At 50.8% G+C, this 284,436-nt stretch overlaps 2 protein-coding genes and 2 pseudogenes across 6 annotated transcripts; all 4 read left to right on the top strand.

Moving 5' to 3' along the window:
- The first annotated feature begins 14,086 nt into the window (after positions 1 to 14,086).
- On the top strand, positions 14,087 to 15,801 carry LOC133751834 (ribosome production factor 1-like; annotated as a pseudogene).
- Positions 15,802 to 36,215: 20,414 nt separating this feature from the next.
- PXYLP1 (2-phosphoxylose phosphatase 1) lies at positions 36,216 to 105,693 on the top strand. Of its 2 annotated transcripts, none has more exons than XM_062213992.1 (6): positions 36,216 to 36,294; positions 67,959 to 68,090; positions 88,122 to 88,280; positions 88,997 to 89,123; positions 97,423 to 97,562; positions 103,570 to 105,693. In XM_062213992.1, the coding sequence occupies exons 2-6, from the start codon at positions 68,012 to 68,014 to the stop codon at positions 104,505 to 104,507; spliced, it is 1,443 nt and encodes a 480-aa protein (XP_062069976.1). In that variant the 5' UTR covers positions 36,216 to 36,294; positions 67,959 to 68,011; the 3' UTR covers positions 104,508 to 105,693. The 2 variants fall into 2 exon arrangements, with proteins under 2 accessions (XP_062069976.1, XP_062069986.1); XM_062214002.1 differs by lacking the exon at positions 36,216 to 36,294 and adding an exon at positions 47,290 to 47,369.
- A 13,571-nt stretch (positions 105,694 to 119,264) lies between these two features.
- On the top strand, positions 119,265 to 119,761 carry LOC133751827 (non-histone chromosomal protein HMG-17-like; annotated as a pseudogene).
- Positions 119,762 to 122,436: 2,675 nt separating this feature from the next.
- ZBTB38 (zinc finger and BTB domain containing 38) lies at positions 122,437 to 277,512 on the top strand. Of its 4 annotated transcripts, XM_062213951.1 has the most exons (8): positions 122,437 to 122,538; positions 129,524 to 129,745; positions 169,489 to 169,566; positions 186,204 to 186,366; positions 187,764 to 187,843; positions 208,277 to 208,342; positions 224,479 to 224,582; positions 271,070 to 277,512. In XM_062213951.1, exon 8 carries the CDS (start codon positions 271,070 to 271,072, stop codon positions 274,661 to 274,663), a length of 3,594 nt encoding a protein of 1,197 aa, XP_062069935.1. In that variant the 5' UTR covers positions 122,437 to 122,538; positions 129,524 to 129,745; positions 169,489 to 169,566; positions 186,204 to 186,366; positions 187,764 to 187,843; positions 208,277 to 208,342; positions 224,479 to 224,582; the 3' UTR covers positions 274,664 to 277,512. The 4 variants fall into 4 exon arrangements, with proteins under 4 accessions (XP_062069935.1, XP_062069963.1, XP_062069944.1 ...); XM_062213979.1 differs by lacking the exons at positions 122,437 to 122,538; positions 129,524 to 129,745; positions 169,489 to 169,566; ... (1 more) ...; positions 187,764 to 187,843; positions 208,277 to 208,342 and adding an exon at positions 222,061 to 222,170; XM_062213960.1 differs by lacking the exons at positions 122,437 to 122,538; positions 129,524 to 129,745; positions 169,489 to 169,566; ... (1 more) ...; positions 187,764 to 187,843; positions 208,277 to 208,342 and adding an exon at positions 222,499 to 222,588.
- Positions 277,513 to 284,436: the final 6,924 nt, after the last annotated feature.

Here is a 284,436-nt window from a genome sequence, read left to right as displayed (position 1 = left end):
TCTCTCACTGTCCACTCTGCCTGTCAAAATAAAATAAAATTAAATTAAAAAAAGAAAATAGCAGAGAAGGAGCACCATTCAGATCACGTGAGCTCTGCAGGCTCCAGGCAGACCCAGGGGAGCTTGGTAAAGAGGAATTTGTTCAAGGCAAAGAGAAGAAGTCCAGGCAAGTTGTTAACAAAGGTTACACAAAGACCAGAGGTTTTGAGGGTTATAGGAGTTGATGTTAGCTTCCCAGCCGGGCCAAGCATCACTAGGCAAGCGTCCTTGTGCAGGCAGCATGTCTGGAACCCTGCAGCCTGGAGGACGCCCTGAGATAAATCCTCTCTCCAACATGGAATGTACACAGGCCTCCTTTTCACAGCCTCCAATGGCTCCAGGTTGCTACAGTGTGGCATAAGTGACTCCATTTGGGTATCTGCAAGTTTCACAAAGTCTGGTCCACAGTGGAGCCCAGCAGTGGGGTGGGGCCAGAGCCCATGGTACCCGCAGGGCCCCTGCAGTGCCTGTACCTGCCTCCCAGCAAGCAGGGCACCTTGTCGTGACGCCACCTTGCCTGGTTTTTCTGCCCCATCCCCCTGAGATCCCATCAGCTAGCCAGTGCTCTCCAAGCTGTGCTGGCCTCAGTGTGAGCATGGTCTGGTGGCAGAGGCCCCACCTGACTAGAGATGCAGAGCCCAGCCTCAGACTCACAGCATCAGCTTCTGTTCTCCAGCAAGGGCCCTGGTGGCCTGCACCTGCCCTAAGTTACAAAGCACCAGCAGGTTTCCCGGCCGGCCCCAGAGAGTGTCCATCATTTGTGATCAGAACAGGAGTACATATGTGTCTCTGCCCTAGTGTCCTCAGTCTTACATTGAGAAGCTTGGATTTTTTTTAAATATGTATTTATTTATTTGAAAGGCAGAATTACACACACAAATGCACACGCATGCACACACACACAGATTGCATCCATTGGTTCACTCCCCAAATGGCCACTTCCGATCCAACTCTCTGCTGTGGCCTGGGAAAACAGTAGAAGATGTCCCAAGTCCTTGGACTCCTGCATCCATGTGGGAGACCTGGAAGAAACTCCTGGCTCCTGGCTTTGGATCAGTGCAGCTCCAGTCGTTGCGGCCATCTGGGGGAGTGAACCAGCGGATAGAAGATATCTCTCTCTGCCTGTGCCTCTCTGTGATTCTGCCTTTCAAATAAATAAATAAATCTTTAAGAAAAAAAAATGATGAGTGGTCAGTCAGAGGGTGATCCACCCATACCACGGGCCACTACCCAGCAATAGAAAGGAATAAATGATCAATGCATCCCACCACCCAGATGGATCTCCAGAGAATTAGGCTGTATGACAGAAGCCAGTCCTGAAAGGTTATGTGATGTGCAATCCCATTTATGTAACAGTTTTGAAACTGCGGAACTACAGAAACAGAGAATGAATCAGTGGTTGCCAGGGGTTAGAGAGAGGGTGGGTTGAGGTGGGGATGTGTAACCAGGAGAGGGCAAAGGGCCATCCTGCAGCCTATGGAAGTGCGCCAGTGCGGGCTCCTGGCTGGGATACTGCGCTAAAGCTCAGAAGTGGAGCAGCCTGGACACAAATCGTTGCCCATGTGGATGCCACCAACGTAGCAGATGGTGGCTTTATACCAGCCCCACCACCTGACCATTCTTATGTTGCCAACTCCATGTCCTGAAACAGCCAACCTGCAGTTCCCACCACACAGAGCTCCTGGTGTTCCCCGCCTGCCCTGCCAACCCTACAGTTTCTCACAGGCACAGCTGGGGCCTCACCTGCCCCTAGAGGCTTCCCCTACACCTGCACCCCAATGTGCTTCCCCCAGCATCATTTGCATCTCCCTCTCAATGCTGAGCAAAATCTTGAGGTTTCCTGCTTGCCTGCCACCATCAGACTCAACTTCCCTGCCTAACCCATTCCTATCTCTTGGCTTCACTTCTCAAGATGAAAAATCCTTTGTGGGAGTACCCACTTGGCTGAACCTAGTTCCAGGTCCCTACATCCAAGGGGGTGGAAGAGGGATGTCCAATTCCCATGGATCCTCAGGCTGCCGGTGGAGCTCTGGTTCCCAGGAAACATCGCCCACTGGAGGATCCCCAAACATGTGGTGGGGGGAGAAGAGCCTGATGTTGGTGACCCCAAAATAACAAATGCCTCACCTACACCTCAAACTGTAGAGTGGCGAAAAATTTGGAAGGCTCTGATCTCCCTAAAAATGTTCATTTCCTCTTCTTCCATCCATCAGGAAAGTCTTGGGCCAGGTCAGCTGAAACGGAGCCACTCTCCAGGAGGCCTGCCCTCCTTCCCAAGATCACTGAGGAACGTACTTAGCGACGACAGAAGTGGCCCCGGCCTGGTCATTTTGAACTGAGAAGGTGGGGTCGTCGTCCGTGGCACTGGAGTCACAGCACTCCCAGTTCATGCGTTAATTCTCAGCCGTCCCCAGAGTCAGGCTGAGCCCACTTTCAGTATCCACTAACTCAAGTCAGCCATGCCTCAGACCCAGAGATCCGGGGGTAGATGATGATGATAATATGACGATATGATGATGTGATGATGGTTTCTAATATTTGATGAGCACTTACTTCACCCCGGTATAATTCCAAATGCTTCATATTATTTCACGTAATCCTCCCAAGAACCCCCTGAACCCATTCCTATTTTTAATCCTCATTTTAAAGAGGTCGAGTAGTTCACCCAAGGTCATGCTGCTAGCAGGTGCTGGGGCAGAGATGCTACGCTGCCTTCTGAAGGCAGGTGCGCTATGAGGACAGGACGTGTGGCAGCCGGAGTCCTCAGGAGGGGTCGGCGCCTCTGCAGGGTGTCCAGGTGCTTGTCAAGTTTGCATTTTCAGGAAGACTCTGCTCTTGTGAAGACAGGCCCAGCTGCCGCTGTCTTCCAAGGAGATGAATTATCATCAGTGTCTGTAACCCATAACCACCTGGACTGTCATTCTCACTATTATAACCTTAGATTTCTTATTTTCTCAGCTTCCTGTTTTACCAAAGGTTGGAAGTTGTTTCCTTGAACCAAAGACAGTGGACTGGAGTAAAACGGTAATAAAATGCTTTCTTTAAAACCTTTCAATGATGGGACACAGACATCCCTTAGCCTGGTGCCTGGGTTCAAGTCCCAATTCCAGTTGCCTGGGAATGTGCACCCTGAGAGGCAGCAGGTGATGGCTCAAGTACTTAGCTCCCTGCCAACCAGCGGGAGACCTGGATTGTATTCCAGGATCTTGGCTTTGGCTTGGTCTAGCCCTGGCTGCTGCGGTTCCTTTAGGGAGTGAACCAGCAGGAAAGAGATATCTCTCTCTTAATACATTTTTTAAAATAATAAATAAAGTCTCTCAACCGGGGATGAGCATTTGACTCGGTAGTTAACAGGCTGTTTGGGGTGTCCTTGTCCCATAACAGAGTGCCTGGGTTCAAGTCCTGGCTCCATTTTCAATTCCAGCTTCCTTCTAATGTGCACCCGGGGAGGCAGCAGGTGGTAGCTTTAGCCTGGCTCCCGATTTTGCCCCAGCCCAGCCCTAGCTGTGACAGGGATTTGGAGAGTGAACCAGCAGATAAAAGATCTTTCTCTCTTTGCCTTTCAAATAAAATAAAAATAAATCATAAATGAACATTTAAACAAACTCTCAATGGGTTATTTTATTTTTAAATAAATATGTGTTTGTATGGAGCCCTGTGGTTATACGGTGCCATTTGAGAAAATTCTGGAGCTGGGAGCCAGTAACACCTGTGGATGATAATGAACCATGATCCACTGCAACCTGAGCTTCTAAAGCAATGTCACTTCTTGTAGGACAACTGGAGAAATGTACCATTGACCCTCTCCCTGGCTGGGCCACAGTTCCCAGAAGCTCAGTGCTGCATGTCTGGGGAGAAGGGAGTGCTGGGGTGTGGGAATTTGTGTACAGAGGGTGATATCAGGGACCTTTACTCAAAATTTTATTAATTATTTTAGGATTAATATTTTGAGGGTTCTTGACATATAGATAAGAATTCTAAATGTCAGTTGCTTATAAATGAAACTGGCAACATGGTACAGTTTAACATTTATTTAGAGAGAGAAATGCACAGGAAAGTGAGGACTTTATAAGAGGGAGAAGGAGTTTAGAAGCTTCCCAGGCTTTTCCAGGGAGTAGACCAGAGACTGCAAGGGAGAGAGAGCACATGGGCAGGAGAGTACGTGGGCCATGTGGCAAGCAGACATCAGGGGCAGCCAAAGGCCTCCTGGCATGGGGGCCAACAAGAGAGAGGGCCCAGGCGCTCCAGACCTTTTATTCACTTCCAAAGGGGGTGTGATTACATAGTCTGATTGGCAGGTGGGCATACAGGTGAGGTCAGGTAAGGGTGTGAGATCACAAAAGGGGGCAGGGTGAAGGTGTGGCTTCCAGCTCACAAATCTAATCAATTCAATTCTCTGCCTGCCTATATCAAAGGGGCGTGTGTGTTCGCAGGTTGGGGGCACCATGTGCTTAGGTCTTAGTCAGAGCTAAGCTGTGTCTCAGTACAGGATGGCTCCATGGAGTCCTTCTCCACCCAGAGTTCCCTGCTTCCCTCTCCTGCTGGTGATCAGTGGAGCTCAACAAACGTGGCCATTGCTTTAACACTCCCTCCATCATTCCATGGATGAGAGCTGGCAGAGGTCCGGCACCTTATGCACATCACCTCCTTCCTTCTCCACAACATCTCCACACACGGTCCGAATCTCTCCTGTCTCAAAAGGAAGGCTTAGAAATGTGGTGACGCTTTCATCGGCGAGTGGCAGAGCTCAGCTCCTAGCCCAGGCCTCCCTAAGTGGAAACTGTGTGTATTTTCTTTGTATGTGCAAAGCTGCCCCCAGCCTTGGGACCCCCCAAGACCCCTTCACGTGCACCTCTGCCAGCAAAAATGGTGTTTTGAAGCGTTTGTTTAAACACGCAAGGGGAGAACAAAGAACAAAGCTTCTGATAATGTCGAAAATAAAAATACCTGGCACTAACAGCTGATTGTTGTTAGAGCAAATCAAGAGGAGGCCATTGGCCTGAAGCTGTCTCTGCACCTGGAGCTCCTAAATAAACAAACTGCAGGCACTGCGTATACCTGATTTAAAACCCAGCGAAGCTGAGCTCCAGCTAACCACAACCGGCCATCTTGTGATTGGACAGGTATAGCCAGGGGCCTCCCTCGAACCAGACCCCCGGAAGTGACTGCCTCGCTGTAGCCAATCACGTCTCCGCTTTACTTCCGTGTTCCGCCTGTAACTCTTCCGTCTCACTCCCCCAGCGGAGCTCACTGAAGCTCTTCCGGGCTGACGGCTTCCTCATTCATGCAGCATTCTTTGCTCAAATACACTGTTAAATGTGCCTAAAGATTTTTTTTTTCCTACGATTTATTTCGTTTTCATTTGAAACGCATAGTTACAGAGAGAGAAGGAGAGAGAGAGAGAGAGAGAATCTCCCATCTGCTGGTTCACTCCCCCAAAAAGCTACAATGGCATGGGCTGGGCCAGACCAGAGCCAGGAGCCTTGAGCTACTTCCAGGTCTCTCCTGCATGGGTACGGGGGCCTAAGCATCTTCTGCTGCTTTCCCAGGCCATCAGCAGGGAGCCAGATTGGAAATGGAGCAGCTGGCACCCATATGGCATGCCAGCACTGCAGGCGGAGGCTTAACCCGCTGCTCCACAGCGCTGGCCCCTAAAGTCTTTCTTTTAATGTTAAGTGTGGAGCTCTATACAAAACACTCTGCGTTCATTATCTCTGTAAATAAATGAATTAGATTGGCAGCCTGTGATGTGTAGCTAGGATCAAGTCCCCTCTGCTGGGCGGCTCAGCTGCAGAATGTACCTCATGGAGAGTCAGATCTGGTGACTATCCGGAGCCACACACAGGTGTGCGAAGGCCCTGGCAAGCCCAGGTAAGCGGATGGTCCCTCCCACCAGACCTTCCTCCTGGTGGCAAGCCTTCCACACTCCGTTGTCATGAGGGCCACACCTGACCATGCTATCACCCCCGAGTGAGAATATTCTCTTTGGGCTGGGCTGAGATCCGTGCTCATTGCCGACAGGTGAATAGATGTGTGTCGTAGGTAGCGGGCAGGTGCCCTCAGGTTGCCATTCCCTACTGGCTGCCGTGTGTCTCAGCAGAGGAGGACCAGGCTACGTGGTGCTGTGTTGGTGTGGAATCCGGTGCAGCTTCTGAGGTACCTGGCACCGTGTTTGCCCCGTATTCTGCTGCTATCTTCGTGGTCCTTATCAGTTGGCGGAGACTCACTGTTCTACACAACTTTTCTTTTTTTTTTTTTTTTTTTGACAGGCAGAGTGGACAGTGAGAGAGAGACAGAAAGGTCTTCCTTTTGCCGTTGGTTCATCCTCCAATGGCCGCCGCGGTAGCGGGCTGCGGCCGGCGCACCGCGCTGATCCGATGGCAGGAGCCAGGTGCTTCTCCTGGTCTCCCATGGGGTGCAGGGCCCAAGAACTTGGGCCATCCTCCACTGCACTCCCTGGCCACAGCAGAGAGCTGGCCTGGAAGAGGGGCAACTGGGACAGGATCGGTGCCACGACCGGGACTAGAACCCGGTGTGCCGGCGCCGCAAGGTGGAGGATTAGCCTAGTGAGCCGCAGCGCCAGCCCTCTACACGACTTTTCATTCCCCAAGAAATATGCCTGCCTCTGCCAACTGCGAATTCCTCCAGCCCTTCCCCGAGGGGTCAGTCTCTGCAGCCAGGGTGCTCTGAGCTCTGACACAGTAACAGATTGCCCTCGAGGGAACGGGATTTCCTGCCCTGTGTGTTAAAGCTCCCCCGAGGGTCTCAGGTCTTGTGTCTTGGTGCCTGCCACAAGATCCAAGTCCTGTTTTTCCGTCTTCCTCATGCTTTCACATACCTTGTGGGAAGAGGCACCTTTTGTGTCCCTGCTCTGCTGTGTGCTGTGGGCTCTGGTTGCTGCGCCCCGTTTCCTGTGCCTGTGCGAGGTGCTCAGAATTTAAATACAACTGCTCACCCATGAGCTTTCAGGCTTCTCGCATGTGATTTCAAACCTGTATTCATTCCAACCCTGAAGCAAGTTTCCATTTGCTCCACAACACTCAACAGCAAAAAAAAAAAAAAAAAAAAAAAATGCTGCATTGCTTTCCCCCACCTCTCCCTCTGAAAGCCAAGTTCAGCCTAACTTACCAGGGCAGAGGAATGCCCAGCGTAACCCATTATTGGGGCACCCTCTCTTCCCTAAGGTCACCCAAGAAGCCAGTGGAATTGCAGTCTTGAAAGCTTGGAGTGTTGTCTCTGACCTTTGGGCCACACTGAGATGCTCATGGTTCATGTGCTGTCATCTCCTCCTGCCTAGATCCAGCTCTCTGTTGTCCCCAAGGTCACACATCTGTGTGCCCAACATCTGTGTGCCACCCCTCAGAGGCCCTGACAGGAGGGTAAGGTGCCCTTCTCAGCACATGTGGACCTCAGCATCTTCGTCCCTTCTGCTACCAGGAGCCACCCAAGACCCCAACCTCCACACCCCCTCTGGGGGAGAACTGAGCTCACACCCCTGTCTTAGCCTCTGCTGCTGCTCTAACAGAGGGCCCGAGACTGAGCCAGAAATGTGTTCATAGTTCTGGGGCTCTTAGTCCGAGAGCGTGAGGGCCCTCACGTCATGTCATCTCGCTGGGAACAGCGTAAGGGCAAGAGAGAGCAAGAGGGAGCTAATCTCCCCTCCATGACAGCCCACTCTTGCGATGCAGCCATTGTTTCGCTCTTGAGGCCTCTGCCAGGCCCTCTTACCAGGCCCTACCTCCCCGCACCGTGGCACTGCGGATGACGTTTCCAACACAGAAACTTTGGGAGACCCATTCAAACCCCAGCACCCTCCGGTGGGCAAGGGCTGCCTTCCAAGGGCCCGGTGTAGCCATCACCATGGGTGTCAGCTCCAACCCCACACAACCCACCTTTCTAGGGAAGCCCTGAGCCGGGGCCTGGGGCCTTCCTCAGATGTGCGGGTGTGCTCAGCTCACGGTGCAGGACTGAAGAGCCTGGAAAGCAATGCCTGGGCAGCAGCCTCTACCTGTGCGCAGGTCAGCAGGAGTCAGAGTCTCTGAGGCTGGAGACCCAAAGGCCCCCCGGAGCTGGGGTGGGGATGGCTTCGCCTCCCCCAGCCCGCCTTGCGTGTGACTTGTACACAGGGAGCGTTGTGGGGCTTGCCGTCATCGCTGAGACAAAGTGAGGGCTGTGTCTGGTTGTGCTGGGACCGCCTTCTCAAAGGCACAGTCTGTCTGGGCCTCTGCTTCCCGGGCTTTCCTCTTCTAAGGCCAGGAACTCGCAAACACTGCAATGTGAACTATGCATTAAAATTTTATACACTAATATATATTTTACTGAACTTTTTAATAACCCAGGGAGAAACGGCTTTAAATAATTCAATATGGTGTTGGCCCCAAGCTGAACTATGCTACAAGTAACCATGTATAAAATATGACACTAATATTGCATACCTTAATATAATAAATGTTTATCTTGATAATAAGCCATTTGAATTCTAGTAATGTGTGAGTTACAGTTGCCATGGCACGGTCTTGTTAAGGTTTTAAATGAGACAGCAGCAGCAACTGTGACCTAAATGCACACGTTCATATGCTTGCTGTTTATAAATGAGCCAACTGGACAGTGAATAGCTTATTCATCAATAAAAGTTTTAAATGCCATTTATGCAGCAGTTGAATGACTGGAGGAAGTATGTCGCCAGGAACGTATGGCTTTTTCTCAGAGCTGGCTTTGGGATTTTACAGAAAGTCCAGCAGGGGGACGGAGGTCACTCCCCCGCCCGACAAGGAGGCCATTGTCTGAGGAAGTGCCACTGACACATAGTAGGTGCTCAACTAGTTCTTGTTGGATTGCTTTTTGCATGACTGCCTTATGAAGAAGAATTTAAGCATCTGAGCAGTTCCCAAACCTGCTGTGTATCAAAATTACTCAGACATTGTGGTAAAAAGATTTCTTATAAACAAGAAAGCTAAAAATAAACAACTTGGAGGAATTTAGGAAAAATAATTAAGATGCCCAAGCTTGAGAGAGAGAGAGCGAGCGAGAGAGAGAGAGATCTTCTAACTGCTGGTTTATTCCCCAAATGGCCCCAACAGCCAGGGCTGGGTCAAATCGGAGCCAGGAGCCAGGAACTCGATCCTGGTCTCCCACATGGGTGGCGGAAGCCCAAGTCGTTGGACCATCTTCTGCTGCTTTCCTAGGAGCCTTAGCAGGGAGCTGGATTGGAAGAAGAGCAGCCGGGATGTGAACTGGTGCTCATATGGGATGCTGGCATGAGAGGAGGCACCGTGCCACCGAGCCACAACAGAATTTCTAAGCAAGGACTCAGGGTTGGAAGCAACCCTGGAGGTTCCCAACCCAAATCCTAAAATCACATAGCACGTTTGTGAGCAAGCAAGGACCAAAATGCAGTCTCCTAGCTCTCCTATCAAAGCTCCACAATTCTCTCTGCTGGACCCACCACCTGGGGCACATGTCCACCAAGTGAACTGGCAGACTATTTCAGTTACACCTGAAGCTAACCCAATGTAGACCAGTCTAACCTAATAACTATATGACTTTAGGTATAGCTGGACCCAGGGGATGGCGGCACCGGAATGCTCCATCTCTGTGCCTTTCTGCTGTGCTTTCCTCTGGGATGGTTCATTCATTCCCTGGAAGCTTCTGGGCTGCATCCCAGCAGTCCAGCGATCCAAGCTGAAAAAGGCCTTCTCTGTCCCCAGAGTGGCAGCAGGCGTCCCGGAGCTGATGCCCACTGGGCCTCATGTTCATTCCGGAGGCCAACAATGTGCCTGGGGAAATGCTACCTGAGCTGTTCCACCCGGGACACTGGGGCGCTTGGGTCCCTCCGAGGGGAATGAGGCAGGGCGGGAGAAGCGCCAGCGCCGCCGCCTCACCCACGCTGGCCTGCAGCCCTCCCAGGCATCGCTCTGCAGCTCCCATTTTGCTCATGGAAAGTCATTTAGCTCATCCGCGCAGTGTGAAAATAAGCACAGACGCCGAGCGGAAAACTCTCATGCATTTTTTAAGATGAAACAGGTCATTTCAAAGAACCCTGGAGCTGGCAGCAGGCAGTTCAGGCTCCCCAGGGCCCACGCGGGGAGCTCCGTAGGTGCGCTCCCTGGCCACCCTAGGAAGCCTGAACCACAAGGTCTGGCCCTAAAACAATCTGTGTGTCTGAATTATTCATTGTTTGTTCTCTTGCTGATTCGAACATTTCCCCACTCCTGTAAGAAGTCCGCCGTGGCAGAGCTTGTCCCCTTGTCCCTCTGTGATCTTCCTGGACCTGAAGGCTCCCCTACCCCCAGCCTCAAGATGGGGTCCCTGTTGGAGGACAGAAACGGGGTGGTGACGGTGCCCAGAGCCCCAGCTGGGGAGAGCTTCCCGCCGCACCGCCAGGCAGCCTGCGCTCTGCAGTCTCGGTTTCTTTGACTTTGGCATCTGGGCTGGAGGCCATGGGCATGAGGCCATCCGTCCGTCCCAGTGAGTGCAAGGCCCCGTTCCTGGTCACTGGGTGGTAGAAATAAGCATGACGTCATCTGTGCCTTCAAGGTGCCTCCCAGTCTGAGCGGGGAGAGGGGCAGGGTCTTCAGTATCTGGACCACTGTGATGCTTCAGGTTGCACAGGTTGAGTGCTGCACAAAGCAGGCAACTGAGGGCAGTGGTCAGTGCAACCTTGCTTATCTGAACTCCGGGCTGGGCTGTCTTCCCTGGAGGAAGAGGCACAGTGCACCAAGTGTGCTAAGTGGCGGCCCCGAGGACACCACGCTCACGAGCCCAGACTCAGATCTGAGCAGGGTGCTGGGAAGACAGCCATAAGGATCCAGCCCGCACACTGGATCCGCAGACCCCAGCAGTGGGCAGCGGGGGAGGCCGCTGCATGTCAGTGAGAAGAGCAGAGGCTTGGTAGGAGCCAGAAAGAATCCAGAAGCCAAAAGAGCCACTGAAAAAGGAGGGGAGGGGGAGGAGGAGAGGGGAGGGGAGGGGAGGGGGGGGAGGAGGCAGTCTTGTGGCGAGGACCTGGAGCCATCCGTCCTTTGCTCCCTGATGCGTTCCCTGCCCTGCCCCAGCCCTGCTCTGGGTGGGCCGTGTGAGGACTCCCTCACTCTTCCAGCCTTGGCTGCTTCTAGAACACCCTTCTCCACCAGCCTCTCTCCAGAACTCGCCTCGGGTGCCACTGTTTCTAGAAACGCGATTCCACCCACACACACCAGGCCACACACCTATGCCCCCGCCCACAGCCTCCTGCCTGCCCCATCATCAGAGACCCCACCGCACTGCTGCCCAGGGCTCTGAGCATCCAGATGGCAGGGTGGCACCTCCTAGCCCCCATACCACCAATGCCTTGTGTGGAGGAACGGCCCAAGAAAGGTTGGTTGGATGCAAACTGCTACGGAATTTGCAGGGTTGTTCCCACAAAATAATGAAATGGCCAGGAGTGGCGGGGAGAGTGGCGGAGGCCACTGTCATCACTCCTGGTGCACAGAGGAGGTGGAAGACTTGTCCAAAGTCACCCCTTAAATGGTGCCGCTCCTGCCCATGTCCTCTCTGCCTTCACCTTAGCTCTCCCAGCGCCTGAGCAGCGTCTCCTACCGAATATTCCCTAAGATTCTTTTAAGTGCAGCAGATTAAGCTGCCACCTGTGACTCCAACATCCTGACTGCTCTGCTTCTAGCTCCCTGCTATGGCCTGGGAAGCAGCAGAGGATGGCCAAGTGCTTGGGCCCCTGCACCCACGTGGGAGACCCGGATGGAGTTCCTGGATCCTGGCTTTGGACTACCCCAGCACCAGACATTACAACCACTTGGAGAGTGAACCAATGAACGGAAGATCTCTCTCTGTCACTCTGCCTTTCAAATAAAGAAAAGAAATCCCTTTTTTAAACATACAGTGAGCACAGAACCCTCTCTGGGTGGATAACATAATTGCTAACCTAGTGTTGAGATCTGGGAGTTTTCTGGATGGGTGCAAATCCCAGTTCTGCTCTCTGCTGTGTGGCCTGATCTCTCCGAACTTCAGCGTCTCCATCTGTCGGACGGGTTCGACGGAACAGCTACCGTGTAAACTTGCATGGACTTTGAATGAGACAAGGTGCACAAAGGCACAGCCCACAGCCCGGATCCCAGGGAGACACTTTCGGATGTCAGCCGATAGCAGGAGGGTGAGTTGATTTATCTGCTTACGTGTTCTGACTCCCTGTTCCTGGAACTTCAAGGTGCCCGAGAATAACCTGGGGTTTTCTTAAAATGCTGAAGGAGGTCTGGGGTGGAGCCCGAGACTCTGCATTTCCAAGGAGCTCCTGGGTGGCGCCTGTGTGCAGGTTCAAGTGCAGCCCTGCGAGTAGCAAGGCTCCAGGTGCGTTAGGAGCGAGACTTTAGGAGTCAGGGGTCTGATGGGGTGTGGTGATGCCCTACTTTGAAATCAGGAGAGGAAGCTGGGAGTGAGGGGTCTGAGGTGAGGAAGAAAGCAGGGGGCCTTGAGCCTGGGTGTCCCCAGCTTTTCCGACCGAGGCAGAGGGAAAGGAGAGGCCTGCCCCCCTGCTGCAGATGAAGGGTCCTTGCTCCACATGTGCGTGGGAGTAGCTGCCGCTTCCATCTGTCCTCCCAGGGGAACTGCCCTGGGACTGGAGCAGCCGACCCAGCGGGCCAGTGGCCTGGTGCCTGTGCACAGGGCAGAGTGTCCTGTCTCCCAGCTCTGCACCCTGACCAGGGATGTGCAGGAGATGTTGGGGGGGGGGGGGTGTGTGTGTGAGCTCCTGAGGTCTGGGGTGTGGTCCATGCCCTGCACCCGACAGACACCACAGGGATGGGACCTCAATCCCTTCTGAGCCCTGCAGCTGCCTTCCCGCCCTGCAGCCCCACGTGGTCGCCTCCTCAGGACTCTAGGCGAGGCCTATCATGGGGGAGAGGTCAAGGTTTGGAGAGCATGGTGTGAATTTAGATGCCAGGAACTCCCTGCGAATGGAGTGTTCACTTCATCCACTTCAATCACCAAGAAATCAGCTGAGCTCATCATCATGCACAAGGCTGATTAAAAAGTCAAGAAGCAGAGCCCCTGCTGTGGTACAGCGGCTAGAGCCGCCGCCTGCAGTGCCCACATCCCATATGGGTGCCGGTTCAAGTCCCGGCTACTCCACTTCTCATTCGGATCCCTGCTGATGACCTGGGAAAAGCAGGAGAAGATGGCCTAAGTGCTTGAGCCCCTGCCACCCACATAGGGGACCAGGAAGACACTCTTGGCTTCAGCCTGGCCCAGCCTTGGCTATTGCAGCCATCTGGGGAGTGAACCAGCAGATGGAAGATCTCTCTCCCTCTCCCTCTGCCTCTCTCTAACTCTGACTTGAAAATAAGAAAAAAAAGTCAAGGAGCACAGAACAGTTAGGCGCCCCCTCCACCGACTCCCCAGGAGCCACTTCCCAGCTGCTTCCCCGGGCGGCTCCCTCTCAAGACAATATAATTTTAGCATACTTCCTAGACATAAATTTCAGGCGTTATCTTTAGCTTTGGCTTAACCTGATTTTAGATAATCATATGCACTCTTTTCAATTCCTCGCTGGATGCCTTTGTAAGTGTAAATGCTACATTTAAACTTCCTCTCCGTGGCCACCCGGTCCTCCCATCACATCTCCTGACACCCCCCTGGCGAGATGAAGCTAGAAATTGCTCTCCCCACTCCTCCTTCCAGGCCCTGGTCTGCTCTACTTTGTATTTTCAAGATTGAGCTTCACAGCCGGAGTGATGCGTGGTCTGATGGAGAAGCACTAACAAGGGCCAGAGAAAGCAATGCCTCCATACTTGTTTAGATGGATGTACTTACAGGGGAGTGGATAAATGGATCGAGGTAGGGATAGCTGGGTGGGTGGGCAGATGGAGGGAGGGAGGTATGGGTAGGTATACGGGTAAAGGGGGAGATGAAATAGATAGATGGATGGATGGATGGATGGATGGATGGATGAACTGGTGTGTGCATGGGTGGGTGACACAGGTGAGTGTGTAGAGGAACGAATGGAGAGATAGATGATGGATAGGTAGGTAGGTAGGTAGAGAGATAGCTGAGTGGATGGATGGAGCAGGTGACATCACAGAAGGCACAGAATGAGGGCACAGCCTTGATGGAGGCACCTTCTCCCCTGCCTGAGCGTGCCCGAAGTGTGCAGACGCCTGTGAGTTATCCCTACGTTCCACGGCAAGCACCCCGTAAACGTTCATCAATACGTGAATCAATGATAATTGATGAACACCACGCAGTTAAGAGAGCTCAGCCAAATCTCATCAGATGTGACAATACCTGTCGCCTGGGGTTGTCATGCTTTTGGTGCGACAAGGAGACTGTGCTCGGAACCCACCTTGACATCTGTTGCCTGCCGGGCCCCGGGGAGCCAGCACCTGTCACCCCACCCGCCTAGGCGCTCCACTCTCTAGGTGAGGTGTGTAGGGCACTGCGTCTGATTGAACCCGGGGTAGGTGTTGTCCTTAGCAGTATGCCCATTTGACACAAGAGGCTACTGAGGCTCGGAAACTTCGAAATGGGACCCGCTGGGATCCTGGCTGTGCTGGGTAAAGCTGGGCAAACTGCTTCAGCTGTCTGAACCTCTCAGGGACGGGAAGACTGAGAGACAGCATGTAAAGGTCTTGACACCCCGGCAGCAGCTAATGGTGGTTCTGTTCCCCACGCCGGCAGGTTGCCGAGGCTGGTTCCTGTTCTGTCTGCCACCCTGGCTGTCGTTTTCAGGTCCATCCACAGACAAGATTAAAAGTTCTGCTTGGGAAATTTCAATGACACGTTTGGAGCCTGTAACGTTTTTTACAATAACTAAAATAAAACCCAGGGTGATGCAGGTCCCGCTCAGCCGCTGCTCCGCCGCCCCTGGCCCGGCCCTGGCAGCCACTTCTTGCCCCCGCCTGCCGCCTGGTGGTGAATGTGGGGACCGCAGGCCCAGCGTCCCACCCACGTTTCCTGCCGCGGTGCTGGGCTCGTGGCTGCCCCCCGACGCCACCTAGCGACGGCCGTTGGCACTCGGCTGAGCAGGCATGGAGGCGTTGGTGCTAAGGCAGTGAGTGAAAACTCCAAGTCGTAAAGAACCACACAGAATGGCGAAGGCAGTGGGGGGAGGAAAAACCTGGAAAGCAAAGTCGCTAGGGAAGAATGGCAGGAGGCCACAGCCGCTGGGGGTGGGGCGACGGAAAGCGGGGTTCCGCCCCGAGAGCAGCTGCGTTCCCCCCAGGTTTCAGCATTTCGGAGATGAAGAACCGTGGCGACACTTGTGCACGCGGTGCAGCAGCGCAAGCAAAAGCTGGAAGCTAAGAAAAAAATTTAAAAAAAGCAGAGAGGCTCTTTGTGCGAAGGCACCACCAGAGCCTGTCCCCAAGCCCATCGACCTGCAGCGCGCGCAGCATGAAACCTTAGCGGACCCGAGTGATGCCGAGCTGGCCTATGCTGAAGCTACGGACGAATTTGCTTCTTTCTTCACCCAGCTTTTCCCAAGGTTCTCCACAACATCAGATAGGCCGCATGGGAGAACAGACTCGAACAGCCCTCCGGGGTTTTATACCAAAGAGGACTGGCTCTGAAAAAACTTACCCCACGGCGCATGTCACGAGGTCGCACAGCGCTGCTCGTTATTGATGAAGATCGTAAACCACCAAGCGGACGGATTCTGGGTCGCTCGCCAAATGGGCCAACTCTCATTTCAAGATGAGCGGTGTTCGTCTTCCTGAAGAAATTAAGGGGAGAGGCAAGGACCCCGCGGAACACAGACCAGGGCTGTGGCAAATGTAGTGAGAGGCCACGCCCAGAGGCTCCGTGGTGTGTGTCTGGGGAGAAGGGAGTGCTGGGGTGCGGGACTTTGTGTACAGAGGGTGATGTCAGGGACCTTTACTCAAAGTTTTATTAGTTTAGGATTAATATTTCAAGGGTTCTTGACATATATTTAGATTAGAATTCTAAATGTTGGCTGCTTATAAATGAAACAGGCAACAGGGTACAGTTCAACATTTATTTTAATTTTTTAAAAATATTTATTTATTTGAAAGAGTTACACAGAGAGAGAAAGAGAAGTAGAAGAAAAGGTTTTCTATCTGCTAATTCACTCCACAGATGGCCTCAACAGCCAGACCTACACCGATCCGAAGCCAGGAGCCTGGAGATTCTTCTGGGTCTCCCACGCAGGTGCAGGGGCCCAAGGACTTGGGCCATCTTCTACTGCTTTCCCAGGCCATAGCACGGAGCTGGTTCAGAAGTGGAGCAGCCGGGACTCAAACTGGCACCCATATGGGATGCTGGCACTGTAGGCAACGGCTTTACCTGCTGTGCCACAGCGCCGGGCCCCAGGATTATATCTTCTTTAGATTCCACAGATACATATTCAAGAGAGGAAAGAAAGTAGGAATTCAGGAACCTGGACCACGTCTTACTTTAGGATTAAGATCTCTTCAGAAAGGAACCTTTGATTCTAAATATGGAGAATATGAATGGGTCCAAAGCCACGGGAAATGGACACAAGTAGAAGACAATTCCATTTTTTTTAATTTGTTTTTTTATTTGACAGAGTTAGACAGTGAGAAAGAGAGAGAGAGAGAGAGAGAGAGGGAGAGAGAGAGAGAGAGAGTTCTTCCTTCCATTGGTTCACCCCCCAAATGGCCGCTCGGCCAGAGCTGTGCTGATCCGAAGCCAGGAGCCAGGTGCTTCCTCCTGGTCTCCCATGCGGGTGCAGGGCCCAAGGACCTGGGCCATCCTCCACTGCCCTCCCAGGCCACAGTAGAGAGCTGGACTGGAAGAGGAGCAACCAGGACTAGAACCTGGCACCCATATGGGATGCCGGTGCCACAGGCGGAAGATTAACCTAGTGAGCCACAGTGCTGGCCCCGAAAATTTCATTTGTTAAGTACTGAGGGGACAACTTGGATTTTGCTAAACAGGCCTACCTTGAACTTGGTAAATTATTTCCGATGAAACACCCTTTTCAAAATGGCATTTGCTGATTTCATAAACTTCCTTTTGTGTCTGGACAAAAATGACCAAGTACCCTGGACCGCCTCTGTCTATATAGTAAATGTAAATCAGAGTCATTTTGGTAACTGTTAAACAAAAACAAAAACAACTCCATGGCTGCACCTCTGTCTCGGGCTCCATCATTCGCTGGCTGTGCAACGTTGGACGTAGTGCTTCCCTTCCCTGCGCGATAGTTCCTTCATTGGTAAAATGGGTACCACCTACCTCAGGGAGGCCTGGGAGACCTGGCCCAACTGTGGAAAACAAACTCAGGCCACCAGTGCTGTGGCAAACTGTAGTAAGATGCCACTTGTGATGCCTGTATCTCATATCAGAGTACCGGTCCAGTCCTGGCTAGTCCACTTCTTTTTTTTTTTTTTCCCCAAAGTTTATTTCTCTACTTGAAAGAGTCATCAGAGAGAGAGAGAGACAGAGACAGAGATTGATTTTCCATCTGCTGGTTCACCCCCAAAAAGGCCACAATGGCCAGGGCTGGGCCAGGTAGAAGCCAGGAGCCAGGAGCTTCTTCCAAGTCTCCCACATGGGTGGCCAGGGCTAAGGTACTTGGGCCATTTTCTACTGCTTTCCCTGGCCATCAGCATGGACCTGGATCAGAAGTGAAATAGCTGGGAGAGGAACAGGCACCCATATGGGATGCTGGCATCACAGGCAGTGGCCTTACCTGCTACGCCACAACACCACCCCCCTGGCTGGTCCACTTCTCATCCAGCTTCCTGTTTACAAACCTGGAAAGGCACCGGAAGATGGCCCAAGTGCTTGGGCCCCTGTCACTCACGTGGAAGACAGGGATGGAGTTCTTGGCTCCTGGTTTCAGCCTGGCCCAAGCTGTTGCAGCCATTTTGTTGTTGTTGTTTTTGTTTGTTTGTTTTTGACAGGCAGAGTTAGACACTGAGAGAGAAAGAGACAGAGAGAAAGGTCTTCCTTCCGTTGGTTCACCCCCAAAATGGCCGCTACAGCCGGCGCACCACGCTGATCCGAAGCCAGGAGCCAGGTGCTTCCTCCTGGTCTCCTATGCGGGTGCAGGGACCCAAGCACTTGCAGGGCCAAGCCATCCTCCACTGCACTCCTGGACCACAGCAGAGAGCTAGACTGGAAGAGGAGCAACCAGGACAGAACCGGCGCCCCAACCGGGACTAGAACCCAGGGTGCTGGCGCCGCAGGCAGAGGATTAGCCAAGTGAGCTGTGGCGCCAGCCTGTTGCAGCCATTTGAGGAATGAACCAGCAGACGAAAGATTGTGTGTGTGTGTGTGTGTGTCCCACTCTACCCTTCAAATAAAGAAGTAAAACCTTTAAGTCAGTTGCAGAGTGAGTGATTGCCATGGCTTGAATCCGGCCTTGGGTGCCAATGAGAGGACGGAGTGACAGGAGTTGGTCCTTGGTTGGGCGTGGGGACACAGGTGTGATTGGCGGGTGATCCTGGGTTCCTCCCGGGGTAAGGAGTGGACCAGGAAGGAGGGGGAGGGGGAGTGGTGCCGTGCACCGTGGAGGGGCATGGAGCAGGAGCAGGTCTGGGGCAGGAGAAGGTCGCCAGTTTACTTGGGCAGGTTGAGAAAAGGGTATCCGACACGGCACACAGGGCCATCCTGTCTCACTTGTTTTCTTCACCCGTGAAAGCAGTCCAGGGCAGGTGCTGAGGTCCAGCCGCTTATCAAAGATCTAGACTGCTCCCATCCTTCTGCTGCAGCACATGCGACGGCCAAACTCCAGATTTCCTGATCCAAGTTAGCCGTGGGGTCCGGCAGACATCTCACTGCAGGCAGGGCAAAGCAGGAAGGGGGAAAGGTGGATGTGACCTGGTGGGGGAGAGGAGTCGGCACAGTGGGAGGGCGCGGCAAAGGGGCCGAGAGCTCGCCTGCCCGGATGGGAGTGCCCAGACCACACGCACGCAGCTCTTCCAGAACTCGGCCGTGAAGCAGAGCCGAGGTTAGGCAGCCCCAGAGAGCAGAGAAGAAACGGAAAGAGGATGTAGGGAAGGGGAAGGAATGTTCTCTTTTTCTCTACCCGCCTTACACTGATCGGCTGGGGCCCTGCAAGTTCCATCGACTCCAGAGAGATTCACACGGGAAAGGCAAGTTTACTCTCACTCGGGGCGCTTGGGGAGGAGCAACTCCAAAGGGTGCCCAGAGCCGGACTGTGGAGAGCATCTTGGCCAGGAACAGGAATCGGAGGCCTGATGAGCCCAAGGGATGGGCGAGGAGCTGCAGGGTGGCGAATTGTGGGATGGGCACACGTTGGGGGGCCATGGGTAGGCATCGGCTTTAGCGAGACTGACCGGCCCCGTGCACCCCTGGCCTCCTCTCCGGGGGAGTCTCTGTTCCAGCAGATGGGGGAAGAGCCGGTCTTCAGCCAGGTGATGGGACGGGGACTCTGCCCAGAGAGTGTGACACAAAGGTACTGCAAAAAAAATCAAGGGGAAAGATAAGCTTACTTGGGTGCAAAAAAAATTCTTTTTTTAAATCTGCGTATAATGTTTTCATAAACTGCACTTTCCCCAAACTTTTCGAAGACCCTTTGTAGGTGGATTTGATGCTTACCAGGGGCGCAAGGCTGTGCAGCGGGGTCGGGCAGTGCAGCCGTGGGAGTGAGGGGCTCAGGGCCCAGGAAGCGTGGCCATGCAGGGCCCCGAGAGGCCAGGACCTGCAGAGGGGAGGCGGGGCCGGGTGACTTAGTGGGGGTCGGGGTTGTGGGACAGGACCCCCAGGGAGGGGCATCCCCCATGCGGCAGGGAAGCAGGTAGGTCTACAGAAACTGCCGGCCCTACCAGGAGGCCGCGTGGCCAGCTCTGTCGGCAGGCAGCGCTGTCCTGAGGGCCGCAGCGAGGTGGACAAGGCCGGTGATGAGGGGCCGGTGGATAAAGGGCATTTCTGTTCTGGGACTTGAGGTTTCAGGGCAGGGGGAGGGGGCTCGGTGGCAGGGCCTAGCTACCCCTCCTCCGGGCAGACGAAGGGACTGGCGGCTTCCCGGTGGGCACAGCCAGGCCACGCCAGGGCCCGGGCCTCCCTGGGCCTGCACCGAGCCAATGGCGTGCCCCCCTCTTGAACCCGAAGGGGCCCCTCTGGCCTCAACACCTTTTTCCCGGGCAGTCACCACCAACAGATCAGAGCCGCGGCCCATCTTGGCAAATCAAGTTTACGACCGCTGCTGCTGTCACACCAGACGGGCAGAGGCAAGAAGATGCCCGGAGATGGTCCTCAGTGTTGGCCTCACACGACCCACATCCCGGCCTGGAGCCTTCCCAGATAACCCCCTTCCTGGGCCATCGGACACTTAGGAAACATGTAACCTCAGAGTCCTCAGAGTGGCTGGGGTCACTCTTAGTGACAGGACGGCCCAGGACCCCTGGAGCCAAAGTCACTCCTCTGTGGACAACGACATTCTCATCTCTCTCAACCCACCTTTCCTCTCTGTCCACCCTCTCTCTACTGCGCACTCCGTGAGATGGGTTCACGTCCCTGAATTAGCGGCGGCGTCTTTGTGCTCTTCCAGGCATCAGCTCCTGAGCCCTGGGGGCCCTGCCAGTGGAGTTGAAGTGAGAGTTTGATTTGAGACAAAGTGACCTTCTGTCCGCATCTCAGCCCACCTGGGCGCTGTCACAAGGAACCCTAGACGGCATGGCTTATGAACAACAGAAATTCACTGGCTCTGGAGTGGAGCGGGGAAGCCCAAGATGCCAGAAGGCTCAGTGGTTCGGTGTCTGGTGAGGACAAGCTTCCTGGCTGATAGACAGCTGTCTCCTCATGGCGCCTGCACATGACAGGGAGGGGCTCCACCTTGTGACCTAATCACCCCCAAAGGCCTGACCTCCTAAAACCATCACACTGGGCGTTCTGTGTCCACAGAAGAATGGGGGGAGATACAGATATTTAGCCCATAGCAATTCACCCTTTGGGACACCCAAGTCCAGCAGGAAAATAAATGCCCAAGTCCAGAGGTTAGGAGATCTGCTTGGACCAGGATTCCATCTTGGAAAAGAAGTGGTTAAAGTCACTTGTGGTACATAGAGTTAGCCTTGAGGAACACATTAGAGTGTTAGGGTGAAGTATAGAGGAACAAGACCTAGAGAGAACCGTGTTCTTTTTGAAAATAAGAACACACCTATCAATGCTGTCAGTGTGCAGTCTTCTTCCGACACATCTGAATATTTGATTCAGAAGTCTTTGCCCTAGTAGTGTGGACACCTTGAAGAGTTTCCCCCTCAATAAGGGGCTAGAAAAACTTGGACCAGATCCTGAGATCTCTGGTGGGCATCCTTGATTACATCCATCTCAGGGAGGCAAAGGCAGACCCCACTGGACTGGAGTGCTGTCAGGGCTTCCTGTGGATTCTGCTCAGAAGTGGAGAGCAAAGTTTACTTGGGCATCTGCGCCCCAGTTGGATGTGGGATTGTATACATGAGAGCTCGAGAGGGGGGGTGCAGATGGGGCTTTAGGGAAGAGACTAAACTTTGTGTAGAGAACAAGATAAGATTGTTTAAGGATGAAGGCCGTGTCCGCCTTGTCTCCAGCATCCCATTGCTATGCCAGGCCATATTTGGTTCCCAGTAAATATGTGTTGAGAAGATAGGTGAATGGATGATGGGTGGATAGATGGATCATGGGTGGATATATGGATGGGTAGATGGATGGGTAGATGGCTTGTTGGATAAATGGATGAGTGGATAAGTAGGGATACTTGGAGGGAAGGTGGGTGGGTGGGTGGGTGGATGGATGGATGGGTGGGTGGGTGGGTGGGTGGATGGATGGATGGGTAGATGAGTGAATGGATGAATGAGGGAGATTGGAAAGCAGGATGAGGTTTCAATCACCAATCTTCTTTTAAAGATTTATTTGTCTATTTGAGAGGTAGAGTTACAGACAAAGAAAGGGGGAGACAGAGAGAAAGGGCTTCCATCCTCTGATTCACTCCTGGGCAAATCCGAAGCTAGAAGCCAGGAGCTTCTTCCGGGTCTCCCATGTGGGTGCAGGGGCCCAAGCATGTGGGCCATCTTCTAATGCTTTCCCAGGCCACAGCAGAGAGCTGGATCAGAAGAGGGACAGCTGGGACTCAAACTGGTACCCAATGGGATGCTGGCGCTGCAGGCACAGGCTTAGCCTACTACGCCACAGTGCCGGGCCCTCAGTCACCAGTCTTCTAGTATGATCTAAACCAGCAAGCTCCACTGGGTCCTTTAGTTAACCTCTTAAACTTCAGAGGTAATAGTACAGATTTGTCTTTCAGCACTGAGGTTTATATTTATGTCACCAAACATTTGATGATGTGGAACTCAAACCTGACAGGGAAAAATAAGGCTGAGTGATTGATGGCGTATGTGAACATGTAAAACATATAATATGTATTTACATGGTCTCTGAAAGAACAGGAGGAGAGCACTACTCAAGAGAAAAAAGCCTACCATCTTAATGGAATTCGAAACATTTTAAGTAATAATGGGTCCTATATAATTAATGCATGAGAAGTGTTGTCAGTATCTTCCTTTTCTGAAATTTCTAAAAGATGCCTATAGAAAAACACGAGATTCTTGTACAACCATTTGCCTTGGCTACACGTGACATGCAGGTGAGAAGCACTACTGTTCATACATTTCATACACTTCACTCCACACATGAACACTGGAATCACTCCAGCCCCGCCTTGGTCCTGCTGGCTCCTGACTGTGAAGAAAGGACCCAGAGGTCCACCCACAAAGACCGAGATGGAACATGGGAGACGTGCATGTGGGCGGGAATTCCTGCGCCTGCTCCACCTACCTGACCGGCTTCTGAGGGACTCCCTAGAGAAAGCTGGACTGGGGGCTCTTTGTCACTTTCCAAGCCCTGTGTGGCCATGCGTGTTGTAGCTAATAGGAGAGGATCACCATCGCAGACTCAGGTGCAAGGTCACATCCAGTCACTCACTCAGAAAGCTGTGGATACCCCTCTCACAAGGCAAATTTAAGCAAAATTCCACTCTTCCCCACCCCCCGGCCTACAACGTGGCCTGCGTGGCCATTCGTGATCCAGCTCTTCTAACTCTCTGAGTTCATCTTTTTTTTTTTTTTTTTTTTCTGACAGGCAGAGTTAAACAGTGAGAGAGAGAGCGAGACAGAGAGAAAGGTCTTCCTTTTTCTGTTGGTTCACCCCCCAAATGGCCACTACGGCCAGTGCGCTGCGCCAATCCGCAGCCAGGAGCCTGGTGCTTCCTCCTGGTCTCCTATGCAGGTGCAGGGCCCAAGCACTTGGGCCATCCTCCACTGCCTTCTCGGGCCACAGCAGAGAGCTGGACTGGAAGAGGAGCAACCAGGACAGAACCAGTGCCCCAACCGGGACTAGAACCCGGGGTGCTGGTGCCACAGGCGGAGGATTAGCCAAGTGAGCCGTGGTGCTGGCCTGAGTTCATCTTTTTTTTTGACAGGCAGAGTTAGACAGTGAGAGAGAGAGACAGAGAGAAAGGTCTTCCTTTTTGCTGTTGGTTCACCCTCCAATGGCCGTCGTGGCCAGTGCACTGCGGCCGGTGCATCGCGCTGATCCGAAGCCAGGACCAGGTACTTCCTCCCGGTCTCCCATGCGGGTGCAGGGCCCAAGCACTTGGGCCATCCTCCACTGCACTCCCGGGCCACAGCAGAGAGCTGGCCTGGAAGAGGAGCAACCGGGACAGAATCCGGCGCCCCGACCGGGACTAGAACTTGGTATGCTGGCGCCACAGGCGGAGGATTAACCTATTGAGCTGCGGCGCCGGCCAGTTCATCTTTTCTAACACTCTCTCCCTCAACTGGAATTTGACTTGCCAAGCTTGACCCACCATCCCTACCCTACCCCAGGACCTTCGGACTCGCTGCTGTCTCTACCTGGAGTCCTCTTCTTCCAGACATGCCCACTTCCTCTGCCCAGAGGCTCCTTCCTCTCTGACCCCATCTAAAACACCACACATCGGCTGCTTAGCACTCTTGTCCTCATTTCTTTTTCTTCAGGGCAATCATGTATTTATTTATTGTCTGTCTCCTCAACCAACAGGGAACATCCGTGGAGGTGGGGACATCGTCTTGCTCTCTGGCAGGCCCATGGCACTTCCAGCGTCCGTAGGTACTTGTGTTAGTTATTTGTTGCTGTGTGACTTACAACAACACACGCTCATTGTCTCAGCTTCTGTGGGTCAAGAATCTGGGCCTAGGGGCTGGCGTTTAGCTTAGAGTTGGGGCACCAGCTGGGATGCCTGTGGTACACATCCCAGTGCCCAGATTCGAAGCCCGGCTCCCGCTCCTGACTCTTGTTCCCCGCCACTGCAGAGCTCGGGAGGCGGCAGTGGTGACTCGGGTGGTCGAGTTCCTGCCACCCCTGTTGGGGATGTGGATCACATCCCCAGCTCCTGGCTCCGTCACCTGCCCAGCCGCAGCCATTGGGAACATTGGGGACATGAACCAGCAGATGGGAGCTTGCTCTCTATCTGTTGTTGTTGGCAGGATTCAGTTCCCTGTGGGTGGTGGGACGGAGGGTCTCAGTTCTTGCCAGCTCAATTGATTGCCGAGGAGATAGGGAAGAGTCTGTCCACAGCTTAGCTCACCATGTGGCGTCTTGCTTCATCAAAGCCAGAGAGGGACAAAGTCCACAAGTGAGACCGCGGTGGTGTCTTACGTAACATAACCACGGGCACACCAGCTTGCACACTGACAGACAGCCCTGCCTGTACTCAGGGGTGGAGATTACACCGGGCCGTGCCTACCAGGAAGTGGGCCTTGTGAGAGCCGTTTGAGTCCAGTCACCACATGGTTCAGTACAAGCTTAACAAATAGTAAATCTAGGCTGGCGCCGCAGCTCACTAGGCTAATCCTCCCCCTGCGGCGCCAGCACCCCGGGTTCTAGTCCTGGTAGGGGCGCCAGTTCTGTCCTGGTTGCCCCTCTTCTAGTCCAGCTCTCTTCTGTGGCCTGGGAGTGCAGTGGAGGATGGCCCAAGTGCTTGGGCCCTGCACCGGCATGGGAGACCAGGAGGAAGCACCTGGCTCCTGGCTTCGGATTGGCGCAGTGTGCCAGCCGCAACGCGCTGGCCATAGCAACCATTTGGAGGGTGAACCAACGGAAAAAGGAAGACCTTTCTCTCTGTCTCGCTCTCTCTCTCACTGTCTAACTCTGCCTGTCAAAAAAAAAAAAATACTAAATCCAGTGTCAGAGGCTGACGCTGGGGTGGGAGAGCTGTGAGACCCAAGGCTCTTAGACTCCATCTCATGCACGGTGTGGCCCTTCTGTGCTACATTGACTTTGTTTTTTCTCGACTTGCCTCTGATGCTTGGTGGCCAGGCTGCTCCGGGTGCCTGCACAAAACTGCCCTACCTAAGAGAAGTGAGCCTCCGACAACCCAGGCCCTTTGAGAAGCCACAGCTCAAAGATAACCATTCAGAACTTCTGCAGGTTGATGCGCCACGTCCTTCCCGATTCCACACTGGAAGGGGGCACATTGCTAGCCGCGTGAATAATGCATCGAGAGAAAAAAGATGCTGTGCAGCCGGGTGCATCTTATTAATATGATTCAACTCTGAAAGGGCTATTACTTCAGAGTCATGATGTCTGGGATGCTGTTGAAAAAAAAAAAGAGAGTCACCATGACAACACAGAGGCCAACCCCCGCCCCCGACCTGAATCAATTGCAGATTTGTCTCTGTAGAGCAGTAGGAGACATCTGGCTTATTGGGGCGGCCGCGTTGCCTGCTTTGGCAAAAGCCCCGGCTCCTCATCCAGGGTAAGCAGGAGTCCCAGGCCATCGATACTCGCCGACGCGGCCGTCGCCGTTCATTAGCAGACAGCTATCGATCGGCGGGCATGCGCAAGGCACCCGGGCGCAACTGGGGCTCATCACCACCTGAGACGCTGACAGGCCCACAGCAGCGAAAGCCACAGCCCTGCGAGGCAGCAGGAGCCCCGTGGGGCCAACCAGCCCAGGAGACCCCACTGCAGAATTGGGAGGTCGTGTTCTGGTCTGTGGGGGAGACCTCTACTGATGAGAGGCCCAAAGAGGGTAGGATGGAAATGACCCTGGGCCTTAGTTTTATGCAAACCCACAAAATCGTAGGGTCCCCTTGGGCATGTCCCTCAACTGCTTTGCTCTTCACTCAACCCGGATGTGAAATGGGATCAGGGTTTTCCCGGCTGTGCACCGGACCATGGATGAGTGCCAAGCAAAAGAAAGCAAAGGAGCGGGCTGGACAAGGACTGTGCTCCATGAACAGTGGCAGGGTCCTGGGGCGAGGTGGACCTCAGGGTGGCTCCCCTGCGGTGGGCAGAGAGGAGGAGGCAGCAGGGAGCGCAGGAGTTAGGGCAAGGAGCAGGAGCGCCCCCGGGAGCAGCCCTGCTCCAGCGCGGTTCTCAGTCTGCCTCTCTGTGTGGCCAGCTGCCAAGAAAGGTGCACAGGCACGGAGTCCCCCGCCCCCAGGCGCGTGCTCTGCATAGCTGGGCCGTGAGCCCCACCCCCATGCCTGGCCCACCTCCTCTAGCCACCACCTGGAGCAAGTGCACGGTGTCATGAGTACGTGAGACAGGATGGCCCAGCTAACCTCCAGCCCCTTCCTCGTCCACAGTCCCGTCTGTCCCCCTCCGGTTCCTCCCATCTCTGCCCCCTGCCCTGGACTTCCATTCTCCCTCTGCTTCCTACCCACCTGACTGAGGGAGCACTTCTTTTGCCGTAGCTAAGGGTGAAGGCAGCCCTGTTGGCCTGCGCGTGGCGCTGAGAGCTCATCTTCTGAGGGGCCATGGTTCCCAAGCCTGGCGGCTCATCGGAGCCATCCTGGACTCCCCTGAACAGGGCCAGGCCTCCACCGTATCACCTGAGGAGCTTTCCCTCGGGGTCTTGCAGGTGCGGGGTGTGCCCCTAAGAATAGGCACACCTTCCATCCCTCACTTGCCACAGCGTGGTCTCAGCCCAGCTCCTGACCACCAATCTCCGAGCGTGGACTTGGAATGTTAATTTCTATCAGTGTCCCTCAGCATGGTCCAATGCACAGGCCAGTGTTTGGTACCCCTGCGCTGTGTGAGCTCTCACAGGGCCTGTCTGAGCCCTCCCAGGCTCCCTGAACCTGGCCAGAGGAGAGGCAGGATTGGCGGCAGGGTGGCTGCCGGAGAGGCGCTGCATGGAGAGGCCTGCCTTATGCTATCGTTCTTTTCATTGGGGTTTCTGAGAAGCGTTTCTCGGAGATGGATGTAACCTGTGCTTCCTCCAGCCTCAGCTCGGAGTGCTGGAGGTGACTGGGGCCTCGCAGGGGTCCGAGCCGTGAGCAGCTGAGCGTTGTGAAGCTGCAGCCTCCCTCTGTCTCTTTCTCTGCCTCCTCTGGCCTGTTCCAGGCCACCCGGCCCAGGTAGTGGGGCAGCCCAAGTGTGTGGTCCTGCCCCGAGCCCGCCTCTGTTTAAGGCTGGGGCTAAGGGTCACAAGTGGCACTTCTGTAAGGCAAGATTTCTCTTGCATGCAATCCTGCACCAGGGGGCCAAAAGGGAGCTACAAAAAGCTACTGGAACTAATGAATGGGTTTAGCAAGGTTTCAGGATACCAGCTCAATAAACAGAAATCAACTCTACTTATATCTACTACCAACGAACAAATGACACCATTTATAACTGTTAGGTAGGAAGTCAGTTATGAGCTTATGTGTGTGTGACATAAAGGCCTAAAGAGAAGACATCTATGTCCAGCATATGCATCTGCATCCCAAAGTCATCCTGGCAATGTTTCAGGGGCAGCCCGGCCTTCCCATCCTGCCCTGCCCCCTTCTACCTGATAACCTGCCAGGTGGGGGTCCCCGCCCCTTCTGCCTGACAAATCTTCCACAACCTCCCAGATGCAGCCCAGTATCTGCATTTCAAACCCCCTGCTCTGGATCCCCATTCTCTAGGGGGTCCTGCTCACCCTTCCTCTGAACCCAGGATGGCGCCAGCTAGGCTTCCTCCTGTCTGATACCTTCAAGGGAAAACTCAGATAGGAGCTTCTTAATATTTACAGCCATAAAATCCTTTGTTTCAGAAGGAGATGTGTGAAGACAAAGACCCATCTCCTTAACACACACACACCACCCACCACTCCCCCCCGCCTCAACCCGACTGCGTGCTCAGCCCTCTGCCTCTCTGCTGAGCCGCCCGCCCACCTGGTCAGGTGTAATCTCTCCACTCAACCATGTAACCTCACCCCCCCCACCCAAGTCTGAGTGACGGCACTCTCTCCCAGGTCCTGTCTGGAGAGGTGCCCATCCGTTCTTACGGTTGTCCCTTCCCTAATAAACCTTGCTATTTTACCTCCCACTACTCTCTGTCTCACGCCTGAATTCTTTCTTGAGTGAAGACAAGAACCCTGCATTTCTCCGGTAACATAACCATACCAAAAATAGGGAATCCCTAAAGGTAAATTTAACAAATAAAACAAACAACAACAAAAGATTGTGTAAGGCTGTACAATAAAAGCGGGTAAGTCACTGTTTAGAGAAAAATGTCGTGTGCCTATCAGAAGGCTCATATGGAAAGCTGCCTAACCTCGCAAAGGGACCTAGAGAGTCTATGCTAGCCTAATCCAAATCCTTGCAAGGTTTTTTTAGAAATTTATATGCTGATTTAATGCAAAAGACCGAAAATAATTCAAACAAGTTTGCAAGATTTAAAATTGGATAACTTGTGCTACCTGATATGAAGACTTACTATAAGACAGTGTAGTTTTTTGTTTGTTTGTTTTTTATTTATTTGACAGGTAGAGTTACAGACAGTGAGAGAGACAGAAAGGTCTTCCTTCCGTTGGTTCACCCCCAAATAGCCACCATGTCCGGCACTGTGCTGATCCAAAGCCAGGAGCCAGGTTCTTCCTCCTGTTCTCCCATGCGGGTGCAGGTGCCCAAGCACTTGGGCCATCCTCCACTGCCCTCCCGGGCCACAGCAGAGAGCTGGACTGGAAGAGGAACAACTGGGACTAGAACCCGGCGCTCATATGGGATGCCGACGCCGCAGGCGGAGGATTAACCAAGTGTGCCACGGTGCCAGCCCCGACAGTGCAGTTTTGCCATAAAGATGGACATAACACTCAGTGGAACAGAATAGTCCATGCAGGAATAGACACACAAATGTCAACCAATTAATTTTCTACAAAGGTGTCCAAGCAAATCAAGGGGGAAAGATCATGCTTATAGCAGTGACAGGAGAATTGGAATTTATATGCACAACTTAAACCTCTACCCTAATTAAAAATTCCCTTGATATTGATTGTTGACCTAAATATAAGAGCTAAAACTATAAAACTTTTGGAAGAAGTCAGGAAAAATTTTAGTGGCATTGGGTTTTGGCAAAGATTTCTTAGAGATCATAAAAATCAAGAATTATAAAAAAATCAGTACATCAAAGTCAGTTAATTAAAATTTAAAACTTTTGGGAAGAAAATATCTGTACAATGTCTCTCTGAAAGAGATTTGTGTCTAGGATATTTAAAAACACAACTCAATAATAAGGAAACAACCTAGCTGAACAGTTGAACGCTGAACAGATATTTCATCAGGCAAGATATACAGATGGCAAAGAAACACATGCAAACGTATTTAACATTGTTAAACATCAGTGAAAGGCAAATTAAAGCACTGAGCTATTGCTATAGACCCATGAGAATGACTAAAATCCAAAATAGTAAAACATGGGACAGGCGTTTGATGTAGCAGTTGGGACGCCGCTTGAGATGCAGTCACCCCGTAGCAGGATGCCTGGGTCAAGTTCCAGTTCTGCTTCTGGTCCAGCTTCCCACTGATGTGCAAACAGGGAAACAGCAGATGGTGGCTTATGTCCTTGGGTCCCTGCCACCCGCAGGAAAAACCTGCACTGAGTCCAGAGGTCCTGGCTTTGGTCTGCCCCAGCCTGGCTGTTGCAGGCACTTAAGGAATCAAACAGCAGGTGGAGTATCTCTTTCTGTCTCTCTGCCTTTCAAGTAAAATGGGAAAAAAAAAGTTTAAATAAGAAAAAAATACTGACCACACCAAGTGTTGGTGAGGCTCTAAAACAATAGGAGTTCTGGGAGCCAGCACTGTGGCATAGTGGGTAAGGCTGCCGCCTGCAGTGCCAGCATCTCATATGGGCGCTGGTTCATGTCCCGGCTGCTCCACTTCCCATCCAGCTCTCTGCTATGGCCCAAGAAAGCAGTAGAAGATGGCCCAAGGCACCCATGTGGAAGACGCAGAAGAAACCCCTGGATCCTGGCTTCGGCCGTTGTGGCCATCTAGGGATGGCGGATGGAAGACCTCCCTCTCTGTAACTCCGACTTTCAGATAAATAAAAATAAATCTTAAAAAAAAAAAGAACAGTAGGAATTCTCATACATTTCTGATAAGAATGAAAAATGGTATAAGCAGTCTGGAAAGCTGTTTGACAGTTTTTTAAAAAGCAAAACATGCCTATCATATGACCCAGTCATATCACTCCTAGATAGTTACCCAAAAGCAATGAAAACATGCACCTGTCGGTAAGAGTATCAATAATTGTATACAAATATTCATATCTGTGATTGTCCAAACAGGAAACAACCCAAATATTCACCAACAGATGAGTCAAGGAGCAATTTCTAGGACATCCTTCCCATGGGATAAGATCGTTACAGGCATCAATGTCGATATGAACACTTGATTGATACAGGCATCAATATGGATAAATCTCAACATAATTATGCTAAGTGAAAAACATTCATACTATATATGACTTTATATAAAATTCTAGAAAATGCAAACTATAGTGATAGCAGATCAAAGGTTTGGAGGATAGTGGTGGGGGAAGACAAAGTGAGCAAATTGGAGGAATATTAAAGAAGGTGTGATGGGAGCCCAGCATTGTGGTGCAGCAGGTTAAGCCACCACCTGCAATACCAGCATCCCATATTGGAGCAATGGTTCAAGTCCTGGCTGCTCTGCTTCCGATCCAGCTCCCTGCTAATGTGCCTGGAGAAGCAGCAGAAGATGGCCCAAGTTCTAGTAGGAGACCCAGATATGGCTTCACCTGGCCCAGCCCTGGTTGTTGCAGCCATTTGGAGGGTAAACCAGCACATGGAAGATTTCTTTCTCTCTTTCTCTCTCTCTCCCTCCCTCCCTTCCTCCCTCCCTCTCTCTCCCTCTCTCTCTCTCCCTTTCTTTCTCTGCCTTTCAAATAAACAAAATAAATCTTTGAAATAAAGGCAGTAAAGAGGAGCTGGGAGGGCCAGCGCTGTGGCACAGCAGGCTAATGCTCTGGCCTGAAGTGCCGGCATCCCATATGGACGCTGGTTCGAGACCCGGCTGCTCCACTTCTGATCCAGCTCTTTGCTATGGCCTGAGAAAGCAGTAGAAGATGGCCCAAGTCCTTGGGCCCCTGAACCCACGTGGGAGACCCAGAAGAAGCTCCGGGCTCCTGGCTTTGGATCAGCACAGCTCTGGCCGTTGCGGCCAATTGAGTGAACCATTGGATGGAAGACACCTCTCTCTCTCTGCCTTTCCTCTCTGTGTAACTCTGTCAAATAAATAAATAAATCTTAAAAAAAAAAAAAAAAACTTTGTCAAGCAAATTATAAAAACAAAAGAAGAAGAAGAGCTGGGAGAGGACCAGCAGACATGGGGGAGGAGGGCAAGAAAGGTGTCTCGTTTCTAGCTTCAGACTAGGAAAGTAGGGTGCTATTCCCTAAGACAGGAAGCACCTGCTCACTCTTGGACTTGAAGCATTTATGGTGGAATCACTGAGCAAGCAGTTGGATGTTCTGGTCTGTGGCTTCAAAGGGAGGCCTGGGCTGGAGGCAAAGGACATCAGAATCCAAATCAGCTCAGCCAGTGTTCACGAATGGCAGTGACCTGCATTTGCCGAGAGCAGTGGGAGCCCCAAGTGGCTTTGGAATGACATCTCCAAAATATTCAGATGAACTCTTAAATTTTCTGCTGTGCTCCTCTTTGGAGAGTGCAGAGATGTCATATTTTCATGCACCAGTTTAGAAAAATTCACACACACACACACTCACATACACACAAAGAAGACACCAAAGTTGAAGTTCAGTGAAAGGGTCCCTAAAATGTTCAGGAGGCCGGGATTTTAACACTGGATCTTGCTGCATTGTGACCGGCTTTGGGCAAGCGACTAGTCTCTGCCCTGTATTTTCTCTGCAAATAGAGGCCTCTACACTGGCAACGCCTTTCAGCACTTGAAGGCTGTTTTCTAACTTTCACCTTTTCTGCTTTGAGTCCTAACTGGAAGTCTTGGGTGTTACTTGGGCCTCACCTCTCTCATGGACCCTGAGCTCCAGCTGCCTCTCAAGAGGCTGTGGGATTGGGGAAAGCTCTGCCACGCTCCCAGCATCCTTACTGATGGATTCCTCCAGGGAAAGTGAGAGGCAGGGTGGACTCCTGGTCCTTCCATCCATCCCGCCAACTTTTATAAAGCACCAGCCACGTGTCGGGAGTTATTTTAGATGGAACACACAGCCAGAGCCCTTGTTGTCCTTTTGTGAGTTCTAAATGTGATTTGAGAGAGTGCATCTCATGCTTGCGTCTTGCAGTTGGGCTGAGTTTAGAGGACAAAAATGAATATTTAGATCTATGATTCAGCAAGTTACTGTGGTCCTTTGTGATTTTTTTGGCTCAAGGTCAGGTTCAGAGCCATTTCTTCTTTTTATTTAATGTGGTTATTTTGTGTCCTGCTCTTCCAGATTTGCCTTTCTAATTAAATTTCACCCAGATAGCCGGGAAAATGAGTTTGCCCTCCCTGGTTGCTCTCAGGTGGGGGAGGGGCTGGTATACTAAGCCTGCTGGGGGTGGGGCAGAAGGGCCCACAGCTGGCGGTGAGTAAAATGAAGCATGCATACATAAATAATGGAGAAGGACCACCCTGGAGCCGGGAGGCCTGGACTGCGTTTGCTGAAAACATACATGTCTTAGGGAGAAGGCCACATTTCTGCAAGTCTCCAAAATGATCTGTAGCCTCTTGCCAGCCACTTGTCTTCCTGAGGCCCTGGGGTGGCCAGGAGTCGGGTGAAATGTGCATGGGACAATATTCTGTCTTTATATCTCAGCTCAAGGTTCTCTACTCTGCAAATCAACACCAATCTGTCATGGATCATGTGTAGTCTAATGTTTACATTTGAGTACTGTGCATTTTGCCACGTTTCTACAACGAAGGGGTCCTCTTATAGTCAGAAGAATAAGATCCGTGGCAAGTGGAAATTAAAAATAATATGCATGACCTGGGTATTGGTGGGCACAGCAGAGTTGTTCTGTGAGTCTGTGAACATTGCGCTGAAAGGCAGGCGGGCAGCAAGCAGCACAGGCCTTCGGGACTCAGAGCTGCAGCGGCACGCCCGCCCTCACCTGCCAGACTGCCCTGTATTGTCACCTGCCACTCCTGCCCCTGTCCTAGACTATTTGTCTTCCCCTGTGGCGAAGTCCTTTAGGTGTAGAGGCAGTAGCCCATTAAGTCTGTAGCACAGAGCAAAGGAGGCTGTGCAAATATTTGCACAATTTTTGCTCGAGGAATTGAAACAGAATGGAAGACAGGCACCTGCTTCTAGCTGCCTACCAGTTCTAGCAGCAACTGTCAGCTGGCTAGCAGAATATTCATTACTTGGGTGAGCCTGGGACTATTTTTCTAAGATGGGTGGGCTCAGCTTTTGATGAATTTCAAGGGGATTCTCTGGGGGCCAGGATGTGCCTGTGGCAAGGACAAAGGAGCTAGCTGGAGAATAGGAAGGGAGATGAAGGTTGTGTGCGAATGGCGCTGCATTTGTTCACTTCCTTCTGTCCCACGGTCTTTGCTGTGCAAAGCTCTCTGCTCCATCAGATGAACAATGGTGATGGCTACTGTCTTGCAGGAGGTGATGTGCCAGGCACTGTGCTAGGGGCTTTTTCCCTTGGTCTCCAAGTGACAGAAGAATCCAATTCTAATTTGCTTGGGGGAGGGAGAGATTATTGGAACAGATACTTAAACAATCCAGGGATATATTCATTTCAAGGCATGGTAGAAGGCTCACTCTCTCTTTCTCTCTCTCCACTCTGCTCTTTCAGCTACAACCTCCGGTAAGGTCTCCCCAGGTGCTGCCCAGATGGCCACCAGCTGCTGCAGGCTGACAGCCTATCTCTTCAACAGCCACAGCAGAAAGAGAATTAATGGGGGATGGTCCTGAGATACTTTATATATATTTTTTATAATATATATATATATATATTCCATACAGGAATCTGCTCTTTCCTTCCCTTTACCCCTTCCTTTTTTCAGGGCAGAACCTAACACCCACAGGAGTGAGGGAGTGGAGAGGGGATGCCTTTAACCACGAATGGAAGGGGGCACTGAGGCCTTTGGGAGACAGTGAACTGGAGGGGAAGAGATGGGAGGGGTCGGGGTCCAGGGAAAGCGTGATGCTGGATTCCCCAAGGGGCCTCAGACCATCTCTGTACTCACCGTGACCTAGGGAGGCAGATGGACAAAGACAGAAACCCCAAATGGGCGGAGCAGGCAGCTAGAAGCAGAAAGGGCCTGTGCCCCCTGGCTCCCAGTCTGGGTCCCAGCCCCACCAAATGCCCTGCCTCAAGGCCAACTCTTGTTGTGGCAATTCTGCCAAGAGATGGTTAGAGAAAGGGCCCCTGAGTCACTGTCAGACAGGGGATCCGGGAACGCACCCATGTTCCCTGCAGAGGTGACAGCGCCGCAGAGAGTCTGGGAACAGTATGGGCAGGGGCCCAATCTTGCCAAACAGAGCCAGGCCCCGGCTCTTTGGAGCCAGGAGGCTGTGAACCTGGATCTGCTGAGGTCTCTGGTGGGCTGGGAAGGGGAAAAGAGGCAGAGGATCCTGCCAGCCTGGAGCTAATTCCAGGCCTGGAGCTGCGTGCCCTAGGCTTCTCATTTCCATAAGCCCATGGATTCTTTTTGTTGAAGAGAGTGTGAGTCAGGCTGTCATTGAGACCAGATGGCACCAGGGCTAAGGGAAGGAGGAGACAGTGCTTGGTGGGGTGGGGTGGCCCGTGGACACACTGGAGACCCGGCCGGGAGGGCTGGGGTGATGCTTACGGGGACAGTGCAAAGATCTGGTGCTCCTGAATTGGCAGAGGCTGTGGCAGTAACCAGGGCAGACAGAAGGCAGTGAGCGCGCAGCCTTGCATCAGGGGAGTGGGAGGAGAAGGGCAGGTTGGCTGCCCACCTGAGGCAGGTGCTGACCGGCCAACCAAGCCTTCAGAGGAGGAAGGCAACCCAGGTGGCCGGGAGGAGGGAGAGAGCACAGCGCAAATGGAGTCAGGAGGCCGCAGAGGTAGAATCTGGTGCAGAACATGGTGATTCGACGCGAGGTGGACACTTGCAGGCAGAAAATTCCAAGTAGAGGTCAACAGAGATAAAATAGCTGGGTCAAGGGTGTGGATTTGGGAGCCACCCACCATGAAGAAAGGTCACCCGCACTTCCCAGGTAAAGAACAGTGGTGACGATGCTTATCTGTCTCACCCACGGCTGGCTGCGCTAGGGCTAGGGCACCGAGCGGTCACCGGTCACCGCTGACTTCGACCTGATGAGGTCGTCCCCCCCCCGCCAGCGGACCCACACATCTCGGGCTCGAGTCGGACAGCCGCGCGCCTATAGAGGAAGCGGCGGGCCCGGCGCGGGAGCTGGGGACCTTGCGCCGGGCCGCGACCTCCCCCTGGCACTCGGAGACAGAACGGCCGGCGAGCTCTGGGATCAACCCAGGGCCGGATGTGGCCTGCGCCGGAAGGGCAGTCTGGGACAGGCGGGGGCCGGAGGGGGGAACACGGTGGCGAGAATCGCGACGGTTTGCAGCCACATCAAACATGCGCGCCCACCCCCAGCACCGGGATAGGCACCCCCGAGCCAGGCACAGGGTCCTAAAGCACCCGCGCCGGGCCCCGGGCCGTCCCGCTCCGTGGGCCCGAGCCGTGGCGCGCCTCCGCGCAGTCCCGGATCCCAAATGCGCCGTGGTGGGGAGCCCAGAGCCGTGGCCGCGGTCCCGGCGAGCCCGTGGCTGTCGCGCGCCGGGAGCTCCGCGGACCCGCACGGTTCTGCAGGGTCTCCTCGGCCTCCCCCAGGCAATCGCCGCTCTAACCCCCACCCCTTGGCGCCCGCGGTCACAGCCCGGCTGCCCCTCCGGGCCGCCTCCTGGGAGGAGCTCGAGGGCGCCGGGCACGGAGCGCGGCGGGGGCGGCAGGGGGCGCTGCGGGACCCCGCGTTGCCCCGCGGCCCGTGCGCGCCGCCCTCGCCTCCCCTCGCACCGGGAGGAGCTGGCGGAGGGCGGCGAGCGGGGCGCGCAGCGGCGGAGCCGGAGCTGGGCCGGACCATGGGCGGTGAGTGCGGCGCCCGCCCGGGCGGTGGCGGTTGGGGCTGAGCGGCGTGGCGCTCGGGGCCGGCGGGCATTCGGAGGCGGGGGTGGGGACACTGAGGGGGTCCCCGCGACGCAGCAGTGGGCGTGGGGCTGCTGTGGGGTTCCAAGCTTGGGCGCCGAATCCCACCACCGACCGGGCATGTCCCCTGAAGACCCCCGACTCACGGGCCCTCCCCCTCCCAAGCTATTCTCCTGCTTGCTCTGAGTGCCAACCCGGGGCCCCCGGCCCCGCGCCCCTCTCCACGCCGGGCACCGTCTAACGCGCCTGCCCATTCCCGGCTGGCCCAGCCCGGAGTCCCCTGCTCCTGCGCCCCCAGCCCCGCGCCTCTCCTGCGAGCCTGTCTCCCTCTGGTGCCTGCACGGCTCCCGCGCTCCAGCTGCCCGATTCCGGCCGCAGTGCCAGCTCCGGGCTCCCGGTCCCGGGCATTCCCCAGCCGGCCCGCGTCCAGGTGAGAAGACGGACGCCAAGTTCGGCTCGGCCTTTCGCGGGGGCGGGGCTGGCGTCTCCCGGAGCCCCGGGTCGGGCCTCGGAGCAGGTCGGCGTTCCTGGGCGCAGACCCCTCGGCCTTGGCTTTTGTTGGAGAACTTGCCCACGTTGCGATATATTAAAGACTCTGGCTTTGTCACACACACACACACACACACACGTACGGGTTTGCGTCTAGCAGGTAGCATTCTTTATGACTGTCGCCACCTGCCAAGCTGTTCCTGTGGACGGTGAAGGATTGGCGGGGCAGGGGACGTGGAGCCCAGTTTTCCCGCTTGTGTTTTGAGTGTGGGGCTTCGAAGGGGCTCCATGGGTTGGAGACTGTCGCCTTGTGGGTGGCCCGTGTCTTCATGGGCAGGCAAGGGGCCATTCAACAAGTGCAATGGGATCAGGTTTGGGTGGGGATGGGGAAGTGTATTGTGAATGGCCTGGCAGGCCCTTCCCGGCTTGGGCACTTCTGCTATTTACAAACAGTGCCCCGTGTAGCCCTTCCAACGTGAGGCTGTAGGGCAGCCATTCCTCCTCAGAGGTGCTGGTGCCCAGGGGGTTGGGGGGACAGTTGTGCAAAGAGGATTGGAAGCAGATGGCTCGAGAAGCCTCCAGGTCCCTGGAGAGCAGTGGAGATGGCAGCCTGAAAGCCAGTGTGTGACTCGCCCGTCCCTTCTCTTTCATTAAGTCTTGGATTCAATTAATTGCCTATCTCAGAGAAAGGACACGTCCGGGGGACTTCTCTGTCAGAGGTTGTCTCCTGGCAGCCCTCCCTCACGGAGGCCGGGGGAGGCTGTGTTTGGGCATGGGGGACAGGGTGGGTCCCTGGCCTTTGGAACAGGGAGCTCTGAGCCTTTGTGGAGCTAAACTGTCAGTACTCCCTTCCCTACAGCTCAATATGCCTCCACCCTTGAATAGATAAAGAAGTAGCCAGGATTGCACTGCCCAGCAGCCCCCCCACCCCACCCCAGTGTCCACAAATTGCTGGGGGTGATGCTTGCCTCTCAGCACACTGCTGTCTGATGAGCTGCTGACCACCAGGTGCCCAGGAGGTCAGGAGCACCTTCGGGGTGGAGAGAAATCATGGCTGTGGCCCGAGCATCCGGCCGGGAACTCCTTGCCCTCTGTGCATTGGTGCTCAGGGCTCGTGAAAAGTAGAGAGGTGGCTCCTCTTCCTGAATCAGTCCGAGACCTCCACCCATGCTTTCCCACCCCGCTGTGCTCTTCAACAGGTTATTCTTAAATTCCTTTATTTCTTTTTTTTTTAAAAGATGTATTTATTTATTTGAAAGGCAGAGTCAGAGAGAGAAGTCTTTCATCTGCTGGTTCACTCCCCATATGGCCACAACGGCTGGAACTGGGCCAGAGCCAGGAGCCAGGAGCTTCCTCTGGGTCTCCCACATGGGTGCAGGGATCCAAGCACTCAGGCCATCTTCTGCTGCTTTCCCAGGCCATTAGCAGGGACCTGGATCAGAAGTAGAGCAGCCAGGTCTTCAACCAATGCCCATATGGGGTGCTGGCACTGCAGACAGCAGCTTTATCCACTATGCCACAGTGCTGGCCTCTATTTTTAACTTAAAAAAAAAATCCATAAAATGTAATCTTGCTGGATACACACTGTGTGTGTGTGTACACCCTAGAGGGCAGGGGTGAGGGACAGGTAGAGAGAGCCCAGGCTCTGGCAACTGGGGCTGTGACCTCACTGGGAACTCCAGGGTTTCCATGAAGGAAATCAGCTGTCCCCATCCCAGGAGTCAGGGTGAGGGGGTCGTGGGCACTCCAGGGAGCTCCTGCCTTGGGCGCCCAAGGGAGATGCATCCACTTGGACAGCCCCATGCAGAGGGCTAGGAGCCCTCTCTGGCCATGTGGCTTAAGGCTCTGTTGGTTGGGAAGAGACTGGAGGTGGGGACAATGCTTTGGTCTGCCAGAGGTGGTAGAGACCTGGGCTCTTCTGTCCCTGCCAGGCCAGCCCGAGGGAGTGCAGCCAGGGGCTGAGCCCGTCCGAGTGCCCAGTACCCCTTTGTGTTCAGGTGTCCCTCCAGGAAGGGCTAGGATTCAGAATGCCACTTGGATGTGGGGACCTGCGCTGTCCCTGGCTGTCAGGAATTTATCTCTCTTCCCCAGCCTCTGTGTAGGTCTGGCTCTCACCCAGAATTCGTGCAGCTGCTGGAAGTCTGTGTGCTGGAAGAGGTGTGATTAATGCCTCCCGTTTGTGAGAGAATGAGAGGACTCGCTGGAAGTGGGGCAGGGAGTAGAAAGGGCAGGAGGCTGTTCGAGGTCCTGAGAACTCAGACGAAGAGATCTCAGGAGCTCGGGTGGTGGATAAGGGAGCAGCCTGTGTGCTAGTGTAGACGCTCCTGTTAGATAGGAAAACCGACCCTGTCAGGAGCTGTGAGCTCAGTCCATGTCTCCCGCATGGCTGGCAAGGATGCAAGGGCCTGAGCCATCCTGTGCTGCCTCTAGGCATGCATTAATGGGAACCCGGATGGGAACAGGGCGGGGACTTGAGCCCAGACACTCGGATATGGAATGGGGGCATCCCAAGCAGCATCCTCAGCACTGTGTCAAATGCCTGTCCTTGTTTTAAGTTCCGGAATGCAGAGTGTGTCCCTCTGGAAAGGGTGGGTCTGGCCCCCGGGAGCCTCCTCACACCTGAGATGCTGAGGGCAGGGGCCACAGGAAAGCAGCTCAGAGAGCCTGGGGGACGAGAGGGAACAGCCTTCCAGTGGGGCAGTGGCCTTTGGACAGAGCAGCCTTCCAGGAATCCCTCTTGAACCTGTTGGGCTGCCTCCTGGCTAGATTAAGGGCCATGGGAGCCCCTCAACCTGGAGCTACTGCTATTCAGCATAAGGGGGCACCTAGGAAGCCAGAGCAAATTGCAGTGTTGTTCTGGGTCCGAAAGGCAGTGGGCCATGGTCGGCTCACTGAGCCGCAGACCAACCTGCTTCCCTCCACGCCAGAACCCCAGGCTGTCCTGACCCGCCTCTGTCCTTGATTGGAGAAGCCATGGGCTTTTTTTTTTTTTTTTAAAGATTCTGTTTATTTGAAAGGCAAAGTTAGAGAGAGAGAGAGAGAGTGAGAGAGAGAGAAATCTTTCGTCCACCATTTCACTCCCCAAATGGCTGCAACAGCCCGGACTGGGCCAGGCTGAAGCCAGGAGTAGGGAGCTGGATTGGAAGTGGAACAGCTGGGACTCGAACTGGCACCTGTCTGGGATGCTGGTGCCACAAGTGGCAGCTTATCCTGCTGTGCCACACCACCAGCCCCCTGGCACTGGCTTTGGGGAAAAGATGAGTCTCTAATGAAGCGAGGGACAACCCCAGGAGCCTGGAACAAGTTGGTGATTGAAAGTCATCAAAAAGCCCCGGAGGAACTGGCAGAGGAGGTCCTGAGGCGGCCTTGGCTGCTTCCCCAGGCCTGCATGCACCCATCCTTGCCGGGTGCTTGGGCTGGAGGATGGTTTGAGCAGTGGAGACATGGGGGGAGGCGCTTCCTGCTTCTCTTTCTGTCTGCGGTTGCTCCCCCAGTTACTCCTGTTTCTGGTTACAAGGCCCTTTTTGTCATCTGCCTGCCACCCCCTGTGTGACCTTTGTTGGGGAGAGCTGTCGTCAAGGACATGGGCACCAGAGCTTTTGGAAACAGATGCAGATGAAAAGTGGTGACCTGGCTTTGGCCCACGCCCCGCCCCTCCTTCCACCTCGGTTTGTGGTGAGAGGCCTCGTTCACACCAGCTTAATGGGTAGATCAAGTGCTGTTTGTCCTCCCTTATCTGGAGACCTGGGTCTTTCCCAGCTAGCAAACCACAGCTGGCTGTCCGAGGCCTGCCTCGCTCCCCTGTCCGACACCACCCTTCAGGCCTTCAGAGATGCCACATCACCTCAAACGCTTTAATTATAAAACGAACGTTTTCCTCTGCCGAGTTTGACGTCTGCACATAGAGAGTCTGAAGTTAAAATAAAACCTTTGCTATCTGGTTAACTCTTTGTGCTTCTAACAGGAAAGAGGCATTAGGCTCCCGGGAGGGAGAGGTTATTAAAGTTACAGCAGCACCGTCGGGAAGCTCAGAAATCGTTCTGGAGGGACACAGTCTTGCCCAAATGACTGTCACACTTGGAAAACCAGAACTGAACCACGGGGAGAAGTAGGTAGGAGCTTCCTGAAAAGTGTAGACGAGTCTAGAAATCTTGACAAGCAGAGATGAGTGATCGGTATTTCACATCCTAGCTCTTTTCCTGAAATAGATTCATTGTTGTACGTTAGACTGAGGCAGCGCATTGGCCCGTAAGTAGGCAAGCAGGTTCATGATTCCTCCCGGCACGTCCGGGCTCCGCTCCGAGACAGGGAGACGCTCTTCAGCGTAACGAAGGCTTCCCGTGGAATTCAGGCTGCCGGAGCAGGGAAGTCCCGGGGGGCCTGGGTGCCCTTGAGTTTCAGGATGCAGGGGCCTGCCCCAGCCGCGGTGCCTGAGTCATCTGGAATGAAGGCGGCCTCCTGCTGGAGGGTGAAAGTAGGCGTTGCCATCTTCTCATGTTCTGCAGGTCAAGCAAACTGCGTGTGTGTGGTGTGTGTGTGTGTGGTGTGTGTGTGGTGTGTGTGTGGTGTGTGTGTGTGGTGTGTGTGTGGTGTGTGTGTGGTATGTGTGTGGTGTGTGTGTGTGGTGTGTGTGTGGTGTGTGTGTATGTGTGTGTGGTGTGTGTGTGGTGTGTGTGTGGTGTGTGTGTGTGGTGTGTGTGTGGTGTGTGTGTGGTGTGTGTGTGTGGTGTGTGTGTGTGTGGTGTGTGTGTGGTGTGTGTGTGGTGTGTGTGTGGTGTGTGTGTGGTGTGTGTGATACATGTGGTGTGTGGTATATATGTGATGTGTACATGTGTGTGGCATGTATGTGTGGTGTGTGTTTGTATGTGCTGTGTAGGTCCCTGTGTGGTGTGTGTGTACATGCGTGGTGTGTATATGTGTGTGGCATGTGTGGTGTATGTGTGTGGTGTGTGTGTGTATGTGTGTGGTATGTGTATGTGTGTGTGGTGTGTGTGATACATGAGGTGTGTGGTGTATATGTGATGTGTGCATGTGTGTGGCATGTGTGTATGTGGTGTGTAAGTCCCTGTGTGGTGTGTGTGTAGCATGTGTGATGTGTATGTATGTGTGGTGTGTGTGGCGTGTGGGTGTGTATGTGTGTGGTATGTGTGTACATGCGTGGTGTGTATGTGTGTGGCATGTGTGGTATGTGTGTACATGTGTGGTGTGTATATGTGTGTGGCATGTGTGGTGTGTGTGTGGTGTGTGATTTGTGTGTATATGTGTGTGGTGTGTATATGTGTGTATGTGTATGTGGCATGTGTGGTGTGTGTGTGGTATGTGTGGTGTGTGTGGTGTGTGCGTGTGCATGTGTGGTGTGTGTAGTGTGTGCATGTGGTGTGTATGTATGTACGGTGTGTACATGTGGTGCGTGTGTATGTATGTGGTGTGTGTGTAGTGTGTATGTGTGTGTGGCGTGTGCATGTGGTATGTAGTGTGCATGTGTGGTGTGATTTGGTGTGTGTATGTATGTGGTGTGATATGGGATGTGTATGTGTGTGGTATGTATGTGTGTGGTGTGTGTATGTGGTGGGGGTGTGGTGTGTGTGGAGGGGTGTGGTGTGTGTGGGGGGGTGTGGTGTGGTGTGTGTGGAGGGGTGTGGTGTGTGTGGGGGGGTGTGGTGTGTGTGGGGGTGTGGTGTGGTGTGTGTGGGGGTGTGGTGTGTGTGTGGGGGTGTGGTGTGGTGTGTGTGGAGGGGTGTGGTGTGTGTGTGGGGGGGTGTGGTGTGGTGGGGGGGGTGTGGTGTGGTGCGCCACGCCACCAGCGCCTCCTGCAGAGACTGCTCAGGGGCTGTGGGTGCAGAGGTTCCACTGGGCGCTTGGTGCAGGGGCCTGAGTGTGCTGTGTTGGGTGCCCATCAGATGCACAGAGATGGTGGATGTAGGATGATGGGGGCAGGACTCTTAGGTCTGTGTCCTCGTGGAACAGAGGCTGCAACACTTCGGTTCCTAGCGAAGGACACAGACCTACTTCCAGGTGCTCGCCTGGCCCTTGGCCACTTGTTACGGCCAGGAGGGGCCGGGCTGGGGCCTGGAAGAGGGTGACCAAGAACACGCTGGGAGGGGGCTGATGCTCTAAAGCTGGCACACACTGGTTTGCCGTGCCCTGTCCAGGTATTTAAGACAGGAACTCGTCTTTGTAGGTCTCTGTTGGACACATGGTTAATGTTTTCACTCTGGCTCCAGGCCACAGGTTGTGGGGAGTGTGACCAGTGGCCAGTGGCACCATTGTTGGTCGTAGTGGATGCAGTGCACCCTGGCCCTTCGCAGTCCCCAAACCCACTGACACCATCAGAGAGGCCCAGTTCTGTAAGTCAGGGGTGGCATGGCCACACCTGTGGGCTGGTTGGGTGCTAGCCAGAGGCAGGAGGCCAGACCACCCTGCTTTCTGTGTTCTGCTGTGGCCAGGACCTTCTGACCTGCAGCGATGAGGGTAGACTGGAGTTTGCTAACTGGTCCTAGAAGGTGAGGTGCATCCTCCCCAGACCTCACTCTGGCTTGCTCCGTGCAGCCCGTGGAGGCTCCAGCATGGCAGCCTGCCCAACCAGCACCTGCTGCCACGGAGCTGGCACTGGGGAAGCCTGCTAGGAGGGCTGCCCTGGGGACCGGAGCGCATCACTAACTCGCTGCCTCGGCGTGTGTGGCTGGCACCCCTCTATCATGGATGACCTCGGACCTCTGAGTCAGACTGGGAAAGCAGTTCCTTCTCTTCATGGGTAGCCTCGTGTTTCAGCTACTGGGATTTGCAGTGAATGAGGTTTTATCTTTTTAAACTTGCTCCATTCTTGGAAAATAAAGAAATGCCAAATGATGCCATCTTTTTGTACATAGAGGGAATTGAGTTATGTTGGGGAGGGGCGGGGGTGGAGGCCATTTCCACATTGCACAAACAGCTCCCCAGGTGCTCCGACTTCTCTCTCAGCCAAGCTGCCTCTGCATTTCCCAGCCCAGGCCCCCTTGTGTCTCCAATGTGTCTGTCTCCATCACAGTTCCCAGGGGAAATGCAGACCTGGAAAATCAAAGCTGGGGAATTCGCGGTGGAAGATCTGTGGCCTGGGTGGTTACATTGTTGGCTCTGACTTCAAGGTGAAAAATTACTGTGTCTTTGGAAAAAAACAAAAAAAAAAAAAGAACCAGGCATATTTTAGTAGACGGCTAGCGTCAGCAGGCGGGAAGACCTCGGCATGCCTGCCTCCTTCACGGCGCACGTAATTTCCAGCCTTTTTATGTTGGCAGTGTATGATTTTTGATTTTCTCTTCTTGAGCATGTCATTCTAACGACTGCTGATTAGCTTGAAGCAGCTGCATTAATTGATGGTGTTTAGCGACTCTCCTTACAGTACGTAATTGCAATTGGCTCGCCCGAGGGTTGTGCGTTCTCTTTCCTCGCTTGAGCAGTGTTCCCTCTGTGCCCAGTGTGCTGGAAATAGAGTCAGGAACTCCCAGAGCCTGTGCCAGCTGCCTGCCCGATACTCACTACCCCCCGGGAGGAACGTGCGCCATCACAGCCTCTGTCTCCATGTCCTGCTCGTCTGGCAGGCCCTACCTCTCCAGCGTCCCAGGGAGCTCAGGGACTGCCCTCCGCTCCGAAGCCTCAGTCCTGACTGCAGGACATGGAATAGCCTGCCGTAGTGATGGAGCGGCGCTTTTCACGTAGCAGAGAGCCACGCCCCAGTCAGTGGCTTGAGTAGAAAAAGGTTTGCTTTTCCTCATGTCACAAGGTGTCTGAAGGTGGGTGGTCCCTGGTGTCGCCTCAGCAGCTGAGATCTGGCTGGACGATGTTTCTGTTACTCTCTTGGATGACAAGACGTCTAATGCAGGCAGGTGGAGGTGCCAGCCACGTCGGTGCCTAGGGAAATCAGATAGTTCCCTGACATTTCCCAGATGGAACTGTATCACAAGACTGCCCCCAGCTACAAGGGCCAGAGGGGTCATGTGAGTAAGAGATAAGCTCACAAACATGGTTAGTGGCTCAGACAGAGAGTCCCAATCGTCCGTGCCTGGTAAGTGGGGCGCTGCCCTCCAAGCGGTGATTCGGGGATCCAGGCTGTCATAAGATCCAGGCTGTCATTCGCTCAGTCAGCCAAGGAGAAGGGAACTCGGAGGATAGTATGGGAGGATTTTATGGGCCAGGCTCAGAGGCGGTACATTAACCAACCCTGATACTCCATTGGCCAGGGCTCAGTCACATGGTCACAGCTCCTGCAAGGGAAGCTGGGAAATGTGGTCGGGGTCCTGACTAGATCTCTGCTGCCCTAACGCCCTCCTCCTCCCCCTCTCCTCCGCCACCCTGTCCCGCCCCAAATCAGGATTCTGTTGGCAAGAAGAAGGACAGAACATTGAAGGAAACTGGAGGTATCTTCCTTAGAAGGAGATGCTGTGCTAAGAAGGCTTCCGCCAGAAGCAGTCTTCACTCCCTGGAGATCATCTGTCCTAAATCCTTGCCTCTAGGAACTGGGCCAGCTGACAGCAGGGCAATGGAACGCTCTCACGGCCTCTCCTCCCTGACCCAGGGCGTGCCCCGAGCAGCCCTGTGGGAGGGAGGCCTGAGTTGATTCACCTCACAGGTGGAGGTTACCCCAGAGCGGATGGCCAATGGCTCCCCTGACCCACCAGCATGTCGGGGAATCCCACCTAGCTTCCTAGACGTTTCTCTTCCTCTGCGGCTCCTCCCGATCTCACGTCTGGAGATCCGACCTCTGATTTCTACTCTGATTCATCAAGAAGAGGTTTTTCACTGCTTCCTGCTCGTGTTCCTCAGTAAACAGCGAGCGGTCCATTGGTCTCTTGGGTTTCAGCTGCTTTCTTCTCTTTGAGTTTGTTGTAGCTGTTTGTGACAGGCGCTTCTCCATCCTCAACACCCAGCTTTGGTGCCACCCTTCCACCGCCCTCCCTTCTCCCACACACCTATTGAGTACCTGCTGTTTACTGCAGTCTGTGTCCACCTGGCCCTGGAGTGAAGCGGGGATGGCAGGCAAGGAAGCCAACGTGAGCCTGTAGTCCTGATGTGTTTTGGGAGGAGCAGGCCCTGGGTCCCTTGCTTGCCCAGTATTGGAGGATATCACCCAGCCTTGGGGTGAGGGAAGATTTCCAAGGGCAGGTAGTATTTGAACAGAGTTTAAACCCGAGCAGGAATGAACCAGGCCAAGAAGCCCTCCAGGTCCAGAGTGAAATGGACACAGGCAGTGAGTGATGAAAAGGGGCACCGGGGTCCTGGGGAGCTGCGGTGGTGCCACGTGTCAGAGTTGGGAGGGGCTGGTTCAACCATGCAGGCTTGAGGTTACACTGGTGAGCAGGGCAGATGCAGGCCCAGCTGCACGGAACTCGGGTCCAGGCTGTGTGTGTGGGGGGGTGCGGCTGCGTAGGAGTTTAGGGGGAGAGTCTGGAGAGGGCTAGGCTGCTGGCCTGGCCCCGGCGCTGCAGGGGTTGCCGTCAGGCTGAGCAGGACACGGGCCCTGTCGTTAGTGCCATTGCCTCTCGTGCCCTGTCCCCTCTGTCTCCGATCCTTGTCTGGTCCATTGCCCAGGAATTACTCAGGCTACAAAAATAGAGGCTGGCACAGAGCGCCAGCACGTAGCTGGTGAGGAAAGCCGAGGTTGTCATCACATACCAGGATGCTCGCCGGCCAGACTTTTGACGGAGCATTTTCTTGGAGCCCTGAGGATGAGGTTCCGAAGTTGGCCACGGTACCTCCTCTGCCCTGGACTCTGGCCAATGCTGTTCGGCCACTCGCTCTGAAATGTGTCCTGGCAGTTGCCTGTTACTGCCTCCGCCTCAGGCACCCTGTACCCCCTTGGGCACGTGAAAGGACCATTTAACACTGAAATCCACATAGCGAGGGCTCACCTCTCACACGCTGATGGCAGTGGCTGGGACCTATCCACAGGGGCCTGCAATCTATCAGGGGTTCACGTTGTCTGCACGCAGGCGCCCCGGGCCAGGAGGGGCAGGCTGTGGCCAGCACAACCTGGGGCTTATACAAAACTATCAGCTGGCTTCATGGTAATGAATGGCTTTGGGGGCTGTTTCCCTCTTCTTTCCCCCAAACCCTGGCTAGGGAGAGGGGCTTGACAGGGCTGGGAGGTACTGCGTGGAAAACACTTTGCTTCAAGGTAGGCTAGTCTGAATCTACAGCAGGAGACTGACAGCCCCCTGGTGGTTATTTGGGGGCCTTCTTGGTCCAAGTGCTGTAGGGATTGTGAACAGTAACGAGGAGGAGGGGAAAGAGGACCCATACCATCCCACGTGCTTTCCAAGGACGTCTCCCCCTCCACCTTTAGAGGTTGGCAGTGTCGCACTCCGCTGGAGACCCTGCCCCGGGAGGGCAGGGCGTGTCACCCGATTGGCTCACTGCTCATCTCCAGTTTCCTTAACTGTGCTTGGCAGGGGGCAGGCAAGTGCTCAGCAAATACTTGTCGAGTGAGTAAAGGACCTGCCATTTACAGATGAGGAGACTGCAACTGAGAGAGAGGAAGGAACCTCCCCAAGCTGGTGAGTGGTGGGAAGACAGGCCTGGATCTCAGCTGTGGGGGACCCCAGCCCCACTGCCCCCGGGGATGTGGGTCACTTCTCCACTGGTGCAGTAGAAGGCTGCTGCCTGACCCGGCCTCACCACCTGGCTGAACACAGCACAGCCTTGGCAACACTGTGGTTGTATAAGGAGGAGCTGTGAGCGCCCACACTACACGGCACAGCACAGAAGGGTGGGGGTGTCTTCTTGCTTCGGCCCGGAGGCGGGATGAATGTGCAGGAGTGTGTCCATCAGCAGCTTAGGAGTACAGTTCTGTAATGTCACCTTCCTACTGTCGGGCTCCCCTTAGAAGCTCTCAGGAGCTCCCCACTCCTGCAGAAACACGGCCTGACCCTGCGGTCCTCTGCCTTGCTGGCTCGCCCCCTCCTCCAGGGCTCCTGTGCGGCTGGGCCTCCTGGGTAGATGTCTGCTGCTGTTAGGCACGCCCTCTGCCCGTCCTTGCTGCCCTTCTACTTCCCCAGTTTCTGCCTTTCTCATGAAGGCCTCTTGGATCAGCCCAGCACAGAGTTGCCCATGCCACCCCTTGGCCCCGGCAGCCTTGGTCTGCCTGGACAGTGCGTTGTCTCCTGGTGGTCCTGGAATGCAGGGTTCTGCAGGTGGCTGGGGCTACTGCTAAGTGGGGCAGGAGGCCCCTCCCAGGCAAACCCAAGTAGCTATGCTCTTATCTGAATCGCTCATCAGGCTCCCTGTTGCATGGAGTGTTGAAAGGGAACATTGTTTCAAAACCCCTGGTCACTTTATAATTTATCATGTGGCTGCTTGGTGAGTTCTTGCTTAACTACAGTGTTTAAAATCAGTTAAATACATGGTGCAGCATTCCTTTTCTCTGGTTTTAAAAGAAATACATGTTTGTTTCAGAAGATGGGGAAAACGAAGAAAAATGTAAGGGAGACAATACATCTTTAGGTCAGAGGATCCCACCCTGTGCTTAAAGGGTGGTAAACCAATCTTCTGTTTTGCAATTTGTTTTATTAAAGAAAATGAAGATTTCTTGGAATCACAACCATAGCCACTCATAACATTCAGGGCATATTTGCTCTTTCTACTGCTTTTCTTTTTAAACTAACAATTATTTTAAATGTTCTTTGAAATTTTAAATTTATTTTCAGCTGGCGCGTGGCTTAACAGGCTAATCCTCTGCCTTGCGGCGCCGGCACACCAGGTTCTAGTCCCGGTTGGGGCGCCGGATTCTATCCCGGTTGCCCCTCTTCAGGCCAGCTCTCTGCTATGGCCCGGGAAGGCAGTAGAGGATGGCCCAAGTGCTTGGGCCCTGCACCCGCATGGGAGACCAGGAGAAGCACCTGGCTCCTGGCTTCGGATCAGCACGATGCACTGGCCGCAGCGGCCATTGGAGGGTGAACCAACAGCAAAAAGGAAGACCCTTCTCTCTGTCTCTCTCTCTCTCACTATCCACTCTGCCTGTCAAAAAAAAAATTAAAAAAAAAAAAGAAATTTTAAATTTATTTTCATTGTGTTTGAAAGGTAGATAGATATCGACTGGTTCACTCCCCCAAATGCCCGCAACAGTCAGAACTGGGCCAGGCCAAAGCCAGGAGCCAGAACCCCAGCTGGGTCTCCCATGGTGGTGGCAGGAACCCACGTACTTGAGCCATCACCTGCTGCTTCTGGGTATACGTTAGCAGGAAGCTGGATCGGAGGCGGAGCCCTTGGGACTCGAACCAGGCGCTGTGAGGTAGCTCAGATGCATGGGTCCCCAGCAACAACTTAAACTGCTGGGCCAAACGCTCACTCCTAAATTCTCTTTCTAATATAGGTTCAAGATTCTAAAGAATATACAACACAGGTCCCCATTGGTGCCTCAAGCCACTCAGGCCAGACTTTGTAACGTACTTTCATCTTCCTAACATAATCCAGACCAAAGGTCGAGTGCTGTGCTGTAGCCTATGGTTTTGAGTTAACAGTGTAGCATTTCCTCTGTCAACATTAATCATTTTCATTTTTATACAATGTATTATAAAAACAAAACATTAAATACAAGAGTAAATATGGAAGGGTCCTTCCCACTCCAAAATAGTGATGACTGTGGTTAATTTGGGGCTGTCTCCTGCTAGACATTTTTCTCTAAGTTTAGGTATTTTCTGAAAATTTACCTAGACATCTCAAGATAAGCACATGTGTGTTGCACCTATGTGGGATTATACCGTATCTATTATGATGCTGCTACTTTTGCTCTGTTTTGTTTGTAACTTTGGTTTTTGTTTTGCTTATAACAGTCTTGTTCACATCCACACCTAACTCACTTTCTTTTTTAAGGCTGAATCATGCTCCGTGGTATGGACAAGATGTGATTTTTTTTTAACACATTCCCTATCAATGAACATTGCAATTGTTTTCATTTTTTTGTTTTTAAATTTGAGAGGTAGATGCTGAAAGAGTGTGTGTGTGTGTGTGTATTCGTTCCATCTGCTAGTTCACTCCCCAAATGCTTACAACCACCAGGGCTGGGCCAGGCTGAATCCCAGAGCCGGAAACTGGCGGGATGGCCGAAACCCAACTAACTGAACCATCACCTGCTGCCCCTGCCTCCCTACCCACTCACAGTCTATGTTAGCAGGAAGCTGGAGCCAGTAGCCAGGGTCAGATATCAAACCCAGGCACTCCATGATATGGGATACACTATCTTACCCAGTAGTTCTCCATGTTTTTACATTTTTGTAATGATGCCTAATGCTCTGTACACAAGCCAGCATTTTTTGTGGGATAGATACCCAGAATACAGAGGCTTAAGGCAAAAGGAGTATGTGTGTGTGTGTGTGTGTGTGTTTTGATGGAAACCCCTGTTGCCCTCCATGACTATTCCAGTGAACTCCCTCATCAACAGTCGGTGAAAGAACTCATTCCCCTGAGACTAGCATTCATGAGAGATGAATGATCTTTTTATGTTTTATCAATGTGAAGGCTGGGAAATGCCATCTCGCTATCCCAGTTTTCCAAACGTAGGCATATGTGTACACGTTGAGAAAAAAAAAGAATAAAGTCATGCAGTGCGTGGTTCTGTTCCTTTCCCCCTTTCACAGCAGGTTCAGGGGTGCCTTTTCTGGTTACTGCATTGTCTGCAAAAGCTCGGTTCAGGGTTCCATCCTACTGGACTATCACAGGTCACCTAGACTGTCCTTGATCTTAGTTTATTCATGTTCTTCATCTCTTCCCAAGATCCCAGAAATAACAAGTGCAGGTGCCCCTCGCTGTCGGTGGGGGATTGGTGTCTAAACAGCTCCCCTCCCCACACACCACACACACACATGCACAGAACACCAAATTCTGCGGATGCTCAAGTCCCTTGTATAAAATGACACCTTATTTGCATATACCCTGAGCCTATCCTGCCATGTATTTTAAATCATGTCACTCACGATTACATACAATACCCAATACAATGTAAGTTCGTCATAAACAGTTGCTATGCCGTATTGTTTAAGAAATAATGACCAGGGAAAATAAGTCTGCACATCTTCAGTACAGAGGCAATTCTGGCTTTTGAATAGTTCCAGTCGGAGGCTGGTTTGAGCTTGCGGATACCGAGGGCTGATTGTGGTAGAGAAAAAGAAAAGGTTCAGGGAACTGGTGCAGGGGCTGCCTGGTAACCTGGGAGCCAAATTGAAATGTGAACTAGAGGCCCAAGGGGCTCATCCATCAGGTATTTGGCAAGGAGGTCCCTGAAGTATGGCCCCGAGCTCTTCTTAAATGTGGGCAGTATGGACTCTGTGTGAAACACTGGAAGCATAGCTGGTGTATGTGTCCCACCAGGAAAAGTGGCTCGCTCTGTTTGCTGTTGTTTGGACGAAGGGATTACAATGGCTTCAGGGCATTTTACATGAGTAGAGGCATCCAGGAGGCAGGTGTGTGTGATGGAAATGGCACTGAGCAGGCAAGTCAGAGAACTCGCTTCAGATTCTAGCTCTTCCCCGATTGACTGTGCAGACTTGCAGTAGATGCTCAACCTCTCGGGTCCCCTGGGGTCTGTGGCTGAGGTTGAGCAGGGTGAGTGGCTTTGGGAGGCGTGGAAGGGAGGCTGGCAGTTAGCAGTTCGTTCCAGCTCAGGAATAGAGACCTCTCGAACAAGTATGCACCTCCTAATGATGAGGCTGGCTGTCGGTTGTCAGTTTTCGGAAATGTTCTGCCTTGTGGTCAGTCAGCTGAGGGCCAGGCTTTGTCCAGCCCCGGGGACACACAGATACACACTGTCTGCCATCATGCGGGCTCGGGTCAATGGAAGGAGATAGCTAGCCAGCCAGGAATTTTAAAGCGGTCCTTTGATTATGTAATGGCCGTCCTGAGAAGGGTCACAAAGGAGAAATCCAGGGGACTTGAATGTCAGACAGGATGCTGACGTAACCAGAGACGTTGGAGAGCGGCTTCTTCCCTGAGAAAGTGACCTTTGAGCTGGACCTCGGGATCACCAGGAGGCAATGAGGCGGAAAGGTGGAGAACCGGCAGGGAGGTGCGCAGGGGCTTAGGGCAGGCAGAGCAGTGGCACGCTCATGGCTGTCGTGAGCCTCTCTGTGCGTCCATCTCTTTGTTCGTTCACTTAACAGAGATTGATTGCACTTGGCTCTGGCACTGGGGGTACAAGTCTGGCACTGGGGGTACAAGGATTGACAGAGTTCCCATCCCCATGGAGCTCACCCCTGCTGCATAAATTATCCCCAAACTTGGTGCCTTAAAGCAGCCATCACTTGTCTGCTACCTCATGGTCTGGAGGTGGACTGGGCCCAGCCAGCGATTTCTCAGGTGGTTACCCAGGCAATAGATGGTCTGGGAGCGTCGCTCACATCCCTGAAGCCAAGGCTGAGGCTTCTTGGATAGTCTTGGACATTCTTGTCCTCTCATCGTGGCTTCAGGCGCCAAAGCAGCTGGCCCAGGAGGGAGAGAACCAGGCAGCATGTGCATGGGTGTTTCTGAGGTGGCCCTGGGGGTCTTGCCGCGTTGTTGCCATCCCAGTCTGTTAACGGAGGCAGTCCCAAAGGTCTGTCTGGGACGTGGACACCTCTTTTGCTGGGAGATGTCACAGGCAACTAACTTGTGGATGTGCTTTAAAGCCACCGTGCTCTCTTTCACTGCTCCCTGAGCATTCTGGCCTGGGCCTCAGTGTGCTCACCGGCCTCAGCCCACCAGTCCTCCCAGGAAGACATTCAATGGCTCCAGCCTGACCCTAAGAGTCTCACTCCTCCCCTGCCCAACACAGCTCCAGAGAGCCACAGCTCTCTCTGTTCCAGGTTCTTTCTTGGCGGGGGGTGGAGGTGAGGGGGTGGTACAGTTGATACCACTTGTGGGTCGGCTTCCTAGGCACCTGCCCAGCTGACCCACCGCTCTGATTGGACGTGCCTGGGTACAGGCCCTGAGTCTCCAAGAGCAAGGCTCTTCTGTAGGGCGTGAGGTGAGGCTGGACGCTGCAGGTGTGGTCTTGTAGGTTGTGTTTGGCTGACATCCCTAGAGCCTTATGGGAGACTGCTGAAGGGCCAGAGACCCAGTGAATGTACTCACCAGGGACATTCAGACCTTGGAGGAAAAGCAAAATTTTGTTATGGTTTTAAAATTAAGTTAGGGGGACGGCGCTGTGGCACAGCAGGTTAATGCCCTGGCCTGAAGCACCAGCATCTCATAATGGTACTGGTTCTAGTCCCGGCTGCTCCACTTCCGATCCAGCTCTCTGCTATAGCCTGGGAAAGCAGTGGAAGATGGCCAAGTCCTTGGGCCCCTGCACCCACATGGGAGACCCGGAAGAAGCTCCTGGCTCCTGGCTTATTCGGCTCAGCTCCGGCCGTTGCGGCCAATTGGGGAGTGAACCAGTGGATGGAAGACCTCTCTCTCTGTCTCTACTTCTCTGCCTCTCCTCCCTCTGTGGAACTCTTTCAAATAAATAAATAAATACATCTTTATTTATTTATTTATTTATTTATATTTTTGACAGGCAGAGTGGACAGTGAGAGAGAGAGACAGAGAGAAAGGTCTTCCTTCCATTGGTTCACCCCCCTGATCCGAAGCCAGGAGCCAGGTGCTTCTCCTGGTCTCCCATGCAGTTGCAGGGCCCAAGGACCTGAGCCATCCTCCACTGCCTTCCTGGGCCACAGCAGAGAGCTGGACAGGAAGAGGAGCGACCGGGACAGAATCCGGCGCCCCGACCGGGACTAGAACCTGGTGTGCCGGCGCCGCAGGTGGAGGATTAGCCTAGTGAGTTGCGGCATCGGCCAATAAATACATCTTTTAAAAAAATTAAATTAGGCTATGCCATTGCCTTACCCCCTCCCCCCCCCCCCAAAAAAAAAAAAATCTTTCAGGCATGTTCTTAGCTTAAAGAAAGGAAACCAGATCTTCATCCCGACTGAATCATTTGTGCCGAGATCGGTGATGGGGCGGCCGTCGGTGGGTAGTTTCTCTGTAACCAGCAGGTTCTCAGCAGCAGGCTGCTGCACACAATCTGCAGCAAACACCTGCACCACCACGACTCCCCGTGAGACGCACAGTAGTAGCCAAACCAACGCAGCAGACCTTGGAAGGTGACTCCTAAAGCAAACCTCTCGGGCCTGGTGAACACACGTCTGCGTCCCACACCAAGCTGCCTGATTCCAGCTTCCCGTGAGGACAGAAGCCGGGAGGCCGCAGCGATGGTTCACGTAGTGGGTTCTCAACAGCCCATCGGGGAGACCTGGCTCGCTTCCCAGCTCCTGGCTTTGGACCCAGCTGTTGTGGCCACCTGGGGCATGAACCAACAATGGGAGCGCCCTGTCCCTCTTTCTCACCCTTTCTCTCCCTCCTTCCGTCTTTCTCTCCCTCCCTCTCAAAGTATATAAAGAAAAATTTTTAAGTGAAACAAACGTTGAATTATTACAGGTTTTCTCTTTACACTATTTAGTAAACATGCAAAGAAACCCCATTTGGTGGTGGTTGAATTAGGAGTTGCCCATTTAGCTTCAGTTGTGGAAACTGGTGTGTGAACAAGTATGTTAGCTACCCCATGGTTTTCATACTCAAAATTATTGGTGTCAACAGTTTCTTCCCCCAAGTTTCTCACTAAGCACCATTGCCCTTAAGTCTGGTGTTTCATTACCACTTTATTTTTTTTTAAAGATTTATTTATTTATTTGAAAGTCAGAGTTACACAGAGAGAGGAGAGGCAGAGAGAGAGGTCTTCCATCCGCTGGTTCACTCCCCATTTGGCCACAACAGCCTGAGCTATGCCTATCTGAAGCCAGGAGCCAGGAACTTCCTCTGGGTCTCCTATGTGGGTGCAGGGCCCAAGGACTTGGGCCATCCTCCACTGCTATCCTGGGCCATAGCAGAGAGCTGGATCGGAAGTGGAGCAGTCGGGACTCGAACCAGCGCCCATATGGGATGCCGGCACTGCAGGTGACAACTTTACCCGCTATGCCACAGCGCCGGCCCCTCATTACCACCTGAGCTGAATCAACTCTTGGAGCTTGTAACAGTGTGAGTCCCTACTTCATTGGCAGGGAGCCAGGGCTAGGTAGCTATTGAGATTCCTTCCCAAGCTAAATGTCTGTGATTCCGTGTGACAGTGCTCTTGGCTACCTTTGCCCTTCCTGTCACTTCATAAGTGCACAGGAGCCAAAAAACAGTTGGCAGAGCTTGTTTCAGGTCTGAATCTGAGAGTCCTTGCGTTTCAGCACATGGAGGACTCCTAGAGGTCCCGCTTGTCCGCCCTCCACAGCCTCCCCAGCAGGTGGCTCCCCACCCTTGCTCACCTCCATGGGCAGGAGGGCTCATCCTGAGCCGCTGCCAGCGCTGCCGACCTGCCACCGAGTGAGAAAATACATGCTGAGTGTCTGGAGGTCCTGCCCACCCGCACTGGCAGTGACAGTGAGCCTCAGGGTGCCTGGAGCCCCTCCCTGCCTTGGGCAGGGGGGCACAGGGTTCTGTCAGAATCTGTAGATGTGTGTGCTCCCAGCTGCAAGAGGCCACAGTGGGTGGAACTGTTACGGTGACACGCGTGAGCTTCCTGTACCCATGCAGGTTGCAGACAGCGTACGTGGCCTTGGCAGCCTGTGTTTGCAGGTGTGCCTGGTTCACGTGACACAGCTGTAATTCTCAGGACTTTGTAAGGGTTTTTTTTTTTTTTTTTTCCTGCCTTTGGAAATATGACTTTTATCACTGCAACCTTTGTCAAACACCTCTGGTGTTTCCAGTTTGCCAGCCTGTCTGTTTAATTCTCTCATGCTTTCCTTGACATTTTGAAAAACTTTTAACTGACACAGTCTGCTTGCAAAGCAAGCCTTTCAGAAAGCTCTACTTTTTTTAAAAAAGATTTATTTATTTATTTGAAAGACAGAGCTATAGAGAGGCAGAGAAAGAGAGGGAGAGGTCTTCCATCCGCTGTTTCACTCCCCAGATGGCTGCAACGGCTGGAGCTGCGCCAAATAAGCCAGGAGCCAGGAGCTTCTTCTGGGTATCCCATGAGGGTGCAGGGGTCCAAGGATTTGGGCCATCTGCTGCTGCTTCCCCAGGCCGTAGCTGATAGCTAGGCTGGAAGTGAAGCAGCTGGGACTCGAACCAGTGTCCATTTGGGATGCCGGCACCGCAGGCGGCGACTTTACCCACTAAGCCACAGCACCGGCCCCTCAGAAAGCTCTACTTCTAAAGTGCCTTTGTGGTGAGTAAATCATGCCAACTGTGTGTTCTTTTCTGTCGTGGAGGTACTTACAGTTGCCTTTGACATTCTAAAATAAAAATGCCGGTTGCAGATGTAGCTATTTCTAAACTTAAGAAAGAGCAAAGCAGCAAAGCTGGGTGGAACACAGATTTCTTCCAGAATGTCGGCACGAACAAGAGTACGTCCAAGTGCCAATCCTGTCTGGGTGGCTTCGGTGTTTGTTCTGCCCTGAGATACCGTCAACTGCATGACAGGTTTATCCTTCGCAGAGATGGGGAGAAACCCCTGAGGAGAAAGTGGTTTGAAATGTACTTCACAGATGAAGGAAAAAAACATTCTCTGAAGCATTTAAGCCTGCTAAGTCTGTAGATTACCAGCCTCAGATCCCACATGGTAGGTGAATCTTCATGCTGCATGTTCTAAAAATGTGAAGGGGCCGGCGCTGTGACGTAGCAGGCTAAGCCTCTCCCTGTGGTGCCAGCATCCCCTATGGGCGCCAGTTCGAGTCCTGGCTGCTCCACTTCTGATCCAGCTCTCTGCTATGGCCTTGGAAAGTGGTAGAAGATGGCCCAAGTCCTTGGGCCCCTGCACTTGTGTGGGAGACCTGGAAGAAGCTCCTGGCTCCTGGCCTCAGATTGGCCCAGCACCAGCCCGTTGTGGCCATTTGGGTAGTGAACCAGTGGATGGAGGATCTCTCTCTCTCTCTGTCTCTCCCTCTTTCTGTCTGTAACTCTACCTCTCAAATAAATAAAATCCTTAAAAAAAAAAAGTGTAAAATGTGGAACAAAGCTCCCACAAGTGGGACGTGTGCACTTAGGCTGCGGGAAGCTGCACGGCGTCATTGCCCAGTTACACCCAAACAGACCAGCACTGATTTTTTTTTTTTAATTTGACAGATAGACAGTGAGAGGGAGAGAGAGAAAGGTCTTCCTTCCATTGGTTCACTCCCCAAATGGCCACTATGGCCGGTGCTGCACCAATCCGAAGCCAGGAGCCAGGTGCTTCTCCTGGTCTCCCATGCGGGTGCAGGGCCCAAGCACTTGGGCCATCCTCCACTACCCTCCCAGGCCAGAGCAGAGAACTGGACTGGAAGAGGAGCAACTGGGACTAGAACCCGGTGCCCATATAGGATGCTGGTGCCACGGGCAGAGGATTAACCACGGCGCCGGCACAGCGCCGGCACAGCACCGGCCCCAACAGCACCGATATTTTCTAAACGGGCAGTCGTGACTACCTGTGCTTTGCTCACTCCATCTGAAAAGTGCTGGTGCTCTCATCAGATGGCTCGAGTTTGAGAATACTGTGTTAGAATAATTGTGCGTGTTGTTAAACCTTTGCCAGCATGGCCTCGCCCCTCATTCCCAACAGAGTAAATCCTTACCAACCTCATCCAATCTGGCAGTGCCAGTGACTGGGCCTGGCCATGTGACATTGAGCCAGTGGCACGGGAGGGGTGGTCTGTCGGGGGGGGGGGGGTCTGGGAAAGGCTTCCCTCCTGCCTCTGCACATTGCCAGGGATGGCCGTGATCCCTGGGGACGCGGCCGCCATCTTGAGGTCCTGTGGGAAGCCAGGCCAGAGCAGACAAACACAGAGGATGGCAGAGAGCAAAAATCTTGCTGGAGAGGCCTTTGAGCTGCTGAATTCACCAGCCCTGGAGCCGCTGCCCCAACTCTGTAGGGAGAATGTTGATGTGACTTTGGTTGCCTGCAGCCAAGCCATCTTCATAAACATGAGCCTGATTTAAGATGAAGCAAAATATAGCGTTGAAAAAGAACAAAGATTATTGTGCCTGTGTTTCATTTCTGTCCTGTCTAAGAGTGATGTTGAGCGGTGAGAGAGGAGGCGTTCTGCCTGCAGATCGTGGGAAGTGTGTGTCCCCTTACTCCTGCGCCTCCACGTGGGAGCCCCCACTAAGGCGTGGGCGCACAGTGTAGTGCCGACAACAAGTTCCAGGTAGCATATTGTTGGGCTGCTTTAAGCGGAGTGAAATGACATTGGCTTCCACTGGTCGTGAGATTGATTTTTCTCTTCCAACACAATCTGAGCTGATGGGCAGCTGAGGGCATGGGCGGCTTTGCCCTTGTGGTCACCCAGGGTTCTTGTCTGTCTCCCTCTGTGGGCTGGAAGCCGGCTCACCAACATGGCAGTGTTTCAGAGCGTGGGCAGGGGAGCAGGGAGGACAGCCAGCTCCTTTAGATCTGGAATTGCCAGATTATTTCCAATCTCAATTCCTTGACCAGAACCCTGTCTCATGCCCACAGCTAGTTGATCTGGAAAAAATACTATCTCCAGCTGGGTTTCCTTGTATTCCGCTATGACCCTGAGGGATCTGGCCCCAAGAGGAAGGAGGGGATAGGCCCTTGGGATGGTCTTGGGACAGTTGGAAGTGTCTGCCATGAGTGTGAGAAGGAAGAAGGCAGCAGGTGAGGGGGAGCCGGGGTTTGGGCCGTGCAGTCGGGCTTGATGCACAGCCTCGGGCTCTGCGCCAGTTCTCACCTGCGCTGACCTCTCTCCACTTCAACAAGAGGATTCCAACCAGGTAATGACTAAAACCTCTTTGAATTCTGGCTCTCTCTGGCCTGGCCAAGTGGCCATTCTGTTTCTGAGCTGGGGCAGAGGAGCACAGACAGTTGGGAAGCAGAGCCCGCGGTGTACCTGTGGCTGGAGGGTGTGAACCTTAAGAAAAATCACTGCTGACGCTCACTCCCAGCTTTTTGGGAGTTATGAGTGCCCTAAATGGATACAGCTTGTCAGCCTTACGCTGCCTATGAGCCGGGTCTAGGGATGGTTCCCGTTTCATAGATGGGGAAACTATGGCTCCCTAAGGGAGAGAGAAGGGCTCCAGACTTAGCCAACCAAACTCCGAGACCCAGTACCTAACTACCTGTCGTGGGAGGCCTGGCAAATGAGGCAGGGGTTGGGAGTGGGGTCACAGCAGGTCCTGAAACAGGGAAAGTGTTGACTGGCACCACCCCACTTCTGCAGCAGTGACCAACAGCAGTCTCTGGTCCCCCCAGCGACAGGAGGTGGCTGTGATCATGGTATCACATCTGGGCATGGCCGTGCTGTGGGTTCTGTCCCCCTCGGTACCCTAGGGCAGAGCTCAGGCTGCAGGTCAGGCCAGGAGCCCTCAGGTGAAGGTGGTACCTGGGAGTGGCAGCATGAGGCAGGGTGCACAGCGTGAAAGGGGATGGAGACACGTGGCTGTTTTGCATCCTTTTTTTTTTTTTTTAAGATTTATTTATTTATTTGAAAGGTAGTTGCAGAGAGGCAGAGAGAGAGAGAAAGGTCTTCCATCCACTGGTTCACTCCTCAAGTGGCCACAACAGCCAGAGCTGGGCCAATCCAAAGCCAGGAGCCAGGAGCTTCCTCTGGGTCTCCTACACGGATGCAGGGGCCCAAGGACTTGGGCCATCTTCTGCTGCTTTCCTAGCCCAGAGAGCTGGATCAAAAGTGGAGCAGCCAGGACTTGAACTGGGGGATGCTGGCACTGCAGGCGGTGGCTTTACCCGCTATACCACAGCGCCGGCCCTATGCATCTTTTCAGATGTTGTCCCTGCTGAGAGGGGCAGAGTGGGCTCTGGGTCCACTCCTGTCTGATGTTCCTGAAGGAGACCTAGCCCTAGAAAATGAAGGTTGGGCTGGCGCCGCGGCTCACTAGGCTAATCCTCCGCCTTGCGGCGCTGGCACACCTGGTTCTAGTCCCGGTCGGGGCACCGATCCTGTCCCGGTTGCCCCTCTTCCAGGCCTGCTCTCCGCTGTGGCCAGGGAGTGCAGTGGAGGATGGCCCAAGTCCTTGTGCCCTGCACCCCATGGGAGACCAGGATAAGCACCTGGCTCCTGGCTTCGGATCAGCGCGGTGCGCCGGCCGCAGTGCGCCTACCACGGCGGCCATTGGAGGGTGAACCAACTGCAAAGGAAGACCTTTCTCTCTGTCTCTCTCTCACTGTCCACTCTGCCTGTCAAAAAAAAACAAAAACAAAAACAAAAACCAACAGAAAATGAAGGTTGGTGCACAGAGCGGGCCTGTGCCTCCAGCTGGCAGTGCCCCGAGCTGTGGATGGTTCCCGCTCAGCCTGTGCCCAGAGGGGACGCCAGCAGGGAGTGCAGATCGGCGGGGATGTTGTCTGTTCCTTGATCCCATTGACAGGCTCATCGGGGTCAGTGGGTGCACTGGCCCTAGGAGAAGCAGCCGGAGCCTTGCAGCCTACCTACCTGCTGCTGGCGCTGGGCCATGGGCAAACCCTCCTCTGGGAAGCACAGCCCCTGAGAAGGCGAGGGCCCTGGACCCATCTGGCTTTCCCCAGAGCCAGTGGTTCACTGCCCTGTCGATGTTGGGTGGCATATGGACTAGCCCACCACCCCTGTCCGTCTTCTTTCACAACAGCCCAACCCCAGCTGCTGACTGCATACCATCCCTTCGGTTTTGTTTTGTCTTCCTCAAATATAGTCACACTTGCGCCAACTCCAATCTGCTCTTCCACGCTCGGTTCCAACATTGCCTCTTCCAAGAAATCCACCTGCTGTATCCCAGCCTGGGTGTGGTCCCTGCTCTCCACACTCCCCGCTTCCTCCCGACAGCACTGGTTCACGTGGCCTAAGGATCCACTGACTCATTGCTTCATCCACCAAATTCCTTCGTAGGAATTTATTTTCACTGTTTTATAAAAAAAGCTTAACTTCAGACATGCACAGAAGCAGAGCGTGCCACATAATAAACCCTCAAAAAGCCAGTCCTTCGTGGCTCCCACACTCGTCAAGGTGTTGCCAGCGCTGCTCGCCCACCCCTCTCAACCTTTGCCTGCCTCCAACCACCCCGCCCCTGCCTTGCCCAGGATATTTTAAAGCAAATCCTAGGTCTTGTATGGTTTTTGGTACATTTCAGTTCTGAGTTTCAAGGTGATAAAAACACGTGCTTACGACTTTGAATGGTGCCTGACTCCTCCTGGCTTCAGAAAATGTGTTCTTTCGAATCAACGAAATGAATGAGTGAATGAGTGAAGGAATAGGTTTCAGCTTTTAGAACCCCGACTGTACGTGGAATAAAAGACCCTAGGCCAGGACTGACTGCTAGGAAATTAGCCCCTCTGTCCGGGTGCCCAGCCCATTGCCTGGGGATTCCAGGAGGCTCCGGAATCTGTCCGTCTTCCTCAGACTTCAAGGTTGGCTTATTCTTAGCCACACATCTTTGATTTTGCAATTAAACTCTGTCTGGAGGTGACCTTGGAGAAGAGGATTATTAAGATGCAGGTTTTGCCCTGGCTCAGACCAGATTTAGTTCCAAATTGTGGGCTTGAGGGTTTGTTTCCACTGTGCTGCTCTATTTAATTAGGCTAAAATGATTACGACCTCTGTTCCCCCCCAAAAAATCCAAGGATAGCATACGTCGAAAGCCTTTTCCTTAATACCATCTTTCTATTCCTGGCACTGGTATTTTAACTGCACAAATGAAAGATAATTGAATGCACATTTTCTTTCAAGCAGTCATGGCCGTGTATAAAACCCTATGTTCTGTACTCTTTGAGGAGAACCATGAGACCAGAGCCTGCGTCTGGTCGTAATATTCCCAGCTCTGCCAAGGAAAAATAGGCTGAGAACTTGGGCTCTAGAAATCTCTGGTGGTGGAACAGTAGCTTCTAAAAATGCCTTTTTCCTCTTCATTGAGAATGAGTGTTTACCATATTGTAATGGGAACTAGTAACTATTTTCAAAATCATATTCTGTAATCTTTTCTGTTACTATTCAGGTTTGTTCTAAAGTTGCGGTGAGTTCCCCCAGTTTCTGTTTGTTTTTCTTGTTGCTGTTTCATCAGAAATTCCAAGTAGCAATTCTGTTTCTGGGTTTAAGGTATTTTTACCATGTGGGTTTAGCACAGGGGACGAGAGCCGTGCCCAGTAGCCAGCTGGTGACTGGGAACTGCATTTCGTTCAGCCTGGACATACAACAGTTGTTTCCATGGGAGGGTTTGTGGGGATTGGATTTGGTCGGGGTGCCATATTGAGCCAAGAGCATCTTTGCCGCGGGAGGAGGTGGGGCTTGAGAGATGTTTGAGGATTCGGTGTGGGAGCTGCGGGCCCCGGGTGCCCCTCCCTGCTGGTGTAGCACTAAGTCTCCTCGTGGATTTGGCTCTCTGGGCTGGTTGGGAGCAGACTGGGGGAGTTCAGCCCCAGGCCTGGAGCCCTGGCTGTCACGTGGCATGACCTGGGTAAGTGTGACAGGTGTGGAGAGGCACCATGGTGGCCCCCAAGGGCTAAGCATAGAGTCCCTGTGGAGGGAAATGCGGGAAGATGGCAGAGAAAGGAACCCAAGGGTTGTGTGCAGGGCTGCGTGAGTCTCCTGGCTGGGGATGGGAGAGGGGAAAGGGAACTGAGACAGCAGAAGGGACCCCAGAGCCACCAGAAGCCGGTTGGCGGGTAGTGGTCACCTTCCTGGGGTGAGGCTCCGCGGCCCAACGGGAGCCGAGGCACACGGTCCAGGCTGGAAAACAAGGCGAGGCGGGCACGAAGCAGCTGAGTCAGCCCTAAGGAAGGAAGGCCTGCTGTGGTGGGGGAGCCGTAAACGTGGCTGCAGACGTGGCCGCCTGCCCTGGCACATGGGGATGGGGCCGGCGAGCAGGGAGGTGGCCAGTGGCCAGCACTTGGAAAGGGAGCCCGGGCATGGAGCGCAAGGGAAGAGTGTGCCTGTGCATTTAGATAATGGCACAGGGGGCCTGCTCTGTGCGCCGCCTCTAGGGGTACCTGGCCCTCACTGCCACTTGCCCTTCCCTCCTCTTATCCCCGGTCTTACTTAAAAAGCAGGATCCTGCAGCTCAGAGCAGTGAAGTCAGCCCGTTGCTGGGAGGGTACATAGAGAATACACAGCAGAGCACAGATCTGCCAGTCTCTGGAACCTTCTCCCTCCCAGCCCCTCCCACTGGAGAAGCATCCACAGTGAAGAAACACCCACAGCTGTGGAGCCGGGCCCTCTGCTTCCCTCACTGGACACACACACAGGCGCACTCACACACCCCCCACCCCTTTGGGGTCCTAGCGCTAGCTGCAGATACAGTCTGCTTCAAATGCACGTGAATTTTGGATTGTATCATGCTGATTTAGCCATTTAGGAAAACATAAAGTAAAAACTTGAGAACAAAGCAGGACCTTCCTCTCCGAGCTTTCTAGTAGAATGGGCTACAGTGTGTTTATCCCAGAGCTTGTGCCTCTCCGGCCAGGTCGTGTGCACACCCTGGGGCTGTGCTGTGTGCTCACCAGCCTGCTCCCTGGCAAAGATGGAGACAATGGGGCTCTGCCAGGGCTGGAGGCTGGCAGAGGAGAGTCCGAGGGCGGAGGCAGAGGAGAGTCTGAGGGCGGAGGGCGCGGAGACCCCGAGAGCCCGCCTTCCCCTAAGGAAAAGCGACAGATAGAAAGCTAGTAGTCCAAAGACTAGAAGCAGTGAGGCAGTGGCATGGTCCCAGCCATCTGGTTAACTCAGTGTATCGTCAGTGTTTTACATGTAGAGCTAAATATAGCCCTTTCCCAAACAGCACTTGGCACATTAAAGTATGTAGATGAGGTGGGGCTTGGCGTGTGGTGCCTGAGATGAGCACAAGAAACTATAGATCCTGGCTTAGAATTTCTTGGTAAAGATACAAGTCAGTTCCTCTTTCTTGTATCAGGTAGCATTTGCTTTTATTGAGTTCTCTAAGTTTATTGTCTTAAAACAGTACTATACAGGCCAGCATTGGGGTGCAGCATCCCATACAAAGAGTGGTTTGAGTCCCGGCTGCTCTGCTTCTGATCCAGCTTCCTGCTCATGCTCCTGGGAAGACAGCAGAAGATGGTCCAAGTACCCGGGATCCTACACACATGTGGGAGACCCAGATGGGCCTGGTGAAGCCTCAGCCATCACAGCCATTTGGGGAGTGAACCAGTGGATAGAAGAGCAATGCATCTGTGTCTTGTTCTCCCTGTTGCTCTGCCTTTCAAATAAATAAGTCTTTTTTTAAAAAAGCACAAAACTGCACAGTATTTGCCTGTGGGTCTGTGGATACAGTCTTTAGCCAGGTGGACTCTCACTGATGGCTGCCCACCATCACTGTGGCATGGTCGGAGCTGCGTGCTCGGGGATGGCCTCACTGGCCTGAGTGCTGACTGGGGCAGGCTGGCTGTTTGAAGAGGGCCTTAGCAGGGACTGCTTGTCTTGGCTTCCCATGGTCTCATTCTCCAGCAGCTGAGCCGGGCCTCCTCACAGGATGGTCTCAGTGTTGCAGAAGTTGCAAAGGAGGATGAGCCCCAGTGCCTAAGGCGCTGTCAAGCCTCTGCTAACAGCACATTTGCTGCTGTCCCATTGGCACGAACCACCTGTCTGTCCCCCATCCCCCCCTGCTGCCAGGAGTCATTGTGGGGCACTGCTTAAGGCACCAGATACGGAAAGGCCTTAACATTTCGGGGGCTGTCACCGTGACGAATCTGCTCTGCCAGAAGCCAGAGAGCTCACTCACCAAGGAGCAGTTATCTCCATGTAGCACCTGGAACCCTACACCGTGGTTAATCCGCCCTTGCCCTGTTCCTTGCTGCTGCTGTGGTCCCACAAAAGAAAGCATCTTCAGGCAGCTGGGATACAGGAGCCTCCGAACAGCAGAACCTGGAAGGACCCCCTCCCCTGAGACCATCTCCCAGCAGGACCTGGACAAGATGCTCACACTAAGGAGGTGGCATTAACTTTGAGGAGGTGGTAGGGTGTCACTGTAAGGGTGAAGTATTTTGGGGATGGGTTCAGGGACACCACAAAGGTTCTGGTTGCTCTGAACCTGCTCCCTGTTCCATGATCTTCTCTCCACCCCCACCCCCCACCCCCAAATTAAAACGATCACTGTAGGATGAGCGTTTGGCGCAGGAGGTTGAGGGCCCACATCCCATATCAGAGTGCCTGGGCTGAGTCCCAGCTCCTCTTCTCCAGCTTCCTGCTAATGTGTACCTCGAGAGGCAGCCGGTGATGGCTCAAGTACTTGGGTCTCTGCCACCCACATAGGAGAGTCGGACGGAATTCCTGGCTCCTGGCTTCAGGCTGGCCCAGCCATGGCTGTTGTGGACATTTGGGGAGTGAATCAGCAGATCCATCTGGATCTCCCATGTAGGTGGCAGGGACCCAAGGACGTGGGCCATCTCCGATGCCTCATGGGATGAGCATTAGCAGGAAGCTCGGAGCAGAAGCAGGGCCGGGACTGAAACCCAGATACTCAGATGTGGGGTGCAGGCATCCCAAGTGGCAGCCTCCAGGCTGGGCCAGAGGCCTGTGTGAAAGTCTCACTCTGTATCCCGGCACCACTACTCAGTAGCCTCATGCCCTCGATTTTGGGCTTTCTCTCTGTGTATTGGAAATGCACGTGCCTACCCTGCAGGGATGATGCGGGGAGCCCAGAGAAGCGGCCCGCACTGTGCTTGTGAGTGATGGGTTAAAGCAGTGTGAAGACTGGAGGCCTCCTAGCAAGACTGCCAAGGGGCTCGCACCTGGGATGGGAAGGCAGCAGGGAGAGCGCTGATACTCCACCCGCCCGCCCAGAGCATGTCCTGGAAACATAGTGGCCAGCGTTTGGAAGTTAGTGTTGTTGTTGCCATGTTCCCAGACCAGGGAGCTCAGCCAGGCAGTAAAGCCCACACAGGGAGGAGGGCAGAGCAGCTAGATTTGACCGAGGTGGTTTTCCTTTGGTGTTCTGTTGAACCCAGAGGCGAGGAACCCTCCAGGCCAGATTGGGGCACAGAACCTGCTGGGCTTGATGGTGTCGTGTCTGGGATTGGGATTCTGTAACATCAAGGAATCACTGTCTTTGTGGGGACTGGAGGACACACCTGCACCACCTTGGCCAAGCCTTCATCCTGGGTCTGTACTGAGGCCTTGACCTCCACGGTGGTTCAAGACAGATGTCCTAGCCTTGGCCCCCTCACCCAGTCCAGGTCCTGCTGAGCCGTTATGTGGGTGGGATGCTGGCTAAGGGGAGCTCAAATTTCAGAAACAGAAAACCTTTATTTGGGGGTCCTAAATACATTAAGTTAAGAGCACAGTTCACCAGGTATTTTTTGTTTTAAAGTCAGAAATGCCAGGGAGCTTGGAGACTTGTAATTCTCCCCACCCCAGCCCCAGCCTTGGAGGGAGGGTCCCCAGGAGGAGAGGCAGATCATCCTGTGACCCAGAGGCACTAGCCCCTGGTGTGAGGCGGTGACTCCAGGGACAGAAGCTGTGCTCATTTGGAAGTATAACATTGACACCTGTTAATTAAGAGATACCAGGTGCCGGACCTCCAGGCGCAGTTGCAAAGGGCAAGTGTCAGTGTTTTAGCAAGCGTTTTCTTTCCATAGAAAGGCTGACAGGTCCCTGCAAGGAGTGGAACTCCCCTGCAGGGCCCCTGCACACTGGGCTCTGGCTGCTGCTCCATGAGGAGCCGATGCGCAGGCTTCTAAGTAGAACAGCTGTTGAGCTGTGAGCTGCACTTCACCTGTCAGCTCAGCCCAGGTGTGCAGTTCAGTGGCATCTGTGCATCTGCCGAGTTCTGCAGCCCTCACCCCTGTAGCAGATGAGCTTTTGTCTGATTTTGTCTAGCAGGGATCCAATGGAGAGTGGTGAAGGGACCTTCCAAAAGTTGATGGAAATGGATATTCTGAAAAATATGTGTACAGATTCCATGTTTTGTTTTGTTTTTTTGCCCCCAAATTAAAGTTACCTTTTAATTCCATTTTCCATGAACTTTTTGACATAGACTCCTATTTGAAGCAGGAAAAGATATAGGTTTGAAATTACTACTAGGGCCAGCGTTGTGGTGTAATGGGTTAAGCTGCCGCCTGCCATGCTAGCCTGTGATATGGGCTCCAGTCTGAGTTCCATCTGCCCTGCTTCTGATCCAGCTCTCTGCTAATGCACTTGGGAAAGCAGCAGAAGATGGCCTGAGTCCTCGGGCCCCTGTTCCCAAGCGGGAGATCCACATGAGCCTCCTGGCTCCTGGCCCGGCCCTGGCCACTGTGGCCATTTTGGGAGCGAACCAATGGATGAAAGATCTCTCTATCTTTCCCTCCTCTCTCTGTATAAATAAAACAATAACTCTTTTAAAAAAAAAAAGAGAGAAAAGTTACTGTTAAAATATTATGAAACCTTTTGTAAAAAGACTGATTTTCAAGTTCTATTTTAAGCCCCCAGTAAGAGCTGGGAAATAAACTTGGTCTCTTAGGCAGCTAGGATAACACCCATAATGGAATTCACTTTTTCACAGAGGAGACACTGAGGACCTCATTCTGCATTGTTTTTCCTTGCACAGTTCTGCTGTGCTTGGAGGAAATGAGAATGGGTGAGGTGGGGCTGCAGGAAGACAGGTGCATGCATCCGAAATAAACCCCGTGGTGCAGGAGGAGGGAGACCTGTCAGCAGTGGATGGGCAGTGGGCCTGGAAGCAAATCCCCTTGCACGCCGCTGCCGTCCCTGAAAGCATTCGTGCGGGGCACAGTGCAGTGCTTGAGGTTCAGGTTCATGACGACGACGAACAAGGTCATCTTAGGCAGAGGTTCATCAGATGAGGTCGCAGCTTGAAAGGTTGGAGGTCATCAGAGGTGAGCTGGTGCACGCGGAGGCTTTGCTGTTGGGTACCGGGTGCGTGTTGGACAGACGTCCGTACTTTTTTTTTCTTTGGAAAGGTCATGTCTCTTAAGATATCTCGTTCTGTGGATGTCAAAGAAACGAAGCATTCATGAACCGTTTCCTGTGAACTGGAAGGGGGCGTTCTTGCTCGGGCTGATTTGGGGGTCAGAGACTGACGCATAGACTGTGCCATTGTTCTCCAGCAAGGGCTCCCGGGTCCCTGGGCCAATTAGTCTGGGCTAATTGGATTATTTTCGGTTGACAAACGTGGGTTTCCCACCTCTGAACGCTCGTTTGTTGCCTCTGCTCTTTCCCCAGGACACGCTCCCCATTCGAGGTGAAACCATGACGGGAAAATACAAGAAATAATAATGCTTTTCCGCAACCGCTTCTTGCTGCTGCTGGCCCTGGCTGCGCTGCTGGTCTTTGTGAGCCTCAGCCTGCAGTTCTGTGAGTAGGGCTGGCCCTGGCGGGCGGGGCGTGGGGGGAGAGGGAGGGCCGGGGCCTGAACTGCTGGGGAGCCAGGGGCCCCAAAGCCTTTGGTTTTCAAATGAACAATGGGGTTTAAGACAACAGAGTCTTTCTGTTGTTGGTGGTAAATGTTGGTGGTAAATGGTTGCAAGCTGGAATCCTAAACCACTGAACAGTGCTTGGCTTGTGCTCTGCTGGCACACGACAGGTTGGTATTTATTTATTTTTTAAAATTTGTTTATTTGAGAGAGAGATCTTCCATCCACAGTTTCATTCCCCAAATGCCTGCAGTGGCCAGGGCTGGGCCATGCTGTAGCCAAAAACCAGGAACTCAATCCAGGTCTCCCACCTGGGTGATGGGAACCCAGTTCCTTGAGCCATCACTGTGCCTCCCAGGGACTGCGTTAACAGGAAGCTGGAATTGGGAGCAGAGCCAGGACTCAAACCCAAGTGCTCTGGTATGGGACATGGCTTCCCAAGTGGCAGCTTTGCCACCACACCAGATGCCCGTACCTCGTGACAGGTGTTTGGCTTTTGCACGGGTTCTTAGATTGCCTGGTGATTCTCACATCCTTTGTCCAGATTGCCCAGGAGTAGCCCAGCTGGACACCCCCTGCCGTACTGCGTGGAGCACAAGGCTTAGGCCTGAGTTTGTGTGCAGTCAACTGTGGGGCGGGAGCTGGATGGAGCAGGGCAGGATATTGCGTTGCCAGCGTCTAACTTGGCCCCCTGGGCAGCTGGGGCTGTGGCATGGGAAATCCCACGTGCCAAGGCAAGAGCTCACCAGCGAAGCCAGTCTGCAGGCTGGGGTCCCAGTACTCAAGCCCTGCCCCAGTCTCTGCACACCGTGGCTTCCCCAAGAGCCCAAGAGTGGTGTCCTCCAACATTGCCTCAGCCCTACTGTCCCCTTGGGTGGTCCCTTGCCCTCCAGTGCCTCTCTGTGTGTGCCAGCCTCATCTCTGTGCCCGATCCCACCCCTACTCTCCCAGGAGCACTCCCCTCACCTCCCTCCCGTCTGTCCCCTTTTGGTCCTTGCCTGTTCTCCAGGAGCCTTGCCTGAGCCCCCAGAGCCCACGGCTTCCTTGCTGTCCATTAGGACACCCTGAACTTGTTCGCCTCACCATGTAACACTGTCGTTTTCAGTTCTTAGGTCTTTTTATTCTGTGAGTCTGTCTGCTCTTTGAGAGCAGGAACCTTGCCCTGGTTCTCTCTAGAGCCCAGGAACCAGCACTAGCACATAGCAGTTATTTCATAAATGTTTGTTGCACGCATGCACCTGTGTCTGTTCGAAATGCTCTGTTGCTGTGCACTTGATGCTGCAGAAACACCTTTGCGATGCTGGGAGCTGTGATTCTGCTGTCACTCGCCTTCTCTCTGCCTTGTCCCCTTACCCTGAGGGATGAGAGACCAGTGGTGGGCACCATCGCCACCCAGGACACTTAAGTGAGGAGGGGGCATTGCTGTCATGACGTGGAGCAGGTGGCTGAGTGGGTGGGGTTCCTACGTGCACTGGGGACCCACAGTTTGCAGAGAGCCTTTCAGCCAGTTTCCTGGGGTCACCTCCGATTGTGTGACATGTGCTCGTACACCCATCTGGCGCTTGTGACAGGCCATTTCTCCGAGTCCAGGGAATTCAGAGTACTCATTTTAATGCTTCCAGAATCGGAAGAGAGGTCAAGAGCAAATGGGCAAAAGAAATTTAAAAATCCAGATGGTTAATGACCTGTAAAAAAAGAATCCTTTCCAGAAAGCTCGATGGGGCTCTCAGCGGTTGCTTGTTGAAAACTTTCCGTGCGTGGGCTGGCGCGGCGGGCCGTCACTCCCCACCCTGGCTTTTTCTCGGTGACGTGCGTGTGGGCTACACTCGCATCCAGCCGCCTCGCTCTTGCGTGAGCTGGGCTCCGCGTCACTGAATTGGCCTGTGTGCTTTGCTTATATAACTCCTCTGAAAGTGCCTTCTGTTTGAGGAGAGCCAATTTGCAGCCATACTTTTTTTAAGGGAAAATTTTTAAATTAGCCTGGCTGGGTGTGAGCACTTTATTCTTGGACACGTTGGAGTTGGGAAGGAGGCAGAAATGGACGTCCTCACTGCTTTTCTACTTCTCGGTAAGTCGTAACTTTGCAGTTTCCCCAATGTCGTGGCAATGAAGTTTCGTCCTCACATTGATTTCCTCGCTTTGCTGGTTGCTTGTTACTGATTCATAACACGAGGTTTATACGCGTAAGTAGCTGTTATGTTTTGATTCTTAGCCTGAAATATATGGACTTTTTTCTTTTCTATTTCTTTTCACTAGATTTTTAGGTACCACATTAGCGCTTATAAATGAGTTTGAGGCCGTGACATATAACTTGGGTTTTTATTTATTTATTTTTTGTACTTCAAGTAAACAATCTAGGTTTGTTTTCTGAGATAATTCTGTATTTTATTTTGTCTCATTGATCAGTTTCTTTTTCTGATGTGTAGAATAGGAGAAAGCTACGACCCAGATTCTTCTAACGTAAATGAGCGCTTCTTTTTCTGGAAACAGGGCGTGCCTGATGAACACTCGTATGTTTATTAAGTGCCTAGGTGTTTGGGACAGTTCTACATGGCGGAGTGGAGGCGGCAGGGAAGGGGCACAGCAAACATCGAGCTCTTGCTCATGTTTCTCGAATGGCATGAACGACTTGCTAGATGCTAGTCACCCTTAACAGAAAGCATTTGTTTCCCGTGTCCCAGTCCTTACTGTTTCCAAGTTTAGAAACCGGGACACGCTGAAATCCCTGGTGCTTGAGTTGTAGAGTGGAGCAACTAAGGCATAAGGACCCTTGGTTACTGCAGTTCAAATCCATGCAAGTAGAAAAACGAGTTCTCGAATGGGAGGCGTCCTCAGGAATCCTTAGCTGCAGGGCCGCCGCATCTGCTGGTTTGTGACCGTCCCCGTTCCCGCTGTGACCCAGCATCACCTCCGTGCTGACTTTGTGCCCATCTCGCCACGTTCCAACCCTAGTTCCCCGGATGGCGGCGTGGCAGGGGCGCGCGGGCTCTGGAGAGGTAGCTTGGGGTTTGACCGCCAGCTTCCCCCACCAAGCAGTGAAATAGAGATACTTATTGCTGCTTTGCAAAGCTGGTGCGAGAACGGAGACTTTTGGAAAAATCCTCGGCTAGGGGAAGCCTCTGTTCCTGCTGGAGGTAGGAGTTAATTATCGTTGCCTGCCAGGTTGGTGCCAGAACAGACTTTACAGGAAATCCCCTGCCTCACGGACGCTGCGCCAATGTAAACCCTATAAGCAAAGCGGCATGGGGTCCCATCATGACACACCATCGTCAGAATCCAGGGCCCTTTGCTGTTCCAAAAGGCTGCCCAGGGTTGTGTTATGGGCACCATTTGGGGAGGGGGCAAGGGAGCTTTGGAAACACATCATCCATTTATGGTCACGCATCGCTTACAAGTAGAGATATATTCTGAGAAATGCAGTGGGGGGTGCATCTTGGTGCTGTGAGGACATCACAGCGTGTGCTCTCACAACCCTAGGTGCTGTAGCCACCATCCCCTGTGGACCCAAATGTTGTCCTGAGACGCATGGCTGTGTTTGATGTCAGAGTACATTGGCTGTGATGGGGTTAATGTCTATTGAGCCCAAGGTATCTGTGCTGATCTGAAGCCAGGAGCCAGGAGCTTCTTCTGGGTTTCCTACATGGGCACAGACACCCAAGGACTCGGGCCATCTTCTACTGCTTTCCCAGGTCATAGCAGAGAGCTGGATCAGAAGTGGAGCAGCCGGGACTAGAACCGGCGCCCATATGGAATGCCGGCGCTTCAGGCCAGGTACCACAATGCCAGGCCCCGAGCCCAAAGTGTATCTGGGGTCACCCTCTCAGACAGGAGCCCATTGGCCAGAGCAGGATCAAAGGGAAATGTGCAAGATGGACAGAAGGGGAGAGTTGGCTCCCTGGGGAGGAGAGGGGACAGTTAACCTGCGGATGTGAAATCCAGGGTTGCCTTCGAGCTCTGAAGAGCCCTCTCCTGTGGGAGGCGTCGGGCCTGACCTGTGTGGCCCAGGTGAACGTGGGCACGTGGGCTCGTGGTAGGGTGCAGCTTCCTCAGAGGCAGGGCCGTGCAGAGGTGCAGCAGGAGGAGTGTGCAAGCTCAGGAGAGTCAGGGTCACCTTCTGAAGGGCAGAACACTGGGGAGCTTGTTGGGCCCCAAGTCCCACTTACAGTCCCTCAGAACTCTGAGGTTTGAAGTTTCAACTCATGTTAGCTTTCTTTCTTGATGCAGTCCTGAGAAGACACAGAGCTTTGTTCTTTAGCAAATGTTCCCTGAGATTGCACCCAGGCCCTGGGCTCCCCTAGGCCCCAGGAAGCTCTCTGTCCAGTGGAGCATCATCAGCAAACACTTGGAATACAAGGCGCAGGTGCTAGGACAGGTGAGAGGCGACAGTGCGCACCGTGGGCCGGCAGCACAGTCCAGTGTGGACTCCGGATCCACGCTCCTGGAGTACATCCTTGCCCTGTCACTTAGCAGCTTTGGGGACCTCGGGCAAGTTATTTACCCCCTCCATGCCTCATGCCTCACTTTACTCATCTGTAAAATGGGTGTCATGATGGTTCCTGTCTCATAATGCGGATAAAGGATTCTGTGAGCTAATGGTTATAAAACGGCCTAATGCATGGTCATCACCCCATGGCGCTTGTTAAATCAAATCAGCGATAATTTATTTCAGGGCAGTGTGGAAAGGCAGGACAAGAACCCGAGCCAGCTGGGGAGGCAGGGCAGATTTCCCAAAGGAAACGGCATCTGAGTTCACCCTTGAGGGAGAGAGGAGGCATTGGCCAGGCAGGAGCAGCTGGTATGCAAAGGCGGAGTGAGAGAGAGCAGAGCCAGGCTAGCCACCTCCCAGCCCCACCTTAGGAACCCCATAGGAACCCCCATGGCGGGGAAGGCAGCATCAGCTTTGCACTGTCCAGTCTGGTTTCTTGAGCACCTTGATCAGAATTGCCTGGGGAGCTTTTTTTATGTTTAAGATTAATTTTGTTTTATTTGAAAGGCAGAGTTAGAGAGGGGGAGAGACATACAGGGATCCTCTATCCACCGATTCACTCCCCAAATGACTGCATCACGTCAGGGCTGGGCCAGGCTGACCAGGATCCAGGAGCTCTATCTGGGTCTCCAATGTAAATGGCAGGAGTCCAGGCACTTAGGCCATCCTCTGCTGCCTTCCCAGGTGCATTAGCAGGGAACTGGATCAGAAGTGGAGCAGGCAGGACTCAAACCAGCACTCATATAGGATGCCAGCAACTCAGGTAGTGGCTAAACCTGCTATGCCACAACGCCGGCCCCATGGTGGGGAGCCCTTCCCTGCACAGTCAGAATCCTAGTGGAAGTAGAACCCCAAATTCTGCATTGTGAACAAGCACCCGGAGGGTGAGCATAGTGTCACAGAACCTCAGAACTCCCTGGGCTGAGGCCGCTGCGAGATGACATGGCGGGAGGGGGAGGTTGAGGGTGGCCTGGATGGAGGCATCCACCCTGAGGGAAGAAGCAAAGCTGGGAAGTGGCATGGTGGTGCAGTGGTACCTGGTGGCTCACTAGGTGGTGTGACGGGACCAGGGCCACCAGGAGGGAAGCAGGAGACTCTGTTGTGACACCCGGGAGCCTCGCTGGAGTGGTTGGCAGATGCTGCATTGGTCCACGCATTTGGTCACATAAAAGTCCCATCTCCATCTGGGCTAAGCATGCCAAAGGCTGAAGGAAAGGCCCAAAACACAGACCAGCTCAACCAGCTGGGGCCGGTGGCTCCCTGGGCCTGCACAGGGAGGCCAAGGACAGTGCTCAGAGCAAGAAGAGGCAGGGATGGGCCAGGCCAGGCAGCAGGACAAGCTAGGGCTGGGGATGGAGCCAGGGGATGGGTAAGGGTTGGATGAGTGGGCAGGGGAGGTACGAGGGGCCACTGGTGGTATCTGAGGGCTGCATGGGTACAGTTTAGATCTCAGGCTCTGAGACCTGGAAGGGACCCCCAGGTTTGGACACTTCACATTCGCTGTCCATGCGGCCCTGGCTTAGGAGGACCAGGTGCCCCTGATGCATGTGGAAGCTGCCCTAGATCGACAACCCGAGAGCTTGTTTTGTTTGGCCCAACCAGTGTTTGAAGATGTTAATGTTTATTTGCTGATGTTTTAAAACTAAGCAATTCACATAAACTGGAGCCCCTCTTAAAAACATCGCACTCTCTGTGGCCCAAGAGGTTGCTTGTTGGCACTGGCAAGAACGGAGGAGCAGCTTTGTGGGGCTGGCCCCTGGGCGGGGAGCGCTTGCTCTCCTTGAGCCCCATACGCTGCCTGCCGAGGCCCTGGCGGCTCCAGCCTGTGGACCCAGTGGTGTAGATGGGAGAAGAAGAGAGGGCCCCAGCTGACACGCCGACTGGCGGAGGAAGCCATGCAGCAGCCAAGGTGGTGGTGGTGGTGGGGGAGCTGTGCACAGGAGGGGTCTGGAAGCCCAGTGTCTTAGTCAGGCCCCTGTTGTTACTATTGCAAAACACTGGAGCCTGGGTGACTTAGAGAGGAAAGAAGCTCTTCAGCTCAGTTCTGGAGGTTCAGGGGGGCGGCCCCTGCATCAGCTTGGTCCTGTGGAGAGCCTTGTGGTGGGTGGCATCACACTGGCTGGGCCGTGTTAGAGAGGGGCAAGATGGGAAGGCAGAGGAGGATCCGCAGGATCTACACGAATCCCTTCTGAGGGCCGTGCCCCGGGGACCTAATGACCCTGCTCATGGGCCCCTCTGTCGGGTCCCCGCAGCTCTCATCATCACACTGGGGACCAAGCTTTCAGCACGTGAGTCTTTGGGGACACGCTCACCCGTATGCAAACCTTAGCATCAAGGGGGGCAGATAACCCACCTGGAAGTCCTCAGGTGAGCAGCTGAGCGCCAGCTCAGTCAGCCTCTGTGTGTGTGTGTGTGTGCACGCATTTGCCTTATGTGGTCTCCCTGGTGCCTCCTTTGCCTGCAGAGCCATCGTTTTTCCTGTAGCCTCCAGCCCCCACGTCCCTTCCCTTTTATGTAGCTTTTGGAGCTTATCCCTGCTAGGCAAGAGAGTAACAGCTCTTGGTAGAACTCTGTAACTTAGGAGAAAAGTGCCTGTAAGGGGCATGGGAAGAGCAGGTGCTGGGACTCCCTCCTGAGTTGCTGGGGTGGGGTTCTACCTCGGCTTATGATGGTGATGATGGCCATGGTGATTAGCATTAGCATGTGCAGTTTCTGCTCTCTATGGGGACTCCTGAAGAGGCCTACATGTGGATGAAAATAGCTGAGAGGGCGCTCCTTGGCTGCTGAGCTGGGGGCTGGGCCACCCTCTGCTCCTGCCCAGAGTACATTTTAGGCCGGAGAGCCTGCCCTGTGGGGCATTGTGAATGCAGACCTTGGTGTGTGTTTGTAGCACAGGCTTGAGGGATGTGGCCCCTTGCATGGCACAGTCTTGCGTACTGTGAACAGCTGGGTGTTCCTTGCCCAAAACGCTGATGCCCAGAGGTGTTTGGGATATGGTGGTTTTTTTTGTGTTGGAATATTTGCATGCATGTGATGAGACAGCTTGGGGGATGAAACCCAAATGTAGGCACAAAATTCACTTACATTGTGCACAGCCTGAAAGTAATTTTATACAGTGTTTTTAAGAATTTTCTGCATTAAAGAGAGTTCCATGGTACAGGATTTTCCACTTGTGGTGTCCTATCAGCGCTCAAAAAGTTTCCGATTCTGGAGCTCATGGGATGGCACGTTTTCACACTGAGGATGCTCAGCCTGCCCTGTTTTAACAGCCACACTGAGGTCCCTCCTGGGCTTGTATCTTGGTGAACTGGAGCCAAAAAGAACAGGCGTTGAAGGCGAGCACTTCCAGTTTTAACATAAGAGTTCAGTCATACTCCACTTCACCGTTGTCACTGAAGTTTTAAATTTCACATTTTAGGCTGGCGCTGCGGCTCACTAGGCTAATCCTCCGCCTTGCGGCGCAGGCACACCAGGTTCTAGTCCTGGTTGGGGCACCGATCCTGTCCTGGTTGCCCCTCTTCCAGGCCAGCTCTCTGCTGTGGCCAGGGAGTGCATTGGAGGATGGCCCAAGTGCTTGGGCCCTGCACCCCATGGGAGACCAGGATAAGCACCTGGCTCCTGCCATCGGATCAGCGCGGTGCTGCGGCCGCAGCGCACCTACCGCGGCGGCCATCGGAGGGTGAACCAACGGCAAAAAGGAAGACCTTTCTCTCTGTCTCTCTCTCTCACTGTCCACTCTGCCTGTCAAAAATAAAAAAAAATTTTAAAAAAATTTCACATTTTATATGAATTTGGGTACTGCTCTGGAGGATTGATTTTCTGTTTGGTTGCTGGGTGTTTTAATTTTTATTTTCATCTCACTGCTCTATCCCAGCTGCCACGTAGAGTTAAATTACCTGTGAGTGAGAAAAGAAGCCTGTTTGTGCGTGACAAAAGCAAGCTGACTGGCCAGCTTTGTCCGCTGCCAAAGCTCGTGCTTAGGAAGGGGGTGCATGTCAGGTAGCAGGTCCTTCTGCAAGCCACAGGTGGGCACATGGTGTCCCTGGGTCACTTTATTTTCTTCCAGGGCAAGAAAAATGACATTTTTTTGTTCTCTCTCTCACTCTCACGCTCTCTCTCCCTCTGTCTCTCTAGCTTCCTGCTTTTCCTTTCTAATCTTCAGAGAATTCCTTCTGAGCAGTAAGTGGACAAGGTGAAGAGATGTGTGTTTGAAGATGTTTGTTGCAGCATCATTTAAGCAGGAAGCGAAGTGTCCAATGGTCAGCACCCCTGTGGACATCGCAATGCAGTTGCTGGTCACAGAGACCTGCCTGAGCTGCCTTAGAAGGCGTCCCTCATACACTCCACGAAAGACATACAGTGCCCTGGATAGGAATATATAGGCAGGGACTTCAAAATGAGGGTTTTGTTTTGTTTTTTATTGAAAGGCAGAGTTACAGGGAGAGAGGAGAGACAGAGAGAGATCTTCCATCTGCTGGTTCACTCCTGCAAATGGCTGCCATGGCCAAGGCTGGACCAGGACAAAACCAGGAGCCAGGAGCTTCTTCCAGGTATCCCACATGGGTGCAGGGGCCCAAGCACTTGGGCCATCTCCCACTGCTTTCCTGGGCCATAGTAGGAGCCCGATCTGAAGTGGAGCAGCCAGGACTCGAACCAGCACCCAAATGGGATACCGGTGTTGCAGGCAGAGGCCTAACCTACTACACATCACAATGCTGGTACCTAAAAATGAAAATTAAAAAAAAAATTTGATGCAAAGTAAAATGAAATCCATGCATAGGAAGGGGATCTTCCAAAAATTCATGGAAATATTATGAATAAAAAACTATACATGGATTTCAGAATTTTTTTGCACCAAAACACATTGCATTTTCCCCCAAGCTTTTTAAAGTTGCCATGTGCACAATGCATATGTGCATCTCTTAAGTCAGGGGTACTGACTTCTCTAAAATAAGAAGTGGATGGGGCAGGCATGAGGCACAGTGGTTAGGTCACTGCTTGGGGACACTTTTACCCTACATCAGAGCGCCTGATTCAAGTCCTGGCACTCCACTTCCCATCCAGCTCCCTGCTATGCACACCCTGCTGGGCAACAGGTGATGGCCCAGGTTCTTGGGTCCCTGACACGCATACAGGAGATCCAGGTGGAGTTCTGGGCTCCTGGCTTCGGCCTAACTCAACTATGGCTTTTGCAGGCACTCGGGAAGTGAAACAGCGGCTGGAAGATTTCTTTCCTTCTCTCTCTCTCTCTCTGCCTTTCAAACAAAATGAAAATAGTAAATAATTTTTTTTTAAAAAAAGGGCTAATTAGGGGGCTGGCTCTGTGGTACAGTAGGTTAATCCTCCACCTGTGGTGCCGGCATCCCATATGGGTGCCGGTTCTAGTCCTGGCTGCTCCTCTTCCAATCCAGCTCTCTGCTATGGCCTGGAAAAGCAGTGGAAGATGGCCTAATTCCTTGGGCCCCTGCACCCATGTGGGAGACCAGGAAGAAGCTCCTGGCTCCTGGCTTCAGATCAGTGCAGCTCTGTCCATTGCGGCCATTGGGGAGTGAACCAATGGAAGGAAGACCTTTCTCTCTGTTTCTCCCTCTCACTGTCTGTAATTCTACCTCTCAAATAAATAAAATCCTTAAAAAAATAAAGGGCTAATTGGTAAAAAATAAAAAGTGTTAGTAAAAGAAGCCAGTGAGGGGGCTCAGCGCTGTGGTGCAGTAGGTTAATCCTCTGCCTTTGCGCCAGCATCCCATATGGGCACTGGTTCGAGTCCCAGCTGCTCCTTTTCTGATCCAGCTCTCTGCTATGGACTGGGAAAGCAGTGGAGGATGGCCTACTGCTTGAGCCCCTGCACCCACATGGGAGACCCAGAAAAAGCTTCAGGCTCCTGGCTTCAGATCGGCTCAGCTCTGGCCGTTACGGCCATTTGGGGAGTGAATCAGCGGATGGAAGACCTCTCTCTCTGTCTCCCTTTCTCACTGTCTGTAACTCTGTCTCTCAAATAAATAAATAAAATCTTTAAAAAAAACCACACACACAAAAGAAAAAGAAGCAGCAGTAGCAGCAGCCAGTGAGCCTGGGAGAGTCCCTGCAGGTTGCTGAGACCCAGGGAGGAGAGACCACGGCAGAAAGTGGTGCGCAGGACATTCCGGTTGGCGTAGCCACCGGTCAGAGAGGAGCGAAGGACGTGGCTGGCACTGTTCAGCTCCGGCCCTGCTCCCTCTAGGCTTGGCAGCAGGGCCGCCACCTTGCACTGAGGACCTCAAAGCGAGTAGTGATCAGCAGCGGAGCCCTGGGATCCCAGGAGCAGCCCCACCGTGGGCCTCACGGAGGGAATCCACGTAGAAGAGGCCGCTCGGGCAGAATCTGAGGCCTGTAGGAGAGCATGGAGTCAGGCAGGCTTCTGAGAGAGCCCTGGGGCCGTGTCACCATGCTGTCCTCCCCACAGTGCAGCTATAGGAGGAGAGAGAGCAGGGAGCAGGCCGTGACAGACAGCCCTCCTGGTTGAACTGGCTCCAGCTCCCTCCCTGCCCTTTCCTCTCCCTGTGTCTGCACTGGGCCTGGAACCCAGCCAGAGCCCCACCTCTTCCCCGGCTCCAGGTATCTGCTGGACACCTGAGGGCCCAGGCCCCACCCTGAGCCACCTGCTCTCTTTCTCTGAGGGCCTCCCCAGAGCACCCCACCCAGCTGGCCAGCGCTCACCTTTCACACAGAAGGCAGAGAGCAGAGCTGCCTTCCCAGAGGGCTGATTGGTGGCCTTGATGGCATGCAGTGTTTGAGACACAGGAAACTGCCCTGCGGAGGGGAGGGAGAGCAGTGTCCTTGGGCCATACGGGCCCCATTGCACCAGTGCAGGGGCTACCGCACAGGTCGCTCAGCTGCACATGGACACTCAGACGTTCACTGTGGCTTTCCTGGGTGGCAGGATTATGACTGATTTTCCTTTTTTAGAAAAAAAAAACTAATTATTTTGCATTTTTATTTGAAAGGCCTAGACAGAGAGGGAGGGAGGCAGAAACTGACAGATTTTTCATCCACTTGTTCACTCCCCAAATGTCTACAACAGTCAGCGCTAGGCCGGGCCAAAGCCAGGAGCCCGGGTCTCCCCCATGAGAGGCAGGTACCAGCTGCTTGAGCCATCACCTGCTGCCTCCCAGGGTGTACATTAGAGGGAAGCTAGAATTGGGAGTGGAACTGGGATTCGAACCCAGGCCCTCTGACATGGGATGCATGTGTCCCAGGCAGCATCTTAACTACTGTATCAAATACCCGCCCCTCCTTTTCTCCTCTTCTCCCTGTCTCCTCTCTCTCCCTCCAAAGAGTTATTTATTTATTTGAAAGGAGCGTGACAGATCTCTTTCATCTACTGTTTCACTCCCCAAAATGGCCACAGTGGCCAGGGCTGGGCCAGGCTGAAGCCAGGAGCCCAGAACTCCATCTGGGCCTCCCGTGTAGCTGCAGGGGCCCAAACACTTGGGCCATCTTCTGCTGGTTTCCCAGGCCATCAGCAGGGAGCTGGATTGGAAGAGGAGCAGCTGGGACTCCAGACCTCGCTCCCATGAGATGCCAGCATCATAGACAGTGGCTTAACCTGCTGTCCCACAACGCCACCTCCCCATTTCTTTTTATGGCATGGTGTTGGAAGACTATTTTAGGCTCAGCTCATGTTTATATGAAGTGTAAAGATCCTTTTTGATTTTAAAAAAATTTTTGTGTTAACGATCTGTTCTTAAGAGTGTCGAAATTAGAAACCCATTTCTGGGGACATTGGTGCATTCTTAGCCTGGACCACGTGATCGCAGAGGGCTTGTGAACCCCCTAAAAGTCAAATTCAGGAGCTGGGGTCTGCAGCCCCCTTTCAGGGGCCCGGGTCAGTGGCTTTTACCAGGTCCCCCAAGGAAAGGGCAGAGGGTGCCGGACCTGAGCAGGCTGGGGAGACGGGTTCTTTCCTCAGTTCTGTGTCGGGGCCGGTCCTGTGTCTAGTTTCTGTCATGCTCTGGAGTCCCTGGTGTCTGCATCAGTGAATCCAATGGGCCTGTCAGGTCAAGACTCCCCTCCGGGGGCTGCTGCTGCTGGGGTCCAGGCTCAGACCACAGTGGGCACCCCTGCACCCTGGCACCCTGTGCAGGTGGATGGGGAGTGACAGAGGGAAGGGTCAGACAGGGACACGCTGAGAGCCTGTGGGGTGTGCTGAGCCCTCATCCCAGCTGTAGCAGGCTCCCCTGCCAGGGCTCCTGGCTCCCTGAGTGCCACCAGGCATAGCCACAGCCTGACTCGGTTCTTCCCGAATGGGGTGCAGGGGGGGCACCGCTGGGGGTGAGCAACAGGGGAAAAAGGCTGATGTTGAATGGACGAGAAAGGGAAGTGCAAGGTGCAAACTCACCTGCCAGGCTTGTCTGTGTGACACCGAGCGCCTCCCCGTCTGCACAGGTGGCCCCGAGCTTCACCCTTCACCTGTATCCACCCCCGCCTCCCGAAGCAAGCAGAGGAGAGCAGGCACCCCAGCTGTGTGCTGTTTGTGGTGGCGCTGGGGGTGTTTTAACTTCTGAGGAGCAGCTGAATGTATTTAAGAGGGTCTGACAGGCAAGCCATATGGACGCCAGTTTGAGTCCCGGCTGTTCCGCTTCTTATCCTGCTTCCTGCTAATGGCTTGGGAAGGCAGCGGAAGACGGCCCAAGTGCTTGGGGCCCAGCCCCCAAGTGGGAGACCCAGATGGAGTTCCAGGCTCCTGGCTTTGACCTGGCCCATCTCTAGGTGTTGCAGACATCTGAGGAGTGAACCAGCAGATAGAATATCTCTTTCTCTGTGACTCTGCCTTTCAAATAAATAAATAAATCTTAAAAAAAAAAAAAAAAGAGGGGTAGAAAAGCTGCTGAGACCAGAGTTCCTGAGGGGAAGGGAGACCAGCTGGCTGGGCTTCTGTGCAGGGTGTGGACACAGGGAGGGCTCAGCGCCCCTTCCCCATCCAAGGTTAGCGCAGTGAGCACCTGCAAGAACCAGGAGTGACACCCAGGGGCAGATGTGGAAACAGCATTTCTTGACCCCGCAGCACGTTCCGTGCATGGGTGACATCTCGTCAGCCTGGCCACCACCTTGTTGTCAGTACCATCGACTTCATTTCACAGGCGAAGGGCATGAGGCAGAGCGAGGCAGATACCTGTCCAGAGTCAGGCAGCCAGGAAGCAGCAGAGCCGGGACCTGAGCCCATGTCTTTGGGCTGCTAGCTCGTCCGCAGCTCCCGGCCCCAGGGCCCCTCTCTGCATTCTGCCATGGCACTGAGGACAGACCTCTGAGGAGGCCCAGGGAGGAGGGGACTCCCAGGGTTGAGGTCCCCACAAGGGCGAGGCAGGCCCTGGAGGAAAGCAGATGGTGGGGTAGGGCCTTGACCCCACGGAGGTCTTCGCTGATGTCATCTAGGGTAGGAATTGGGTGCTCACCAAGCCCAAGGGCAGAATTGAGCCAGCGCTTTAGCCCCTTGGTGCTCACAGTCACTGGGACACTGTGGGTCCCTGCCACCTAACCTCGATCTGACAGGTCCCTGTATAATCAGGGAGAGCTGGCAGCCTGGGCACACACTCATGGTGGAAGCCGCCGACTCCCTCTGCGGAATGGTGTCTTCCAGATGGGGCAGCGTCTCTTGTCCTGGAAAGGGCCCCTGCTGGCACAGCTGCCCACCCCAGAGTCCTGCAGGGGGAGTGTGACAGTTCCCACCAGCCTGGGGGGTGGGCGGTCTCCACAGACGCAAGGGAGGAGCCATGAGCTGACCCAGGGGTGCCCCCAACCCCTCAGTGCTCCCTGAGAGGTGGTTTGGGAGCACCTGCATACAGCGTGCAGCAGGTTCGTAAGGCAAGAGCTGGTGGTGGAAGATGACCAGGGATCCACGTAGACTTGACTTCTGGCCTGGGCCAGGGCCTTGCCATGGGGCAGTGGGACGGGGACCACATACCTTGGCTTGGTACCCCAGGACGACATGGCCCATCTTTGTTAATGAGCTGACGCCAGACACCTGACTGTAGCATCGCCCGCGCACCCTGGGGACCATTGAGCTTGTAGGAGTAACTAAGGTGACCTGAGACCCAGAGGCCAGGCAGGAGCCTGTGGCCCAGGAACCCATGCTGGTAGGTTATGATCTGGCCCTGACCCTGACCCGGGACCCTCTTCCGCCTTTATCTAGTCCCTGGGGACCATCAAGAGCCTAGATGAAAATTGAAGCGAACAAACCATCTAAGCAACTCCCTCCAGAGCAGGCTGCAGTGTTGGCTGCAGAGCCAGGGCGCCCTGGGCAGGTCACGTCTTGCCTGGTGCTGTTACTGACAGCTCAACCGCACCCCGACGGCTGAGACGTCACAGCACCATTCCTGCACCTGCAACCCCAAACTGACGGCCAGAGAGTGCAGGAGGCATTGTGACCGGAAAGGCCACTTCCCCCTGACGGTCCGCCTGCTTCCTGCTCCTCTCTCCTTGTTTAATGATAACTTGGGTGGCTGAGTGGACAGACGTACGAATACCAGGCTTTGGGGGCTACAGGGTGGGGTGAGGGGGTCGCAGGCCCGGACTTGCTGACTGCGGGGCCTCACAGAGGCCACCTGACTTGCCTGGGCCCGGCTGATGCTTTCTCGCCCTAGCGTGAAGTGAGAAGCAGGAGGGGCCAGTTTGCCATGCGCCGCTCTGTAGCTGGGCCGTATCTGCTAACAGTGCCTGTGGCTTCACCCTGCACGCGTTTGGAGGGTGAGATGGGGCCCGTGTGGAATGGCTCCCGCTTTTCCACTTGTGGTTCTGGGCAGTTTGGGGGTTGCTTCCGACAGCGAGGAAGTGCCTGGCAGGTGGCGTTCTCTGCCACCTCTCTGCAACTTGGGGAGACCCCGCCGGCATCCCTGTGCGAGGGGGCCAGAGGCAGAGATGTGGTGGACATGACAGCGGAGCGCATGAGTAGGCGATGGAAATCTGCTTCCGCTGGGTCCTCACGCCGCAGGGAAGCGGCCCGCCCGTCCGGTCTGGCGTGCCATACAAGCTGGCTGCTGTTTTGTCCCTGTTGCTCCTACTGTCACGGTGGCCCCAGGGCACTCATTTAGATGCATGGTTTTTTCCACCTCCACAGTGTCACTCAGGATCCTGTTCATCCACCTAGACCCGGATCTCCCCCCGCCCCCCCAAGTCTCTTGGCTGATGACATCGGAGCTGCTGCGTTCTGATTAGGGCCAGCAGACTCCTGATTGTCGCACAGGGTGGCTGGAGGAGCTGCTGGGGTGAGCAAGGCCTTGTGGAGAGAAGCAGCGTCCCAGGGTCCCCTGCCCCGTGCATCAGTCCATGTCCAGCTGAGCAAGTTGAACGTGGGGCCAGGGCAGAGGCCGCCCACCTCCAGCCAGCCTGGCACCTGCCCCTCCAGGCTCTTTCGTGAGCCAGCCCCCCACTCAGGGCTCCCTGCCCCATGGCTGACTGCACCGAAGTCGCTGGGGATCTGAGGCAGGTCTTGAGCCGGCTCACCGCCTCCTGCCCGCTGTGTCGGCCCATGCCACACAGCCCTTCACCCAGCACTCGGCTGCCACTCCACATTGCTGGCTTCACCTCAGCTTTCCAGGCCCGGCCTGTGTGTCTTCTCCAGGAAGCCTATGGAGGCCGATCCCCTCCCCGAGACCAACTGGGTGGCCCCTGTCCCCCAGGCTCCCACGGAAGATTCAATGAGATGTTTCATCAAAGCCTGGAGCGCAGAACCTGGCTCAGAGCAGGCCCTTGGTTCAGCAAGCACTTTTGGAAGGCCTGTCTCCTGCCGGTCAGCAGGGGCTATAGATGTGAAAGGGGTGTAGTCGCAGGTGGCTGGGTGCTTGGGTGGTCAGGTGACAAGTCCAGGGCACCCCCAGTTACAAATACTGTGCTATGATCCATGACAGTAGCGGAAGCTGGGTAGACTCATGGAAGAGGGACGTGGAAACTGCCTGGTGGCCTTCCTGCAGTAGGTGACTCCTGAGATCAGTTATGGGGTGAGGGTAAGATTGCAAGCAGGGAGAAGCATGGGTGAGAAACACCCTGTGGGGTGGGGTGGCTCTGAGCAGTTCAGGACAATGAGAACCAAGTTGGGGTGGAGAATCCAGCTGGAACTGGGGAGACTGTCTCTGTGGCTCTGTGCGTGAGAACTCCTCTGAGTACCTGGTGTCTGGAGGGCCCCGTGTGGGCTGGCGCCAGGTCCGGGTGACTCAGGAAGGCACAGAAAGCACAGAGTGAGCTCAACCCTCCGACCCAGTGAATCGGGCCCACAGGCACGGATGCCCGAGGAAGCTGCAGATAAGATCTCCCTGACGGAAGGTCTTGTTCTGATCGTTACCTGATCTTTGTGGCTTTCCAACCACCGCTCTCTGGGTCATGGTGGGGTCATTTGGACCCAGCCCCTGTCATTGCTGAGTGGCAGCTGCCACAGGCCAGGGACCCGGGAGCCCTTGTCCCTCCATCCCCATGTCACTCATCTCGTGTCCTTGGCTGCACCTCTTCCTGCCTAGCCAGGAGAGCGTGCCTGCAGGCATCACCAAGAGGCTGGTACCTGGTGGCTCTTAGGAAGGGCAGAGTGAAAGACTCAGGCTGCCGTCACCAGGGCCAGGTCACCGGGACGCTGCCTTGGGACATCAGTCATTCCACACCCCCTCGCTCTGGCGCGACCTCTGATGCTGATTCTCTGGGAACACCTGAGCCAGGCATCAGCCACCGTGGCCTCTCCCAGCTGCTGGCAAGACAGGGGCTCCAGGAGTAGCCAAAGCGCTGGTTCTGAGTTAGTGATGGAGCAGTGTGTAGCTGTGTGGTCGCTGTCCCAGTGACCCAGGCAGGAATGGGCAAATACCAGCTGTCAAAGACATATATGTCTATCTGTGTGTTATAGAAAGATGTCTATATCTCTTTACACAGAGAAAATGGGTAGCAGGTGTTTACTGTAAACATATACGTGCATGTCTGTGTGTGGACACGTAAAACAATAGAAACATTTACGGAAAGACAGCAATACTCTCCACACCCCACTGCATCCCTGCCCCAGGGCAAGCCATTGCAGCCCGGTGATGGACACGCCGCCAGTGGTCACCCTGTGTGCGTCCGTGGTAAACACACCCGAGTGGCACCGTGCACTCGCATTCGCTTTTTCTTTACTCAGACATGATTATGTTCGTATCCAACGACGGGGTTTGTTCACTTCAATTCATCTTCTTTTTTTTTTTTTTTAAGATTCATTCTTTAATTCACCTAAAAGGCAAAGTGGCACAGAGAGAGGGAGGGACACACACACACAGAGGTCTTTTTTCTTTTTAAGATTTATTTATTTATTTGAAAGTCAGAGAGAGAGAGAGAGAGAGGAGAGGCAGAAAGAGAGAGAGAGGTCTTCCATATGATGGTTCACTCCCCAGTTGGCTGCAACAGCCAGAGCTGTGCTGATCTGAAGCCAGGAGCCAGGAGTTTCCTCCAAGTCTCCCTCACAGGGCCAGGGGCCCAAGCACTTGGGCCATCTTCTACTGCTTTCCCAGGCCATAGCAGAGAGCTGGATCGGAAGTGGAGCAGCCAGGTCTCGAACCAGCGCCATATGGGATGCTGGCGTTTCAGGCCAGGGCGTTAACCCACTGCACCACAGTGCCAGCCCCACACACAGAGGTCATACATCTGCTGGTTCACTCGCCAAGTGCTCCAAGAGTCAGGGCTCGGCCAGCCTGAAGCCAGGAGCCAGGTCTCCTGCCTGGATGGCAGGAACACAAGCACTTGAGCCACCCTCCGCTGCCTTCCTAGGTGCACTAGCAAGAAGCTGGATCAGAAGCGGAGCAGCCAGGATGCAAACCATCCCTCCAATAGGGGGCGCAGGTGTCCCGAGCAGTGACTTGACCCACTGCACAATAACGGGAGCTCCTACCTTTGATTCTCTGCTGTTCTTATCGGGGCGGAGCCTCCTGTAGTGTGGATGTGCCGTTCTGCTCTGCTGGGGGTGGCTGTTTCTAATTCTGTTACTACAGCCAGCGCAGCAGTGAGTCTCGTTCCGTGTGTGGGAACTGCTACCTTTATGGGATAGATGGATTCCCAGGTGGAGAGTAATGGGAACAGGGATAAGGCCCAGAGGACACTCGAATGGCTTCTGGCAAGCACTCCTTCCAAAGGCGGTTCCATTTCACTCCACCTGCAGTACATGGAAGCCTCAGGGCTCTCTCCTGCCAGTACTGGAATTATCATTGAAACATTACTTTCCAGTCTGATGGGGGAGGGACAGTCACAGCCCATTACTGGTTTACTTTGCATTTCTTTAATTATGAATAGCCGTGAGCATCTTTCCCTGTGTCTATTGGCCAGTGGTGTCTGTTCGTCTATAATTAGCCTGTTCATATCCTTTAATGATTTTTCAGTTGAAGGGACTCTTGTGTGCTCTGCAGCTTAATCATCCGTCTGTTATGTGTGTGGTGGACATTTTTCTCTCCATATATTACTTGCCTTTTGTCTTTGTTTATGGCAGCTCTTTGCCAGAGGGAAGTTTTAAATATTTATGTAGAAGAAGTTGGGGGCATTTAAATTGATTGAGACTGATGGCCGGTGCCTGCGCTGCCAGTCGTTTCGGGGTGTGTGTGTGTGTGTGTGTGTGTGTGATGGTGGTTAATATACCTTGCAGAAGTTAACTAGATCTGTGGGTGCAGTGGGTGCTGGAAGTGTGGTTATCGCTTTGAAGGCTGTTCTGGAAAGCCTGGGCTGCTGCAGGGATGAGAATATTGGGGCCACCGAGACAGACTGTCCACAGAGGGGCGGATGGCCGGGCAGCCCCAAGCTGCTGTGCCTGAGGGATAGCGTCCAGGAGAAGCAGACCCCCTTCAGGTGTCTCTGTAGCTCCTCCCTGAAGGACAAGGGGGCCAGCGGCTATCGCTGTCGTCATTGGCTCCCGTCACTTATGCCCTGCTGCGGGGTGGGAGAGCAGGACCTCATGACTGACAGCTGAGCCAGACCTCACAGAGAAAGGGTGTGAGATGAACCAGATGTGGCAGACAGTGGGCCCATCCTCACCACCCCTCCCCCTCACTGTCCCCCGCCCTCACCCAGAGGACGCAGGTGGGAAAGCTGGTGCTTGGGGCCAGAGGAGTGAGCGCCAGACTCCATCCAGTGCATTCATGTGCCTGGGCCCTCATGGGGATCCCCGAGCAGGGCCCGTGAGTGGACAGGTAGTGCTAACTGAGCGTTGTGAGACACTGCATCTAGCGCCTGGCAGCCCTCTAGAGAGGGCCGGAGTTCGCAGGGCGGTAGGACTCGATCGTCCGCTGTGAGGACGAGTGATCGAGTGGGGAGAAGGTCACGGGCATTTGCTCTCCCCCTCCCCCAAGCACGGCCCCTGTCTCGGGGATGGCCTGCTGGCCTTATGTGGCCAGGCACTGGTGTGGCACTGGGAAAGAGGAGGAGCTTGGGACACATTGAGAAACTGACCCCTCTCTACCCTGGAGTCCACCCTGGGGCCACAGGGCCTGGGCCTCGTGACCCACGTGCTTTGCCTTGCAGTCCACCTGATCCCCGTGTCGGCCACCAATAATGCAGTGAGCAGCAAGAGCCGCAAGAGGATCATGCCCGACCCGGTGACGGAGCCCCCGGTCACGGACCCCGTGTACGAGGCGCTCCTGTACTGCAACCTCCCGAGTGTGGCCGAGCGCAGCATGGAAGGTAGGCCTGGCCGTGCCGCCGGGAACCCGATCTTCAAGCAGCGTAGCCCAGTGATGGGGCTTCGGTGAGCTGGGCTCAGGCCCTGCACTTGCCTCTGGGCCGTGTCCTGGAGTGAGCTCCCGGGCCCTGAAGGGGGTAACCAGCGCATGCGTCACAGGGCTGCAGAGGGGGCTCAAGAACCACTCACTGGGACCGGCTCACGGCTCACCGATACGGCCCGTCACCGTGTCTGTGGGGCGGCCTTGGCGAGCCGTAAAGCTGCTGGAACACACGATTCCTCCATTGTCCTGCTTTGCTGAGTGTTCTCAAAGGATGATGGGGAGTGTGTGTCTCCCCGTTGGTCTGAGGCTCTGCAGCAGAAGCCATTATTTGCAGAGTTCCTGGGGGCCGGCCCCTGGCCTGTGGATGTGGGGGAGAGCACCTCCATCATCCCGAGCCCTCTGGCCCCAGCCCCCCGCCCCAGAGCCCGTCCTCCCCATCATTTCTGGGAGGTCTGGGATGCTGCAGCCCCCTCACACTCCTCTCTGTCTCCACGTAGTAGAGGTCCCTGATGGTGGCCGTGCAGCGGTGGTCACCGCCTCCTCTTTGGAGGCCCAGCACAGGCGTGGCCAGATCACACACACCATGCCACACACACACACACACCCCTACCCCCTACCCCATCCCTCCTCTGGAAGATCCAGCCCTGTGGAGTGACCGCCAGCTGTGTCTTGCAGGTCACGCCCCGCATCACTTTAAGCTGGTCTCGGTGCACGTGTTCATCCGCCACGGAGACAGGTACCCGCTGTATGCCATCCCCAAAACCAAGCGACTGGAAATTGACTGCACTCTGGTGGCTAACAGGTAAATTGCACGTTTCCTACAAGTCATCTTCAAGAATCTGCTCTGTCTGTCGTGTGCAATGGAAAATTACAGGGCAGGGGAGTGACCCGCATCCATTAAGCGCACACTGATAGCAGGAGCTGAGCGTCCAAGTGGTCTTGCAGGTGAAAGCCATTATACAGTTGAAAAGGGGAGCTGGGGACACCTCCTCCAGGCAGCAGAGCAGATACACCGAGGTTTGAGCCACGCCCGCCGAGGCATGGTTTCCCACCCTGGGATGTGGGACAGTGAGCACTGGGTTAGGAGTCCCCAGACTGGCCCAGCTCTTCCGGTCAGGGCAGCAGGCGTGTCCGTAAGTCTGTCTGAGGCTCAGCCTCGTGTCTGTGCCATGGGGACGCCGGGCAGGGCTGGTTAAGGAACAAGTGAGATGCCGCAGTGCGCGCACGTTAGCAGCTGCAGCGCCTGTGGGTGTGAGCTTTCTCTTTCAGTCTTTTCCTTTGTCCCGGGAGGAGCGACAGCCTGCCCTTGGTTGAAGGCCCTTGGGATGAAACATAATTGGACAGCGTGGAGACTGCGTGTATGGAAATGGCGTGGTGCTAAAACTGGAGGCACGGCTAGCAAAGAACCACGGGCCAGACCCCGGCAGCCACGTCAGGGGGCGCCCACCAGTGCGAGCAGGCGTCAGAGGAGGAGGCCGGAGACAGGGACCTGCTCGATGGGGAACACGTGATGGAATGCTCCTGGGGTGCCAGCCTGCCTGGCGGGACCCCACGTGGCCTCGCAGCAGCCGGGGCTGCTATTTAAAGGCCACGGCAGCCCAACTGCGGCTCAGACCTCCGCCCATGAACCGCTTTATGTCAAACCCTCCTGAGGCTTTTATATGCTTTCCTGTGGCGGGCTGGAGCTGCCCAGTGCTTGCAACCTGGGCACGTGGGTCTTCTTAGGCTGCAAACATGGAGGCTCAGCCTGGGGCCTGGGTGGAATCCAGGATGTCAGGGGCCAGGCCTCCACCGCTCGCCGCCTCCAGGCTGAGACCCCTCCCTTGAGCCTTTCATCCCTGCCTCCGCCGAGACCCTCAGAGGCTGCGGTTACATAACTCCCTTCTCGCCGCCCTGTAGCCCTCCGTGTCTCTGCACCTGCTGTGGCTTCCTCGTCCCTTGGCCTGCTGGGCTCTCTCCTATAGCTCAGGAAACGGGGAGTGTACTGGAAGGGTCCTGAACAAAACTGGCCCTCAGCTGGGGTTGTGCTGGGCGTTAACCCCTCCATTTCTGGACCCTGGGAGAGGGGTGTGGGGAGTGGCACTCAGGGAACTGGCTTCTCTAAATCAGGAGGAGCAGAGCTTCCGTGCGTCGACACCTGGTACAGCCGTGCCACTGCCCACCCAGTGGCTGTCCGCTGGCCACACCCAGGGTGGCCTCGTGGACGGTGTGGGCCATCCCGTGGGCTCCAGAGTCTGCTTCACATGCCCAAAGCAGGAATTTGATTGGCTGGCTCGGCTCAGGGCAGGGGCAGTCCTGAGACCACACAGCTATGGCTGGGCACCCCACGGCTTTGGGGGGGCCACTCTGAGTACCTCCAGAGGAGGGGGTCCCGTGAGTGTGGCCACCTGGTAGAGGGCTGTGCACCTGGCACTTGGCAGCAGCTCTTCCTTGTAGCTCTGCCTCCTCTCTGGCTCAGCTGTGCCCTGCCCGGAGCCCAGCGCCATCAGGCTGGGTGGGTCGCAGAATGAATTCAGGACCTCAGTGAGAGTCACAGGTCACAGTCACCTGTTAAGCGTCCCCTCATGTGCAGTGTTACAGATCTCAGCCTTGGCTGGGGAATCCCCAAGGCCTTTGCGGCCTGTTGGAGGTGGGACAACTCACTTCCTGCGAAGTGGAGATAAGGTGGTGGAGGCAAGGACAGGCCTGGGCCACCCCAAGACTGGGCAGTGGGGACAGATCACAGCCCACAGCCGCCAGGGGGCCTTCTGGGCTGGGCCCCCTCCTGCGGGTGCAGCCACCTGGGGGCCCTTCTGTTGGAGCCGTCCCCGGAGCTCCCGTGGGAGAGGCTGAGTCCCCGGGGACCCGTTTCCTCGGCTGTGTCTGCCCTCGTCGTCCTTCCCCTCGCGGACTGTAGGCACAGTTGAGTTACTTAGTGCCATTGGGTCAAGTCCATCTTGGAGAGCAGTCAGAGCTGACTTGGTCACCGCAAACGTGTTCTTAGAGTGAGAGCGGAGAGGAACCCGGGTAGGGTGCAGTGGGGCCAGCCGGGCTGCTGACTGCCCCGGGCGCGTGGGATCTGGGTCACCAGCACTGCCTCTTGTCTTCCCACACGCAAGTTCAGCTTCATCAGTAGGTGACCTCATGACCCCTTAAGAGGCAGCGAGGGCTGGAGTGTGCCCATTGCTCCAGGCCGGCGGCAGGCAGGGGTGCAGTGAGCTGAGCCCAGCAGGGACATGCTGTCCTGCAAGGCAGCTGCCCACAGTTTCCAGCACCAGCGACATGGCCCGTGGCTCTCCTAGATTCTTCCTGAACATCACGGACTCTGAGCACAGTCCTGCTGGGACCCTCATGGGGTAACATGCTTAGCCAGTGTTAAGGTTATTAGCCTTTTTTTTTTTTTTTGCATTCACAAATATGAATTAAATGTCCTTTTCTACATCCAAGGAAGAAAAAAAAAATCACTTTAATCGGCATTCATTCAACAACTTCGGTTTTATGCTCCTGGCTGGCTGGCGCGTACGGGCAGTGAAGGAGCCAGGTCCATGAAGATCTAGGGAAAGAGGGTTCCAGATGGGGGGAACAGCAAGTGCAAAGGGCCTGAGGCTGGAAGAGCGGCACGTGTCTGAGAAAGAGATCTGCGTGTGGCTGGGTGGGAGCCCAGGCTTCTAAGGGGCAGCGGGAGCAAGGTCGCTGCAGGCTTCATGGGGCCGATGCACCCCTAGAGGCAGGCCTGGTGCTGCCCCATGATGAGCCTCAGAGAACCCTGGTCAGCGCAGGTGGCGGCAGCAGCATTAGAGAGAAAAGAGAAAGAGATGGGAGGGGAGGAGCAGGAAGAAGTAGGAGTGGGAGTGGCTCGGGTACCGTGTTCAGGGCCATGAGCCAGAAGAGGGGCAGCCTGACCCCAGGGAGTTGGGGCAGGAAGGGGGGCGGATCGGGCCACCCAGAGAAAGCAACCAGAATGGGTGCAGTACAGGGCAGCCTGTGCAGTGTGTGGACGGTGTGCAGCTCGGCGCATGGGGGCACTCAGTGCTTGCCACAGGGCTGGGCGTGGGGCCGGCAACTTGGTCATCTGCTGCTCTGAACGCCCGCTGGAGAGGGTGGGCTCCCGGCATGAAGGCGGCGAGGGAGCTGAGGGCAGGGGGCTGGGGTGGAGGTCGCTGGCAACCCTAAAGTAGAGCTGGCTTTGATGGCAGTGGTGGTGTCGATGTTGTCATGGGGAGAGAGATCCAGGCCGAGACTGCATTTCTCATATGAGGCATTCATTAAAGTGCTCTTTGCCCTCACTTGCTCTACTACACCCACGCTGTACCTAGCGCTTTGCATACTCAGCGCACTGCTGCCCCAGGGCCTTTGCACATAGTGTCTTCCTCTCTCCAAAAGCCTTTACCCACAGAGAGCTTTATGGCCAGTTGTTGCTAAGGCCTACTCAAAACCCTGCAGTTAAAATGACAAGGCATTTCTCCATCTGCCCAAACCCCCTCACAGCCCCTTCCCCTGTTCTTTTCCACAACATCAGTCCCCATGTAACACACACACTTGCTGTGGTCATCGTGTCTTGTCGGTAAGCTCCCTGCGGGCAGGGGTTATTACTTGTGTCCACTGTTGCTGAATCCCAGGCACCTAGGACCGTGCACTGTGGAAGAGTGTGACCAATATTTGTTGACTGAATAAGTGATGGGGGCAGGAAGTCCGGCAGGGGCCACAGAGACGGGGAGAGGGCGGTTCTTAGAGCAGGTCACAAGGTCGGGTCAGTAGGACTTGGCGACAGGTTGTGGGGGAGGGGCGGCCGGCACCCAGGTTTTTCTGAGCAGCTGTTTGCTGGGCTCAGATGCGGGGCCATGGGAGGGAAGTTCTGAGCACAGACTTCAGCACGAGCCGATGAGAGGCCAGCAGGTGGCAGTCCTAGGGCTTGGGAGCGTGGGCTCACTGGGAGACGGGGGCTTGTCTGAGAGGGTTCAGCCTGTCGGCTGCAGTGGAAGCGGAGCCTGGATGGTGTCCGAGACAGAAGCTGGGAGCGGGGCCAGAGCCAGAGAGGAGCCCAGGGAGACGCTGCATTGCAAACACGGGAGACGTCAGGACGCGATGTGATGGGAGCTCAGGGAGGTGGGGCAGTGGTCACGGCAGGTGACATGGACCAGGCCGGAAAGCTGGAGACGGGAGTGCCCAGGGCTTCCCTCCTTAGAGTCCCGTCATGCTAACAGTTGAAGATAACACAGTCTTTCAGTGGCGTGAATCTTAACATTTTAAAGATTTATTTATTTACTTACTAAAAAGGCAGAGAGAGAGAGATCTTCCATCTACTTGGTGGTCTACTTTTTTTTTTTTTTTTTTTTTTTTTTTGACAGGCAGAGTGGATAGTGAGAGAAAGAGAGAGAGAGAGACAGAGAGAAAGGTCTTCCTTTTTGCTGTTGGTTCACCCTCCAATGGCCGCTGCGGTCAGCGCATCTCGCTGATCCGAAGCCAGGAGCCAGGTGCTTCTCCTGGTCTCCCATGCGGGTGCAGGACCCAAGAACTTGGGCCATCCTCCACTGCCTTCCCGGGCCATAGCAGAGAGCTGGCCTGGAAGAGGGGCAACCGGGATAGAATCCGGCACCCCAACCGGAACTAGAACCCGGTGTGCCAGCGCCGCAAGGCGGAGGATTAACCTGTTGAGCCACGGCGCCAGTGGTCTACTTTCCAAATGGCTACAACAACCAGGGCTGGGCCAGGCCAAAGCCAGGAACCAGGAACTCCAGCCATGTCTCCCACATGTAAGTACTTATACCACCTTCCAGAGCTTTCCCAGACAAGTTAGTAGAGAGCTGGGTTGGAAGTGGAGCAGCCAGGACTTGAATTGGTGCCCATAAGGGCTGCCAACATTGCAAGCAGAGGCTTAACAGGCTATGCCACAATGCTGGCTCCTTGGCATACATTTTAAAAACCTGGGGTGAGGTGGCTGGTATTATGGCGTAGCAGGTAAAGCTGCTGCCTGCAGTACCAGCATCCCATATGGGCCCCTGTTCATGTCCCGGCTGCTCCACTTCCAATCCAGCTCTCTGCTAATGGCCTGGGACAAAGAGCGGAGGATGGCCCAAATGCCTGGGCCCCTGCCACCCACATGGGAGAACCGGAAGAAACCCCTAGCTCCTAGCTTCAGTTCTTTCTCTGTCTCTCCCTCTCTGCAGCTTTGCCTTTCAGATAAATAAGTAAGTCAACAGACAAGCCTGGCATGAATTCACTCCCATCTCCAGCTGGGTGAGCGTCCTTGAATCCTGTCTTCTGATGGTGGGGACTCTTCTCTGCAGAGCTCAGGGGTGCTCAGGCGATAGCTGAAGCACAGTTCATTTCTCCTGAGCACAGAGAGCACCCTCAGGGTGCTGTCTCGCCCTCTGTGGCACACACAGTGTGAGCCATTCTTATAAAAATGTAAGTCAGGGCTCTACAGGGAGTGACTTCAAGTCTCAAGATGATAAACCTTTGGATTCTCTCAGTTTCCGGCAAGAAAGCACATGAGCAGTGGGGCCTTGCAATTAGGAGATTTTCTGGATGGTGCCATCACTTCTGTGTCTGCAGGGTGAGGAGACTCGTGGCTGTATTCCATTAAATAACACACTCACGCTTCTCTCTGCCTGTGAGCGTCAGGGCCCCGGGTTCCTCCTAGGTTATTGCGTGCCCGTTCCCCGGGGATGTCTGTGGCTGAACCTGGGCTGCTTCCATCCAAACCCAGATAGAAGAAAGGCAGAGAATGTGAACAACGGCAAATACTTCTCACGTAGCTGTACCGACCCTCCATGGCCCCCAGCCCGGCATCTTACCAAGTTCCCAAGAAAGAGGAGAACGTTAGCATCCAGTGAGTAGTGTTACAGCAGCCTTTCTGTTTCATATTGCCATCAAAACCTGGGCATTTTAATAAACACAATGGGCACTTTGGCCCTATGTGTTGAGACTGTCAAGGCTGGAGCCCTTCACAGGGAGGTTCATTCCCGTGTGATGTACAGCATCCACCCAGTGCTAAGAACCTTTTGGGCTCTAGAGGTGGCGCCATGGGCCAGGCAGGATGGACCAGAGAGGCTGTCTGATCACCTTCCCCCTTACAAAGATAGAGTCGGGTGTTAGCCGTCCCGTAGTGAAGCCTTCCTTCCACCAATTTTATCTTTGGGCACCACGGAGGGAGGTGTGACGAGCAGACCAGTCAGCCGCCAGCTGCCCGGACACCCCAGGATGTCCCAGCAGACGCCTGCTGGCGTGAAATTCCACTTCTGAAAGCGGCAGCAACGCTCTCAGGGCCTCTGAAGTCGCCAGGCTGAACCGATGGCCCAGAGCAGGGCACCTGACCCTTGCTGGCGGGCGCCTTGTCTGTGTGGCTCATGTCGGCAGTCCCATTCCCTGTCCACACCTCCTGTTGCCCGGTCTGCAAACGTGTATGTGTTTCCGCCTCGGGTGAAGGAAAAGCCGTCATCCCTGCAGCCAGCCAGTGTGATTTATTAGGGCCCGGGGCCAGTCTGGATTGGCACGCTCTAAATTTAAAACAGACTCTTTGGAAGATGGATTTTCCTTTCAGCTTTCTGCTTTTGGAAGATAAGAAACCCACTTGGGCAGCAGGTTCTAAAGCATCGCCACAGCTAATGACGCTTTCAGCCAGCAGGAGTTTGCCGGGAGAGCTGTTTATCTCTGCTTCCCCCCGTGCCCACTCCTGTGCAGCCTCGTAGTCAGCTGCTCTGTCTGTCCCCGCTCTCATCAGCAGGAAAGCGGATCTGCATTCGCAGGCCATTTGGTATTCACAGGAAAGGTGTGTGCGCGCGCACTGGTCATTTCACTCTTCAGAGAAAATTGTGTATCAGCCGCCAGGAAGATGAAATATGTCTCCACTGACCGAGCGTGCAGAAACACAGATCACGTGTACAGACGTTCATTGTCAGCCACGCTGAATGAGCCGGTGTGTGTGCAGTGCGCACGGCGTGCCAGAAACAACGTGGAGATCTCCGTAGCCTCACGCTGCAAGCAATTTTCCAAAAGGGAGGTTTTCCAAAGGTTGGAAAAATCAAGGATTTTGGGTGACCGAGGCGAAGCTTGGGGGTGCGTTCCCCAGGAGGATAGGGCCACCTTGCGGCATGTGGTGGCACTGGGGAGGAGGGGGTGCGCTGTGTGCTGGGGGGACAAAGGCCTTGACTGTGTGGCCAGGGCAGACAGAGAGGGGAGGGGCATTCTCAGAGGGAGGCGGGGTCGGGACACACAGCGTCAGTGCAGAAGGGTGGTGGCAACTCGAGTCACCTGGAGTCCACGTGGCTGTGGAGAGCCTGTGAGGAGCATGCTGCTACCCAAGCAGGAGCTGCCTGAGGCCCAAGCCCAGGTGACGGTGAGGGTGAAGGGAATCAGGTGGAGAAGCCCCGCAGGAGGAGTCTGCAAGGTTGAGGGGCAGGTGGGCTGTGCAGGGCACGGCAGGGGGGACCTGGGCAGCTCCTGGCTCCCAGCGGGCATGGCTGGCTGGGTGGGAGCGGCGTCCCAGAGCCAGAGCCCCAGAAGTGGTACAGGTTGGGGAGCAGGAAGGTCAAGGGCAACACTGAATCCCATAGCACAGCACGCGGTCAGCAGAGGCCTTGGGCTGACAGTGCCAAGAGGGGTTTCATGTGGCAGTGGGGGGCGGTGGTTGTGTGAAAACGGAATGGGGATTTTATTTATTTATTTTTTTGACAGGCAGAGTGGACAGTGAGAGGGACAGAGAGAAAGGTATTCTTTTTCCGTTGGTTCACCCTCCAATGGCCGCTGCGGCTGGCACACTGCGCTGATCCGAAGCCAGGAGCCAAGTGCTTCCTCCTGGTCTCCCATGCGGGTGCAGGGCCCAAGCACTTGGGCCATCCTCCACTGCCTTCCCGGGCCACAGCAGAGAGCTGGACTGGAAGAGGAGCAACCGGGACAGAATCCAGCGCCCCGACCGGGACTAGAACCTGGTGTGCCGGCGCCGCAGGTGGAGGATTAGCCTATTGAGCCGTGGCGCCGACCTGGAATGGGGATTTTAGAGGGTTGGGGCTGTTGCTGTGGGTGCCCAGGGTCATGACTCCCCTGGGGCTTTGTGCTGGAACCTGGTGTTGCGTGGGCTGTTCCAGGACCTTGGGCCACTCATCCTCTGTGTTGTCTTTCAGGAAACCATATCACCCTAAACTGGAAGCTTTCGTTAGCCACATGTCGAAAGGATCCGGAGCCTCTTTCGAAAGCCCCTTGAACTCCCTGCCTCTCTACCCCAATCACCCGCTGTGTGAGATGGGCGAGCTCACGCAGACAGGTACGTGCCGCTCCCAGCCACGCTGCCGTGCTCATACGTTTGGGGAAATTGCTCTGAGCACTGATGCTCCAAGGAGCTCGGGCACACCACAATATCTATTGAAAAATTAGAAACAGCTTTTTTTTAATTTTCCTATTCTGAAGACAACACACGTTCTGAAGAGAAAGTAAGCAAGACAAGCAAAAGAAAGCAAAGTTTAAAGACACAGGCCCCAAGTGGTCCTTTTCTTCTCGCATCGATGTGCACACAGTAACAATTTACTAACACTGGTAACCCAGCTTTTCACTTAATATGTTGTGAGCCTCGTTCCCTACCTGTAAACGGTCACCCACTACGTCACCTGTGATGGCTGCGTGTGATCCCACTGTGGGTAGGCCATGCCTTATTTAACCAATCCTATGACCTTCCATCTTTCAGACACAACTTCTGGTAGGTTTTTGTGTACAAGAGCTCAGGGAGAAAAGCACGTGGCCTGGGGCATAGTGGGGAAAGCTGCCACCTGCCATCGTCCCATATCAGAGCACCAGCTGTAGTCCCGGCTGCTCCACTTCAGATTCCGCACCCTGAGAATGGTCTGGGGGAAGGCAGGAACTTGGCACAGGTGTTTGGTCCCCTATACCCGAGGGGGAGACCAGAACAGAGTTCTTGGCTCCTGGCTCCTGGCTCCTGGCTTTGGCCTGGCCCAGTGCTGACCATTGCAGCCATCTGGGGGAGTGAACCAGCAGATTGAAGCGCTCTCTCTCTCTCTGTCTCTCTCTGTAACTCTGACTTTCAAATAAATAAATAAATCTTTTGGCAAATAAATAAAACAGCAACAACAAAAAAACAAGAAGGAAAACAGCGTGGCCGATTCCCTCCACAGCCCTGGTCAGGCCATGCAATGGGTTCACTGTCAGAGCAGGTGGGCGACGGCGGCTATGGAGTCACCCTTGCTGGAAGGAGAAGAGACTAGTGCCCCCCCCGCCCCAAGAGGTTCGAGTTCCCTGGTTCTTCAGTCCGGGGCCTCGAAGGCCCTTTGCTTGGTCAGCAGCCTTCGTGGGGAAGTCAGGGGACCACAGCGGCCATGCTCTCTCGTGTTCCAGCAGGTGTCTGTCCTGTAGTTGGCCCTGCTGAGTGTCCCAGGTTACGGCAGCCACCTTCATGGGATGAATGATGTCAAGGGACAGAGTGGGGCTAGCCAAAGGCCCAGGAGGTCTAGCCTTGGGTAAGGAGTTGTGTTACAAGCCTTTGGCAGTTACGTCCACATACCTGAGCCCTCTGTTAGAATAGAACAGGAGTTTGTTTTTTTAAAGATTTTATTTATTTATTTGAGAGGTAGAGTTACAGACAGTGAGATGGAGAGACAGAGAGAGAGAGGTCTTCCATCTGGATCACTCCCCAGAAGGCCACAATGGCCAGAGCTGAGCCATCTGGAGCCAGGAGCCAGGAGCCAGGAGCTTCCTCCGGGTCTTCCATGCTGGTGCAGGGGCCCAAGCATTTGTGCCATCCACTACTGCTTTCCCAGGCCACAGCAGAGAGCTGGATTGGAAAAGGAGCAGCTGGGACTAGAAATGGTGCCCATATGGGATGCTGGAGCCACAGGCAGAGGATTAACCCATGGCGCCACAGTGCCGGCCCCTAGAACTGGAGTTTTAAACCTCCCAAGTTCTCCTCTTTTCCTAACAAGTTTTGTGCAGTCTTCCTCCATTATCCTGAAGTGAAATGTAGATAAAAGTGATATCGAGAATCTCATTGTGACAAACAAGAGGAGTCTTACTGATTCCATGGTTCTGCGTATCTCAGTGCAGGTGCTTGGGGACAGGTGCCCTAGAAAATAGAATGTAGCAGTCAGATGCTGCACCTGAATCTGGACCGGGTGACTGGCCACAGCTACAGGCGCAGATGGCTGGGCGATGTTGTATTGATGGCTCTGCGACCACATGTCAGGAGCGGGTTTTTCTGACAAATTCTGATTGAAAACGAAGTAGAGACATCCCTTAATTTATGTTATATTTCTGGAAAGTTCAGTGGACGTTAATATTATGCAAAAGTGGTCTGGTGGGTTTTTGTTTTGTTTTTGTTTTTTTGCTTTTTTTTTTTTTTTTTTTGACAGGCAGAGTTAGACAGTGAGAGAGAGAGAAAGAAAGGTCTTCCTTCCGTTGGTTCACCCCTCAAATGGCCACTACGGCTGGTGCACTGCGGCTGGCACTCTTCCCTGATCCAAAGCCAGGAGCCAGGTGCTTCCTCCTGGTCTCCCATGCGGGTGCAGGGCCCAAGCATTTGGGCCATCCTCCACTGCCTTCCTGGGCTACAGCAGAGAGCTGGACTGGTAGAGGAGCAACCGGGACAGAATCCGGCACCCCAACTGAGACTAGAACCCGGAGTACTGGCACCACAGGCGGAAGATTAGCCTAGTGAGTCGCGGCGCCAGCCAAAAGTGGTCTGGTGCTTACACACACACACACACACAGAGTTAGGTTCTAGGCTAAAGTATTCAAACAGGCTCTCACCTGTGGGAATGTCCTGTGGTTGACTCCAAAGTCGTGTGGAATGGAGAACAGAACGGTTGCCCGTTGTGTAGCCTCCGCCCATGGAGTGCCAGGAACCCTCTCCCCCATATCATTCTACTAATGCAACCTCAGGCCCCCCCTGGAGCACCAGTCCTGCTAAGAACTGCTGGCTGGACTCTCTGATTACATTAGCGGAAGAGGAAATTCATTGGAAGAATTCCGAGGTGACTCACAGACTCCAAGGGTCTGGATGTGGCCAGGCCTCTGGACTCCGGAGCCAGGAATAAAGAAGCCATGTGGTCCCCGCCCCGTCTGCTGTGGGCACGTTGTGTGTCTGTGAACAGAGTGGCCAGCCTAGCCGCACCCAGAGGTGGACCTGCAAAACCACTGAGCTTCTTGGGGTTCCCTGTCTATCCACACTGGCTAAGGGGGTCAGGATGACTGGGCAGAGGGCGGGGGAGGCCCAGGCTCAGGACTCAGGGGCTACTTGTGTTTTATTTTTGAAGATTTGTGTATTTATATATTTGCAAGGGAGAGAGAGAGGGAGAGAGAGATCATGCATCCACTGATTCGCTCCCCAATGGCTACAGCAGCCTGGATATGGCCAGACCCAAGCCAAGAACCCAGAATTCTTTTGGGGTCTCCCACATGGGTGGTAAGGGTACAGGGACTTGGACCATCATTCACTGCTTTTTCAGGCACATTAGCAGGGAGCTAGATCAGAAGCGGAGCAGCCAGGACTCGAACCAGTGCTGATATATTGGGATACCAGCATTAAGCAGTGCTTTACCCCACTGCACCAAGTGCTAGCCCCTGTTTTGTTTTGATTTTCATTTGAAAGGCAGAGAAACTGAGGGAGAGCCAGAATTAGGAGATCTCCTATCTGCTTGTTCACTACCAGAATGCCCACAAGAGTCAGGGCTGGATGAGGCCAGATACCAGGAGCCCAATCCAGGTCTCCCGTGTGGGTGGCAGGGACCCAAGTACTTGAGCCATCATCTGCTGCCTCCCAGGCACATTATCAGAAAGGGGGATGGGAAGTGGACCTGGCACTCGGAAGTGAGATGCGAGCATCCCCAGCCGTATCTTAACCACTGTGCCAAATGCCTGCCCTGCCCCTGGGTGCACGGGTTGGGGGCTGGGGCGGGGGGAGGGTGCTGGTTCTGAGAAGACATCGGCAGGCCCTCATGCTGAGAGACAGTCATTTATACGGACCTTCTTCTCAATGGACGGATTATCGTCATCATTTCCTAGATTAGTATTACACCAGAAATATTTGCAGTGCCGTTTGCTCCTGTTCCTGCATTCTCTTTTCGTGGTCAACTTGTGGCATCTATTGTAAATGTCGTTAAGCATGCATAGCCATTGTAATAGTCATTTTCAGCCTGCACACCTAGGGTCCCTGCAGCTACTGTGTGGGATCGCTCATGAGTGCCCGCTGTGTTTAAGAGGCTGCTTTTTTTTTTTTTTTAAAGATTTATTTATTTGAAAGGTAGAGTTACAGAGAGGCAGATGCAGAGAGAGAGAGAGAGAGAGAGAGAGAGAGAGAGGTCTTCTATCCACTGGTTCACTCCCCAAATGACTGCAACAGCCGGAGCTGGGCTGATCCAAAGCCAGGAACCAGGAGCTTCTTTCAGGTCTCCCTTATGGGTGCAGGGGCCCAAGCACTTGGGCTGTCTTCCACTGCTTTCCAAGGCCATAGCAGAGAGCTGGATCGGAAGAGGAGCAGCTGAGACCCCAGCACAGGCGGAGGCTTAGCTCGTACACTGCAGCGCCCCCCGCCCGAGTTCTAGCTCCCTGGTAATACACACCTGGGGAGGAAGCAGATGGCTCTGGAACTTGGGGCCCTGCCACTCACCTGGGTGACACAGATGGAGTTCCTAGCTCCAGGCTGTGGCCTAGCTCAGTCCTGACTATTGTGGGCATTTGGGGAGTGAACCTGTGGAGGAAGATCTCTCTCTTTCAAATAAAAGTAAAAAAATAATGTTTAAAAATAAAAGATAAGCTTATTTGAGTACCAAAAATAAAAGAAATGGAAATCCATGCATAGGTTTTTCCTAATGTGTGTCTTCCACAACCTTTTTTTTTTTTTTTAGAATTATTTTATTTATTTGAAAGGCAGAGTTACAGAGAGAGGTAGAGCCAGAGAGAGAGAGGTTTTCCTCCGTTGGTTCACTCCCCAAATGACCTCAATGGCCAGAGCTGAGCTGATCCAAAGCCAGGAGCCAGGAGCTTCTTCTGGGTCTCCCACGTGGGTACAAGGGCCCAAGGACTTGGGCCATCTTCTAATGCTTTCTCAGGCCATAACAGAGAGCTAGATTGGAAGAGGAGCAGCTGGGACTCAAACCAGCACCCATATGGGATGCTGGCATTGCAGGCTGGAGCTTTGACCCGCTACACCACAGCACCAGCCCCTCCACAAGCTTTTTGAAGGTTTTGTATATGCCTTCTGCACTGGGCTTTTGTGGAGATGAAATGAGACAAACTTGACACACTATAACATCCCAGCTTCAATCTGCATAGTCTAGGAAAACATGGCCACAGAGCAGTTCACTGCTCTATGCAAACCTCCATGGAGGTGCAGTGGCGCTATCCCGGGTCCCCAAGGGGACTCTGCTCTCCATGCCCCGTCATGTGGCTGAGCTCATCCCCTCCCCATTCTCCCTCCCCCCAGAGAACCTAGAATCCCAGTTTTCAGGCATCACCCCCCCCCCAAAGCTTCTGGAAACAAAGTGCAGGCACCTACAAAGACACATTCTTCTCTCCTTCTGTCTTATGATAATGGAGCATAATGCCCATATGTGTGTGCAACCATAAAGATTACTTCTTCCAAATATGAGAGTAGTTCAGAAAGTTCATGGAAATGGCAGCTAAAATGTTCATTGATTTTGGGGCAAAAAAAATTTTTTTTTAAAATCCGTGCATCCAAATATTCTATTGGCTATGGGGAGACAGTTGCAAGCCATGAGGAGAACCTGGGAGCCCCAGCAGGATCTCCTGCAGACAGCCCCTAGGGACCTTTCACTGGGAGGGAAGATGGGGTCCCAGCAGCACGCAGGCCGCTGGCGGTGGCCTCTCCCTGACTGGGCTCACTGAGCAGCCCCTGCGCACTGAGGGAGGCCCTGGCCCCGGGCAGCAGTGAGAGCGCTCCCTTAGGTCCATGCCGTTTACAGGCTACGTCTCCAAGGGCTGCGTGATCCTGCCCTCTGATCCCCACCAGTGGCGGCATTTCCTTGGGGAAGGGGCCAGGCAAGAGGGAGGGAGCAAGGTGCACCCCTCCCCCAGGGGCCATGGTACAGAGGACAAGGACCTGCTCCGCTCACGGATACCCCTCGAGGGCCCCTATGCAAGCTGACCTTGAACCCATTCCTGCAGCGCCATCCAGTGGCGAAAGGGCTCGGTCATCTCCTCTAATGCTGGGCGAAAACCCTCCAGCGCCAGCCGCTGCCTGGGCTTCTCCCGGCTCTTCCTTGTGCTGAGCGGGGAGTAAGGAGCCCTTTGCCTGCTCTTTGTTCCAGGTGTGGTACAGCATCTGCAGAATGGCCAGCTGCTTCGGGACATCTATCTCAAGAAACACAGGCTCCTGCCCAGCAACTGGGCCACAGACCAGCTCTACCTGGAGACCACCGGGAAAAGCCGGACCCTCCAGAGCGGGCTGGCCTTGCTGTACGGGTTTCTCCCCGATTTCGACTGGAAGAAGATCTATTTCCGGCACCAGCCGAGCGCCCTGTTCTGTGCCGGAAGCTGCTATTGCCCGCTGAGAAACCACTACCTGGAGCAGGAGCAGCATCGCCAGTACCTCCTGCGTTTGAAGAACAGCCAGCTGGAGAGGACCTACGGCGAGATGGCCAAGATCGTGGACGTGCCCACCAAGCAGCTGCGAGCCGCCAACCCCATCGACGCCATGCTCTGCCACTTCTGCCACAACGTCAGCTTCCCCTGCACCCGGCACGGCTGCCTGGGCCTGGAGCACTTCAAGGTGATCAAGACCCATCAGATAGAGGACGAGCGAGAGCGGCGCGAGAAGAAACTGTACCTCGGGTACTCGCTCCTGGGCGCCCACCCCATCCTGAATCAGACCGTCGGCCGGATGCAGCGCGCTGCCCTGGGCGGGAGAGAAGAGATCTTTGCCCTCTACTCTGCCCACGATGTCACCCTGTCACCCGTTCTCAGCGCCTTGGGCCTGGCAGAAGCCAGGTTCCCGAGGTTTGCCGCCAGGCTGATCTTTGAGCTTTGGCAAGACAGAGAAAAGCCCACGGAGCACTCCGTCCGGGTCCTCTACAATGGGGTCGACGTCACATTCCACACCTCCTTCTGCCAGGACCACCACAAGCGCTCGCCCAAGCCCATGTGCCCCCTCGAGAACCTGGTGCGCTTTGTCCGGAGGGACATGTTTCTGGCCCTGGATGGCAGCAGTACCAGTTACCACGAGGCGTGTCATAGGGAGGGGATCTGACAGGCACGCGGCACAGCCCTGCAGCGTCGGCGCCAACGCAGGGAGCTGGGAAACACCCACTGCTAGTTCTGTGTCTTGCTAAAGGTCTTAGAGGATTGGTTTTTAGAAAGGCTAGTAACTGTGTTTGGGAGCTGCGTAGATGGTTCGGGTTAAAGAGCGAGCACGCTGCTGTAATGTGGTACGTGAGTTTTGTGGTACAAAGTAGCCAGTTCGTAGAGAAGAGAAGGTACTTTATCTAGGCAGGCGTGACCTACAGTACGAGAACACCATTTCAGGGCCCGGAGCTGGGCAGGTACCGGGCGATGGACCTGGCCAGAACGTTCTCCATCCTGCACAGTCTTACCCCAGTCCTCGTTCCGTGACGTCCTGAAGTGATTTATCTAGAAAGGGGGGTGGCAGGTTTGTCCACAGAGGGCCAGATAGTAAAGATTTCAGTGTATGCAGACCCAAAGGCTGCACACGGTCTCTGTGGTAGCTGCTCGACCCTGCTCATTCGGCACAAAGGCAGCCGCTGATGACAACGTGATGTAGCAGGGGAAGGGGATGGCGGGGGGGGAGCCCATGTGGCTCGCGGGCTGTCGACTGCTGACCCCCGACGTGAGGAGCAGGCTCTGCTGTGACTGTGCGTACAGCACTTTGTAAGGCAGCTGAATGCCCACAGTGACACTCGGTGGTTCGCCCGGGCTGCACCTGCCACTCTCACAAGACTGGAGGAGAAACAGATGCCGAATCAGAGCGAGATGGTTAGAACACTACCTGATGTTCATGATGATTGTGGTACGAGGCAGTTTTCACTGTTTGTCTGCTGTGATCTGTTTGCTGTAAATGCTGAAACTTTTGTATGCCACTTAGTATTTTTATAGCCTAGGAAAATATTTTCTAAGAGCAGTGTCAAACGTGTTGCTGTCCGGATAGTCAGTATGCAGTGTACTATACCTGCTTGGTGGTGAGAAGAGGCTGCATTCAGGCACTTTCTTCCCCAAAAAACTAATGAAGACTCATTCCCTTTGATAAGTTGTATAATTGAATCAACTTGTAAACCGTTTTCATCAGTTTCAAGAGAGTGGTAAATTCTGGTTGACTTTTAGACAAGTTTTTAGAAAAAAAAAAAAAACTTTGTTACTAGATAGCTAATCTTTATAAGGTATTTTGTATATTAGAAGCAATGATCATTAAATCTGTGATTTCTGAACTGATGGTGCTGGTTCTCTTTGAAGAAATGCAAGGTGCGGTGAGATTCCCCGTTGTTGTCGGCGCCCCAGCCTTTTCCCTTGTTTCTGCCCAGTGTCGCCTTTGAATATGTCTGTGCCCACAGATAAATTTTTGAAGACTATTTACACTGTACATCTAATGGTTTGTACATGTAAGTCACTCCAGGTCAAGTGAGAACCAATATTTTTTCTTTTCTTTTTAAAGATTTATTTACTCAGGGACCAGCGCTGTGGTACAGCGGGTTAAGCCTCCGCCTGCAGCACTGGCGTCCCCCATGGGCACCATTTTGAGTCCCTGATGCTCCACTTCCAATCCAGCTCTCTGCTATGGGCTGGGAAAGCAGTGGGAGGTGGCCCAAGTCCTTGAGCCCTGCACCCACATGGGAGACCCAGAGGAAACTCCTTGCTTTGGATCGGCCCAGTTCTGGCCCTTGACGCCATTTGGAGAGTGAATCAGCGGGGAAGACTTCTCTCTCTGTCTCTCCCTCTCTCTGTCTGTAACTCTGCCTCTAAAATAAATAAATAATCTTTAAAAAAAGTAAAGATGTACTTATTGATTAGAAAGGCAGATTGACAATGTATATATATGCATTATACATATTATATGTATATATATATATATATATATATATATATATATATATATGTATGAGAGGGAGAGAGATCTATCCACTTATTCATTCCCCAGAATGACTGTAATAGCCGGGCAGGTCTGGGCTAGGCTGAAGCCAGGAGCCAGGTGACTTGGGCCACCATCAGCCGCCTTCCCAAGTGCATTAGCAGGGAGCTGGCTCGGAAGCAGAGCAGCCAGGACTTGAACTCTGGTGCTCTGATATGGGACACCAGTGTCACGAGTGGCGGCCCAACCCACTGCACCACAGTGCCAGCCCCGAGAACCAATATTTTAAAAATTTATCTGAATTAACTTCATTGATTGGTGAAAACTGTGTGTTATCTGAATTAGAGCTGTTTAACGCAGCTCGAAGATCGAAAAAAATGAAAGTGAATGAGATTCTTTAAAAGATCAGTTCCCAACATCTGTTGGCAAAAGTAGATATATGGAGAGCGTGGGTGGAGGGTTTGCTACCTGAGACTCAGGATACGTGCAGCATTGAGGTGTCTTCTTCAATGTCAAGTTCTGAGGCACCTCATTCTCTGGGGAGCCCTGGACTTCCTCCTGGGTTTAGGCAAAGGCTTAATTCATGACTGGTCTGGTGTGTACTTGGATATCTTTAGCTTTCTTGGTTTTGTGGCTGAAATTAGCACCTGCCCACTGGGAAATAATCAAACACTATAGGGGAAAAAGGAAAAAAAAAACCCTCCTCTGATTTCCCCCCTCCAGAGGCAGCGCAGTGAGCAGTTTGAGAATCAGCCTTCCGGAAATTTCCCGTGCAGAGGCGGGAGCACACAGAGTTGAACAGGAAGCAGTTCAGACAGTTCACGGAGGGAGCAGGTTTGGTGCAGCAGGGCAGCCTGCCACCTGGACACTCACGTCCCACGGGAGGGTGCCAGTTCCCTTCCCGGCTACTCCTCTTCCAGTCCAGTGTCCTGTGAACGCAGCCTGGGAGGCAGCTAACGATGGCTCAGATGCTTGGGCCTCTGCCACCCTGGTGGAGACCCAGATGGGGTTCTGGACTCTTGGTTTTGGCCTGGCCCAGCCCTAGCTACTGGTGGGCATCTGGGGAGTAAACCAGCAGTCAAAGCTCCCTCTCTGTGTTTCTCTGCCTCTCAAGTAAGTAAACTAAATAATATTTTTAAAGTTCATGGGAAATGTGTTACGAAAAAAATCATGCATGGCTTTAAATTTTTTTTCTGCACCTAAAGACAAACTTATCTTTTAATTTCATTTCCACAAACTCTTTCAAGTGCCCCTACGTTGTTCTATAACTTGCTTCCTTTAAAAATATGTATTTTAAGTTGTTTCTCCTATCAGTCTGCCTTAGGATGTTTCTCATTAACTTGCTTCGTTGATGGTGCGTCTTACAAATATTTCCATGTTGACAGAGATGCACGCAGATAGCTAGCTCTTTCTGTAGCTGCTGAATAATATATTTCGTGGTGTAGATTAGACAGTTTTTTAAATCCTGTAAAAATGCACGCAGTCGGAATTGAAAGCCAGGGTCCTGACTTAGAACGTTAGGGCTTTACATCGGTCAGACAGAGGCGCCATCACGCCGGCTCCCTTCTCGCCCGGGTCACCGCTTAGCCCCTGTCCAGCGTCGCTGCTGCGTTTTATTGAGTCTCCTTTCTCTAGCATCACTTTGTACAGAACGAAGCTCTCACCCTAACGGTGCTAGCCAGCCCGCCTGGGGGTCTTGGTAACCACAGCAGAGTTAGACTTCTGGAAGTTTCTAGAACTCTGAAAGCCGGCTGCGGGAGGGCTGAGGTGCCCGCTCCTGATCCTTGCATCCTCAGAAAGACTTCTGAACAGAATTAACAACCCTGGTGTGTCTGAACCCAGCCACGGGTAGAAAGCAGCAAGCAGCTGGGCAGCTGTGTTTAAATAGCTCTATCAGCTGTCCCCACTTGCCCAGAACTGCGGAGTTTCCCAGGATGTGGGAATTTCGGGGGAAGTTCTCTCTGGCATGTATAGATGGTACGCTTGTGTCTGTCAATCACTGGTGTGGGACAGGCAGGTGGTTTAGGTCTGCTGGGCCAGAAGTCACTGCAGGCCCTCCTGGGTCACTCCACCCTCCTACTTGTCAATCAGAGCACCCCTTTTCCCAAGATGCATCTGCTTCATCCGGGACCGAGGCCATGAAAATGTGGACATTGAGCTCCATGTGGAACTTGTGGAGGTACCGTATAACTCCTGTGTGGCTTCACGCCTGCAGAGGCCACCCCTGCTTCTTAGGAGAGGCCAGACACTGGGGGGCTCACTCCCTGTCTTGCCCTCTCCCGCCTCAGACCGCGGCTGGGGGTGTTTCATGCGTGCCCTCTCTCCCTTCCCCCAGCCTCCTTTAGGGGAGGCTTCTGGCCCGCTGCCCACTCCTGATGGGTATTTTCGCGTGCGTTTGCTTTCTCGCCTTTTGAAGAAATTTCACTCCCACTTTTTGTACCTTAGACGTGTCTGCTTGTCTGTGTACAAGGCAGGAATCTGCAGTAGAAATGAATACACCCAAGACCACATCAAAATCATGCCCCCCCCCCCCCCCCCGTCAAAACCCTTCCTTGGCCTTCCAGATAAATTGCAAGGTCCTAAGGTTCCCACGAGGCCCTTCCTGGCTGGCTCCCACCTGCCTCTCCCGCTTACTGCGTGCAGTGAGGACACGGGTGAGGGGTTGTACTGGAATGCACTTGTTGGTGTGTTTCCCACATGCCTGGGGACAGAGAAGGGCCCGAGCGCCACCCTGTGGCATGTCAGCGCTGCCCTCGGAGAGGACAGAGACTTCCAGGGATGGGTGGGATGGTTCCTGTCTTCGCACAAGAAAGAGTTCAGACGTGAGACGGAGAGGAGTGGTTGCAGGGGAGCAAGGCTGAATGGGGTAGGGCGTCCGTCAGAACGAATGGGCCCCTCTCCAGACAGATCGGAGAGAGAGCATCCACTCACTCAGCCTGGGGCAAGCCAGGCGCCATGGTTTGATGGACAGAATACACCTGACAGGCGGGCGGGCGGCTCAGGAAAGAGCCAAGAGCTGGGCGTGCAGTCTACTCAGCCTGGGGCTTACCAGGGCACGGGATCCAGTTCTGCCCGCGGCCTCTCCCCCCCCCCCCCTTCTCCTGGACAGAGGCTTGCGGTAAAATCCCTGCCAGGGTTCTAGTCCCAGTGCTGTCAGCCCGGGGAGCCCACTTGGCCCGGGGTCCTGCCTTGGGGGCTGGCTGTGGGGTGTGGGCAGGACTCCTAGGGTAAAATACCTCCTCTCTCACACAGGCAGATTGCTAACCTCCTACCTAACAAGAGCCCCAGGCAGATCCTCCCCAGAACCCCGTGGCCCCCTAGTTCCCCAGGCTCCTCTTCCTCCCTGGTGCTTGTGCTCTGCGTGCCCCCCACCCCCAGCTCCGCCCCTGAGCCAGGGCTGGCGACTCCCACGGGAGAGTGTTGTAACCGACCACAGAGAGCAGGACGGTTGCCAGAGCGAGTTTCTGGGTTCTTTTCCTCAGCTCAGGATAGAAATAAAAAGCCAGAAAACAATTCACAAAGAGGCAGACATTGTCATTGGACAGAAAAGCGCCGGGTCCGAGAGGAGACCAGGGCGGACTCCCGGATCGGAACAGCGGCTTTCTGGGAGTGCCTGGGGTTTTTAAGGCATTACTGGTTTTTTTTTTTTTTCTTTTTTTCCATTGGGTCATTCTATGGGGATGCCCGTTGGACAGGGGGTTTCACATACTGCATGTTGATTGGCTTGGGGCTCATGGACATAGCCGGGGCCTCTTGGAGACAGCCCGTCTCCTTAGGGGCTCAGCCCCCTCCTCTTCAGCTCTGGGTGGAAGATTGCACCCACCCTGAAGATGCAATTGAAAGCTGCAAGGTCACACACACGCAACAGGAGAAGCTGTTAGTGTAGGAGGTGCCGGCCGGTCTGGAGACAGGCTTTCCAGCCATGGCTGGCAGCCGGCGTGCGGAGGACACTCTACCTACATCTGAGGGGCCCGCAGACCCCACTGCACGGCCTCAGCGGTCTGTGACGCTCTGGGCACACGGGGCATCTCGACAGAGCGGGCATCATTACTGCTCCCACTCATTCCTTTCTCCTCGCCGTCCTGAACCAGCGAGACAGGCTGCAGCCCAGCCCCTGGGCTCATGTTCTTCCCAGCCGGGCAGGAAAGAGCTCGAAATCCGGCCTGGATAAATACCTCTGTTGTCCCCCCCTCCCCAGGAGCTCACCCACCCTTCCTGCCTTACAGGTGCCTTACAGCAAGGCTGCTGGCTATGGACATCACCAGAGGCTTTAAGCCATTGACCTGGGCCTTCCTTGGCCCCTTGAGAAGCCGAAGGAGGCCCCAGCTGGTAGCTTTGGGATCCGCAAGGAGGGCAGGCCTATACTTCCGGGAATGGAGAGTCCCTACCTGTACTTCGGGGGAAGAAAAGTCCTTGTCAAGGTCCCCACGGGTGCCTAGAGGTCAACCAATGAGGATCAGACCTGCCTCAACCTTTAACCCCCACGCCCTGTATCTATAAAAGGAGCCCTCCCAACCTCTGACGAGCGACTTCCCCGGCCCCCAAGCGACTTCCCCGGCGCCCCCCCCCCCCCCCCCCGTTGCTCTGTTGGGACTGGGGAACCTCGCCCAGGAGCGGAATCCCAATAAAAGCCTGTGAATTAATTGATTCGTCTGCCTGGGAAGACTTGTTACACGCCGGACACCTTGCAGATGGTGCCGAAACTGAGCCTGATGACACTGGGTGATAAAACCTTCCCAGTCTTCCCCCAAGGCAGGCCCCCGAGGGGCAGCGCCTCTGCCCTGCGCCAGGTGGGCTCCCCCATCTGAGCACGGAGTAGTGAAACCTAGGGGGGAATTTTACCCAAGTCACACCCAGCAAAGCCTTTGTCCTGGAGAAGAGGGAGAAGGGGGAGGAGAAACAGGGAAAACCTGGACCCCATCCCCCCATAAGCCCCGGGGTGAATACAGACTGCACATTCCGGTCTCAGCTCTTTCCTGAGCCGCCGCCTGGCTGTATTCTCTCCATTAAACCATGTAGCCTTCTTTCCCCAGGCTGAATGGCTGGGCTGTCTCTCAGATTCTGCCTGGAGAGGGGCCCATCCGTTCTGATGGATGCCTACCCCGTTAAACCTTGTCTCCTGTCTCACGTCTGAACTCTTTCTTGCACAAAGACAAGAACCTATTCCCCCCACCTCTGCTAACAAAAGGATCTCATTTGCCTTGGTGCACAGTTGTCATTGTGGCTTAGCTAGCAGCCAGCTTGCTGTCAGCCTGCCACGTGGCTCCGTTGCAGTTGGTATTCTAAGTACAGGCTTAAAACTGAGCTAGTGCCGTCAAAGCATAATCACATTAATCATAATTAAAATGCCAATTGACTCTGATTCACAAGAATCCTAACACAGGGAAACACACACAGCACAGCACCCTCCCTGCCCTCCAAGGCGGACAGGTGAGCCGGCCCTGCCCTCCCCTCTCCACTTCTCCCAGCCCATCACCCTGTGCCTTGGTTGGCGTGCCCCTGGCTACTGTACCCAGGAGAAGCAAGGCCTTATGGTGAGCAGCCGGATCGCCTCCTCCCTTGACGGAGTCGAGCATGTCTTGGTTAGGCGCTCCCCAGAATGGGAAGCCCTCCCAGGGGCCTTTCCTCCAAAGCCCCCCAGAACCTGGAGACCCCTACAAGCTGAAGCGGAGCCTGCGGCACTGGCAGAGCGTGGATGTAAAGGCATGCCACAGCGCCCTCTGGTGGCTACTCCTCCTGTCCCTTGTTCTGAGTCTCCCTTTTTCCCTGTTCACCAGGTGAGGCCTCCTTCCCAGCAAATTGCAGCGCCCTCTGGTGGCTGAGGCGGAGTTGACGTCTCTGCACCTGCCTACTTGCTCTTCCAGCTTGAACAAGCTAGGCACACTTGAGGGCTACAGGGTCGCACCCCGCTTGCCCTTTGGTCCCACTGATGAACCAGCTGTTCAGTACTTAACAGCTAGCTTCCTGATTAACAGACCGGCCATTAAACTGACCCTCTGCCTGGGGGTTCCTGATGGACCACTATTTGAAAAATTGATCCTGAGTAACTGATTGGTTAAGCTTCTAAACCACAAATTCTTTGCTGAACCTATTGGATTTCTAACTCACCTAGTAACACTAAATAACTAAACATCTGACAAGCCTACACTACTGCCTAACTGACTAACCAGCCGGCTGGGGGGCTGACCAGCACAGCCTGGCTCTGTCACCAAGAGGAACAGGAGGGTGGGAGAAGAGACCGCCCCTTCCCTACACCCTAACTCCTCTGGGGATCAGGACCCTACTTTTCTCCCCCTCTTGAGCAACTACTTGAAGGCTGAATAGAAGGTGCTGTGGTCTGAATGTGTCCACCCAAATTCCTATGTCGGAGTGTAATATCCACTGTGACAGTATTAAGAGGTGGGATTCAGGGTGGGTATTTGGTGTAGGGGTTAGGGTGATGCTTGGACACCTGCGCCCCATACTGGGGCTGCCTGGGTTCAAGTCCCAGCTCTGCTTCTACTGCCCACTTCCCCCTAATGCACACCCTGGGAGGCAGCAGGTGATGGCTCAGTAGCTCGGTCCCTGCCACCCATGGGAGACCCGGATAGAGCTCCTGGCATCAGTCTGGCCCAGCCCTGACCGTTGCCAGCATTTGAGGAGTGAGCCAGCAAATGGAAGATTTCGCTCTTCTCTCTACTTTTAAAATGACTGAAGATAAAAAAAAACAAGTTTCTAAAATAATTTTTAAAATAAAGAAAAAATCAGAAGGGGTGGGGCCTTTGGGGAGGGCTCTGCCCTCTTGAGTGGGATTCGTGGCCTAAGAGGGTCAGGGCGTCTCCCCGCTCTTGTCCCATGGGGACACCGCGAGCAGAGCTGCAGAGTGTGAGCCCTTGGCAGGCGTGGAGCCTGCTGGCACCTTGATCTTGGGCTTCCCAGCCTCCTAACTGGGTGAGCAAGACATTCCTGATTACAAACCAGGTACATGGTTACCCTGTAACCAGGAGCCTAGAGCCGCGCACACAGGCAGCGACTCTGTCTACTGCTTGAGCTTGCTTCTCAGAGGATGCTGACTTGGTTCTCAGAGGGACCAGACCACATGGACAAGGAAAGTTGCAAAACCAGTCCAAGTCAGGATTTTTTTAAAATGTATTTATTTGAAAGGCAGAGTAACAGGCAGGGAGAGACAAAGGAGAGACCCTCCATCCACTGCTTCAATCCCCCAAATGGCCTTCACCACCAGGATGGGCCAGGCTGAAGTCAGGAGCCTGGAACTGCATCAGGATCTCCCGCGTGGATGGCAGGAGCCCAAGCACCTGAGCCATCTCCTACAGCTTTCCTAGGTGCATTAGCGGGGAGCTGGGTTGGAAGCCGAGCGGCTGGGACTTGGAACGGTGCACCAGTATGGAATACCTGCTGGCGTTGTGGGCAGCAGCTTAACCCACTGTGCCATAACGCCGCGCCCTGAGCCAGCGTTTTGAGCAGTGTAGGAATAGTGTGTTGCATGAGCAGGAAGAGCCCTCCTTCTCTACAGCCTGGACATGGCCTTAGCTCTTTCTGCAAAAGCCCTGGCAGCTGGCTTCTTTGGGAGGTAGCTAGGGGACGCCACCTTCCCAACTTCTCACATGTAAATGAATCTTTCCTCTGAGCAGCTCCTGCTTGAGATGGATATTTGGCGACGCCCCTGGTTGTCCCTAACAATAGCAGCCCAAACTCGCTAAGCAGGCAACCAGAACCTGATGTCTGATCTAGTGCTAATGAGCTTCTTAACCAAGGTCCCACACTTGAGTTTCACTTCTTCTTTCAAAATAGTACGGCTGTAAAGATGGGTGCTTATCCAGGAAGAGGGTTCAAGTTTCCATTGATTCTCGAAAGAGTCTGACACACACAAAATATGGTCAGAACCAGTGCTCCAGGAAGAGCCTCCGCGAGCACCCTGGGCTAAGCCCCAGTTGCTGGAATTCAAGCCCCAAGTCTCACCCCGTGCTGTCAGGCCAGGGAGTCAGGAAGGTGAGTAGAATAGTCAGGCAGCCACAGCCCAGGTGGGTGGAGCAAGGAGGAAGGATCAAGGCTGAGCCACGTGTGCCACTTCCAGAGAGAGGCCCAAGGAAGCCACCGGGGCCTTGTGCAGATGGTGCAGCCTCTGCCTTTCCCAGGGTGCTTGCTTGGGGCAGGGCATATGGGCGACTATGTGATCGTGAATGTGGCCATGTGTGTTGACACACCAGCGTGTCACAGGGGTGGGTATAACCAAGAGCCGTGGGGGGTCGTGCATGAGTGGGGGGGGGGGTGTTGTGTCTTTGGGTTACTGTAGGCAGCTGAAGGGTTCAGCGCATGACTTTCCACACGCGTGCCCATCCACGGCCCCCTCACATCTTATACTGGGTTCAGACAGAATGGTTCAGCGGGAGGAGTATCTGCAGACAGAGGTACACCCCACACCAGCAACTGGGACTCCCTCCTCCTCAACCTCTCAATCTGTTGTGGGGTGGCCGGGTCCAGGTTCTTGTCTCTAATGCAAGAAAGAACTGGAGGATGACATGTAGGTAAAGGTCAGCGGAGATGCCAGATTTGTTTACTTTTTTATTTTTTTAAGGAAACAGCTCACATCACATGTCCACTGCAGAAATTCCCTCCCACTCAGTGTCTTTTCCTTTTCTCTTTCTTAACAGTGTCTTTCAAGGGACAAGAGTGGTGTTTTTTTTTAAGATTTATTTATTTATTTGAAAGTCAGAGTTACACAGAGAGAGGAGAGGCAGAGCGAGAGCAAGAGAGAAAGGAAGAGAGAGAGGTCTTCCATCCTCTGATTCACTCCCCAGTTGGCCGCAACAGCCAGAGCTGCACCAATCCAAAGCCAGGAGCCAGGAGCCTCTTCCGGGTCTCCCACGCAGGTGCAGGGGCCCAAGGATTTGGGCCATCTACTACTGCTTTCCCAGACCATAGCAGAGAGCTGGATCAGAAGTGGAGCAGCCGGGACTAGAACCAGCGCCCATATGGGGTGCTGGTGCTTCAGGCCAGGGCTTTAACCTGCTGTGCCACAGCGCTGGCCCCAGACAGATTTATTTGTAAGCAAAGCAAAGGCACACACTCTAGGAGTTCGGCCATACTTGAGAGACAGCTGCACTCCGTGAGGGCCGGGCGCATCCCTTTATGTGGTCTGGAGGCCTAGGGTTTGGTGTCTGGAGAACGGCTTAACTGAATATTCTTAAGGGGCAGAGTTTGGGGTGGGCTTGAGTCCCACCCACTTCCTGACTCTGGAAATCTCAGAAGTGTCATGCTGTCAGGTGCGTGATGGAAGTAGGCGTCCTAGCCATGCTGACTTTGTTATAATGCACTTGCAATTAGCTAAAGGTCACGGCAGGGAAGCAGCTAGTGGCCATGTTGGATGTTTTTGCCCCACACTGGTTGTGAGCAACGTTTTCCCTGAAGCTGCAATTCCCTGCTGTGCAGAAAGGGCAGAGGGGCTGGGGCAGTGCAGCAGGACGGCAGGGAAGGGCTGGCAAGCTGAGCTCCTCCCTCCTCCATCCACACTGCCACATCCCGCTCAGGGTCCCGTCCTCTCTTCCCTCCAGCTGCAGCCACGGGAATGAGCGTAAGATGCAGCTGGAGTCACAGTGCACCTGTCCTGAAACCCACCGTGACCTTCCAGGGCCTGGGGTTGCCGCCGTCTCCTCTTTGGTGGGAACTGATGGCTCCTTCAAGACTGTAACCCTCAGACTGGTGTTTGGCACGTCAGTTCTTGGGATGCTTGCACCCCCAGATTGCAGTAGCTGGGTTCAAGTCCAATCCAGCCTCCTGATAATGCACACCCTGGGGAGGCAGCAGGCGATGGCTTATATACTTGGGTTCCCTGCCGCCTACCTGTGAGACCTGGATCGTTCCCAGCTCCTGGCTTTTAACCTGGCCCACCCGGCAACTGCAGGCATTGGGGAGTGAGCCAGTGGATGGGAGATTCATTCTCTCTCTCTATCAAATAGTGATTTAAAAAAAAGAAAAAATACAGGGGGCCGGCGCTGTGGCTCAGTGGGTTAACACCCTGGCCTGAAGCGCTGGCATCCCAGCTGCTCCACTTCCTATCCAGTTCCCTGCTGTAACCTGAGAAAGCAGTAGAAGATGGGGCCCCTGCACCTACGTGGGAAACCTGGAAGAAGCTCCTGGCTCCTGGCTTCAGATCAGCGCAGCTCCGGCCGTTGCGGCTCTCTGGGGAGTGAACCAGCAGATGGGAGACCTCTCTCTCTGTCTCTACCTCTCTCTGTAACTCTTTCAAATAAAAAAAAAAATCTTAAAAAAAAAAATACAGGACACTCAAATTTGAATTTCAGCTAGTTTTAACAAAAAGGATTGTAGCCCTGTTCCCTGGGGCCTCTGGGCTCACCCAGCCGCAGGCATTGGACGAGTCACCCCTTGGTCTGATTCTATCCCACACCCCAACCTTTTGCCTCAGATACCTCATCTCTCAGGTCCTACAACACAGCCTCTCTGTCCCCACCTCAGAGATTACCACATAGCACAGTGCATGCCAGACCTTGAGAAAGACCCGTTCATTCCCTCCGAGTGCACCCCATAACCTCTCCCCATGTAACCAAGAGTGTAGGACCTGGGCAAGGAGGCAGGCGGGGCCGCAGGACCTCCGGGAGGACTCTGCACTCCGCTGAGCCTGTTTCTCACAGGATGTCCCCGACAGCTTATCCTGCAACACTGACTCAGAGCTGCTGGACCCCCACAGTGGGGACCCCAAACCCGCGAGAATCTGAGCCTGGTCTCGCTGACCTAGACTGAACTTTCCTCATTCTTCTTTGGCTAAGGGGAGAGTTTGCTGCCATTTTCTGAGCAGATAAGGTTGAAGGCGTATGTTGCTAACATATAAGGGCAAGAAGGGACCCCGCCCCTTCCTCTTCTGCTACATCCTGACCCAGGCTATAAAAGCCTTGGCAAACTATTTCTCAGGGAGGCAGTTTTTTAGGGACTTAGACCTTCCCGCAAAGGAGCAAAGCTTCCCTTTGTGCAACTCTCGCTTGAGGCTGATGAATTGGTGACACCTCAAGCAAACAACCCGCAAGTCCAGGAACACCCACCCAACCAAGAGCCCAAGAGGCCACTGGTCGGCGCAGTGTCACGCGCAAGCGCAAGGGAAGCCCCATGGGGAGCCCGCATGCGCAGAGAAAAGTAGGACTACGACTCCCAGAATCCTCTTAATCAGAACTCCATTTCCCAGAAGGCTCTGCGTCTCCCAACCCGGAACTGACTGCATATTCGAAAGCGGAGGGTGGGAAGAACCAAGCAGTAGAGACAGGTTCTGAAGAGGTAGAAATGGCTCCTGGTTTCACGGAATGTCTGCCTCCAGGGGTCGTTCGTGAGTCAGAGAAACTTGGAAACGCGCTTCGCTGTGAGCTGTGTGGGCTGTGTCCTTGCCTTGCGCTCTTGCTGTCCGCTCCGACTTTGTTCGCGGCAGGTGGCTGCTCTCCTGCCCACCTCCGGGGTCTCCAGCCTGTGGTCTTGGGCCCCCAGTTATTCCCACTGTGCACTGCCTGCGTGTGGGTTCCCCAGCTTGCCGCTGCTTGCGGGGCCGCCGGAGGCGAGGCTGTGGGCAGTGAGACAACCGAGGACAGCAGCTCGGTGGGAAATCTCGGGGGCTGTCAGGAAAGTTAGGGAGAGTATTCCTGTTTTCCCTGACCGGCTTATCCTCGGATGCCCGGATGCTGGAACTCGGCAGCCTCCTCTTCAGATTCTCCCCTCCCAACCTGAACACTCCGGCTCCAGCCAGTGCTGTCCGGGCCCCAGAGCCTGTTTCTATCTTTCCCCTCAGGAGCCGATCAGAGCACCTTGCAAGAACAGGGAGCAACCTGTGGGATTGGAATTGAGATAGGGAGTCTGGTGTGGCTGCAGGGAAAGGTAAAAATGGGAGGGCAGGAATGGACTAGAGCTACTGGGAGTGAAGTGGGGGAGTCGAGGCACAAGGGCGGGAAGGAATGGGGCCACTTGGCACTGAGCAGTGTATCCCCTAAAGAAGCAGCAGGTGTATCACTAAGGCAGGTGAACACATTTTCAATAAGAAATAAATCTATAGCAATTTAGTTTTGTTGTAAACATTTTAAATGAACTACACACTCCACAACTGCTCCCAGTATTCTAGAACATTCCCCAAACTGGTAGGAGGAATTGCTCTAGAATCCTCAGAACTGGATCCACTGGTCGTTTACCGACACTGGCACGGTGAGAGAAAGCAGGCGTTTATTTGTGGTGCACACAGTAAGAAGCCAGGCAGCTTTCCTAGATCTCCGAGGGATACAGGCAATGAAGTTTACAGATTAAGGTGGAGGTGAGCGTGCTTGTTCATCCTGTGTGGGGCCTCTTGCTGGTCCCCGATGCTTGTGGCCTGCCTTTGATTAATCAGTGACAGGGGACCGCGTGTTTCCTTTTGTGATGGCGGAGGTAGACCTCGGACCTGTGGGTAGACTGGATATTACTTTGTTTGATCAGGACCTGAGAGAACCTGCTAAGCTTCCAGAATAGAGGCTGGCCTTGACACTGTAGCTAGAGGGGCATCTGAGTTTTTGTGATTCAGGGTCTTGGTCTGGCCTTACCCTTGTGCCACTCCCTTAATTTAATGAGTTAATTTTTAGCAAGGAGTTGACTTACAATCATCAAAGGGAAACCAGGGCAACTGCAAGGTGCAGCAGAGATTCTGGGGCCTGATAAAGTCTACATCCGAGGCACCAGGAGTAGGGGCTAGGCTCTTCTAGGAAGGTACCACCCCTGGAAATTCAGTGTCTTATAAGACAGGTGCACAAAGTGCAGCCTTCCTGGGGGTTCCTGGCACTGCTCCCATGTTGCTCCATGTTCCCACTTTCCCACCTGAGTGGGCCTCAGGGAAATGAGAATCTGCAAGGCCTTAACTGTTTTCGCAGTAATACTAACAGTTATTTGCATTGTCATTTAAAATAGTGTGTTAAACTACTGACACCTTGGCAGGAATTGATGCAGTGGTACTAGACTATATTTGCAGTTACTGCATTTTTCACCAGTATACTTTTGGGAGGGGGGGAGAAGAAAGCCAGTGTCACTTAAGAATGTCCTTGGAAGAAGAAGAGGCGATAGTGATCCCTGCATCAACTGTCGTCCACGTGCTGCCTCGTCCCATCGCCCAGCGCCCGTGTCCCACCACCACCATGCCCAAGAGAAAGGCTGAAGCGGATGCTGGAGGAGATCAGGCCCAAGTGAAGCCCGAACCCCAGAGAAGATCTGCAGTGTTGTCTGATCTGCTGCTCCAAAGCAAGAGCCCAAGCCTAAAAAGGCCCCGCAAAAAAAGGAGAGAAGGAACCCAAAGGGAAAAGCCAGTGTCGGCAAGGTTGGGAAGAACCCTGCAGAAAGTGGAGAAGCCAGAAACAGACCAGGCACAGAAAGCTGGTAGTGCTGGGGACGCCAAGGGATGTGTGTGTTTTTGATAACTGTACTTCTGGTAACTGTACAGTTTGCTGTTTTCTTAAATCAAGTTTTATAAAAATGCAGAATTTCGTTTTACTTTCTCTTTTTAAGCTCTGTTGTTGGCACACAGAACACTTCATTGTTGTTTGGGGGAAGGGGCATAGGTCACTAACCGAATTTCTCTGAGGCTGGATTGATGTGGGGGAAAACACCTTCCCCTTCCAGTTTCGAGAGACTTCTTGGCTCCCAGGAGGAGGGATTCCGGGCCGTTGACACATAGCCACCATGGCACACAACCTTGTGGTGTGGACAAGCGAAATTTGATTTTATTTCTCTTCCTCCTCCTTGTCTGCCTTCAGACTTAACTCCCTCAAACCCAGAGACCTGCTGGGACCTGCCCCCCAGAATGTGTTAACCAGCATGACGAGCAACCGGGACACCACAGTGACGCACTGAGACAGTGTCCCTCAACAGAGCAACGCTTCCTCTGCTAGATCGTGGATCTTCAGATTGATTATTCTGCTATTTTCATTTCATTTCCCGAAAGTCAGGGTCAGCTTGGAAAAGTTGTTAAACACAGGCTAAGTGTGAAATGTCAGCCCTCACTCTGAAATGTCCCTTTAAAAAAAAGATTGATTCATTTATTTGTAAGTTAGAGTTGGGTGGGTGGAGAGACAGAGAAAAATCTTCCATCCAGTGGTTTACTTCCCAAATGGCTGCAACAGCTGGAGCTGGACCAGTCAGGAGCCAGGAGCTTTTATTTTCTTTCTTTCTTTTTTTTAATTAAAGATTTATTTATTTGCAAGTCAGAGTTACACACACAGAGAGAAGGAGAGGCAAAGAGAGAGAGAGAGAGAGAGAGAGAGAGAGAGAGAGAGAGAGAGGTCTTCCATCCACTAGTTCACTCCCCAATTGGCTGCAATGGCTGGAGCTGTGTCAATCCAAAGCCAGGAGCCAGGAGTTTCTTCCGGTTCTCCCACATGGGTTCAGGGGCCCAAGGAGTTGGGCCATCTTCTACTGCTTTCTCAAGCCATAGCAGAGAGCTGGATCAGAAGTGAAGCAGCCAGGTCTCGCCCATTTGGGATGCCAGAACTGCTGGTGGTGGCTTTACGTGCTATGCCACAGCACCAGTCCTGACCAGAGGCTTTTTTTGGGAGTCTCCTTCCTAGGTCAAGGGCCCAAGGACTTGGGCCATCTTCCACTGCTTTCCCAGGTGTATTAACATGGAACTGGATCAGAAGTGGAGCAACCAGGATTCAAACTGGCACCCTTATGGGATGCCGGTGCTGCAGGAGGCAGCTCTACCGGCTATGCCACAGCCCAGGCACCTAAGCATTCTAAGAGCATCAGGTGGAGACTTCATTTATAGTGGCTTTCTGATCTTGCTAGTCCATTGAAAAAGGGAGTTGAATGTCGTTGTATTCTGTTAACAGTTGTCCATGTCCTGCCTGAAATACCATGATTGCTTATGAAAAGAATCTTTAGTAAAGTTGGATACAGTTTGGCTTAGAAAAGGAAAAAAAGAACGTCCTGAATGAAGCTGTAAAGACTGTTCATGTGCTCCATTTTGAGCCTTCGTATTCTGCATGACAAAATGGGAAATGAGCAGGATATCAGAACATTTGTGTACCGATGATATGAAAAGATAAGATAATTGATGCAACAAAAATTACACCTGTGCAGAGTTTTCCCATAATAGGAATTTGCTATGAATATTTCAAAGACTCTCCTTATGTGTAAAGCAGGTCTGACACATACCGAGGTACCGTGTCTTAGGGAGAAGAAATTTTGTGCTTGGTCAAGTTTCCAGCTGAACCTTCTAGAAAATACCTTTTACTGAACAGCTGACACTATTACTTGAACTTAGGTATTTGCCAGACATTTTCTAGAAAATGAACAAAGTGAGTTAACCACTTCAAGGGAAAGCATTGACATTATTTGATTACAATGAGAAAATTGAGCTTTCAATCAATTTTTTTTTAAGATTTATTTATTTATTTGAAAGTCAGAGTTACACAGAGAAGGAAAGGCAGAGAAAGAGAGAGAGAAAGAGAGAGAGAGAGAGAGAGATATTCCATTCGCTGGGTTATTCCCCAATTGGCTGCAGTGGCTGGAGCTGCACCGATCTGAAGCCAGGAGCCAGGAGCTTCATCCAAGTCTCTCATGTGGGTGCAGGGGCCCAAGGACTTGGGCCATCTTCTACTGCTTTCCCAGGCCATAGCAGAGAGCTGGATTGGAAGTGGAGCAGAACCAGCACCCATATGGGATGCTGGCACTGCAGGCTGCAGCTTTACCTGCTACGCACAGCGCCGGCCCCAAATTTTCAGTCAAAATTTGATGTCAATGAGAAAATTGAGCTTTCGAACTAGAAGTCTGAAAAACATACCTGCTATCATGATGCTGACAACTTCCCAAAACTAAAAGTTTTTTCTTATGTGTTTGGTGATGTTATTAGCAAATGTAATTTTTAAGAATACTGAATATTGAGAGGCAGCAACATTTGGAAAAGCTGCATAATTTGGTATATTAGATATTTTGTTGTTAAACAGATTACCCCAAAGCATAGTGACTGCAACATTCATTTCAGTTTCTGTGAGTTATGAGTTTGGGGCAGCTTAGCTAGGGTTTCTGTGGCAGTGCGCTGGACTGGAACTGGAGAATCTGCTTCCACCTGACTCACGCGGCTGTTGCCAGCCAGTCTCATGTCTTGGTGGTTACTGACAGGAAGCCCTGATTCCTCGCCACATGGACCTCTTCATAGGACTTCACAGCAGGACAGCTGGCTCCCCCAGAGCAGGTAATTCTGAAGACAGAAAGCACAGTGGCACTCTTTTTTTTTTTTTTTAAAGATTTTATTTATTTATTGAGAGGTAGAGTTACATACAGTGAGAGGGGGAAACAGAGAAAGGTTCACTCCCCAAATGGCCGCAACGGCCGGAGCTGCGCCGATCCGAAGCCAGGAGCCAGGAGCTTCTTCCAGGTCTCCCACACAGGTGCAGGGGACCAAAGACTTGGGGCATCTTCTACTGCTTTCCCAGGCCACAGCAGAGAGCTGGACTGGAAGAGGAGCAGCCAGGACTAGAACCAGCGTCCATATGGGTTGCTGGCGCACAGGTGGAAGATTAACCTACTGTGCCACAGCGCTGGCCCTGGTGGCAATCTCAGTGTTTTATATGATCTACCCTAAGAATTCATGCTCTGTAAATTCCACAAAGTGCTACACATTAGAAGCAAGTCACTACGGATAGCCCCACGATCAAGGACAGAGGAATTAGGCTCCACCTCTTAAAAGGCAAATTTTCAAGGACTATGTGGTATGTGGACATATTATAATAACACTACAGTTAGTGAACCAATATCTTTTTTTTTTTTTTTTTGACAGGCAGAGTGGACAGTGAGAGAGAGAGAGAGACAGAAAGAAAGGTCTTCCTGTTGCCGTTGGTTCACCCTCCAATGGCCACTAAGGTCGGCGCGTTGTGGCCGGCGCACCACACTGATCCGAAGCCAGGAGCCAGGTGCTTCTCCTGGTCTCCCATGGGGTGCAGGGCCCAAGCACTTGGGCCATCCTCCACTGCACTCCCGGGCCACAGCAGAGAGCTGGACTGGAAGAGGAGCAACCGGGACAGAATCCGACACCCCGACCGGGACTAGAACCCGGTGTGCTGGCGCCGCAAGGCGGAGGATTAGCCTATTGAGCCGCGGTGCTGGCCCCAATATCTTTCAGATGAGCAAGTGTGAGTGATAGTTAAAAAAAAAAAAAAAAGCGGGCCAGCACTGCTGTGTATTGGATTAAGCCTCCGCTTGCGGCACTAGCATCCCATATGGGCAGTGCTTCAAGTCCCAGCTGCTCCACTTCCGATCCAGCTCCCTGCTAACCGATCTGGGAAAGCAGGGGAGGATGGTCCAAGTGCTTGGGCCCCAGCCCTCTGGGAGACCTGGATGAAGCTCCTGGCTTTGGCCTGGCCCAGCCAGAATCAGAGCTTCTCTGCTTCCGATTTAGTCCTTCCCTCCTCTGGGGTCAGGCAAGATCTCGGCGTCTGTCCACATCATGTCATTCGCCAGATTCTCTCACTGAAAGCTTTCCCAGGAGGAGCTGTCTACGGTGGTTGCCGGCTCACCAGTTCTGCACACTGCCACACCGAGTCCACTTTAGACCCTCCCAGGAATCCATACAAGTGCCTTCCAAGTGGAGCCTCACAGTGAGAACACAGGCAGCTTCACTACACCACGGTGAGTGAGTGGACCCTTTCCCAGTGTGGTCACCCAGCGTGGTTCCAGGGGGAACCTTTCTCTCTGAAGAGCCTGAGGCTCTCCTTCCCCATTCCTCTTAATGTAATGGACTTAGAAATTCATTGGTAATGAATTTGGAGAAATAATCCAACTAAACAGAAGTGAATACCTGAATAAATTCTGTGTTTTGCCAACCTGGAAGAAGGAGGGGAAGTAGACAGGTAGACACACACCCAAAATGTCGGCTACGGGGGGGGCGGGGTGGGCAGCGCTGTGGTGTACTGGGTAAAGCCGCCGAATGCAGTGCCGGTATTCCAAATGGGATCGAGTTCCCGCTGCTCCACTTCTGATCCAGCTCTCTGCTATGGCCTGGAAAAGCAGTAGAAGATGGTCCAAGTCCTTGGGCCCCTGCACCGGCATGGAGACCCAGAAGAAGCTTCTGGCTCCTAGCTTCAGATCGGCACAGCTCTGGCCCTTGCAGCCATTTGAGGAGCAAACCAGCGGATGGAAGACTCTTTCTCTCTCTCTCTCTCTCTCTCTCTGCCTCCCGGCAAATCTGTCTTTCAAATAAATAAATAAATCTTTAAAAAAATGTCTGCTACAAATGTCTATATATGAAGGTACTTCACAAAGGAATGGAAAAATTAGGAATTAAGAGATGTTTTGGTACAAAAAATTTGAAATCTATGCATTGTGTTTACATAATAATCATTTTCCACAAACCTGTTAAGCACTCATATATTAACACTTTTCTACAATAAATTCTGTTGTCTATGTGATTAAAAATTAAAGATAATTTAAAAATGGACATATATAACAAAGAACTATGTTTACACATTGAAATATTTGAGTCAGATACACTGGTAAAAGAAGCAGACCCATGTGCTGAGAGCCACTGTATTTGCTTCACTTACTTACTTATAAGTTCTCAGCAATTCAGTTTGGATGGAGTGCTTTTAACATGTCTTCAAAATTTTAATTGGCCAGTGTACCTTATGTCTGTATAATAGCATTTTAAGGACTGTTCATTTTGTGTTAGCCCAGCTAGAAGACAAAGGATGTCTGGGACAAACACATTCATGAGATATAGATAAAATACTAAGTCTAAATATTTAAATCAATAAGAAAGGGCAAATAATGTTAAAAGACAGTTCACGGAGTTAGAAATACAATTGACCAAATAATATATAATGAGATTTCCATTACTAGTAACCAAGAAAATACAAATAAAGCAGCAGTAAGATGTTTACTTTTACAAAGCATGTTGTCAGATAGTTAAACATAGTGATAGGGTTGGTGGAGGTGTTTCTGAGAGGCCTTTTCAATAGAGTTCGGTGTTGGTATGAGTGTAACTTGGTATAGCATTTGTGGTCGGCAGTCTGGCAATCAACATTAAGATGTGCATCTCCTGCCTTGTAATTGGGGAGCTAAGGGAATGGATGCAATGGGAGGTATTAAAGGTCAGGACTGTACACGCTGAGATTTGTGGGGCTGGGAGGGATTTGGAAGGCCTGGGATTGATTAGGGGTGGAAGAGAGGACCCAAGAGGCACTTGGAAGGATGGCGGGAAATGAGAGTAAATGAGAGGGATTAGAAACAACTGAAGAAACTTGATGAGAGGGACAGGAAGGGAACGGGTGGGGCTGGCAGGGACTGCAAATGCAAAATGGAAACAACTGGCTTTCAGAGAATTGACCTAGCGCCACTGGCAAACTGGACCTGTGAAGATTGAGCAAGACCCCTGGGGAAGAGTGAGGTTTGTTAGCAAACAGGAAACACTGATGTTCAAAGGAATACTAACTGTGCCTTGAAGAGTTCTTTTACTTCCTCTCATCTTCGTGCTGGCAGCTGGAGATCTCGGAAGACTCCTTAGTCTGCAGCCTCTGATGGCCGTGGTTTCTTCTTTCCCTCGTCATCGCAAGGGACAAAGTAGATATCACATCTGCCTTTGCTAGAACCTTCCTTTGTCTCTTTTAAAACTCGGGAAGCTGTTCCAAAGCCTGGGAAGGCCTAGAAGAGAACGGGTACGCACTCGCGTGTGCTGGTCCTGAGGCGAGGTGTCACTTAGTTCTCTCTTGGTTTGAGGAGGACCTTCTTTTAGGAAGTAGGGGGCCCTGTGGTCCCTGGCTTTCTCTGTGGTTTATGCATTTTTCCACACATTGACTGACATGGCAATGACACAGCAAGAAACTGCAGAGCAGGGCTGTGACGGGCTGAATGGTGTCCCCTGAAAATTCCTGTGTTGGAGTAGTAACACCCAGGATCCCCGAGTATGGCTGTCTTTGGAGGTACAACCATCAAAGAGGTAATTAAGTTAAAATGAGGCCATGAGGGTGTGTCCTGATCTAAAAATCCAGGTCTCCTTAGAAGAGAAAATTTGGACACACAAAAGACACACTAGGGATATGGGTGCATGGAGGAAAGATCGTATGAGGAGTTGGCAAGAAGATGGCCATCTGTAAACCAAGAAGAAAGATACTAGAGAAAACCAGCCTAGGCAGTACCCTAATCTTGGACTTCCAGACTCTAGAGCTGAGAACGTTTTTTGTTGTTTAAGCTACCCAATCTGTGGTATCTTGTGATAACAGCCCTAACAATGGATACGGGGTCCCTGGAGCCTTGAGGCCTAAGAATTCATAGGAGGCCCCCAACTCACTGTTACTGGGAAGTGCCGCTCTGGAGCGCAGAAGGGGGTCCTGTGCCTCTCCTATGTGCAGTTTGACTTTAGGTTCAGGAAATACGGTGCTTCCTCTTATGCTGCCCTAAAAGTGGGTGGAGTCATTTACTTGTTGTGAAGTGGTAAAGAAAAATAGGGATGTCTGATCAGGCTGGGTCTTTCGGTTATCTTGTGTGCTACTCTGCTCAAGGCTTTAGTCCTTGGCTGTGTAGATTCAAAAAGTTTTCCAGTTCAGGCCCAACTAAGAGATTTCCACCCTGATTCCAATTAACTGGAATTAACTGGTTAACAATGAGAGCTTTATTTGCCAAGAAGGCTGAAATATTCATGGTAGACTAATTCTAAACAATTTTTTTTTCCATTAAAAAGAGCCAAGTAGAGACAAAAACATGTTAACCTTGGAAAGGCCCTCGTTCTTTAAAGCGCAACTGAAAGGTCACTTCCTTGGGATTGTGTCCCCTCACTTTCCTGAAGCTTTGGATTGATGCTGCTTTGGTGTCCCCAAAAGCCAGATATCAGAAACCCTAATCTGTAGCACTTTAATTTGTCATTTATCAGCCTACATTTCCATTAGACTGTGAGCTCTAAGAGGAAAGGGACAGTGTATTATCTATCCGTTTATTTTCAATACAGTACAAATCACAATATGTGCTTTTAAAAAACAGAAGAATGAGTTCCATCATGGTATTGCATGTCTCTTCTGTGGGTCAGACCTTCCACACAGCCCTGAAAGACAGTCATCTCCCAGCCTGCATGGAACTAGACACAGAGTGAGAACTCCTTCATCGTCAGCTTTCCCAGGCTCTCCAAGCACAGCTGCCCTTCCATGAGTAGTTGTCCATGCAATACCCATTTCGTCAAACTGACAGACGGTCTTATTTATAAAGCGGCTCCATATTTTTAACACTAAACTTTCTCTAACCCATAATATACCGTGAATTATTTCTGGGAGAGTCTTCTAGAAGTGTGTTCCTTATAGTCGATGCTGTTTGTGACCTACACCTCACATGGTCTACAGGTGTTTAAACCATCCCACATTTGGGTTTATTCACCTCTGTTTACTTATTGAGCTGTCTAGGTATGCTAAATAAGTAACACCTCAAATTTCAATATTTTAGGGCTAAGGTAAGGATTTGAATAGGATCATGCAGATGGATAGGTATCAGTTAAGCAGAGGACATTGAGTAGGTACTGAGCCTGGGAAATCCAAGCACTTGAAATCAATTTTTAAATTTTTTGAAAATTTATTTTCATTTCTTATTTGAAAGTGAGAGTGAGAGCGAGAGAAAGAGATCTTCTGAGGTACCTTTCTCTGAAGGGAGGAGAGAACTTCCACTTTGACTATGACCCTGTCGGAATAAGATCAAAGTCGGCAAACTCAAAAGGCTTCCATAGCCTTGGCAACTCATGACTAGAGCCTAGGGAGATTACTGACGCCATAAACAAGAGTGTCAAATTGTTAAGCCAACAACAGGAGTCACTGTGTACTTACTTCTCATGTGGGATCTGTCCTTAATGTGTTGTCCAATGTGAAGAAATGCTATAACTAGTACTGAAACAGTATTTTACGCTTCGTGTTTCTGTGTGGGTGCAAACTGATGCAATCTTTACTTAATATATACTAAATTGATCTTCTGAATATAAAGAGAATTGAAAATGAATCTTGATGTGAATGGAATGGGAGAGGGAGCGGGAGATGGGAGGGGTGTGAGTGGGAGGGAAATTATGGGGGGGGGGAAGCCATTGTAATCCATAAACTGTACTTTGGAAATTTATATTTACTAAATAAAAAAAATTAAAAAAACATTTTTATACCTACAATTTTGCCCTCATCCTTTTTTTTTTTTTTTAAAAAAAGAGATCTTCTATCTACTTGTTTACTTCCCCAACATCCAGGGCCAGACCATGCTGAAGATAAGAGCCCAGAACTTCATCCAGGTCTCCCATATGGATGGCAGAGACCAAGGTACTTAAGCCGTTGCCTACTGTCTTGCAGGGTGCCCATTAGCAAGGAGCTGGATCAGAAATGGAAAAAGTGGCACTTGAACCAGGCATTCTGTTATGGGATGCGGGTGTCCCAAGCAAAGGCCTAACTGCTGCACCAAATGCCTGCCCCTGAAGTCAATTTTTAGAGACCAAAAAACAATGAAGAAATTAGAAATTCAAGAAGCTGATTCTTAGTGAAGGCTCTTCTGCTCCCTTGTTAATGTGGGCCTGGGACCTACGGATGGATGCACATGAGCCTAAAGCTGTGCATGGGCACTACATGGTCTAACAGACCCGGGAAATGATGAAGTATGCAACGGCTTTTCCCTGGGAAGATTTTCTGGGCCCTGGTATTCCAAGAAACACCAAACTCAGCAGACTCAGGTTTCAAGATTGTCTTTTTCTTTGTATAATCCCTACCCATTTTCCAGCTGATTGTTCAGCCTGCCTCTTACATGCTGCTGAATTTTAAGCTCCATAGGAACATGCTTGCTGCTGTATCCCCAACACCATCACCTGGGACAACAGTACTCCACAAGTACTTGCTGAATGGATGTGTGAGCAGATACGCATAAGGACTGATAGATATAGGAACAAGTCTGTATCGGTCATGTTCCTAGTTCCCACAGTAATTCGTCATGCTCTGTGATAGGTCCCTTTGTCCAGCCACCTGCCCCTTGATAGCTGTGGAAGCTCTTAGTCACTTGGGTCAAATGCCTTAGCTTTGGACACTAGCTTCTTATTAACTCAGCCGTTGCACCACCGGCTCTTGTAACCTTAAATTAATTTGGGTTAATTCTTAACCGTTTCCCTTCTGTACATGTGTCATTTAATGGTTTGCCTTTATCTGATTTTCCCCAATTTCCTGTGTCTTTGTGGTTTTCCACAGGAGCGCTGGAGCCGGGGCCCGAGGCAGTCACACCAGATGAATGTGGGCACTTGAGTTTTTCTAGGAGGCCTCTCCTTCTGCTGTGGGTCTCACCCAACTGATGTCCATCCAGACACTCCCACCAAGTGTTATTTATGCTAACGGAGGAAGAAAGCCCTCCCAGAGGAAGAACTGATGGCATAGACAGAGCCCCAAAAGAGGAGCACTCTGCAGCAGCTAAAGGTTGGTGACAACTTTTTTCTCCAACTCAGTGGAAGCTGTCCTTGCTTGCTTGCTTTCTCATGAATTTCATTTGTGTATTTTCTCCATATGACCTTTGGAATAAGTGGGAAGGAAAGATTTTAAATCAATAGTATAAGCTTCATGGAGGCTAAGGGTTCATCTATCATCGATTGGCCAGCATCTAGCACACTGCCTGACTTGCTGATGCCCAATAAGTATTGGAAGGAAGGAAAAGGAGGAGGGAAGAAGGGAGGGAGAGAAAAAAGGAAGGATTGGAGACTGCACATGAATGGAAAGAATTATTCAAAAACATATGATATGAATGATTCAGAGGTACTATAGCAGACTTGTGCTCAGAGTGCAGCAGATGCACCGTCTCTGATACCCAGATTCAATAAAGCTATTTAAGCCACTTTGCAAATGGAGAACTGTACTTGGAAGGACAAAATAATAGCAGGCAAGCAGAATAACAAAAAAAATGTGCTATTTGGAACTGGACTATAAACAGCAGGGATCATATTTTAAGAGAGATTCAAAACTCTCTAATGTTAACAGCCATTTATTCTGTGTCTATGCCAACTCTCAAAAGCAAATAAAACAACAAAGGATTTTGTTTTTGGTCTTCAAACAGATGTTTTATGGATAATGGCAAGATGATCCTGGAGGTGATAAAATTGGCTGCAACTGATCTGTTTGGCATTTAGAGAAGGCCAACTGATCAGAAATAGTGCTGAGGAAATTTGCAAATATCTAAGCTTCCTGCTGTTGAGAGAGATAAACCACACCGTAAATGCTCAAAAATACTTAACTATGTGTCAAGAAAAAACATCTCAGTGCAGGAGAGAAGAGTGAAGGGAATTAGCACATTTTTATTATCAATCTTTTGTGTGTTTAAGATTATGCACCTGCACGGTTCAGGTGCAGCAAGGCAGCTTTGAATGACAGGTTCCCTGCCACAAAACACACCACCACGGTGGGGTTAGAGAAGAGTGATGAAGACATGAATATTTACAACGTTAAACACGTTTTTTTTTTTTTTTTAAGATTTTTATTTATTTGAGAGAGTTACAGAGAAAGAGAGAGAGAGACAGAGGGAGAGGTATTCCATCTGCTGGTTCACTCCCCAAATAGCTGCCAGGGCTGGAACTAGGCTGATCCAAAGCCAGGAGCCACGAGCTTCTTCTGGGTCTTCCACAAGAGTGCAGAGGCTCAAGAACTTGGATCATCTTCTACTTCTTTCCCAAGCCACAGCAGAGAGCTTGATTGGAAGCAGAGCAGCCAGGACACAAACCAGCACCCAGGTGTGATGGCAGCGCCGCGGGTGGGGGCTTAGCCCACTACTCCACAGTACCGGCCCCTAAAGTCAAACTCTTAAAATTAAGGGATTACTTCTTTAGCAACCCAAATAGAAACATACATCAAAGCCCTCAGTGTTGGCAAAATGTTCAATAATTTTCTATTACTTGAATTTTGGAAAAATGAAATGTAACATGGGGGAACATCTAAAAACATCTCCAAAGGAAACGCAGAGAAATTTCCTTTTTGACAGTAGCTTTGCAAGGATTGTGCTACTGAAGCTTGTGGCTAGGAGTGTTGAAGGTTCCAGGACAATGTAGACTATTGTGATCACCACAACTGTCTGAAAAGCAACTATTGATCTAGGTAGATGATGGCTGCTAACTAGCAAAAACAAGTACAGGTACCACCTTACTGCTGTGGGTTAGTCCTCGAGTTATAGTAAGACGGCTGAGGGACTGGGTGTGCACATGTGAAACTGCAAGGATTCAGTGGGTCCCCAATTTACCAGTGATTTTTTTTTTGCCATCTCTTACCATTTATACTATTATTTAACAAGATTTTTTTTTAATCAAAAAGCTTTTAAACATAAACGTATTTCAAAGAGTGGATATTACTACCTAAAATCATCTTGAATAGGCAGTCTTTGGAAAACACTTCAATAACAAAATAATAGCCAGTTAAGTCTATTTCAAAAGGATTTCTGTGGAACAGAGACATACTGAAAGAGAAGAAATCAGAATCCCTGGAACTCATGGGAAATGTTAGGGTAAATCAGACGCTCAGATTACAGTTTACTCTTTGTGGCTTTATTTAAGAAGCAAGTTAATGTTTACACGGCATTGAACTTCAAAGTCCAGGCAGTAAGGAGGAGCAGAGGGTGAGAGAGGAAAACAGTGTGGTGTGCTACTCCTCGCTCCTCTCTACCGTGTGGAGAAGCAGGGAGCTGAGGGGCAGGAGGGGAGGCAACAGGGCACAGCCGCTGGAGAGAACCAAAAGAGGAGTTAGGGTCTTACCTGGGTGGTATATTTTTTATGCAATTATAAAAACGTATTGTGCTAAGATATAAGTGCTGTGTTTTCCTAACTCCCATGGAAATCGATCCTGTGGGAGTTCCAGTACATCTTTAAATACTAATCCTGTTTTCTGCTTCTGATTGTGATGATGCAATAAGTGATTATGTTGTGTCTTCAGAGCAATGCTCTTGGTTTTGAGGAAGGAGCGTCTTTGGGAAACAAAGTAGCACTTTGTTTACCCATGCAACATAGTGAAAAGGTGCTCTGCATTCTCACTCTTTTTCGAATACTTCCTTCCTGGTACCTCCCTCTGTTGAGGGGTGGGGCCTGAGGGCATCACTTACCCCACACTTGGCAGTTAGCTCATCCTCACATGTGGCCCCAGCAGAGTAGACAGGGAGTGGAGCTTGGCCAGATGGGCCCTTGAGCAAGATGTCCTAGGCCCTGCACGCCTGAAGGCAACTCTTTGCCTGCATTTTAAGATCTTATGCTGTTAATACGTTGATGTGTATATATGCAGATCCATTTAGAAATGTTAAATCTCATGTATGAGGTCCCCTTAAAGTCAGGCGGTATAGTTCATAGGACTCTGTCATCTTCCTCTGCTTCTTCTTCAAGCTTTATTTATCTACTTGAGAGGTAGAATTATAGACAGAGAGAGGGAGGGGCAGAGAGAAAAAGGTCTTCCCTCCACTGGTTCACTCCGCAAATGGCTGCAATGGCCAGAGCTGGGCCAGTCCAAAGCCAGGAGCCAGGAGCCAGGAGTGTCTTCTGGGTCTCCCATGTGGGTACAGGGGCCCAAGCTCTTGGGTCATCTTCTACTGCTTTCCCAGGCCATAGCAGAGAGCTGGGTAGGAAGTGGAGCAGCCAGAACACAAAGCAGCCACCATATGGGATGCTGGCGCCATAGGCAGAGGCTTAACCTACCACGCCACAGTGCCAGTCCCATGTCCTTTTTTTTCTTAAAAGAGAGCCTGAAGGTGGAAAAGGAAGTCAAATAGAAGTTCCCTTTGAAGGAAAAGGCGAGGTGGACTTTGAAAAGACAACTGCCTTCTCCCCATGAGGGTGGAGCATGACTCCCCCCTTAACTGTGGGCTGCACCCAATGACTTCCTCCCCAGTGTGCAAAGAGAGGGAAAGAGCAACTTGACAGCTGAGAGACCTGAAAGGCACCACCTCCCGCAGGTGACCCGGGTTAGCAACGACAGCGACAATGACTCCTGTTGACAGTGCCCCTTGATAGGCAGTGAGGAAGTGGCACTTCACCCCTGCGGTGCTCCTGGCAAAAAATCTGGCACACCAGGCTCACCAGGAGAATCACAGCTAACCCAAACTGCAGGCAGTTCTGTCACTGCTGGGCCAGCACTCCACAAAGCTGTCCAGGCCATCACTAGCAAGGCGAACGTGGGAGGGCACGTCACAGCCCAGAGGAGCCTGAGCAGGCACCATGGCTAAATGTAGTGTGGTAACCTCTGGGCTTTCCTAGAACAGAACAGGACATTAGCTCAAGACTAAGGAAACTGAATGAAGCTTGGCCTTTACCTAATTGCACTGTATCACTTAGATTTGTTAGTTTCAGCACATGTGCCACACAAAGGTAAGATGCTAATTTTTTTCCTTGATTTTATTTAAAGTCTACAAATTTCATGTATTTCATGTATACAGATTTAGGAACATAGTGATGGTTCCTACCCAAGTCTCCCGCCTACCCACCCTTCCTCCTCTTTCCTCTCCTATTTCCTGTCTTAATTTTTACAAAGACCTACTTGGTAAGATGGTAACTTTAAAAGAGTAGCCGTAAGAAAGGATAATAATCCCTCTCCTGTGAATGTTGTGAATCCCTCATCTATTGGAGCTCACCCTGGTGAGACTTCTCACCCATCCCGGGAAGCCGCTCAGCTCCCCAGCTGTGCAGATCCGAACTCTCAGTGTTTCTTGGATCTGCACCTTTCTCTGCAAGCTCGGTACCTGCTTATGATGTCTCGTCACAGGGAGCCCCAGCCGCTCTGCTGCCTTCTCAGGGCTGTCTGTAAAACGCAGGCCTCCTACGCCGTGCTTGGTTTGACCGCCCTCCACCCTCCATGACTCTCTGTCACCCCGGGATGGAATCCAGGTGCTGGCCTGGCACAGCACAAGTACCCCCTTGAGCTGCACTTGCCCCGCCCTGCCCCCGCCTTGGCTCTCCCACCCTCTCCCCAAAGTCACCTTCTGCGTCTACCAAACCACCGGGAATTCTCTCTCTCAATGTCTTCTCATGTCCACTTCCACCAGGTGTTCACGTTCCATCCAACTGCCTTTGGAAATGTTCCCTGGGCATCTCCCACGCTGAGATGGGCGCCAGGCCTGCTCTTCAATGTTCTCTGAGGTGCCCTCGCCCAGCTACCCCCTCTGCTGTGCAAACGCTGGCATCGCACACATTCATTTGTTCATCTGGAAATCGGCTAGTCTAGTGAACAAAACAGAAAAAATGCCTGCTTCCTTGGAGCTTTTGCTCTTTGCACATTGTCTTTAGTTTCACTGTCTTCTCCCTTGGAAGGCAAGAGCTCTTCTCATATGACTCTAACATAGTGCCCAGCACATAGTCAGTGCATGAAAAGAGATAGCTGGCTACATGAATGACTTGGTCCTTCCCACCCCCAGGCCGCTCAATGGCAGAGTTAGAGAAATGTCTTCAAGGTGCTTAGGACAGAAACTTCACTGTGTCACACAGTCGGCCACATGGAACTGTGTGTCCGTCCGGGAGGGCCTCCTTCTGCCTCTGGAGGGAATAATAATACTACTAGTAATACCACGATCAATACTTTTACTTCTAATAATACTATCATAATCAATACTTTTACTTTTATTAATACTACCATAATCAAGACTTTAATTCGAATACTACTACCACAATCAAGACTTTTGATTCTAATAATACTACCACAATCAATACTTTTAATTCTAATCAAACTACCATAATCAATATTTTTAATTCTAATAATATTAACATAATCAATATTTTTCATTCTAGTAATACTACCTTAATCAATATTTTTAATAATTCTGTGAATCCAGTTATAGACGATTGTATTTCTAGAACGGAATGTAAAGGCTGTAACCCTCAGTACCAAGGAACAGTGCTAAGCGGGTCAGAGGTTAGGGCCGGGGTGAGGGAGGAGCTTAGATGTGGAAGGGCATGTAGAGCTTTGTCTTTACAGAAAGAGGAGTCACGAGATACTGTGCCACACCAGTGCTCTAAACTAGAACTTTCTATTTAAACTTCTGTTGCTTTACCAGACACCCTTTGGTACTGTTTATTATTATTATTATTATTATTATTATTATTAGAAAATTTTAGAAAATGAGTTTGGAACAGAACAACAATGAAGGGAGAGGAGAAGAGGCAGCCCCATCCCCAGCGGTGGTTTGCAGAGTGACAGGCACAGGGAGGTGGGTGAGTCCCGTGCTGTCTGCGGCCGTGGCCTGGCATGGGGCTGCCTGCATTGCCATCAGAGCTGAGTCACTGGCTGCATCTGTGGCTGACAGCACACCGCGGACGCCCTCTGCTCTGGCCCCAGAGCCTCAGGAATAGAATCCTGGAAACTGAGCAGGGTTCTGGGAAGTGCGGCACAGCCACCTACCTGCCAGAATGCCTTCCTCCACACCCCTCCAGGTCCCCTTGTGGGATGACGTCACCCCCATCTGCCCTGGGAGCCCTGGGAAAGAGCACAGCCCCTGGAACCAGAGGCCCAGGATGAGAGGCACCCACATTCAGGAATCTCGTGCCAGACACTCAGGCTCCTTATGCCTCTGTTTCCCCCACCCCTCTCCATACTGTGCCTCCCCTTGTCTCCGATTCTTGTGGGGATCGGGACGGAGAGTACGTGTGCAGTCCTCCATCGGCTCAGTAGAAGCACCTCTGAACTTTCTCTTACAGTATCTCTGACGGCACTTCCATCACCTGATTCATAACACTGAATGGGGGTGTCAGGTTACTTTCATATGGGTGCATGTGTCCATGCAAAGGTGGCAGGGAAGAGTGTGCGACTACCAGATGGCTTGCACCTCAGCCAGCAGCTGAGAGTCCCGGAGGGGTAGGCAAAGGCCTTGGGTAGGTTCCCATGTGATGAATACCCTCAAGGCAGCCCCTGAGCACACTTGGACCATTGATGATCTAAGAGAGAAGAATAGAGACACTGGCTAGCCCAAAGGTGTGGTCGTCAAACTGAGTGGGATGTGCACACACCCCAGACCATCTTCCCCACTGAGTGTGCAGCCTGGGCCTCCTTCCAGCAGGCCCAAGGGGCAGTCCTCAGTTTCCCGGGTCCCAGCTGGGTACCTGCTCCTGAACAGCGTGCTTGTGTGAGCACATGCAGGTGTGTTCCTTTTAGGGGTTCAGGAGGGGTCCCGATAGTTGCAAGGGCGTCCTAGCAAGTTGAGACCCAGCCAGAACAGAGGGAGAAGCAGCACTCACCTGGCAGGGCTGCTGTGATGTTGCTCAGAGGGTGCTTCTGGGAAGGCCTGTGCGTCAGGATCTCCAGCTGGGTGGCTTCGCATGAGTCACGCTGCTTCTTGTCACTTGACGAGTAGATGGAAGACAATGCAGCTGGCTGTCAGCAGTCTGGAAGGCGTGTGACCCGTTTGGAGACAGGATCGGTGCTGGGGAAATGTGTCACCAACGTTTCCTCCACCGATCCTGACCTTTGCTGTGGATCCATGTCAAACACCACATTTGAGCCGCGTGACATCTCATTTTGGACCTTGTTTTCCCTTTCCCTCCTAGTGTGTGTTTTTCTCGGTAGTCAAATCGCTCAGGACTCTTGCTGTTCTCTGAAATGAGTCGAATTGTCCCAGCTTGCCCTTCCAATTCTGGCCCCTTCCTGCATCCCCACTGGGCATGCTCTGTCACGGCAGCCCCGTTCCCTGAGTGTGCACCAGGGACATTTTGGTGCTGGCTCGTGTTTTCCGATCTGGGTGCGCCCCTGCCCCAACTCCCAGGTTTACTCTTTTTATATAAAACTACCGAAATCCTGCTCAAGTGCCACCTGCTCTGTGGCACCTCCTCCAACTCCTGCAGCACCAGGCCCCGGTAGGTGGCTGTTGGCGTCTAATCTGCCCCAGCTCTCCTTTGTGCTGGAAGGTGGTGTTCTGTTCCTGCAGCGCCAGGGCTTGGGGCAGGCTCAATACCACTTCACTGGCGCTCCGAAATGTTTGCTTAAGATAAGGATGAAACGGTCTGCTGGCCTGAGCAGTGCCCTCCTCTCAGCTTTCAGAGGAGCCTGCAGGTGGAGTGGGGGAGGGGCACCGAGCGAGGAAACCCCGAGGTCAGCCTGGCTTCTGTCTCTTGCAGTTCTGAGCAGCATTAAGTTATTAAAAAAAATTCTGTGCTGTACATTTGAAAGCCACTGGACTGTTTTCATGCATAATGGATAAGTAGTGGGGGAAGTATACACCCACCTTTGGTAAGAGTGCCTACCTCACAGAAAAGCCATCGGGAGAGGAAGAATTTGGCCGGAGTGGGTGTTTTACATAGCACCAGGGAAACATCCTTTCCCCTGGGGAACGCAATTTCTTAACCCATAAATTTGCCAAGGCCACTTAAATTCTAAAAGTTTGCATTCAGGTCCACAACAACGTGGGATGTCATTGACAGAGGCTGGTGGAGTCAACACGTTATAGAGAGCTCAGCAGAGAACCCCCTGGGACAGAGATCAGGGCGGGCAAGCTGGGCCCTGTGGAGAATGATGGTGGCATCCTCACAGCTGACCCATTTAAAATCATCTGATCTGCGGATCTCTGTTTATGACGTGTTCCCTCTAGAGTGCAAGCATGTGTGTCTCATTCTCTGTGCACCCAGCACCCAGCATGATGCTTGACACGTAGTAGGTGCTCAGTAAACGTTTGCTGAATGCATGAGCCACAACAGCTTCACAGCAAAGTCAAAGAGCATGGAGCTGAAGGGGAAACAAGAGGCATTCTTTCTGTTTTGTCTGGCATCACCATTCCTGTCACTGCTCTGAGCTGATCATTATCCTAAGAAGCTGTAGACGGTCCCTGTGTGGAGACCCCTAACTATGGGTGAAGGGACCCTCCGCGCATTGCCTGGAAGGTTGTCAGTCTTGTCTGACTGCTGCTTGATGGGACATTTGTCTGAAAGTCTCAGCTAAGTGTAAAGGCATTGGAGGGTGCCTGAACAAACCTGTTTTCAGCAATAGTCATATACCCAGCACGGGAGACATTGAAGCCCAGCCCAGCAAGGGCAACTCGCATCATTTCCATGTATTTCTCTCGGCTGTCAGTTATGGAAGCTGCTACTGTGTATGTGCAGATAGGACCAGGTTCAGCATCTCAGCAGCTTAAGCCAAAGATAGAGAAATTCTTCTTCAAATTGAATTTTTATTTTAAAATTTACTTCAGAGAGAGAGAGAGAGCAAGCGAGCCAGGGCTCCCATCCATTGGTCCAGTCCTCAAATGCCCCCAAAGACCAAGCCTGGGAAAAAACTGGGAACCAGGAGCTCACTCCAGGTTTCCCGCATGGTTAGGGAGGACTCGACCACTGGAGCCATCGCTACAGTCTGCCTGCTCTGCATTAGTAGGAAGCTGGAGTCAGGAGTCCGAGCCAAGAACGGAACCCAGGCACTCCAATATGGGACAGCTAGACCCAGTGCCCATCCTCCCAAATTTTCCATTGTGGGCTGTAGGTGAGTTCACAAGTGCAGCCACCCCAGGTCTCTATGCAGCCACCCCAGGTCTCTATGTAGCCACCCCAGGTCTCTAAGCAGCCACCCCAGGTCTCTATGCAGCCATCCCAGGTCTCTATGCAGTTCCTCACTAGTGCAGCTGTTAGCATCTGGCCTGGGACACTGCCTTGTAGTGTGGTACTGTCTAGCACTGAGCACACCCCATCCCTGGGGAACCACCTCCACCAGCCCATCTTAGGAACCACCAACAGTGCCCCCAGGTGGGGGAACTGCCCCTACTGGGGGGGATGGGGGACAGTGAATTAGTTCGTTTTTACCTGGAGTGTGGTGTGTGTTGGGCCCCTAACGCGGCGTTGTCAGTCCACATACTGTGATTGGAAAAGAGCCAGTTTGCTGCTTCTCTTGGTCTGTTGTATGCCGCTCGAGCAGGATACCCAAGAATGGGTCAGCTGTAAACAACAGAAGTTTGTTTCGCTCCCAGTCCTGAGGGCTGGGAAGCCTGCGAGCGTGGCGTGGACACGTGGCGAGGGCCCTGGTGCTCCATCACAATGCGGGGGAAGGGCATGTGGGCCGTGCAAGACGGAGAAAGCTCGCTTTCCTAGCGGAGCCGCTCACTCCCGCATCAATCCATTACTGAAGGGGCCACCCTCCTGACCTCACCACCATCCCCAACACATCACAGTGCAAGTACATTTCAACACGAATTTCGGAGGTGACATTCAAACCGTAGCAAGGATCCCTTTTCCCCTTCAACCACGTGTGCATAAAGGAGGAGATTGACTTGTCTGGGAATTTCAAGTCTACAGGCTGAGCACCTGATATCAGGCATGTTCGTGGCTTATCTCCAACCCTCACACCCGGCTCCCAGCGTGGCACTAGCTAGTATGACTAGATCATGGCCACAGGTGACAAAACTGATACCTGGTGTGTTAGTCATCTCTTTATTATAATGAAATCCCCGAGGTGAGCAGCTTAGGAAGCAAGGAGGTTTATTTAGTTTAGCTCACAGATGTGGAGGCTCCAGTGCATGGTGCTGACAGTGGCTATGCTCTGATGTGGTCCCTCTCGGCTGCATCACACCGTGGTGGGTGGCAGGAGATGGCAGGGTCGCATGTGGTGGTGAGGGATCACATCTTGGTATAGGAAGCCAGAGAGGTATCTGGGTAGGGTGAGGCTCAGGCTTCTATAACAGCCCTCTCGTGAGAACCACCACTGGGTCATGCTGAAATACTGTCATCCATTCCCAGGGAGGGCTGTCCCACTAAGCCCCACCACCTCCACACTGCCACACTGGGGGCTATGCTTCTGACACGTGGACCCTTGGGGAACAAACCACACCCAAACTGTAGCATCGGGGGAGATTTTCCTAAGGGAAGTCTGTCAGTCAATGACACAAACCAGGGCTTGCTGTCAGGCGATAAACCATGATACTATCAATTTATGTTTTTCAACAATATTCATCAATGATCTAATATGTGCTGGAAATGTACCTGACTTTGGGAATACCGCAGTAAACACAGATGAGGTCTATGGTCTTACAGACTGACATTTCGGTGGGAGAGATAACTAAGACGTTAACAGGGCTGGGTGCTGTGGTGTAGCAGGTGAAGCCGCCACTTGGGGTGCACACATCCAGTATTGGAGTGAGTGCCAGGTCGGGTCCTGGCTACTTTGCTTCCAATCCAGCTTTCTACTGATGCACCCTGGGAAGCAGAGGAGGTGGCTCAAGTACATGGGTCCCTACCACCCATGTGGGAGACCTGGTTGGAGATCCTTGCTCCTGCCTTCAGCCTGGCCCAGCCAAGGCTATTAGGGGAATTTGAAGAGTGAAGCAGCAAAAGGAAGATAAGTCTCTCTCGAGCTTTTGCTCTCCTTCTCACTCTCCCTCTCTGTAACTCTGCTTTTCAAGTAGACAAAAATAAATAATCATTAAATAAATAAATAAATATTTTTGGGAAAAAAGTAGGTTATATTAAGTATTGTGGATAATCATAAAACAGAATAAAAGAATGAAGAGTTTCAAGAAAGGCTTTTTTCGAAAGGAAGTTAGATAAAGGCTTCTTGAAGTTTTTTAAAAAGATTTATTTATTTATTTGAAAGTCAGAGTTACAGAGAGGCAGAGGCAGAGACAGAGAGGTCTTCCATCCACTGGTTCTCTCCCCAAATGGCTGCAGTGGCCGATCTGAAAGCAGGAGTCTTCCAGGTCTCCCACATGGGTGCAGGGGCCCAAGGACTTGGGCCATCTTCTACTGCTTTCCCAGACCACAGCAGAGAGTGTGTTTTTTATAGGGCTTTTTGATCAGTTGGATAAACTTTAAGGAGGAAGAACAGCCAAGGATGATTCCCAGGTTATTTCCTAAGCATCCCTTAGACATGGTGCCATTTACTGAAGTTAGGGAGCTTGGTACAGGGCAAGGAATGAGACAACAAATCCTAAAAAGAGTGAGGAACCAAAAGTTGCATTTTATTGTCTGTGTGCTATAATTAGTAATCCAATGGTAGTTTTTTCACTTGATGTTGCTATATGGGCAAAAAGTTGAAATCTTTACCTAATATATACTAAACTGATCTTCTGTATACAAAGAGAATTGAAAATGAATCTTTACATGAATGGAAGGGGAAAGGGAGCGGGAAAGGGGAGGGTAGCGGGCGGGAGGGAAGTTATGGGAGGGGGGAAGCCATTGTAACCCATAAGCTATACTTTGGAAATTTATATTCATTAAATAAAAGTTTAATTAAAAAAAAAAAAAAAAAAGAAACCTTGAATATATGAAGCGATGGATACTAATTATCTTAATATGATCATTAAAATTTATGCATGTATTGAATTATATTATAACCATAAATATGTATAATTACTGTGTTAATAAATACAAAAATTAAAAAAAAAAAAAGTCACACACAGAGAGAGACAAAGAGAGAACTCCCATCTTCTGGTTCATTCCCCCAAATGCCCAAGGCTGGGCCAGGTTGAAGCCAGGAGCCAGGAACTCAATCCAGATCCCCCACATGGGTGACGGGGACCCAGGTACTTGAGCCGTCACCTCTGCCTCCCAGGGTCTGCATCATTAGGAAGCTGGAGACAGAAGCTGGAGTCAGGAGCCAGGGCCAGGAATTGAACCCATGTACTCTTAACTGGTGTCTTTTAACTCCTAGGCTATGATACAGATCTGAGAGTCAGAGGTAGGCACTGTGGTGGAGCAGGCTAAGGCCCCACTTGGGAGGCTGGCATCTATTGTCAGTGGGATCAAGTTCCACCTCTGCTTCCAATCCAGCTTCCTGGTAATGTGCACACTTGGAGGCCACAGATGATGCCACCCACATGGGAGACGCAGATGGAGTCCTTGGGTCCTGGTTTTAGCCCAGCCAGCCCTGGCTACTGGGGTCATTTGGGGAGTGAAACAGCGGGTGGAAGAGTCTCTCTCTGGGTATCTCTTCCGCTCTGTCTTTCTGCCTTTCAAGTAAAATAATAATAATAAAAAAACCCCAAAAACTTGAAAACCAAATCTGGGAGTCACCAAGATGCTGATGTTCTTTCAAACATACAGGTCAAAGAGCTTACGGTAGGCTTAATTTATTTTTTTTATTTTTTTTGACAGGCAGAGTGGATAGTGAGAGAGAGAGAGACAGAGAGAAAGGTCTTCCTTTTTGCCGTTGGTTCACCCTCCAATGGCCGCTGCGGCCGGCGCATCGCGCTGATCCGAAGCCAGGAGCCAGGTGCTTCTCCCGGTCTCCCATGCGGGTGCAGGGCCCAAGGACTTGGGCCATCCTCCACTGCCTTCCCGGGCCACAGCAGAGAGCTGGCCTGGAAGAGGGGCAACCGGGATAGAATCCGGCGCCCCAACCGGGACTAGAACCCGGTGTGTCTGGCGCCGGCCAGACTTAATTTATTAACTATTACATACAGATCATGGTGCTTTGTGCTTGGAATATAGCAGCAAGCAAGACAGACAAGGTGGTTAGTGACGTCCTCTGAGCCCTACACGCCGCCAGTAACAATCTTGACTTTTGTTATTATTATGCGTATTAAATGTCCAAGGGAAGCAATCTCAGAGATGATCCAATAGAAATTCCAAAGCTTTCCAGTGTACAGCTGAAGAAACAGGCCTGAAGAGGTTAAATCATGTGTTGAAATCTATTGTTTGAAAACCACTTCAGAGGTTTTTTATTTTTATTTTATTTTATTTTTTACTTTTTTTGACAAGCAGAGTGGACAGTGAGAGAGAGACAGAGAGAAAGGTCTTCCCTTTGCCGTTGGTTCACCCTCCAATGGCCGCCGCGGTAGGCGCGCTGCGGCCGGCGCACCGCGCTGATCCGATGGCAGGAGCCAGGTGCTTCTCCTGGTCTCCCATGGGGTGCAGGGCCCAAGCACTTGGGCCATCCTCCACTGCACTCCCTGGCCACGCGGCTCACTTCAGAGTTTTAAATTAGGCAGATGTGTAATCCAAATTGCCCGCATTCTTCATTTGTGTTTGTCTTTTTCTTATGCTCTAAGAAAGAAGGTTGGAGTTAAATTGCCCATTAGGTTTTTGCGTTTTGGGAACGGCATACTGTATTGTTAGGACTGGTTTAAGAGAAAACCAGCCATGGAGTTTGCTGAGTTGGAGGAAGTTTAGGGTAAGGAGGTGAGCAGGTGGCAAAAAGGGAACCATCCAGGTAAAAGTGACAATGCTTCTCCACTCAGGAAAAGGATGGGCAACGTGCAGCAGCTAAGGCCCCAGGAGCTGGCCCAGGCTCCAGCTTAATTGTGCGACCTGCCTCAGCACCCAGGGAAGTTTTCATCAGAGGGATCAGGACAGGGGAGCATCATATAGGGGCTTCCAGGCGTGGGGTGAGGACATGGAAATCAGTGTGGTGGGGAACAGACACAGGCGCTAGGGAGGTTAGGTGATGGCATGAGGCCAAATCATGAGTCCCCTTGGTTAGGCAGCGGGGCTGGACTTCTCCCAAGAGTGGCGTGAGGTAGGAGAAAGGAGAGCACTCTGAACAAAGATGATCAAACAGGTAGAACATGTCCCCATTGGGGCCGCCGATCCAGAGATGGCACCCAAGGCTATCACAAGGTGCAGAGGCTCCTTGTCCATGTGGCAGCTTTGTCTTCTGGTCCATACCCCCATTGGTTGGAGATTCCAGGCAGGCTGAGACCACTGTAGAGAAATGGACCGACACCATGACCAGCCTCAGGATGAGGACTGGAGGAGCCAAAGTAAGCTGTTCGCTCTGGGTAAAGAAATGTGCATCTCATTTCTGCTCTGAATGTCACAGAATCTTGAGACGTTATGTGCCTCAGTCACATGGCTGTTCTCTTTGTCTTGGTGCCCCGGTGAGATTTTCTAGTGTGTGCATTTTGTGAACGAAGCCATCATTCTCAAACACTTCCACTCCAGGATTTGTAATGATGCAAGAGAGAAAACTTGAATCCTGGAAACCCTGAGGAACTTGGGTCTAAACATTATGTCCAAAATACAAAATCTATTCCATGTCTCCTACCTACTTGAGGAACCCAGGTGTGCTTTGTATTCTGGTAACAGCAGGACACAAGATCACCAACTATGGCCAACTTGGCTATGTTTTCATTTGCTTATGTTATTTTGCTGCTGATTTAAGATACACATTTCAGAGCGGGGCACCATGGCCCTGTAGTTAAGCTGCTGCTTGGGATGTCCACATCCCGTATTGGATTGCCTAGAATCAATTCCCTACTCAGAGTCCTCTCCTTCCAACCCAGCTTCCTGCTAATGTGCCTGGGAGATGTGGGCATGGGTTCCTGCCACACAAGTAGGAAACCCAGATGGAGTTCCTGGCTGCTGGCTTTGGCCTGGCCCAGCCCTGGGTTTTGCAGTCATTTGGGGAGTGAACCAGCAGATGGAAAAATCTCTTTCTCTCTCTCTCTCTCTCTCTCTCTCTCTCTGTCACTCTTTCTTTCAAACAAATAACAAAGTAACAGATGTCAGTTTTTTTTGTTTTTGTTTTTTAAATTATTTTATTTATTTATTTGGAGAGAGAGACTTACAGAGAGAGGGAGAGACACAGAGAGAGGTCTTCCATCCGCTGGTTCACTCCCCAAATGGCCACAGCAGCTGGATCTGGGCCAATCCGAAGCTAGGAGCTAGGAGCTTCTTATGGGTCTCCTATGTGGGTGCAGGGCCCAAGGAACCTAGGCCATCTTCTACTGCTTTCCCAGGCCATAGCAGAGAACTGGATCAGAAGTGGAGCAGCCAGATCTTGCCGGCACTGCAGGCAGCGGCTTTACCTGCTACACCACAGCATGTATTTTTTTAAACCACCAAATTTGCAGAGATTTATTGCAGCAACAACACAGCATAACCAAACTCAACTCTTAAAGCCCCACACACTTAATATCTTGCAGTTCCGTAGGTCAGAAATCCAGCAGGAGTCCCACAGGGCTGAAAGCAGACGTTGGCAGGGCCATGTTCCTTCTGGAAGGCCTCGGGGAGACTCGCTTTGCCTGTGCTCCCCATCTTCCAGGTCCGTCCCCAGTGTTTGGGTTGGGGCTGCCTTCCTCCATCTCCAGAGCTGGCAATGGAGCATCCCTGGGACAGTTCTTGAAGAGCCACTTTCTCTCACAGACTAGAGCTGAGAAGGGTTCTCTGCTTTCCAGGACTCTTGGGGTTACCTTGTGCCCTCCTAGGTAGCCTCCCCACTTTAAGGCCTGTCTTAATCACACCTGCAAAGCCCCTTTTACCACAGCAGGTAACGCATGTATTCACCGGTTCTTGGCATTAGGTTATGGACATCTTTGGGGGACCATTATTCCATCACAGTTGCTAGGGCAAGAAGCTCTTCTTCCACTCATGGAAGAAATAAAGGTAATTCTTCTCTTCCAAGAGGGTGGGCACTTCTCTCATCAAGGCATCTGGGCGTTCCTGTGGATTACCAAGGGTCATCAGCCTCTCAACCTGTGCTGCCAAGAGCTTCCTCAGAAGGAAGAGCCGGGGTGAAATTTGGGGCTGGGCAGGTTGAGAGGTGGGGCCCCCATCTGGATGGCTGTCTGAGCTGGGGAGGAGCTCTGGTTGTTTCCATGGGAGGGGGAGACGCAGTGTTTCTGGATTGCAGAACTTCATTACAACGACTGTGGGAGACTGGTGAGAGTCCGTCCTGGGGACCGCAAGCCTGGGCAGCTGGTACGGACTCCCTGTGCCAGGAAATGGTGGACCCTGGCCCATGGGAGAGGCAGGGACGTGAGCTTTACAGAACGGTGGGACCCTGCTAAGGTGGCAGCTCCTGCTCTCCTAGAATGTTCCAGCCAAGCAGAGCTGGAGCTGCGAGCACACAGACTTTGCTTTTCCCAAGCCCATCTGTCTGCGTGTGAGATTCGTGGTGCCCCCCGTCCACTCAGCACGGACTCTATTTCTTGTGAACTCATCATGAACTCTGTGTGCAAGGAGAATATTCTCCCATTTCTTCCCTGGGGCCCATCTCTGAGCTTCCCTGCCTTGGCCTCTGACTTCTCCCTAAGCTCAGAAAAGCTGCCTCTGGGCGTGGCACATGGGTGAGTGTGGGTGTTGGGGTTTGGGCAGTGAGAAGCTGCAAGCCCTCCACCTCTCTTAAGTGCCCACCAGAGTGCTGACCACATCCCAGGCTCCCAGTGTTGGTTTCCTTCCCCCTCCCTCCTTTGCCCATTCTGACAGCTCAGTTTACTCCCAGACTCTTACTGGCAACTGAAAATAAACCCCTGGATTTCCCCAAATGCCTCCCAGGGGACAGGACCACCTCCATGGATACTCTCTGCTCAGACGGCCTTGGGTGGAAGGCAATGCCTGTCCCCAGCAGAGCTCCAAGGGTGATTTCTGGCTTAACTCTAAGGCTTTGGAAATGTCTGGAACAACCTCCACTGGACACCACTACTGTTGCCAGTGGCTGTGTGTTTCACCAGTTGCAGCAGTCACTCTCTCTGAAACTCCTGCTGGTCAACCTTTGACGTGCTATGCCCAAGATAAGGCTCATGTTGAGACCGAAGGGGACCTGTGAAAACATACTGATATCTAGGTCTCACCCCAGAGATTCTGGCTTACCTGCTTGCACACCCAGCTATTTATGCTTCTGGAAGTTAGCTCACGCTGACAACCTGCTGTCAGGTTTCCTACATGGATAACCTTGAGGCTGGGATGGGGTGAGATTAGTGACACTGAAATAAACATTCTCCCACTGGCTGGGTAAGTTTCCTCATTGTCTTGTCCCCTCTTAATTTATTCTACCATTCTGCTTTTCTCCCTTCCAATCACTTTGGTTATAATTATTTAGAATTAAGTGTACGATTCACTTTCATTCATCCAGCCGTCATCGCATTGCAACAACAGGTGTGGAAGAAAGAGAGGCACGGTCTACAGCTTTGTTCGTATTCCCTCTTGGCAGAGTTGTAGGGAGATGCTCAGAGTGGAAGCAAATAGGAAGTGAGTCATGGCCCAGCTGGGCCCCACCTGCCCACTGCACAGAGCCATCAGGCTTTCTAGAAAGCACACACAAAGGCGGCCCCACTGCCTCTCAAGCTCTCTGGGTTTCCTTTGTGGCATAATGCTCACACCTGCAGAGGGCCAGGCCTAGGCCTTCTCCACGTGCCCGGAGGTTTCAGAGTTTCTGAAAGAAGGCACTGTCTACTGTGAATTATTTCTTCTGCCATCTGCTAGGCAAAAGTTAGTGAGGGAAACAGCCAGCTCAGCACCCCCCCCCCACTCCCGCCACTAGCTGTGACAAAGGGAGAACTCTTCTCCAGAGTGTGACTCTTCTAGAATCTCATGACTTGGCTGGTGTTGGTTTAGAAGGCCCTGCAGCTTAAGAGTTAAGGAGGGGAGGTATAGAAACAGGGCATTGAGGCCTGTGGGAACTGTAGTTGTGTCTCAGCCTATCCACTGCTAGTAATAGGATTGGAGATGAAACAAGAGGCAGGAAGTCATGTTCCTGTCCAAAGGTAGCTGGTTGATGCACTTCCTGGTTTAAAAAAATGAAAAAGATCATTTAATTGCCAACTGTGTTAGCAATGGTTTATAGCTCATTTGAACCCGATCTTAATTCATTCAGGTAGTCCTGGCTCAACTGGATAGACTGCGACTCTAATTTGATCTGAGTACATACCAGAGCTGCAGAGGATGGACATGTGTGTTTATATTATACCTAATCCCTTAGCATGTATGAGAATCTAACCTATGAGCTGTCCCTCCTGGGTATAATATAATGTATATGCTGTCTGGGTCCTGAACCTGCTGGCTTCCAGATCCTCCCTCACCCTTCAGCAGTTTTGCTCTGTATCTCCTAGGGGGTGACCCTGCAAACAGCTTTCCCAGGCTCCCAGCTCACTTAGGTGCCAGCTGGGCACAGCCAAAGAGAAGGGAGGACTAAAGGCCAGGTGACTTCCTGAAGCCTCTTAGCCTTGGATGGTGCCTCTGATGGTAGCCGTGGCATAGTGCCAGCCGCTACCAGAATGGCTGCCCTGCTTCCAGCCGCTGTCAGTGTCCCCAGCCCCGGGCACTGCCTACACCATCTCCTCCCATTGTTCCTCCAGCCCAGGAATGGGAGCGCCTTCCTGCTCTCGCTAATCTAAGCTTCACAGTTCTGTCGCCAGTGTAACCAATTCCCTGTAATAGATGCCCTCTGTCTGCTGCTATACCTTGCAGTGGTTTCTGTTGTTCCGGTTGGACTTCACTGATTCCTTGTGTCACAGTTAAAACACACTTTCCTTGATTGTTAACTTAGCTGTTAGCAAATTCCTTAATTAGGGTTGTGGTTATAAATCTATTATTTGTAATTATTTGAAGGAAAGCTCTTAATCTATTGAAGTTATTTTACCCGCCCGTAAAATTTTCAAATGCTTCAGTATCACAAACATGTGTGATGATAAACGCTCATTTTACCTTCTTGAGTTTCTAGGCAGTGGCCTGATTTTACTCAATTTGTTCATATGATAAATAGTGATGGAAAGAGTGAGTCATAAGCCGAGGAATGATCTTCATGCATAACGGAACTGTCGCTGTATTTTGCAGGAATAGCTCACTGAGCTAATGTACACATCGACTTCCGGCAACAGTGTCAGGGAGGAATGGGCTGGTAGCAGTTACAGTAAAAGAAATGCTCATAATAACCCTGGGCCTTGGAAGTGATCATATCTCCCTCTTTAAATGATTTATTTGGGTCATTACTTGCAGTGCCTTTCCTGAACCTGTGCCTAACATCTTCCCTCCTGCTGACTGCAAATTCAAACAGACGGTCTCATTCCGGGAGGGGAGGCAGCCGTGGAGGTCTCTGTGGGGCCCTCTACTGAGTCAGTCCTATTAGCTACCTTTCTTCCTTCCCTTCCTCCTCTTCCCCAGGCCCAAAGGACCCTCCAAGTGCAAGAAAAGCACATGAAAGAGCCAGGCTTTCAAACATGGAAACTGGCTCTGTGTCTGTCAAGAGAGGATAGGAGTGTCTGATTAAAAATGACAGATCGGACATAATCTTATCCTCACCAAGACTCCACTTAAAGTGTTAAACAGATGCGCGTTGTGGCACAGTGTGTTAAGCTCCTGTATCAGACCATGGGTTCAAGTCCCGCTACTTCTGCTACTGATCTAGCTTCCTGCTACTGCACCTGGGAGGCAGCCCGAGTACTTGGGTTCCTGCCACCCATGCAGGAGAACCTAAACGGAATTCTTGACTCTTGGTTCTGGCCTGGCCCAGCCCCAGGTTGTGGGGATTTGGGAGAGTGACCCAAGGGATGGAAAAATCTGTCTCTCCCTTTCTCTGTCATTCTGCCTTTCACATGTATAAATCAGTCTTTTTTTCTAAGTTATAAAGACCCAGAAGTGGTAAAGGAACTCTCAGCAGATGACTGATTTCAAAGAACTTCTGGAAGTGTAGACGCGGATGGGGGAGTGGGCGAAGACAGAGGGTGAGGGAAGCCAAGCCCGTGTTCCGTGAGTGAGGGTGGGAGGAGGCAGGAACAGAGAAGGGACTCAGTGCTTCTACAGTCCATCAGCATCAGCTGAGCGGGTGATGGGGCTGCAAACAAAGGTGATGAATGAAATGCCCTGAAGCAGTGGTTGGCCTCTCCCCACTCAGCGGCCAGATGGGCTCTCCCCAACTCCTGCCCACCTCCAAAACAGAAAATGTAAATGAAAAACCTACAACCTGTTCTCCTCTCTACAGAATGCACTGGCCTCCGAGAGGAGAGCTCGGATAAGCCAGCAATTCAGAGTTTTCTAGCTAAAGAGCTGGGTCCCTACCAAATAATTACAACAAAAGTAATAGAGGCAGCCAATAGTTTTTACAACACTATAATGAGTACATTCTATATTAATCCATTCACCGTTGACAACACCTCTAGGAAGAAACTAAAGCACAGGGTGGTTAGTTGGAGATAACACAGCTAGTAACTGAGCTAAATCATCACAAAGTAAAATCTCAACTGACAAGCTCCACCCAGGTGCTAAAATAATCATAAAAACCAATTAGCATCTTTTTACCTCATTATAAAATAAAGACAACTGAAGATAGATATTTAAATAAAGGCCACAGCATGAAATGTAGGCCAAAATAAACATAAGATGGGCCCAAGAAAAGAGTAAAGTCAGTGTGCCGGCCTGCAGCACAATGAACCGGGTTTCCTGAAACAGACAGTGGGAATTCGGGGACAAGGACGCAAAGAATGGAGCCAAGACAAATCCTGATCAAGGCTCATTTATTCAACAAGTCCAGTAGTATTTAAACATGACCAGTTGTACACAAGAAGGCACACAGAGGATTTACATATCTAAAATTCTTTTGGGGTTACAAAGAGTTCCCAAAGAGTTCCGGATAAAGGTCTTCCGCTTAACAGATCACAAAATGTTATCAATCATTGATTACAAGGGCATAATAAAACACCTAGGTAATAAATGCTGGTTTCAGGTGTGGCTGATTATCTACATCATTTCTAGCAGTGAGATAGGGTTCTTCCTGCCTCTTCCTGGAACCTCCTTAGCCTAATTGTCTGTGCCGGGATGTCTCCATCCATATGTTTAAGTGTAAACAAAAGGGGGACTACCTGTGGCTGCCCACAAGTCAGGAGACAGATAAGAAAGAAACCCCCAGTTAGCATGCTCAAACTTGACAAGATATTGCATCACAAAGAACCAAATGCAATGGAAAAGGAATAATCAGAGAACTGTAAAGACACTTCGGAAATCAAAACACATTGGAAAATATGAGCATGTGTGTGTGTGTGTGTATTCAAAATAAGTACTAAAATAGAAAAGCAAGGAAATCTCCCACAGAGTAAACAAAGACATAAAAATCATAAGAGAAAAGAAAAGTACCATGGAAGGCTAATCTAGGATGTTCTACCTCTGACCGTTTATAAAGTCACACAAAGAAAATGGATAAGGAGAAATAGAAGACATTTCTTAGCTGAAGGACATAGGTCTGTTAGACATAGAATCATTACATGGAAAACAAAGAAAAGAGTCTCCATGACATTTGTAAACTGTCCCATGACCAAAACTGAATCTTTTGTGCTCCTGAAGATTCAAGTCTAAGAACTGAAAACAGGTTTTAAATTGTGACAAGCGTGAAAAATATTGTATACTGTAGGGTTAAGAACCATTCTGATTACATTTATTTTCTTTTATAGCTTTTTTCTTAAAGCTTTATTTATTTTTTATTCGAAAGACAGAGTTATAGAGAGGCAGAGGCAGAGGCAGAGGCAGAGGCAGAGGCAGGGGGAGAGAGGTCCTCCCACCACTGGTTCATTCCCCAAATGGCCACAATGACCAGAGCTGCACCTATCCGAAATCAGGAGCCAGGAGCTTCTTCCAGGTCTCCCAAGCAGGTGCAGGGGCCCAAGGACTTGGGCCATCTTCTACTGCTTTCTCAGGCCATAGCAGAGAGCTGGATCAGAAGTGGAACAGCCGGGACTTGAACCAGCGCCCAAATGGGATAACAGCACTGTGGGCGGCAGCTTCACTGGCTATACCACAACACTGGCCTCCTAGCTTTTTTTTTTTTTTTTTTTTTTTTCCTACAGTAATTGCCTTTCCATGAATCTTTGCCATTGCTTTACCCCTGATGCTTAGCTGATGTCCTTATGCAATCATACTTGCCTGGGAGCTCCTCTGCTCCAGTTTGGACAACTTGTTTTCTGGGTTCCTGTGTAACCATCACCCAGGCCTTCACTGGCTGAGGCTCTTGGAGCCCACATGATGTCCTTCCTGGTCTTACTCCCTCGATTTGCTGAGGCAGAGCATCTGCAGGCTTTAGAGAGGATGTATAAGTGATAAATATGCTATAGCCATTTATTCAATTACCGCACTTAATACCTGACCAGGACTGAATGGTTAAGTTGAAAAACATTTTATTCTTGGAACATCAAAAAGTGCTATAGTGCCTACTTGTTTTTTAAGATTTATTTATTTACTTGAAAGGCAGAGTTACAGAGAGAGAAGGAGAGAGAGTGGGAGTAAGAGGGAGAGAGAGAGAGAGAGAAATTCTCCATTCACTGGTTGACTCCCAGAATGGTTGCAGTGACCTGGGCTAGACTGGGCTGAAACCAGGAGCCTGGAACTTTTTCCAGGTCTTCCATGTGGGTGGCAGGGGCCGTCTTCCACTGCTTTCCCAGGTGCGTTACAGGGAGATGGATCAGAAACTGAGCAATTGGGCCACAAACAGGCATTGATATGGGATGCCGGCATTGCAGGCAGCGTTGTAACCTGCTGCACCACAGCGCCAGCCCCTCCCATGCCTTTTACCGTCCGAGGTTGCTAAGGACAGGTCAGACATCATTCACACTTCTCATCTGTGATAAGAACATTTCTTTACTCCCACACTCTTAAAATGGAAACAGCATGCACTAGCAATATAAGCATATTGTTTAAAATGTACCAAAGGGCCTGGCGCTTATATGTGCATGGATTCATGTCCCAGATACTCCACTTCCAGTACAGCTGGTGGCTAACATGCCTGGGAAAGTAGCAAAAGATGGCCCAAGTGCTTGAGTGCCTGCCCTCCAAATAGGATACCCGGATGGAGTTCCAGCCCAGCTTCTGCCTGGCCAGACCAGGCTGTTGCAGCCGTCTGGGGGAGTGAATCAGCAAATGGAAGATCTCTTACTCTTTCTCTCCATGTCTCTCCCTCTCTTTCCGTAAAACTGCCTTTCAAATAAACAAATCCTTTAAAAAATATAGTGTGGCAATATCCACCAGAACAAATGTCTAAAAGGGTGAGAAGCAGTTGTCTCTGCACTGGTACTGAGGGAGACAGGAAACCACTGCTTTTACAATGCACATGATTATTTTGAAAATCTAAATTAATAAAACATGGTTGCAAAACTATAAAGAAAATCCAGAGAAAGATTATCACACAAGCAGGGTGTGTTACTCCCACAGCAGGGAGGCTGTTAGGCTCAGGCTCAGAGAGCTGAGGCTGTGGCTCCTTTGAGAGCTGACATTGATGCTGTTTGCCTTGGGAATAACTGGTGGCTTGCTTAATACTTATCCTTTTAATGGCACACATGTGTTTTATAAATTCTTCTGGTATATTCATATAATTCATAGTTTTTTAAAAGGAGCATATGGGGGCTGGCGCTGTGGCATAGCAGGTAAAGCCGCTGCCTGGAGCGCCGGCATCCCATATGGGCACCGGTTCTAGTCCCAGCTGCTCCTCTTCCAGTCCAGCTCTCTGCTGTGGCCTGGGAAAGCAGTAGAAGATGCCCAAGTCCTTGGGCCCCTGCACCCATGTGGGAGACCAAAAGAAGCTCCTGGCTCCTGGCTTCAGATCGGCACAGCTCCAGCCGTTGCGGCCATCTGGGGAGTGAAACAGCGGATGGAAGACCTCTCTCTTTCTCTCTCTCTACCTCTCTCTGGGGAGTGGATCAGTAACTCTGTCTTTCAAAGGAAATAAAATAAATCTTTTATAAAAAAAGAAGCAAACTCCCTTTAAAAAATAAATAAAAGGAGCATATGACATGCATTCATCCCAAATGCCAACTTGAATATATAGTCGAGGTCTAGCACAGCAAAATAAAAATTGGCTTACAAAGAGAAAATTATCATTAATTCTCTGTAGGAGTACAAAACTGTATATCTAAATCAGTACAAAACTTATTATCTAATTCAGTTCCATGTTGACTGAATACCTGAGACCTCTTAGGAATTGGTTTCCACAATAAGAATTTATGCCTGGCCTGGTTCCAGGCTTGGAGATACATAGTCCTTTCTTTTTTTTTTTTTTTAAAGATTTATTTATTTGAAAGGCACAGTTACAGAGAGAAGAGAGATAGAGAGAGAGAGAGAGAGAATGCTTTCACCACTGGTTTACTCCCCAAATGGCCACAATGGCCAGAGCTGGGCCAATCTGAAGCCAGGAACTAGGAGCTTCTTCTCAGTCTCCCACATGGATGCAGGGGCCCAAGGACTTGGGCCATCTTCTGCTACTTTCCCAGGCACACTAGCAGGGAGCTGGATTGGAAGTGGAGTAGCTGGGACTCAAACCGGCGTCCACATGGGATGCTGGCATTGCAGGTGGCAGCACGTGCTGTGACACAGCACAGGCCCCAAAGTCCTTTCTTAATAGAGCTTACATGCTGAGGAAATAGGGGGGACATAACAGGTATTCAGCAACTTAATAAGTAGGTTAAATATCGAGCGATAAAGAAGGAACTGGAGCTTAGGAGCGGGGAGGGACTCCTATTTCCTGCAGAATCTGAATGAAGGGAGAAGACATCCCTGTGGTTATGCAGAGGAAGTGTAATCCCAGAACCCACTTCCTTCCAAGGATTCACAGTGTATCTGTGTCCTCAAAGTGTGTCTAGATTGTGAGAGAATCAATGATCACTTGAACTCTCAGCATCAAAGTGTTGCAGAAGGGGCAGAATCCAGAGCGTGTACTCGAGTGAAGATAATGGATGAGAGCAAGGTCAATGGGAAGGCTTCAAGTTCAAAGAAACACATTGCAGAAGCAAGGATGGAAGTAGCACAGAGGGAGAGTGAGGAAGGCTGGGCCGGAGGAATGGCTAAGAAAATGCAGAGATGATACAATATGTGTAATGAGTGGAACTGGGGAAGAACTTACAGTCACTATGAACTTTAGACATGGCCCAGGAAAGCTGGGGGAGGCCAGCCAGAGAGTGCACGAGAGAGATGATCGCTCTCACAAAGCAGGTCTCGATGGAGTAGGAAGTGAAGCCTACATTTTGCCAGGTGGAGGAGTAGTCATGTTAAGCAGGGCCACTTCATACAGCCACCACACAAACTGCAACCCCGTTATGACAAACACATGGGCCACTAGCTCAGACACCAAGCGTGCAGGGACAGTGAGTTTTGAAGAAGCCTGAGAAACTGAAAGTAATGTGAGCATCCTCCAGGAAGACTAAGCTACTTTCAGCCTTTTTTTAAAAAAATATTTATTCATTTTATTTTGAAAGGCAGAGTTACAGAGAGGGAGGGAGAGACAGAGAGAGAGAGAGAGAGAGAGAGAGATTGTCCATCTGTGGTTCACTCCTCAGATGTCCACAACAGTCAGCGCAGGGCCAAGCCAGAGCCAGGAGCCAGGAGCTTTGTCTGGGTCTCCCATGCGGGTGGCAGGGTCCCAAACTCTTGGGCCATCTTCCACGGTATTTCCCAGACCTACCTGCCTATCCTACAGCAATTTGATTTACACCAACACAAACCTAAAATCCATATATACTAGAGAGGAAGATATGCTGTGTATTGATAAGCTATCACACATATTTTATGTAGACCTGCTGAGAAATGTTTACTATAATGGTACGGTGATTATGAGCATGGGATCTGGGGTCTGTCTTGTTCAACTATCCTCAGTCTCTATCTCTCCTCATTGCTTTTTTTTTTTTTTTAAGATTTATTTATTTATTTGAAAGGTAGAGTTACAGAGAGAGAAGGGAAGACAGGAAGAGAGAGAGGGAGATAGATCTTCCACCCACTGATTCACTCCCCAAATGGCCACAAGTGCAGAGGCCTGGGTGTAAGGATTTGGGCCATCTTATGCTACTTTCCCAGGCCATTAGCAGAGAGCTGGATCAGAAATGGAGCAGCCAGGACTCGAACCGACACCCATATGGGATGCCGGCACTGCAGGCAGCAGCTTTACCTGCTAAGCCACAGCGCCAGCCAGTGCCTTCAGTCTTAATAATACTGGTTTGCACTAAATACAAAAAGAATCTCTAAATCTGATTTCCCCTCCCCCAACCAGAAGCCTTGAAGAATAGCTTAGGACAGGCTGTGGGGAGGAACCCTCACAGCAGAACTCACAGGAAAACTTCCTCCAGGTAGGCAACAGTCCCTTCCCTCAAGGCCCTCTGCTCAGCGGGATGATCAGAGGCAGATCCGCTTCCTCTTCCTCTCCCCACTATCTCCCTCTGCCTCTGACACCACCACCTTTTCTCTTCCTCTCCTGCCTTCTCCCTCGCCTTCTATCTCTTCGAACCATGCCCTCCCCACCAACCCCACTCCGATACTCTCTTCTTTCAGGGAGATCTGAACTCTTGTCCCTGAGAGTCACCACCCCTTCTCCAGCCCATTCCATTCTGCATCCCTTACCTCAAAACCTTTCCCCGACCCACACCCCTTAGAAGGTAGGGAAAAGGAGGAAGTTCTCGAAACTTCTTATAGAATGTCTTCACTTTGCTATTTGAAAAACAGAAGTTGACATTGGAACGCAGGGGAAGAAGGCTGAAAGCCAATCACCGACCAGTGCAACAGATATTTCCATTTCCAGGGGGAGGTGAGGGAGAGGAGAAGGAAAGAGAGCAATGGCTCTGAATGCCATCCTTTGTGTGTCCATGTCTCTTCCATTGCATTGTAGAGACAACGCGGGGCATTGCTGAAGCCCGCGCCTCCCACGGTACCTTAGCAGATGGAAATACTTGGACGAATGAGTGAGGGAGTGAAAAGCTGAATGTGGCAAATGAGGCATCGAGGGCAGGGAGGGCGCTCCCAGGATGCTCACTTTGCAGTCCGGGCTCATTGTTTCTCGCCAGGGTCTGGGACCTGGAGCCATCCTGGACTCCAGGAACTGTGTTCAGGGACACACCAGCTGCTCTGCCTGCAGGAGTGGTCTCAGAGAACAGCATGGTCGTCAGCCAACTTTGTGGTGACTCACAACCAATTTTTGAGGTCGACACTTGTATACTTGGTCTTGTCCGAAATTTTCTCACCCCAGGCCCCCCTGACAGGACTTGCTGACTTCACACAGCAATAACCCCTTCCCTCTCACTAATAGTTTGGATTAAGTCATATCTAGCTATAAACCTCTTTTGAAATTCTACGCACAATAAACACAATGCTTGTGTCCCAACATCAACTTTTATTTTTTTTTAACTTTTATTTAATGAATATAAATTTCCAGTGTACAGCTTATGGATTACAGTGGCTTCCCCCTCCCATAACTTCCCTCCCACCCGCAACCCTCCCCTCTCCCGCTCCCTCTCCCCTTCCATTTGCATCAAGATTCATTTTCAATTCTCTTTATATACAGAAGATCAATTTAGTATAAAGGTTTCAACAGTTTGCACTCACATAGACACACAAAGTGAAACATACTGTTTGAGTACTAGTTATAGCATCAAATCAAAATGTACAGCACATTAAGGACAGAGATCCCACATGAGGAGCAAGTGCACAGTGGCTCCTGTTGTTGACCCAACAAATTGACACTCTAGTTTATGGCGCCAGTAACCATCCTAGGCTGTCGTCATGAGTTGCCAAGGCTATGGAAGCCTTCCAAGTTTGCCGACTCTGATCATATTTAGACAAGGTCATAAAGACAAGGTGAGGATAGTAACCAATGATCCTAAGAGTGGCATTAACCAGGTTTGAACAATTATACAGCATTAAGTGGGGAAGAGGACCATCAGTACACACAGGTTGGGAGTAGAGCCATTGGTGGTAGAGTAGAGGTTATGATTACAAAGGAATGAGGCCCAAGTACGCTAGACAGGGTCTAGAACAAAGGACAGAGTCATTATTAGAGGAGCTAAGAAAGGTGCTGTCTAAGCTACAATTAAGTTTTCTGACTGAGAGGCAAATAGAACCTGATAGAAGGGGCTTGATAATAATCTGGTGGGCTTTAGGCCTTGTAAGTTAAGAGGCCCAGACCTACCTATCTCTTCACATGGGGTATATCCTAAGGGAGGTGTAAACCTCCTAGGGGAAGGCACTCTGTTGACTTTCATTACTTGGCTGGCCTGGGAGGAGAGCTGACCAGGTAAAGGCAGGGGGCATCTCTAACAAGAAATTTACAGTTCTGCCTGCAATGTTGCTGACCCTACTTGACCACACCCTCAGCTGCAGTGGTCACTTTGGAAGTTGGGCTGAGTGAAGGGCTTTTCAGCTTAGAGCCAATAAGATCTGTGGCTCTGACCTGGGCATCCTTCGACTCCAGGGCAGGTCCATTTCCAGTGATCCAACTCTTGGCAGAGCTGCCAGGGCTCTTCACAAGCTGACTTCTGCTGAAGCCCAGGCTTACCACATTGAAAGCCACTGCAGTAGACTGGCCTGTTGGGTCTCCTTGAGGGCAGATCACTGTACAGATCAGCCATTAATAGGCCTGCCACCCATTGCTTCTGATGCCTAGCTTTCTTTTCCTCCTGGTTTGTGTTAAAGCAGACCAGAGGATGCAAGTCAAGGGAGTGCCCGTGTCCCATCTCTAATCTTCGGTGGCCTGAACTACAAGTCTATATTCACAGGCATGTTCTGTAGTAGTGTTTCTAAGGTAGACAATGCCCATGAGGAAAATTATATTCTCGCTTAAAAACTTTCTTTCCCTTTGGTCTGAAAGGGAGGTTTTTTCTACTTACTGTATACTTTGCTGATGGCGAAGTGAATCTAGCTATGAGATTATTATTTAAGCTCTTATTTTGGCTATGCTATTACAGAAAAATGTTAGCCATCTCTTTTATAAGGTCTAAAGATTAAATTGTGCATCCTACAGATTCCTTCATAATAGAATTAGTTTCCTACCTTGAAGAGAATAGAGAAATGAAAGAACAAGTTGGGCTTAGAATAGAGAAATGAGGGAGCAAGTCCTAGATCGCTTGCTGACAATAGCAATATCGCATGAATACTTAGCAAACAGTTTCAACCATTAGATAACAACTTAAGAAAACATTTACCAGAAGGTCCAATGCCTTCTATAAATTTTAAGAATCATGTATTTGAAAACACCTCTTAAATATCTAACATGGTGTAGTTTGTTTAACCAGTAAACTTAAGCACAACCATATAAAATGTTTTTAGTTTCTTTCTACCAACAAGTTTAAAACATATGATACACAGATTCAGGTCACACAAATTAAAATGTATCTTTGATTGATTTTAGCAGCTTAAATTTATGGACAATCTTATCTATAAGCCATTTAAAATAAAACTCTTAATAAAATTTCCCCATGTGGACATACAATATGTACACACATATAACATAGCATAATAGACCAATATAGCAATTTTAATAATAGCTTTTAAAATCTTTAACTCTTTTTGTAGATTGACAATTAATTTGAATTGCTTTTTTAGTAACCTCAGTTAGCCATACTTTCTCTCAGTTGGTACTGTTAATACATTATTGGCTTCATCTGTTTACAGAGCCATCCCAAAGTACTGAATACAATGGAAGTGGCTGGAAAAAGTCCATAGGAACCTATAGGAGGACAGCTACACACAGAACCAACAACGCTTTAGTTTTATGAGCAGCAAATCATATATAACTGTGGATGACAAAAGACTTTAAGTCGCCATGTTTAAAATTATAAACTCATAGACCAAATTTGATCTTGTTACAAGGTGATTATTCAAATCTTTGAAAATAAGCACATATTTACATAACCCATAGCTCTTAATAAAAATTCAGCTGTTTTTGAACAATTAGAATTTAACAGACATCAAGAGAACATAATAGATTACTTTAACACATTGCTTTAACAGAGCATCAGAGTTTAATTCTATGTCAAAGAGAAATTGAGCTTCCTGTGATCTTTTGCTGTGAGGTTTCCTTCCTTTACCTTCTTTCATATTGGTGACCATGTTTCTGTGTTTCTGTGTGTAACACATCTTTAAGCATCTCTTGCAGGGCAGGATGAGTGGCAACAAATTCTTTCAGTTTCTGTTTGCTATGAAAAGTCTTAATTTCACCTTCACTCACAAATGAGAGCTTTGCAGGATATAATATTCTGGGCTGGCAGTTTTTCTCTCTTAGTACCTGGGCTATGTCTCGCCATTCCCTTCTAGCTTGTAGGGTTTCTGATGAGAAGTCTGCTGTGAGTCTCATTGGAGATCCTCTAAGAGTAATCTGACGTTTCTCTCTTGCACATTTTAGGATCTTTTCTTTGTGTTTCACTGTGGTGAGTTTGATTACAACATGTCGTGGTGAGGATCTCTTTTGGTCATGTTTATTAGGGGTTCTATAAGCTTCCTGTACTAAGATGCCTCTGTCCTTCTCCAAACCTGGGAAATTTTCTGCTAGCATCTCACTGAAAATGCCTTCTAATCCTTTCTCCCTCTCCATGCCTTCAGGAACTCCTAGAACCCGAATGTTGGGTTTTTTAATAGTATCCTGTAGATTCCCGACAATATTTTTTAGATTTCTAATTTCTTCTTCTTTTCTTTGGTTTGCCTGTTTCCTTTCCTGTTCTCTGTCTTCTAAGTCCGTTTTTCTCTCTTCTGCTTCGCCCATTCTGTTTTTAAGGCTCTCTAATGTGTTTGTCATTTGATCTATTGAATTCTTCATTTCATTATGATTTCTCGTCACTATCTCAGTTTCTTGTTCCACTAGTTGTTTCATTTCATTTTGATTCCTCCTTAATATTTCATTTTCACGAGAGAGATTTTCTATCTTGTCCATTAAGGATTTCTGTAGTTCAAGAATTTGTTTTTGAGAACTTCTTAATGTTCTTATCAATTTTTTGAGATCTGCTTCTTGCATTTCTTCGATCTCATCAACTTCATAATCTTGAATTGGGGTGTCTTTTTCATTTGGGGGCGTCATAGTGTCTTTCTTGTTCTTGTTAGCTTGGTTTTTGCGTTTGTTGTTTGGCATGTTGGAGATATTTGGTTTCTTCACTGTGGTGTTTTTTCTTGTTACACTATGGCTCTATATTAAGCGGACTGTCTGCTTTCGGTGGAGCCTTAGAGGCTTGAGATGAGTGTGGACTGAGAGCTGTGTTTGGTTCCTCAGGGCTGAGGGTGTGTCAAAGATGACACTCCCAGGTTAGGCGTGGTAAATCTCTCTCTCTTTCTTTCTTTCTTTTTTTTTTTTTTTTTTTTTTTGATTCAAAAGGGAAGTAATTCCGCACAGCTGAACGTAATTGGAGGTAGTTAGCAGGCAAATGATATACCCACAGGAGCCAGAGATTGGAAGCTCTTTCCCAAGGACCACACAGGGAATCTGTGCTGCCCTCAGTGTGGGCTCCAATTCTCCTGCAGTCTCCCACTGGGTTGCCAAGTTAGATCCTAATCTCCTGTTATTTCACCCCTCCCCCCAGAGTCAGGTTTTTCTGCTAGGCTCAGGGCTGGTGCAGACCTGAGGTCGCCCTGCTTATGACGTATCTCCAAAATGGCGCCTGCTCTTTGTCTTGCTCGCCTTTAAGGGGTGAGCGGAGAGAAAGAAACTCGTGTCCGTATCGGTCACTTTTTTTTTTCCTCTCTCTCTTCTAGTTAGCCTGGTGAACTTTTCCCCACAGAGTTTCAAGCCTCGTTCCCTCTAGTCTCCTCTTTCCGCTTGCCCGCTGGTGTCTCGGGCTATTGAGGTTCGGCTCACCTCGCGTTCCAGCGCTGGTGTGTTGAGTCTGCCGCTGGTGTCCCGAACTTGGGCTCCCACGCTCTCCACGCAGGTCCACTGTGAATCACTAGTTCCGGAAGAGTTTCCTCTGCTGTTTCTTCCCCTACTCTTCCTTGACCCTGCAGTATCTCCACTTATATTAACGTGTGTCTTGACGAACTATCAATGTGCTCCCTTCCTATTCCGCCATCTTGCCGCTCTCCCCAACATCAACTTTTAATAACGTCAACTTTTAATAACCACAAGTATTATTACACAGGAATCAACACTAGCCCTAACACAGAATCCCTAACATTTGGTATCTCCCATGGAAGCTGCCTGCTAATCCTCCTTAAACCTTGCTCTCAGCGTGTAATTCCCGCACTGGAAACCCAAATGCCTGGTGTCTGGCCTCTGCTCTGCAGAGCTGAAAGCCACCCACCAGCTGGTCCCCACCCTCTGGGTCTAACTGTATTTCACATTAGTTTAGGCATGCTCGGGTTGCCTCATAACCAGGCAATATCCACTTTCATCCCTGCCTCTTTGTCTAAGAATCTTTCTCTTCCCTGGAACTTCTCCTTGTCCTCCACCTTGCTCTGCCAGCAGACTGAAATCGGGAAACTGGTTGGGCATCCCGGTCCCCCTCTCCCAAGGAGACTGTCTTGCCTCGTGCAATCTATGTAGCTCTCTGGTCTCTCCATGGCCACTTTCCCCAGGTCAGGCCTGCCCCACTGTGCACTCCACAGTCTATTCACGAATCTCTCCGGCAGTACTCATACCTTTTACTTCTGTTTCCTAGAGTACAAAGCACTTTGCTTTTTGCACAATTGGTGACTGAGCCAAAGGAAATGAAAACAGTTGTCTCAGAACGTCCAGTTCCCCTCGTTCCTCAGTAATTTCCACTGAGCACTGGGGGAGCTACCAGTGTGATAAAGTCTGGGTCTAGATCCAACTCCAGGCCTCATTCTCTTGATTCTTTTTGAAGGCCTGGTTTCTATCTTTTTCGAACATGGAGGGGAGCACTTGACAAGATCCTCAGAACTCATGGTTCGACTGAATTAATACTTTGCACATCATAAACTAAGATGTACATGCTGCATAGACGAGAAAATGTGCAAGAGGTGCAAATTACCATGAGAGGAATGAGACTTGAGGAAGCTCTAGCCCCAAATTCAGGAGCCGCTCTCTCCAAGGCCCTGTACCATAGGTTACATAGTAGACAGGACGATGGGTAACAGGCAAAAGAACTGCTCTGCAATATCCAGGCGCAAGGCACGTCGCGTTTCTGTGTAGCTGCAAACTCAGAGGAGTACAGAGTGTATTTCAGAGGTCTCCAGGATCCTCACACTCCCACGGTGGGGAATAGCCCAGTGTCATGATCATCGGGTCTTCTGTTTCTCCTTGGCAAGCTATGGGCGCTCTAGACTTCCATGGCCCCACGAGAATGGAGGGATCTTGATTCACAGTCTGCGGTGGCTGCTATGGTTGGCACTGCTCCTTCTGCTGCCTCCAGGTGCTGGCCGTCTGCCAGCGAGGCCCTAAGGAGGACCACGGGTGGGGGGCTTCCTGGGACTGTGCTCTTGCCGCCACTGGCTGCAGGTTATCCACAGAGACCCTCGCTCTGTTTCTCAAAACTGGAGCATGTGGTGTCCAGCCTCCATAAGCTTTCCAGTAGCCTCCCACCTGAATGCAGGCAGGGGTGGTCAGGAGTAGACCCCTGGAGTTCTGGAAACCTGCCCCACTTCTGCGTGCGCACACGCGCGCACACACACACACACTCTGCCCGATTTTCCTCCTCAGCAAGTGTCTCCACTCTCCTGAATAATTCTTTTTTATTAAGTCTGGACTTCAAACCAAAATCTGCATGGAGGGATGTATCCCAGGGGCACCAAAACTTCTCTTTTAGGCTCTGAAGCAAAAAGACTATTTCTATCCCCTGGGAGGAAGGGGAGCCAATCCAGAACACAAGACTCCAGGCTAAGAAGAAAATTGCACTATTCCAGTGTGTGTGTGTGTGTGAGAGAGAGAGAGAGAGAGAGAGAGCGAGCCTATCTGCTGCTTTTCTCCCCTAATGCCTGCAGTGGCCTGACCGTGCTGAAGCTTCGAGCTGGAAGCTCAATCCATGTCCCCGACATGGGTGGGAGGGACCAACCACTTGAACCATCACCTACTGCCCCACATGGGTGGGAGGGACCAACCACTTGAACCATCACCTACTGCCCCACAGGTTCTGCACAACAGGCAGCTGGGGTGTGGAGCCAGAGCCAGGACTCAAACCCAGGACACAGTTGTCCTAACCAGGTGCTTAATCTCTAGGCCAAACACCTGTCCCCTATCATTCTATTTTGCTGATAAGGGCAGAGCAGTAAAGGGGACAAGACATCAGTTAACTTCTCCAGGACTCTGTGTTTCGTGGGCAAAAGCACCCAGCCTCTCTCTCTCTCTCTCTCTCGCTCTCGCTCTCGCTCTCTCTCTCTATCTGTGTGTGTGGGGGGGGGGGGGGGGAGTGGAGTGGCTGAAGGCGTTAACTAAAGACATTTGGATCCATAATGAAATCTCAAAGGACAGCTCAAAAAGAAGCCTTGGGAAGAAGCCTGCGTGCTGTGCCTGCAGCAGTAACGGGCAGGTGCCCCTGTGCAGTAGTTGGAATAACAAGAGTACTAGTACTCTTACAAGGGCACCCCCAAAAGTTCATGGGAAAATAGAGTTAAAAGATAAGTTTGTTTTGGTGCAAAAAAAATTTTTTTTGAGCCAGGACTGTGGTGTAGTAGGCTAAGCCTCCTCCTGCTGGCATCCCATATGGGTGCTGGTTCAAGTCCTAGCTGTTCCACTTTCAATCCAGCTCTCTGCTATGGCCTGGGAAAGCAGTGGAAGATGGCCCAAGTGCTTGGGCCCCTGTATCATAGTGGGAGACCCAAAAGAACCTCCTGGCTCCTGGCTTCAGATCGGTCCAGCCCAGGTTGTTGCAGTCATCTGGGAAGTGAGTGAACCAGTGGATTGAAGACCTGTCTCTCTGTCTCTCCCTCTCTCTGTCTGTAACTCTGTCTCTCCAATAAATAAATCTTTAAAAAAATTTCTTTTGAAATCATACATAAAAGGGGTCTTCAGGAATTCTTGGACAACTTATATTATGAAAAAACTGTGAGTCAATTTCAAAATTTTTTTTTTGTACCCAAGTAAACTTACCTTTTAACTCTACATTTCCATGAACCCTTGGAAGGGTGCTTACCAAAGAGTGGCCCAAGGAACCAGACAGCCTAAAGATACTTGTACTCCACTGACCACACTGTGCAGCCTGGTGTAGGTCTGCACCTGAGGGGGTGCCTTTTTCTAAGGCATCAAAAGTGTTACAGGGCCGATACAGTCTTGTTTAGGAATAAGGGCATATGCCAGGTTTAGGAGAAATTCAGGTATTTAGCTGATCATAAAGACAGACAAAATTCTATTCTTATGTCCAACCTTACATTAAAGCTCAGCCATGGGGCAGGCATTTGGCACAGCAGTTAAAATGCCGTGGGAACACCCACATCCTGTACCAGAGTGCCTGCTCTGAGTCCATGCTCCTGCCGTTTTGATCCAGCTTCCTGCTAACGCATACTCTGGGAGGCAGTAAATGATGGCTCCAGTACTTGGATCCCTGCTACCCATAGGAACAGCTCAAATTGAGTTCCATGCTCCTCGGTTTGGCTTGGCCCAGATCTGGCTGTTGCAGGCATTTGGAGGGCAAACCAGCATATGGAAGATGTTTCTCCATATCTCTCTATCTCTCTGCCTTTCAAATACAAGGAAAGTTAAAAAAACAAACACTCCATCAAGTAGCAGGAAAACAAAATGCATTTACACAATTGAATCTTGTTAAAGGAAGCCAGGTAGGTAGAGCTCAGGACCAAGTGATGTTCCCCTCCCTGCTCCTCCTCTCCCCATGGAATTGGTCAGTTGGCCCTGCACCACCCTGAGGATAGCCACATGCTGGAGTGGGCATGTGACAGGAGTTAAGATGCCATTTGGGAGGCCACATCTTCTTTTGGAGTGCCTGGTTCAAGTCCTATCTCCATTTCATTTTTTAAAAAGATTTATTTTTTAAGGATTTATTTATTTGAAAGGCAGTTACACAGAGAAAGGAGAGGCAGAGAGAGAGAGAGAGAGAGAGAGAGAGAGAGAGAATCTTCCATCCCATGCTTCACTCCCCAATTGGCCACAATGGCTGGAGTTGTGCTGATCCGAAGCCAGGCCAGGAGCCAGGAGCTTCTTCCGGGTCTCCCACACGGGTGCAGGGCCCCAAGGACTTGGGCCATCTTCTACTGCTTTCCCAGGCCATAGCAGAGAGCTGGATCGGAAGTGGAGCAGCCAGGTCTCAAACCAGCGCCCATATGGGATGCCAGCGCTTCAGGCCAGGGCGTTAACCCGCTTCACCACAGCACCAGCCCTGTAGCTCCATTTCCAATCCAGCTTCCTGCTGACGCACATCCTGGGGGTGGCTCATGCAGTTAGGTCCCTGCTACTGTTGTGAGAAACCCAGATTTAGTTCCAGCTTCCTGTCTTTGGGAGATCTCGCTCTCTCTCTCTCAAATAAGTAAAAACACATTAAAAAAAATTTTACGAGAAGGATGGGCATTGTGGTACAGTGGGTTAAGCCAGCACTCGGGACATCTGCATCCCACAGCAGTTTCTTATTCCAGTTTCCTGATAATTCATGCTGGAAATAAAGAGGAAGACAGCCAAGCAAGTGCTCGGGCTCCTGCCACTCACATGGAAGACCTGAATGTGATTCCAGGACCCTGACTTTGGCCTTGCCCAGCCTTGGCTGTTGGAGGGCATTAGGGAGTGAATCAGTGGATGGAAAATCTGTGCGTGTGTGTGTGTGTGCCTCTCTCTATAACTCTTTCAAATAAATATTTTTAAAAGTTTTAAATAAATAAATTTACAATAAATAAATCTTTTTAAAAAAGTTTTACAAGAGATAGTCAGAGGCCAGTATTGTGATACAGTGAGTTAAGCTGCTGCTTGTGATGCAGCATCCTGTGTGGGAATGTTGGTTTGAGTCCTGGCTGCTCTGCTGAGTCTGGCTTCCCGCTGAGGCATCTGGGAAGGCAGCAGAAGATACCACTGGAGTTCTTGGCTCTTGGATTCAGCCTGTCCCAGACCTTGGAGAGTAAACCAGAGGATAGAGGGTTTTTCTCTCTCTCTCTCCATCTCTACCTCCATCTCCACCTCCATCTCCACCTCCACCTCCACCTCCACCTCCACCTCCACCTCCACCTCCACCTCCATCTCCATCTCCATCTCCCTCCCTCTCTGCTGTTCTGCCTTTCAAATACATAAACAAATGTCTTTAAAAATAGTCAGATATAGTTAATATCAGTCTAGACAAACATGGGAAACTTTAAAAATAAATTCTCATGGAATGAGAGTAAGGCCTTTAAAGGTGATTGCTACTGCCAGGTTTCTTTTTTTAGTATTGTAAGCAACCTGGAAATTATTTTTAAAAGTAGACTCCATGTAAGACTCTTATAATGAGGAAGTTTGTAAAGAAAGGGTTTGGGATTTCCTTCATTAATCATCAGGAATGGACTTTTTCGGGGCCGGTGCTGTGGTATAGTGGGTAAAGTCACCGCCTGCAGTGCCAGCATCCCATGTGGGTGCCAGTTCGAGTCCTGGCTGCTCCACTTCCTATCCAGCTCTCTGCTGTGGCCTTGGAAAGCAGTGCAAGATGGTCCAAGTCCTTGGGCCCCTGCAGCCTTGTGGAAGACCCAGAGGAAGCTCCTGACTCCTGGCTTTGGATTGGCGCAGCACCGGTGGGGAGTGAACCAGTGGATGGAAGACCTCTCTCTCCCTCTCTCTCTGTAACTCTGCCTTTCAAATAAATAAATAAATCTGAAAAAAAAAAAAAGAATGGACTTTTTTCAAAGAACACTTAGAAACTATGAATGTAATATCTGTCCACTGCATAAAGCAATTAGATCCCACCAGATTGGTTTTTGCCCAATTCCATAAGATATATGACCAACTTGTGTTTCCATTACTATTGCTAGTGTTCTAGTTTTTCCCTTACATTGAACCATTGCAGGCGGTCCAGATGGACAAATGGCCCTTGTATCACTCTCCATTTGCCTGGTGCCGGTTTTCCAGAACATTCTTCACCTGCTCTTTGTCATTGGCACTGTGTCCTCTGACTTGCCTGTTCATATTCTTTGCCCCTTTCCTAATGTGTTGTTTGTCCAGTCAGCACAGATAGGAATCTTTTAGCTATTGTTCTCATGAAAATATTTTCTCAAACTACGTCTTTTATCCTTTATTTATGATGTCTTTGACCACATAAAACGTTTGGGCTTTTATGTAGAGAACCACGTCAATGATTTTATGATTATTTAGGAAGATTTCCTCTACTCTAAGATTATAAATACATCATCTTTTATCTTCTTCCTCTAGTACTTTTATAGTCTTTTTTTAAAGATTTATTTATTTATTTCAGAGGTAGAGTTATAGACAGAGAGAGGAAGAGACAGAAAGACCTTCCATCTGCTGGTTCACTCCCCAAATGGTTGTAATGGCTGGAACAGGGCCAATCCAAAACCAGGAGCCAGGAGCTTCTTCCAGGTCTCCTGCATGCGTGCAGGGGCGAAAGCACTTGGGCCATCTTCTACTGCTTTCCCAGACCACAGCAGAGAGTTGGATCGAAAGTGGCACATTTGGATCGGAAGCGGAGCTGCTGGGACTCGAACTGGTGACCATATGGGATGCTGGTGCCACAGGCAGAGGCTTATCCCACTATGCCACATCCCTATAGTGGCATAGTGAGAGAGAGAGACAGAGAGAAAGGTCTTCCTTTTTGCCGTTGGTTCACCCTTCAATGGCCACTGCGGCCGGCTCATCGCGCTGATCCGAAGCCAGGAGCCAGATGCTTCTCCTGGTCTCCCATGCGGGTGCAGGGCCCAAGGACCTGGGCCATCCTCCACTGCCTTCCCGGGCCATAGCAGAGAGCTGGCCTGGAAGAGGGGCAACCGGGATAGAATCCGGCGCCTCAACTGGGACTAGAACCCGGTGTGCCGGCGCCGCAAGGCGGAGGATTAGCCTGTTAAGCCACGGCACCAGCCCCTATAATCTATTTTAAAAGTTTGTTTCAGGGTTGGCACTGTGGTGTAGTAGGTAAAGTTGCCGTCTGCAGTGGTGGCATCCAATATGGGCGCCAGTTTGAGTTCCAGCTGCTCCACTTCTGATTCAGTTCCCTGCTAATGTGCCTGGGATAGCAGTAGAAGATGGTCCAAGTGCTTGGGCCCTTAAACCCTTCTGGGAGACCTGGAAGAAGCTCCTGGCTCTGTATAGGCCATTTGGGGAGTGAGCCAGTGAATGGAAGACCCCGCGCTCTCTCTCTCTCTCTCTCTCTGCCTCTGCCTCTCTGTAACTACCTTTCAAATAAATAAATAAATCTTTAAAGAAAATTTGTGCCATAACCTAGTTTTTATTTATTTCTTGCATAATCCAGTAGTAAGAACATTCATTAAAACTACCTAACCACATTTTCCATGAGTTCTAAAGAAAGAAGGAAGCTGAGTTCTTTGATCCATCTGAGGAACAGTGATGAAGTTTCTTTTTAAAAAGATTTATTTATGAAAGGCAGAGAGAGAGAAGAGATCTCTTCCATTTACTGGTTCACTCCCTAAGTGACTGAACATCCAGGGCTGGGACAGGCCCAAGCCAGAAGCCCAGAACTCCATTTGGCATGGAGTGGCAGGGGCCCACGCACTTGGGCCATCTTCCACTGCCTTCCCAGGCACATTAGCAGGGAGCTGGATCAGAAGCAGGAGGGTTAGGACTCAAACAGGAGCTCCAGTATGGGATGCTGGCATCACAGGTGGCAGCTTAACCCCCTGCACCACAATGCCAGCTCTATGATGAGGATTCTATGAGAGAGAAAAGATGTTATCCAACAAAGAGCATTCACTCTAGAGAGATGACCGGTATGACAAGAACATAATCCAGTGATCCCAATTTGTAATATCCTTTTGTACACACAGTTACCATGCAACCTTGGACTCAGAAGCTGTGGCTACTGTGGAACTGATCCACCTGATAATCCCGTCAAAGAGGGCAAGGTAAGCACCTCATGAGGCATCTTGGATTCTGTGAATTCATGGGAGCACAGGCGTTTCTTCATGGGAAGCCTAGGGGGAGCACTTGACCTGGACCTTGAAGTTCAAGGGCAAGTTTTCGTAGATCAAAATGGCAGGAGGGGTCATCCCGGGCCGGGGGAACACAGGAGCAGAGAAGCACAGGGTGTGTTTTGGGAGCTACTCGTGAGCTGTCCAGTTGTCTTCCAAACAGGGAAGTCATGGAGGATTAACTTGGATGCTGGTCTGAGACTGGAGGTGAAAAACCTCAAATGCCACGGGTCATGAATGTGTGCTTTATTTCCTGAGTCAGCAATCGGCATGGAAAGCTTTCTTAAAAACAGCTTTACTGAGATATAGTTCACACTCCCCATTGAAAGTGTATCAGTCAATGGTCTTTAGCTCAGTTGGCCCTCTGTGTCTGCAGGTCCCACGTCTAAGGATTCAACTAACTGAAATCAGAAATAATTGAAAAAAGAATTACATCTGTACTAGGTCCAGACTTTTTTCTCATCTATATTTCCTGAACAACACAGTCTAACAACCATTTACATAGTACTCACATTGTATTAGGTGTTACAAGTAATCTGGAGGTGACTTAAAGTACCCAGGAAGATGTGTGTGGATTATATGCAAATACTATGCTTTTTTTTTTTTAAGATCTTTATTTATTACTTATTTGAGAGGTAGAGTTACAGACAGAGAGAGGGAGAGACTGAGAGAAAGGTCTTCCATCTGCTGATTTACTCCCCAAATGGCTGCAATGGCCAGAGCTGGGCCTATCTGAAGCCAGGAGCCAGGAGCTTCTTCCGGGTCTCCCAGACGGGTTCAAGGGCCCAAGCACTTGGGCCATCTTCCACTGCTTTTCCAGGCCATTAGCAGGGAGCTGGATCAGAAGTGGAGCAGCCAGGACATGAACTGGTGCCCATATAGTATGCCAGCATTGCAGGCAGAGGCTTAGCCTACTATGTCACAGCACCAGCCCCTACTATGCTATTTTATACAAAGGACTTGAGCATCCATGGATTTTGGTATCCATAGGGTGTCCTAGAACCAATCCTCTCATGGACGCTGATGAGAAACCATATGTTCACAGATCAGTGCAACCATCACCACAGTCCATTTTAGAACCTTGCTATCGCCTCAGAAAGAAACTTTATCCACACCCTGGAGCTGTTACCTTACTAAGCCCCCTTTCTCATTTCAGCCTGAACAACCACTAATCATTTTCTGCCCCTCTAGATGTCCTTGTCCTGGACATGTCCTATAAATGGAATCATATAATATGAGGCCTTTTGTGATTGATTTTTTTCACTTGTCATGTTGTTACCATGAGAAGCTTAAGCTACAGAATTTGCTAATCACTGGTTCTTTAGAGAGAATAATCTAGAAGCAGGATGGTGGGAGGGGCTGGGAGGCCAAGGAGAGCCATTAGGAGGCCATAGGTTAAGGGGTCATATGAATGCAAGGTGAGGAAGCTTCTGGTTACTAGTAGAGAAACACTGAATAAATGGCTTAAAAATCAAGGACATGCGATAGATATTGTAATAGCAGGAAATTATAGGTAAGTGGTCTATGGCTGAGCATTGGCTTGCTACTGTTGCCAGGACCCCAGTGCTTCCATTTTCTGCCCACCATCTTGCTGTTTTTTTTTTTTTAATATTTATTTATTTATTTGCAAGTCAGAGTTACACAGAGAGAGGAGAGGGAGAGAGGCAGAGAGAGAGAGAGAGAGAGAGGTCTTCCATCTGCTGGCTCACTTCCCAGTTGGCCGCAACAGCTGGAGCTGCACTGATCCGAAGCCAGGAGCCAGGAGCTTCTGGTCTCCCACGCGGGTGCAGGGGCCCAAGGACTTGGGCCATCTTCTACTGCTTTCTCAAGCCATAGCAGAGAGCTGGATCAGAAGTGGAGCAGCCGGGTCTCAAACCGACACCCACATGGGATGCCGGCGCTTCAGGCCAGGGTGTTAACCCACTGTGCAAAAGCATCGGCACCGCTGTGCCAACTTTTATACTCTGACTTTCCCTTCGTGCTTGCAAAATGCTTCTGCCCCTCAGGGTGTCATCTCCTCACACAATTGCTTATGGAAACCTGCATCTCTAAAAATGCTAAACCTTTTCTCCACCCGGTAGATTTCCTCTTGTATGCCACTGGCCTTGTATGCCACAACACGTATTCATGCTTAGCTTCAGGGTGGGCTGAGAATGTGAGGATCTGTCGTTGTCAGCCCCGGTGGTGGATGGTGAGCTCTGCCACCAAGAATGGACAGGGAGTGGCTCCCAGGCAGGTAAACTGTAGTGTTTGCTGCAAGGACCAAAGAAGATGGAATAGTACAGAAGAAACAACATCCTTAGTCCAGCAAGGAACAAGCTTTCCTGAAGGTGGGACTGGCCAGCAGGATCAAATAGCACAGTGAGGATGAAAACCGGGATAAAACTGGTCTTAAGGAGGTCACCAGTAACTTTCAATGGCTACATTCTAGTAATGGAGAGGAAGAAGACAGGAGATCCCGGGGCTTGATGAAGAGAGGAAATGGATGGTGGAAACGTACAGGAACTTTTAGAACACAAAACAGGAAAGAAACTGGACAACAGAATCAAATGAGAGGTGGTTTGCGAGATGGAAGGCTGATGCAAGTAGCAAGATAACTTACTGAAATACTAATTTGTGGTTTCTGTTCTCACTAACATAGGTCATATTCAAAGAGATTTAAATAGTGGAGGACAATAAATTAATGAATAAAATATGTCTTAAAATTAAGGATGTATTTGTTTAGCATTAAAGGTAAAAGAGATCTTCTTAGGCAAGACCAGAGACTGAGAAGCCATACAGTGAAGTGTTTGGCTACCCACAAATTTAAACGTGCTGCATATTTAAATATATATGACACACAGAGACAAATGACCAATGATAACAGTGGTTAAGAGTGCACATTTGCAACATATTTATCAAATGTGCCTAATACACAATTTTTATTAATTTCTTCGAGAGACAGACACAGATAGATGATAGATAGATAGATAGACGTGTAGATAGATAGATAGACAGATGATACAGATGATAGATACATACAATGCTCCCATCTGCCAGCTCGCTCCCTAAATGCTTACGATGGTTGGAGCCAGGCTGAAGCTAGGAGCCAGGAGCTGGGAGTCAGGATCTCAATCCAGGTCTCCCATGTGAGCGGTGGAGACCTAACTACTTGAACCACCACCACTACCTCTCAGGGTGCTCATTCATGACTAGGAGGCTAGAATTGGGAGCAGGAGCCAGAATATGAACCCAGGCATTCTGGATATGTGACAATATCTTTTTTTGTAATGTGATGTGATTTTTAAAGTTTTATTTATTTGAAAGGCAGAGCAAGACAGAGAGAGAGAGAGAGAGAGAGAGATGGTCCATCTGCCGGTTCACTCCCCGAATGCCAGCAACAGCCAAGGCTGCGCCAGGCTGAAGCCAAGAGACAGGAAGTCTTATCTGGACTTTCCACATGGTAGCAAGGACCCAAGTATCTAAACCATCACTCACCACCTTCCAGGGTGTGAACCAGCAAGAAGCTGGATCATAAATGGAGGTGCACTGACCCCAGCCAGTCTGATATGGGATGTGAACATCTGAAGTGGTGGCTCAACCTGCTCTGCCCATGATGTGGGTGTCTTAAATGGCATCTTGAACCAGTAGGCCAAATGCCCACCCTATTAAGACTCTTAACCAAGAAAATACTCATAGCCATTAAGTAGCTGATCTGGACTCAAATCCAAGCATTCTGGCTTTCCCACTACATTTAGAATCAGAAAAATTCAATTTAAAAAAAATGAGATGATGATTTTACCCATCAAATTGGTCAAACTTAAAAAGAATGACAGTGTCCAGTTACATCAAAGATATAAGAGAATGTACAATCTCATATACTGCTGTTTGGAGGTATGATTTGCTTCAATTTTTATGAAAGCTATCTGGAAATACCTATCAAAGTTACAAATACACAGGGGCAAGCATTTGGCATAGGGGTTAAACTGCTGCTTGAGAGACCCACATCCTATACTGGAGTGCCTGGATATCAGTACTGACTCTGCTCTCCATTCCAGCTTCCTGCTCATGTACACCTTGCGAGGCAACAGATGATGGCTCAAGTACTTGGGTCCCAGCCACCCATGTAGGAGACCTGGATGGAATTCCTGGCTCCTGGCTTTGGTGTGGCCCAGCCTTGGCAGATGGAAGATCTTGGTCTATCTCTCTGTTCTTCTGTGTGTGTGTGTGTGTGTGTCTGCCTTTCAAGTTTGGTGAAAATAAATTTTTTTTTTAATAAAATAATCTTTGTGTCATGAACACTAGTCTGGGAGCCTGCACTGTATGTTTAACCATAGGAAATGGCCATTTCTGTAAGTCCAAATGGTTTAGAAGTGGTATTTGAAGAAGGTAATTAACCACCAGGATGTTCAGATTGTGTTTAGGGGGAGGGGTGATGGGATGGAAAGCCGCCTACTTTTTTATCCTATTGCTTTTATTTAAGAGAACATACAAGCATTACTTTTGGATTTTTACCAATCCCAATAAACCCTTTTTAAGAAGAATAAAAAGAAAAAGAGCATTTGGCCTGCACTGTGGTAGGCTGCAGATGGCGGCCAGTCCCTGCGCAGGCCTGTGCCCCTTGGCACTGGTGACGATTGGGCTGTCCCACTGATGCCAATAGCAACTCACCCCAAAATGACAACCAAAAATGGCTCCAGATGAAGCCAAATATGCCCTGTGTACAAAGCTGCCCCTGGCTGAGAACGGCTGCTCCTGCCCTTGGTTTCTCACGGGGGAGGGGAAGCTGCGGCCGATTGGTCTGGAAGCTCCCCTACAGCACGGAATTGAGTGGTGGCAGCGGTCCTGAATCAGGTCGCCCGTGGGTTTTCTGGGCGCTCTTCCCTGCAGATTCACCAGAGGGGCCACCGTGCTACCCAAAGGACAGACCCAGAGCACGCCGGGAACTCCCTCTTTCTCTCCTCCTTGGCTTGTTCCTGTTTCCCACAGCCCTGGCCCCAAACAACCCGTCTGGATGTGAACAGCGATAACCCTTAGCCACGAGCCGTGGAGAGCCATGTGCCTTGTGCTGTGTGCCATAAAGCCAGTGTTTTTAGATACGGTGAGCAAGAGCAAAGTGTTCTTTACTTTTTAAACATTTTTTCTAAGGCAGTCGGATGACTCACCCTCTAAAAAAAGATCCGCGTTTCCATGAGGGAGCCTGTGGGACAGGCAGGCGGGGAAGAGAAAAATCTGGTTCTCTTCTTGGTCCTGCTGCCTCTGGGCTCTGTGATGTCTGCCAAGGCTCTTAACCTCTCTGGTGCTTCATATGATAAAGCTGAGACTGAGGCTGAGTTAGCAACTCGCTAAAAGGTCATTCAACCAATGAAGTGGCCGAGCAAGGACTTGGCTCTGCTCCATGGCCGTGTTGGGACAGTTATGAGAATCAAGTGAGAACCAAGATGTGAAAGACTCTCGGAAACTAGAAAAGTCTACCCAATTCAGAATGGCCGTGCAGCTGCTGTGTGTGTGTGGCTGCGAGGCTGGATGTGAGAAGGGGTGGAGATTGTGAGAAGAGGCCTCGGTGCCCCCGAATGCCTCATCCCTGGGACTTAAGGGTTCCATGCCATCCTCCCAACCAAAATGGACAGGCCACTTGGAGGGGTGTCACTTGGTGGTAGTGCTGGTTGTTTTGAGATTTTGTTTCTCTTTGTTGTCCTCACTGAGGGGGTGGGGAAGAGCTGAAGCCTTTCTCACAATATAAAGGGGTGCGTGGGCGAGACCTAGGTTACATCAGAGGGTCAAGGCCAAGCCTGGAGAAGGAAGTCTCTGGGGCCTTGGTATCTCCTCCAACCCCCAATGTCCCAAGTCCAGTCCAAGTTGCCCCAGTTCCAAGGACCTGACCTGTTGCCCTCAGTGCCCAGGGGCTCCTGCCTGGAGCCCTCAGACGAGACTGGTGGCTGTTCAGTGGCTGGGATTTTGTGGTGTTCAGTGAAGGGGTCTTCTGTGGTGTTTGGTGATTTTCTTGTGGTTTTGGGTTTCTTCCAACTGGGGGAACACTTCTTTGCAGTGGTCACGGCAGTGCGGTGCACATGGGGTGCCAGGTGCAGTCCATGTCCGCCCGCACCCACTTCCTTCCTCCCGGCCCACCTGCTGCTGAAGAGCTTCTCGGCGCACTTGCTGGGCAGGCCTAGGCTCAGTTAAGTTTCCACCCTGGGCCCGGGGTCTCCCACACATGCAGCCTCAGGAGCAGCAGCAGTGAGTACTGGGCCCACTTCACAGTCTAATGAGTTGTTTAAACACCTTCAGGAAGTGGAGGATCTGCTCCAACATTCTCTTTTAAACACTTTTTTAAATAAAAAGCACCCAGTGAACCACAGTAGAAAATGTTTCCCAGAGAGACTCAGCCTACGTATATTATAAACCTAAAACAAAAGTTTTTCCTATAATGTTCTTGGCTGTTTGTCTTCTGTTTTCCTTCCTTCCTTCCTTCCTTCCTTCCTTCCTTCCCTTTTCTAAAGATTATTTATTTATTTGAGAGGTAAAGTTACAGACAGTGAGAGGGAGAGACAGAAAGGTCTTCCTTCTGTTGGTTCACTCCCCTAATGGCCTCAATGGCCGCAGCTGCACCCATCCGAAGCCAGAAGCCAGGAGCTTCTTCCTGGTCTCCCACGTGGGTGCAGGGTCCCAAGGACTTGAGCCATCTTCTACTGCTTTCCCAGGCCATAGCAGAGAGATGGATTGGAAGAGGAGCAGCCAGGACTAGAACTGGTGCCCATATGGGATGCCAGCGCCACAGCCGTAGGATTAACCTACTGCGCCACATTGCCCACCCCTCTGTTTTCTTTTATACTGTCACCAAATAACAATGCTGACCCACTAAGTAATGGGTCCTGACTTACAGTTTTAAAAACACTACACCAGGGGCAGGGGTTTAGCCTAGTAGTTAAGATGCTCATGCCCCTGATCTGAGTACCTAGGTTTGATTCCTGGCTCTGGCTCCCCACTCCAGGTTCTTGCTAATGCAGATCAAGGGAGGCAACAGAGATGGCTCAAATACTTGGTTCCCTGCCACCCATGTGGAAAACCTGGATGAAGTTCCTGGCACTTGGCTCCAGGCCCCAGCCATTTGGGGAGTCTCTCTGTGTCTCTGTTTCTCAAATAGATAAAGACTGTTTCCCGAGAAGTGAAAACTAAAAAACATCAAAAGCACTGTACCAGAAGGTTCTGTGAATGAAGCAGCAGCAGCAGCAGCAGCACACACCCTTGGGCTGAGCTGGGGCAAGACGCGGAGGATATGGCCCCGTGTTCCTCAGGGAGACTTGAGATGCACTTGTTACAGTTTTCCAGGGGCTGAGTCTCTGAGCCAGGATTCGAGAGGATGAAGGAAGATCAACAATTCCAAATCCAGATCCCCAAAGGCCCCTGAGTGAGTGAGGATGAGCCATTAGGGAGCAGCTTCTGGCTGGATTCCCAGAGGTCATGATTTAAACCCAACACCATTATCGTACAGTTGGGCACGGTGTAACCACCACAAGAAAACAAACCTTAAAACTTCAACGTTTATTGAGCCGTATTTCTGTGAGACACGCACGAAGCCCTTGCCATGCGTGATGGGACATAATTCGTGTTTGAGTGCTGAATTAAGTTTGAGCAATCCCTGACTTCTCTTCCTGCCCACTAAAAAGAGTTCTGGCTTTGCTGGTTTAATTTCTTTCCCTGCTCCATCAGCAGAAAAACTGGACAGAAGCAAGAGGACCAGAGGAACAACGTTGGTTAGGACAGGACAAAGGCTTCCTAGGGAGCATGGGAGAGAGAAGGGGAGGCAGAAGCTTGGCGTGTTAGGGACTTGGGAGGGGAAAGGATAGTAAGAAACACTGCAAAGGGACAGGTGTTGGGTGCAGTGCTTAAGTTCCCTCTTGGGATGCCCGTGTCTCCTAACAGCAGGTGTAGGTTCAAGTCCTGCCTCTGCTCCTGATCTACTTTTCTGCTAATGAGCTCCCTGGGAGGCAGCAGTGATGGCTCGAGCTCTTGGATTCCTGCCACCCAAGCTGGGTCGAGTTCCCAGCTCCTGGCTGGCTGTGGCCCGCCCCAGTCCTCACTGTTACAGGCATTTGGAATGTAAACCAACAGATGGAAGATCTCTCTCTCTCTCTGTCTCTTATCTGTCTCTGTGTCTGCCTTTCAAATAAAAAAAAAAGGGGGGGGAGTAATTAATTTCTTAAAAATGAGAAGTATTGTAGGGGTTCTGTGTAATATTTGAAAAATGGAGTGTTGAATCTGAGTAATTTGAAATGACTTTTTGACAACTGGTGTGAGCTTCTTAGACTTCGACATCCTGAGGCTGGACTGTGTGGGTCATATTCTCAGTGGGGTTACACATGCATTACCTTATTTAACAGTCCTATGAGGTGGTCTTGTTACTTTCTTAGTTTCAGATGACGAAAAGGAGGTTGATATTGAGTAAACTTAAAGTCACACAACTAATGAATAGAGGAGCCAGATTGGAACTTAAAATTAAGTCTTTTTTTAATTTAATGAATGCATTTTTACATAGATAAAACTTTAGGAATACAGTGGTTCTTTCCCTCATGCCCCCCACCCCTCTCCCTTCCCACCTCCCATTCTCTCTCCCATCTTCTTCTTCATTATGGATCATTTTTAGTATGACTTTATATATAGAGGACCATCTCTATGCTGATCATAGAGTTCACCAATTTGCCCCCACGCCCACACACAATCTATAAAGTACAGTATGGTGAGAATTTGCAGTCAATTCTCATATTGCAAAAATTAAGTCTTTCCATCACCAAGTTACAGCCTTTTATCAGGTCCAAGAGCAAATATGATTTCCAATATAAATGATATAATTAGGAATAAAATACTTGGGAATATAACAAAAGAGTAAGATTTGTACACTGAAAATGACAAAATGTTGAAAGAAGTTTAATGGAAAAGTTTCTGAGGTTCATGGATCAGAAGACTTAACATTTTTAAGAAGGAAATAACTCCCCAAGTTGATCTGTAGGTACGACACAACATCTAGCAAATCCCAGCTGAAGTTTTTGCTGAAACTGAGAAGCTATTCCTAGAAATCATAAGGAAGTACAAGAGGGCAAGAATGGCCAAGAAAATCTTGAAAAAGGTCAACGTTTGTGAACTCACATCTTCTAATTTCTAAACGTGTTATGAGGTAACAGTAATCAAAACAATGTGATGCTGGCATAAGAATAGACATCTGTATCCAAGGAATAGAATTAAGAGCCTAGAAATAAATGTTAACATTCATGGCCAGTTGATTTTTGACAAATGAGCCAAGATAATTGAATGGGGAAACAAATTGAGTACTTTTTAATAAAATTAGTTATGTATGTATTTATTTGAGCAACAGAGAGAGATGGAAAGACAGAAAAATAAGAGGGCTCCCATCTGCTAATTCACTTTCCAAATGCCTGCAATGCCTGGGAGTGAGCAGGATGCCCGAGCCAGGGGCTGGAAACTCAATTAGTGTCTCCCATGTGTGTGACAGGAACCCAAGTACTTGAGCCATCACGGCTGCCTCACAGGGTGTGCATTAACGAGAAGCTAGAATAGGATCAGAGCTGGAACTTGAATCTTGGTACTGCAGTATGGGATGCCAATGTCCCAAGTGGCGTTTTAACCACTAGACCAAACTTCCACCCCTAGACTATTTTTTATTTTTGGTTTTTATTTAAATCTTTTCACTTTGTTTGAAAGGCAGAGAGAGACAGTTCTCTGCTGGTTCACTCCTGAAAAGCCTGTAACAGCCAGGACTGAGCTAGGCTGAAGTCAGGAACCCAGAACTTAATCTAGGTTACCCATGAGTGGCAGGGACCCAAGTACTTGAACCATCACCAGATGCCGCCCAGGGAGTGCCTCAGCAGGAAACTGGGTCAGAAGCAGAGTAACTGGGACTTGAATCAGGCCCTCCAAAATGGAATGTGGGCATTCCCACCCAGGGATTTAAACCACTGCACCACACACCTGCCTCTGGACCATTTCTTAAGTAAACTTTTTCATTTTAGAACAATTTTAGAATTTTTGTGAGAATAGTCTTTCCTGGTCTGGCACTGTGGCACAGCAGGTAAAACTCCTGCCTGCCGGTTGACATCCCATATGGGCGCCAGTTCAAGTCCTGGCTGCTCCACTTCCGATCCAGCTCCCTGCTATTGTGCCTGGGAAAGCCGTGGAAGATGGCCCAAGTTCTTGGGCCCCTGAACCCAAGGAGACCCAGAAGAAGCTTTTGGCTCCTGGCTTCAGCCTGGCCCAGCCCTGGTCGTTGTGGCCATTTGGTAGTGAACCAATGGATGGAAAATCTCTCTCTCTCTCTCTCTCTCTCTCTGCCTCTCTGTAACTGTGCCTTTTAAATAAATAAATAAATCTTTAAAAATAGAATAATCTTGCCAACAAATGGTATTTGGACAATTGGATATCCACATGAAAAGAATGAATTTGGATAATCACACACTATAAACAAACATAACAAAGCTGATAATGCAAGACTAAAACTATAAGACGCTTAGAAGAAAAATCAGGTGTAAATTTTCATGACCTTGAGCTAGACAGTCATTTCCCAAATATGACACCAAAAGCATTAAGTGATAGAAGAAAACACATTTAATAGGACTCCATCAAAACTAAAAGCCTTTATGCTTCCAAGAACATTATCAAGAAAGTAAAAAGAAAATCCATAGACAAGGAGATAATGATTGTAAAATATGTATCTGGGGGCTGGTGCTGTGGCATAGCTGGTAAAGCCACTGCCTGCAGTGCCAGCATCCCATATGGGCGCTGGTTCGAGTCCTGGCTGCTCCACTTCCTATCCAGTTCTCTGCTATGGCCTGGGAAAGCAGTAGAATATGGCCTAAGTCCTTGGGCCCCTGCACCTGCATGGGAGACCTGGAGGAAGTTCCTGGCTCCTGGTTTTGAATAGGCTCAGCTCCGGTCATTGCTGCCATTGGGGAGTAAACCAGCAGATGGAAGACCTCTCTCTCTCTCTCTCTCTCTCTCTCTCTCTCTGCCTCTCTATAACTCTGCCTTTCAAATAAAAAATAAAACTTTAAAAAATTATATATATATATATATATAGGACTTATATCCAGAATAAAAAGAACCCCTACAACTCAAAAAACAAAACCACAAATAACCCAATTTTAAAATAGACTAAAGAGGAAGGGGTAGATAGAGGGAGACAGTATAACAGGTGCCAAGATACAGTTAAATATGATAGATAAATGCAGTGGAAACTACAGTTTACAACAATTTATTATATGTTTTATAAGGAACTGTGGCACAGTGGGTTATGCTGCTGCCTGGGATGCCCACGTCCCATGTGAGAGTTCCTGGCATCAAGTCCGACTTCTACCTCTGCTTCGGATCCAGCTTCTGGCTAATGCACCTGGGAGGCAGCAGATGATGGCTCCAGTACCAAGTCCTTGCCACTCACGTGGAGACTCAGATGGAGTTCTTGGCTCTTGGCTACAGCTTAGCTCAGCCCCAGCTCCTGCAGGCATCTGGAGAGTGAACCAGTGGATGGAAGATCTCTCTCTCTCTTTCTGTCACTCTGCCTGTCAACTAAATAAAAATGAACATATAGGCATTTAAGAAAAAAGAACTTGAAGAGAATAATTGGAAGGTTCCCAACACAAAGAAATGATAAATGTTTAAGGAAATGAAAATGCTAACTATTCTGATTTGATTGTTATGTATTATATACATGAATCAAATTATTACTCTGTGCTTAATAAATATACTCAATTTTTAAAAATGAAGGTAAAAAATAACAAAAGAGTTGCAAAGACAATTCTTCAAAGAACATATCATGGCAAATAAGTTCATGAAAAGAAACTCAACATCTTTAGTCATTAGAAATGCAATTCAAAACCATGATGAGATACCATGTCACACCCACTAGGATAGCTCTTATCAGAAATATAGACAGTATCATTGTTGGCAAATATGTGGAGAAATCAGAACCCTCATCTGTTGCTGGTAGGAATGTAAGATGATGTGAGCCTTCGGGAAAACGGCGTGACAGACAGTTCCTTAAAATGTTAAAAATAGTTACCTGGGGCCAGTGCTGTGGCGTAGTGTGTAAAGCTTCTGCCTGCAGTGCTGGCATCCTGTATGGGCGCCGGTTCTAGTCCCGGCTGCTCCATTTCCCATCCAGCTCTCTGCTATGGCCTGGGAAAACAATAGAAGATGGTTCAAGTTCTTGGGACCCTGCACCCACGTAGGAGACCCAGAGGAAGCTCCAGCTTCCTGGCTTCAGATTGGCACATCTCTGGCCATTGTGGGTCTGGGGAGTGAACCAGCGGATGGAAGACCTCTCTCTCTCTCTCTCTCTCTTTTTGCCTCTGTGTTTCTGTAACACTACCTTTCAAATAAATAAATAAATCTTTTAAAAAAATAGTTACCTGTCACCCAGCTGTCCCATTCCTTGGTATCTTCCCAAGAAACATGAAAGCAAAGTCCACAAAAAAATATTGTACATGAAAGACCCATGTTATGGTGCAGTGGATTAAGCTATTACTTGTGGCAGCAGCATCCCAAATCAGTGCCAGCCGCTTTGCCTATCCAGCTCCCTGTTAATGTGCCTGGGAAGAAACTTAAGATGGCCCACGTGCCTGGATCCTGCCACCTGTGTGGGAGACCAGGATGGAGTTCCTGGCACCTGGCTTCAGCTGGCCCAGACCTGGAGAGTGAATCAGAGGATGGAAGATATGCTGTCTCTCTCTCTCTCTGCCTTTCAAATAAATAAGTAAAAACCTGCACATGAACGTTCATGGCAGCATTAGCCTTAATGACCAAAAACTGAAAACAACTCAGAAGTCCACCAACTGATAAATGGATAAACAAAATGTCATTTTCTGCACAATAGATAGAATATTATTCGGGTATAAAAAAGAAAAAGTCTAAAATATTCTACCATATGGATGAATCTTGAAAGCATTATGCTAAGTGAAAGGAAAGCAGCCACAGAAGGCCCTATGTTGTATGAGTCCATTGTACAGAATGTCCAAGAGAGGCAAATCTAGAGAGACAGAAAGAGAGTTAGTGGTTGCCTGGTGCTGGGGCATGGGTGGAGATGAGGAGTGATGGCCCAGAGGTATAATATTTCTTTTGGGAGTAACAAAAATACAAAATTAAATTATGATTCATACAATTATATACTAAAAATCCACTTAATTGTACATTCTAAGTGGGTAAACTTTATGGTCTATAAATTATATCTTAAGAATTTAAATAGGATGAATGAAATGAGAGAAATTTGAGGCAGCGAGTATAGAGAAATATAAATTGGAGGCAGCAAGTATAGAGAAATTTTCCATGTAATTCCTTAAACTCATAAAGGTTTTATGTTGTCATTGTTTTAATTACCAGTACATAGCTGCACTTATTGTAGCAAAGGCAGGTAATGCTTAAGACAGGGTGGAGACCCAGGGAAGCGTTGTACTGACTTCTCCACATCTCCAAGTACATGGTTTGCCCAGTTCCCAGATTTCTTTTTAAAAATTTATTCAGTGGGACAAGGACAATTTCTTTTCTTTTTAAAAAAATTTATTTGAAAGAGCTAGAGAGGGAGAGAGAGGTCTTCCATTCACTGGTTCACTCTCCAAATGGCCACAATGGCCTGAGCTGAGCTGATCTGAAGCCAGGCGTCAGGAGCTTCTTCCCCGTCTCCAACATGGGTGCATCCTCCACTGCTTTCCCAAGAGCATTAGCAGGAGCTGGATCAGAAGTGGAGCAGCCGGGACTCAGAGCTGCACCTGTATGGGCTGCCTGTGATGCAGAGGGGGGCTTTAACCCTGTGTGCTGCAGAGCCGGCCCCCGTTCCCAGACTTTATCCTCACTGTATCAACCCCAGAGCATGCTTACGGATAACCATTTCTGCTTCTTTCCTTGCCTTCTCTGTTCACATTATCCTGGTCCCACGAGGTACGGCGGAGAAAGAAGCAGCCTCTCTTCTTCTTGTCAGAGCAATAAATGCATGTGTATGTGAAGCAAGCAAGGCCACGGAGCCTTTGGGGAGACAGAGCAGGGAGGTGCCCAAAGGCATTTTCTGTAGAGAGGGCAGAAAAGAATAAACAAGGCTTCTGCCAAAAATGCCTGGAACTTACAGCGCTTTCCTCAGCCCAAGGTCAGGCTCTGTGTGGATGTTGACGTGAACCTGGTCAGTCGCTGCTGCTCCCTGGATTACAAGACTGTGTCGTCTTAGGAAATTCGCCCCACTAATTCCACCTGCATGGGAATTGAGACCCTCCTCCCCTCCACACACATACGGAACAAGCATAATTCCAGAGTGGCAACTGGCACAGCTCCCAGGAACACAGTGACTACACAGCGTCCCGAGCCATCAGAGGCAGACTTCCTGAGCCCAGGCAAGGGGTCCCCACGCCACACAGGGAAGGCAAACGATACAGCAGCATACTCAGGAGGCCACCCCTTCAGCAAGGGGCTGGGAATCCTGGCTTTTATCTTCGTCTTGGAATGAGAGATTAACCCTAAGAGAATCATGGAAAAGTACAAACCACAGAACCGGAAACCACAGAGGGAGAAGGTGCCTCTGAGGTCACCCGTGCCCCAGCCCCAGACCCCCACTACACGAATGCTCTCTGCTTGCCGCCCCTCCTTGCCTTCGCTTGGGCCCTTGCAGGAATCCTCACCTAGCCCCACAGAGGCGGCGGATTCCTGACAGGGTAGTGCTGAGAGTAGCAAGTGATGACACTGTTGCGTCTCCCCTCCTCGTGTTCAGAAAGCACTGCGTGGGTCCACCTCCTTCTCTGGGTCTTGTCTTGGGAGCACCGTCATGTGTCTTCCCTTCAGTCTTCTTGCTTGGCCCAGACCTGCCCCTGTCACTTCACTGACCCTCCCACGCACAGCCATGAGGCCAGGAGATGGCAAGGACAAGCCTGGGCCTCGGCCCTCTCCGGAGTGTTCCGTCCACCATGGCTCCTGGACACTGCTTCCACCACACGCCACAGGGCTGTCTCCTGGTCTTAGCCTCTCATCCCCACTTGTGCCTGATGACAGACTCGTCCTCCGGCCTCTCTGCCAAGACTGAGGCCTGCACACTGACCCATCCAGAGGGCCTGAAGCCCAGGTAACTAGACAGAACATCCCTACGTGTTCCATTATTTCCTTGCAGCGTTGGTTTCAAGTCTGTCTTTATCCTTATCTCCTTCTCCCAGGCAGGGTGCCCTTGGTCAAGATTCCTTCATTCATTCTAGCCAATCAGCACGGGGTTAAGAACACAAATTTTGAGATGCAACGATCAGGCTCTACCACTAACCAGCTGTGAGACTTCGGGGAAGTGTCTTAACCTCTCTGAACATCTGTTTCTTCATCTCTACAACTGGGAATAATCACAGTACCTTCCTAATGGTAATACCACTGAATGAAATGACCTTTGTAAAGCACTTAGCACAGAGGCTTGAACATTCCCTCTAAGTATGCAATACGTGTGCTCGATTTTGTTTTAAGATTTAGTAATTATTTGAAAGGCAGATTTACAGAGAAGGAGAGACAGAGAGGTCTTCCATCAGCAGGTTCACTCCCCAAATGTCCTGAACGGCCAGGGCTGGGCTAGGCCAAAGCCAGGAGCCAGGAGCTTCATCCAGGACTCCCACGTGGGTGCAGGGGCCCAAGCACTTGGGCCATCCTCTGCTGCTTTCCCAGGTGCATTTACAGGGAGCTGGATCAGAAGTGGAGCAGCCAGGACTGGAACTCGGATGCCAGCCACTGATGCTCCCCATCACAGGCAGCAGCTTAACCCACCAGGCCACAACGCTAGCCCCTCTTCTACTGAATTTTAAAACATTCGTTCGTCATATATTTTCTGAGCTGCATGCCAGGCACTGGGATATAAAGATCCCTCTTAAGGAGTGGTGCCCTCTCAAATCCAGGAAGAGCCAGCTCATGTTAGCACGCGGAGAGCAGGGTGTGGGGGCTCACGGCCCCTAGCACAAAGGCAGGGGAGTACAGCCCCCGGGCGCTGCCTTCTGCTAACAGGAGAGCCTTCCCCCATTCCACGTCTCTGTTAATGCCCCTTCCACTCCCCGGGTACGGCGGGCGCCGCAGGAAGCGGAAGAATGGCAGAGGGGGAAATGGGAGAGGTCCCAGGTAAACACCCTCCTCCTCCCCTTCCCCTCCTCTCTCTGCCAGACAGCGGCCATGCCCCTGGCGTTCAGGAGAGGATGTCCTCTGGGAAGGCCTTGTGGACTCTGCCGGGAACAGTTCCTGAAGTGGGGACGGCGGCTGGGGGTGGGGAGGCGGCAGGAATGTTCTCGGGCCTGCTGCTGGCGCTGGCCACTGTGCGAGAGGAGGGCCTCTGGACATCAAAGGTTCCTTTTGTCCCCTTCCGAGTGGCAGGGCAGCCGGGCCGCTGGCGATGACTCAGGCCGGGCCCTGACGTCACCCACGCCCAGCCACTGGCCTCCCTCTGCAGCCAGGAAACCGGCTGGGGCGTGGCACTCGCAGCTGCAGCAAATCTCAAAATAAGGAGGCCACTGCCTTCCTCCCCCTCTGCGCCTCCCCACGGCACACCTTGCTTCTCCCTTCTCTTCAAGCCTCATGGAAGGTTTTCCTTGCAGATCAACTTTCAGAATATAGAAGTCAGAATGCGTGACATCATCAGAAAAACATGTGGAGCTGACGTGGACGAGCAGTGAAGCCCCGACGGCGACACCGCAGGAACAGTGCCGAGCCCTGCCAGGGGGCCGCCTCCTCTGCGCCTCCGACGAGCCGCGCCTGCGCGTAAGTGAAGGCCCGCCCTCGGCCCCGCGCCCTGCGCCTGCGCGGCGGGCGGCCATCTTGACCCCTGACGCCGGGACTTGGCAGGGCCGGGCCTGGAGGGGGTGTGGGTGTTGCATTCGGGAGACCCTCAAAAGAAGCTCCTGAAGGGATGTGCGCGCTCTCTCTTCTCCACGAGAGCACGCACACACACGCACGCACTCACACACTGTTACTGAGACTGAAACCCTGAGGGACATGGCCAGTCTGGTGCTCGCTTCTCCGCACCAGCCGTCGTTTCGTTTCCTTTTGGCTGAGTACCCTGTTTCGAACTGCTGGAGTGTTTGTTCAGAGTTCCGGACAGCTTGCTTCCTGGATCTTAACACCCAGTGATCAGACACAACAATAAAGTCTGCTCGAGGGAAGCACATGTTCTGTGACGCCCAGTGGCGTTTTCACACGCAACCTGATGATAGATGGCTGGCTCGCCCTGCGCCCCGCGGCCGTAACAGAGCGGGGTCCGGGGTGTTCCGGGCGTGCGCTCCTTTGCTCTCTCCTTCCCTGTTTGCAGAGGCCCTTATTTCTGTTCCTACTTGTACTATGACATCTAGGGTGATACCAAACACAACGACACATTAGCGTGCTTCTGTTTTCACTTGGTCTAAAAACTCTTAGGTCTTTGCACAGCCTGTAACTGTACAAGTTCTGGAAGTTCCTTCCTAAGTAAGTTAAGTTTCCAAAAAGAAAGACAAAAATGTTATGTGCATTAGAGCCGCAGAGCACCTGGGCATAGAAATTAGGCCCTGATTTTCCTGGCTTTAAAAGTCATACATTGAGACAGCATCTAGTGCTCTTATAGCTTATTTAGCCGAATAGATCTGTTCTTTATAAATTTCACTTAAAAAGGATTGGGGGGTATGTTTTTTAAGTGAGTTTTATTTTTAAGGTCTGTAGGGAAGCTTGTCATTTACTGGAAAACAGTGGCAAATTCTTTTGTAAACTGATAACATCCTTTGGAATTTTTTTAAAGATTTTTATTTATTTATTTGAAAGAGTTACAGAGGAGAGGCAGAGAGAGAGAATGGTCTTCCATCTAATGGTTCACTCCCCAGTTGTCCACAATGGCCGGAGCTGTGCGGATCCAAAGCCAGGAGCCAAGCATTTCCTCTGGGTCTCCCACATGGGTGCCGGAGCCCAAGGAGTTGGGCCATCTTCTACTGCTTTCTCAGGGCATAGAAGAGAGCTGGATCAGAAATGGAGTAGCCGGAACTAGAACTGGTGCCCATATGGGATGCTGGCGCTTCAGGCCAGGGTGTTAACCCACTGCACCACAGCGCCAGCCACATCCTTTGGAAAATAACTATCACACTCTTTAGTATATTGTTTTTCAGGTCTTATGTTTTACTTTTGTTTTGTTCTAGTCTATGAGGCTGTCTTGGAGTAAGATTACTACATTGCTGATCTTCTGGCTACGAGATCTCAATGCTGTGACCACAGTTTGGTGAGTGTGGATTGTCCCTAATAACTGCTTAACTTTAAATCTACTAATTGTTCTTTTTTGTTCTGTGTCTAGATTTTTTTAAAAAAAGGGAAAAAGGTCACAGAGACTTTTGTACATGCTAACAGCTGTATCAAAGAGGATGTGTGTTAAAATAGGCTAATAGCTGTAAAAGATCCCCAAATCAAAACGTATAATAGTCCAAACACAGCAGAAGTTTATTTCTTGCTCATGTAGTGTTGTAGGTCAATGGAATAACTCACACATTCATTCAGATTCACAGATTGAGAGAGACTCTGCCTTTTGCAGCTTGTAGTTACCAAGACACTCTGGAAGTATCTGCCCTCCACTGCGGAAGAAGAGTGTAAAAATGTGCACAGGGAGGCTTGTGAGGGCCATGCCTACATGGCGCACATCACTTTTACTCACGTTCCATTAGCTGAAACATGGTTATGTGACCGTAACTAGCCACTAAATATTTTGAGAAATGTAAGTCTTTGATGAGTCCCAGAGACCGCTCTGGACAAGAGAGAATTCTATCTGACATAGCACATAAAGGAACTTGGAGATGTTCAAGGATAAAGTTGCAGAATGAAGCAGTGAGAGAAGTAAAAAATTGCCAGATATTTAGAATTCCCTGACCCTAGTGGGTAACATCTTGTCTTGTGGGCTAGGAGTCTGGAGGAGGTTTCTCAAGCTACACTGTCCATTCCAACCCTGAGCCCTTAGACAAATGCCGCCATGCTGTCAGTGGTTAATGAGCCAGGAAGAACATTCTTTCCCTGCTTTTTCCTTTCCAGGGTTCTCTTAGTCTAGAATTGTTCTGGCTTAGCCTCCTGTTCATGGAGCTATGGTACTAGTTGGGATTGTCCAAAAGAATTTCCCGTAACTACAGCCCCAATGATCTGTAGGAATGCTCGTGGTTTTCTTATCTCATGGTTTTGTCTGTTCCTGGAGGGTTTGGGAAACTATCCAGCCTGATCTGCCCCACTCTGGGGCACTTAGTCAGGGGGAAAATATTGACTCAGGAGAGACCTTTGAACCAGTTATTAGAAAGACATTTAAAATAGACCAGAAATGTTTATGGTGGAGATAAGTAATGCTATACCCCAAAGGATTTGATATATAATTCTAATTTCTCTTTAGGAAAAACTTGAAAGCACATTCTGAAATAATGAAAGGTAGATTTATAAGCTCTCTTTGAGAAACCGTTAACTAGCTTTATATTTTATGTAGGCATTTAACCATGGTTGGTTTTGGTACAATATTCTACTTGCTGGTAAATATCAGAAACCACATCGCAGGGGCCTTATGATGCCCTTCGTTTAAAGACCTCCAATAAAAATGGACTAAAGGCTGCCTCAGCTGCCTGGTACCTGTGCCTCTAGTTTTATTGTTAATATCTGGCTAAACACTCTAGTTTGTGATTGAATTTCACCCCTGGACTTGACGTTTCTGGCACCCACAGCCACACTCTGAAGGACATTCATTGTCCTTTGTGTGGGAAAGCCTGTTACCAGCCAGTTTGACACAGCAACTCAGGTCCCTGGTGACAACACCTGATGCCTGGCTTACTCTCCTAGTACTGCTGCCTAGCGTCTGCCCAGTCCCCTCACATCAGGAGTAGGCTGGGGAGGAGTGAAATAGAATAGAAATCTAATTTATTTCAAAAATACTTCAACCTCTGACAGTCTGTTTTCCTGGGCTTCTGATAACTAAAAGCTTCTACTGAGCTGGAGGCTGGCTATGCTGGTAAAGTAAGTTAAAGAGAAGTCCAGATTGAATGGGGGAATACAGTGCCTGCTGGAAGGGTGCAGCCAAAGGAATAAGTTGAGGACAAGTATCAGATCTCAAAAACTGGGGCCAAGTGGAGACCATTTGTTGCTGGAAGTCCCAGTCTAGCAGAGGTTGACATTGGGGGAAGAGCAAAAGCTAGAAGTCAAGGAGGAAAGATGTCAGAATCAATTCACTGGGGAGATGACTAGTCCCCCGCTTGTTCATTTCAACTGCCAGCTGCTGTGACTCCTCACAGCATTAAGTATGCAGAAATTGACATAGAGTAGTGTTAGGCTCGTGGGGAGGGACCAACCTCTTGATTTCTGATTTCTAGCAGTGCCATATGGCAGGGAGAAATCACATATGCAGAATTCTACTGGGGTCAATGCTTGGTATTTGAAAGAAACCCATAGATCCCCATGACCACGTGATTGTTTTATTCCAGCAAGCTGAGTGACCTTGCAGGTGATGCCAGCAAAGCAAGATTATGTAAAAATAGACATTTTTAAACTGTTTGTATGTTCAACCAAATAAAAAAGCATCCAAGTAGACATCATAGGAAATATTAAACTTTCCTGATCTTCCTTAACCTTAATTTTGTAATTTTGTTTTTAATTGTAATAGCATATCAAAGGTATACTGCAAATTGGAGGCACTGTAGTCTTTTCAGAACGTAGGCCATCTCAAAATCTTAACTGGTTTTGCTGGTCCACAGTGAGCATGTATAGGTTAAGCACAGTGGTCTCACATAGGCAGCACCTAGACCAGTAGGTTATTTTTGACCCCAGAGGTCTTATAACTGACTTTGCTCAGAAATGCTAGCTCCCTTCACCCATGGGTCAGCATTGTGAACATTCTCTTACTCCCTTTAGGGTATTTTGCAATAAGACCACGTCACTTTCACCAAAGCTAAGCATTCATAGTAAGAGGGCTTCGTAATTTCTCACGCTGAAATCCCCTAATTTCTTGTCAAGAACCAACTTGGAAAATACCAAGCTGAAGACTTCAGGGTTTTGTTTTTAACTCAAGAAGCCTCTGGTTTTCATCAGAACTTAATGCTTCCTCCCACCCTACAAATGATTTTTTTTAAAGCATTATTTTATTTATTTAAAAGACAGAGTTACAGAGAGAAGTAGAGCCAGAGAGAGAGAGAGAGAGAGAGAGGTCTTCCATTCCACTGGTTCACTCCCCAAATGACTGCAATGGCCAGAGCTGAGCTGATCTGAAGCCCGGAGCCAGGAGCTTCCTCCAGGTCTCCCATGCAGGTGCCCAAGGAGTTGGGTCATCCTCTACTGCTTTCCCAGGCCATAGATGAGAGCTGGATGGGAAGAGGAGCAGCCAGGACTAGAACTGGCACCCATAAGGGATGCTGGCACTGCAGGCTGGGGCTTTAACCCATTGTGCGACAGCGCCGGCCCCTACAAATGATATTTTAAAGAAGTGTAATGCTGAGACTGTCAAAATAAGTAAGATAACATGTACATACTGGTTTAGGCAAGTTAGAAAAGTATATGTCAAGCCAAAGTGTTGAAGATAATTTCCATAATTATGGTCAATATTGGTGTTTTGGCTTTTTAACAATATTATAGCATGATTTTTTTTTAATTTGTCTTTGAGACTATTCCTAACCATATGCCAAAGCATATGATATACAAATTTAGAGGCCAGGGGCTGACACTGTAATGTACCAGGTAAAGCCACTGCCTGTGATGCCGGCATCCCATATGGGTACAGGTTCACATCCCCTGTGCTCCACATCCAATGCAGCTCTGCTGATGGCCTGGGAAAAGCAGCAGAAGATGGCCCACGTGTTTAGACCCCTACACCCATGTGGGAGACCTGAATGAAGCTCCTGTCTCCTGGCTTTGGTCTGGCCCAGCCCTGGGGGGAGTGAAACAGCAGATAGAAGATCAGTCAGTCTCTCTCTCTCTCTCTCTCTCTCTCTTCCCCTCATTCCCTCCCTCCATCCCTCTCTCCCTCCATCTCTCTCTCTTTCTGGGTCTTTCTGCAAATCCAACTTTCAAAATAAATAAATAAATCATCTTAAAATAATTATTTTTGAGGCCCACTTGGAAAGGTTGACTCTAGGCCAGAGGCCTAACTGAAAGGCTTCTAATCTTACTCTAGAGACATCTGACCCGGAATCTTTGAGGGAGGATAGATGAGTCACCTCTCTACCAAAAGAAGATGATTCCTGGCACTCTCTGGGACTCCCGATGCCTGGGGGCAAGTAGACTTGGAAACCACTGTACAGAAGCAGCCAGCCTGACTAGCACCTCCCAAGGCTGAGGGGAGCTTTCATCTTTGTCCGAACTCCTCTAATCAGCAGTGCCATCGAATCAGTCTTATACCAGGGGTGAGACTGGAGATGATACTGCGGCGCCGGCACACCAGGTTCTAGTCCCGGTGGGGCGCCGGATTCTGTCCCGGTTGCTCCTCTTCCAGTCCAGCTCTCTGCTGTGGCCTGGGAAGGCAGAGGAGGATGGCCCAAGTGCTTGGGCCCTGCACTCGCATGGGAGACTAGGAGGAAGCACCTAGCTCCTGGTTTTGGATCGGTGCAGTGCACCAGCCATAGTGGCCATTTCGGGGGTGAACCAACAGAAGGAAGACCTTTCTCTCTCTCTCTCTCTCTCTCTCTCTCTCTCACTGTCCACTCTGCCTGTCAAAAAAAAAAAAAAAAAGATGTCACTTAAATAGCAAATTTCCCTCCATGTCCCAGATCCTACTGGGACATGTAGCAGGAAAATAGTGTTTAGTTAAAAGGGCTTTCTCGTTGACATAAATTCCTTGGCATCAACTACACTGAGGTCCCTCACAAAAGGAACAGCTTAAATTTTAACTCAAGGGGTGAGTGTTTGGCACAGCAGCTCAGGGCCATGCTTGGGGTGCCCATGTCCCAGATTGGAGTGCCTGGTTCCAGTCCCAGCTACTAAACTTCCAGTCCAGCTTCCTGCTGATAGGCACCCTTAGAGGCAACAGGTAATATAGGTCAAATATGTACCCTCCATCTGGGAGACCCAGATTGAGTTTCTGACTCCTGGCTTTGGTCCAGCCCAGAGAGTGGATATTGTGGGCATTTGGGGAGTTAACCAGTAGATGGAATATCTCTCTATATCTCTGTGTATCTCTCTGTCTTTTGAATACAAATGAAAATAAATTTAAAAAAAATCTCTCAAGGTAGCTTTAGCATGACAAGACTATAAAAAAAAAACTTTATTTACAAAAAAAAAAATGGAGAAGAGCTGATGTCAGCCCCAAGACTAATTCTGTTGTCTTGAGTCTTCTAGAAGAAGCCAGGCTGTGGCCATCCTGAACTCATAAGAGACCCTCTTCCTTCTGTTTCAGATTATGGGAGATTAATTAATTAAAAAAAATTTTTTTGACAGGCAGAGTGGACAGTGAGAAGGAGAGAGAGAAAGGTCTTCCTTTTCCATTGGTTCACTCCCACAATGGCCTCTGCGGCCAGCGCACCGTGCTGATCCAAAGCCAGGAGCCAGGTGTTTCTCCTGCTCTCCCATGCGGGTGCAGGGCCCAAGCACCTGGGCCATCCTCCATGGCACTCCCGGGCCACAGCAGAGAGCTGGACTGGAAGAGAAGCAACCAGGACAGAATCTGGCGCTCCAACTGGGACTAGAACCCGGGGTGCCAGCACTGCAGGTGGAGGACTAGCCTATTGAGCCGCAGTGCTGGCAATTTTTAAATCTTAATCTTTTTCTTTTCAAATAAATAGTTATAACTAGTCAATGTATAAAATCTGGAAAATACATAAAAATGTCAAGTAAGAAATAAAATCACTAGTGAACCAACAACCAAGTTATAATTTATTTTTTTTAAAGATTTATTTACTTATTTGAAAGTCAGAGTTACACAGAGAGAAATAGAGACAGAGAAAGAGAAGTCTTCCATCCACTGGTTCACTCCCTAATTGGCCACAATGGCCAGAGCTGCGCCAATCCGAAGCCAGGAGCCAGGAACTTCTTCTGGGTCTCCCATGTGGGTGCAGGGGCCCAAGGACTTGGACCATCTTCTACTGCTTTCCCAGCCCGTAGCAGAGAGCTGGATCGGAAGTGGAGCAGCCAGGTCTCGAACCGGTGCCCATGTGGAATGCTGGCACTGCAAGTGGCGGCTTGACCAGCTACGCCACAGTGCCAGTCCCCCAAGTTACAATTTAATATTAACATTTTGTTGTAGTAGTATTTCTTTCAAGTTTTTCCTGTATTTTTTTCTTTTAAAAAGTAATGAAATGGGGCCGGCGCCGTGACTCAACAGGCTAATCCTCCGCCTAGCAGCGCCAGCACACCGGGTTCTAGTCCCGGTTGGGGCGCCGGATTCTATCCCGGTTGCCCCTCTTCCAGTCCAGCTCTCTGCTATGGCCCTGGGAAGGCAGTGGAGGATGGCCCAAATGCTTGGGCCCTGCACCTGCATGGGAGACCAGGAGAAGCACCTGGCTCCTGGCTTCGGATCAGCGAGATGTGCAGCCGCAGCGGCCATTGGAGGGTGAACCAACAGCAAAGGAAGACCTTTCTCTCTGTCTCTCTCTCTCTCACTGTCCGCTCTGCCTGTCAAAAAAATAAAATAAAAAAATAAAAAAAAGTAATGAAATGGTATTTTATATTTTTTACCCCACTTACCATTACATTGTAAATATTTTTCTAAATGTTTAAATAATTCACTAAATAGTCTTTGAAAACATGAGTTTTGTTTTGATTTTTAAAAAAATATTTATTTTATTTAAAGGGCAGAGTGACACAGAGAGAGAGAGATCTTCCATCTAATGGTTTACTTCCCAAATATCCATAACAGCTAGGTCTGAGCCAAGAGCCAGAAAGTCCATCCTAGTCTTGCATGTGGGTGGCAGGGGATCAGGTACTTGAACCGTCATCTGCTCCCTCCCAGGAGCATTAGCAGGGTCATGGTTCAGAAGCACAGAGAAGCTCTCAAAATAGGCCCTCTGAATCAGGATGTGGAGCAGAACTGGGACTTGAACTCAGTACCCTGACATAGGATGTGAGTATTTCAAATAGCATCTTAATAGCTACAACAAATGCCTACCCCTAAATGAAGTATTTTTAAAGTACTCAGTGCATACTAGTGAACTAACCTCTAGGAGGCTGTCAGTGTCTGTCTCAAAACCTTGATCTTGGGGCCAGTGCTGTGGCGTAGTAGGCTAAGCCTCCACCTGCAGCACCGGCATCCCATATAGGTGCCTGTTCGAGTCCCGGCTGCTCCACTTCTGATCCAGCTCCCTGTTTATGTGCCTGGGAAAGCAGCAAAGGATGGCCCAAGTCCTTGGGCCCCTGTACTCACATGGGAGTCCCGGAAGAAGCTCCCAACTCCTGGCTTCAGATCAGCTCAGCTCAGGCCATTGTGGCCATTTGGGAAGTGAACTAGTGGGTGGAAGACCTCTCTCTTTCTCTCTGGATCTACCTCTCTCTGTAACTCTGCCTTTCAAAAAATAAATAAATAAAATAAAGCTTTAAAAAAAGGGGGAGGAAACATGACCAAAAAAAACCAAAAAAAGAAAAAAAAAAAAAACTTGATCTTCAGTTTCACATGTGAAAATGCTTGTTCCTAACCCCCGTGGCATCAAGCTCTGAGAAGCAGAGAGATATCTCACACCAGCTGGCTCAGTCCCCAAATGCCTAAAACAACTAGAGATGGGCCAGGCCAAAGCTGAAGCTGGGAACTCAGTCTGGGTCTCCCACGTGGTGGCAGGGACCCAGGTACTTGAGCCATCACCTGCTGCCTCCCAGGGTGTGCATTAGCAGGGAGCTGGACTCAGGAGTGGAGCTCTCGAATCCAGGCACTCCAACATAGGACGCAGGCATCCTGAGCAGCATTTTAACCACTATGCCAAACACTGGCCCTCACTCTCCCAATTTGTATGCCCATTAACACCTGACAACAGTTGACATGCTGCACTCAGTTCAATTAACATGCGATTCAGCAAACACGAGTTAGGCAGAAAAAGAGAACTCTGAGCTAGTCTATCTAAAGCAGAATGTAGCTTATAGCCTCCTTCCAGCCTCAGAATTCTATGTTTTCCCTTAACCATGGCATGGTACGGGAAAAAGAGTACTTGCTAGGGAGTCAGGAAGCTTTGTTGTAAATATGAAACCACACAAGCCCAGAATGGCCCATTTGCTTCCTGGTGGTCACCCAGAGACAGAGTGACTGAGGTCCAAAGACTCCCACACGCTGGGTAGCAAACAAAAAGCACCAATTAGAAGAGTAACTCCTGAAGCAAACTCCTGCCTCAGCCAGGGAACTTTGATCTGCCTTCTGATAGACAAGGCCACGTCGCAAGACAGGGAGCCCAGGTGCCCATCTTGGTCACCTAATGAAGCCAGACCGTACGTACGGGACCCTGAGGCAACGGCACAGAAGCAAAATGCTGGTGAACATAAGGCAGCCACGCAGGGAACATCCATGAGGTCCAGGTCCAAGAACGGAGTCGTGGGTGGGTCTAGAGCCAGAAACCAAAATGGCAGAATGGGGTCGGAGCGGATGCCAGACTAAAATCTGGGGTAGTTCTCAGTTGAGACAGAAGTGAGTTGTAAAGAAGACGAAGCAACTGTCAGAGGGGAGGTATTACCTCCAGGACAAGTGTCCTTTAGCTCCACAATCCAAAGGGCGCCTCCCCAAGCTGTACCTGCCCTTTTAAATCAGCAGGTAAGTGGGAGCAGAGGGTCAGAGAGAAAGGACCTACAAGTGGAAATTTAGAAAACAACGGAAAAAACAATCGTTGCAGAGAACACAGTGAAAAACAACAACCAGCTTGTTTATGTTCTCACCACCTTCTAAGAGGAAGTGTGACTGTCCGTCCAGCCTGCAGAACCCTGCTGGAAGCTGTCAGACCACACCCACCCATCACCTGATAGCATCTGACTGCCCCTGCTTCCTCCCATTTTACCACCTCAGCTGCTGAAGGGCTGCCAGGTGCACCATTTGACTTTCAAGTTCTGCTTCCACAGGCTGCTCAGCTCCCAACAGTGCCCTTTTCACGGTCAAGTTCTGCACATCATTTAGTTTCCTTCATTCCTAAATCTGCGTCGCTCCCCTGTGCCAGCACCTACAGGAGCAGCTCCGCTGATGCAGAGGCATCAGAGGACTTGCCTGTGACCGCCACGCTTCACTGCCTGGTGCGTGCCACCATTATCTCATGGCTGGCTCCATTCTGGATCTCTACTCTCCTGATTCTTGACCTCCTGGTCCAAATTTGTGGCTCTGGGGTTATGATGAGTATGGATTCTGGCAGTGTCTTCACCCTCCCATGAATCAGAGGTGTAACAGTGGGGGGCAGACTGGGGCAGTTCAAGTCCTCACTGTAATGTCTGTCCTAGGCAAGGCCCATCTACCTGATGTCCCGCACAACTTGCATGCCTGAGGCACCTAGATGCAGTTCTAATTGCTTCCACAACCTGGGTCCTTGGGCCAGCAATGTCTATGGGATGGTGAAAGCAGTTCCTTCGGCAGTTCTGCCTCCCCAGAAGGTAGAAACCAGAGCTCCCTGACATTTAGATGAGGGGACACATGCTGCTGGAAGGTCCTGAGTGGTTGCAGAGCAGGAAGTTCAAGGACAGAAAGTGTTCAGTGGATCCTGAGATTCGACAGGGGCCATTGTTGGTCCCTCTCCATGTTGACTCCATCTTTAACCTCCCTTCACACTATGCTAATAACTAACTTTAGGAATAAAAATCACCACATGGGCTCTGGCCAAAGCTGCCCTCGCCCTGTGGCTGTCATGTCACTTCTCCCACTCCATGGCCATGTGTGCTGCTGGGACCCAGTCTGCCTTCTGGTCTGAGCAGTACTGCCTCAAAGAGCTCTTGCCGGCCCAGATGGCAATGTCCCACCACTGCTGTCAGGAGCAACCTCATGTCTGGAGAAACCAACCCACTTCTCCATCACCTACATGCCTTATGTTCCAGACTGCTGTATAGACAATTATAAGGAAAGCTGGATAGTGAAAGATATCCAAGGTTTGAAATCCTCAGACTTTATTACTGCCATCTTGATTGTGGACCATCAGAAGGAGTCTCTATACATCCATCAGAGTGGCTAAAGTAGACTGATATAACCAAACACTGGTGAGCATGGATCTGGCATACATGGTTGATAGGCATGGGAACGGTGCTGTCACTGTCATAAACAGTTTGGCAGTGTCTTATAAAGTCAAGTGTATAGTTACTATATGATCCAGCAGTCCCAGTCTTGGGTGTTTAAATGAGAGACGTGAAGACTCAGGATCACAGTAACCTGTACGTGAATGTTCGTAGCAGCCTTATGGGTAATACTGAAAACTGAAAGCTAGTCGAATGTTTTGCAACATGTGCATGGATAACAAACTGTGGCACACCCTCACCTTGGATACTATGCAGCAATAAGAAGGTACACACTCTTCAAACACCCCGAGAATAGATCACAAGGGTATTGTGCTAGGTGAAAGAGAGTCGATTGCAAAGGCTTCTATACTGCTTTTCTCCACGTATAGAACATCCTCAAAGTGACCGACTTCACAGTGAGAGAGAATGAGTGGTTGCCAAGGGTAAGGCTGGGGGGAAGGGTGTCCCTCCTGTCAGTCAGTTCACGGCATTGTGGTGAAGGAATAGTTGTATGTCCTGGGTGTGATGGTGGTTACTCCAGTCTCTACATGCAATAGTGTTTCATACAACTGTGGACACACACACAGAGGCAAAATCAAATGAAGATCTGTACCTGAGTACATTTCTTGGTTTAGACAATGAGCTACTGGTAAGTGAAACATCACCAGGGAAGCTAGATAAAGGCTATACTTACTGCAGTCTTTTTGTAACTTCTTGCAAATTTTACACTGCTTGAAGGAAAAGTTATTAAAAACAAAATTTTTTTTATATTAAAAAAAAAAAAGCTTAAAAAGGGAGACATTCTGCACCCCTGAGGAGGGGCTGACATCCCCTGGCTTCTGTCTTGTGAGCACCTCCTGTTGATTTTGCCACCTTCTGTTGTGTGGTTAGGCCTCCACAGCATCCTGGTAGCTTTGGCCTCACCCTCTGCTCTTCCATCTCCGGTGGAATGAAGGCTCAAGCATTGCAGCACTGAGTGTGAGCACGCCCCTCCGCCCCTCCCGGAGACTGCCACTTCAAAGCTGGGTAAAGACAGAAAGATCTAAGACCTGGTCTCCCGATGAAAATCGAGGACAAATCACCCTCCACGGCCCGCTTAGTAATTTCTCTCCTGGAATGGCTCTTTGTCGGCTCTGCTCTTCATACAGATTATTCTCTTCACCTTCACCAAACGGCCCTCCTTTAATGGAAGGAGATTAACCCTTCTGTGCCCCCTTTCAGTCTCATTCAGCTGGGGGCTTGCCTCGAGGCGCGCTGCTATGCCCAGGCCTGGGCCTCAGCTGAAGCTGCAGCCGGGGGAGATGGCTGCCTCCCCTGTGAGGCAGAAAACACCTTTCTGCCTGGAAAGACGGTCTTGAAATTAAACTTATCCTCAGAGACCTGGGTTTGCAGGACGGCACTGCACAAGGCCAGGGGCAGTTCGGTCAAGGGGGACTCACTTTGCTCTCTACCATTAGAGCCCCCTCTTACTGACCGCCCTGCTCTGCAGAGGGGTCCCCAGAACGACAGAAGATTGAGGCTGAGCATGCGGGCTGAGGCCTATGTGGCATCCTGTCCGGATGTGACAGCACAGGCACACACCAGCCACCGTCACCAGGACTGGCCGCAGCCCCCAGCTTCCTGCCGTGACTTAATATGGTGGACTCATCTTGAGAGTCCAGGGTGAGGGGGTCAGAGGTGTGCGTTTCCCAGGTCTGGCTGCGAGCTGGCAATCAGGACAGTGTGCTAGAAAGGTAAAAATTTGAATTGTTGCCTTTTGTGGGCGTTGGTGACTCTCCTACTTTTGCACCTTCTGGTTTCAAAACCATACTGAACAATGGAAAATGAAACCTACAACTTATTTTTAGCTGTTCTGCTAACTCATGAGATTTTTCTTTGCAAACCAAATAGGATAAAGACTACTTCAGCTGGCTAAACTTAGTATGATTGACTTAATATAGAAATCCGCCCTGGTTCTCTGAGACTTCCCAGATGACACTTGGTCCCAGGTGATCTTTTGGCCAACATTTACTATTTTGCTTAAAATTATATTTAGTTGAGCTTTCAAAAAATTTTTAACACTCATACTGTCACATTTTCTTCTGCGAGTATCTGGGCAGCACCATTGTAAATGCACTATACTGCCATCTATGCATTAATTCACTTAATCTATAACCATTTATTAAGTATCTGTTTAAGTGATAGCTTGGAGTGGTTTTGGAAGATTTATTTTATGTATTTATTTGAAAGAGCAACTGAGAGAGAGGGAGAAAGAGAGAGACATCAAGATCTTCCATCTGCTGGTTTATTCCGAAAAATGACTGCAACAGCCAGGGCTGGGCCATGCCAAATCCAGAAGCCAGAAACTCTATTCTGGTCTTGCATGTGGCAGGTAGGGGCCCAAGTATTCATTCCGTCTTCTATTGTCTTCCCAGGTATATTAGCAAGGAGCTGGAAGAAGGGAAAATGTGACCCATGTGGCTTGTTTTCTTCTTTTTAAAGATTTATTTATTTATTTCAAAAGCAGAATATGAGAGAGAGAGAGAGAGAGAGAGAGAGAGAGAGAGAGAGATCTCATCCCTCTGGTTCACTCCCCAGATGGCCCCAATGGAAGTGGAGCAGCTGGGTCTTGAACTGGTGCTCATATGGGATGATGGTGTTGCAGGTGGTGGCTTAACCCTCTGTGCCACAATGCTGTACCAGAAGCAGAGCAGCTGGAACTCAAATCAGTGCTCTGATATGGGATGTGGGTGTCCCAGATACTGCCCCAACCTGCTGCACATCAATGCTGGCCCCTGGAGTTTGGTGCCCATGGTTTGCTCACTGATCCTTGCTACCAGGAGTCCACTCCTTTCTGAGAGCATTCACAAATGTTAATGGATAGGAATGAGAAAGATCATGTCCAGGAACTGGAGAAAGCCTCCTGGAGTTCGATTCCTCAGGCACGTCTGTGCCCCCAACCCTTTATTCTACTGCCTCATGAGCCCTGAACCGGTTAATTCCCCTTGCTTACCCCCAGGCGGGGCGGGGTTGTGGGGGGTGGCGTGTGATTAGAAAAGCTCCCTCTGAGAGCCATCTGGCTTCCAGGTAACATTACCACCAATGAAGCACGGTAGTCGCGTTGCCATACACCGGGAGAAGGGAGACCTGGAGTCCAGTCTTGGTCTGCCTGTCCTAGGAAGCATACTTTTTAGCATCACTTTCAGAGCTTGAAGGGCACTCTCCAGGGGCAAAAGGAGCAGATATTAACATACAGTCATTCATTAAAATGACACCTGTAAAAAATTCTCAATAGTTGGGCTTTTTTTAAAAGTCCATTCTTAAAAAATCATTTTTAGAAGGTTTAAAAAAAATTTTTTAAATTTCCATCTTATTTGAAAGGCAGAGAGACAGAGATAGGCACAGAGAGTTGTTTCATCATTCACTCACTGCCCTAATGCCCACAACAGCAAAGGTTGGCCAGGCCAAAGCCAGGAGCCCATGTGGGTCTCCCATGTGGGTGGCAGGGACACAACTACTTTAGCCATCATCTGCTGTCTTCCAGAATAGCTAGAAGTTGGATTGAAAGTGGGGAGCCAGGAGTCCATATCCCATATTGGAATGGCTGGGGTTGAGTTCTGTCTCTGCTTCTGATTCAGCTCCCTGCTAAGGTGCCTGTGAGGCAGCAAATAACAACACAAGAACTTGGATCCCTGCCACCCACAGGGGAGACCCAAATGGAGTTCTTTGCTCCTGGCTTCATCCTGGCCTAGCCCTGCCTGTTGTGGGCATTTGAGGAGTAAACCAGTAGATGGAATCTCTCTCTCTCTGTGTGTGTGTGTGTGTGTGTGTCTGTCTGTCTGTCTCTCTGCCTTTCAAATAAATGAGTAAATAAAACATTTTTTAAATGTGGCAAGTTAAGTCGCCACCTCCAATGCTGGCATCCCATATTGGAGTGCCATTTCCAGTCCTGGCTGCTCTGCTTCTGATCCAGCTTCCTGCTAATGGGCCTGGGAAGACAGTGGAAGGTGGGTCAAGTGCTTGGGCCTCTGCACCCACGAGAGAGACCTGGATGGAATTCCTGGTTCCTGGCTTCATCTTGGCCCAATCCTGGCTGTTACAGCCATTTGGGAGAGTGAACTAGCAGATGGAAGTTTGTTCTCTCTCTTTCTCTGTCATTCTGCCTTTCAAAACAAATACATCTTTTAAAAAAATCCAGTACATGTAATTTTAAAAACTAGTAATAAAGTATCTCTGGGTAGAAATGCATAATACCTAATCAGGTTATCTGTTCAGGAGAAAAAAATGTTCTTTGTAAGTTGAAACCAGGTTTACTTGAGGGGTAGGGGCATCCCTGTGTGCCATATAAGGCCCATGAAGTCACTGGGTATGGCCTTGCCAGAGCAACTGCAGGCAGGACTCGAAATTCAATAAATCTATAGCAGGCTAATTTTCAAGTTGATAATTTTGTATGACACATGAATGATGTTATAAATATCCAAATGGCCCTTGGCAGAAAAAAGGTTTCCCACCTCTGCTTTAATTGATAGTTTTTCACAGTCTAACACCCTGATAATTTTATTCACAAATGTCAAAATATTAGGTGTAAAAGGAAACCAGGGGCCGGCACCGTGGCTCAACAGGCTAATCCTCCGCCTTGCGGCGCCGGCACACCGGGTTCTAGTCCCGGTTGGGGCGCCAGATTCTATCCCGGTTGCCCCTCTCCCAGGCCAGCTCTCCGCTATGGCCCAAGTGCTTGAGCCCTGCACCCCATGGGAGACCAGGAGAAGCACCTGGCTCTTGCCTTGGGATCAGCGCGGTGCGCCGGCTGCAGCGCACCGGCCACGGCGGCCATTGGAGGGTGAACCAACGGCAAAGGAAGACCTTTCTCTCTCTCTCTCACTGTCCACTTTGCCTGTCAAAAAAAAAAAAAAAAAAGAAACCAGGGGCCAGCACTGTGGCACAGTAGGCTAAGCCTCTGCCTGTGACACCGGCATCCCATATGAGTGCCAGTTCTAGTCCTGGCTGCTCCTCTTCCTATCCAGCTCTCTGCAATGGCCTTGGGAGGCAGTGGAGGATAGCCCAAGTCCTTGGGCCCCTGCACCCAGGTGGGAGATCTGGAAGAAGCTCCTGGCTTCTGGCTTTGGTTCGGCACAGCTCTGGCCATTGTGGCCAGTTGGGGAATAAACCAGCGGATGAAGACCTTTCTCTCTCTGCTTCTCCCTCTCTCTATCTGTAATTCTACCTCTCAAATAAATAAATAAAATCTTAAAAAAAAACCAGGAAACTAGCTGTAATTTTTGATACAGCAAATGGGTAAATTTGCTTACTTAAGTGTGTGATCGTAGGCAAATCACCAGATCTCTCTCCGCCTATGTTCTCACTTGTAATCTGGAAAAGATGGGACTTCACAAGATGACATCTTTGCTCAGACAACAAAGTAAGCTGTTGCATTTATTTTGCTTGGTAAAACATTTCTAAATTATGACAAATCTCCTACCAAATTGCCACTCTGCTCTCTAATATTAACTCCCCAGCATGGTCTAATTGATTCTTCCTTTTAAAAATTAATTTTATTTATTTTCATTTTATTTGAAAAGTGTAGGGGCAGGGAGAATGAGCAAATGCACTTCTATTCGCTGGTTCACTCCCCAAATGCCCACAACAGTCAGAGGTGGGCCAGGCTGAAGCCAGGAACCAGGAACTCAAGCTGGGTCTCCCGTGTGAGTGGCAGGGGCCCCAGTACTTGAGCCATCATCTGCCACCTCCCAGGATGCACAGCAGCAGGAAGCTGGATAGAAGTAAGGTTGCTAGGACATGACCAGGCTCTCCAGTTGCTACGCAAAGTGTCGTCCCTGTCCTCCTACCAAATCACGATAATGAGGACAAGGTTTGAGGGTGAAGGACAGACAGCTTAATCTGTCAACAGATGAGGACAACAGCAGATTAGCAATCTTAAACACTACTGTCCTGCTTTGTGAGGGTAGTCTGGGGTTTTTACTGAAGCTGCAGAGAAGAGGGGCTGGTTTCACACAACATACAGGACGAGTAGCGCATCTTCAGGGGAGCTGTGATAAAGGCCAAAACTAGTCAGCCGGGAGCCGAACCTGCCACAACATCACTGCTTAATCTTTGAGAAGGTTTGTAGGTGGAGAGGTTAACTCTGTGTTTGACTGGGTTGCTCTGCTCTGGCTGCCTGGAATAGAAGACCAGATAAGAGTGAAAGCATTCCCATGGTGTGGATGAAAAAGAAAGCCAACAACTCAGCCTTTGAAACATAGCATAAAACCTAACATAGCAGAGCACAACATACAACACAGCATAGTGCTGTGTAACCGTGGCCTGAAGAACGTAACTTAGCTGGACTTAGAGTAAAGCTTGCACTGTGGCATTCTGCTGTCTTGTGTTGGATGTATGGCAAGAACCAGTTCCAGTACTTTTTTTTTTTATCACCTGGTTTCCAGTTACACAACATGGGATGCACGCATCCCAGTTAGCAACTTACGTGCTGCTCCAAACATTTGCCATTCCTCGTCTCTTATTTGGACTTGTCCACTTGCTGGGTCCAGCCTGCCTTTGGTTGGTGGCTTACCAGAGGTTACTAACATCAGGGATGGAGTGTGGATGTGGGAAGAAGCTTAATCCTTTTAGGATTGGTGGAAAGACCCAGGCATGGCACCTGAGTGAACTTAGGTTCGAATCTCAAGTGCTGTTTACTGTGTGACTAGTAATCCCCATTCATTCCTCACCTAAAATTGAGGATAATTTATACTCACTTTGCAAGATTCTTGGATTAGACTTCAATAATATAACCTTACTAAAAGAGTGAGTAGGTTCTCCATAAGTGGTAGTGATTACAGACTTTTAACACTGATCAGCACAGAAAGCAGAAGTTCCTGCCCAGAACTCCAGGCAAGATGTAGATGTTCCAAGTAGCACTAGGCTTTCCCAAACATTTCAAACAAAATATCATGCACAGACATTTTTAGTCATGGGCAAATTCAGTCACCATGGTGTTGCCAGGAATGAGTACACACTACAGACAGAGGTAAACTCACCTCATACAAACGTTGAAACTTTTCAACTTCTCAAAATTTAAGCCAAATGGTTCTGTTTGGTCAACATTTTATTTTTTAGAAGTTCAGTCAGAATAACCTAACCTAATGACACATTCACCCACAAATGTGGACTATGTTGGGTGTCAGAGAAGGCCAGCAGTAATTTTTAATGCAGCGAATGGCGTAAAGAAATGTGCAAACCCATCCAAATGTTTATAAACCGAGGATTCCTCTGGGGCTCAGTGCTCAATTTTCTTTTTTTTTTTTTTTAAACATCGAGAGTCAAGCTTTGTTCATACTTGAATTCTGTGCTTTGCATAAGCCATGTAATTTAACCGTAACCCACAGTACCAAAAATAACAGTAGCTCAGCCTGCAGAACAACAAGTCGGTGAGCAAGTAAGAACGTTCGTTCATCAGTGCGAAACACTGGCCTTCTGCATCCTGCTCCTGCCAGACTGTTTTGGGTTCCTCGTGCTCGACTTGTCAGAGTGGCAGAGAAAGGCTGAAATTGTCATTGTGGGAAGGGATTTGTCTTTTAAATGCATAGGTTGGTGCACAGGGCCTGAGGAGGTCGGTGAGGAGCACACAATCTTTAACATCGTAAGCGAATGTGTCCCTGGCCACTTGTAGCCGTGACGGAGCGTAAGTAATTCAGGCGCGAGCCCAGTTTTTAAAAGTACAAAACAGGATTTGCTAGTTGAGATGTCTGCCTAAACAAGCTCAGCCCTCTGAATACGTTCCACTGCGGTTCCTATTGTTTAACCCAAGCAGGTTTGGTAAGTGAGGGCTTTGGAACCTCACAATAAACCAACACGTGGCTTTTAGGCTCGTTGTGACAGAGAGTGGACAGAGAACCCCACAGGGAGGCTTGGAAGCTGCTTGCCCCGGCTTCTGGCTCGCCAGGACCAGGAGGAGACCTGACAGCATTTACCACCCTTCCCTGTGAAGGAGACGGGAACGCTACTCACTCACTGCCTGGGAGCCTGGTGTGCATTGCTGTCCTTGTCACTGTCATTTATTACCCCAGACGGAGGAGGCAGCGACTTAGCTCTATGTGGCCAGGGTTGATTCCATGCCACGTATATGTAGCCTGTGAGTTTTTGAACATGACTAGCTTGCAAGTATCATGAATGGGGACTATCTCAACAAGCACGAGGGGCGTCTGGCATCTAGGTGTGCGCTTCCGCCTGCCCTGACCCCAGCCTAAAGACTCAGCTTTATAGCCAACCGGATGTTAAACTGGTGCCTTGTAACTCAGCGTGAGACTCTCTCTAATTCTCGACCCCCATGGTAAAGGAGGAATTGGCCTAAGGACACTCCATTCTAATTTTCTGCTGCTGTCAATGCTAACCAGAGCTCACAGAGCAAGGATGTGGGGGGTGGGGACGATGGTTCCACCATTGGTGTTACACCAGGAGCTGGTGTTTTCGTTCAAGCTACATTTGTTTCGGGAGTAGTTGTGGGAGAGAGATGTGCTCCAAAGAGAAGAGGACCCGCGGTGGTTCAGGTACGACCCTCCACCCAGACAACCCAACAGGCAGACATTGTAAAGTGTACGGGGTGGAGGCAGGCCAGGTACTTTGTACTCATTAAGCTAAAAATCGCTTTTGTTCTGGGGTAAGGAGATAGAATGAAAGCCAGAAACAAAACATTCAGTTGTGAAACCTAGTACCTAAGTTAAGGTGCTCAAAGATCTTTTCTCCTTCAAAAAGATTTCTGGGGGACTTGACTGTTTTTCTAACCTGATTGTTTTCAGTCAATCCTTATAGAAGATAGAGGCACTGGAGAACCAGCAGCCCCCAAAAATATTAATTCATTTTTTTCACGTTAGAATTAATTAACATTAGCATATTCAGTGATGCAATAGATGATCAAAGATTTTTGGAGAGATAAGAAGAAAAATGTCAATACTAAATATTCAGAATTAGTCTCAGCATTTGACAAAAATGTTGGCTAATGTTCAAGATCTAAAGGGGGGGGTGATATGATTTCTTTGTAGCTCAAGAAATATAGTGGAAAATAAGCTGTTTTAGTTCCTTCAAAATAAAAGATGTCATATTTTATGCAGCAGAGCAAATGAAATGCTTTTCTGTTTTTCACCTGCCGGCAGGATCGGGAGACAATTTTTCTAGCAAGCTGTGCTGTTTTCCTCTGTGGGGATATGGTGACACTGGTTTTGTAGCAAAACAGTATTTGCTTATTAGGCATTTCTTTAAAATCCTGAATAAGCAGCTCTTTCAACAGTTTTTTGTTCTACATGTTAAACATTTCATTGCAATTTCAGCTTTAATTGTGTGTGTGTGTGTGTGCAGGCGCTCGCATGCGTGCTTGCACGCGTGTTGGAAGGAATAAAGGGGTGCATACGAATTCTTGAAGGATTTTTACTTAAAAAAAATCCTCACAATTGTGTATGGGCATCTCTACAGAAGGTGATTCCAATTCATTACGTCTGAGCACACTAGGTCCCATCAGTCTGGAGCAGCGGGGGTAGGGTGTGGTGTGGAAGAAGACATGAAATTTGGTGTTGGAGAAGATGAGATTTAATTTCCAGAAAACATTTCACTCATAAAACGGAGAGCAGCCCAGTGTCAGCCCTGACCTCCTGTGTCAATGGCATGGTGCAGGCGTAGCTAAAATAAGCCTGGAAGTAAAACAAAGAAACACTGCACCTCAGCACTCCAGGATAGCTCTTACAGCCTGCACATCTGTAACATTTGGGATTCCTATTAGTGGCTTGTTGCTTTAAAATTTAGCTTTTGGAGGGAGGAGGAAGAAGAAAAACCACTGTGCATTTTCAGTGTGCTGAACACATGCGGTATGCGGCTGTAAGCCTTAGTATTATTTAGGTCAGTATCCTAAGGATAGCTTTTATCGTTTTTGACAGTCAGCTATATCCAAAGGAACTCAGCATCCATTTTTGTTTTCTGTACTGATTTTACTTTGCTTCTAAATGGAAGAAAATTCATTCACATTTTAATACAATTCTGTGTGAGGCGGTATCTGCATGCAGTTCAGTCCTGCAGATACATTTAGCAGGCTGCATTTACGCTGCTTGTGGTTAAAGGTTACAGCACAGATACAGACAGCTGATCATGCATTCTTCTACAAGCCTGCCGGCACCATTTAGGATGCTGAAAAATGATCTGGAAATGCTATCCGCTTTATCAGAATGATTCTTTACTTCGCAAGAGCTTAACAGTTTTGCTTTGGTTTTGTTGTTGCTGTTGTTGTAAGCAATTCTAGGAAATTAGCAGTCTATAAAATGCACCCCAGACCAGATACATACTTGTATTGAACGCTTTCTTGGAGAGGAGGACAGGACAGTGTTCACTGCAGCTTGTTTTCTTCCTTAGCCAAAGGATCGTTTGCTCCTCAGAAGCAGAAGGATGTGTTCATTGTGCAGCAGCTCTGCTCAAGTCTCTGAAATGCCTTCTACTGCCTGGGTGCAGAATTTGGAGTTCGCTAAACAGTGTTTGGTGATTGGGCTCATCTTGCATCACCAGTTGATGACATTTTTCTTTGTTCCCTCCTACCCAGTTGAACCAAGACTCTGAGGCTGATATGCAATGTCACTTACAACATTAATCAGATACTGCATTTAAGGTGAGCTGTCCCTTGCCTCCTCCTTCGCTAGTGCTCGTGTGCTGCATGCAGTGCGTGTCTTGCTCCTGTGAGCTAAGATGGCAGGCAGGATTAGCCGTGCTTGGGCTGTGTGTGCGTGCTGTGTATAGAATTCATTACACGTTGCCTAGTGTTTCAGATGTGAGTATGTAAATGCTCTGTGTGCCATATCATCTGGTAGCGAAGACTTGTTTTTGCCTCATTACAGCCGTAGATATTTCAGCATCACCTTTCATTTCCGATTCATTTGCTTTTGGATGTTTGCTTTTCATCACATTCAAAATACGATCTTACCTTTTTTTTTTTTTTTTAACAAGGCTTAACAAAAAAACTCATAAAACCCTAAAAACAAAAACAACAACAAAACTCTGCTACCAGATGGTGTCTCCCCTTTCTTCTTGCATTTGCTGTCTTTTAAATAATGTATGTTGCATTGTTAATTAATGTGAATATCAAATTAAACACTTGAAACTTCCGTGTTTATTATGCAGGTAGAAGGCAAGGTGGAATCTATTTTTAATTCTTGTGCCCTCCATCGTGGGCAAGCAACTTGGGCTCTCACATTTGTATTTTCACTGCTGGTACCCGTGGGTTGATTCTCAGCAAACGTGACAGTGGCCTTTGCAGTGGTCAGCTCCGAGCTTTGAACTCTGAGAGGAGGAAGGGAAAAAACTCAACACACCACCTCCTTGGTCGCAGCCTCAGAGAAACCTTGGATGAGAAACTTCTTTTTTCAATCCTGTTTTCCTGTTGATAAATTCAGTTCTCGTGATCACAGTACATTCAAGCTGTTCTGCGTGTGATTTTTCGTGTGTGTGGCAATTGCTTCTAAAACTTGTGAGTAAGAAGACGGAGAAGTCAGTTGGTCTCCATCGCTTTACATAAAAATGGCCGAGTGTCTTGTCCTGCTAGCACTGCATTAAGTGACACACACACAGGTAGGTTGAAATTTGCATGTTTTATAGATTATTTTGAGCTCTGCAGCAATAACATTAGATGCATTAAAATATGGCTTTTAAAATACAAAGTAAATAAGACAGCTGTAATCTTTTTGGGGGGAGGATATTAAATTGGGTAGCCTCTCCTATTCAGATACCATATAAATATGCAGCGCTTATAAATTTATAAAATGATACTGCTATAAAAGTGAGATGCTTCCTTTTTTAAAAAAAAAAAAGCATATATATGATAGGTGTGGCGCCATTACACAACAAAAGAATTTTTTGAAAATCTGATGATTCAGCTTCATTTGAGCTTGAAACTAAAAATAAATGGGTTTGTGGAGATAATTTGAAAGCGCACAAACAAGCTTAATAAGAAACATTAAAAATATTTAAATTTTCAGAAACGGTCTTTAAGCGTGTTATATATGAAAGATAAAAATGTATATGCTTTCAAAACCAATTTTAGGTAGTATATAAGAATAAATATACAAATTTTATATACATATAAAATGGGGGATGAGGAGTTACAATTTTAAAAAGGGGAGATATTAAATATAGACGGCCCTGGAAGAAGATATCGGGCTTCACTAAATGAAACCAAACCCCTGGAATAGCTCACTGCAGACCATACAGCTGTGCTTCTGTAAGAACCAAATTCTGGCACTTTCCAAATAATTTCATCAATCCTTTCCTTTAAGCTTCTCAAATATATTTTAGTTTCAAATTAACACTGGGCCAGAATCTGTTTCCTTGGTAACCAAATAGTATTTAAAAATGCAATAACAGATATGCAAAAGAATGTCTTTTCAAAGGAAACCAATATTTAGTGAAATTTTTGCAGTTCTTTTTCCCCTCACATAAGATCTGAACTGGCTTTAGATGTTTTTAAATGCCTTCTGCAAGCCTTAAAAATTAAGCCCTGCTTCTAACCCTACAGAGAAAGCTTGCACGGTGACAGCTTCTCTCTCTCTCTCTCTCTTTCCTTTGTGCTCAATACTTTCAAAATTAAGGTTTTCTTTGTAATGTGCTCCAGAATGCAGGTCAATGTGTACAGAGGTGTAGTTTCATTATCACGAGTTCACCAGCGCCACTGAAACAAAAGGTATCTCAGAAATTGTGAGCACAGAAAATGCTGATGCTCTTGTTTGCCCTGATCCTCCATTGGGAACCTCAGGGCTCTCCATAAAGAAGGACGCGAAGCCAAGCCTACCTCTCCAAGGAGAAGGCACACTGAGCCTTGGTGGCAAGGTCTTGCTGGGTAGTGTGTTAGACCTGAAGCCTCCCTGAGGTGTGCCGATGTGAACGTGGAGATTCAGAACCATTGTGTCAGTAGTGGCTTTGTCTGAGATTCCCCAGCCCCATGTCTGAAGTTAGACCTCTTACGGGCTAAAGGGGTAAGGAGTACTGTTGTGTTGTTGTTGTTGTTGTTATTGTTGATGTTTTGAGGCCAACTAAAATATTTTACTGGCTCACGTCTTTCTCTGGCTCAGTTATATTAGAGCATAATTTATCTCACAGTGATTTCGTTTTTCTGGCTTGCCATGAAATGTTCTTCCTGCAACACCTCTTTTTAGGGGGGGGCTACTTGGGAGCCATTTTCCTTCTTGTCTGTGACTTAAAGTGACTATGTACATTTTGAAGATAGTGTCATTCAGGATAAACCTGATTCAGTGTTGCCTATTTCTTTTAGTACTGGTAGCATTAACAGTGGCAGGGGGATCAAGCTGATTGTTCACTCTTGAGCAAATAGTGAGCCAGCGTTTGTAATTAAAACACTACTGCTAATCACAAAGATTGCAACTGCAATGTCTTCTTTTTTGATAGGCCAGAACAAATTCATCATTTTGAACCCATTTGAATCTTAATTACAAGATGAAATGGATTCAATGCAGTTGTTTACCATAAAAATGCAACAATATATTTCTTCTTTTATAAATCCTCCATCCTTTGGTTTTTAACTCAAGCATGGTTACGTCATCTTGTAGGTTTTCAAACCTAATGATTTTTTTTATGGCATTATTCATTTATGTTGCTCTTGGTCTTGCCTAAAAGAATTTTAAACACAATTCAAGGAGCTAGAAGGCCAAGTAAGACTGTTGGGAAGTATATTGTACCATTGTCATTCTAATAAATAGACCAGTGAATGGAAGAATAATTACTATTTATTACTTTGTTGTGTTTCGTCTTAATGCTTTGCCTTCATATTTCACAGCCATGTTAACAAGGCACAAAGCTTTTCTAAACTTACCCATTTACAGTTATTACTGGATTTGTCAGATCAGTTGAAAACGTTTCCTGCTGATTGTAGAGGATGGCACTTACCCCATGTCTTTGTTTCAGTTACTGAGCTTAACCCATTTACACTCTCTGGCTAAGGTGTTTGGGGCAGGCCAGAGCAGGTGCATCAGGAGGAATGTGCAAACAACTGCTTTGTTCTCACCAAAATGAGATGGGCAAATGTGTGGTTTTCTGCCTGAGTGATTTATAGTATAAAATTCTCCACTCTCTCTTTTTCTTTGAAAAATGGGAAATATTTGCCCAAGCTTGAACTCAGTGAGACTACCAGCATTGATCTCTTGCTACCTCAGCCATTTACATGGCTCCCTATAGGGGAATTGGCAGCCAGATTGTGCTGTTGAGCTCTTCACTGAGAAGAATCTAGAAAAAGACCTAGCATCTTTCTCTTTGGTACTCAATTGTGCTGACTTGTGTTCTTGGTACTATGTAGTTCATCTTAACAGGCTCCTCCCAAGGAAAATGTTCTTCTTATCAGCTTTCTTGGCAAACACGTTTATGAAGCACCTACTGTAGTTAGGAAAATTCTGGAGGTTTAGACGAACAAGACAGACCTGCTACCTGCAGACCTGCCTCTGGTATGGCAGGGTGTCATGCGGGGAGAGTAGGCAAAAATAAACATGTCAACACATAATTGAAGAAACCAGTGTAAAGAAGAAAAATAAAGTAAGATAAAAATCAGATAACCGCGAGTGATGCATTGTGGGGAGGAGAGGTGGCAAGGAAGTGGAGCGCGGCATGCTGAGAAGGATCCAGCCAGGTGAGGATCTGACAGTGGCGTGACCAGACGGACGTGTGCACGTGCTCCAACTGCAAACTTGCCTTGCTTTGTGTAACTGTCCCTGTCTCAGAGCCGCGTCTGCCCGCTTCGCGGTGGAGCCTAACTCAGCTCGACCTCACCTGCCGCAAGAGGGTGGCCCAGTGGCGGGGTTCTGTGTGCAGCTGGATTCGTTGCCTTTGAGCCGGTCACCACCCTGAAGCTGTCGGAGGTGCAGTGAACCTGGAGCCATCGCAGCCCTAGGTGGTGATGAAATTCTGCCGCAGCTTCAGTGCCAACCCAAGAAAGGCCTCTCCTCTCGGGACAAGGAAATTTCTGGGAAGCCTTTGGCTTTGTTTTGAATGATAACTCAGGAATTGAAACTCAGGGAAAACACTGAGATAGCCATTTAATTGTCTTCAGTGGCAAAATAGTGGAAGAGTCTGTCCCCACCTTACCAGTAGACAGTCTTTGTCCTAAAATGCCTCCATCCACAGTCAGGGTTTTTCGGGTTTCACTAAAACACTTTTGCTCTACAAGCATCTTTTTCTGTTGGCAATGTTCTAAAGATCTTACCATTTACAGTGATTTTTTTTTTTAGTTAGTGCAAAACGTACTAAGAAAATTCATCTTAAGAACCAGAACTCTCTTAGGATTTTTAGGTTAGTCGGCTGATGGACGCCAAAGAACAAAGGGGTGGGTTTGCTCTACAAGTTACAGAGTGTAAGGCTTTTCCATGCCTTCTAAACGTTTTGCAGGCACCTTCTGAACTTGAGTCATAGTTTAGCAGACTCTGCCTTTCACAGTTGAAGTGGCCTGGCCAGCTCCTTAAACTCCCTTCGGTTTTGAGGAGCTCGAAACATTCTCCTTCATGGAGACAGGCTTGTTCTTGTCCTTTGTAGTGCAGTGTTGCCGGGCAGTGGTGGAGGGGACTTCAACAATTCAATTCACTTCTCCAAGCCTTCATTGAGCATCTACTATGTGACAGACCCTGCTATAGCCAAGGCAGAAAGAATGGCATGGTCCCTAGGACAGTCTGTGCAGGTTCCCACCCAAGACTGGAGCCAGGCATGATTGTGTGTCCCCCCTGATGCATGCTGTCCCCTGGTGGCCTCTGATACATTTCTTGGGGGCCAGCCTTCAGGGTGGGGGCAGTGCCGCCAACGGCAAGGACACGTCTTCACTTGACTCTTTGTCTTGGCTCCTAAGAAGCCGCCGTCTGCCTGGCTGCCCTTCTCCAAGCTTGCCAGGTGACCTCGCTAACGGCTGCCACTTTTGCATTCATGAGCAGATGTTAAGTCGAGAAGCTCCTGAATGCAAACATTTGAATTTGTGATGCAGGCAAGACGCTTTTGCCTTTTCGCCTTCCCTGGTCGACCATGGGGGTCTCGCAGCGGGCTGTTTCTGGGCAGCAGGTAAGTCAGAGGCTGGTTATCAAAGCAGTCGTCTTTGTTGGGCGATCCCAGCATGCCACTGCCAAGGCGCCAACATCCCACTGACCAGAAGGTCCCTCTCTTGAGCTTGTAACTGATTTTCCATCTTTTCCTTTCATGGCTTCCCTGCTTTGTCACTGTTCCTACTCCGAATTTGAGACTAGCTCTTCAGGCTACTGCACTCACCATGTTAGGCCCATGGAGGGAGTTTGTTTTCTGGTACTGTTTTGTTTTTAAAATGCCAGTGTGAATGTTCTTTCTGTGTTCATCAAAGGCAGTGGGGGTGGGGGGACCTTCATTATTTGTTTTATATAATAAAATAACCCTCTTCCTTACCCCATGGTCATGGCTGCCAAATGGGTGCTTTGAAATGTCTTTTCCATTTGCCTGCTAAAATCTCCCACGCGGCTGAGGCCTTGCTCTAATTAAGGCCTCACAGTCCTGCCCGTCTTCCCCAGTGCTAAGCACGATGCCGAGTCCCTGCCCCCGGGGCCTTACAAGCCAGTGAGCCGAGAAAACAAAAGCCACCAGCTGAGAATGTGGTTAAATCCCATAAGGGCAGTGCCCTGGTAATTTTCCCCCCCTTTTCTCTTGCTTCCTGTCCTGAACATTGAAAGAGTGTCTAAAATTCGCAGGGTGTTGGAGAACTGAAGTGGCAGAGAATGGGCCGGTGGTCTGAGCACCAAGGGAGTTGGGGGCAGAAGACAAATGGCATGGCCAGGACGCAGCCAGAGCAGACAAAGGAGATGTGGCCCCACTGTGCCACACCCTGAAGCTGGGGCTGCCAGGCTCCAAGGGAGAAAGCTTAGAGCATTGCAACACAAAAGGCCCAAGGGAGCCTCTGCTTCAGCTCAGAGGCTGTGATGTTCTGTCAGGCTCCGGTCACAGCGTTGGCCTTGTCACTCAGTCGCCGACCCACCTTGCGTTCTGTGTCCTGAGAGGTGATCTACCCCAGAGTTCCCGGATGTTTCCATTTCCATCCCAGCTCTCCTTGTCTACATGCTGAGAATGCCCCAGGAGCCCTCAGCCCTGTCTTACTCCAGCAGATCTGGATTGCACCGTACGTAAATGAACTGAACAGACTGTGGATGTGCCGGGAGCAAGCCCAGGCGGGAGACACACCCAATCTGGATGCTGCAGATGGCAGAAGCTCTTTGTTCCAAAGTCGTGTTAACGTGCTGCTCTGCCTTTAGAGCCCCCAGACCCACCTCTTCCTTCCTCTTCTCCTGGTCTGAGTGCCTGCTGAGCCATCCCTAAAGGATATTCTGATTGTCTGAATCCCTCAGACTCCTGGCAAACCGCGCGGGGGTGACACACGGGTACAGAACACTGCTGTCACCCCTGTCCCTCTTGCTGAGCTGTGACAGGAGTTTAAACTGCAGATCCCAGCTGTCATGTGGACATTAGACCCTTCTGAGTCTCTCAGCAAGGGGACTGAAGCTGTGACTTCTCCAGGTCGCTCAGAGAGTTAGGTGGCAGGGCTTTGCGTGACTCCAAGTCCAGAGCTCCTTCGGCTAATCCAAGCTGCTTTGACTTCGCAGGGGAAGCCCAGTTCCAATCCAGTGGCTGTCAGGCTTTTGCAGTCAAGGGTCAGACAGTAAATATTTTAGGCTTTGTGATGTCAAAAGATAAAATTTCAATAAATTGAGTGTAAAGATCAAATTGGCTTTTGCTAGCGACTTGTGAGTCAGGCAGCACCCCGTCTATAAAAATAGAAAAATACTCCACTGGGCCTGGCAGCATGGTTGGTTTTCCTAAGTCAGCTTGAACAGGAACAAGGAAAGAGCACGGTACAAAAAGCAGATTGGTTAATATCAGGTTATTTCAAGTTACATTCCTTATAAGGGTTGAAGACAAGGGGACTTCCTTGTCATGTTGGCTATAACTGGCCTGTTTGAGGATTCCACTAGAATCTTTCTCCTGATTGCTCAGAAGGTCAGATAAACAACTATGCTTCAGTTTGGTGACATGGAACTTTCAGCATAGTGACTCCATTTTGGTTGGATCTGTTGGGCCTGGTACAGGAACTCATTCTAAACCAATGGCCTCCAGTAAATTTTATTTAACAATGAGGCTAGGCAAAACTGAGGATATTATGTAGGCATTTATATAGCAAAGGAGGAAGGAAATTTATACAAATTTTGTATTGATGAAATTCAAAATGTAGTCTATAGTATTAGGAATAGATATACAGCCTTAGATGCAGAAATGATTGACTGTGGCTGTGTCTCCATAGAACTTATGTCATTGGAATTTGAATGTCATGCCATGAAATATCCTTCTTTTGGCTCCTCCCCCAACCCCCAATCATTAAAAATATAAAACAGGGCAAGCATTTGGTACAACAGTTAGGATGCTTGCAATCCATATTGGAGTGCCTGAGTTCAAGTGCTGGCTCTACTTCCATTTCCAGCTTCCTGCTAATACCCTGGTATTAGGTGATGCTTCAAGTACTTGGGTCCCTGTCACCCATGTGGGAGACCCGGATTGAGTTCCAGGCTCCTGGCTTTGGTCTGGCCCAGCCCTAGCTGTTGGAGGTATGTGGGAAGTGAAGCAGCTGATGGAAGATTTCTGTCTCTGCCTTCAACATACATTGATAAATAGATGTAATTTCTTAATGTAAAAATCATGCCCAGCTTGTGAACTGGATCAAAACAAGAGACAGGCTGGATTAGGCCCCTGGGCTTTGGCTTGCAGGCCCATTTTCTAAATCAAAAACTGCAAACTGGGGCCCACTGACCAGATAAGCCCATGCGTACGAAGGTACCTCCAGCAGTTTGTGGGAAAACAGAATTAAAAGATACATTTATTTAGGTGCAGACATTTTATGCATTTTTTTTTCGTAATACACATTTCCCACAAGCTTTTTGAAGACGCTTAATATGTTTTACTTGACTTCTAACAGTAATTTTTACTGAATTAGCCAATATTTTTGTTTTCTAAGTTTGGGGTTGTATTACTTTTTTTTCTTTTTTCCTGATTACAGAAGTAATATAAACCAACTGTGAAATAATCCAGAATGTTAACATTTTGGCATGTATCATTCTGGTCTTTTATCTAGGAACAACAAATTAAAAAAAAAAAAAGATTGTATATTTGAGAGGTAGAGAGACAGAGTTCCCATCTGCTGGTTCAGTCCCCAGCTGTCAGCAATGGCCAGGCAGCTGGGAACTCAGTCAAGATGTCCCATGTGGGTGGCCAGGACACAACTTTTTTCTTATTTTAATTTACTTGAAAGGCACTGACAGAGAGAGAGAGAGAGATCTTCCATTCATTGGTTTACTCCCCAAATGGTTGCAATGTCTGGAGCTGGGCCAAGCCAAGGCCAGGAGCCAGGAACTCCATCAGGGTCTCCTATGCAGATGGCAGGGGCCCAGGCACTTGGAGCATCTTCTTTTGGTTTCCCAGGTGCATTAGCAAGGAGCTGGGTTGGAAGTGGAGCAGCTGAGACTCAAACCCAAACCGATGCTCATATGGGCTGCCAGCGTTGCAGGGGGCAGTTGAATCCACTGTGCCACAACACCAGCCCCACAGCTTTTTAGCCTTCACCTACCTACTGCCTCCCAGGGTGCACATTAAGCGGGCAGCTGGAACTGAGAGCAGAGCTGGGACTGGAACCTAGGTACGCTCATATGGGATGCAGGAGTCCCAACCAATGTATTAACCACTAGGACAAATGCCTGTCCCAACTGGTGAATTTTTTTTATGGTTGGGATAATAACTTGTAGAAATATTTGGTAGCAATTTGCATATTTTCTTCTTATCCACTTTATATCATAGCATGAACATTTTATTAACATAGCCTTTTAAATCTTTGCTATGAAAATCTTAAGCATTTGTAGAAGTAGCATAATGAATCCCCGTTCTTCAAGAATTGTCAGTTGTTGGCCAGTCTTGTCTTCCGTAAATCCCTTCCTGTATTATTCAGAAGCAAATTCCAGACTTCATATCATTCAATCTCTAAATACGTCGGTACGAGTTTCTAGAAGATAAGGATTCCAGGAAAAACGCTGTTTTCTTTTCTTTTAAAAAAAGACTTATTTATTTGAAAGTCAGAGTTACACAGAGAGAGGAGAGGCACAGAGAGAGAGAGAGAGAGGTCTTCCATCTGATGGTTCACTTCTCAATTGGCTGCAATATGCAGAGTGTGGTGATCCGAAGCCAGGAGCTTCTTCTGGGTCTCCCACGCGGGTACAGGGGCCCAAGGACTTGGGCCATCTTCTACTGCTTTCCCAAGGCATAGCAGAGAGCTGGATCAGAAGTGGAGCAGCCAGGTCTCGAACCGGCACCCATATGGGATGCTGGTGCTTCAGGCCAGGGTGTTAACCTGCAGTGCCACAGCGCCAGCCCCAAAATGCTGTTTTCTTAGGAAAGAAATGCTGAGTATAAAAAAGAATGAAGGCAGCAACTTTCAAGTGGTTCAGGAAAAAAAATGATGATTGATAAATCAATCAGAGGATTTTTTTGTACTATTTTTGCAAATAAGTTTGAAATACTTCCCTTTTAAAAGATTTATTTATTTATTTAAAAGGCAGAGCTACAGAGAGGCAGAGGCAGAGAGAGATTGTGTAATTTACTGTTTCGCTCCCCAAATGGCTATAATGGTCAGGGCTGGGCCAGGCAGAAGCCAGGAGCCAGGAAACTCCATCCTGGTCTCCCACATGGGCAGGGGCCCAATTACTTGAACCCTTTTCTGCTGCTTTCCCTGGCACATTAGCAGGGAGCTGGATAGGAAGTGGAGCAGCCGGGACTCAAGACTGGTGCTCATATGGGATGCTGGCATCACAGGCAGCAGCTTATTCCACTGTACCACAGTACTGACCCCAGTTTGAAATATTTCTAAACACAGTGGGATTTTACTGTTTTTTTTTTTTTAAGATTTTATTTATTTATTTGAGAGGTAAAGTTACAGACAGGTCTTCCATACGCTGGTTCACTCCCCAAATGGCCACAATGGCAGGAGCTGTGCAGATCCTAAGCTAGGAGCCAGGAGCTTCTTCCAGATCTCCCATGCAGGTGCAGGGGCCCAAGGACTTGAGCCATCTTCTACTGCTTTCCCAGGCCATAGTAGAGAGCTAGATGGGAAGTGGAGCAGCCAGGACTTGAGCCAGCACCCTTATGGGATGCCGGTGCCTCAGGCAGAGCCTTAGTCCACTGTGTCACAGTGTTGGCCCCTAAACACAGCAATTTAAAAATAAAAACTACTCAAAAAGAAAAATAACTACAATACCATACCATCTCAACAAATAACAGTAATTCTTTTCATAATGTCCAATATCCCAGTGAGCATGCAAACCTGCCTAGTTATGTCATTTAGAAAATTTTATTCAAAAGATGATTTTTTTAAAAAGGCCCATTTAGTACAAGGAATATTCTCTTCCATTTCCCTTCATCTATAGCTTTCTCTCACCCTGTTCATTTTTGCTATTGCTACAAAACTTTTGTTGAAGAAACAGCTTGTTTGCCTGGAGAATTCCCTCCGTCTGAAATCCAATGACTGCGTCCCTTAGTGCTGTTTTACATTCCTGTCTCAGAGTTCCTGAAAATTGGTAGTTACATCTAGCGGCTTGCTCAGATCCAGCTTCCTTTTTCCCTTTCGAAGTGTTCAGCATTTCAAAGATTTTACATAAAAACCCGCATTTGGACTTCACAGGCGATTTCTGCAGATCCCCTAGTCTCAACTGGCAACGGTTGGTGTGGGGCTAGGGCCCTGCCTACCTCCCACCCCGCTTTAGGTGCCAGCAGTCTGGCTGCTGCTCCCCGCCCCACCGCCGGCAGGCCCCAGCTCACACCCCCCACCCCCCTCCAGGAGCAGTGTCCACATTCATCCGCCAGGCTCCCAGAGGCGTCGGCACTACTGAAGCCCAGGCCCTAAACGCTGCCGCCGTGCAGAACCTCGCACACACAGGCCTTGCAGGATTCCCGAGAATGCCTGATGGGGCAGAGATAAGCGGCCAAAGAAGGGGAAGGAAGCCAGGCGTGGGACCTGGTGAGCACTCGGCAAGAGGACCTGAGAAATCGCACATTAACAGAGCTGCACAGGGGCAGGAGGCCTAGGAGGTGCCGAGTTATAGAGTCCTAACCTGGCTGGGAAAGCAAGGCCACAAGTGGATTTAAAGAGACATCACCTCGGTGCGTTGCCTGGCGGCATGGTAATAGGAACACTGCAGAGAACGAGAAGGGGGCAATAAAGCCCACGTGGCCAACAGCCCTAGTGTGAAAGCTGGAAGCAGGCAGTCGTGGGCCCGCGGGAACCTCACGGTGGAACTCAAGGACAGCCCGGAAGGCCCTGCACAGGGTCAGGAGCCCCAGGAACTTAGGAGAGAATCTTCAGAGTCTTGGGTTTTTTAGATCGGCACACGCATTGAAATACCGAGTGTTATGAAGAAAGACTCAAATACATCCCAGTTAGTTGCGGGGGGGAGGGTGGGGGATAAACCTTTACAGAAAAGAACAGAATTGTGACGGAGTTGGGACGTTCCTGGAAATTTCCAGATGGTTCCCCATACTCAGAAGAATGATTAAGAGAGAGAATCTGCAACGGGGTATGAGGAAGAATGGAAAATTTTGAAGGACTGGCTGATTATGTAAGGTTGAGGCTGTGGTGTTTCAAGCTGTTGCTGTGATATTTCAGTGATTAATAACAATTTGGGGAAATCTCCTCGCTTCTGGAGAAACATTTGGCTTCAGGGAGAAAGAAATGCCACTGTTTGTGAATTCCCAAGTGGTTGTGAGGGGCCATTCACTTGCTAAGCCTCTTAGGGAAGCCAGAGCCGCTTTCGCGCTTAACAAGCTGTTGACAGCAGCTGATCAAGGTACCACCTGGAACACGTTAGCAGCACAAGAAAGTGGGCCGGAGAGTCAGACTCGTGCTTAAACCCCTCTGTGTCACTCCCCATGTGACCCTGGCAGATGACCCATGGAAAATTTCTGGAAGATAAAGGTTATTTTATACGTGGCATCCATGACTCTCACTGCCTGGATGCTACGGGCTTAGAATTCCGAATACTTAACTTCCAGGACCAGCAGCCACAACAGCTTGCAATTACAGAGCACGAACTGCATGCCAAGAACTACCGTACATACTTCACACGTATTATTTAATTCTCAGAAAACCCTGGGAGACAGGCACCAATATGTGTATCGGTCCCATTTCATAGATGAGGAAGCTGAGGCAGGGAGGGTGATGAAGTTGGGCTTTCAACCCACAGAGCGGCTGAAACCAAACGCCCCGTTGTCTTGCTCTCCCACTGGCTACCTGCCAGTCACAGGGAAGCCCAGAGAACAGAACCACCTGCCGGTACCTCCCAACCCCGGTTCTAAATCCGGGTGCCTCAGTTTCCTCCAAATAATTTTCTGAGTGCCCAAGAGGCTCAGTGGAAGCGTGCAAACACGCAGTGAGACCACGAGCACCTTCATGTCGGAACCCATGATCGCCACAGGTTCACTCAGGTTTGGCGGAAGCTCTGATTGGCAGCTACAGATACAGAAACATGGCAGGGGTTTTGTTGTTGTTGTTTCGGCGGGATGATGAATCATTACTTGCTAAAGGCAGCTTAGTGGGAGACCTTTGTGTGCACGTGGCCCACGGTGCAGAGAAATCGAGGCTGCCCGGGCTTTGAGGACGCAGGAACTGTCGGCCTGCATGTGCGTGCATGTTGTCCACCCCGCCAGCCTCCAAAAACCGAACTCCGTGCTTAAGTTACACACGGTTCTTTCATTTGACTTGGAGTCAGCAGTATATGTTTCCTTTTACTATTTAAACTTTTACTGGCCTGGTACTTAATACCGGAATCTACTCCATGCCTCAAAATCACAACAGGCCCCGGAACGGAGATGCCGCATTGCAAGCACCCATTCCAGGCTAAAAGCAAGCTGTAAGCCACACAGAGAGGACCCTTCGCAGTCCCTTCCTGCTGTCGCCTGGCACTGGCTCTCTTCTAAAGAAAATTTTCAAACAAAGACAGTAGCGTCAAAACACAGGGAACACCGATGACATTAAAAAAAAAAAAAAAAAAGCGAGACCCACGTGAACATTAGTGCGCTGGGCTGTCAGATCCAGAAGCCGAGTTCGTGGCAGGCCCTCCGTTTCAGTGACCAGCCCTGGGAACTTGGAAGAAAGATCCCAGCGGGCAGTGAGTGCCCTTTATAGTTAAAGAACGGGCCTAAGGTCCTTGGCATTGCATAGCTTTTAACCTACCTTTGGAAAAACAGTCTGGCCTCCCCCCACGGCGGGAGGAAGACAGGTGACACCCCATTCCAGAGAACTGAACGCCCTGAACACCTCACGGGATTTTTCTGTGTGCCACGCGCTTGCAAGCGTGTGGAGTTTGGGTCGCGAGCCCGGGGAAAGCCCTGCGGCCCCCGGCCCGGTGCTGACGGTGAGTAGGCTCCATGGCCCTGAAGCCCCACCTGGGCTGCCCTGGCAGGTCCCAAATGGGGAGGTGGCGGTGGGAGGCGGCGAGGGTCTCGTGGGGGCCCCCTGTGGCCCTCTGCCTCGGGCCTGGGGCCTCGCGGGTCGTCGTGGGGGCCCCGACCGCCCTCCCAGGCCGCGCCCGAGGCGCGACGACCCCCTTCCCCCGCGCTGCCCCCCAGCCCGCCGGCCTGGGGGTCGGGCCGACCTCTTCCCGGACGGGCTGCGTCCTCTGCCCCGCGCCGGGGGCGGGCCGGGCCGGCTGAGCCGAGCCGCCGGCGTCCATTTTCTGGGCGGTGCTGTGCGGCGCTGCGACCGGACTCGCGGGTCCGGAAGCGCCATGGACCCCCGGGGGGAGCGCGCTGGCGCTGGACAAGCCGAGTCCTGTAAGTGCCCTTCGCAGGGTCTCGCGCAGGGCCGGGTGGGCGAGGCGCGGCCTGCGGGCGCGGGGCCGGGACCCTGGGGCGCGGCCGTGCGGACCGCTGCTCTCCCCGGGAGGGAGCCTGGAAACCGGGGCTGGGGAAACGCTCCCGTGGGGCTGTCAGCTCCGCGGCGGGGAGGCAGAGTCGCAGGTGCCGGGCCTCCGGGTGGCGTTCAGCAGGCTCCCGGCCTCCCTGCGTGGCCGTGTTGGAGGGCGGGGGCCGGGCCGGGACGCGCTGGGCGCGGGTCCAGCGCTGTCACGCGGCCCCTCCCCCGGATTGGGAGTCGGACCCCAGCCGTGACCCTACCGGAACTGGATGATTTCCTTGGTGCAGCCCCAGCCGCTGGAATTGAACGGGACGTGCCAAGGCAGGGAGGGCCCTGCCTCCAGGGTCGTGCAGCTTCCACCTCCTGCTTCTGCACGGTTTGGGTCCGCTGTGCTGGTACCGCCCAAGCGCCCGCTGGTAGCCGCTGCTTTGCAGGCTGTGTAGTAAACCACCTGAGATTTTAGTTTCTCCGCGGTTCCACTTTGGAACGCAAGCTCTTGCTGTAGGTAAGTGCATAACTCCGTTCTGGACTTTGGCCCTAAATAGGACTATCCCTGCTCAGGATCCATTATAGAGGATATGTGTTCTGCCTTGTGCTTGTTTTAGAGGTCAAAGACTTTGTTTCTAATTCTGAAGCTCAGCTACTCAGTCAGGTTTTCGTGGCCACGGCGTCGGTGGGTTCTGTCGTGGTTTTGGAGAAACCTGCAGTGTGGTACTGTATCTCAGCGCGGTGTTTTTCCAAGAATGGGGGCCCATGAGAAGATTAGAATCGGTTTAACGGTTTGCAATGGGGGAAATTTTTTTTTTTTTTTTAATTTGAAAGGCAAAGTAAGAGAGGGGGAGAGAAAAAAATATCTTCCATCCACTGGTTCACTCCCCAAATGGCTGAATCCAGGAGTCTGAAACTTCCACAGGGTCTCCAACGTGGGTGGCAGGGACCCATGCACTTGGGCCATCTTCCGCTGCCTCCCAGGCACGTAAGCAGGAAGCTGGATCGGAAGTGGCGGGGACTTGAACGAGCGCTCCGACATTGCTGGTATCCCGTGCTGTGGCTTAACCCGCTGCACCACAATCTAGGAAAATATTGTCTTTAAAGATTCACAGCAGGGCAGGCCTTGTGGCGCAGCACGTTAAGCTGCTGCCTGCAACGCCAGATCACAGCTCCCTGCTAATGACCCTCGGGAGGCATTCAACGAAGGCCTGAATGCTTGGGCCCTGCCACCCACATGGGAGATCCGGATGGAGTTCCAGGCTCCTGGCTTCGGCCTGGCCCCTTCGTGGCCATCTAGGGGAATAAACTAATGAATAGACAGTCTCTTTGTCTCTGCCTCTCTCCGTCACCCTGCCTTTCAAATAAATAAGGATGTCTTAGATAGATATACAACCTGTGAAACAGTATACAGCATAACATTTATAGCCCAGAGCAAGGGTAAGACTTGGTTCGCACTTCACGTGGTAGAACTTTTTAAAATGGTGAATCTCTGTCAAGTACGTTTTGAAAACACTGGTTTGCTAATAGCCCAGGCTTTGGAATCCGTTGAACCTGAGCTGGCGTCCCAGCACACAGAGCAATAACAGACACCACCTGTGAGGCCTGGCGTGCTCTCCCAGAGCCTCTGGTCTGTGGCTGTAAAAGGGGGGGTGTGTGAATGAAGAGCCCCCAGGGGCCCCCGCAGGCCCCTCACCTCTGCAACACTGGACCTGCAGCAGGTGTCCAGCTGGCGCCATCGCAGGGGGTGTCGCTGACGCGTCAGATCCTGACACCCCGGCCTGGCTGGGACACTGCACTTTGCTGTTTTCTATTTTCAGATCTTCGCGCGGGGGAGATGGAGGACGCGGAAGCAAGGATTTCCGAGTGATTTCTTCCAAAGCACAGGAACCTTCACTGTTCGGGCTGCTCTGTCCTCACTGAGGTAATGCGTGTTGCGTTTCTCCCTCGTTCCATCAAAAAGGAAATCAGTTGGTTTGTTGCTGGCTCGTTTTCAGGATGGAGGGTGACAGTGACCCAGCAGGTTTTGGGATCACACTGTGACTTGGCCCTCCAGTGACCTGTTATTAAGGAGACCCAAAGGCAGACAGAGGAGCTGAATAAGGCCTCTGGGGCTGCTGTCTCACTCCCTGGCTGCCGGCTTCTCCAGGCTGAGTGGCCTCGCCGCGACATCCCTTGCACCTGGGTGCGGCCAGGGTGCTCAGCCCAGCAGCCCGCAATGTCGGGGAGCATCAGGCCAAGCGCGGTGTTTCCTGCGGGGAAGAGCTGCCCCGGAGCCGCAGGCAGGCAAGAACCGACATCCCGGCCGGCTCGGCCCCAGCTCGGCGGCGCATACCAGGCGCCAGATGGTGGCAGCAACACCTGCCCTGCCTCCAGCCCTCCTCGCCTGTGTGTGCGGCCCAGGGGGCAGGTGAAGGCCAGGAAGCAGGCCGTCTTTATTCCTGTCTTCCACAATTGCCCTGTGAAGTGAGGGAGAAGCCTTGTGGGGGATTGGAAGGGGAAAAGGGAGACGTTGGCGGAGGGCTTGGCGCCCAGGGCATCCACCCGGCTGGGGAAGCCTGTGCTTTCGGTTTATAAACAGTAGGAAGGTCTCCGAACGCGCTTGCTTTCCACTCCACCAGCGCTTCCAGAGCGCCGGCGAGGCCCTGGGGGAGTCCAAGACCACGCAGCTCGCTGCGCCTTTGTAATCGCCATGTTCATCGTGTCCAGGCTCTGAGCAAGGCGGCTCTTGTTCAGCCGTGGGCGATGCTCAGCGGGGACAGTGCTGAGATCCCTGCTCTAGAGTGTCAGCGATTGACCGGCGTGCGGGCTTCCAAGTTGGCACGGAGGGAAGCTGTTCTGCAGATCCTAAAGCTTTTAGGAAGGAATTTCTGCCGTCTCTCTTAAATGTTGATTTTTGTTGTTAACTGTTCCTTGTGTACAGGGGCCTTTTTATTTGTACACTTCACGCACTGGCGGGGATAAATAAGCAGTTTGGCAGGGGCGCTTTGTTTGACTGTGTGGGCGGCAGGGGGGCTGTGGGTGTTCCAAAGGACAGCAGCTGAAGAAGGCACTTGGGCTTCCTTGAGAAGATAGAGACGACTCTGAGACCGGCATTAGGCAGCAGGAATCAGACGGCAAGACTGCTCCTCGTCGTAACTTAAGCCCCCAATAAAACCCATGGGACGCTGAAGGCGAACACTGCCCATGAGCTGGAAGTCGTTCTATCGACGGAGACCTGTCGAGTCCCTGCGACCAGTCTAACGCTGTATTAGGGAGAACGGAGAATCCACCTGCCCAGGCCCCTTCCAGCTCAGGCCCTGGTACGTGATGGAGGAAATAACTGTGGAAAAATGCAAAAAAGCAGCTTTTGTGGAGGCGGATGTCCTTTTTACCCCTGGGGGTCAGAGATTCTTTTCTTGAGGAGAAGCATTTAAGCAAGCCCTGGAAGGATGTGGAGTTTCGGCCAGAGATGGGGAGGAGATGTTTGAGATAGGAGCCTGCAGTGGAAGGGAAAGACGGCCCAGGCCGTGTTCAGGGAGAAGTGAGAACTGGTCTACGCAGGCGTCCGGTGCGGAATGACGGCGGTCTTGAATGCCAGCTAGGAAATGTGAAGGCATTACCCAGCAGTGTTCTTGACGACGTGGACTGTCACGGCTCTGCTTTCGTCTCCGGGTCTAGTGAGTAGCTGTGTGGCAGGCGGAAAACAAAGGCTCCAGGAGGCCGGGTAGGGGGCAAAACCAATCCACCTGGGAAGGCCTGGAGGGGCTGGGGACCCACCCCAGGGAGTGGATGCAGAAGGGAGAGCTGATGGAATCTGAGGTCTCCGGGGAGGAGGCACAGGGGAGCCGACACATTCCCAGGGCAGTGGAACCAGGGAGGGCAGCTGGGGTCAGGGTGCGGAGCTGCTCCACCGAGCACTGAGTGGGAGGTGCTGAAGCTTCCTGGCACCCAGACAGATGGGGGCTTTGCACTCCACTGGAAGGTGCAGTCTGGGGGGTCCCTGGGATGTAAGGAGCAATCAAGAGGTGGGGAAAGGGATGTCCCAGGGAGCGAAGGATTGAGGACGGATTCTTTTGAGAACACAAAGAAGGACCTAGTGGAGCAGAGAGAAATGTGGCGAGAGAAGAGGGATGAGGCCAGAGGAACTGACTGGAAGCCCGGGGAAGAGGGTTTCCCAGGAGAGGGGGCCTGGCTGCCCAGACCCCGGCGCAGGAGGCACGGTTGAATCGACAGGTGCTCGATCTATCGGCATTTTCTTCCGTGAGGCAGTAGGACGTGGAAGATGCACATTAAGTGGCGTCCTTAGCGTGGGTTTGTAGCTTGCACAAAACAAGTCCCTGTTAAATTTGAGCCGGGCAAGGCACAAAACACCCTCCTGATCCCTCAAATTCAGGCTGTCAGAAATGGTTTTGGTAGCAGTCATGCTGTCTCCCAGCAGCAGAGAAAATCCCTTAATAGAATTAGTCCTTTAAAAACTACATTTCTGTTGATACAAAGAGTTTCTAGAAGTAATTTAACTCCCTTGCCTTTTGCCATATGACTATTGTGTGATTGTGTGTGTTTTCACATGCATATGAGCTTAGTACAATGGAATGAGGAGACTGGGGTCAGAAAAAATCAAGTTTCACAACCTAGCTGGGCTGTTTTCCAGGCTTATGACTTTAGAAAAGTTACTCTAATTTTTTCCATCCATAACTCATATAGAATGATTCTGAAGATTGAGCGATGTGTGATTTGGTCAGGAACGGACACTTAACACATGTCGGTTCCCTTCCTCTCACAACAGTTATTCATATCGCGCATCTACACGCAAAACCTTATCTCTGTGAGTCACTGTAACATGCTAATTTTATCACAGAAAGCACATCCCTTCCATTATAGCGGATCTCCCCTGTGTTATTCCAAGTGGCCAGCAATTAGTATGGGTAAGAATCCACCTGGTTGCTGCTGCTTTTGTTTTGTTTTGTTTTAAGATTTATTTATTTATTCAAAAGTCAGAGTTAAACAGAGAGAGTAAGAGACACACAGAGAGAGGTCTTCCATCCTCTGGTTTACTCCCCCAAATGGCTGCAATGGCCAGGGCTGGGCCAGGCTGAAGCCAAGAGCTTCTTCAAGGTGTCGCACATGGGTGGCAGGGGCCCAAGCATTTGGGCCACCCTCTGTTGTTTTCCCAGGACATTAGCAGGGAGCTGGCTCCAGAGTGGAGCAGCTGGGTCTCAAACCAGCATGGCATCCACATATATGGGATGCCAGCAGTCACAGGCGGTAGCTTAATCTGCTAAGCCAGAACGCCGCCCTCCCCCCACCTGGCTTCTTAGCAAAATGCAGGTGCCCAGGCCCAGAGGTTCTGATTCAGGGGCATTGGGGTGGGGCTGGAATCTGCATTTTAAACGAGTGCTGGTGAAGAGAGGAACACGTGCCTGTTTCTGGGGAGCAGAGAAGGGGATAAACCTGGGACGTGGTACTGGTTTCAGATCCTATTTCTGTTAAAGACCCATCTGTACTCAGAAGTTTTATATACGTATCTGTGTTTAAGGATTGTATCGTAGTTGTCATCAGGTAACAAGTGGATTCCAGTGGTATTCTAGCATCCCACCCCTGCTGGCGGCGGTGCAATGGGTGACATGCGGCACTGAGTGACAGATGGCACCCAAACCAGGTTCTTTTCCTGTGCGTGCAGTGGTGACACCCCTCCCCCACGCCCAGAGTTTGCAAAGCCACAGTAACTATTAGCTGTCGTGTAGTCAGTGGTGGTAACACTGCACTGTCACCCCTTAAAATAGCCTTTTTCAAACTTATTTATTTGAAAGGCAGAGTTATAGAGGCACAGAGAGAGGTGTGTTGCATCTGCTGGTTCATGCCCCAAATGGCTCCAACAGCTGGGGCTGGGCCAGGCTGACGCTGGGAGCCAGGAGTTCCATCCAGGTCTCCCATGTGGGTGTAGGGGCCCAAGCACATGGGCCATCCTCTGCTGCTTTCCCAGGTATATTAGCAGGAAGCCGGTTTGGAAATAGAGCAGCCAGACCTCAAAATGGCGCTCATATGGGATGCTGGCATCTCAGGCAGTGGCTCAACCTGCTGTGTCACACTGCCATCCCCACCTTTAAGCTATTCTGACACATTTATCTATCTGTGTCTTATGGTGAAACGTCTCCGCCATTAGGTTATTTCCTTCATCCTCTGCAGCTTACAATCATACATAATTTTTCAGGCTAGAGTTCATGCTGCCCATTTATCCCAGCCTCATTTCAAAGGAAAAATAATTTATCCCTTTTCTTTCTTCCCAAATCTTAGCTCTGCACTGACTCCCCACAAGGATTGAGACATGTGTACGTGCTGGGTGTTTAAGCTGTGTACAGAGGATCTAAAAAAACTTGAGTTGTGCTTTCTGTTCCCTGTTCACAATTTAAACATCAGATGACTTAAGGGGAATACAGTTATTAAAACAATATTGGGACTCTGAAATGTCGTCAGCATCCCGTTGATGGTTTGCTCCTTTGAGAGCAGCCTGCCGATGGCCTGGAGCCTTTCCTAGAAACGAGGTTCCTCTCCGTGCACCCGCAGCCCCTGGGGAAGAAGACAGAACTGACCCTCGCCGGCCGGCCAGCGTCTCAGCCACCTTAGCGGAACCTCCGCCAGCCTCGGCCGGAGGCTCGCCGGGTGGCGGCCGGGCGTGGAGGTGAGGGTTTCCTGCCCTGGGCGGGGACTCTAAAGGCCAGCTGCCTCTCTGCACACCCCAGGCTGCCTCCCCAGCCACACAGAGGGTGTGAAACAGCTGTTGGCTCCTGACTTGAGCTCAGGAACTTAAAGACCATCATTGCTGTTCTTACACCGAAACCTCAGAATGTTTTGTCACGAAGGCAGTTGGAGCAGACATGATGGGAAGCCTTGGAATTGTTCAACAAGTATCGATTGAGTCTCAGCTCTGTTTGAGGTACCAAATCTGGACCCCACCCTTCTGGGGACTCCTTCTCTCCCAACCCTTGCTTTTTCTGTTGTCAGTGTGTTGCTGCGAGCTTTTCTTTCAGATTAAAAACCCCCATGGGTTTGTGCACTGATGACACGGATCAGCTTGTGTCTTGCAGTTGCTGGCCTTGTCCCTGTGCCTGTGCTGGGCTGTGTCCCCTGAGTGGCCAGGCCAGAGCTCTCTGGGACATTGCTCAGTGTGCTCAGTCAGGGCGCCTTGCTCACCCTCGGAGGCCTCCCCAGGGGCTAAGGAAAGAGCCCAGTGTCCCTGCAGAGATGGGCTGGGGGACGTCAAAAGCCTGGGACCTGGTCCCAGACCCACTGTGTGACCTTAGGTTTAGTTTCCCCACCAGTAACCAGAGAAGGTTTGACTCAGTATCGGCTGCATTTCCTTCCTGTTCTAAGGGACGGTCATTTCGTTTCCCTTTGAGCAAAAAGGCCAGAGGTGCTGGGGCCAGCAGATGGATGGGGAGAGGGGCAGGTGCAGGGCCCCAGTTTCACAGCATCTCCTGCCATTCAAAGGTAGACTTGCCCCAGCCACACTTGGGGTTCTGCCTTTCCTTTCCTGCACACACTATCAGGGAAAGCATATGAATTTATTTTAAAGGTTTAAAAAATTATTTTATTTTCATTGCCATTTTATTTGAAAGATAGGCAGGAAGAAGCAGAGATCTTCCAAATGCTGGTTCCCTCCCCAGATGCCCACAGTCAAGCCAAAGCCAGAAGCCCTCCCCCTGGGTCTCCTACATAGGTGGTAGGGGTCCAAGTACTTGAGCTGTCATCTGCCTCCCAGGTGCATTAGCAGGTAGCTGGATTGGAAGCAGAATAGGGATTCACACCAGGGACTCTGATGGAGGTGTGGATGACTGAAACATTGTCTCGACTGTGTGCCAAACACCCACTCCCAGTACGTGAATTTAAAAAATGGGAGATTATCCACTTTGGAAAAAAAATTAAGATTTTTAAACAGCTTTATTTACTAACAGAGACGAAAAAGGAGAGAAAGAGAGAGAGGTCTTGCATCCATTGGTTTATTCCCCAAATGGCCACGACGGCCAGGGCTGGCCCAGGCCAGAGCCAGGAGCCAAAACTCCCCTCCAGATGTCCCACATGGGTGGCAGGGGCCAGTACTTGGCCCATTTTTGCTGCTGGCCTCACAAGCAGTGGCCTAACCCGGTGATCTACAGTAGCAGCCCTGAGCTGAAGGTCCTTACGGAAAGATTGGGACTGACTGGGCACCAGTTAGAAGATGCCTGAGTGGGCCAGGGAATAGGGAATTACGGCTTTCAAATGGAATGTCGAGGAAGAATCCTGGAAATCTGCTAGCCCTCTTCACATTGTAGAGATGGAAATGGAGTGCAGAGTTTGGAGGACTCGATGGGGTCACAGGGTTGGTGGCACAGAGGAGCAGACCCCGCTGTCCTCCGTGTAGCCTATGGATACAGAGCAGCGCCTGAAGAGGGGCTTCCCACAGATGCACAGGAGGACTCCAGGGCGCAGAGCTGCAGGCCGTTGGAAGCACTTGGGTTCTTGCCAGTTAAAGTAGCCAAGAGAATCTCATTTTAATCTGGGAAGCGCAGGAGGCCACTCGCCATATTCTAAAGCATTTTTGCCCTTTTAGGTAAATGGAAATTAGCAAACTATAACTTAATTTTTTTTATTTGACAGAATTAGACAGTGAGAGAGAGAGACAGAGAGAAAGGTCTTCCTTCCGTTGGTTCACCCCTCAAATGGCCGCCACGGCCGGCACTGCGTTGATCTGAAGCCAGGAGCCAGGTGCCTCCTCCTGGTCTCCCAAGCAGGTGCAGGGGCCTAAGCACTTGGACCATCCTCCACTGCCTTCCCGGGCCACAGCAGAGAGCTGGACTGGAAGAGGAGCAACCGGGACTAGAACCCGGCACCCATATGGGATGCTGGCACCGCAGGCGGAGGATTAACCAAGTGAGCCACGGTACCGGCCCCAACTATAACTTAATTTTGAGAGGAAATGAGACATGTACTCCAGGAGTATATAAAGAGCAAGACCCAGCCAGCACCCTCTGCCCACCCCCCATGTTGCTGGCCACTGCCGTGTGTGTTCGTCCCAGCATATGCATTCTGAAAGCTGTTGTCCTGGAAGTGCATCCGGGGATTATTGTGGTAATGGAGTGAAGGCAGGTTTTGTGGAAGGTGAGACAGATTCGAGCTGTCACTTCCTGCGATGTGGGTTGGATAGTGGTCCTAGGCCCTGTTTGATTTGTGGTGTTTTTCCTTTCATATGTTAGAATAGCTTATAGCTCTTGATGGAGTTGATGACAGTTAGATACTAAGACCACCCGCTCAGTGAAAGCAAAGTTGAACGTATTACCCAGGCCAGGGAGTCCTGCCTTCAGACTCAGGCCTGGCAACCTGCCGTGCTCCCTGGCGTGGGCGTGCAGCTTAGAGCAGTGCTGGGCTCCTACGCCTGAGTGAGGACTGCCTTTTACAAAAGCTGTTCGGCGTTTTGGTCTGTCCCTGCTGTGTAAACCTACTTGCTCTGATCTGCCTGTCCCGGACGTGAGCTCAGAGAGTGGGTTTCTCAGGGTCCCCAGGCTGTGTGTGTGATGCGGGACAGTCGCCAGAGTCGTGCTGGCTCCTGAGTGCCTGCTGCCCCGCTGGGCCGTCGGTGGTGTGTTCAGTCCTTCCTTTGGGTTAACGGAAGCTCCACCTTTGCTTTGACGGGAGAGGACAGCAGAGCCACTTGGAGGAAGCGGGAGCACTTGGACTTGGGAAGGCAGCTGTTCGGCATTGACACGAAGCCTGGTAGGCTTCCCTCCGCTAGTGGAGAGCTGTCAGACACTGAGTGCTGTGCCAACGGGGGCCAAACCAGGCGGAAAAAACCCCGACCTTGACCTTTTATGACATTTTCTGTCGAGGCCTAGAGATGCTGGAGTGCCTTTAGCCATCGCTCGCTGTGATTTGACGTTATGCACCATAAATTACTCGGGTGACACATTTTTTCCTAAATGGAAATCGTGCTGTTTTGTTGCATGTTTGGTATTCTGTGTGTGTGTGTGTGTGTCTGTGTGTTTGACATGTTCGGGAAACCAGTTCATTTCAATGATCTATATTAAGACTTCCTTTCTTATTCATAATGAGCTTCTGATAAGGTGACTTGTGTGTCTGTTTTAGGAAATAGTGTTCTAGGTGTGCTGTTTTTCTTTTGTGAAGTTGAAACGGGGGTCTTACCTCTGATCCCAGCCCCTGCCTTACAGGAGCAAACGGCCTCTTTCTCGCCCGCCCTGTCGTCCCCTGCTTGGGGAGAATAATGGAAGCACTGGCGATTAGTCATTGTGGGATCAGCACGCGCAGACTTGGGAGGACCTGAGCTGTGCTCAGGTTGTCTGTGTCCCTTGACGAATCCCCTTGTGGCAGGTGGGGTCCCCAGGGTGCCCTGCTTGTCATGTGCAAGTTGCTAAAGGCCGGAGGCCATTTTCTGAGAGGCCGAGGCCCGGGTGCAACCCCTCCCACGGTGGAATCTGTGAGCATTTGTTTTCTAAAATGAAAGCACAAGCAGAAACCCGAGCTGCTGCTGGGACAGCCTGTTCTCTGGATTGTTCTCTAAGATCAGTACTTTTAAAGCATCATTTTTCTAAACAGCAGATTGTGGGGTTTGCATCTGCAGGGGCTTGGGGAGTTTACTCTTTTAAAATACGGACAGCTTAAGTGTTGAGGTCACAGCTCCCCCCCAACCCAGATAAATCCACTGTAAAACAGGTGAGCTGGTGTTTAGACACCTGGCTACCGCCAGCGGCCTCCGTGCTGTTTCAGTTAAGTATCTTTTGGTGTGAAAGTGGCAAAAGCCAACAGGAACTTAGTTCTTTCAACATCCTTCTTCCTCCCGTTCCCCAACGATTTTTCCCTGTCGATTCCCTCCGTCTCTGCTGTGGCGCCTTCTCTGTGTAGCATTTCCAAGGTTGGAGCCCCCCGCCCCAAGGCCTCTACCGTCACCTTCAGCCTTCCCCGGGGCCTGCTCCGCCCAGCCCTGCGGCTCCTGAGCCCCAGGAAGAGGCGACTGGCGCCGAGATGTGTGCTGCGCCTGGCGTCCCTCCAGGGACCCCGTGTTGCCAGCAACGGCTTCAAACGGGAAACATGGGAGGAGGAACTGTGGCAAATGGAGAAGGAAATGCGTGTGCAGGCAGAGTGTTGCATGGACTCCAGTCGCCGTTGAGGGGCCCAGCGGCCCGATCTCCATGTATTGGTGTTCTTGGGAGTGTCCCAGGAGGGCAGGTGGAGGCCGGGCAGAAGGGCAGGAGCTGGGGCAGCCTTCTTCCCCGAGGGGCCACGCAGACTGCCCTGCAGACGGAAGGCCTTCCCCACCCCCCCCACCCCCCACCCCCGCCGTCTCTAGAGCAGGAATTGGCTTCCGGGAGTCAGTCACCGCTGATCCACGGGGCGGTTCTGAAGGCTCCACAAGGGTTGTTGTGATCCTGCTCCATGTGCTTTGTTGTGCTGAGTCCAGGCTCCGTTTCTATGATCGGTGTGTGTGTGTGTGTATATATATATATATATATATATATATATATATATAAAGATTTATTTTATTTTTTATTTGTTTTATTTATTTGCAAGGCAGAATTAGAGACAGACAGAGATCTTCCATTCTCTGGTTCACTCCCCAGATGGCTGCTACAGCCAGGGCTGGGTCAGGCTGAAGTTAAGAGCCAGGAACTCCATTCAGGTCTCCCACATGGGTGCAGGGGCCCAGGCACTTGCACTGTCTTCCACTGCTTTCCCTGGCACATTAACAGGGAGCTGCATTGGAAGTAGAACAGCTGGGACTCAAACCATATGGGATTGCTGGTGTCACAGGCGGTGGCTTAACCTGCTATGCCACAATGCTGGCCCCATATGATCTGTACTTTCTTTAAAAATTTTTTTTACTTATTTACTTGAAAAACAGAGAGGCAGAGAGAGAGAGAGAGAGAGACAGAGAGAGAGAGAGACAGAGAGATCTTCCATCTGCTGGTTCACTACCCAAACAGCCACAACAGCTGGAGCTGCACCGATCTGAAGCCAGGAGCCAGGAGCTTCTTCCAGGTCTCCCACACAGGTGCAGGGGCCCAGGACTTGGGCCATCTTCCACTGCTTTCCCAAGCCATAGCAGACAGCTGGCTCAGAAGTGGAGCAGCCGGGACTCGACCTGGCGCCCACATGGGATGCCGCTACACACAGTGCTGGCCCCAAGGATCTGTATGTTCACAGGTGTTGTATTTGCATGACCCAGCAATGAGCCATGATGTGCACTCGTCACTGAGAGCCAGCAAGGAGCCACCGATCGAGGCCAGCACGTTGCTCAGCAGTTGCTTCCTGCCTCATTACAACAGCTGCCTGTGATGATGAGGAGGAGAGTTGGTGCCCCCAGTGGTGAACCCAGTATCACCAAGTGTTGATTAGCAGTCGAATCAGCCCCTTGCTGAAGCTTAAAGAGACCCCATCACTAAAGTATAGGGTGGAGCAAAGACAGACAGTAGCTATCTGCCGTTCTGCCTCCCAGGACACAGGTATTGAGAAGCTTGTGCCATGGGAATGGGCAAAGTGCAGGGCTCCTGAAGACACAGGAAGTCACCCCCGTGCATCCCATGCCGACGCTTCCCCACCTGTCCTTTAGTGAGAGGCGCAGTGGGGGAGTTTTGAGAGCCTGAATACTGACGTCTCATCATTTAAGTCTCAGGAGGACAATGCTTCCGTGAAAGAGACTGAAGTTTTCTAGGCAGAACAAAATCTGTAAGTGACTTATGTTTACGTACATTTGGGTACAGAGGTAGCAAGGTGTTCAGGACCTGAACCGCGGGCCGGGTGTAGGATGATAGGAAATGGTTAGACTGCAATACGCCGGAGGGCACTGAACTTTGCAGAACGCTGTGGGAACCAATAGAAACCACACCGCAGACTGCAGCATGCCCAGGGGCGGCTACTTGCACCTCTGACTCAGGCCACCAGGCTGGAGCACCTCCCTGGCCACCTGTCCAGTCTTCTGTAGAGCCCTGGACTTGAAGCTCCCCAAGGCCCAACCCAGGGGAAAGTAATGGCGCCTGAGCCTCCTCCAGGGCACAGCCAATCAGCCCTCAGTCCTCGCACCTGCAAAGTCAGTAGTGTGCAGCAGGATCAGCTGTGGAACACAGCGTGCAGGTCCAGGGATGTCGCGAGGGCATCAGGCGTAGCGGGGCCCTCACGGAGCAGCCCGGGCACGGGGTAACCCATCCCAGGCTGAAGCAGGAAGAAGCCGGCAGAGGAGGGCCTGCCTCATCTGAGCATGTCACTCTGACAGCAGCCCGATGGGACCACGCCCACAGGGGCTCACGTGGGTGGCATCAGGCAGCAGAGGTCAGCCAGCAAATCCTAATCCCCTGGCCCCTGGGATTGGCCCACTCTGTCCCACAGATGTTTTCCAAAATACGGAGCAGCTAGCAACTTCCCATCGAGCCCGAGACTGAGAGCAGGTGAAGACTGTCCCCGCTCTCCCCTGACACCTACTGACCTTCTGCTCACCCTGGAATTCACAACGCCTTCCCCTTTTTCTAAACAACTTTAACCACTCCCGGCTCCCTCCTGGTGCTGAGTCATCGTTTCTGTGAAGCGCTTTGCACGGGGCCTGGTGTGGAGACAGTGCTCAGTAAGTGCTGGCTTTGGTCATCATCGGCCTCCTTGCTGTCCCCGTTCCAGCTGTGATCATTCACCCAGAGGGGCCGGAACTTGGTCTCCTTCACCTGGGTTTGAACCCCAGCCGTATCGTCAGGTGTACCGCAGCTGTCTCCATCCTGACCTCCGTGAACAAGGACCATAATGCAAGAGCCTCTTCCCCGATCCGTCATCTCCACCCCTCCACCCCCCTGTTTCGATTGTAAGAGTTAGGCTTTTCCTGAAGCTCTGGACATGAATGAAGAGGCATTCCTGCCATTGCCAAGTGAGGTTCTAGGGTTTATGTTGTGCAGGGTGGAACCACACTGGCGATTTCTGCAGGGTGGGATCATTCCAGGATGACTTAACCAAGGGAAAGCCATCAGATACTGCTGCAGCGGAGTGGGGGACCTGGCAGCATGGATGTCACCTGGCAGCCTGTTGGCAGTGCAGAGCCTCGGTCTCACCTCAAACCCCCCTCCTCCCCTCCCCATGCCAGCAAATGCACCTAGCAAGATCTCCAGCTGAGTGGTGCCGGTTCATGTTTGGAGAGCTCTGTTCTGGACACAGTAGCAAAACACCGACTTGTCCCCGGCCTGGGCTGTACCAGACCGTGACCTTGCTAGCCATTAGATGCTGGGGCACGGGTTTAGGGGGTGCAGGCTGCAGGTTGTGACTTTGAAACACCATGGTAGAAATATGCGATAGGGCGACTTTGACCATGGCAGCACTCTGTTCGAAGACTGCTGTGGCCCCCCTGGCTGTGCCCCCTTTTTTTTTTTTTAAAGATTTTATTTATTTATTTGATAGGTAGAGTTATAGACAGTGAGAAGGGGAGAGACAGAGAGATCTTCCATCTGCTGGTTCATTCCCCAAATGGCTGCAATGGCCAGAGCTGCGCCAATCCAAAGCCAGGAGCCAGGAGCTTCTTCTGGGTCTCCCACTTTGGTGCAGGGGCCCAAGCACTTGGGCCATCTACTGCTTTCCCAGGCCATAGCAGAGAGCTGGATGAGAAGTGGAGCCGCCAGGACTAGAACCGGCACCCATATGGAATGCTGACGCTGCAGGAGGAGGATTAACCTACTGCGCCACAGTGCCGGCCCCTGTGCCTTTGACCTTAACATGGCACCTTGTTCCCTTCCACTCCCTCCAACCCCGCCCCCCCCCCCATGACCTTCTGGTCTTGGAAACCCTGTTGCCAAGAAGGGAAATTCCTGTGCTCAGGGACAGACAGCCCTTGTGTGCCAGGGAACTGACGCAGACAGTTATAACGCAGGACTCCAACGGTGGAACGGGCCTCCGCGTGGGGGTGAGGAGTGGCCCACTCTCGGGGAGGGTTTGTGGGGTCCCGGTGGGCTGTGGGAGAGGAGTCGTCGCCTCCCTTCCCCGCTGTCAGTGACCCAGAGCGCAGCCTGCTCCTGAGGAAGCGTCCCCTGCTGCCACGGCGACTTTTGTCCGGGCTGGAAGCTGCGGAATGGCGAGGAGCCGAGGAGCACGGTGTTGTAGGAAGTTCTAGCCTCACGAAAAACCTAGGTCAGAAAACGCATCCAACTAAAAGCCCTTTCAGCCCTTAGAGCTCTTGCCTACGTTTTGAAAGTGGCGTGGCCTGGCTTGTCAGTAACTGCCCACTTCGGTGAGTCTTTTGTTTCCCTTGTGTGTAGCACTTCCAGGTGGCCTTAGGCCCTGGACACTTAGGGGCCTGGGGTCCCTTGGGTAGGACAGGACTTAGGGGTGCAGCTGTGTTATCTTGAGAGTCCCTGAAATCAATCTCTCCCGCTCTGTCCTTGCCCACTCTCCTTCTCCACCCGTACTCCTCTCCCTTCCTATTGCCCTCTCCCTTCCTCTTCCTCTCTCCTGCTGTGGTCTGGAAACTTGGCATGCAGTTCTGAGTCCCAGCCATGCACGGGTTAAGGCCACGTTGTCTACAATGGGTCAGATGACACCTCCCCTCCCCCACAAGGTAACTCCCCATCCCAGAACCTGTGGTCATTACCTTCTTTGGGAAAAGGTCTTTTCAGATATAACTAAGAGTCTTGAGATAAGATCAACCTGGAGTGCCAGGCAGGCCCTAAGTCAGCAGCATGTTAATGGTCTGTAGGCTGATCAGGAAAAACTGGTTTTATTGTTAAGAAGCAAATAGCTAATGAGGAGCGGATTTTTATTTAGTGCTTAGGATGCCAGTGACGACACCTGCCTTCCATGCCGGGGTGCCAGGGTTCCATCCCTGGCTCTGGCCCCGATGACTCCAGCTCCTTGATGGAAGGCAGCGATGACGGCTCAAGTACCCGGATCCCCGCCACCCACGGCAGAGACCGGGATTGAATTTCTGTCTTCTGGTTGCAGACTCAGTTGTTGGGGGGCATTTGGGAAGTGCGCCAGCACATTGCAGCTCTGTCATCTGTCTGTCTGCCTCTCAAATAAATCATATTTTAAAAAACAAACACACACACAGCTAATGCTAGCTGGTTTTCTGAGAGACAAGTACGTTTGACTCTGAATTTTGACATGCTGCTGCAAACCAACCACAAGATGAGATGATGGCGTGTGTTGCTAACGCTTGGAATGCCACAAATAGAATCTTCTTTGGAAGTATGGTGGGAGTTAGTCTGAAACCCAAAGTCACAGTATTAGGGGCACAAGGCCAGCCTTGCCTTATACATGCTCCAGGTTGGCTGGGATTTTGGCTTTGTTTTTCTGAGCTTCGGTGTCTCATCTTTGAAATGGAACTGTCACCTCGCAGGCCACAGTGACGACATGTGGCAGACAGCAGGGTGGCACGCGCGGAGGGTATTTGTAAATGGCTGAGCTGAGCTGAGCGGAACTCGGATCTCGCCTTTGTTGTGTGTCTGGGCGGCAGGGGGAAGGCGCTGTTCTGCTGGGTAAGCGGATCCTGAAACGGTGCAGGCCCAGTTCCGCGGCGGGGCGGGGTGCGAGGAAGCTGGGATGGGAGCCCACGCCGGACAAATGGTGAGCTGCTTGGAGGAAGGAGGGCTCAGAAAGACTGGCTAGAAGATTGGGTCCGGCTGTGCGTCCTGCAGCAGTGGCTGGTGGGGGAAGGTAGCCGGTTAGGGTTTGGCACCAGGTCACCTGGGACCCAACGCCAGTCAGAGACCACAGGTCCGCTGCAGGGAGCTGACGTCTCCGGTCTCTGCTCTCAGGTGACTCCCACCAGTCCCGGTTCCCAGCAGCGCTGGAGCTTCCTGGGTCTGCATTCAGGAGTGTGCTCACCCTGCAGCCTCAGTGTGTTAATTTTGTTGTTGCTGTTGTTTTTTTTTTTTTTTTTTAAATTTTATTTATTTGAAAAGCAGTTATGGGGGGGCGTGATGAGAACGAGAGAGATCGATCTTCCATGTGCTGGTTCACTCCCCCAAATGACTACAATGACCAGGGCTGGGCCAGGCCAAAGCCAGGAGCCTGGAGCTTCTTCTAGGTCTCCCACATGGCAGCAGGGGCCCAAGCACTTGGGTCATCTGCCACTGCTTTCCCAGGTGCATTAGCAGGGCGCTTGATCGGAAGTGGAGCTGCCAGGACTCAAATCAGCACCCATTTGGGATGCCGGCACTGCAGGCAGTGGCTTAACTCACTGTGCCACAGCACCGGCCCCAATGTCTGGATTCTAAACATAAAAGTGCCTTGACCCAGGGCGGAGCTGGGTCAAGTCCTGAGAATGCGTGTGCAGTCTTCTCTAAAGGTGGAATGGAGCCTTTGTCTGTCTTACTCCATAGAGAGGCCGAGATTTCCCGAGTCGTCACCCTTGTAACTGTGCTGGCCTTGAAATGTGATTCGTGTGGGTCAGAAGGGTGCCCCGTTCTGCTGCTCTCTGGAAGTAGGCATAGAGCGCAGCCATGCGTCACTATCCAAGACTGGCTCAGTGCTCTGGAGCAGGGACCAGCCTCCCACACTTAAGGGGGCCCAGTAGACGTATTTGAAAATAGAATTGCTATCTACAATTCTGCAGTATTTCAGCAGGCAGGGATAGGATGGACCAAACTGAAACAATGGAATTCAGCCAGGCAGATTGTTAAATTTTTGAGTTTCAGCTAAAAAGTTCTGCCCCAGCAGATTGGACGCCGAGGAGAGGGAAAGAAATCAAGGGAAAAGAAGGAGAAATCTGCGCCCCCTAAAACAGTCTGTGTGTTCTACATACAGCCAAGCACCAGATGTGTGCACCTGCTGAGTGTGAGTGCACTCTCAGGGAATCCTCCTGACGCCCTGTGCTGTGTTCACCCCATTTTAGAGAATGGAAGACTGAGGCCTAGGTCAAACACTTTCTAGGGTCACAGCTTGAGGAGAGCGGTAGATGGGGGCTTGTGGAACCACAAGTCTGGAGACGTGTTTTGGGCACACAGCGGCATGTCTGCTTCTCTGTAGAAAGCTCTTTCCCAGGAAACAGCTGAGAGGGTGTAGAGCGAGGAGGCGAGGGACAAGCAGGGTGAGCCCCAGGGGCCGCCGTGTGCCAGAAGCGGCCTCCAGGCTGAGGATTTCTCCATGGAGGAGAACCCTATGACCCCTGATGCCAGGAATCTCTGACGTTGGTTTTTGTCACATGAAGAACGGGGTTAGGGCCGGCACCGTGGCTCAACAGGCTAATCCTCTGCCTGCAGCGCTGGCACCCCGGGTTCTAGTCCCGGTTGTGGCGCCGGATTCTGTCCTGGTTGCCCCTCTTCCAGTCCAGCTCTCTGTTATGGCCCTGGGAAGGCAGTGGAGGATGGCCCAAGTGCTTGGGCCCTGCACCCGCATGGGAGACCAGGAGAAGCACCTGGCTCCTGGCTTCGGATCAGTGAGATGTGCCGGCCGCAGCGGCCATTGGAGGGTGAACCAACAGCAAAAAGGAAGACCTTTCTCTCTGTCTCTCTCTCTCACTATCCACTCTGACTGTCAAAAAAAAAAAAAAAAAAAAAAAAAAACGGGGTTAGATCAGGTTGCTGTTAGTTTCCTGAAACACCCCCAGCTCTGTTCTTGGTGCAGCTGTGCTGATTCGTCTCCCCATTTTGAGAAAGGTGTAGGGGCTAGGTGTCCAGCTCCTCGAGGCCTTAGGGCATTTCCCTGTGCGGGTGCAGCGCCATCTTGGGGACAGGCGCTGTGGCCTGGGAGAGGCTGTGGCCAGGAGTCAGGACCCGCAAACGCAGCCAGGGAAGCACTCGGCCTGGGAAGCGCTCCACCCACGGCAGTTTTGAAGCTCTCAGGGCTGGACCCGCCTTGGGGAATTTCCTTTTGTGACTCCAGCCGTGTTAGTGAGCTTGGCTCACCTGGAGGAGCAGAACGGGTAGGCACCACCACGCAGACAGAGCCAGGAGGTCTCAGGAGCCGAGTGCAGCACCAGGGAGTACTGTTTGCTGCACCTGTGCAGAGACCTCCTGGGGAGCCTCCTCTGTGGCGCCCAGCACCCGCCTCCAGGTCTCCATCTCCTTTCCTTCTTGCTGGTACTGATTGCTACCCAGATCATGACGCACGTTTTTTTGTGTGTGTGTGCGTACAAGGCCCCTCGCCATCCAGGGAAGAATGAGAGGAGATCAACTGTGAAGGAAACAGAGCACTCCATGGGAAAACAGCCCGGCTTGCCAGCCCGGTCCACCAGCAGCCTGCTGGGGCTGGCTACCTTCGCGCTTCCGTGTGTGCAGAAACTGGGTGATGATCTCATCTTGGGCCGGGGCGGTCTGAGGACGGTCCCGCTCAGCCGCTTTACCTGGACGAGAAGGGCGCTGTGTGGCTTCTGGAAGCTTCCCTATGGTTGTTCAGACCCCAGCCTCTTCTCTGGGTATTCTTCCATTGGGGCATCCAGGGCTGCAGAAAACAAAAGTGATTTTGTATTTGTTAGCACACAGTTACTGACTGTATGTATCATGTCCTGATGCATATATCTGTCCTTTGGAAGTTTTTTTTGTTTTTTGACAGGCAGAGTTAGAGACAGAGAGAAAGGTCTTCCTTCTGTTGGTTCACCCCCCAAATGGCCGCCACGGCTGGCACACTGCACTGATCCGAAGCCAGGAGCCAGGTGCTTCCACCCACGTGGGTGCAGGGCCTAAGCACTTGGGCCATCCTCCACTGCACTCCCAGGCCACAGCAGAGAGCTGGACTGGAAGAGGAGCAACCGGGACAGAATCCAGCGCCCCAACCGGGACTAGAACCCAGGGTGCCAGCGCCGCAGGTGGAGGATTAGCCTAGTGAGCTGCGGTGCCGGCCTGGAAGTGCTCTTCTAATTACATTGCTTTACCAAAAATATTAGCATATTCTCCCAAGGCCTGAATATAGGAACTCTTATTATCGATAGCCCCTCAAGTTGCTATGCATTTGGTTTGGGATGTGTGTGTATTTTAACCTTTATCTGAGCGACAGATCTTCCATGCACTGGTTCATTGCCTGAATGCCTGCAACAGCTGGGGCTGGGACAGGCCAAAGCCAGAGCTTGAGCCGCAACCTGTGTCTTCCATGTGGGTGACAAGGACCCGAGTGCTTGAGTCACCTCCCAGGGCACGAGCAGGAAGCTGGAATTGGAAGTGGAACCAGCACACTGACCCAGGCACATCTCATATGGGATGTGCGTGTCCCAAGTAGCCTCTGAGCCGATTGCCAGACACCTACCCTACGTATTTGTCTCTGCACTTACCTTGCATGAGGATTTTTAGCTGGCCTCCCTTCTTTGGGGCCAGCCTGCCCTGAGTGCCCTGTAACTCCAGACCAAAGCTGGTCTTGCCTGGACTCACTGGGAGTCTGAAAGGCTGATGCTGTCCAGGCCACACCACTGTCAACCTCAGCCTCAGGGAAATCCTCACTCCCAGACTGACCCCTGCTCCCAAGACATGGTCACCTGCCAAGCGTTCGATTGGGTTCTTTTTTTTTTTTAAGATTTATTTATTTTATTGGAAAGACAGAAAGCACGAGTCCCTCGATTGGCTTCTTGTACCATCCCAGGGGCTGGAGAAAAGAGTTGGAGGCGTTGTTTTATTTTCTGGAATGTTCATGGAAATTGAGGATAAAAATGAGCAAGAAAATGAGATACCACACTTCACATTATCTTATTTAATCCTCATAAGAACCAGGTTTCACTGTTATGTTCACTTTTAGATTTAAAAAAAGGGGTGGGGGGAGCTGGGGAGGCGCAGCAGGTTAAGCCACTGCCTGCAACGCCAGTATCCCATCCGCCCGGTGCAGGTTAAGTCCCAGCTGCTCCACATCTGATCCAGGCCTCTGCTATTGAGCCTGGGAAATCATCGGAGGACGGCCCAATGCTTGGGCCCCTGCACCCACGTGGGACACTCAGATGGAGTTTCCTGACTCCTGGCTTCCACCTGGCCCAGCCCTGGCCATTGAGATCATTTGGGGAGTGAGACCTGCAAGTGGAAGATCTCTCTCTGCCTGCCACCCCCTGTAATTCTGCCTTTCAAAGACGTAAATCAATCTTAAAACAAAAAAACAAGAAAATTGACAAACAAGTCTCGAGAGGTTACTTGCCACATTCACCCAGCTGTTGAGCTAGCAGGACTGGAATCTGAGGTCAAGGGCAGATGAGCAGAGGGCCTGCTTCTCTCCTGAGGATAAAGGTGAATAACTCTAGGGAGAGATGTGGTGGCCTGGCGGGACTGGGAGTGGGAAGTCTGGAATTGCTGTAATTGCGGACTATGTTTAACAGTGCCCAGTAATTCTCATCAAGGACTTCAGGCTTGAATCAAAATCTACAGTAAAGCACATGCACATGTTAAGCTCCAAACTGAACCCCAATTTTAATATGTATGTATGTGTATATATTATCTTATTTATATAAGTATTTATATAATGAATTTATCTTTTTATATGTATGTATGTGTTTATATATACATATATATGTACACACACATATATGTATGACTGAACAAAGCACAAACTAATCCATTAAACTGAGACATCAACTAAAAAAAAAAAAATCCCGTATCCAAAACATCCAAACACCAAAATATTCTCTAAAATGAGTCACATGGAGCCAGTGTTGTGGCACAGTAGGTTAGGCTGTTGCCTGTGACACCAGCATCTCATGTGGGTGCCCATTCGAGACCCGGCTGCTCCACTTCGGATCCAGCTCCCTGCTCATGCACCTGGGAAAGCAGCGGAAGATGGCCCAAGTGTTTGGGCCCCTGCAACCTCCATCGGAGACCCTGATGGAGTTTCAGGCTCCTAACCATTTAGGGGTGAACCAGTGGTTAGAAGATCTCTCTCTCTCTCTCTCTCTCTCTCTCTCTGTGTGTGTGTGTCTGTAACTCTGCCTTTCCAATTCCTTTTTTTGTGTGTAGAATAAGAGATAGGAGATCTCAAGGCTCTGCCTTCCAGAAACCTCCTTGAAGAGAAGGGAGGAGAGGTGCTCTGCGAGAGCCCATGAGCTATGGCAGGCAGGGCTGATGAGGCTGGATAGAGGAGAAGAACGGCCTTGGTCCATACCCCAGCCTGGCTTGTGTGCCTTTGCTTTTTTTTTTTTTTGACAGGCAGAGTGGACAGTGAGAGAGAAAGAGAGAGAGAAAGGTCTTCCTTTTGCCATTGGTTCACCCTCCAATGGCCGCCATGGCCGTTGCGCTGCGGCCGGCGCACCACGCTGATCCGAAGCCAGGAGCCAGGTGCTTCTCCTGGTCTCCCATGGGGTGCAGGGCCCAAGCACTTGGGCCATCCTCCACTGCGCTCCCGGGCCATAGCAGAGAGCTGGCCTGGAAGAGGGGCAACTGGGACAGAATCCGGCGCCCCGCCCGGGATTAGAGCCCAGTGTGCCAGCGCCACAAGGTGGAGGATTAGCCTGTTGAGCCGCAGCGCCAGCCCAGAATGCCTAATTAATAGTCCACTTGAAAGATTTTTATTTAAACAGTTAATACCATTTTCCATGTGCTTCAAAGGAAGTTGACAGTACAACTGAAGAAAGAAAAGGAGCTGGGTTACATGAGCCTCGTAACTAAAGGCCTGTGTGCACATGCATATATGTGTGCGTGCATGTGTGCACACTTGTGTGTGTGCCCTTGTGTGTATGTGTGCCCTTGTGTGTATGTGTGCACTTGTGTGTATGTGTGCCCTTGTGTGTATGTGTGCACATGCGTCCATATGTACGAGCCTCTGTGTGTACATGTGTGCTCACGCTCATGCTCACGCACTGTGGCTGAGGCTCCATGTAACTGCTCTGCATTGGGGAAGTGATGACCAAGCACCATGGGGGGGGCCCCCCTCTGGGCACACAGGAAGTAGGACATTTGCCCCTCCCACTGAGGAATTTCACTCCCTGATTTTGAGCCTGCATTTGTGATCAATGATAATTAATTGGTAAAAGTAAAACTAACAGTGGCTACTGTTTATGAAGTTTGGTTCTTGTGCCCAACACGATGCCAAGGCCATCACAGGTGTCATTCCATGTTCATTGGAGTCCCAGCAGATTGTATGATTAACCCCGTTTTGTGGATAGGTGAAAAGGGGGTGCCAAGAGCACTACAGAGCCAGGTGCACCTGACCTCAGAGTTCAGGCTGCGAGCGTCCGTTCCAGGCTGGACCTGGCCTGCCTTCGGTAGAGCCCTACCCTGTGAATGGGCTAAGGCAGCGCCCGGGACCTCAGCTCTCCTGACTCAGAAACCTGGCCCTCCCCACATTCTCCTTAGGTTACACTCAGTGAAGGTGGGTGGTAGGCATTCTTGAAACGAAAGTGGATGAAAATAAAAATAAAAATGATTAATATTTATTATTGCCATCCTAAGGGGTCTTCAAAAAGATCTTGGAAGTGTGTATTATTAAAAAAAACTATATGTGGACAGCAAAAAAATTTTGCACCAAAGTAAACTTATCTTTTAATTCCATTTCTATGTACTTTTTGAGGTACCCTGGTATTCTTTGAAGTTTCCATTTTTTAAGACAATGAATTAAGAGCAGAATTTTGTGGCAAACACTGAATTTCCCTTCAATGTTCACCCCAGGGCCGTCTGGTGTTAGATGTGGGATCTGTGCCCATTAGCGAGAGGTGGGCCCACTCCAGTGCAGATGCATTTCACTAAATGCAACCAATGACGACCTGGAAGCGCTGAGTTCTGTATGTCTTGGTGCTGCTCCACCTGACTAGATCGTGGTTTCAGAACCCCACTGCCTGGGTTCGAGTCCCAGCTCTGCCATCACTAGATGGCATCACTAAATGATCTTGGCCAAGCTCCAAGGCCTCTCTCAGCCTCAGTTTTCTCATGGGCACGTTAAGATTGCTGCAGGCTTCAATGGGACGATGTGCGATGGTGTGCGTGTCGTGTGGCCCGCAGCGCTGGGAACACACAGGCGTGCTTAGGAGTTGGAGCACAGCACTGGGCTGCGTGGTTGACTGATCTCCTCCTGCCAAATGAATAAACCGCAGAGGGGGCGTTGCTGCATTTGAGAGCGATGTGGCTGTCACTCTAAAGTGACCCTCGGAGAGGCTGCCCAGGAGGGCTGCTGCAGCTGCAGGTGTTCCCCCAGCTCCTGGAGGTGCAGGGCGAAGCCCCGTGGGCCCGCCCACCTGTGCCCCGTCTCCACGGTTCTCAGCAGGAGGCGCACAGCAGGATGCTGGGAGGGCGCCTGCCTAGACGCCAGCCACCTGCCAGAACACTGATTGCGTTTGGGTGACATCATCTCTTCAGGGTTCTTCTGGAGGTTGTGGGGTGAGTCCGAGCGCACCGTGCTAGGGAGAAGATGCTCGACCGTCTCAGCCCTCAGAGTGCTTTCTCTGCAGTAAAGTCACATCCCACGATGGTCACATCATGTTTTATTACAGTCAGAGTAAGGACAATGAAAGAAAAGCATGCCAAGAATGTATAGTAGATGCACCTGCTTGGGGACCGGGCGGCTTGACGGCTGAAGATCAGGGTAGACTGTTTCCCGCACTGGAGAGCATTCTGGGCCACAGAGGCAGCATGTGCAAAGGCCCCGAGGTGAAGGGAATCCTGGGGACATAGAAGGGTCAGGAAGAAGGCCAGTGGGCATTCGAGTTGCAGGAAATGAAGTCAAATCACCCGAGACCTCATAAGCCATAGTAAGGCCACCGTGCTTGGATTTCAGACTGTGATGAGCCTCACTGACCGTGGTTCTGCTCCGTGTTGGCCACAAGACTCTCCCCTATGTTGTGGCGCAGGCTTACACCAGAACTTGGCTCTGTCCCAGAAATTCTCCCATTGAGGCATCACACACTCCGGTCAGTCTTGTGCTGCACCCTGACCAGCCCCAGCCCCAGCATGAGCCTGTTCGGCCCTGAGAGTACATCAGCCTTTACTGAGAGGACGTCCGCCCCTCACAGTGGGGAAAGGAGGCCCAGAGAGCTCGCCTCCCTGCTGAAGAGCGACCCTGGGGCTGGCGCTGGGGTGGAGGGCTGAGCTGCCACCTTCAACACTGGCATCCCACATCTGAGTGCCAGTTCACATCCCTGCTGATGTACTTCCAATCCAGCTCCCTGCCAGTGCACCTCAAAGGCAGTGAAAGATGAACCAAGTACTTGAGCCCCTGCCTCCTACGTGGGAGACGAGGATGGAGCTCCTGGCTCCTGGCGTCAGCCTAACCCAGCCCTGGCCATTGTGACCATTTGGGGGAGTGAACCAGCAGGTGGAACTTCTCCACCCTCCTCCTTCTCCATCTCCATCTCTGTTGCTCTGCCTTTCAAGTAAATAAATAAATCAGGGGGAAAAAAAAGCAAATTCTGGCTGTGCGAATGTTTTCCATCAGGTAGCATGGAAAATGGCCAGGTGTACAGCTACAAAAGCTCCCAGGTCCAAGGCCGGTGGTCCAGCAGTGCCCGGATTGGCCCAGGGGTCTGCTCGCCTTAATTCCCATGCTTGGCTGCCCCTCTGACATGTTCCTCAGCATCTCTTGATGGCTTCTTGGCATGGGGCTCAGACTGTCTGCCCCTCCACCCCACCCCGCAGCCCTACCTCTAGAGTCCCGGCCTGGGTCCGTTCCGGCCAGGAGCTTCTTGAGGGGTGACTTTGTAACAGGCCCACAGCTGGGACTCGATGTGCCCTGCTCTGATGTAATCACCGCTGTGGGTGTCACACGCGGGGCACAGGGTGAGTGCCCTGACTCCCAGCCCTCCACGGGAAGTGGCAGGCTTTGCCGTCAGCAGGTCACTTCTGGGTTCAGTTCTCACAGCTGCACATGGGCATGACTGTATGTCAGCTTCCTTGTACTGAGCGTTGACTGCGAATCCACTTTGTCCTGTGAGTGTGTCTCCGTGTTTGTGTTTTATGTGCCTGCCTCACCGTTTTTTTTGTTTGTTTGTTTTTTGTTTTGGGGGGGTGGAGCAGAAGGGAGGATTTCAGTGAGATAAGATGCAGAGTGCCTCACAACCTGAACTGTATCAGACAAAAGTGACTTTATTCAGAATGGTTTGGGAGGCTCAGACAGGCTGAGAATGGTAACGGGCAGTATTTATGGTGAATGGTTTATGTATTGCTGACTTGCAAACATATCTAATTATAGTATAGGTTGTTCATTTGAAGCATTTTATTTATTTGAGAAGCATAGAGAGATGGTTGCCTACCGAAGGATCCCATCCTGACTGACTTACCATATGCCTGCTCCAGACGGCCAGGTCTGGGTAAGGCCAAAGCCAGAAGCCAAAAACTCAGTCTAGATCTCCCATGTGGGTGGCAGGGACCCTAGCACATGGGCCATTACCTGCTGCTTCCCACGGTGTGCTGTAGCAGGAAGCTGGAATTGGAGGCAGAGCCCAGACTTCGAACACAGGTACTCCACGTGGGATACAGGTGTTCCAGGCGGCATCTTAATTGCTGGGCCAGACACCTGTCCCAGGTGGTTCATTTTAAAGACGAGTACATTTTGAGGATGTGCTGTGTGCTGGACACTGTTCTAGGTGCTTAAGATACATCCATGGGAAAAAATAAATCCAAGATTGCTACTCTCGTAGGGCTTCACTTCTGGCGAGTAGATGGACAGTAAATCCTGAGTATGTCCGTTGTATAGTGTATTGGAATGTCTTGAGTGCTGATGGAAAGCCATCAACAGAGCAACAGATCACTTTTTCCATCTGAGCCTCGCTTGTGTTTTCTATGCACAGTCCCTTCACTCACTCACTGGATACATGTTTACTGCCAGCTGGAGCCTGGAGGTGCAGCAGTGAAGGGGGGTGGGGGTGCAGAGTGGATGGTAAACCAGCAGGCATGTAGGTGTGATAACTGCAGGTTGAAGTGAGCAGTCTGAAGGAAATGGACAAGGCCACGTGGGCAGCCCCGGCGCCAGTGTGTCTCAAGTTCCTGGGACTGGAAGAGACGACTTGGAGGGAGCATGAGGGGAGCCGAGCAGGCAAGGCTGGGGTGCGGGGTGGGCTGTGGACAGGGCAGGCCCGCTGTGAGGAGTCGGGATGTCATCCTAAAGCAGGGAAGGCCTCTGCAGGCTTTAACACAGCTTGCCTGGATCTCGTTTGTGTTTTGAAAAGACCACCCCGTAACCCGCGCGAGGGGTGGTAGTTCTCTCCCTGGCCGCCAGCGGGGCAGGCCCCTGCCCAGTCTCGAGCTGGTGCATCAGACACTCCTGTGTGCCCATGGTGCTTTTCCTGGGCCATCCTCTCGCTTGCTCCTTGCTGCATGGTTTCAGGTTCCTCCCAGAGGAACTGGTGTACACTGTGATTCACTGTCCGGTGTTGCTGTGGATTCGTTCTGAGAGGAGAAGCACAGTGGGGGCAAGAGGTGTGGAGTCACCACACAGATACCAGGAGTCGGGTGAAAGTGGGCCAGAAGCGAGCAGCCCACAGACTCATTCATTTCAGTTGGTGCAGCAGCTTATATAGCCAAGGCAGCCAATCCAGTCAAGGGGCGGTTTATGCCCTAACCAATCACTGCCTGTTGCCAGGCAGGCTCCTTTGCCAGGTGGGTTCCAAAGCCATTTACTGAGTAACTGACGCTCGTTCGCTAGCACCATCTTGGCACGGCCTTCTCATTCCACCACATTTACCCCTTTTCATTTATTTTTGAGCAACGGGAGGCATGATCCTTGGCCACATCACTGTTGACTCTGTTTCCATGTGGTCTCCGTACATGGTTGTCCCTGTTTTAGGTTGTCCCCCAGGGGATCTTACCCATTGTTGACTAACCAGCACTCAAAACGGGAGATCCCAGGAGTGCTTTCTCAGATTGGGGTAGGAATGAGGAACAATGGTAACCAGGAATGGTGTGACCACACGCAGACTGGGCCGATTGAGTGGCTGACCAGAGCTAGAGGGGTGTAAAGCAGTAGTGGATGTGGCTGTGGGCAGTTCCTCAGGACAGGATGATAGGGCAGCAGCTTGACAATCGGTAGCAGGTGTGCCTGCTAACAAGGCGGACTCTCAGTCTTGTTCAGCTGGTTCTGGTTGACTGTCAGTCGCAGGCTTGATGTTTCTGGCTGGTACCCAAATGGGCTGTCCCGCATTCTCTGGAAAGACACAAGCATATCCTCGGCCCTTGGTTAGCAGAGGTGTGGTCCCTTCATTCTACTGTCAGGGGGTCTTTCCACCTAACCACAGGGGCTGGGGTCTGTGATGGAAAGGAATCCCAGTGTTTATAAGCTGGACTGACCCCTCGGGAATCTAAAGTAAGAAAATTGATAGTGAAAAGGACCTCAGTCAAAGCAAGCTTTGGGTCTGGGGGCATATGATTGTTTTTCTGTCTTTGTAAAAGATCTTTAATCGTCCTATGAGTTCTTTCAATGATTGCCTGTCCCTGTGGGTTGTATGGGATACCTGTGACAGACTGTATGTTCCAGGACATCAGGAAGGAATTAAATTCCTGTGATGTATACGCTGGCCCATTACCTGTCTCTATGGTCCAGGAGACACCGAGGACCAGCATGGCTGACTTGACATTACTAGCTTTTTCTCCGGATTGGGCTGTTGCAAATACAGCCTTTGAATAAGTAGCTACCACCACATGGACTTAATGTGGGTGATGTCCTCTTGCCAGAGCTTATTGAGAGCAAGGCCTCATGGTTCACTCCTGCTTGTTGCAGTGGGCCTAATGGGCAGAGAGGGGTGCAGTTCTTGCAAGAGCGCACTAGGAGGTGTTTGCATTGGCTCATTGGTAGCTCCAGACAGTGATTTGTTGGCATCTGTAAACGCACACAGTGCCACGGTATAGGTTGATTAGCGGGGAAAGCATGTTTGGATAGTCTGTTTCTTAGGTTTGTAACGTCTGGAGTAGCCTGTCTGCCAGCAGGTGATTGTCAACCTGTCCTGGGAAATTTATCATAAAGTTTGAAAGAGCATGCTATTCTACATCAGTGTGGACAGTTCTAATTGCAATAGGGGTAGGACCACTATGTCTGGCTCCGTGTTAAATCTTATTGGCATAATATCTTAATTTAAGTCCCATCATAAGGATGGTATCTACTTTGTTAATGATTTTACAGCACTCACTCCAGGCTATGTCTGCCCTGCCCAAAGTGGTCCATCTTGTTGCCAAATAACTCCTAAGGGGGCCTTGAGAGTAGATACGGTTATGGCAAATAGAGGCACCCAAGGGTCATATCTAAAGGTTTTTAAATTTGACAACTGGGTGTTGATCTTTTCTATAGTGCATTCGGCTGCTGATGTCAACGTGATTTTTGAGGAAGGGCTGTTCCCCTTAGTAAATTGAATAGCAGTCTAAGTTCTGCAGGGGCTAAAGGACGGAAGGGCTTCAGCCAATTGATTTGGTCGCATAGTTGCTGAAGTTCATTGAGTATTTATGCTTGACTTTTAGGTTTGGGCCCCTTGGAGATATATGGGAGAAGATTTGAGAACCCAGGAATTGAAAGGGAGGAAAATGTTGTACCTTTTCTGTGGCAATAGACAAACCCAGGAATTGTAAATTTCTTACTGCCTCACCTAGACAGGCCTTCAGGGTTGCCGCGTTCTCGTGAACAAGTAAGGTATCATCCACATAATGTATGACCAAGCACTGATCTTTAAGTGTGCTGGTCACATGCAAAATGTATCTTTGGCAAATGGCAGGGCTGTTTTTCATGCCTTATGGGAGTAGTGTCCACTGAAATCTTTTTGCAGGGAGTTGGAAATTGGGCTCCCATACTGTAAAGGCGAAGTAGGCCTTATCCTCCTCCACGATGGGAATGGAAAAGAAGCAATCTTTAATATCGATGGTAACTATGTGGTATCCATTAGGAATGGCCCCTGGATGGGGAGTGCCAGCCTGGAATGTTCCCATCTTTTAAATTATTTTGTTGGTGGCTCTCAAATCCTGTAGTAGCCTATATTTTCCCTGTTTCTTTGGTATCACAAAAATGGGTGTGTTGTGAGGGCTAGTGGATGGCTCTATATGTCCCTTTTCCAATTGTTCCTGTACCAATTCTCTAAGGATGCCAAGTTTGGATTGTAATATTGGCCACTGCTCTACCCAGATGTTTCCTGCTTTTTCCCACTCAATGGGGATTGGGCCTGGCTTTTGTATGAAGTGAGCAGTGACCTTTAGAATTGGGGGTGAATCTTACTTGTAGGCTCTCCATCAAAGCTGCTGGCTTGTGAAGATTTGTGATCCGTAGTAAGGACCGCTTGCATGTGTGAGAGCACACCTCTCTCCCATAAGGTCATGGAAACCTCAGCAATTAGCGGAAAGATGGTTCCCGCATCTCCATTGTCATCTCGCCACATTACAGGCATGATGACCTGATCAGCCGATTTGAATCCTCCAACGCCTTGGAGGTCGGGGCTAGGCACTGTCTTCCAATGTTGCATTTCTCTTGGGTCCCCAGCTTTTAAGACAGTGGCATCTGCCCCCATATCAATTAAACCCACAAAGGCAATGTCATCTAAGTATAGGGTCAATTTTGGCCTCAGATGGAAGATAGGCACCCACCAGTTAATGGTGGTGGGACTCTCTCCTACTTGCTGGGCTGAGGGCCACCCTGCTGGGACTTTAAAGGCTTGGTCTTGTAATCTTTTGCCCAATGAAAGCCTTTTTTACACCTGGGACACGGTGTTTTGGGCTTGCCTCGTCTGTCAGTCTTTGGGCAGTTTCACCGTAGGTGTCCCATTTCCTGACATCCCCAACAAACCAGAGGATCATTAGACTTCCTTGTGTTCAGTTTGTTAATGGCCACAGTTAGGGCCTGTATGGGAGTATCAGCAGGGTTTGCCTCCTTTGTGGCTACTATCCATTTAGAAAGGTCTTCATTACGGACTGGGGCGATTGCAGCTTTTGCCTCTTTGGTAGCACCTTCCCAAGCTAATTGTTTGACCAAATTGTCTGGATCAGGGCCAAGCGGTAATCTTTTTCTCTGTTGCCTCCAAGACTCTGGCAAGGAAATCGGGGAACCATTCGCCTGGGCCTTGAACTAGGTTTCTAAAGAGCTGACTATAGTTAGGAGAATTTGTATTTTTTAAGGCTCTAAGTGCCAAATCTCTGACCTGATAGGCAACTACTCTGACACAGGCTGTTGATGAGGATCTGCAGGTGCCGCGGCCTGTAAGCATATCAAAGGTGACTGCAGTTCCATAGGCAGCATTATTCCTCGCCACAGTTTCAGCCTCTTCCTCATGGGAGGCTTTCCACTGTAAGAACTGTGGTCTCGACAAACATGCTTCGAGCAGTGTAACCCAGTCAAAATGAGTTTGAAGGTTCACTGCCCATTGTGTGAGCACCTGTTCAAAGAAAGTAGGGAGAGTCGGGGCCTGACTCTCGAGAAGCCCTTGTTAGCATAGTAAGGTCATTTATGGGCGTTGGAATCCAGGGCCTGAATTCTGCATCCACTCTGACATTAACGCAAACATGCGGGTGGGGTGGGGTCTAGCGGCTGCTCTGAGAGTCTGGGGTACCCAGGGACTGCCACAAACGTGGGGATCCTCACTGGGTGTGGATGGGATGACCTCGCATGGGTTATCGTCTCAAGGTCGTCTAAGTTCATCCCATGGATATTTGGGGGGTGGCTGACTAGGCGTTGCTGCGCTGGCTGCTGTCATGTCATTTTCACTGTCAGAGCTTTCTCTCCCCAAGTCATCAACTGTTACCTGTGTTGGGCGCCAGATGTGGTGGAATGAGAAGGCCGTGCCAAGATGTGCTGGCGAGCGAGCGTCAGTTACTCAGGAATGGCTTCGGAACCCACCTGGCAAAGGAGCCTGCCTGGCAACAGGCAGTGATTGGTTATGGTATAAACTGCCCCTGGACCGGATTGGCTGCCTCAGCTATATAAGCTGTTGCACCAACTGCAATAAACGAGTCTGCGGGCTGCTTGCCTCTGGCCTGCTTTCACCCGACTCCCAGGGTCTGTGTGGTGACTCCGCGCCTCTTGCTCCCACCACGCTCCTCCTCCCAGAACGAATCCACAGCAACATCTGGCGCCCAACGTGACTGAGAGAGAGACAGCGTGTCAGACTCGGTGAGGTCCCCCCTGGATTTCGGCAAGTAGGCCCCTCCGTGTTTTGTGTGCTGTTCGGTTCTGTGAGGGTGAGCACAGAACCCCCTCCTACGCCCCTTTCCTTGTCCTTGTCCTCGGTCTAAGTGACCCCAGGTTAGGCACACACCGCCCAGAAGCATAACGCCGCTTCTCGGCTCCTCCTGTTACTTTCGGTTCGCCCGGAGAATTCACATAAGGGACTGATCATCCCAGAATTCGGAACCAAGTCATCTTCCCTCACTCGAGAGAGGTGACGCTCTGGAGACACCGTGTGGGCATACGGCCTTGACCTAACGAATCAAGGAAGTCCCCCACTAAGCACAGGACATACGTACGATCTGATACACCACTGTCTGTTCGTCTAACGTAGGGAACCCCTGTATAATGCCATCAGCCGCTGAGGTGCTAGGAATTTGCTTTGTTATGGCAGCAGTGCTGTGCGTGTCTTTCCTTTGATTAGAGTTGGCGTGGTGCACCGCTCTTAAGCACTCAAACATGGGAAAGATACCCCCCTCTCAGAATCCCACACAGATTACCAAACACAATGAATCTGTGAGTGATAAGAGCCTGTCACTCCAGGCCTCTGCCTCACAGGCGGCAGTTGATGACTTAGGGAGAGAGAGCTCCGACAGTGAAAATGACATACGCAGCAATGCCTGGTCAGCCACCCCCCAAATACCCATGGGATGAATTTAGATGACCTCGAGGCAATAACCCATGCGAGGTCATCCCATCTGTACCCAGTGAGGATCCCTGACATTTGTGGCAGTCCCCAGGCACCCCAGGCGCTCAGAGCAGCCGCTAGACCCCATCCCACCCGCATGTTTGCTGTTAATGGCATGAGAGTTTCTCGCATGGAAAGCCAAGATACTGTGGCCAAAAATGACCTACATGAAAGATCTCTGTGAATCAGATCCCAGCGGAAAGAACGGGCCATCAAAGAAGGAGGTACCTTTCTCTGAATGGAGCAGAGAACTTCCATGTTGACTATGTCCCTGTCTAAATAATGCTTCCACAGCCTTGGCAGCTCATGACAAGAGCCTTGGGTGATTACTGCCATCATAATTAAGAGTGTCAATTGTTAAATCAACAACAGGAATCACTGTGCACTTCCTATGTAGGAACTCTGCCCTTAATGTGTTATACTCTGAGAATTAGTGGTAAAACTAATCTTCAAACAGTACTTTATACCTTGTGTGTCTGTGTGGGTGCAAACTGTTGAAATTTTTATGTAGTATAGAGTTGATCTTCTCTATATAAAGATAATTAAAAATGAATCTTAATGGAGAATGGGATGGGAGAGGGAGTAGGAGATGGGATGGTTTGCGGGTGGGATGGTGGTTATGGGGGGAAAAATGCTATAATCTAAAAGTTGTACTTTCGAAATTTATATTTATTAAAAGTTTTTTATAAAAAAAAAAATTCCAAAGCCCCTCCACGTATGGAGATCATATGGAAACAGGGTCAACAATGGTATGACCAAGGATCATGCCTCCCGTTGCTCAAAAATAAATGAAAAGGGGTAAATGTGGTGGAATGAGAAGGCTGTGCCAAGAAGGCCGCTGGTGAGCAAGCGTCAGTTACTCAGGAAATGGCTTCAGAACCCACCTGGCAAAGGAGCCTGCCTGGCAACAGGCAGTGATTGGTTAGGGCGTAAACCACCCCTTGACTGGATTGGCTGCCTTGGCTATATAAGCTGTTGCACCAACTGCAATAAACGAGTCTGCGGGCTGCTCACCTCTGTCCCGCTTTCACCCGACTCCCGGAGTCTGTGTGGTGACTCTGTGCCTCTTGCCGCCACCACGCTCCTCCTCCCAGAACAAATCCACAGCAATAGTCCGGCAGGAGTCCCCAGCAAGCCAGGGGCACAGGCTGGGCGGGGGGCAGTAGGGGAGCAGCAAAGAGGTGGATTTAGATTATTCAATCCAGAGCAGCAGCTGGTGTTCCGTCCATTTTAGGATAAGCTGCCTGTGGCTAGCTGGAGCTTCATTCTTGTCCCCAAGCCAGAAGGTACTGCAGCCCTCCGTCTGCCCTCCCCGACAGGGAGCAGTCGGCGGAGGGGAACCGGCCACCCTCAAAAATCAGCCGGCCCTTCGGGTGCACAAGAAAATGGTATTTGGTCTTTGAAATAAATTCTTGTTTGTTTTTAATTTTTTTAAAGTTTATTTATTTGTATCTGCTTGAAAGGTAGAGCAACAGGGAGAGGCAGAGAGATACCTTCCATCCACTGGTTCACTCCCTAAATGCTCACAAGACCCAGAGCTAGGCCAGGCCAAAACCGGGATCCAAGAACTCCATCTGGGTCACCCACATGGGTGGCAGGGGCCGAAGCCCTTGAGCCATCGTCTGCTGTCTCCAAGAGTGCATTAGCAGAGAACTGAGTCAGAAGTGGAGGTGTCAGGACTCAAACTGGCACTTTGATATAGGATGTGGGTATACAAGCCAGGGGCTTAACCCACTATGCTGCTACAGCCACCCCCTGAACCCTCAAGCCGACCCCTACAATGAGAAGTTTCAGGAGACAGGAAACCCATACTGGGAAACCTGCCTGCAGTCCATAGCACTCAAATCAAAAAATGCCCTTGGGAGCAGGTGTTTGGTACAGCAGGTTAAGCCACCGCTTGGGACGCCTGCATCTCATATGGGAGTGCCTCGTTCAAATCCTGACTCCTCTGCTTCTGGGCCAACTTCCTGGGAGTTCATTCTGGGAGGCAGCAGATGATGGTTCAAGTACTTCGGCCCGTGCCACCCACATGGGAGACCAGGATAGAATATCTAGCTCCTGGCTTCAGCCTGGCCCAGCCCTGGCTATTGTCGTGGCCATTTGGGGAGTGAACCAGTGGATGGAAGACCTCTCTCTCTCTCTCTCTCTCTAACTCTGCCTTTCAAATAAATAAAATAAATTTTTATATTAAAAAAAAAAAAAAACAGGGGAGCCACAGCACTGGAAGCCTGCAGTGATAGATTCCCTAAACCTGTTTGCCAGGTTTTTTTAAAGAGCAAGCAGGTACATGGGCAAGCTGGATCCTGAGCAGAACCCCGGGGACCAGGCTGCCCCGAGATACTGCTGCACTTCAAAACACAACAACAGAAAACCCAGGCCCTTTTCCCCCTTTGATCTTTCCAAACAAGCCACCTAAAATATTTGAGCCCATGGCACCATTCCCGAATCTGACAGTACCCACTCTCCTCATCAGAGTGCACGCGTCTCCAAGTCTGGAGACGGAATGTTGGCCTTTCAGGGTGATAGGTGAGGCTGGCCCAGCCAGCCTCCTGCTCTGCTGAAGGCATTCGGGCAGCTTCTTGATAGAGGATCCCTTTAGGACAGGCCGGATTTCAGTTAAAAAAAAAAAGAAACATCCCTTGTCATTCTCGGCCCTCGCGGATCCGACAGCTTAAATGCATCAAAGTCTGGTAAATGCAGCTCCTCTCTGCCCCTCGCTGGGCTGCGTTCGGGGCAAAATCGAAGAGGTGTTTTCTTTCCTAGACACAGCCCTACCGCATAAAGGGCTTCTGTTCTGTAATCTGTTGGGGAGATCTGATGAGTGAGTGTGCTGCTCACACCCGTCACGTGTGCTCTGACGTACTCGCCCAACGTGACTCTGAGAAAGTGAACCACAGAGATGTGCATGGGACGCCGGAGCCAGCTCGCCGAAGCACCGCGTCCCAGCCAGAAAGAATTCCGCAGGGACCCCATGCCGGCCCGACATGGACAGCGCGTCCCACGTGTGTAGGATTCCAGGTCCGTGTCCTAATCCAGTGCGGTCTTTTTTTAGTTAGGTTTTAGCTCTTAGTTCTTTTTATAGAAGACGGGTTGCAGTAGAGAGAGCGGAGAACGTTGTCCCGGGAGCTGTGGATTCAGTGCTGTCCTGACACCGCGGTAGCATTCGAGGGGCCGCCGGCTGCACGGCTCCTGGCCTTTGCCTCTGATCAGATTTAGAAACCCGGGGTTGGGCCTGGCCCTGGTGGCCTTGAGTAAGTAGCTCCTAGTTCTCCCCGAGCACAGACACGGGGGCTTCCTCCCTTCCTCTGTGGAATGTCTCGAGGATTTACCAGTAGAGTTGCTCCAGGTCTTGCTTACGGGACCAGAAAGAGCGATGCTGTGTGCTAGATCGGTTGGTTAACAACAGAAGGAGGTCGTCTAGGTTTTCTTTAACGTTGATTTTCATATGATGAGAGCGTTTGTGTAAAAGATGTTGTTTTAAGTTGTTGTTACTTTTGTACATTTCAGTAAAGCTGCCTGAACCAGCAGGAAGAGAGTGAGTGACACTGGAGATCCTGGGAACTCGAGGGTCAGATAATTGGCAAGAATTTCTCCCCTTGCTTGAGAGTTCAATTCCAAAATGAGTGGACCGATGCCCAAAAAAGCAGTCTCCGAGGAGGATGTCCTGGGGAGGGTTTGGATTTTACTAGATGAGTGGCTTGGCTTCTGTGGGCAAACGCCTGCTGTGAGTCAGCTAGCCTCAGAAGCTGGCCGTGAGGCTGTGGCAGTGGTCGTTCGCTCGGGCAGAGTGCAGGGTCGCGTGAGCAGAGTGCAGGCCCCCGTGAGCAGAGTGCAGGGTCACGTGAGCAGAGTGCAGGGTCGCATGAGCAGAATGCAGGCCCCCGTGAGCAGAGTGCAGGTTGGGGCACTGCCCACAAAGGCCAGGTCCTCCTGAGCCCTTCGTAGCCCGGCAGATACTGTTGGTCCACCTGCCTTTTTGGCCCAGCTCAGACGAGCTTGGAAAATGCAGGTCAGCTGCAGAGAGTGTGCACGAAAGACCTTCAAAAAAGAAATTAAAAAGTTTGTAAGAAATAAATTTGTTTTAATGCAAAAAGTTTTTGAAATTCATGCACACAAGAGGTCTTCAAAAAACTCATGAAAAAATGTGTGTTATGAAAAAAATTTTCAATTTTTTTACCAAAACAAATATATTTTTAGCTGTATTTTCCACAGCCGTGCGGAAGCACCCTGTGCCTGTGTGAGTGCAGGTGTATCTGTTGGTTTCCATCCTGCGGCAGCTCCAGCTGTCTCTAAGGGTGATTCTTTTATGTTTTACCACACTTCTGGTCCCTTTCTCTTTAGCTGTCATGGGCCTATATATGATTTACTTTGAGAAAATAAATTTTAAATCATTTATTTAAAAGTAATTTAGGGGAACTGGAGTTGTGGCATAGCAGGTAAAGCCACCGCTTGCAATGCCAGCATCCCAAGTAGGTGCTGATTCATGTCCTGGCTGCTCCTCTTTGGATCCAGCTCTCTGCTAATAGCCTGAAGAAAGCGGCAGAAGATAGCTCAAGTGCCTGGGCCCCTGCCACCCATGTGGGAGACCCGGATGAAACTCCTGGCTTTGGTCAACCTCAGCCCTGGCCATTAAGGCCATCTGGGGAATGAATTAGCAGGTAGATATATCTTCCTCTTCATTGGCTCTTTCAAATAAACAAAACAATCTTTTTTTTTTTTTTTTTTGACAGGCAGAGTTAGACAGTGAGAGAGAGAGAGACAGAGAGAAAGGTTTTCCTTCCGTTGGTTCACCTCCCAAATGGCCACTACGGCCAGCACGCTGCACCAATCCAAAGCCAGGAGCCAGGGGCTTCTCCTGGTCTCCCATGTGGGTGCAGGGCCCAAGGATTTGGGCCATCCTCCACTGCACTCCCAGGCCACAGCAGACAGCTGGACTAGAAGAGGAGCAACCGGGACAGAATCCGGCGCCCCAACCGGGACTAGAACCTGGTGTGCCGGTGCCGCAGGCGGAGGATTAGCCTAGTGAGCCATGGCACCAGCTATAAAATAATCTTTAAAAAAAAAAAAGTATCTTAGAATGGGGACCAGCGTTGTGAGACAGCAAAGAAAGTATATCTTTGTAATGTCCCTAATCCATTTTTTTTAAAAAGATTTATTTTATTTATTTGAAAGAGTTACAGAGAGAGGTAGAGACAGAGAGAGAGGTCTTACATCCGGTGGTTCATTCCCCAGATGGCCACAATGGCCAGAGCTGCGCCGATCCAAAGCCAGGAACCAGGAGCTTCCTCTGGGTCTCCCATGTGGGTGCAGGGGCCCAACGACTTGGGCTGTCTTCTGCTGCTATCCCAGGCCATAGCAGAGAGCTGGATCAGAAGTGGAGCAGCCGGAGTGGGGGGGCCGGTGCAGTGGCACATTAGGTTAATCCTCCGCCTGCGGCGCTGGCATCCCATATGGGCACCGATTTTAGTCCTGGTTGCTCCTCTTCCAGTCCAGCTCTCTGCTATGGCCTGGAAAGGCGGTGGAGGATGGCCCAAGTGCTTGGGCCCTGCACCCGCATGGGAGACCAGGAGGAGGCACCTGGCTCCTGGCTCCGGATCAGCACAGTTCTGGCCATTGTGGCCACTTGGGGAGTGAACCAACAGAAGGAAGGCCTTTCTCTCTCTATCTCTCTCTCTCACTGTCTGTAACTCTACCTGTCAAATTAAATAAAAATCTTTAAAAAAGAAAAAAAAAAAAGTGGAGCAGCTGGGACTAGAACCGGCACCCATATGGGAGGCTGGTGCTTCAGGCCAGGGTGTTAACCCACTTCACCACAGTGCCACACCCCCCCCCCCCATCCATTTGCAAGAAAACCTTTGATCAAATACAGGTCTGAATAACTAGAGCTTGTCTATCTGTCATTCTTTTAGGAAAAAATGGCGTTCATGAAAAGAAACCTGGCTAGTTCTTCTCCCAGCTCAAAGAGCCACGCAAGGGCTTTTCCTCAAGGCAGTTGTCGTATATTTGCAGAAGTGTTTTGCTTGTATCTCTCCTTTTATCGCACAGAATATTGAAAAGCTGGGTATTCAGGAGCCAAGAGCCAATAACAATAATAATTTCTCCCTCAAGTGGTTGTTACCATCCTGACGCTTGCTACAGTTCCCACAATTTGACCAGTCATTACTTTTATACCATTACTGCACAAGACAACGTAGTAAAACAGGCAAATAACAGCTAAATGTTACTTTGAAAATAGCTTTCGCCTCCTGAACCCGCCGGGACTTGGCAGCCCCTATGGTCCATGAAGCATCCTCTGGGAACCACCAGGTTAGAAGACACCAGGAGAAAAATGGACAGGAAGTAACTGTTATTTTCCTAGTAGTCTTGCAGCCTCCAAAGAACAGCACTCGGCTTCCTCTGGGTCTGACTCCTTACGGCTGCGAAGCTGCAGCTGCTGGAAGCACAGTGTGTGCTTGCAAGCCGCTTGCTGCCCAGGGTCCCAGAAGCCAGTGCCCTGCGCCCCCGTCTACCTCGCCAGTGCACGGTGCCGAGGGGCGCGGAGCCGGAGGTGGGTGGGATCTTCCCTGCACTCAGGGAGCTCTTGGGGACGGAACGGGGCTGGAACATATGTTTCCTTCCTTTCTTTGTTCTTTCTTTGTCAAAGCTAGGTAATTCTGACCAGCAGGTAAAGAAAACCATTGTAATCAACAAAAATATCTTAGGTGCCCATGCCTGTGAGTTTATTATGTAAGGCAGGGGCATGGCAGAGGGCAAAGCAGCTGCAGATTCCAAATGCGCTCATTACCCGGGATCTCCCAGGGGCATTCATAGGAAGTAGAATTACGTAAAGTGTGTTCATCACACATTTGTAAAATTCTCAAGAGCATCTTATACATTTATAAGGCATTCTTCATCTAAAAACATATCTACGTACTTAAAATTACAAGGCAGATTCTATATCATGACACAGAGGGTTTTATTTTGCTTTCGCGTTTAGATGTGTAAATGCGGGTGACTTCCTGGGAGCCGTCTGCGTGTGGTCCCGTCTGTGTGATACCTCCCTCCATTCTCTCTCAGATGTCCTCCTGTGGACACTGAGTTACATATTCATCCTATGTTTATGTATCTGTGTTTTTAAAAATATTTAAGTATAGCGTGTTCATCTATTTGGTCATATATGTATTTATACATATACGTGGGCCCACACATATGTGTATATATTGTAAAGGTGTCTATCTTAAGTTACTTTGGGTAAAATACAAACTCAGGAAAACCATAGCATAAGTCAAATGACCACAGTTAGCTAATTAAAAAAATTTTTTCTAAAATCTTTGCTTACCAAAATGTCTGCATCTAGAACATCTTTGCCAGCCTTTTTCATGCTCTTTCCCTACTGTCTTGGTTTTACTACTCAGAAGAGGAAACTTACCGCACAAAGTTTGCTTTGTAGAAAACGTTGTAGGAAAGTTGTGGCCACTCCCTCCCGTCTTCTTTCTTTCTTTCTTTCTTTTTTTTTTTTTTTTTTTTTTTGACAGGCAGAGTGGATAGTGAGAGAGAGAGACAGAGAGAAAGGTCTTCCTTTTTGCCGTTGGTTCACCCTCCAATGGCCGCTGCGGCCGGCACATCGTGCTGATCCGAAGCCAGGAGCCAGGTGCTTCTCCTGGTCTCCCATGCGGGTGCAGGGCCCAAGGACTTGGGCCATCCTCCACTGCCTTCCCAGGCCATAGCAAAGAGCTGGCCTGGAAGAGGGGCAACTGGGATAGAATCCGGCGCCCCGACCGGGACTAGAACCCGGTGTGCCTGCGCCGCAAGGCAGAAGATTAGCCTGTTAAGCCACGGCACCGGCCTCTTTTTTTTTTTTTAAAGATTTTATTTATTCATTTGAGAGGTAGAGTTACAGACAGTGAGAGGGAGAGACAGAGAAAGGTCTTCCATCCGCTGGTTCACTCCCCAAATGGCCGCTACGGCCAGAGCTGCGCAGATCCGGGACTAGAACTGGTGTCCATATGGGATGCCGGCGCCACAGGCGGAGAATTAACCTACTGTGCCACAGTGCCGCCCCCCCCCCCCAGCCCTGCCCCCGCCCCCATCTCCTTTCTAAGGCACACTGCTTTCTCTGAAACCTGTTGTGGGCTTTGCCTTGGCGGGAGCTGTTGAGAAAGGAGACGTGGAACATGAAGCCACAACCAGCCCAGGTGTGTTCAGAAGAATAAAGCCCGGGAGGGGCTCACTCCCAGGTGAACGGACCGCAGAGAAAGCCCCTGCCCTTACAGACTAGTGGTGTTTATAGCACAAAGTGACGGGAAGGGGCAGGGCGTCTGAGCTAAAGCTGGGCTGCAGAGATAGAGGGAGAGCGTGGGCTGGTCCTGAAGGTCCTGGAGATCACAGTGTGAGCTGGGAGGGGTTTGGGCTGAGGCTGAGGCTGGACTCGGGGGCCGAGCTGCTGAGCAGGGGGGAGAGATGGCTGGAGTCTGCAGATAGCGCTGTGTCCAGCAGTCCAGGCAGGGCGGGGCTATACTAGCAGCTGGAGCAGAGAATGGGGGCCTGCTTGCTGTGTGTAGGAGAGGGGGTCAGTGTGGATCGGAGGCTTTTTGGCCTTGCTCCTGCGGGAGCTCCTAAGGCCTCTGCTGTAAGTTACCGTCGGTGAAGAAATAGTGGGGGAAGTCAAGTCAGAAGGTCCTGGTTTTGCTGAAATACAACACGCCCTGCTGTTGTAGGCTCTTTCAGAAGTTTCAGTTTTCGTTTTAGGGATATCCTTGAAGTACGTCTGATAAGATCTGTAGGCCCGGCTGGCACCGTGGCTCAATAGGCTAATCCTCCACCTTGCAGCACCGGCACACCGGGTTCTAGTCCCGGTCGGGGCGCCGGATTCTGTCCCGGTTGCCCCTCTTCCAGGCCAGCTCTCTGCTGTGGCCAGGGAGTGCAGTGGAGGATGGCCCAAGTGCTTGGGCCCTGCATCCACATGGGAGACCGGGAGAAGCACCTGGCTCCTGCCATCAGATCAGCGCGGTGTGCCGGCTGCAGCATGCCGGCCGCGGCGGCCATTGGAGGGTGAACCAACGGCAAAAAAGGAAGACCTTTCTCTCTGTCTCTATCTCTGTCCACTCTGCCTGTCAAAAAAAAAAAAAAAAAGATCTGTAGGCCCAACACATTTGGCTTCCCATTTTTATGAGGCACACAGGCTGAAGCTGCCCCAGGAGCCAGGCGGGCCACGTTGCTGGGAGAAGCCGCTCGCGCATGACTGCCGGGGCAGGTGGCGAGCGTGGGAGGGGACCCGGCTTCTCAGCGGCAGTCCTTGCCAAGCAGGCGACGGCTCCAGGTGTTGCCTGGTCTTCCTGTTTGTCAAGAAAAGGCACACTGATTTTGTGTTAAATCTTAAAAGAGATTTTCAATATTTTTAGCTAAGGTTTTCAAAATTTAGGGTTTCAAAATTAGCGTGGACCAGACAAAACCTGTGGGGACCAGATCTGCACTGTGGCCTGCCATGGGTCCCCTCTGGTCTCCAAGCTTGCGCTTGGGGCGCGTGGAGCTGAGCCCTCAGCCGTGGCACCTTCCACGATCATGCAGCCCTTGTACACGATGCTCTGGACACTTTGAGGACAGAACGTGCCAGCCTGGGAGGGGGCTGGGGTTTTCGGATCGCCTCCTTAGCAAGTTCCAGCACTATGCAGATTTTCCATTTTAGGATGTTGTGGTGACTCTGAGATTATACATTTCTTGAGGGCATGGAATTCTGACTTGACCTCTTTCTCTTTTTTTCCATTTATTTTTAAAGAAATATTTATTTTACTTTATTTCTTTGAAAGGCAGAGTTAGAGAGAGAGAGATCTTCATCCATTGGTTTACCCCCTCAAATGGCCACAACAGCTGGGTCTGGGCCAGGCAGTAAACAGGAGCCAGGAGCTTCATCCGGGTCTCCTATGTGGATGGCAGGGGCCAGGCACTTGGGCCATCACCCATCGCTTTCCCATGAACAGAGAGCTGCATCAGAAGCAGAGCCAGGGTTCAAACCCGCGCTCTGACATGGGATGCTGGTGCGGCAAGCAGCAGCTCCTTCTGCCTGAAGTCCTTTCTCCCTTGGTCTGCATCTACAGAGCTGAATTCCACCCCTGGCGTCCTCTTGCAGGGGTGTGCTCAGCCTCCCGCCGCTGCCTACTGCTCACCGCTTCCTGGGCCTCCTTCAGACCTGCTAACGACTCCCTGCCTGCGTGATCACTGTGCCCGGGTGCCTTGGTTTTGCAATGTTTCCTGAAGATGTCTTGGTTCCCCTGCTACCCAGTGAGCTTTCATGGGCAGAACTGTGTTTCTCTTACAGCCCTGGGTTGTGGTATCAGCCGAAAGGCCTGGGGCCACTGGGTGATTAAAAGCTACCTGAGACAAGGTGGGAAGAGGCCTTCCCAGGGTGTACCTTTGTGCCTTTGCAATTCCAGATCATATGAATGTACTACTTATTCACTGATAAACGAAGTCTAAATACAGATGGATCCCATGGTCTCACCCGAGCCATTCTAACCCAGCGTCCCTGCAGGAGCGACGGAGAGGATTCTGTAAATCTGTGCTATTGCAGAGCCCCCTCCTAGGTGATGCTAATGCATAGCCGGGTTACAAACCCCTGTCCAAAGCACATAGTAGGTTTGCAGTAAGCATTTGTTCAGAGGTACAAACCGTTATCTTTTTTTTTTTTTTTAAGATTTATTTATTTATTTGAAAGTCAGAGTTACACAGAGAGAGGAGAGGCAGAGAGAGAGAGAGGTCTTCCATCCAATGGTTTACTCCCCAATTGGCCACAATGGCGGAGCTGCACCGATCTGAAGCCAGGAGCCAGGAGCCTCCTCCGGGTCTCCCACATGGGTGCAGGGGCCCAAGGACTTGGGCCATCTTCCACTGCTATCCCAGGCCATAGCAGAGAGCTGGATCAGAAGTGAAGCAGCCAGGTCTCAAACCAGTGCCCATATGGGATGCTGGTGCTTCAGGCCAGGGCATTAACCCACTGTGCCACAGTGCCGGCCCCAACTGTTATCTTTCTATAGCACTTAACAGATGCCTGCTACTGAGCAGTCGTTCAATAGATATTTGTCCAGGGAATTAAAATAAACTTTGAGTTCAGACATTTCTACCACCGCCACGCCCACCTCTCACCTCCCATCCCAGTTTCTTAGCTGGGGAGCAGGGCCATCTGCCTCTCCCCAGGCCCTCACTCTGGGTGGGTGGGGGACTCTTCTCCTGGACCACTAAAACATGGTCTGGTCTCCTGCCCCCAGCTGCCTCCGCCTGCGTTCTTTCTAACACAGATCTGATGTGACTCTCAGTGGCTCCCTGGGACCTGTTGGCTGTGATTTGGATGCTGTTTGTCCCCCCAGAGGCTCATGTGTTGGAAGCTTGGTCTTCAGGGTGGCCGCCTGGGGAGGGGGAGCCTGTTGGGAGAGCCTTAGGTCAGTTGGCAGCCTGTCCTCGAAGGGATGAAAGTGGTTTCCCGTGATCCTTTGCAGTTCTCAAGCGAGCGTCGTCACAGAAGCCTGATCCTGGCCCTGCCAGTCTCTCCCTGGCTCCCTTCTTCCCCCCAAACATGTGCAGGCACCATCTAGCACGGGTGGGCCCTCGCAGAACCTGTGCCATGCTTTGAGACCACTGGCACCCAAAACTGTGAGCTAGGTAAACCTCTTTAGTTCGCAAGTCGCCTGCTTCGGGTATTCTGCGTAGTGACGGGAAGCTGACAAACACAGCTGCAGTACATCGTTTACTGGGGTCTGGCCCAGCCTCTCCCTTTACCGCTGCGTCATCGAGGGATGCGTCCTGAGACCTGTCGTGTGCCCGGTGCTGCTGCAGACGCTGGGGGCTGGGCGTTATACTCTCTCTCCGGCCTCCCCCAGCCTCCTCGTCAGCCCTCACACACCGTGTACTCTTCTTATCATTTTCTGTTTGGTTTTGTCCCTAATGTTCCCTCTGCTTCGAATGTCCTTCCCACGCCCGCTTGGTTTATTCATCGATGCCAGCAGCCCAGAGCCTGTAGAAATAGTAAGTTGTCACTCCGTCTCCTGACGTCGTGTCCTCGGCCCCACTGGGGCCTCTTCTCTTCCCGGGCGCCCTGAGCTCCCCTGGGAGCAGCGGCTTGCCTGGCCTCTCACACCTGCCAGCTGAACGCCGGATCTGGCCATGTTCACTGTTAACACCTGGTTAATCTGCTGGGTGACGTGGATGGCAGGCTAGCATCTTTAGTAGCTGTGGTGCTGAAAGGATTTCTGCCACACGATGTGCCTGTTCTCCTGAAAGATGGCGCCCGTGCAGTTCCCAAAGCTCTGAGGATGTTTGAGTGACACATACAGGGATCCTCGCTATCACGTGTTATTCTAGCTCTAAGCGTGACTAATCTGTTAAATGTTAACCCTGGCCTTTTGCTCACAATCCTAATTGAACAACTCGAGAAAAGAATCAGAATCCTACAGAAATGGATGGGGCTCTGTCTAGGAGCAAGCTTCAAAAAGCTTGTGGGAGAGTGGACTTAAAAGCTAGTAGGAATGTTCCATGAACTTTTTAAAACACTTTTTAAAAAGAGTTTGTTTATTTTAAAAGCAGAGGAAGAAAGATATCAATCTTGTATTTCCTGGTTTACTCCCCAAATACCCTCAACAACCTGGGGCTGGGCCAGGCCAAAACCAGGAACCAGGAACTCCATTTGGGTCCCCCACATGGTGGCAGGGGCCCAAGTACTCCAGGCATTATCTGCTGACTCCCAGGGTGTGCATGAGCAGGAAAGTGGATCAGAAGCAGAGGCAGGGCTCCAAGCCAGGCATTCGAGTATGGGGTGTGGGTGTCCCTGGTGGCAGCATAATCCATTGTGCCACAATGCTGGCCCCTCCATGAGCTTTCTGAAACCCCCTCGTGTTATAAATAGGAGCCAGGACACTTTGGACTGTTTATTAGCCTGATGCGAAATACTGCACAGTTGGTGCTCTGTAACCACAGGGTCTGCATCTAGGGACTCAACCAACTGTGGATTGAAAATACTCAGGAAAAAAAAAAATATATATATATATATATATATATGTATGTATATATCCAGGTCTTTATTTTCTTGTCATTCCCTAAGCAATACAGTAGAGCAGCTATTTACATAGCCTTTACATTGCATTAGGGGTCGGAAGTAATTTAGAGGTCTTTACATGAGAGGATTGCATCGTTACGTGCAATGACTGCACCTTTTTACAATGAGGGACTTGAGCATCTGCAGATCTTGGAGTCCGTGGCGGGGTCCTGGGACCAAATCCCCCTGAGGTGCAGAGGGACCACTGTTCCCCCCAGGTTGGAAGCAGAGCCTCGTGGGCACTTCTCAGTGCTGTTTAAGTGGGGGTGTTTGGATGAATCAGTAGCTCTGAATCAGAAAGACAGTAGATGACACCAGCACGGACCAAAGCCAAGAGAGAAGCCACCTTGTTGAGTCCCAGAGCAAGTGTTTTGACAGATCTGACATTGTCCAGTTTGGCTGGGAAAAGAATCGAAATCAAGTATGGGCTTCAGAGAAGCCAAACAGCATAAGGATGTGTGAATCCGTGGAGAGAATAGATGCCACAGAGGCCTGGAGCCGCGAGACCTCAAGGAAGAGAAAAGAGGCTTCCAGAAGTGTTGCTGGTCTGTGGGCCGGTGCAAGAGAGGCTCCTGCACTCCGTTCAGAGGTAGCCTTCCTGCCCTCAGGGGCCCAGAGGAAGCCGTCAAGAGTCTACTTCCAGGGCCACTGCTGTGGCGTAGCGGGTGCAGCTGCCATCTGCGACGCCGGCATCCCATATGAGCGCCGATTCGAGACCCGGCTGCTCACTTCCAATCCCAGCTCCTTACTGATGGCCTGGAAAAAGCAGCAGAAGATGACCAAAGCGTTTGGGCCCCCGCCACCCACATGGGAGACCCACAGGAAGCTTTTCACTTCGGCCTGACCAAGCCCTGGCCGTTGCAGTCATGGGGGAGTGAATGGACAGATGGAAGCTCTCTCTCTTTGTCTTTCCCTCCCTTTCTATAACTCTTTCAAGTAAATAAAGAAAATCTCAAAAAAAAAAATTCCACTTCCTCCTATTCTGTTTTTATGTGTAGAAATAAAACCCCACGCTTCTGGAAAATATTCATAGAAGATTACAATTAAAGGCAGGGTAAACAGGAGTAGCAGAACTAGTGTTCATAAAGAAAGTGCATCAGAACTAGAGGCTTGAGAAACACCGTGACAACTGATAAAAGTTCTAAGCTCCCTTGTCTTGAGATTTGAAGAGAAGCATGGTGGATACAGTGCTCTCGTTATCTGCGCTGAAGATTGTGCCACTGGCCAGGGTACTTTTGCGCCTATGGCTGGTTGCGATAAAATAATTTATCATCCAATGGATCCTTGCATAAAAGACACTAAATAACATAATGGACACAGCTTATAATAGCAGCTTTACAGAAAGGTAAAGAGATGTTCTTTGTGCGACCAGCTGGTCTTTCCATCCAGATAAGCATGGTGAGCCAAGTGCTATGCTCTAGTGCCAGGAAGACACTGCCGCTGGGACTCAGAGAAGTGTTAAGAGGCTGTGTGGCTTTCTGGGGACGTCACTTGAGACAGCACAGCACAGAGAGGCCAGACGGACGGCTGATGATTGCAAACCACGGAGCAGAGGGGCTTTGGTTTTTAGCATTGAACTGCAAGGGTGAGCTGGTGAGTTGCTGTTAGATTTTTTTAAATGGAAGAGACTCGAACAGAACAGAATGCATCACCCAGAGTAGCGTTATGTCATCTGCGTGCCATGTGTCTCTCGCTGTGAGTCAGAGTGAAAGCCACTGCCATGAGCTGTCCCTCGCTAGCGGATCAACTCCTATCGCTCCAGCCCTCCTGGGCTCTCGGGACAGGCCGCAGGGAGCAACACGAGCTGACATACAGGACGCCTAAGAGAAGGTGAAGAGGGAAGACCAGAGAGGGGACGCTCAGCCAGGACAAGAGCCACTGGGCCTTTAGGTTGCACTGATTTCCTGGTTTCGTGTCTTGTCTGCTCTTTGGCCTCGGGACTTCGCTGAGTTCTTTCTGAAAACCCCGACTTCCTCTGTGGCTCCAGTGGCCGGGCAATCAGAAACGAAGTGGGACTGAGAGGCAGGGCGCCCCCAGCGGGGGGCCGCTCAGGCTGCATCCAGTGGCCGGGCAATCAGAAACCAAGTGGGACTGAGAGGCAGGGCGCCCCCGGCGGGGGGCCGCTCAGGCTGCAGCTCTCCTCCGAGAGCCCCTTCGGAGCACAAGCTGGGGTGGGCTCCTTCAGGTTGCTGCTGCTGTGCGCAGTTGTACCTTTGTACTCCTAGGTACTGCTTCCTTAGGGAAAGCTTGTCGTGAATTCCGTTCGCATCAGCTGATCCGAGTCGTCTCTGAAAACAGGGGACTGCGGCCAGACCACGGCCTTGCCCGGCTGCAGGAGTTTAGTGCGGCAGCCTCAAGGGATGCTGAGCCCCTTAACGCAAGGAAGAGCAAAGCCCAAGCTCCACTCCTCCCCCCGAGCTGCTTGCGTGGAGATAGCTACCACTCTGGTGAAAGGAGGGGAAGGAGTTCTGGGAAGATTTCCAACTACAACAACTATTTGCAATGGTATGAGAAACAGGCTGGGGCGAGAAAAAGATTTAGCCTCTCATGGCGACTCCAAGTCTTGGGGGCAGCAGCAGGACGAGATTAAGTACCTGAGTTTTCCTCTCCCCCCCCCCAACCCCCCAAAAAAAGCTTCTCACAGAAGTTGACGGTCCCGCGGTAATAACGAAGCCACCTGTGGAAGAGCCCTGACCATTTCTCTGCTCTGTTTCAGATGACAGTCATGTCCCTTTCCAGGGACCTCAAGGACGACCTGCACAGCGACACAGTGCTGTCCATCCTGAACGAGCAGCGCATCCGGGGCATCCTGTGTGACGTCACCATCATTGTGGAAGACACCAAGTTCAAGGCGCACAGCAATGTGCTGGCCGCCTCCAGCCTTTATTTCAAGAACATCTTCTGGAGCCACACCATCTGCATTTCCAGTCACGTCCTGGAGCTGGACGACCTCAAGGCCGAAGTGTTTACAGAAATCCTTAACTATATCTACAGCTCCACGGTCGTCGTCAAGAGACAGGAAACCGTCACCGACCTCGCAGCTGCTGGGAAAAAGCTGGGAATCTCCTTCCTGGAAGATCTCACCGATCGCAACTTCTCGAATTCCCCGGGCCCCTACGTCTTCTGCATTACTGAAAAGGGCGTGGTTAAGGAGGAAAAAAATGACAAAAGGCACGAGGAACCAGCGGTCACCAGTGGGCCCAGGATCACAAACGCATTTTCCATCATCGAGACGGAAAATAGCAACAACATGTTTTCTCCCCTGGACCTCAGGGCAAGTTTCAAAAAGGTCTCGGAGTCCATGAGGACAGCCAGCCTGTGCCTGGAGCGGGCTGAGGCCTGCCACGAGGCAGAGCCCGTGCGCACGCTGGCCGAGCACTCGTACGCCGTGTCCTCCATAGCCGAGGCCTACAGAGGCCAGCCTGCCCACGAACCCCAGAGCGCCTCGCCTGGCAGAACGGCCAAGGAAAATGGCGAGGCACCTGGGGGCAAGCCCAAGCCGTGCCGGAAGCCCAAGCCGTTCTCCGTGGCCCCAGACCCCGAGTCGTCCACGGCGAACGTCCCACCCCCCGCCACAGCCAGCCTGGAGGTTACCCAGGAGCGGAGCCCGCAGCCCCCTGCGGTTCTCCCTCCCTCGACATCTCCCGGCCACGAAGGGAATGGCCATTGTTCCAGGGAAGAGGAGAACCGACCCCCGGCCGTCCCCGGGCCGCCGGCGGCCGAGGTGCCCCCTCTTGTCTACAACTGCAGCTGTTGCTCCAAGTCGTTTGAGAGCAGCGCTCTGCTCAGCGCCCACATGCAGCTGCACAAGCCCACGCAGGAGCCCTTGGTGTGCAAGTACTGCAACAAGCAGTTCAGCACCCTGAACAGGCTGGATCGACACGAGCAGATCTGTATGCGGTCCAGCCACATGCCCGTGCCCGGCGGAAACCAGCGCTTCCTGGAGAACTACCCTACCATCGGCCAGAACGGCGGCGCATTCCCAGGCCCCGAGCCTCTGTTACCCGAAAACAGGATGGGTGAGTTTGCCAGTCCCGGAAGTACCCTGCCCGACACGGACCACATGGTAAAGTTTGTCAACGGGCAAATGCTCTACAGTTGCGTCGTGTGCAAACGTAGCTACGTGACTCTGTCCAGCCTCCGAAGACACGCGAATGTCCACTCGTGGAGAAGAACGTATCCCTGCCATTACTGCAACAAAGTGTTCGCGTTGGCGGAGTACCGGACGAGACATGAGATCTGGCACACGGGAGAAAGGCGGTACCAGTGCATCTTCTGCCTAGAGACGTTCATGACCTACTACATACTCAAGAACCACCAAAAGTCTTTCCACGCCATAGACCACAGACTCTCCATCAGTAAGAAGACCGCCAACGGTGGCCTGAAGCCTAGCGTCTACCCGTACAAGCTCTACAGGTTGCTGCCGATGAAGTGCAAGAGGGCTCCTTATAAGAGCTACCGACACGCCTCCTACCAGAATGCTCGAGAGAGCAGTCAAGTGAGAGAGTCTGCCCCCGGGACCTACGTCGTGCCAAACCCACACAGCTCCGAATTACCCAGCCTGAGCTTCCAGGGCGGTGTCAGTGCCTTGAGCAGCAGTCCGGCCGTGCCCTTGGAGACATGCGCCCGTCAGGACACGGCCGCTGCTGCCAGTGTGCAAAGTGCAGAGGGCACCAGATGGCAAGAGGAGACCGTGAAAGTCGACGTTGACAAGAACTTCTACTCGGGCGAGGTGTCAGCTCCTTCCACCGAGAGCGCCGTCAGCGCTAACCCCCAGGCAGGCAACGCACCTGCCTTACCTCTGAGTAGCAGCAGCGAGAACGCAGCCTCTGTGATCAGCTACGGCGGCTCGGCACCCTCGGTCATCGTGCACAGCAGCCAGTTCTCCTCGGTGATCGTGCACAGCAACGCTGTCGCCGCCGCCACGACCAGCAGCAGCCAGCAGGCCCCTGCCAACCCGGCCGCCGAGCAGCCCTCGAAGGAGGACAACAAAGCTGAGCCGGACAAAGGGAGTCGATTGGCAGGCAGACCCAAAAGCTTGAAGGAGAAAAAGAAAGCTGTAGCTTGTAACAAAGGAGAGACCCCAGAGGAGTCCAAACACGTTGTTGATCCTGGAGGGGCCCCGAGCAAAGCCCCCAGTGCCGCCGAGGAAACCAGTAAAATTGAGACCTACATTGCAAAGCCTGCCCTGCCGGGCACCTCCACGAACAGCAACGTTGCACCCCTTTGCCAAATAACAGTGAAAATTGGGAACGAAGCCATCGTGAAAAGGCACATCCTAGGGTCTAAGTTATTTTACAAAAGAGGGAGAAGACCCAAGTGTCAGGTGCAGGAGGAGCCATTGCCGCAGGAGAGTGACCCGGAGACCCACGCGGACAACCCTCTGGGGCTCTGCCAATCCGAGTGCGTGGAGATGAGCGAGGTGTTCGATGATGCAAGTGACCAGGATTCCACCGACAAACCGTGGCGCCCTTATTACAACTACAAACCCAAAAAGAAGTCCAGACAGTTGAGAAAAATGAGGAAAGTCAACTGGAGGAGAGAACACGGAAGCAGGAGCCCAAGCAGCAGGTGCAAATTCCCCGCAGAGCTGGACTGTGCCGTGGGGAAGGCTCCTGCGGACAAGGCCTCGGAGGAGGAAGAAAACAAAGAGATGCCCAAGCTGCAGTGTGAACTCTGCGACGGAGACAAAGCGTCAGGGGCTGCAGCCCAAGGGAGGCCCCACCGGCACCTCACGTCCAGGCCTTACGTCTGCGAGTTCTGCGCCAAGCAGTTCCAGAGCCCTTCCACGCTCAAGATGCACATGAGATGCCACACCGGGGAGAAGCCCTACCAGTGCAAGACCTGCGGGCGGTGCTTCTCGGTGCAAGGGAACTTGCAGAAACACGAGCGCATCCACCTGGGCGTGAAGGAGTTCATCTGCCAGTACTGCAACAAGGCCTTCACCCTGAACGAGACCCTCAAAATCCACGAGCGGATCCACACCGGCGAAAAGCGCTACCACTGTCAGTTCTGCTTCCAGAGCTTCCTGTACCTCTCCACGAAAAGGAACCACGAGCAGAGGCACATTCGGGAGCACAACGGGAAAGGCTTCGCCTGCTTCCAGTGCCCGAAAATCTGCAAGACCGCCGCCGCCCTGGGAATGCACCAAAAGAAACATTTATTCAAGAGCTCGAGTCAGCAGGAGAAAACAGGCGACCTGTGCCACGAGAACTCAAATTCCTTGGAGAATCAGCACTGCATTGATTCGGCAGAGGACAAAGACCAAAAGGATCATGTACAAACCGTGGTCGGAAATGTTGTCCTTTGAGTGGCAATAGTTAGAAAAATCTTCCGATAAAGAAATCGGTAGGGGTTTTGTTTTTTTTTTTCTTTTAGCTTTTTTTTTTTTTTTCAGGTTTAGTTTTGTTTTGTTCACATAACAGTCATGAAGGAGTGAAGCGTAAAACAAACCAACAAACAAAAAGTCATTGGTGAAAAATTCCCGGAAAAGGATCCTGACGTCTACTTGGGGTTTTAGCGTTAACTTCCTGCAAAGTGCAGAAAGACAAAGTGGCTGAATCCTCCCAACAGCCCAAGTATCTTGTGAAAGTTAATGAAGTTCTTGGCTGTTGGTATTTCTACCAGTGGGGGCAAAAAAAAAAAAAAAAAGGAGCTTAATTTTAAAACTTTTTGGTAAATGCTAATGGGAACCGGCTGCTGAACTGTCTTGAGTCACTGGAGTAAAATAAGGGTCAGACACCATGGAGGTGGCCTCTTCCAGGTGTCTGGTGGTAAATGAGCTGTAACAGTCTTCATCCCCATCCACCTCCTGCACTCCTAAAACGGACACACGTGAAAATGCTTCACAGTGTAACTGAAAATACGTGTATACAGAGTAACCTGAAACAGAACACTCACACATCCTCTAGAACTACTTGTCCGCCACACAGACCTTGTAAAATACATATATACGTCACGGTAACTTTTACCTGTCCATAGTCCCTGCAGAAAATCACCATGAGCAATAGATCTGCAGAGAATGAGGACTGACATGGAAATCAGTAGAGAGCATTTTGATCACAACTTAAGAGCATGCGTGTGCCACTCGCTGGGAGCCGTGGCTGAGCTGTTACTAGAACTGATGCCCTGAAGTCACAGAAGACACAGGTCACCACGCCTTATCTACCAGCAAAAGCCTTCCCGGAGCATCCCTGCGAGTCCCTGGGCTGTGTGTCACTTAGCAGTGGCCTCACTCAGAGAATAAAGAAGGCGCCCGTTCTTCTGAAACCCTCTGCAGTCTTCCAGCCATCCTGAGGCCATGGGCCTGGGGCCCTGTTCCAGACGGACTTAACAGTTCAAGTCAAACTCCACGAAAGGAGCGTCCTGGAGATTTAGCGCCAGGCACACGTGCGGTGATGCACTGCGCGGTACTTGAAAGTGACAGAATGCCTGAGCCCTACAGTTTGCTCGCCTGCTTGGAGATGATGCAGCTGCCAAGTCCATCCTAATAGAAAGCAAAAGGACAGCCAGCACCCCCACGCAACCCCACCCATTAATGGCTTGAATGCGCAAGAGGGAGTAACGACCTCCTTTGCTCAAACAGTACCTTGTTTTGCAGGGTGGGGAGGGAGGGCGGGGTCCTGTCGGTTACTTCTGTCGCTCAGAATTGCACCCACAAAACCCATTGTTTTGTCTTCATATGTGCAGGCCTCTGGCCCCCTCAATGAAAACCTTCTTGAGTTTTTCATTGTTCTTTCTCACAAACCCACACCATCAACATTGTCCTCAGTCCAGTTGCCCTGCAGGGTATTCCATCCTGTGGGCCAGGTTCCTGGAAAGCTGGAACTCACGATTCTTGTTTTTCAACACCGCCAGAACAGGAGGAAGAGAGCAGACGTTGCTACCGTGTGATCACCGGTAGGAGCAGAATTCGGAATCCAGCGTAAGGGTGACGTGCAGCCATGCTTGTTCATTGGATTTGATAGCTGGGCAGCCCAGGTCATCCGAAGTTGGAAGATTATCCTTATGAAGAGGTAGCTCAAGAGACTCCAGTTTCTGCCTACAAGCATTGTGATGCCTCCACGAAGAAGACTTAGTATGGATTTGAGTGGGCAAGAGAGCATCTGAACACCCAGAAGAGGACAGGGTTAAGCTTGACCTTCTTATACTCTAGTACTTTGCCGTTAAGTAACCCCGGTATTGTATCTGCATTTATCTTTTGTTCATCTAGTTTCACTTACATACAGTATTATATAGTAGAGGAAAGTGGGAAAATGCAAGTGAATTCAACTTTATTTTATACATTGTATATATTGTATACCTGCACCATCCATTTGGGTTTTGTTAAAGAGATAGTCGTAAAGGGCTTATGAAAATCATTTTTGAATTGATAATTAGAATATTGAATAAGCAGTCCAATATTAAACTAATTTGTTTAACCTCAGTTAGGGTTATGAATCAAGGAAAATTACTGTGTATGCTAGTCATTCTGATCTAACTCCAAATATGAAATATGACACTGCAGTGATGTCTCTCGGCCCTGACATGTGGACATTTTTTAAGTGGACTTGTATGCTGATAATTCTAGACCAAAGTAAATATGGCAGAATATTTATACATGAAAAAAAATAATTTTGCAAATATTTTCTATAATTGTACTATTCGTTTAACATGTTGATGGCTTGTGTTAGTTTCAGGGAGGGGTGTATATTTTGATAAAAAAATACTTGACTTTGTAATTCTGTATATTCTATACAATTTATAGCAGAGCCGTTTTAAAACAGCCTTGTCCCATTTTTTGTTAATTGTGAAAATTTTATGATGAGTGATGTTGAAGTCTGCATCGAGTACATAATGACCAACTAGAATTAAGTCAGTGTAAACAGTGGATGTACTGTATGCCGTACAAGATATATTGTAATTGCTGTTTTAGCATCTGTATTTTGGTTAGAAGATATTATTAAATGCAGATGTTAAGGGTTGGAAAAGTCTAATTTTATTTTTAGAAATAATGAATATAAATTTGTTTTTGCTTGATTAAAATAGCTTATTCCTACACCAAGTCTCGTTTTAGATGTTTTGATGTTAATTCTGTGCAGCCGTTCCATCCACGTGAGTCAGCTTTGTGTCACATGTGGTTCTGCATTTCTCTGTTCCCTTACTTGTCTACATTGCCTGGGACCTTCTCACGTGCTTCGGACTCAGGTGAATTACGCCATTAAAACAAAACAAACAGACCGAAGAGAGAGTGAAGACTTTTTGATAACTGAGTGTTTGGGACAGACCTGATCTCCAGATGATGCCATCCGCGGGAAATGCTCTCTGGGAAATATTCTGCTACCATCCTCAGAAAGCAGACTGCCTTGGCTGGGGTCCAGGCATTTGGTAACATCTTCCCATGGGCCTTTCATTAACGACCTCCACCCCGGAAGTAGAGCTGACTGTCCACTTTAATTAGGGACTCTGGGAAGGTCCCAGAACCACACGGAGCTGGGGTTCCAACCCAGGTCTGCCCGACTCCAAAGCCCGTGTCTGTACTCCTTCTCCGCACTTAGGGAACGCTGCTGCGTGACAGAGTTGTGGGGTTGTGGGCCGCGGCTGTCCCAGTGACTCCGGCATCCTTGCAGAGGGCTGTGTTAGCTTCAGCTTCTCCCAACTTGGGCTCCACCTATGTTTCAGAATATTGCCCTATCAAAGCATTTTTAACAGCTGTCCACTTTGGTTTTTAGAATATGGAGTGAAATTGTAGTGCTATTCTAAGCTAGTGGTTTCTTACATAAAAATAAAGCGGTCCCATTGTCACCAACTCCACTCCTAACCTCAGCTTGCAAATGCAGTCACAGCGAGTGAAAGGCTGGGGGGGCCCTGGGGCCCAGGCAGCACAGCCGTGGGAGAGCCCAGCCACTTGGCGGCAGCATCAGTTCTGTATTGGTAGAGCAATCCAGACCAGATTCTCCAAATATTTGGTAGCTGTTGCCTGCTAAAACTAATTTCATTATCTAGCAAAACAGCATTTGATATTGGAAGAATTTGTAAGAGTTGAGGAAGTAACTGGATTAAGAGCAAAACAATCATTGAGGCAGTCCTGTTTGTGTTTGTTGTTGTTAGTGAGTCTGAGTAGTTTGTTTACACAGACATTTGGCTTATAGATAAGGTGCTTCCTGGGCTCGCAGGCCTTCCCTAGAGCTGCTTGGCTTCAGGCTACTTCTGTCCAGCTTCAAGCTTGAGACAGGAAAGGCAGGCAGGAGAGGGGGGAGCGGCTGCCAACCACTGTGCAGCCGAGCCTGTGGGATTCTGTGGGATTCTCGGCTCAGCTACCGTCCCCCACCAGCCCCTTCCCCTCACCGCCGTAGTGAAACTCAACATAGCCAGAGAGGGGGATGTCCCTGGAAGCTGTCATCTGTCGGGTTTTTTTGTTTTGTTTTGTTTTTAATTTGAGATAGTTACAGATCTTTCATACGCTGGCTCACTCAAATGGCCACAATGGCTGCAGCTGGGCTGATCAGAAGCCAGGAGCCAGGAGACTTCTTCTGGGTCTCCTATGTGGGTACAGGGGCCCAAGCACTTGGGCCTAGGTGGCCGTTGGGGGGTGAACCAACAGAAAAAGGAAGACCTTTCTCTCTGTCTCTCTCTCTCACTGTCCACTCTGCCTATCAAAAAAATTTTTTTAAAAAAGAATTGGTTTTAATAAAATGGTTATATTTTTACCAGCATTAGAGACTTCAAAGACATCAGTTTCATTTATTTATTTATTTATTTATTTTTGACAGAGTGGACAGTGAGAGAGAGACAGAGAGAAAGGTCTTCCTTTGCCGTTGGTTCACCCTCCAATGGCCGCCGCGGTAGGCGCGCTGCAGCCGGCGCACCGCGCTGATCCGAAGGCAGGAGCCAGGTGCTTCTCCTGGTCTCCCATGCGGGTGCAGGGCCCAAGGACTTGGGCCGTCCTCCACTGCACTCCCTGGCCACAGCAGAGAGCTGGCCTGGAAGAGGGGCAACCAGGACAGGATCGGTGCCCCGACCGGGACTAGAACCCAGTGTGCCGGCGCCGCAAGGCAGAGGATTAGCTTAGTGAGCCGCGGCACTGGCCAGACATCACTTTCATTTATTTAGAATGTTTTTGGGGAAACAAAGTCACTATTTTTCAATAATTTTAAAATTTGACTTCTGTATAATTATAGGAATAAGTATTTTATTCCTGTTATAAGAAACTTCGGTGAACAGGCATTGTGAAGTTGTAATAGTGCTAACTTTTGCTGAATTTTAATTCATTTACTCAAAATATTCCAAATTTAGAGAATTGGGAATTCATTGAGGCTTGGGCTGTAGAGTCGGCAGAGGAAGCCTGTGTCTTCACAAGGAACTTGGGTCTAGTGGAGACTTGGTGAGCCAGCAGATGGATAATCACCAAGCGAGGCCTTGCGCTCCTGGGGACCCAGAACCAAAGCAGAGAGAAGTGGTATTGGGTTAGGACTGATGGAGTCTGGGCTTCCCCAAAGGGGTCAGCTCCAGGTTGGAGGAACTAACGGGCCACAGGTGAACGTAGACTTGCCTGAAAGCCTGGGGTTTGGATTGGTGAGCCTGGCCAGACAGACACCAGCCTTGTTAGAGTTGGGGCTTCTATCCTGTTCACACAAGGGCAGTGGGGGAGCACAGGAGGTCAGAGAGAAGTAGCACAAAGTCCCAGCCAGGTGGGAAGGCATTGGAAGAGCTTCCACAGAGAGCGTCTGCATTTGACGGACCGGAAGGACCAGTCTCAACTGCGTGTCGTAGACAGGCTGCACGCTGGACCTGCGGGGGTGGCGGCAGGGAGAGGGAGGGGGAGGCTGTGCAGGACAGGTGGGAGACGACAGTGGCTTGGGCGAGGGTGGGGGTAGTGGAAATAGTAAGAACACGTCACATTCTGGATATATATCTTTAAACCTTTTACTATGGAAAATTCAAATACGTGCAAAAGTAGAATAGTTCGGTGAACCCCAGTGTGTCCATTATCTCAACAATCAACAAGTGACCTTGATCTGTACCCTGACACACTCCTCCCTACTGTATTATTTCTAGCAGATCCTATACATCATAACATTTCATCTGTAAAACGAAATTGCATCTTTAACATTTTTAATAGAACCATACCATTATCACACCTTAAAAATCGTTTCTTAATATCATCAACTTCCATCAGCTAGAATGTATGATTGTCTCATAATTCTTAAGAGATTAGAATCAGGGCCGGCGCCGCAGCTCACTAGGCTAATCCTCCGCCTGCGGCGCTGGCACACCGGGTTCTAGTCCCGGTCGAGGCGCCGGATTCTGTCCTGGTTGCCCCTCTTCCAGGCCAGCTCTCTGCTGTGGCCCGGGAAGGCAGTGGAGGATGGCCCAAGTGCTTGGACCCTGCACCCGCATGGGAGACCAAGAGAAGCACCTGGCTCCTGCCATCGGATCAGCGCAGTGCGCCGGCCGTGACGGCCATTGGAGGGTGAACAAACGGCAAAGGAAGACCTTTCTCTCTCTCTGTCTCTCTCTCTCACTGTCTACTCTGCCTGTCAAAAAATAAAATAAATAAATAAAAAAAAAGAGATTAGAATCAGAATCAAACTAAGATCCCTCACCACAACTAGTAGATATATCTGTCTTTTACTCTATGGTTTCCCTCTTTGATTGTTTTTTTTTTCTCTCTGCAATTTAGTTTGGAAGATAATAGTTTATCTAGGATGTAGCAAGGCAACTTCCTCAGTGAGGTGATGTTCTCCCATTAGGAGCCACAGACTGGCTGGCTGAGCTATTGGGTGTATTCAGAAAATAAATCTGATGGGGCCGGCGCCGCGGCTCAATAGCCTAATCCTCTGCCCTGCGGCGCCAGCACACCAGGTTCTAGTCCCGGTCGGGGCACCGGATTCTGTCCCGGTTGCCCCTCTTCCAGGCCAGCTCTCTGCTGGCCAGGGAGTGCAGTGGAGGATGGCCCAAGTCCTTGGGCCCTGCACCCCATGGGAGACCAAGAGAAGCACCTGGCTCCTGGCTTCGGATCAGCGAGATGTGCCGGCCGCAGCACACCAGCCGCGGCGGCCATTGGAGGGTGAACCAACGGCAAAGGAAGACCTTTCTCTCTGTCTCTCTCTCTCACTGTCCACTCTGCCTGTCAAAAAAGAAAAGAAAAGAAATCTGATGGAATTTGCTAGTAGCTTAGGGGCTAGGGATTGAGAAAGAGGAGTCAAGGATGGCCCACCACACGCCCTGCCCCCACAGCCCAGTCTGAGCAGGAAGAATGGAGTTGCCCGCAGACAACCGGACACAAGGGCTGCATGTTCTGAAGGGGGCACAGACGAGGCATGGATGTGAAAGTTCTATTTCATTCACTCAAAGCGTCTCTGAGCCAGCGGCTGGGACAAGACTTGGCAGAGCAGGCAGTTCCGGGAGCTCGTGATCTAGTGCGGAACACAGAAAGCTAAATACTTGGAGCGGGCGTAAGTGCTGTGCGGGAGAGCTATGCGGTGCTCCGAGGACCTCTCCTGGGAGAACATAACCCAGTCTGCAAGTTCAAGGGGAGCTATTCTTTTTTTCTTCTAATTTTTTTTAAGTACACTGTTTTTTTTTAAAAAAAAAAACTTATTTTTTTAAATGTTTATTTTCATCTACTTGAAAGTCAGAGTGACATCCACTGGCTCACTCCTCCTAAATACCCACAACAGCCAAGGCTGGGCCTGGCCAAAGCCAGGAGTCAGGAACTCCATCTGGGTCTCCCGCGTGGATGCCAGGGGCCCAAACACCTGCTGCCTCCCAGGAAGCTGGATCAGCAGCAGAGTAGCAGGGGCTTGATCCAGGCACTCTGAGAGAAGACGCGGTGTCGCATCAACAGTTTAACTCTCTGCCTGCAATGCCTGCTGGGAAGCTATTCTCGAAGAAGTAACTTCTGAGCTGGGACCTGAAAAGATGACTCAGAGCTGAAAGCGAAGAGGGTGTCCGGGTAGAGGCCATGGCACATACCAGTGTCTGCCCCTGGAGGGAGCACAGTGCATTGGAGGCCACAGTGCCAGAATGTAAGAAAAATGGGTTTGAGATCACCTGGATGACAGAAGCCGTACCACACAGGCCTTCAGGTCACGCTAAGGATTTGGACCTAAACAGAGAGCCACTGGATTGTTTATAACAAGTTGGGACAAGAAGAGAGATTTTGATCAGTTTTGTATTATTAAAAAAAAAATCACTTTAGGGGTGGGTGTTTGGTGCAGTGAGCAAGATGCCACTTGGGATATCTGCATCCCATATCAAGGTGCCTGCGTTCTAATCAGCTCTGCTTCTGATTCCAGCTTCTTGCTAACGCACACCCTGGGAGGCAGCAGGTGTCGGCTCAAGTAGTTGGGTTGCTGTCACCTATACGCAAGACCTGGACTGAGCTTCTGGCTCCCAGCTTCATCCTGGCCCAGCCTCAGCCTTTGTGGGCCTCTGGGTAGTGATGGGAGCTCCCCCTGCCTTCAAGTAAACAACAGTTTTCAATGGAATAAAAAACCACTGTGGCTGACACGTGGAGAATGGCTGGGGGTGGCAATGGCTGGAAGTACAGCACCTGGCAGCTGCTGCAGAGGCCCAGGCTGCAGGTGACCGTGGCCTGGATTATGCGGTTGCCAGAAGACGGAGAGCAAAGGCGGGTATCGGAGAGGCTTGGGGAGATACAAATCAGCAGGAATTGATGCTGGATTAGATATGGGAAGCGAGGGCTAGGGTGGGATCAAGGACAATATTTTGGTTTTAGAGGTGTTGAAATTATGGGAATATAAGATGTCCTCCCCTCTATGAAGCTTATGTAGATTTAAAAAAAGAGAGAGAAAGAAAGAACCTTCCAGAATGGATAGAGTGAGAGCAACTGGCAGTGAAGGTGAAGCCAGGTAGGGAAGGTGTGGAAAGTGTCCTTTGCACTCAACCCTGGGTGGGTAGCAGTGGCGTGCTGACAGATGTTCAACACCCAGCTCCTAGAGGAGGAGGGAAGGCCTCGCTCAGAGCACCTGCACGTGTCTGCTCTGTCACTCTTCCCGCCATGGGCAATTTTTAAACCACCAACGTGATTAGAGTCGGGAAGCGATGCATCCTGCTCTGCTGACTCCAGGGGCGATCTTGCCAGGGCAGGGTCGGTGTGGTGCTGCAGGTGGGGAGAGGAGGTGGGGCCAGCAAGTAAGGACTCTGTCTCGGGAAGCTTAGCTGTAAAGCAGAGTAAAAATGGAGAAAGGTTGCTCTAAGTGGCACCTAAGGTTTCAGGACCAGGGCTTCCACATGGGGAGTGGAAGGAGTGGGTACAAAGGATGGAAACGCAAGGGATTGGGGTTATCAATGAGAGACTGATTGTAGCCAAGGACCGTGGAGCCTGGGTTTAATTCAGAGAGGTACGGACTGACACAATTGAGGGATCAGACATGAGGTGGCTCAATAAGGCTTAAGAATGTATGATCTAGGGGCCAGCACTGTGGCGCAGCAGGTTAATGCCCTGGCCTGAAGCACCGGCATCCCATATGGGCACCGGTTCTAGTCCCAGCTGCTCCTCTTCTGATCCAGCTCTCTGCTATGGCCTGGGATAGCAGTAGAAGATGGCCCAAGTTCTTGGGCCCCTGCACCCGCATGGGAGACCCGGAAGAAGCTCCTGGCTCCTGGCTTCAGATCGGCTCAGCTCTGGCCATTGCGGCCATCGGATGGAAGACCTCTCTCTCTGTCTCTACTTCTCTCTGTGTAACTCTGGCTTTCGAATAAATAAATAAATCTTTAAAAAAAAAAAAAAGAATGTATGATCTGGGGCCAGCATCGTGGTGCAGTGGGTTAAGCCAGGGTTAAGCCTGCAACATATCAGTGCCCATTTGAGTCCCAGCTGCTCCATTTCCAATCTAGCTCCCTGCTAATGCACCTGGGAAAGCAGTGGAAGATGACCCAAGTGCTTGGGCCCCTGCTACCCACGTGGGAGACCTGGGTGGAGTTCCAGGCTCCTGGCTTCAGCCAGGCACAGCCATGTGGGGAATGAACCAGTGGATGTGAGATCTCTCTTTCTCTCTCTCACTTCGTTCTCTCTCTTCCCCCCTTCCTCTCTATAACTCTTCAAATAAATAAATCCTAAGCAATATTTGATCTTCA

This window comes from Lepus europaeus, chromosome 2 (assembly GCF_033115175.1).
Source record: "Lepus europaeus isolate LE1 chromosome 2, mLepTim1.pri, whole genome shotgun sequence".
NCBI lineage: Eukaryota > Metazoa > Chordata > Mammalia > Lagomorpha > Leporidae > Lepus > Lepus europaeus.
This window is presented reverse-complemented; position numbering and strand designations above follow the sequence as displayed.

What these genes read in the sequence shown, in the direction of transcription:
- PXYLP1 (XM_062213992.1), top strand. Translation starts at nt 68,012, where the DNA reads ATGCTTTTCCGCAACCGCTTCTTGCTGCTGCTGGCCCTGGCTGCGCTG. An exon ending in GGCCGAGCGCAGCATGGAAG is followed by an intron (nt 88,281 to 88,996) that starts GTAGGCCTGGCC and finishes TGTGTCTTGCAG; the next exon opens with GTCACGCCCCGCATCACTTT. An exon ending in GGGCGAGCTCACGCAGACAG is followed by an intron (nt 97,563 to 103,569) that starts GTACGTGCCGCT and finishes TCTTTGTTCCAG; the next exon opens with GTGTGGTACAGCATCTGCAG.
- ZBTB38 (XM_062213951.1), top strand. Translation starts at nt 271,070, where the DNA reads ATGACAGTCATGTCCCTTTCCAGGGACCTCAAGGACGACCTGCACAGC.